This window comes from Amblyomma maculatum, chromosome 11 (genome assembly GCF_055883805.1).
Source record: "Amblyomma maculatum isolate TAMU_Amacu chromosome 11, ASM5588380v1, whole genome shotgun sequence".
In the NCBI taxonomy this organism is placed as follows: domain Eukaryota; kingdom Metazoa; phylum Arthropoda; class Arachnida; order Ixodida; family Ixodidae; genus Amblyomma; species Amblyomma maculatum.
This window is the reverse complement of record NC_139354.1, coordinates 14,450,177-14,738,534: the sequence shown is the minus strand read 5'-3', so window position 1 is coordinate 14,738,534 and position 288,358 is coordinate 14,450,177. Positions and strand designations below refer to the sequence as shown.

Here is a 288,358-nt window from a genome sequence, read left to right as displayed (position 1 = left end):
TACGCCTTCCCCCCCCCCCCCCCCCCCCCCCACACACACACACTCCCACCCCTCTGTTACAATCAGGCGATGGTGCATGTGCATGCACCTCTTCTGGTTTTTTTTTTATTATTTTCTAAACATTCTTTTTGTTTTCTTGAATTTGGCAATCATCTTCGGCGCGCAGCATCTTGGTGCGATGTCAAGGTGTGTGCTGTGGACAGTGCCTACGCTGACGGCGCGAAACTATAGAGCAAACTATGAAAAATCACCGTTTTGGAATGGTTTTCAAGGTATACCCTGCATTGTGCCTGGCCCACTAGCGAAGCAAGAAGTGGTACTGGAGCACCAGGAGAAAAGCTGGAAAGGAGACAGGGGGTGGCTTGAATTCCAGTGGGCGCTCGCGGAACTCCTGACAGCATCCTGACGAACCCACATTGAGAACCCCTGCTCTAAATTGGCCACGATATCATAGACACCGGTTGGCAGCAATGACTAGACGGTCTCCTTGGAGGTGGGTCGAGGGGGAAATCTTCATTCTTGAGTTGCATCAAGTTATAAGAGGAACAAAAAATACCCTACACCGCGTTTTGTTCCGCATTCAAGATTTCGCACTCTGTGCAAAACCGTTATCCTCGCTGCGGAACGGTTTTTATCCGTACAGCTGCAATGAAACTGTTAAGTCATGCGTGGCAATGCGAACGATGAATGCTGGATGCACCACGCTTCAATTCCATCTATTCAAAGCAGTTATTGCTTTTCGGGCAAAGATACTGTCCAGACGCAATTCATTACAAACACTGTTTCATTAGGCTACAAATTAGGAGAAAAAAAGCAGGAATGTAATTCGTGCTATACTTCATACCCCCCGACTATCCCGTTGTAGCAAAGCGTATGAGGTGACCCGTGTCTGTGATTTTTGGCCAGAAATAAACAAAAGTTTAGCGAAAAATTTCGCTTATTCATACGCGTGATTTATGCTGCTGCCCAATACAGCGAGTAAAAATGTATAAAGCGGCTGAAGCACGACAATTAGTTCATAACTCTCGTGTCGACATGCGTTTATAATGTAGTCTATGCAAGCGCCGGTTCTGGTGGTCAGTTGGCAGGAACTGTTTACTATCGTGACGCCGAGAAATTCGAGCACGAACTGCGATATTGTGCTCTAAAACAGTAATCACCGCCACGATTGCTTATAAGCGCCGCTGTGACAACAAAACGATGAATGTTATGTCCAACATTGGTACGCGCGTGTTTAGAGCGTAACGCATAAATAGAGCTTCATTTACGTCGACTTGATTATCTCAGGACGCAATTAACGTAATTCGCGAGTGAAATTTTTTGACCGCGAGCGCGCTGGTCGGCTTCATAACAGGCAGACCTGCGCTCAGATTGCAGACATATGAGGCGCACACTCGTGACGATTCTTGTGTTGAGTCGCGTATAGTCACTGCCAATAGTCATGCGCTGAAAGCTTTGCCAGACTTCTAGTACAAGGTGTCCGCAAAACGTGGAAGCAAAATGTATCATGTGATATGACGTCACACTGAAACGAGACTGGTAGTCATGGATGTGTATACAATGACAAGTGGTGTATAAATGTCATGTCATGTGAGTAATTACAGCTAGTCATGTCATAAACACTTATGAGTCAGTTAGATCGGAGATACAATGTGCACGATTATGGAGTGTATGACTTGTATAAGCTTAAATCAAAATCATGACCTTAATTAGTGTCTAGTCACATCAGGTAGCCTTCATTTATTTGACCATGCCCTTCATCCATCATAGCATATCATTTTATGCCACGAAGTAATAAACATTGCAAATAAAAAGTGCTCAGGCGGGTTACTAAACAGCAACCAATGTACATGCTTCGCATTTCTCCAACGCGATGATGAATAACTTTATTAATACCCGACAAGGAAAAGATTCCTCCCCTTGCAGCAGGCTGGAATCCCATGGGATTCAGCGGTGTCCAGGGTAAGATGGATGATTTTTGTTTTGACTTCTTTGTTCTGGCTGATCATTAAAGCCTCCCAGGACTCCAAATTCCTGTCTGGTTCGTTGTATCTAGGGTATGTCCACACCACGTGTATCCTACCTGCAATTTCGTTACAGTGTTTGCACCGCGGGTCCTGTATCACCGGATGCAATCTGCTCAAGTGCAAGTGGTTTGGAAAAAAACCCCGCCTGCAACTTTCTCCGTATAACCTCTTCTTTTCTACGTATAATTTTGTCTGCTCGAGGCAGTAAACATTCTCTGTAGTGATCTTAAAGGTTTTATAGTTGATAATGTACATCCTCCCATTTCTTTAATGCGAAAGCATTACTTTGCTATGTTCACAGATTTCTGTCCGCAGACGTCAGCAAAATCGTGTCCGCAGCAGTTGTGATTGAGAAGCGATAGAAGTTAATGAGTGATGTCCATCGATAGAGGGTGACATAATGTTGTAGAAAAAATGAGAAAAATAAGTTATTTATTTACAGGCAAAAATTTAAAAGCTGTCCATAGCTGTTGTGAGTATTTGAGAAGTGGAGGTTAATGAGTGGTGTCAATCAATAGAGGGTGACATAATGTTGTGTCCGAAAAAATAATTAGGTCTAATTCGGTAATTAATTACAGGCAAGAAAATGTAAAAGTTGTCCGCAGTCCTTCTGAGTAATTGAGAAGTGGTAGAGGTTAATGAGTGTTGTCAATCGATAGAGGGTGACGTAATGCTGTGTCCGAAAAAGTAATTAGGTCAATAAGTAAATTCGGTAATTTTTTAGAGGCAGAACGCGCAAATTTGTGTCCGCAGCAGTTGTAATTGAGAAGTGGTAGAGGTTAATGAGTGGTGTCAATTGGCAGAAGGTAACCTAACATTATGTACAAAAATAATTACTCCAATAGGTTAATTAGGTAATTAGAGACAAAAATGTAAAAATAAAGGCTAAAATGGTGTCATTACCCAATGGCTTGGCGCCACATTTGAATGTATTAAATACTAAAATGGTTAATTAAATCAGTCAGTTAAGGTGACGTCAAGAATGTGACATCACGCAACCCAAAGGCGAGCCAAAAAAAGAGCATAGGAAGGGATTGGCGCGCAATTTGAAAGTACCAAAGACTAAAATATTTAATTAAGGTAGTCAATTAGGGTGACGTCAAGGATGTGACGTCAGGCAACCAGAAGTAGAGCCGAAAAAGGGCATATGTAGGGATCGGCGCGCAATTTGAAAGTACCAAAGATTAAAATGGGTAAACAAAAGTGAATTAATGTGAGGTCAAGAATGTGACGTCACGCAACCGGAATTAGTGCCTAAAAAGGGCATAGGAAGGGATTGGCGTACAATTTGAAAGTATACCAAAGACTAAAATGGGTAAACAATAAGTGAATTAAGCAACTAGAAGCAATCAACGGCAGCACCGGTGTTTTCGCATTACTCCAATGCAGATTCGGCAGTGCTCTTTAATTTTTTGTCCTCGATATGGCGGGACCGGTTTGACGCTTGGGTTCCCGTTTTTTCAGCATTTTTCTCGTTATTTCTTTTCCTTGGAAGCCTAGCTGCGGCGTTGGGGCAATAATTCTGCGTATTTGTTTTTTAAACCTCGGGCCTGGCGGCACAGAATGCGTGCGGGACTCTTTTCATGTTCGCCACCGTAAACTTCCGGCTACAAACACTACCACGCCTATCTTGGAAACTTTCGCTCTAGAGGATAGCGTTCTGAAGGCCCTTAATGACGTTCTATGGCAAAGCGATCGATAGAAAATGGTGCAATGGGCAAAGGGCGTGAGAAACGTTCGTTGCTTTGGGGCTGAATAAAGGTACACACTCATGCGCCAATAAGTTCGATATCAGTAACAAAAAAATTAAAACTGGTTTCTACGACACCCTAGTTACTGTAGCAAAAAGAAAAGCACGAAGGTGAACGCTGCCGTACTGCGTTGTAAACGGCTTGTAAAGAAGAGAGCGGAATCGAATCTTTCGAAACCACATAATTGTACAACAGCGCGAACAACGGCAGGCAAGAACGAGAAGGATACGGGACGAGCGCCGTCTCGTTCTTGTCTACCGTTGCTCGCACTGTTTTTCAATTGCCCAATTCCCAATTTCACTGTTTTTCAATTGCCCAAGTCTACCAACTTACCCAGTTGAACATTCTGCTTAGCCATGTTTCGAAACCACGCTGTTAAGTTCTTTGGTTGTACGATCAACCAACTTAATCGCACTATTTTCTTCAGTGCATAATTTTTTCCACTCATGTTCAAGTTTGTATAAAGCTCACCATTGGCTGATGTAATCCGTGCGAAAAATATAAGCCGAATGCATTTACTCAAACTGCTTGCAAGGATGACAGTAAAACATGGTGCGGGTAATTATTTTGGGGGTGCAATTTCGGAGGGAGGAGACATGCAAGAAAAAAAAACATGCAATTATACCTATCAGGAACTACCCAAGCTCAAACCTAAGGTTATTAGCACCGTCGCAAGTTCAGTTTGCTCCAAAAAACCGCTCTGGTCCTCTAATCATTCCGCGAGCGCAGTACGGCAGTTATTAATACGTAAACCTGAATTTGGGTGTATATTGACTACAATGCTTGTTTCGAGCAGATATACACACGAATAGTGTATTTGCCAAAATAACTAGGCGGCTCAAAAGGCTACCGGAGCAGGCACGCGGCCGCGTTCCGTTCACTTACGCATGCCGGTACTAGTCAGCTCCCTCAAGAACGGGATTGGGATTTTTCGTTGTTGCAAGTATCCAGAAAACGACAGACAGGAAGGAAAATTGGAGCATAGTTTTTTTATTGGCAATAAAAAACGCGGAAGCGACCTTTAGCGAATAAAAGCAAGAAACGTGGCAAAGATACATGAACTTTAGTTCCGGAAAAGAACAGCCAAGCGAAAATTAAAAAAATTGGAGGACGCTTAAGCTTCGTCTTCAAGAGTGGAACGCGATAGCGTTATTGCACCTCGTTCGCACCGAGCATACCGAGCGAATGAGTGGGCGGTGCGAACGAGGTGCAATAACGCTATCGCGTTCCACTCTTGAAGGCGAAGCTTAAGCGTCAGGGGCGAGTGGCGCGTTACGTGTCGGGGCAGCGCCGCACATTGCGAGGAGGGGTTCTTCTGTGTTTGCCGCAAGATGGCTCTGCATGTGCGCAGAGCGCAGAAGAAATGTAGCGGAAACGTACTTCGCTACTTGTGTACCTGCGACTTCTGTAAGTAACATGCTCATAATTACCGATATACACCGCAGTATGACGTTCTACGGCATGTTTCTAAGGCAACACCGCATTCACTAGAAGCGCTTTTGTACCGCTTTCAAGCATCGAACTCGTGGCTGAGTGGTAGCGTCTCCGTCTCACACTCCGGAGACCCTGGTTCGATTCCCACCCAGCCCATCTTGGAAGTTGCTTTTTATTTATGAAGTGCATGCCGGGATTTATCGCTCACGGCCAACGCCGACGACACCGGCTTTTCTGCGACACGAGGTCCCTAACGCTATCGCGTTAAAAAAGAATGCGGTGGTCACTATAGCGCCCGTGCTTTGCTTGGTGTCCCATTTATCATGTTCCCACCTCACAGAGGGCTGCTTAAATCAGACGGTTTGCATTCCGGGCAATGCTTTCTAAGTGAAGCTGCATTTTCTTCTTTTTACATTTTCCAATCTTAACTCTGCTTCGCCAACGCGGCCTCTCATATTAGGAAAACGAAAAAAGAGAGAAATCACGTCTAAGTGCCACATAATATTCATGCGCATGTGCTTTACTGCCGATCAGGCTTTCGCGAACTATTGTGCCAGGCCATGTGTCCTCGTTATCGGAACAGCCTAGCAGGCGGTGTGTGTCCTCGTTATCGGAAAAGCGTGCGTGTCCGAGCTCTCGCCATGTTGCATGCTTATCACGCTGATCGACCTGCAGTTTCATCGACGCTCTCGCTATATTGTTAAAACACGGACGGCTGTACGAATAACCACTCGCGCGCGTTTTTGCCCGCAGCGAGTTTAAAACAAAACACCCTTGTTTTCATTCGCGGGATTTATGTTCAGCTGAGATGTGCCATTATGATTAATTTTGCTGTCCTTGGATGCAAGAACAAGTCGCGAGGAAAAACAGACATATTGAGAACACAGAAAAGGGTTTTCTTTCACCGTGCCGACCGTCTTGCCACAACTCACGAACTATCCACGAAGCACCGTGAAGACTGGTTCCGCCAACTTACCCAGGGAGATCTTAACGGGAAATGTCACTCATATAAAGTTTTCAGCAACCATTTCATATGAGGTGAGTAAAACATGAACCAAGCAATGAGAGAGATAAATTCACAGAACATCTGGATCTTAAATGACAAAGCGGAGCTATAGGGAACAGGAAAAGCAGCGAAAAATACATGAACAAAAAAACAAAAACAAAATGAGGAAGCGAATGCTGGTAAAATAACGTGAAAAAATTAGGGGGAGGGGGCATTTAAGCCCGGCCGTTAACGGTATGATATGTGATTGTTTCACACACACGGATGATATTTTTCGAATATTTTAAGAAAGCCCCCAAGGTGAGGTAGATTTGTAATAAGGGAGTAACTTGTTGACGTCCAACCAAGCGCAACCATACAGCTACAAAGGACGAATTTTTCTTTAACTACGAAGTTTCCGAGAAACCTGTATATATTTATTTTGTAGCCGTATGACTGCCCTTAGTAGGATGTCAGTGAGTAATTACTCCCTTATTATGATATTTTTTATGTTTAAAAATTTTGTTTATTTTTTACATTTTAAACACCGATACTTCGCATCATCAAACAGTGGATTTTCATTCTGAGCAGTTTGACACCATTGAAAGCATTTGATATTTTTTAAATTATTATTGTAAATGATTGATTGATCGATTACACACTATAATTTCTTAGCATCATCAAGAAGTGGCTTCATGCTGAACACTTCTGCCATTTTGAAACCCCTTTTTTCATATTTTAATTTCTTTAATTCATTAATTAATACATAATTGCAATGATTTCATCGAATCGTCATTGAACATATCACACGCCAATCAATCATCAATCAATAGAACCACACATTATCTTGATGTGATTATTTTCACACAGTCCCCGATTGTTTCCCACACGCAACGCTGACTACAACTACACCAAATGCTTTTCGACATCGAATGCTCTTGTACGCTATCGCTTGAAAAATTCTTATCTACCCCCTGCTTCGTTTTCGTTAAATATTGTGCACTGGGGAGCTGCTTGTTATGTAGCTTTTTTTCTGCAACTTGTGCTTCACTACTGAAGATGAAAACAATCGGATGACATCCAGAGTTTTTTTCGTATCACTTTTATATGTCTCGATTCCTTCTCATTAGGCATGTGCTTCATCACCTAGCCCTAAACTTATATCATGTAGTAAACTTTAATATGTTGCACACGTTGGTATTTGTTTTGCACACCTTAACTGCTCTGCATTGTTTTTTTTTTCTTAAATGTGTCACTTTTAACCTTGAGTAAATCCGAGCCTCCCACAACCTTCAGGAAAGCCATCTTATCTAATGGGTCAAACATGCCCAGACTGGCCTCCAAGTCTCGAGATGGGCTATGATGCTGACCCTTAGTGGCTTGTGCAACAAGGTGCACCCGAATGCGATAGCTACATAATGAATAAGTTGTAGAAAAATCAGTGCAGTCCTAAACTAATAACATGAACCATTTGAAAGATCTGGAATAGTTCAGCACTACAAAAAGCACATGCAGTAATTCTTGGCGCAAGCATGTAACAATATCGTCTGTGATTTACAGCTCCTTCGTTGTCAGCACAAAAAAATTATTAAGTATCTTAGCTCTCATTTCAGTCGCTTGTATCAGCCTCACAATTAAAGTGTGTTTCTCATCAATAATTCTTCTATTCCACTGAAATATGTACTCATTTCTCAACTCAACCCTATATTGTGGTACTCAATTCTTCAGTTGGAAACAAATGAAGGCTAGTTGCACCAGAAAATTTGTTCAAGCCTCAGCTTCCAAATAATTACCAGTTTCGAAAATACATAATTGCAATTGAAAATGCACATGACAATAGAAAGTATAGAAACAGCAAGCTACTGCACACCGCCGAAGCCACAGTAAATGCAGTTTCATGCAAGGTTAAGATGGCACACGCCATAGAAGCTGAGGCCATGGTCATAAAGCGGCATACAGAAGCTACGCAGAAGACTAGAGGGGCACCGATAACTACATTAGACTCAGGTCAGTACAAAGCCTCCCGAATCAGATAAAAAAAAGCTATAAAATAGGCCGGTGACGCAGTTGCTAGCACTGAAGTGACGTCAGAATTAGCGCGACACTCTTGCTCACCGACTCTGCGACTGGTGACGTCATGCGCTCAGCATCCTATAAAAGAAAGGATGTTGTGCTGCTTTCCCACATTCTACAGGCGACACTACTCGGACAAGCACAGCAAGACACTGGTCTTCGGAAGCCAGCCGCAGAAGAGCCCACCCTAAGCGATCTTGGACCTGCGACCGGTCATGGAAGCGCAAGCCCCCGTGGAAGCACAAGCCCCCGTGGCCCCCGTGGAAGCACAAGCCCCCGTGGCCCCCGTGGAAGCACAAGCCCCCGTGGCACCCGTGGAAGCGCAAGCCGGTGATCTTTCAGATGACTGCAGGTGCGCGATATGCTTTGCCTGCCAGAGGAGGATGCGTGCGGCATTGCCAGTGTGGTTGCGTGAACAACCTATGCAGGAAGGACAGGCTCAGCCGCCTCGACTACGACCAGTCGAGGAAGGTGGCGACGAAGGTATTATTCTGACTGATCCCGTGTTATGGTAGTAGGGTGGACATTGTGTCGCGAAGGTTTTCTTGTTATTGGCACTAATTCTTGGCATAGGCGCTGTTCACGAAAGTTCGGAATAGCTCAGCGTCAGTGAGCTCTTGGTTTATATGCATTGTTTTTCCTTGGGTTTTCAGCCTGGGATAACAGTACTTCTAAAAAATCTACTCATTCATACTAAATCGCCTTTAATATACTGAGCGCACGTGGGCACTGGTGCAGCAGCGTTCCTCATTGTTTGCAGTGCTGTCTTGTGCGGGGTTTGACGTGGTTTTATCGGCGACCTTGCTTCGTATACCTTACCACCGACATCCCGTTCCCTACGGAGTTGAAGTTCAGGTGTGGTTTTGCGGTTTCCATACATGCACGGCCCGTGTATGTATCTGCAGAAGTGTCTCCCTTAAGTTTTTTTGTGTTTTTTATTTTCGCTTCATAGCACCTAGTCTGCATGAATTACGCAGACTGCGTAGAGATAAAGCCGCCTCGGTTAGGCCAACTTTAGGCGAGCGTACGGACTACACTGCTACAGTAAGCTTGGTTCTGACATGAGCCTACGTAGCTATTTCCCGCTTTTCCGTCGCTTCACCTGGACGTAATCATCGTGGCGTGTATAAGTGTAACGCCATGCTCTCATGCTTTGCACCGCAACCCGCATGTCACTGAGGAGGGTGTCGTTCTTAAGCCTATGCGCATACGCATACCAGCATATTTCCATATTTACATTAGCGGCGCACTTATCGCGGTGGTTTTCATGCGCTGCAGGGAGCGGATCTGGGTCGTCGGACATCACCCCGAGGACCGAGACGTCCGTGGTACTGAGCGCCTCTTCGACGCCCTCTGACCAGTCTCCGCAAGAAGAACCCAGCACAGCCAGCTCAAACAGCGTCTGATCTAGCAACACCGTGTGGGTCTAGTGACGCTTACAATGTAAGTTATGCTCATTTGCTGCCGAGAACTCCCATTAATCTCTCTACGATTACCATCCGGAGATAAGAAATTGAGGGGCATGAAACTAATGCCAGTCGCCATAAAACTCTTATTAAGTCCACCAGACATACTTCCATAACACAATTCCTTCATAACCCTTTTCTTTCTGTCCAGTTTTGACGGGGTCGTTCATGTGCGAATGTTGTTTTTTTCGCGCCACTTGCAGTAATGCGCACTACTCTGCACACCTTCTCCAGAGCCTCGCAACGGTGCGCACATTAGCAAATTGCGATTATGGCTCGGTGTCTCGATACTTGCTGCCGTTCACTTCAGTGCAGATAGTATTCGTTATAGCACATCCGGGCACCTCTCAACAGTTCCGCTTCCTTTGAGCGACAGCGCAGTATTCCAGCGCTCTAAACAAACTTGCAGACTTTACAGTACTCATATTTATGGTCGTGAGGACAGGAGCGTCTGATCGGAACTTCAGTCGCACCTCTGTTCGCATCCTACTTGCGGCATCTTCTGCTGCTTTCAAAGCCATGCTTGAAAGCATGCGATCTTTACTTTGTCAGACCCAGGTTTACAGTGCGTTTTTCTTATCCCCTTGCAAGGGGGAGCCGCCGCGTATCGCTACAAATGTTCGAGGCTAACTACCATACGCTCCCTCCTTCGCGGTGATTTCATTAGTGCAATGCGTTTGAAGACTTCTCTTCTGTTCCAGAAACTACTGGCTTCTTTGCCACAATTTCAACGCTTAACAGTTTTCATTAGCCTCCACCTGCTGTTATCAAAAGGCCGAGCTTGTCATTACTCTCGGCTTTTATTAATATCGTACTTTTTTTCTTTTCATTCCAGTGCTCTCATCTCGCCCTGCTCTCCCAGACTACAATCTGTCACAAGCTATAGTATCGCCTGTAAATGTGTTGTTCTACTACCTTTACGTCTAGTTATATTTTAACCACGTCTTGTGCTGCAATAAACAACTTTTCTATTGATCTTGGCTTTTACAATCACTTCTTTCCCGTGAAGTTGATTATCAGTCTCTTCTGACATGACTTGGTGAAATTATTCGGGTACCGCCTTCAGCACGGGTATCCATGGCGCTCGGAAGGCATATTAGATGTTGCACGCGCGATGCTAGCAGGCAAGGCTTAACTTGAAATAGCCTCGATTTGCACATGTCAATTGCGAACAACCGCAGTTTAATGGCGCTTAGCCGAAGAGGAGATACTACACCTCGGCGCGAGATGCAGTACAGATTTCGCACCTGGGATTTCTTTGACGCACGGGATTTGCTTTCTTATAACCTAGTTGAATGCACTTCCAGATGTTATCAGATACAACAAGGAAAACGATCATCTTCGACCATGGCGACCTTTATCAGGACCAAATTTTTGTTATGCTCCACTCGGAAGTGGCGGGAACGGGAAGATTCCTCCGTGAGCGGCCGAAAAATTCCTGCAGTTGCTATGGTAACTGTAGGCAGCCATTGTCGAGTCGCAGAAGCAGCGAGGGCCATAATGGCATGCACGTGACCTAGCCCAGCAAGCGTTGTCGAAAAGAAAGGTCGCCGTCAGCGTAGGTGTGGCGAGGGCGCTGCCTGAGAAAAAGGGCATCGCGTTACCGTTAGCTTGCTGGCTTGCGCGCATTGTTGGTATAGTGCCTGATATAATGCGCCTTGCATTTGTGTTGGGCATGGTGTTTTCACATTGTTTTCTATTTCGTTGCAGCGATATTTTTGCGCATTTTTATTTGTTGCTTAGAGGTCAGTTCCATTTTTGATATGTTGAAACTTGGCACCGACTGGATGGTGCTGGTGTTTTGTTTGTCGTGTTCCGCCTTTGTAATCTGTACCCTGTATCGCTCCTATCTTGGTCCTGACCGGACTGATAGTATCTCTAATAAATAACTAAATAAATATATTGTTGCGCGAACGAGCTTTCTTCTTTATGCAAGTAGGCGTTCCAAAGTGTGTGTGCTGAATTTTGAAACGATCGGCGCGATCACTGTTCCTCGAACTGTTCGGTTTACTTTATCTTCGCATACAGGGTAAGAGATGGCATTCCTATTATCCAGCTGACAGCGGCGAGTTCTCAGCTTCTGCACTGAAAGTGAGCGCGAGGGTTACGATGAAAAATACGCGTATGCTGGAATATTGGGGAAAGAAAGCTTTCGCTGCGTGACAGTTTCTGTGTGCGAAAAGTTTGCTACAACGCACTGAGGTGGTTATTTCCTACAGCGTCTTTATCAGCAGATCTCGGCTGCTGATTGACACGGAGATAAAGGAAGTGACACCAAGGTATAGTGATACTGTCGCAAATGGCGCGTGCTCAGATAAGGGCTATTTGAAGCCAGACTTCACCCGTTTAGCTCACAGCACGTCTTTCAAGCGCTTATAGTTGTGTCGTCCTCTTTGGGAGGATCCGCGGATATCCCCTTTGTAAGGAAGTTCTAGCAATTTAGTACTTGAGCTTTTCGGCAACTGTTCTGTTTACCTCATGTTCAATACTTGCGGGCTGACACAGGTACTCCACTGCAAAGATGTAAAGATCAAATACTCTGTACCAAATACTCTGCTACACTCGGTGTAGAAGCACCCATAAATGCAGATAGTACGGTGGAAACCGTATGAATGGATACAGTTTTGTTCCCTTGAAGACAATTCAATGCGTATCACTGGACGAGGGGAGTATACCGTCTAGGCTGTAATTGCCCATGGCTTTTTTTTGTGGGGCATAAAGCGACGAAGGGCGTTACCATCCATGGCCCCACTGTCACTGCTCAAGAATCAGTGATTCATGGTTCGTGCAGTCCTCAGGGAGTGTTTCACGATCTAGCCTAGGTTTAAAAGGCATCAGATGCGGGGACGGGTATACTCGATGACAGCTGTGCTCTTGTTTTTTCATTTTACTCTGGTCATAATATTTTCTGTTGATTAGATACGCTTCGGGGCGAGTGGGGCGCCACGTGTCGGGGCAGCGCCGCACATTGCGAGGAGGGGTTCTTCTGTGTTTGCCGCAAGATGGCTCTGCATGTGCGCAGAGCGCGGAAGAAATGTAGCGGAAACGTACTTCGCTACTCGTGTAACTGCGACTTCTGTAAGTAACATGCTCATAATTACTGATATACACCGCAGTATAACGTTCTACGGCACGTTTCTAAGGCAACACCGCATTCACTAGAAGCGCTTTTGTACCGATTTCAAGCATCGAACTAGTGGCTGGCTGAGTGGTGGCGTCTCCGTCTCACACCCCGGAGACCCTGGTTCGATTCCCACCCAGCCCATCTTGGAAGTTGGAAGCCTATGAAGTGCATGCCGGGATTTATCGCTCACGGCCAACGCCGCCGACGACACCGGCTTTTCTGCGACAGGAGCTCCTTAACGCTACCGCGTTAAAAGGCAGTGGGGAATAATACCAGCAGTACAAAGCACGCAAATGAGTTTCAAGAGGATACAAGCAAAAGGCATAGCTGAAAATTAAGCATGAGCAGGTGACAAGTGCCACTGTGCTGCGAGAGCCGTGTCTTGAAGCCGATGGACAGCACATGAGGATGAAACGAGAAAGAGGGAAGCATGAATGTGAAGGAGAGACACGGTGTCAAGCAGATTTAGACGCAACAGCGGCGATATGGAATACGAGCGCTTATTACAAGCTAGTGACCGAAGAATGACCGAGGCGAACCAGCGCGATAGGAGGCGTAGTCTCAAAGCAGTCCTAACAGTGAGCATTCGCTGGTTACAGCTGGGAAGCAAGCAGTGGCATCTCCACTGTGGGCTGGCATGACGGCCGACATGCTGACAGCCCGACTGAAGCCTTACAGCCTTACACCGAATCGTGCAGTACGCAGGGAAAAGTTTGGGAAGTGCACCAGAGAAAACGCATACGAAATAGCATGCTGAAAGACTAAGGGCAGTGCTCACTGCCATTACATGTATGGATAATACCGTGACAGAAAGAGGCCTTCGATTCTACGGCCGATTTTACTAAAAGTGCGTCTAATTGAATGCACAAAGTTGTTTGCCACAAACAAAAGAGGTGTCAAGAAACACCCACCTCATCCGCTTGCGGAGAAGGAACATTTGATCCTTCAAGCCTTAGCGAGGCCCTTTCCAGCACTTTCTTCGGTGGAGGTGTCCTCGGCGGTACCTCCCATGGAGGTCCCGCTTCCCTATCCGGACGTCTCATGCTCGGGCAGAGCCTCGGAGGGCTCGGTATCCTCGCTGCTACAGGAGCCAGCCCCTTTATCCCTGAACAGGTACGCACCGGGCCCTTTGCGTTTGGGCTGAGGGATTGGCTGAGGCACACATGATGGTCCGGCACCCATGGTCGTCCCCAGCTCCTGGTGCTGCAGCGCATTTTCCAGATGGCAGCTTGGTCACAGGCATAATATCCAGCAAGGGAATTCCTCGCACGGCTTCGGGCGAACTGTGAGAACTAGTGCGCCGTAGCGGCTGTGGCGGCGTTTCTTGCAGGGGGTGATGCGCAGCTGCTCCGCTTCTCCTTGCTGCTGGGATTCACCGTCAATCCACTTCTGACACTCATCGCATACGTTACAAATACTTTTGACGCAGTACGGGAGAGAGAACTCAAGTCCCTGGGCGGGCTTCGACCTGCAACCCTGCAGGCATGGGTCGATCCCCCATCGCACATCGGGCCATCAGACGCAGCCCGGCTCTGGCGAACTTTTCTTTCTTACTTCAAGGAAGAAGAAGGACCAGGCCATTACTTCGCGGAGCCGACCTCGGGACGACCCTACCTCGAGGAAGAAGTGGACACCGGTCCCTCCTATCTATCCCAACCTTCACCCCCACCCCCACCCATACCCTCACCTCCACCCTTAACCGCTCCCCCACCCCTACATCCATGAAGCAACTTAGTTCTGCCGCAAGGTAAACGCCTACCGTAAGCAGAAATAAAGACGTAATAAAAAAACAAAAACAAAAAACAACAACTTCTGATGGCATTCATAGCTCTTACTTTCGGCAGCCTTCGTTAGCGGAAGACCGACGTGTAGTGTCGCGTGCCTTGCTTGGCCTACTACTATACTCTTGATATGCCAGAACTGTCCGGGTAGCTTTAGTTTTTGTGTTCCAGCTGGTTGCGAAGCTGGCGCTAGCTTGTCGAACTTGTCATCGCATGACGCTTGTACATGCGCGTGAGAAAATGCCCGTGCACAGCAAGGTATAATACGATTTGCTCAAGTATTTTTATTCCTTTAGTGCTGTGAGGGACGCAGCGTTAGCAATAATAACATCTATGTTGTAATCTGAATATCTTTTTATTTTTTTGCCTACAGTACGATTGCGTGCGTGCTACATACTCCGCTAATATAACCAGGAAGAAATATCCTGGACAGACATAATATCGGTCTCATGTTTACGGTGAAAAATTCGTTTGCCTCATAATCCCGATTTAAAGCCGGCAGCACAACCACCAATTAACGTATACATAAACGAAGATATGCGAAGTCATTTTGCTTAGCGTTGTGTATATGCTTTAATATTGGGCACTGTGCTGCCGGGGTTAAATCGGGGTAAATCTAGGGTGGTGAATTTTAGCCGATAGCAAGCCGCCGGCGTAGGAGTAGTATTCGGCCTCACGTTTTGGAAATAATCGGGGGCTGCGTAAAAAGTCATGTCGTGGTAATTTGTGGTTGTAGTGATTAATGATCGATTGTTGCATGACCGCGGCGATGACGGGTTAATGATATCATTGTAATTAATTGATAATTCATAAACTTAAGAATAGAAAAAGGGTGTTCAAAAGTGTCAAAATGTCAGAATAAAAAGCCAATGCTTGATGATGGTAAAAAAAAATTTAGTGTGTAATAGATCAATGAATTGATATAACTAAACAAAAAGAAAAATTGAAAGCAGGTTTGGTTTGGTTTGGTTTGTGAGGTTTAACGTCCCAAAGCAACTTAGGCTATGAGAGACACCGTAGTGGAGGACTCCGGAAATTTTGACCACCTGGGGTTCTTTAACGTGCACTGACATCGCACAGCACACGGGCGCCTTGCTTTTCGCCTCCATCGAAAAGCTGCCGCCGAGGAGGCTCGAAAGTGCCAAAATGCTCACAATGAAATGCCATAGAATGCTTGATGATGCTAATTACAAATATTCAGAGGGTGCCCCGCCGCGGTGGTGCAGTGGTTAGGGCACTCCACTACTGCACACAAGAATGGCGTGGTGCGAAATTTCCCGAGCTCTCCACTACGGCATATATCCTATTGCATAAGTCGCTTTGGTATGTTAATTAACCACATAAGCTAAACCAAGCCAATATTTAGTGTCAAATTAATCAACTAATTAGTTGAAATTATTGAAAAATTGAAAGGCGCGCTCAAAGGTGTCGAAGGGCTCAAAAAGAAAGCCAATGTTTGCTGATGCTAAGTGTCAGTGTATTAAAAAATCAAGAAATCAAAAATAATTAAAAATGAAGAGAACGTGAGAAACCTCGTCTGTGTACATGAAACGCCCTCGCGTATTATTGTCCACGTCTAGACGGCCCTTTTCCTGTGTGTCTTCCGGATTTCACCCCAATTTTTCAAGCGGAGTTTCTGATTGTGGTATTTGGTCTACGAAAACAAGACACCCCTCTTAATTGCAGCGGATGTTATTACCCACTCTCTATCATTGTGTACGCCCCTCTCTTCGACAGCGGATTCTTGAATCTTAAATATATTCCTCTCACTGTCCTCTCTCCCCTACACACACACACATTTGAGACTTGTTCACATGTATGGGTACCAGATCACAGCAATATGACTTTAAATGAATTTGCTCAGCTTGGCAAAAGCATCCCTGGATGTCCTGATGTTAGCTATCCCCCAGCTACAGCGTACATTACAGAAGCGAAGTTTCGGCGACGCATTTTGTTAAGATCATCCAAACTGGCTATTTTTTTAAAATGAATGTCTGTAGAGTTAATTCGTTAAGCAAACAGCTAGCTCATAGCAACGTGTCAATGTAGGGGTGCCGCCCTTTTGCACCTCTCTTTGTATCATATCAGCGCGCTGTAATCTATGTTGCGCGGGCATTTGTTGGCCAGCGGAATGCGCGGCCGGATCGCAATAAACCAGAGTCCCGGCGATTGCTCGGGTACTGTTCAAGGACACAACATTATCTGCATCTCAGATATTCTTGGATCAGGAAATTATGCTTTTCGCCTCTCTGAACTTTGACTTGCTCTTCGCTGAGTCATTGTTAGTCTTTTTCATTTTTGCGCTCTTTACGTGACAGCCACCGTATGGCCTGCCTCTCCTCTCCGCTGCGTGGGCCTGGGCAGACTTTTCGCTCTAATACGCGTGGAATGAAACGTGAACAAATAATTTTATCTCATCGCCTATTTTGCTTTCGCTGGTTCGTTTTGAATTTCATAGGAGTCCACGTTGAAATATGCTTTAAAACAGACCTGAACAGGCTGCCTACTGAGGCGAGCAGATGTGGCCCTGCTAGTGAGGCGAAGCGCGCAGCGCCGTTGATGAGGAGAATCACGGAACAAGCCTTTTCGCTGATAAAACCGCTTGGCTTGACAGCAGTCCAAAGCCTCAGTTGGTCTTGGTATAATTACTGTTTTTCTGTTCTACTTTCTAGAATTCATCTTGCAATATGCAATGCCTGTTGTGATCGGGCTCGTGGCTCCTGCAGCGGCCGATGACTGGAGTCGAGCGAGCGCCTGATGCCCCTTTACAAGCCAAGGTGCTACGCTGCATGGTTTGCCGGCCATGAAAGAAAAAAAAAATATATATATATATATATATATATATATATATATATATATATATATATATATATATATATATATATATATATATACACTAAGGAGAGAGCATGACGTCAAGCAGCCAACCTTTGCAAGCCAAGGAGCCAAGTGCCGAGCAAGGACGTGTAAAAAAAAAAAAAAAAAAAGAAAAAAAAAAACTGCTTAAGCATAGGTCGCTGGGTGGAGGTGCTTTTGCTTACACCCCATAGAGTTATGTATTAACTCTATGTTACACCCCCTGTCGTTGCCAATCGCAGCGCCACCTTTGTTTACAAACATGATGCTTATTCTTACTATTACTCTTTTCCTTTAACTATTCATTTCTCCTGTGGCGTTGAAAAACGCCTGCCGCGAGTCAAAAGGGATCAGGACCTCACACTCACTCACTCACTCACTCACGCTTGTCTATATATTTCTTACACTTGTGTAGTTGGTGTACAAGGTGTTGCACAATTAGACGCGCGCTGTAGAATGCTTCTCCCAGCTAAACCGCGTGCGGAATCCTTGCAGTTCAGATTTCGCACAGAAATCGCATTTTGTCGCTAGTATTTTTTAATACTAAATTTGTTTGGGGTACTTGCCTGATTCGATCAGAAGAAGTCAGATGTTCCCATCGCCTGCGGCGGCGGCGACGCCAAACGAACCGCTGCCCCAGCGATGGGACTGGTGGCGCCACCTCATGCTGCTTACAACAACTCAAACCTTCTGCCAGAAACGTTCGTCCCCTCTTTTCCTGCTACAAAGTTGTTGTAAGCAGCATGAGGTGGCGCCACTAGTCCCATCGCTGGGGCAGCGGCTTGTCTGGCGTCGCCGCCGCCGCAGGCGATGGGAATATTTTACTTCTTCTGATCGAATCAGGCAAGTACCCTAAACAAACTTAGTATTAAAAAATACTAGCGACAAATTGTGATTTCTGTGCGAAATCTGAACTGCAAGGATTCCGCGGTTTAGCTGGGAGAAGCATTCTACAGCGCGCGTCTAATTGTGCAACACCCTTTAGGTTAAACAAATGGCTCTATTATTTAACGCCCGAGGAGTGAAATGCAATAATCAGTTTATGCTCAGTTGTTAGCTGTTAAAAAGAGGCCCGAAACCGGGGTTTCGAAAGCCAAGCCAAGGCATGGACAAGCCGAAGCGATCCGCTATGGTGGGGAGAATGAATTTTCTGGGGAGCATGCATGGCGAAAGGGACGTGCGCGAGCGGCTCATTTTTTGTTCCGCTGTGGACATATGCAGTGTAACCATAGTATAACCAAGCTAACCAGCTAAGTCGCCAACCAGGGTTTTGCCGTTAACGTTGGTAGCAACCGGCACGACATTATTAATGGCCTATGCAGTCTGACACATTCCTCTTCCTGTGGCGCGAAGATTTCGCTGCAGGCACGGACGGTAAAAGCGTTGATGCCGAGGACACCGCGGTGGTAAGCATGCATTTACGTTAGTTCTGCACTGTGCTGTCATTAACATCGTAAACTTTACGTTGCACTCTCTTTCCGTAAGTACAGGGCGACATACTGATCGCTGGAAAGCAAAGGCGCCATTGTCGATCAGAGCGGCTCTCGCAGAGACTTGCGTGCGTTGCACCAGTGCACTTGGAAGCGCCATTCCGTTTTGTGAAACAATTTCAGCACGGTGATTCTCCCTGCTATCGGCAGAAAAGACACTGCCATTTGTAAATGTACTGTTTCATTACGCACAAATTTTCAGGGCTTCGCTTACGATGCTCTATTGTTGTATGAGCGTGATGACTTTTATGCCTCTGCGAGTGAAATCATGGAAAGTACAGTTTTGCGAACCAAAATCATTTGATGTCGATCTCGACGCTGTGCTGGCTGCGAACGGCGGTAAAGAGAATTATGATAGAGTAAAAGCTTTCTGATGAAATGAATTGTGGCTTGATATTAATTTATGCTTCTGGAAAAATCACGCGTCTGACCCTAACAGCATATATGTAACATCATTGTTATGTGACCCCTACAAGCACTCGTGTAATTTTGGATCAGTTTCTGGTTTTTGTTGCTTGGAAGTGACTGGGCTGTTTGGCTCAGCTACTGAGAGGTTCCCGGTGGCTAGATGTGCAATCCCTTTAAGGAGTGCTTGTGTTCTCATGTAACTGAAAGGGTGCTAACATTCCCCTCCTTCGTGGCTGTGTGCGAAATCAGTATATCAGTAAACTGATTTTAGTTCGCAAAGGGTAGCAAATGAAGTTGAGGAATAAGCCGCTTCATTGCGATGAATTTATTTTCAAAGAAGAGGCTTTTCCTGCAGTCAGCTGCTTGAGAGAAATGCGAAAACATGAGCTGTTGTAAGGACTAGGTGCCTGCTTTGTACAACGCCTCAATTGTCTTTGACCCTTCATCTAGTAATGTGATTCTGAAACTTTATTCCAGTCATCTTGTCACTTACTTGCAACATCTGTAACATAAATTACTCAAGTACGCCTCAGCACATATTCGAAGGTATGCTTTTTAGACAACTGTGTATTCACTAGACGCATTTTTATTTACCTTGAAACTTCATGACGGGCAGACAGCGTGCCTGTCTTGCAATCAGGTGGCCCTGGTTCAATTCCCATCTAGACCACCAATTTTTTTTTTCTACAAAGTCCTGAATGTTTGGGGGCTGGGATTTAAAAAATTCCTATGCAAAATCTACTACCCCATTCAAGCTGAAATAACGTTCACAAAGTAGCAAAATATCGTCTACGTTATGTGATAAGTGATTCAACATCGGTACTTGTCTAGATTTTTCGAGATCGAGAAAAAACTGCTCTCGACGGTGTGCGCAATATTCGCAGAAGAGAGTCGAAAAGCTATTTTGACATGGTGCGTAATCTGTCGGGCAGCGAGGCAAGCGCACCAGTGGCCGGGATGGAGCTTGTCACTGCTTGGCAGATGACGTATCATGTCAAAATAGCTTTTCGACTCTCTTCTGCGAAAATTGTGCACGCCACCGAGAGCAATTTTTTCTCGATTTCGGGAAATCTAGGCAAGTACCGATGTTGAATCTCTTATCAGGTAACGTAGACTATATTTTGCTACTTTGTGAATGTTATTTCAGCTCGAATGGGGCAGTAAGATTTTGCATAGGAATTTTTTAAATCCCAGCCCCCAAATATTCAAGACCCTGTATAATCGCAAATGGTACCATTGCAGGTTGACATATTTTGCGGAGAGGTTCTAGTGACTGGCTTTGCGTCTTATAAGCTATATAATGCTTTCGCATCTAAGTGGTCAAAAGTAATGGTGTTTGTTCTTAGTAATAGTTAAAATTAACACTTAGTTACTTTACCATGGTGTATATGAGTAGAATAAGCTTCTTCCAAACCTACTAGCGCCACCGATTCCTTTGAAATAACTGAATGCTGACTGCTTTATCTCATTTCTGCACTTTCAAAGTTGTGTTGGGTCTTTTATCTTGTGCATTGTATTTAGCTTTTGTGTTTGCGAAGCATTGTAAGGCCCTGTAGTATTTTGTAAATAAGCAAAATATTACCATCTTATAAGAGATATAGCATAGAGGACCTTGTATTTGCTCATTGTTAATTAGTCCCCTTACAAATATTTTTGTGGCATTTCAGAAAGCTGACTTCGGGAATGCTGTACTTCGGCTACGGCTATTTCTGCAAGCCACCTGTTGCAGCAGATTGTGTCATGAACAGCAACTACACAGTTCGCACATGATGAAGCTGATAGTGCACGTGCTCCTGTGCCATATTAGAATTTTGGGTTGTTCTGAGCCCAAAATGCTTGATAGGCACCCATTACCATAGCCTCTTTTATACTCTCTGTGCCTGTCAACGCGCCGCGCGAACAATAGAGCGGCGCCGTCGGGTAAAGTTGCGCGGCGCCGTCGCTCCCCTCGCTGAGGGCATCACTGACGTAGGGGTCGAGGCGCACGGGTCACACGGATATGAACATCGGCGCGGGACGGGAGCACTGTTATTCGCCAGCATAACTGTTCCTAAGCATGAATCATGCATATTCAGCATATTTACTTGTAAGACTGACATCCACTAAGCATAACAAGTGATCATGATACTTGTTAGGAAATAACACCAACGCTATATAACATTTTGTCAGGCAGTTTCAAGAAATTGTGCATGGCTCGAAAAACTGCATGACTGCTCCGCTAGCGCCAATGGTAATAGAAAAATTACAATGGTAGTCTACGCTGCAATAAAACAAATTTTAAGAAGAAAGGCACCAGCATTTATTTACACATTTCACAACAGCAATTGTGCTACAAGAGTACCATGTAAAAGTGGTGTGATGAATAGTTGCCACAAGTAGGGAAAAATGTTCACGGTGACTGCTGTCACTGATAGCACTTCAGAAGCCAGCTTGATTTACAGATGATTGGAGCAACTGCATTGCAGTATGCCACTGAGATCTGTAAGAACAATTTTGGTATCAGCTTTTACTTTCAATGATTTAGCGCTCCATACAAACTTTCTTTAACGTTTAACTTGAAAAACAAGGAAAGACAAATATACGCGTTGCATCTTCCTGTTTCGATCACTCCAAAATAATCATCACAATAGGCAAAGCTTATGTTTTTATTTTTTCACAGAATTGCACAGTTAGCGAAACAAAAAATACTGCGCTTCAGCACATTTAACATACCACACAGACGAGCTAACCAGGGAGGAAGTTGGCATCGCAGTCCAAAAAATACACGTGTACATTTAATATTATTCCCTTACTGACGCGTAATAAACACGCTTGGTGATGTCATTATTTTTCACAGGCCTTAATGCGGTTAGTATGAGTTTTGCGGTTTCCGATGCTAGAGAGGGACAGCGATTTAGTTGACAAGAAAAACTAATATAGGCTTTGCACAATTCGGTTTAACTCACTTTAATGTAGTCATCTTCACAATAGATAAATGTTGTGTTTCTATTTTATCACAAAATTTCGTAATTAACCTATACTTAAAAAAAAAAAAAAAAAAAATCACAGGAGCACATCTAACACACTACGCAGACGAGCTAGGCAGGGAAGCAATTAGCATTGCAGTCCAGAAAGCACAGGTGCACTACTAACATTACTATTGCAGTATTGACGCTTAATAAACACAGTGTTTGGTGCTGTCACTATATTTTACAAGCCTCAAAGCAGCTGAACACTTCGCAGCGATCGCCGGAAGGACAAAGCAAAGCTGGCACTTACCAGTTGGTGCAATGCTGTATTCCTGCAGTACTTGAAGGCAGAGAAAAGCAGAAGCATGACCTTGCACACTGCAGAACAGTCCACGAAAAAGCGAGAAAGTGGCAGCGCGTGGCTGTCCGGACCGCTTTGCAACACGGCGCACCCAGCACTCGCCTGGCGAGGCTGACCCTACATCGCTGTCACCATCTCTCGGCAGCCAGCGGCGTAACTTCTCAACGGAGGAGGAGCAGCGGCGGCGGCGACGGCCGCGGAGCGCGTAGTTGCCAGGCACAGAGTGTATAAAGGAGGCTACGCCACTACAGCTCTCCCCAGTTTTCACTGTCTGGGAAATTTGGTAGTTTTGGTTGCTGCGTTCTTGTTCACATCACTGTTTATGTTGCACTGTAGTAATTGATTTTTCTCGGCCACTAGGTTCACTCGTGGCACTTTGTGATCATACCACGACTGTTACGGATTCTTGTGATTGCTGATAGTGGGTAAGGCTGTGCTGTATGGCTGCAAAAGATTGCCAACAACAGAGTACTTGACATCATCATTACCATTGCTGTTTGCTTGAGGGAAGAAACAGTGGTGGAAATACTCGTGTTTAATTTCTTGGAATCCTTTAGCTTATAGAAGTCTTGTTATGAGTGAAATCAGTCTTTTTATTGTTAGAATGATGTAAATACATGTAAACCACACTGTATAACCTAAACTTTGGACTATAAGACTGTTTAGTATTACCAGTTTAGAAATAATTTTGTGCAAATCCAGGTTTGTCCTGACTGTCCTTTGACGTCTTGAAGTGCCATTGGCCAATTCTCAAGACAACTGTTGGTGTCCGAGTTTTTGCAACACTTCATGCTGTGTCCTGTTTTTTATAGTTTGTAATGATTTCTGCTGACTTTTGTTGTTTAGTGCAACTTTTTCCCATCTGAACCTGCACATAAGTTTCTGTATCTACTGTATATTGAAAAATATATGTAGATTGATATACAGAGGGACATGTTCATCTAGGCACTGCTTAGACGCATCTGTGCTTTTTTGGTGGCTTTCTATTGAACTCCTTGTTCTCTGAAGCAATTAACGTTGTTAAAGTTAAGAACAAACGCGCTCACACTGTCAAGTTTAACTGTGCAAGCTATGGTTGAGCACTTTGGCACCGGTTCTTATCAATTTCACTATTCAATTGAGACTACGTGTAAACCTGAGTGTACCATAACACCTTGTGCTTGATCGAGTGTATGTATTGGTGTTAGGAAATGTTTGCACGAAAGAACTAAGGGAAGGTATTTTGGTAATGAATATTTTCCTTTTCCTTGATATATGCTGCTTTTTCGCCATGCTGTCTAATATTATGGCATCAAGTTTGTTGAAATTTTGACTGAGTTTCTTAATTTATTTTATTTATTTATTTATTCATACTGTTGCAGGGTGGTTACAAAAAAATATTACAAAATAGCAGTACTGCTATGCTTAAAGCAGGTAATACAGCATGAATATTCAAGAAATGGCACAACTACAAAGCAAGAAGAAAGAGAAATTCATCAGGATGTCATCTTTCTACAGCTGAAAATTAAAACAATCACAATTAGAGATAAATGTACATATTGAACATAAACACACCTTCAATGAATTGTTAGCTACATATTTGAAGCCACTGAAAAAAGATCATTCAGGCTGGATTCAAATTTATTTATTTATAGTATGTGCTGTTAGTATTTCATGGGGCAGTGAGTTCCACTCTTCTATTGTTTTCGGAAAAAACGAGTGCTTATATCTGTCTATTCTTGCTGACATGGGTTGGATTTGGTCTTGGTGGTTGCTTCTGACTGTTCGAGGCATGCGCTGCTTTATGTACTGTTGCGTGTCCAAGTTGAATGTGTTGTGAATGAGATCGAGAAATTTTAACCCAGCTATTTTTCTGCTTTGGGAGAGTGGCGATAGGTTAAGTTTCTCGAGCATTTTAGTGACTGAGTCGCTTGAACAATATTTCGATAAGATGAACCTCGCTGCTCTTCTCTGAACTTCTTCAATTTTCTCTATGTGGTTCTTCTTGAAAGGGTCCCACACGACGCTCGCATACTCTAATGTCGGGCGGACAAATGTCATATATGCGGCTAATTTTGTTATGCCTGAGAAGGGAGTATGTTTGCAACGTGGCATTTTCCATTCACAATTCTTTTCAGTTAAAGCTGTGAAAAGCAATTTTCGTTCAGTTATTAGTGTTGCATGTGCAATTTTCTTCATTTATGATGTACCTTCTGCACACACTGTTGTGAATGGAGTGAGGGTTGTGTGTAGCCAGCATAAGACGTTTAAGGGATTCAAGTTTGAAGGGAAAGAAAGTGCGTGTGATCTTGTAAAGTTTTACACCTTTGCATCTGATCATTTTGAGGCAATGTGAGTGGTGAAGTAATAATGTGTTTTTCTAGATGCGATAATTATAAACTTTAACAAGCTGTCACAAAAGTGGATTAGCTCTTTATCAAGCGGCATGTCCTTTAATATATTTTGCGACTGCTAGTTGTAAATGTAAAATTTTAAGTGAAACTTAATTTAATCCACCCTTTGTGACCTCCGGCAGAGTAATGTTATGGAAGTATAGATATACTGTATTTGCTCGATTATGAGCACCCCCATTTTTTCACTATCATGATGACCAAAGTGGGGGGGGGGGTCTTAAATTCGAACAAAATAAAATGAATCTCCCCCTCCCCTCCCTCCCTCGTCTTCTTGTAGCTGTATCTTGACGAAATGTGGACAAGGAATAATTTCTTTTAGAAAAAAAATACATTTTGCAAACGATTTTGGTTCGCTTAAACTTGAAGCTGCAGGAAGCTCCCTATAAAATTTTTCCAACTTCCGTTAGGGCTCTCAAACAACTGACGCCATGCCATGGAGCTTGCGCTCGCTATGCCGGCGAAACTTGCCGAGCGCCGCCGATGCCAGGCCCACGTGACTACAGGCTAATAGCATTATCAGGGTTGCTATTGGTATAGTTTTGACTTTTTATGCCGCCATCTGTCATGTAGTGCCTGAACACGGCAATACGTGAAGCTGGAGATGACGGGACGAATGCCGCGCCACCTTGGGACTCTGTACTGTGAAAAACTGCGCCGAAATACACACCACAAGACAGAAGACGGGACAAAAGCGCCTTTGTCCCGTCTTCTGGTCTTGTGGTGTGTTTATTTCGGCGCAGTTTTTCACAGTACAAATATGAACCAACTAGCCCAAGAAACGGTATTAATTGGGACTCTGGTCTGGTTTAATGACAGAGTTTGCAAGCGGTTTTGGCTGCCTCGGACATGCGCACTTCTCAAAAATGAAGTGTTTAGATTCGCATGCAAACATTTCTTGAAAAAAAAAAGGGGGGTGAGGGGGGGGTGCTTAGGCTCGTGAAAATACGGTAGTAGTCATGAGTACGAGTATCTAGCGAGCTTACAGCTCTCGGTCAGTATTTGTGGGGATACTCCACACAATCTAGAGAAAGAAAGCAGGAAGAAGGAGACAGTGGAAAGTAATTTGGCGTAGTACTCTCTTATGCTCATGATAAGCGATAATTAAGTAATGAAGAATGCAGTAAAAGCTGGCAGCTCTACTAAACATTGATTTCTCACAAGCCTTTTGTTCTCTGCTCTTTTTGCCCTCAGAAGCTGAAGATAGTGTGACTCTGCTGCTTCCTGTCTACCCTTGCAATACCTGTAACGAGTTTTTCTCCTCACGGGACTTGCTGGAACTCCACCGGGAGGGCCAACACCCAGAGGAGTTACCGACATTTCATTGCTGCAACTACTGCCCATTCTCGTGCGACAATGCGTGAGCCGAAGTTTTATTGCTTGTGTTCGTGGACGTCGGTAAAAATCGTTACGCTGAGATGTTTGTTGTAATGGTTACCGTATTTACTCAAATGTAACGAGAACTTTTTTCGTGATTTTTGGCTCTCAAAGTCTACCCTCACTTTAAAATCTAATACTGCAACTCAGTTGGCTAAAGCAGCGCCGAGGCACAGCGATATTAAATCCGCCACCACTCTGCTCTGTTTCGGTTTCTGCGGTTTTATGATGTTATGTTCACAACATGGGTACCAGGAAAGCCAAGTCGGCCAAATCCCAATCCATCCAAAGTCATAACGTAGTGCTTTTTCTCGTGTGCTCAGAATCGCGTTGTCCCCTTGATCACGCACTTTTCACATTTTTAACAGTGGATTAGCATGGTTACCTCTGTTGTTACCATATTTCGCACCATGGCAACACGCCGTGCACGGTACGACGCTCGCCTCAAAAAGGCTATTGTGAGAGCAGGAGGAATCAGAAATTCTATGGCAGCTCGATGGTTAGACTTTACTAATCTACCTTACGTGGGTGGCAGATGTAGCAGGAGGTGAATTTTAAATGTTGGCCTGGCTGCAAAGGCTTCCAAATAGTCTGGGAGGACGAGATTGAAAAGGAAGACTGGGTTTCCGAGAACTCGGCCTCCAATGACGATGATAAATGAGCGTTTTTGATTAGACTGCAATGGACATAATGTCTATACAAGGTACTTTTTCAAGCACTTATCTCGCGTTATATTCGTGGTTTTATTTTTTCCCACTGGACAGTATGGAAAGTCTCCTCTCGCATTACATTTGCGGTTGCGTTACATTCAAGTAAATACGGTATATTGAGAAAAAAAAAAAAGGTGTCAGCTGTTACGTCCTTCCGTTTTGCGCCGTCACGGTCCACAACACATTTCTTAGTAGTGCACCAAGATGCTGCGCAGCAATAACATAGCGATGTGTTTTTCTTTTGACCTTGGCTCTAGCAAGGGGGAAAGCGAACTTGGCAGAGTGCCAGCACTTGTCCGGTTGTGCGAGTCTCGTTCTCAGTATGTTCGCTTTATCATGCCATAGGCGATTGGGCCGGGCACTGTCTATTGCAGCAAACGCCTTTTGAAGCGGGCGATGCTAAAAGCCGGCGCCATGACCACCTGCTCCGGCATACACCATGTATGCCATGTTTCCTGCTCTTCGCACATTACATTTTTTAATGATTGGAAGTGTAAGGAATCTGTGCACCTCTCCATGTGTAACAACTTATCAAGTGACATCAATTCTCATCGGTCACGGCAGGCCGGCAGAATTTCAATTGTGTCCTCAGTTCTTACTCGTTGTGCTTTTTGTTTCAAGCACTGTACTCGCCATGTGTCCCACCTGTTGCCACTGCAACAAGTGGTACAATATAGGTGGCATTTATGTTTTCGGGGCCGATAGCTTTGTATACAATAGAACCTTGTTGATACATTCCCGGTTCATAAGATTTCCCGTTTCACACTTTCGAAATTGCAGGCATTTAGACAACTCACATAGAGGTACACTTATTCTCCTGTCAATATATTCCCGGATAACTTGATTTCCCGATTACTTCGTTCGAAATTTCGACAAACATGGTTGTATAACAGGGAACCCAACCTTAAGCTTGCCTGCACGATTGCAGCTCCCGCTTCTACCTAAGTGACGAAATTCAGAAGCGCTTGTTGGGCACGGCGCTGCCGTTGCACCTTAATTCACCATGCACCTGAGGCTGCACGCGCTCTCCCTCTCCGCGTGCGCCTTGTTCACATTGCGCTCGTCTCCTCTCGACCCGTGCGAGTGCAAGCAGATGACCGGCGGCAACAATGTGTGCCGATTACGTTGGTCATGGCCAGTTTTTTTATACTTGATGCGATGTAACGGCTGCCTAAAAATGGAGATGCATCTTGCTTGCTTCTCTTGCGTCTTGCTTTCATCAGATGATGCATTCGTCTACTGTCTTCAGTGTTATGCACTGAAACTGTAGGCAGGTGGCACGAATTGCATATGAGTGAAATACCAAAACAAGTCAGCCATGAATCTACCGTTGTAATTGGGAAGTAATTGGAAGGGTCTGTGACAACTAGCATACCGGCGGTTTTTCACTGTACAGTTTTCACTTATTCAGCATCTGTAAACTGGCAGAGCTTACAACTTCAAAGATGAAAATGGCAGACTCCATCTCATATGCAAAGCTCTGTCGTACACGTGGGGTAGCAAGTAGCGCAGCTCTGCAGTTTTTAACCTTTGTAATTTATAGACTTTTGCGTGACAGCGCAAAAGCGGTGCTGCATTAAGCGCATACGAAAACAGTGTCATTGTAGTAGTTTTTGAGATTAACGACCCTAGAAGGAGTGGAGCGAGCGCTCAAAGCCGCTTTGCGGGGCTTCGGATCAGTAGACATTTGATAGAGTAGCCCGTATGTAAAATGCACTAACCACAACCATGAATTAACTAAACGGCGCATCTTCTCTTCGGTGGCAAGATGCGGACTAGGGAATAGTGACGACGGGCTCTAAATTAAGTGTGGTCATATTTCAAGGTCGGTCACATATCACATCACCCACGCAATTTAATCATTGCACGAGGATGCCTCTGTGTGTATGGTTTGAGAGACACAGCTGTGCCCAGCTGACTTCCCGAAAACAAAAAATGGGGACACTTACTGACGCTCATAGACTTGAATGAGAACATGCAGCACCATGCCGCCGAGTCCTGGGTGGTTCATGCTTGAACTCGCAAGCGGTCAAAGTCTTAGTCAATCTGGCCCAAGTCTGTCCCCGAGTACAAATAGAAAGTTTTTTGCTGACGCCATTGAGATGTGACTTCACGCCCTGAGTTCTTCATTCGGAGAATCTTGCCAGGCCAGCAGACTCGTTCAAATCAGCCACGCTGTCTTGATGTGGACAAACGGTAGAAACATACGTCACTACGAAATTTCAGCCACCTGTGTTCAGTCACTAGCAGCGACATCACAAAATGTGTTTTCGTATTGTGTCCACATCAAAAAGCGCCAAGTGTCAGTAGTACTTGCGAGCGGGCTAGTTGACTATACGACTCCGAAGACCTCAGGCGCTGCATGGTTATACACAAAAAACAATACACACACAAGAGAATTAAACTCTCTGGTGTGTGTATTGTTTTTTGTGTATAACCATGGAGCGCCTGAGGTCTTCGGAGCCAAGTGTCAATCAGGGATGTTCAGGCCAGCAGCATGGAGCCAATGCGAATAACGCACCGCCGAAACAAAAAAAACAAACAAAAGTAGCATACAAATGCAACCAGGACCAAGAACTCGCGGTAGCAACCATGGGAAGCTGAGCAGGTATAGTACGAAGGCGCTAAAAAGTGAAACGCATTTGTGCTGCAGATTCGTTCAGGGTAGCCATTTAATTTTTACTTCATATACGCGGTTATTGCCTCGTGAAAATAAAATTTGGCTGACGAGATAAGTGCAATATGCCAATTCTCTAAACAACGAGAGTGCGATCAAATCTTTCACAGAGGCCTCACAGCACATGGGAAAAGGTGTTTCCTGAGCACATGGGTGACCAACAGCTCATCCTTTTTTACATTTGCGCTGCGAAAATAGCCACAGCTGCCTGCTGTTTTCTTGAAGCGACATTAAAGTGTGTACATCGCTGCACATTCATTTCAAGCAGGGCTTCGTCCAAACACGAGTTTGCCACCTACGACCGGTAAAGCGCGAGCAAAAACCTGATCAGCGGCAATCACCCGCCTCAGTTGTTTTCCTACAGTGCCTAGGTGTAATGGGGCGAAGCATCAAAGAAAGCCAACAAGCTTACATACGAGGCGCCCGTTCCCGCGGAAACTTGACTTCATGATGAGGAGAAACACAGTGGCTTCTTTTGCAGTGCCTCAGGGGCATAGGGATAGGAGCCTAGGGCTTAGATAAATTTGATGACTATACAGTAAAAGCTCGTTAATTTGAAGCTCGATAATTCAAATTTTCGGATAACTCGAACTACACTGCTTGATCTAGCCAAGCTACATAGAAGTCTGTGCATAAAAAAGATCTTTAATTCGAGCGCGAGTCCGTTAATCCGCTACAAATAATTTGAACTGCGCGTCTGGTTGGCCTAGTGCCACCCATCACATCACCAAAAAAATACCTCCGCGATAGGAGGCATAGTTAGAGGCTGCCATGTCCAAAATGTTAACAGATGATGAAACCACTTAAAACAATGTAAGAGTGAATGGCGCCATGACCAGCGTGGCAGCCGGCCATACCGGAGGGTAGGGGTTGGCCACTACAGCGGCTGCCTGCTCCTCCCTTCCACGCAACCTCCGAAGCTTGCAACTGAATACTCGTTAATGTGACCCACGTTAATTCAGAAATACAGATAAGTATTTCTGTCGGCATGGCCCCAGCCATCGCCTATGGAAGGCTATGACATCGGGCGGGTACTATATGGGTTTCCAAGTAAAAAATAAAATTATTGCTTGGGAGAAACATTTTTTGTTCTTTTCTTTGCGACAGTTGTCCAGCGTTTAGCACCGTTCCATTCGCTTCAATGGGGTTTGCACCATCATGCGTTCAATGATGTGGCAGTGGACTGCGCTCGCCCCAAATGCGACAGGATAAAGTGAAAACAAGGCCTGCACGAATGGAAGAGCGCTGGCTTTTTGCCAAGTTGTCTCCCCGCCCCTTTTTCCTGCTAGAGCTAACCTGAAAAGGTAAACACACCGTGATGTTGTCGCTGCACAGCATCTTGGCCCAATGCGAAGGAATGCGACGGTGACGTCGTGCAAACGACGGACGCTTGCTCTTTTTTTAAATCCTTAGTGCCAAAAGTGGAGGACGTCGTTGCGCAAGTAAATAGAGTAAATTTACCTAATGCAAATGGTTCTTACTTTTTTTGAGGCCATTAGATAACTCAAAATTTTTTCCGGGTCCCGTAAAGTGCGAATTAACGAGCTTATACTGTATTCGCTTGCATATGAGTGGTCTGGAGGGAGAAGCATGGGCAAAAACAACGGCGACTGTATGCCATTGAGATGGCTTCTCACACATCTCACTAATGTAAGGGGGTAAAGCATCTTGAAACAACCAAGGAAGCGATCCCAGCTCGTCGTTCATTCTACGAACCAGATCTGTTGCTAAATCTCTTTCATTCTTAGGACAGCGCAAATAAGGACTGAATTCGGCAAGAGCTTAAAGAGGAGCTGTGTGTACTTCATGTCTATAAATGCCAACCTACACTTTGGTGCCATGAAAGTCTCAATTCCAAATGCCTTTGTACCTCATTCAGCAGTTATGGATCATACATTTTCCCAGATAATAAGTCTTTTTCGAGCATTCTTAAAAAAGAAAAAAATGGCATCGAGATTTTATTTTCAATGTAAATAGTTCTGTCTGTATAGTGTATTTAAGGCATTCAGATAGATTCTAGAGCATGGATGCTAGAGTTTTCACCAAGGTTTTTCAACAATGTTGTGTCCACACACAAGACTGCCTGAATTGCGTAACATATTTAAAAGCATTTGCTGTATACATGATGGCATATCTAGCGTAATGTAAGTTGGGGAATTTGTTAGTCATGGCTAGGCCCATGTGGGCAAGGAAGTACATGAAGGGGAAAGAGCAGCAGAGAAGGATAGCCACAGTAGAATAAATTGACTTGCATAAAAAAAAAAGAGAAATTAATTTCTACCATCGCTCTGGTTGTCAAACTTTTTTACCCTGTATAGCGACTGTGATGCTGACACATCAAAATTGGCTCTCCTTGCCTTTTCTTTTTCTTTTCCCTGCCCACGCAGATTGGCTGTCACCAGACACGAGAAGACCCACTTAGAAGATCAGACCTTCGCGTGCCTGTATTGTAGGACGAGCTTCTCTGAGCAGGGGCAATTGAACGAACACGTTCGTAGCCACTTGACCGAACTGCCCTATGAGTGCAAAGAGTGCGGCAAGCTCTTCCGCCTTCAGTCCAGTCTGACGCGCCACTACTCAACGCACTTGCCTCTACTGCACGCATGTCCCGTGTGCGGAAAGACGTTCTACATCATCGGCCACCTCATGAAACACATGGCCGTCCATAACAAAGGGGTCGAAAAACAGTATCCATGTTCACTGTGTGAACAGAGCTACAAAGATCCCCGCCATCTCTTCTTTCATCAGAGGTTTGTGCATGGCGTCAAGCACGCTGCCGTTCAACAAGACTCCCAGGCTGTTAATGAAGTGGTGCAGGTGAAGAAGGAGCCTATGGAATAGGCTAATGAAGGTGGTGTATCTGGAGAGCCAGCATTGAAGAAAAGCAAACTAATGAAGGGGCAAGAATGGGAGTTCAGATGTGTTGGTTAATAGCACAGAGCCATGTCAGTGTGTATGTGATGGTTTAGGGGAGCCCTGCAATGTGACGAGCGTAGTGTCCGAACTCCATTCATGAACAGCTCAGATAAGGACGTGCATTTCTACATATGGCAAAGAACTGTGTTTACAGTGCATTTCACAATTAAAGACTCGCTGTACAATGCTTCTCTGAGCTAAACTGTGGAATCCTTGCAGCTCAAATTTTGCACGGAAGCACATTTTGTCATTAGCATTTTTTAATACCAAATTTGTTTGCGGCACTTGCCTGATTCAATCAGAAGTCAGTTGTTCTTATCATACTCAGCGGTAGCGAAGCAAGACAAGCCGCTACTATTACATTATTGAGTAGTATCACAGGGCTTCTTTAATGTTCCTAAAGCTGCCAATAGGCTATCAAAAGACTGCGGGAGAGTTTCGTGTTATTTTTAACTGCCTGTGCTAATGTAATGTGCATTCACATTGCCCAGAACACAGGATTTCCACTTCACCTTCATTAGAGTGTCACCATGGTTGCCCATGATTTCATCCGAGTAGATGAGTGCTAAAGCCTTCAAGTAAATGAGCGGAAGGGTATAAGCAAAGTGGATGAACACGCAGTGTTGAGGTATTGTGTGCTAAGAGGCTAATTAATGGAGAGGGTAATAAATTGATTAATTGGAAATATTTCGTGGCGCGGAAGGATGGCAAGAGGCCTCACAACCTCGGGCAGTGTTGAGACTAATCAGGAGGGCCAACACATCGCTCGAGTCTTCTCAAATAAGCCATGAAGTGTAGTTTGGTATTGATACAGAAGTTGTTCTTTGACAAGTGCATGGACGGCAACCTTGTTTTTGTTGATTGTTTTCAGGCCTATGTGGATTATAAAACGAAAAGGTTATTTGCAGTGTGTTGAAATGAACTGTTGCAGTGCTATTTTTTGGAAGGGTTTCCGTTCCGGCAGAGAACGATTTGAAGTGCCCCACACCCAAAACTGCCACAAGTCACATGTTCTCATGACAGGCAACGGGGCTGCCAATATATTAGTATATATTGAGTGCAGCATGACTTGAGATAGTTTTGTGTATTGAAATGTCTACGTCAAAGTCTGCAGCAATAAAATATCTATGCCAAAATAGCACTGTTGTAGTGCATCGTGAAATCTTATTCTGTTGTTCCAAAAGCCCTGCAAACAGAAAAGAAGAAAATTCTTAGTATGCCATTGTATAAAGGCTTCTGTAGATAACTTCATATTCCCCGCCGTGGTTGTGCAGTGGTTAGGACGTTCGGCTACTGTGCCCAAGGATGCATCATTGAATCATAGCCATGGCGGCCAGTTTTCAATGGAGGCGAAAAAAAAGGTGCGTGTGTAATGTGCGATGTCAGTGCACGTTAAAGAACCACAGGTGGCCTCTGTCACTCCTCGAGTTGTCTGTCTCGCCTGCTATTTCCATCGTCAACGGAAATGAATGGTTGCTGACAGAATTTTATTCAGTAAGGCTAGTAGGGCTTTCGTCTTAAAATTGAAATGCTTTGTGATTGAAGAATGAAAGTGAAAGGAATTGCACAGGGTTTACGCCACCTGTCACCAACACAGCATGCCAGTGAACAATTGCTGAACAGGTTACGTTTCAAGGCGAAAGCCTTTAATGGCTCATCATTGTCGTCAGCAAAAGTGTCAACGCTTTTGCGGCGGCTCCGATACTTAAAAAATAAATTCATAAAACTTGTCTCCCACCGGGAAATCGAACTTCCATCCCATAGATCCCCAGCCCAGCGCTCTAGCACTGCGCCACGCCCCGGATCATGAAACGCTCTTCATAATTCCCCTTGTCTACAGTGAAATGATGTTAAGATTCTGCGGATGACAGATACTTTGCCTTTTCTTTCCTGTAGACGAAATATAGAACGGCGGTGAACTTCAATGCGTTCAGTGAAATGCTGGTTGTGCACGACAAGGGGCACGCGATGTACCGTCACGACGGGTCATGACATCACAAGGTGATTAACGCATATACGAAGCTGACCCCACCAGGCGTCCGATCCAGGCTTCCGTGCGCCCTTTCATTTGCCGCTTCCTCGAACGCCGCACCACACAGCAAACAAGCAGACCCAAATGTTTAGGAGGCGTTAGTACTGCAGGCATCAGCGGCGTTTGAAATTGATTTACAGAATTTAAAAGGCGCAGTATCTGTCACAATTCTCTGCGTACATATGTACCATGATATAAAGGAAGGGAGGAACGTGAAACCGTAGTCACCCTTTTTACTCGAAGCTTCATTCACTGCCACATTCGCAACAAATGCATAGCAGAATGTGGCACTCAGGCTTTCACCTTTCACCACTTTAGTCGCCAAAGTGTCTCGTAAATTTTAGGCGTAGGCAATTGACATTATATGCTTTTAACGAAGGCTGCAACTGTTGAGCTCTTCTTAAAATACTCTCCCATTCTAGTAATGATAACTTCAAATACTGATTAAGGCACAGAAACAATAATTGCATGGGGCACTACAATCAAAATTTATATAATGACCTGCTTTATTTACGAATTGAGCTCGTCAGTTGGTCTTTATTTAGACATCACTGCTTTTCATTTATTCTGTGGACCATGAGGTAATGCAAGCATCCTGAGCTGTCAAATACTGCCCTTGGAAGTGTTTCCTTAAAACTCTCTCCATCCACAAATTGAACCTAAGAGTTATATTTACAGTTGAGAAAGGATGACGAACAGGATGGCAGGCACGAGGAAAAGAAACCGAGGAGTACACAACACTGTGCCGTGTAAATTGCAAACAGTTCTATATTTCCTTTTGCTACTTGTGAATTTCTTTTGGGCACACAGGAACACTTGTTGCAATGACTAAAATCATTTTGTTGCCTACGAGTCATAGAAAATTGCTCTCGTGGTAACTGTACAGGAAAAAGTTAATTAGCGCTCAGTTGAGCTCTTCGAAACTACTGTTAGAATCCACAGCGCTTAGTTTACATAGGGGATATGCTCGCAATAGAGTTCCACGATTGCCAGGTGTTCGCTTCTTGGAAGATGTCGTTGCTGCATTGGGTGTCGTAGTACTGTGGTTTGTTTGATTTGTTACTCGGAGAATGTCTCATTACCTTCGTGACTGCATTACCTGTCGTGTACTTTTTTTGTTTCTATTATACACGTGGTCTATTTCAATGTTTTCTGTTATGCTATTTTGTTTTGCATCTTATGATTCATTTTGTTACAATAGTTTGACTTTTGTCTTTCCTTTGCTTGCATAGCGCGTTGGTTTGTGTATGTGTACGGACTTCAAATTGTATGCTTTGTCTGTTCTATTATCTTGCGACTTTCTTCCTACGGTAATGTCCCAGTAATGGTTCTTTAGATGTTGTATAAAATTTCTTTTGATGTTTATGAGCTCAGCGTTCCTTCGAAAATGCTCCAGAGAAGGTCCTTAAGGTATTGTATAATAAGATTTCTTTTGATAGTTAAGAGCTCAATGTCGTACAACCTGCCTTAACTTTTGTTAACAGCAGGAACTGTCACACTGAAAATCCCTAGTGTGGCTATTCTGCCTCCACGTGTATTGTAGCGTCAGTCAAAGAAAGACTGGAATGCTTACCCTTTGCTTTAACTAGAAAGTAACCATCATTTCAGGAAGTGCATTTTATAATTGTTTTGAGAAGATTGTTAAAGAATGCAGTCATTGCTATGCCAGTCAAAACACTGGTGTATGTACTGGACTGTTATCATCTACTCAGCATCTAATGTATCATAAAGGCTGTCGCTAATCTGAGTTTTGCATAAATGGAAAAAAAAAAAACTGTCCACCATGTTCAATTCATAAAGAGTCGAATGTATATTTAGACGAAAGTCGGGAAATAACAGTACCAACTGTGATTTGAGACTGCAGTCTAGTTATCCTTGCCATTTCTGAGCCACACCTGACGAAACATTGGGTTAGATAATAGACAAAAAAATTTGGTTGGCATTGCTCTTTCCTGGCTTTAAAAATCTGCCCGATCACACGGGTATCTGTCAGAGACATTCCTGTATGTATACACATTGTGTGCATTGTTAATTTTGCAGTTAAACCTCGTGGCAGTTTGGCCAAAAAATTTCTGTCTATCATTTGAATCTGTCTGGCTTATGTGTTGTCTTTATTCAAATGCCCCTGCCTGGCAAAGATAAAGAATGGAGTTCACACCTGCTGTTGCGAGAAAAGTGCTGGATGAGTAAAGAATCATCCATGTGTCCCTTGTTTTCTGTGTACTGCAACTGCAAAAGATGTATCAACGTGGTTCGTGAAGAAACGGTTGCTGCGAAAATTTCACTGTTCTTGTACAGAGAGCAGTGCATCAGAAAATTTACAACCATGATTATTCTGCTAAGCTTTTCCTACAAGTTATGATTCAATAAATTGTGAAAAGCACCTGTACAGGCACTTAGTTATAGAAGGGTTACAAATTGGTTACAATCGATTACATAATGTTAAGCTACATACTTTAGTGGGTACTGGAAATGTACAGCCTTTATCAAAAGTTTACAGCCCAGAGGGTCTGCTTTTAAGCCGTATAATATTACTTCTGTAATAATCGAAGTCTTAGCCATTGGAGAGGGTAAGACGAAAAATATTCTTGCCTTAGCAGGTATGGAAACCTGGGAATGCATTACGAGACACATAGTATCGCTTAGAAGTAGACCCCCTGGGCTGTAAACTTTTGATAAAGGCTGTATCTGTAATGCCGTGGCCATCGTGGCTATAAATTGCGATAAATTGCTGGTTCCATTTTAAGGACCCATATTTAGTTCATTCTTCCTATGCATTGAGCACATTTAGCAGCAACATTCGAAACTATTTCATAATCTATATTCCCCTTAACTACTACACTGGTACTGTACTACATTCTATATTGTTCTCTTGCGATTAAGACAATTTATTTCGTTTTTCTGTAAAATAGTCCTTTAATTCATTTTCCATTGGCGCTTTCTAAGAAATAATTTTTTTGTAACATGACTCGCCTATTACTAGGAGGCAGTCAGTGAGCTGGGGAGAGAGGATTCAGAAGAAACTTCATAATGCAGACAAAAGCTGGGGAGAATCAGTCACTTTGTAGAGAAAGAAAAGGTTGCTATGAGGGCCGCATTGAGGAAATTTTGCCTCTCAGAGGCAAGAATCCAAGAAAATAGCAAGAAACAAAACTATAAAACTTAACAAGAGCAAAATAAAAAAAAAAAAAAGCCAAGTCTGTTGTTCTCGGAACATCCTCTCTTATGGCATCCTATTTGCAGAGCGTTGAGGTGCGAGGTCTCAGCTGCGTTGTCTGCTACGTCGGCTTATGCATTCATGAAGGGTGCTTTGGTTGGGAGTAATACGAGGAAACAATTTTTTTCATGAATTACGCCTATATGCATTAAGAAATGGAACTTTATTAAAGATAACGGCTGACTTGCGGACTAGCGGGATGATCCATGGATGGTCCATCATGTCGCTGATCAGGGCCGCCTCCCACTGCTCGTGTGTCGGGTCTGGCATTATTAACTTTTTTGGGGGTTTGTCTTGGTATTCCCAAGACATATGGTAGAGTTTGGGGCTTGCTCCAAAACAAGGACAGTAACTGGGATATTTTGTTGGACTGATTTCGTCTAAAATATGAAGATTAGGAAATATGCCAGTCTGCATTCTCCTCGAGTTTAAAGTCTCCGAGGGAGGTGGAAATAATTTTGTGCAAATCCAGGTTAGTTTGTCCTGACTGACCTTTGACATCTTGAAGTGACATTGGCCAAGTTCTTGAGTGTTTTTTGTAGTTAGTAGTGGTTTCTGCCAAATTTTGTTGTTTAGTGCAACTTATTTCCATCTGAACCCGCACATTAAGTTTCTGTATCTACTGTATTTTGGCAGGTGTGTGTAAATTGACATACAGAGGGATGTGTCATCTAGACGCTGCTTAGATACATCTGTGCTTTTTCTCTGAAGCAATTAATGTTTGTTAAAGTTAAGAGCAAACATGCTCACACTGTCAAGTTTAACTGTGCAAGTTATGATTGAGCACTTTGGCACTAGTTTTTATCAACTCTACTCTTCAATTAAGACTACGTGCAGACCTGAGTATACCATAACACCTTGTGCTTTATCGAGTGTATGTAATGGTATTAGGGAACGTGTGCACAAAGGAGCTAAGGGAATGTATTTTGGTAATGAAGAAGATTTTCCTTTTCCTTGATATATGCTGCTTTTTTGTCATGCTGTCTAATATTACGGCATCAAGCTTATTGAATTTTTTACTTTGTTTATGCTTGTGAAGGGAGTATGTTTGCAACATGCCAAACTTTATTTCAGTGATGTTTTGCATTCATAATTCTTTATAGTTAAAGCTGTGAAGAGTAATTTTCGTTGAGTTACTGAGGTTGCATGTCCAATTTTTTTCATTTATTATGTACCTTCTGCACTCACTGTTGTAAATGGAGTGAGGGTTGTGTATAGCCGGCATAAGACATTTAATGGATTCAAGTTCGAAGGGAAAGAAAGTGTGTGTATTCTTGTAAGGTTTTACGCCTTTGCATCTGATCATTTTGAGGTAATGTGAGTAGCGAAGTATTAATGTGTTTTTCTAGACGCGATAATTATAAATTTCAACAAGCTGTCACAAAAGTGGGTCAGCTTTATATCAAGCAGCACGTCCCTTAATATGTTTTGCGACTGCTAGTTGTAACTGTAAATTTTTAAGTGAAAGTTAATTTAATCCGCACTTTGTGACTTAGTATGTTATGGAAGTACAGATATACCGTATTTACTCGATTCTGAGCACCCCCTTTTTTTTTTCACGATGATCATGATCAAAGTGAGGGGGGGACTTAGATTTGAACAATCTAAAATGAATCTCCCCCCTCCTTCCCCCGTCTTTTTGTGGCTATATCTTGACGAGACGGGCGCAAGAAGTACTAACAAGATTTTTTAACAGAAAAATGTTTGGAAACGATTTTGGTTAGCTTAAACTTCAAGCTGCAGGCGGCCCCCTACAGTCTTGCTCCAACTTCCGTTACGGCTCTCAGACAATTGATACCAAACCAAGGAGTTTGCATCCGCGATGCTGGTGAGATCTGCCTATCACTTGTGATACCAGGCCCATGTGACACACTGATGGGTGGCTTTCGGTCAATTTTCGGCCTTTTATGCCACCATCTGTCATGTAGTGTCTGAACACAGCAACACATGAAGCTGGAAATGACGTGACGAACACCACGCCACCTTAGTACTGGTTCGATGACAGAGTTTCAAGCGCTTTTGGCAGCCTCGGACACGGGCACTTTCTTGCCAAAAATGGAGTGCTTAGATTCATGTGCAAATATTTCTTTAAAAAAATTTTTGCATCACGAAAGGGGGGGTTTGCTTAGGCTGGCGAAAATGCGGTTGTAGTCATTAATTAGTAAGAGTGTCTAGCGGCCATGCAGCTTCCACTAGCGTCAGCATTTGTGGGGATACTCGACACAATCTGTAGAAAAAAAACAGGAAGAAGAAGGCACTCGAAAGTAATTTGCCGTAATACTCACCCTATGCTCATGATAAGTAATGAAGAATGCAATCAGAGCTAGAAACTCTGGTAATCATTGGTTCCTCACAAGCATTTTGTTCTTTTTGCCCCCAGAAGCTGCAGAGAGTGTGACTCTGTTGCTTCCCGTCTACCCCTGCAATACCTGTAACGAGCTGTTCTCCTCGCGGGACTTGCTGGACGCCCACCAGCAGGACAAGCACCCGGATGAGTTACCGACATTTCATCGCTGCAACTATTGCCCATTCTCGTGTGACAATGCGTGAGCCAAAGTTTTATTAATTGCTTGTGTTCGTGGACGTCGGTCGGTAAAAATTGTTATGCTGAGATGTTCGTTGTAACAATTATAATGAGCTGGCCAGAAAAATTAGCAAAGGTTTAGCATAGTTAAGCATAGTATTCAGCGAAAGCTTCACAGCATTGTTACGCTTGGTATCTGTACGACGCGATAAGTGCAGCATCATAGCCACTGGCGTCCACGGCTGGCTCTGGGTCGAGGCGCGATTGCTTCTCATTCTTATTCCCCTTTGATTGACGTCATGGCCGTTTCCATCGTGCAATGGCTTGAAGTTATGTTACCAACGTGGTTAATCACATGCTCCACCCTTTTCCATTCTCCTCAGCCCAAAGCTCTGAAAGGTCAAGGGTTACCGGAAGGTCAAAGGGTCAAGATCATGCATGACCTTGTGGTGTGACTTTTAGCCATGCATGAGGGCCTCTAGCTCGGTCAAGGTCAAATTTAGTGCGACGTGAAGGCCGGCTTTACCTTGCGTAGTTAAGCTTTCGCTTAAAAAGTAATAAAACAGTGTGTGGTTTTTACTTTTGAAATCCGGTTCCAACCAGAAAATCTGTCAGTGTCTGAGATGCATGCTGCAGCTGGTTCACCCTTGAGTACTAACTAGGTTTGCATGCGAGAAAAAAACAAACAAATTTAATGCCTAACGTGCGTGCATCATCTCGAAGCCCAGAATATTGGATTCGAAATATATTTTTCTAGACTTTCTTAATCTAGCTGGACCCATGATGATCCAGAGTAGAAAACTGGTTGTTCTAAATAAACTTAACACGATTATGTACATGGATGCTGCTTTTATCGATATTCGTGGGGGCAGCTCATTTCCACAGCACATGCAGTTCTGCAAGGAACGTAATTGAGAGTGTCATAATGACTACTGACACTTTTGTAATCATGCATGCTCAACTAATGCTGTTTATAGTAAAACCTCACTGATATGTTTACGTTTCACACGCTCAAAATGGCGGGCAGTAAAAAATCTCCCATAGAGTAACACTATTCTCCCGGCTAATATGTTCCCGGATAACACGATTTCCCAGTTACTATGTCTGAAGTTTCGACAAATCGTGGTCGTGTAATAAGGTTTGCGATCAACCGGACATATGGTAATGAGTGGTCGCAACATGAAAAACATATCTGTGGCACTCACCCGCCCCGCCACAATTGCTTTCCTGTAGTTCCTAAGTGTGAAGGTGCAAAGCATTAAAGAAAGCCAATGAGGCAAAATACAATGTGCCCTTTCCCGTGGATGCATGACTTTATGAGAAGAAATGCAGTGGCTTCTTTGCAGGCCTTAGGGGGCATATAGGCTGAATCATTTGATAACTACAACTTTTCGCTTGCATACGAGCAGGCCGGGTCTGGCGGACGTAGCATGAGCAAAAACGCGCCGACTCTAAGCCATTGCGATGACTTCTTCACATATCACTGGTGTTAGGGGACAAAGCATCTGGAAGCAACAAGGAAGCAATCCCGGCTCGTCATTGCTTTTTGCAAACTCGATATTTTTTTTACTAAATATCTCTTGCGCTTTGGGGAATGCAAGTGTGGACTGTTGAAACGTAATCGTTGTAGATAAAAACAACCAGAAATTGATAATGTGCGTAGAGATCAGTGGTTGCGCCCCCTAGAGGAGATCTGCGTTTCACCTTTTGCGATCACATCTATTACTCCATGAGTTATAGTGCCCTACCGCAGCACCACCGCTACCGCTCCATTGCTCCTGCCCCCGCGCAACAAGTAAAACGGAACTATACAGGTCTGTTTCCGCTTGCTGCTTTCTGCGCGCCGATCGACGCCGCTGCTCCGACGCCTTTTGCTGCCTCGTCATGAATGAAGGTGAAACAGCGACTGCGACATACCCAAAGAAACGCAGTGGTATTTGGTCTTTTTACGAACGTGTAGAGGCAGGCTCGTCCAAATACGTCTTGTGCAGAGCGGTTCTCAAAACGCCAGCTAACAAAACGACTCCTTTGATCAACCACCTCAGATGGCATCCAGGAGCCCGCAAAGTGTATGAGAGCAGAGCATCTGCTGCTCAGCAGCATTCTACATCAAAGACAAGACAGGCAAGTGCTAGTTCGTTTTTCAAGCCGCGGCTGAGCCCTCAGAGCCCCTTCGCCAAGGCACTTATACCCCAGTCAAGCGTGCAAGTTAAAGTGTACTTCCGCGGAGTGCACTTCGCAGCTTGAAAGAGACTTTACGCTACGCAGTGCTAAACGGGAAAGCGATGTGCACTCGCATAAGCACTCGTTGGTACGAAACTAGCGACTGAAAAACATGTTTTAAAAAAGAAATTGGAACCTCTAAGCGCGAAGTTCAGCAAACTGCTTTTTAAAGTAGTAAAACATTCAAAAAATGCTTAAAATTTGACACCGGGCCATGATTCGTAGACCCCTTATCAACGAACACCATGAACAATAACAACCGCCCCCTAACTGAAAATGGCATAGCCGCAGTAGCGCACCAGTTGAAGTTGCGTACGCGGTTACATCACATTTTTGTTATTTTATATTTTGCCCGTCGCTATTATAAAACATTTCATCAAATGAAAATATGTACAAAACACGTAAAATCAACTTGTATACATATCTTATTACATAATGCATTTGTGACGAAGAAATTTCTGCCGCCGAGGCTACGCGCTCAGCCCTCGAAGTCTGTTTTGCGAACGCACTCCGACCTGAGTGCACACTTTGGCAAGTGCACTTATGTTACGCTGTTTAGCAGCGGTAGAGTGCACTTTTCGTAAGTGACACTCGCCGTAAGTGCACTTTATTTTGCGCACTTGACAGGGGTATTACAGAGAAAATTGGTTCTTCCATTGTAAGTGGCTTGCATAGCTACTCTATTGTCGGAAGAACCATGGTTTCAAGACTTGATGTGGTACAGGGTACCTGAATACAAGGTCCCCTGTCGCATGACATTCTCGAGGACCGTCGTGCCTGAAATGTACAACGCTGTCAAACGCTCTTTCCATGAGAAGCTGCACATCGTTATCAGCACGGATTTAGGCTCTGTTGCCATCACAATTTACGGCTGGACGTCGCGAGCTGAGGACAGTTACGTGTCTGCCACGTGTTGAAAGACAACTTCGTGCCTCACAGTTTTGTTCTTGCGTGCCGCCACATGTGTGCAAATCATACTGCAGAGAACCTGCGCTGTTTACTCATGGACGTTTTGAAAGAGTGGGACATACCTGAAGATCTTCCTTGCTATGTAGTGACTTACAATGCTTGGAAAATTGTTTCCGCGATTGGCCCAACACCTTGGGTGACGCTGCTTGTTTTGCGCCCACTCTGCAACTTTGTGTTCAGGAAGCGATATATATTGCATCATGTTCACTAAATCTAGTTCAATAAATAAACTCGTTGAAACGTAATCGTTGTAGATAAAAACAACCAGAAATTGACAATGTGCATAGAGATCAGTGGTTGCGCCCCCTAGAGGAGATCAGCGTTTCACCTTTTGCCATCACATCTATTACTTCATGAGTTATAGTGCCCTACCGCAGCGCCACCGCTACCACTCCATTGCTGCTGCCCCCGCGCAACAAGTAGTGAATGTGCCATGCTAGCGCACTTGCAGTAGCTGAAGTAAGCTGTGACAGTAGGCTTGGCAGAAATAGGTTCTGTTGACAACCTGAGCACTCTCGAATGGCGTGAAAGCAGTGTTCATGTCTGTGCTGCAACCAATTGAAAAAGCCACTACCGCTGCTTTGCTTTTTCTGAGTCCCACCCAACATTGCCTCTTTATTCCCCTTGTTCACTGCATTTGGATGCTGCTTTCTAAAGAAGCCAGTGATGCTAAGGAGCAAGAATTTTCAAGGAACCTCCTGAGGTCTGTGAAAGCAAGATTTCAAAGTACAAGCACACAGATACTCCATGCTTATGCCACTCTGCTCGACCCTCATTTCAAGGATGTCTGCAGCGACCAGCAAGAAAAGGGGCACATGCGGTCCCTCTTGTATTCAGTACTTCAGGAACAGGAAGAGTCAAGGTTGTTACAGTTCGGCTCACAAAAAATTTCTGCACACGAGGAGACGGATTGGAGAGAACAGACATCCGTTTGGGGAGTGTTTAATACCTTGGTGTCATAAAAACACAAAGGAAACCCTTGTTCTCTGTTGCAAGAAATGTCCACCTATCTTAAGTCCCCAGTGTTGCCTCGTGATAGCTGTCCGTTTCAGTGGTGGCAAACAGAGATGGAAAAATCAAGTATGGAGCTCTTGCAACCATGGCCAGAAAGTGCCTTGCCATTCCTGCTACTCAGGTGGCAAGCAAGACGCTTCTCAACTTACTCCAATACAGTAATTTGTTGTCGGGAATCACTTTCATCGGACAGTGTGGAGCACCTTGTTTTCTTGCACGGCAACTCAGTGCGGTCCAAGCTTCCATAACATTTCCCAACAGACCTGCTGTGCAATATTACAGTCCAGAACCATGTGTTGGTGAATATCCCTGGTTACATTATAATGCCCAAGACTGCCTTTGTTTTGTTCCCATAGTTAAAACACTCTTTTTACGTGAAGTGCTGCCATTGGAATATGCCCAGTCTTTCATATACTCATTCAGATCTTTTTGAAATGCGCTTTGTTTCACTGCATCTACGCTCCTTCTAATGTTACACCTTTTGCGATATCAAATTTTATCTTATCTTTGTGAATCGTCGTTTCTCATAACTGTTGCGACAAGTTTCATTCCTGGTCATTACCTAATTAAGTAATAACTGCAGATTAATCTAGTCTTGTATCTACATTTTCTGTGGGATTTCCCAGCAGTGTTAGTGCCTTAATCTAGTGAAGCATATTTAAAATTTTTGATGGCTGGTCTGAGAAAGTCTTGTCTTAGTTGATGTGTTGTCGTTCGGCTGATGCCATGTTGACAGTACTCAATGTCTAGTTTTGTGTTGTAGTAGTGCCAGGTTGTACTTCTAGCCAAGCTGCATCTAGTAATTAAAAAAAATGGGCAAAAGAACGATTTGAGAAAAACGCATTTTCAGAATGTTTGTACCTTCTAGCACTAGCCCTCAAAATATCAATGCTGAATTCGGTCGGGAAATACTATAAAATCGATTTTTAAAATGGAACAGGGGTCCAGCGAGTGTAACCGTCGATGAACGAGGATGGCGGCGCGCTGCCAGGGTCGCATGTTGCACCTGAAGCGGCGTGTTCTCTGTCTAAGCTGCATCACGTCCGGCTGCATAGAATCAATAGAATTATTTGCAAGCAGTTCAGATGCATCCAAGACAGCATCGATAGACAGCATCGATTTGGCAGTTATGATTATATCGTCTTTCTCATGAGCAAAGCCTCACAACGATTCCATTTATATTGCCATAGCTGCAGTGCAGCAAAAGTAAAAGGTTGGTTCAAATTTCAAATGCATTTTTCTCAGTGCTGCGTTTCTGGACACTGCACTCAGCCTTACTGGGCTTTTTCTATACATTCTCACTGAGTGACAATGTCAAATTTAGTATCACTGCAGTCATACTGAAAAGATCTGTGGGTGATCCTATATTTACATCGCTCTGTTGAGATTTTGCAAATTATCATTGAAACAATATTACATGCCCAAAAATTTTCTCTTGGCCATAAGTAATGGTGATGCCTTGAAAAATGTAATCATCTGCCAACTCTATTCCACTTGACTGAGTGCTATTTTCTTTTGCTTATGGCACTGTGAAATCTTTCTGTTTTTAAAGATTTAGACTTGATCTCACCAGTAGTCAAGGTGCACGCAGCTGTGCATTGTTGTGAACTGTATACCAAACAGCATTTTGAATCAAATTGCATTTCAGACAGTTTTTTATCTTTTGTAATCAACATACAAATAAATATGAACATAACTTGCAGAATATTCAATTCATATTTGATTCGCTGCTTTCACTATTCGATTCATATTCGATTCGGTTTTTAGCTACATTATTCGTATTCGATTCGATAGCAAGTGTATACTATTCATATTCGATTCGGTTTGGAAAAAGTTCTATTTGCACACTTCTAGTGTAAATAGTTCTGTGTGTGTAGTGTATTTGAGGCATTCAAATAGATTCTAGAGCATGGATGCTGGAGCTTTCACCTTGTTTTTCAACGACGCTGTGTCAGCACTCCAGATTGCCCGCGTAGCGCAACATATTTAAAAGCGTCTACTTTATACATGATGGCACACCTGGCATAATGCAAGTTGATGAATTTGTTAGTCATGGCTAGGCCCATGTGAGCTAGGAAGTACATGAAGGGGGGAGAGCAGTAGAGAGGGACAGCCACAGTAGAATAAATTGACTCTTGTAAAAAAAAAAATTATTTCTATCACCGTTCGGCATATTTGTTGCATGTGTGTCCATTGTCAAACGTTTTTTCCCCTGTGGTGGTAGTGATGCTCACACGTCAAAATTGGCTCTCCTTGCCTTTTCTTTTCCCTGCCCACGCAGATTGGCTGTCACCAGACACGAGAAGACCCACTTTGAAGAGCAGACCTTCGCTTGTCAGTATTGTAGGATGAGCTTCCCTCAGCAGGGTCAATTGATCGAACACGTTCAGAGCCACTTGACCGAACTGCCGTACGAGTGCACAGAGTGCGGCAAGCTCTTCCGCCTTCAGTCCAGTCTGACGCGCCATTACTACTCGACGCATGAGTCTCTACTACACGCGTGTCCCGTCTGCGGAAAGGCGTTCTACGTCATTGGCCACCTCATGAAACACATGGCCGTTCACAACAAAGGGGTCGAGAAACGGTATCCATGTTCACTGTGTGAACAGAGCTACAAAGATCCCCGCCATCTCTTTTTTCATCAGAGGTTTGTGCATGGCGTCAAGCACACTGCCGGTCAGCAAGGCACCCAGGGTGCTGATGCAGTGGTCCAGGTGAAGAAGGAGCCTACGGAATAGGGAATAGGGTGATGAAGGTGGTATATCCGCAGAATAGCACAGGACCATGTCAACGTGTATGTGATGCTTTAGGGGAGCCCTGCAACATGTGACAAGCTTAGTGTACGAACTCCATTTGCTAGTAATTGCGTTGTCATGAACAACTCAGCTAAAAACGTACATTTCTACATATGGCAAAGAACACCAGCAATAACACTCACAAGTTTACAAGTCCGTTCTAGCGACTTTCAGACTTGTGCAGCGGTCCATGATACGTGTTTACAGCGCATTGCACAATTACAGACGCGCTGTAGAATGCTTCTCCCAGCTAAACAGCGGAATCCTCGCAGCTCAAATTTCGCACAGAAATGCCATTTCGTCGTTATTATTTTTTAATACCAATATTTTTTAATACCAAATTCGTTTGGGGTACTTGCCTGATTCAATCGGAAGTCAGGTGTTCTTATCGTATTCAGTGGTGGCGAAGCAAGGCAAGCCGCTGGCCCAACGCAAGCACTGTAGGCGCCATCTTGTGCCATTTCCCTCAACTCTGTGACAGTTTGAAGGAGAGGCAACGGAAGCTTGTTGCAAACAGTGGTGCCACCGATGCCAGCTCCGGGCCAGTGTCCAGTCAGCCGCGTCGAGAAGGTGTGCCACCGGAGGAGATCCCATGCTTCTTGGCAGCCCTTCATTGGGAGAGGGTGGGAAAGGGATGACCACTCAACGTAAAGAAAATGGTGAGAGGAGAGAGAGAAAAAAGCACGAAAACATTGAAATGCAAATTAAATTTCGGCTATAGTATGTAGGTGTGCTCTACGGCATGCATTGGAAAACAAATTCTTGCTCAAGGTGTTCCTTGAACCAATGCAGTTTTTTTTTACATTGCAGGTATAGTATTGCATTATTGAGTAGTGTAGCAGGGCTGCTTTAATGTTTCAAAGCTGCCAATAGGCCATGAAAAGACTGCAGGAGGGTTTCGTGTTATTTTCAACTTAACGTGCATTGACATTGCACAGAACACAGGAACTGCACTTCACCTTCTTTAGAGTGTCACCATGATTGCCCATGATTGCCCATGATTTCATCCCGTAATTTTATCGAGTAGCCGAGTGCTAAAACCTCCAAGTAAATGAGCGGAGGGTTACAAGCAAAGTGGATGAAAGTATTGTGTGCCGACTAAGAGGCCAATTAATGGAGAGGTTAATCAATATAGTGATTAATTGGAAATATTTTCTGGCACGGGAGGATGGCAAGAGTCCTCACAACCTCGGGCAGTGTTGAGACTAGTTAGGAGGGCCAACACATTTGCTCGAGTCTTCAAATGAGCCATCAAGTGAAGTTGGGTACAGACACAGAAGTTATCACTGAAGTGGAAATGACACCGGAGAAGTACTAATTAGTTACAGCACACTTTGTTTCTTTGAGAAGTGTATGGACGGCAACTTTGTTTTTGTTGATTGTAATGTTAGATGTCAGTGCACGCTAAAGAATCCAAGGTGGACGAAATTTCTGGAGCCCTCCACTACGGCGTCTCTCATAGCCTGTGTAGCTGTCGGACGTCAAACCCCATAAACCATAAACCAACGAGATACTTTCATATAAATGTTTTACTCTTGCTAGTTTGTCTTCTGTAATATTATCAAGCTAACACTAAAGACCAAATATTTTATTTCGTCTTTTGCTTTAAATAAAAACTCTTAAGAGGAAACAGAGGTGAGAGTAAAAGGATGACCTCTCAGGTACGTTGTGTAGTTGTGGCTGTACAGGTATTTCTCAAATGTTCACTGTACTATACCCATTAAAGTAGCACGAATAAGGGTGATGAATAAACATAAACGCAGATTTTTCCACAAATATAACATACAGCTGGAAATTCTACTTGTTGAAATCACTACCATTCCTCCTATGTCTTTCTCAGCTGCTTTGCAAACTTTTGGTAAAATGTTACCTCTATTTCTTGCTCTGTTTCTAGTGTGCTTTCACACAGTGAGTGTGAGGTGGTGGTGAGGGGGAAAGTGAAAGAAATTGCACAGGGTTCCCGAGCGGTGGGAAGCCATGCTGGTCAGCTTGGAGCCGCAGATCCAACTACGGGCCATCGAGCGGGCTAATGAGATCGCCATCAGCCATGGACTAGTGGCCATCTAGTAAATCTCTCCTTAGACCTGCTTGAGCGGCAAAATAAAGTTTTGCAATCCAATTCAATCATGCCACCCGTCGCCAACACAGCGTGCCAATGAACAATTACTGAACAGGTTACGTTTTAGACCTAGGCAATTGACATACACATTTAAAGGGACGCCGTGACGTTTGCCAGACCGCTAATTCTAGCCGGCCTCTAGGTTCTTTACACCTTCCCGATGCCCCAAAGCCCAATCATAACAGCGAAATCGTAGCATCTAATATTTTAATCCGTTTCAATAATCAGTGTTTTGGCACCGATGCGAGCGACACACGACGGAGAAGTTCGCTAACGTATATGATGTTTCCTTCTCACTTGGGCACTGCTTCGCTGATTGGTTAGCACCCACATTAGATATTACAATCGAGTGTTCAAGTTACTGTGCAGAAAACAAATAAAAGGTGTTTTGGTCCGACATGTGTTCTTGAAGTGCTTGTAAAGATAGCTCCACTGCCGCAGGCTCCTCAAATTCCAAGGCAGCTGATAACGTTCGAATCTCGGAGGTCGGCAAAATCGCTGCACAATCCGAAATCACATTGCTGATTATTTCTGCCGATGCTCCACAGATGGCGTAAGTTGTGTCGAGATCGCTCGTGAAGCGCGCTCGTCACAGCCGAGTCAGCAGCACTCCACAGCGTGCTTCTGCCAGCAGCCCACTGCCCAGGGAGTTGTCATAAAGTCGTTCCTGGCAGATGACTTCCTTGCTTTCCCAGTACATGCACATGGTAGGCATCTCATTAGCTCCTGTACGCCACTCCTCAGTCTCCGCCTTCGCACTCATTCTCAAACTTTTGCACAAGTAGTGCTCGAGTGATCCGCGGTAGCACCAGCGAAACGCCAAAACAGCGTTCCGCTGAGTTCCACCATAATGGCTAAATCGTCGGCTTAAACAAGGGCTGGAATGCAAAACCCGACACCTCAGCAGTCATGCAACACATGTGGCTGCTGTTACCATGGTAACGACACTACCGAAAAGCACTGCTACAGGTTGAGTTGAACAGGTAGCCATGGTGGACAGCTTCCTACACGTCAGTAGAAAGCTGTATTTCTCATAGATTCTGTCCAAATCAGGTGCTTGGTGAGCGAAATGGGAGAAGGGGTCCCTCTCACACCAGCTCAGACGCGCTGTTCTTTTTTTCTTGTATTTAGAATCAAATAAACCGAATAACTCTCGTTTCCGTGAGCCCATTTTTGTAATTCTTTTTCAGAGGATGGCTGGAATTATCGGCCTGACAAAAGTCACTGTGCCCCTTTAATGAAGGCTGCAACTATTGCGCGCTTCTTAAAATACTCTCTTCCAAGATGATAATTTCAAATACTGAGTAAGGCACAGAAACAAAAATCACATGGGGCACTACAATCAAAATTTATATAATGACCTGCTTTATATACGAAGTGAGTTCATCAGTAGGTCTTTATTTAGACATCGCTACATTTCATTATTTCTATGAATCGAGGTAAAGTGGCCATCCTGATCTGCATAATATACTGCTTCTGGAAATGTGTTCTTAAAACTGTCTCCATCCACAAATTGAATCTAACAGTTATATATATGGTTGAGAGAGAATGACAAACAGGGTAGCAGGCATAAGGGAAGAAGACTGAAGAGTACCCAACACTGTGCTGTGTAAACTGCAAACAATTCTTTCGCTACTTGTAAATTTATTTCGGGCATTCAGGAACACTCGTATTGCAATGACTAAAATCATTTTGTCGCCTACGCGTCATAGAAAATTGCTCTCATGGTAACAGTACAGGAAAAAAAAGTTAATTAGCGCTCAGTTGAGCTCCTCGAAACTACTGTTAGAATCCACAGCGGTTAGTTTATGTTGGGGATATGCTCACAACAGAGTTCCATGATTGCCAGGTGTTCGCTTCTCGGAACATGACACTGCTGCATTAGGTGCCGCAGTACTGTGCTTCGTTTGATTCATTACTCGGGGAATGTCTCGCCTTGCTAACTGCATAATTTTTCGTGTACTTTCCTTGTTTCTATTATATAAGTGGTTTATTTCTATGTTTTCTGTCATGTTATTTTGTTTTGCATCTGATGATTCGTTTTCTTACAATAGTTTGACTTTTTGTCTTTCCTTTGCTTGCATGGTGTGTGTTTGTTTTCGTACGGGCTTCAAAATGTATGCTTTGTCCGCTTTATTATCTTGCGACTTTCTTCCTACAATATCCTAGTAATGGTTCTTTAGATATTGTATAAAATTTCTTTTGATGATTATGAGCTCAGTGTTCTTCAAAAAATGCTCCAGTAAGGGCTCCTTAAGGCATTATATAAATGAGGTTTCTTTTGATGTTTAAGAGCTCAATGTCGTACAACCTGCCTTCACTTTTGTTAAAAGCAGGAACTGTCACACTGAAAATCCCTAGTGTGGCTATTCTGCCTCCACGTGTATTGTAGCATCAGTCAAAGAAAGACTGGGAACGCTTACCCTTTGCTTTAACTAGAAAGTAACCATCATTTCAGGAAGTGCATTTTATAATTGTTTTGAGAAGATTGTTAAAGAATGCAGTCATTGGTATGCCAGTCAAAACACTGGTGTATGTACTGGACTATTTTTGTCTACTCAATCGAATATATCAGAACGGTTGTTGCTAATCTGAGTTCTGCATAATGGAAAAAAACTATGTGCACCATGTTCAACTCATAAAGAGTCGAATGTATATTTAGACGAAAGTCAGGAAATAACAGCACCAACCGAGATTTATTCGAGACTGCAGTCTGGTTATCCTTGCCCATTTCTGAGCCATATGTTGGGATAAAATAATAAAGAAAAATTTGGTTGGCATTGCTCTTTCCCAGCTTTAAAAATCTACCCAACCACATTTATTTGTCAGACATCCCTGTATGTATACACAATATGAGCATTACTAATTTTGCAGTGTCTTGATTCATTGGTTTGGAAGATTGGTAGATCATGTTTTGATAGTTATGCACTACAACTTCTGCAGAATGATGCGAGGGGGCAGCTGTTATGAATTTTTATGCTTGTGTTGGATATTACTTGCAGTTATGTGTGGTGTTTGTTCAGATGCCCCTGCCTTGCAAAGATAAAAAAATGGAGTTCACACTTGCTGTTGTGAGAAAAGTGTTGGATGAGTAAAGAATCATCCACGTGTTTCTTTTTTCTGTATATTGCAACTGCAAAAGCTGCATCAACGTGGTTCGTGAAGAAACTGTTGCTGCAGAAATTTCACTTTTCCAATACAGAGACCAGTGCATCAGAATATTTACAAGCATGATTATTCTGCTAAGCTTTTCCTACAAGTTATGATTCAATAAATTGTGAGAAACAGCTTGGCAACAGAAGGGTTAAAACTTAGTTACAATCGATTACGTAATTTTAAGCAACATACTTTTGCGGCTATTGGAAATGTGCCTGTGAGGCTGTGGCCATTGTGGCTGTAGTAAATTGTTCCAAAAGTTTTTACGCGCTGATCAAATGGCCACAGATTTTAAAATTCGATTATAAATTGCTGGTTGTGCTCTAAGGACGTATATTTAATGCATTCTTCATATGCATTGAACATATCTACCGGCAATCTTCAGAACTGTTTCATAATCTAGTATTCCCCTTAACTTCTATGACACTGATACCGCACTCCATTCTATCCTGGTCTCCTGTGATTAAGAAATCTTATATTTCATTTTTCTGTAAAATAGTCCTTTTATTATTTTTCATTGGTCTTTCAAAGAAATAATTTTTTGTAACATGGACCTGCCTATTACTAGGAGGTAGTGAGCTGGGGAGAGAGAATTCAGAGGAAACTTTAATAATGTTGACAAAAGCTGGGGAGAATTAGTCACCTTGTAGAGAAATAAAAGATTTTTATGAAGGCCGCATTGAGGAAATTTCGTCTCTCAAAGGAAAGAATCGAGGAAAATAACAAACAAAAAAAAACAATAAATATATAAAACTAAGAAGAGTAAAATAAAAAATAAAAATCTGCCAGAAATGTCTTGTTCTAGGACCATACCCTCTCATGGCATCTTATCTGCAGAGACTTGAGAAGCTAGGTCTCAGCTGCGTCACTTGCTACGTTGTGGTATGCATTCATGAAGTGTGTTTTGGTTGGGAGTAATACGAGGAAACAATTTTTTTCATGAATTCAGCCTATGCGCTTCAGGAGAGGGAACTTTTATTGAAGGTAGAAACTTTGATATTTTGTTGGACTGATTTCGTTTAAGATATGAAGATTAGGAAATTTGTCAGTTTGCATCTCCTCCAGTCTATAGCGCCTGAGGAGGATAGTCGCCTGTGTGGTGGTGAAAATTTTCTTTTTTCCAGCCTAAGGTACTCTAGCCTGTCACCAAATGGTCCAGTGAGGAGGGCGGGGCAGGGATGGAGATCCACTTGGTTTGTGAAAACGGGGGCTAGACCATTGGCACCTTGTTTCTCTTGAGGCTTTCGTGTCCATGTTATTTAATTAAGCTAGAAAAAGTGCACAAATGGTCAGTATTTCTATCATTCGTCATTGCACCACAAACACCTTTAAGCTAGCATAGCTAACAACAGAGGCATGTCGGCGATCAAGAATGATGCTGCATGCCAGTGATGTCAGTCGTGCTATATCATGTCGTAATCAGACTTGCATTACCGATAGTTATGATAAACAAACACGATGTATTCAAAGAAAAAGTAAGCATTTCTTGAAACTGCAAACACTGCAATCAAAACAAGATCGACATTAGAGCAAGCAGCTTTACAGATGGATATTCTCTCTAGGGTGTTGGGTGCCTTGCATGAGACATTGAAAGTGCTAAAATTCCCCATATTACTGGTCATGACATCCCACAAGAAATACTTCTGAATGTAGCTATGTTTACTGAGCTGTGACCACCCAAACTTACTACTAAAAGTATGGCAGCCAGTACAAAACCAATGTACAGTCGGGGACAAAAGTTTGCGGGATGCAAGTTCCTGGGAAAAAATTTATTGCGTTGTCACTGGGCAAACATAGTGAATGAAATGTGCTGAATCACGAGGGGACATTCACGTCCCATTCAAAGAAGAAATATCGGGAAGAACTAATGAGGCAACAAAGAAATGTTTTTCCACAAATCTGCATCCCGCAAACTTTTGTCCCTGGTTGTACTACGTGCATGTTAAGTGAAAAATAAGGACAGTTAAGCTTCATTTCAAGGGTTTGACGTGATCTATAGTGGCCCGTGGTTCTGACTACACACATATTGTTAGCAGTAAGATCACGTGAAAGACCACCCAAGATACACCAAACCACGCTTGTTCCCAAGTCTTGCAAGTGTACTTGCCTTGCACATACTAACCTGTATCGTGTCTGGCTCGGGACTCCAGAGTTGTGGGTTTGCACTTACTCTACCAGCTTTGTGGTCCTGCAGCAGTGCTCCCGCGACTTGATTTTAGGCATGGATTTTCTGAACAAACGTCTGGCGACCATTGACCGAATCTCACAAAGTTTCTTGAAAATTTTCTTTCAGCAAAACCAACTGCTTTGCAAAGTTGATTTCAGGCATGCTGTGACCTTTAATTTGCAATACATTTGCTTTAATTATTCCACGGACAAGTTTAACGAGAGCTTTGTGGGGAGCTCGAAATCCCCACGTAAGGTTGTGTGGCTGTGACGTCACAAGGTTGCGTTTACAAATTCATATTTATCTGACGTGGTCAACTATGCCTTTTTACAAGTACACAAAATTTCCCTGAGAATACAGCGTTTTTCTGGTCGCTAGATACCCTGGTTCCGTTTGGTGTGCAGCTTCTAGATATGTCGATACAACTTGTTATATTATGTAACCATCAGATTTAATTTGCACACTATCACTCCCTTCCCCAGTGTCAATTAACAGGCCACAGCCACGTTACAGCTGGCCAACCTCTCTGCCTTTCCTCATGAAACTTTCTTTCACCAGCTGGTTTTCTCTTGGACCAGCCCTATGTACAGATATTGTCGCCATATGCAGTCAAAATTCAAGTGAAAGCCTTAGTTCATGAGTGCCGTGCGCAGAAAGTAACTTCTCACAGATTTTATGACTAAAAGACAGATCCAAATCCAATCCACATAAGCCAAAAAACAAAAGCCGAATCCATTCACAATTACTTGACTATGCCTTAATGACAATGCATAATGACTAGCCACATTAGTCGTAACCCAGATCCAAATCATAGCCAAGAATACACATAAGCCAATACCGAATCAAGTCGTGATTAACTGGCTATAAGGCCTTACCGACAATGCATGACTTGTGACATCAGTCATAGCCATGATCGAAGTCATAGCCAACAACGCAATCCAGAATCCACATAAGCCAACCAAAGCCAATGCAAGATGTCTGTGTTTTTAAACATTATCATAAAGACCACTCTTTAGATTTTTAAACCATGTAGCTGCACATTTATTGCACTCCTCAACCTATATATCTGGCTGTATCCACTACAACATTGCTGGGCCTCACTTTTGAGGCTCAAGTCCACGCCTGTAACGGTATTGAGGCGAGCACAACCTTGGGCCACCAAATTCAGTGAATAACCTGGCCTGAGCCCTTTCCTGCTTAAGTTTTTGTGGTATGTTGCTCACTGTATGCAAGTAGAGTCCTGCAACACAATTCTTAATAAGTGATAGGTAAGGCTACTCAAATCAGAACAATGCAGGAGCAAATTGGCTCAGTAAACAGAGAAAAGCTGGATTGTCCAGCCGATTTTTTGAAGAGTTCTCATCTGTGCGTAGCTTCGAAGTTCTGGGAGTAAAAGAAAAAGGCCCATTATATATGCGAATAAAGTATGCTTTGTGTTACTTCTGAACTTTCCAGCGTTAGCTGTTGAGGTGATAAAGTGGAGAGGCAAATCCCCTTTCGCTTTGGTAATTACAGGATGTCACTGTTGTTAGCGATATTTCGAGAAGTTACTTTTGGAGTATCACTGCAGTTCTGGAAGATAGTCTCAATTCACTCCTGACTGTGAAAAAAACCAACACGTCTGTCTCTAGAACTTTGCTATCGCATTACACCTAACACTCAAACACTTGCATTACACACACACACACGACTGTCCTGTGAATTATATTTTTATAATTCATTTTGTACACATTGCGTTGCTGAGATATTAAAATGTTTTTGCAACCATAGCAACGAATGCTTTTTCACTAAGCGCAGATTTGTGGGTTGAATTTATGGTCGCAGTGACAGTGTTTCAATGAACACAAAAATAATAAACATTTGTTTATTGTGTAGTATGCATTTAAGGGCTCAAGTGGCCTAAAAAAGTATATTCTCGTCACTAACGGTGTTTCTCGTACCGCAGAAATGTGTTTGTGAGAGGCACAGGCATCCAACTAGAGACGATCCTGGAACGAGCAATCAAGTGAACGTCTTTTCCCCAGTGGTCCATAATGCTTCACATGTCCAGTTGTAAGGACTAACACTAAACTAAGCAAATACGGACTGGACACTCGTGCAGTAGTGTAATCCAGTGCTAGGTGTTGTGTTTTAGAGCTTGAGAGAGCAGTCTTCCAAGGCTTGTTATCAATCACCGAAAAAATGTCAATTTTGCACATCCGAAGCAACTCATACGGTGTGTTGCGAACAATGTCGACTAAACTCTGTCTACAAATGGCAGAGTTAAGCTTTCTCTCATTTGCGTCAACAAATAACTCTGGAAAGATATTAGTACCAAGATTTTTTCATGGTGTTCCGGGCAGCAGGCCAAACAAAAAATGTAGTCATTCCCACGAGAGAAAAATGCAACCATAACTGCACATAAAAAGATAACCAGCTTACCTTTTTAGCCCCCACACTAGTCCCGTATCACCTACTCCGGTTCTAAAACACCCCAAGTCTATATCACACAGAAATACTGAATCAAAAACTGGACACAGACCCTCTACGTATGGAAAACTGCGATATAAAAATTCGCAGTCCTCTATGGGAGGTAGAGGAATAGCTATTATTTTGTTACATCAATCACCACTTGTTATAGTAGGGGTTTTGCTGTAGTGCCATTTAATATATTAAAGAACACAAAATCAGAAAAACGACGTACCAGCGAATTTAAGGATGTGTGTAATACTAGAAAAAGAACAATGATAAAGCCCCAAGACGTGTGTTTAATAGTTACTGTATGATATGCAGGTTGAGTGTCCTATGCACAAACTTTCAAAGATGTCACTGTAGGCAGCCTTGGGAAAAATTTTGACCACAAAGGGTAACTCAACTTGCTCAGCATTCATCACTGGTGATTCTTTCCAATCGGCTCAGACAAGCGCACTGTAGTATAGTTATGAGCAAAACGCCAAGAAAACATTGCACTGAAGCACAGTGTTACATTGATTAGCCGTGTAAATAAGGTCAATGCAGGCTTTTTTGATACAAACATATATCTTTATTTTATGCAACCTTGCGCAAGACCTCATCCTTGTCCAGACTCCTTCAGATACCCCTTCAAACCACACTCCTTTTCACAACTCTGGGGGTGGGAAACCATATCTTATCTCTGAGAGATTTCTTTGCCTCCAAAATCAACAGCAAGATTAGAGATCACAAAACAACATGTTGTGCATTTTTATAAGTTATCCACCTTTCTGTGGATGTGCTCAAGAATATGTTCTTGTTACCCGGGCAAATTCTGCAGCACATATAACTGGTCTGCTATTGAAAAGCCATGACGCCACAAATGATGTCCAACCACAAAACAAGATGAAAGAAGTATGGACACAATAAATTTAATCGATTTCCTTCCACCATGAAAACGAGAGTGTAGAGCATTTATAGTTAACACGGACAACCATGTGAAATTTACGGCAACAAAACTTTTTCGCAGGACGACTGCTTATGTGCTGTAAATGTAAGAACCCGAGATGAATGAAGGTGAATTAGTAGTAGCCACATGTATAAGCTGCAACGACTATATATGCAGCCACATGACTGTTTCGATGACATCACGGTGATTTTTCGGGACCACTTTTTCCAGACACCATCCCTGCCAGGTTCTGCTGCTAACTGGACATAAGGTTTTCATTTTAATTTTGCAACCTTACATTACTGTGAATGCAGTATTATTTTACGAAAAGTGAGTGGGGTACCAATTTGTCTAGCTCTTTTGCACGCACAAATTCTACCACAATTAAATAACATCAATGTTTTTTTTTTCAACAGTTTGTGTATAAAAAAAAACAATTTAATTCATATTAGCATTTCAATTGCCATTTGCATCAATTTTAAACAAAATTTCATCGGTGGTATTTTCGAGTCAGAAAGCTAACAAACTGTCTTACTTAAGGCCAGAATGTACTAACTAGGAAGAAAAATATTTCTTTTTGATGAAAATAAAAAACGACCGCTGGAAGAGGCGTGAAGCGAACTTAATTAATGTGACTTCGTTTCACCTACAACAGCCCAGTGGCGACATGACACTACTAAAAGGTTTGTCTGGCATACATAAACTGATGTCTATAGCTGAATGTTCACTTATTCCAGCCCCAAAGGCAGGGTGACATTGGTTGCAGCAAGGGTCACTAGGGACAGATATCGTGAGATCCTCCTTTTCGGATCACGCAATAAAATATGTCTTGTGGCTTCATCATGGGACCCAGTATCATGTAGTGCTAATATTGTCCTTATGTTCCTTAATGAGTGAAGTCGAATAACAGAGCAGCTACTGTATCGGATTCCTTGATGTTGTTTCCGTCAATCACACTTGTGACCACCCACTCTCTGGCTGCTGAAATGGAAAACATATGGGAAACAAAATTCAATATTAAACCATTTGTCGAGAGAAGGTGAATTCCACATGGTGATCAGTGTTTACAGCGTAGCAATGTTTTTACTTCATTAACAACTTGAGAACGCAGGAGGTAAATACTGTGTCCCTTCAAACCTGCATGTCACAACAGCCAGGTATATGGCCAGAAAACACAAATTGTTGTTGATCATAAAACAGAGTGAAGATGTCAAGTAACATTCAGACACTGCTGCCACTGTAGCTTTACGACGCAGGAATATTCAAACATTCCTTGACACACTCAATTCTGCTATATGATCAGTAGCCTTGTCATACCACACAGTAATAGCCACACTGCCAAGACGCAAAAAGGGTTAAAAACACAAATGATAACCGGTAAAAAATGTGGTCTCAAGGCCTCAACATTTCCTAAATCACCCCTCCTGCTCAGCTTCAGCTGCTGCCAAGGCTGCCCGCGTCAGCTCGTAATGACGGGCGCGCAGGTGTTTCTTCAGCTTGAAGTTGTTGGCCAGTCCCTTGCCGCAGTGCGGGCAGTAGTGTGGGTATTCGCCGGCATGCACCATCTTCTCGTGCTTTCGCGCGCTTCCCTGCTCCGTGAACCGCTGGCTACACATGGTGCACGAATATGGCCGGTCCCCCGTGTGCACTCGGAGGTGAGCCTTGAGATGCACCTTTTGCGTGAACGCCTTGCCGCACTCGGGGCACGCGTGCGTCTCGGCGTCGTCCGAGTGAAGCTTCTTGTGGCGAGCCAGGTTGGTGGAGACGCTGAAACTCTGGCCGCACTCGTCGCATGCAAACGGCTTCTCCTTAGTGTGCACCCTCATGTGTGTCTCGACGTCGTCCGCCCGGTAGAAGCTTTTCTTGCATACATCGCACGCGAAGGTGCGCTCACCCGTGTGTGTTCGCTCGTGCATGTCCACGTGGTACCTGGGGAAACAGACGAGCTAGAGTAAGTGTCGCCAGCCAGCCCTGATATAACCAGATCTGGGCCCAATAAGGGCATGTACTTTTGCATACTTCCATATCTGATCTCATTTACATGCCAGGTCTGCCCTGATATAGCTTTATTTACTGATTGATAAATTTATACTTGGTTGCATATAAAATATATCAGGCCCAGATATGGCAGTTCTGTAAGGGAAATTACCCTGGACTTGCTTGATATCAAATGGCAAAAGTTTAATCCTGAAGAGAGTTCTCAGGTATTACAAAGTTCCTAAATTATTTGACACTGCCCCTATGAAGCATGCATAACGTGAGCCCCATGCAATTATGGTGTCGTGGCGGTAGACCTTATTTTATATAGCGCTCCCTACAGAATAGATGTACGATCCAATATCCTCTTACTGGTTTATTACACAATGTTATACAGATATTTTACACTGCCATACAGTACGTATGGATACCGTACAATGCATCCAGTGTGAGGCTATTTTTCTGGCTTTTTCAGCAAGGCTGCACATATGAAATTTGCTCAAATGAATAAGTATTTTTATTAAGAGAAGGAAGTGGCTGCCACCGGAACATTTGCAACAACAGCTTCCACTCATTCCTCTCTGAAGGCAGACAGAGTCCGATTTCCCAAGACGACGTCTGGGTGAATAGAGGACAGGATACACACGAGAAGAGCTAGGTGCTTTAGTCTCCTGCCTGCATCACTTCCTCCCTCATTCGACGTGCAGCGCGAGCCATGCCAGAGAAGATAAAGGCATTATCAACTAGAGAGTTCTCTAGATGGAAGTTTACGACGACTGCCTGCCAGGTGATTTCACCTGCATTTATTTCTTATTAACGGTCTAGTTTCTGGACTTTTCTTTCGAGATCACGCACAATAGCTGCATTTCATGAAAACCTGCATGTGAAGCAAAATTTCTTGATTTCTTCTTGATTTTACTGAGTTTAGGTTTAAATGTGGTTGCACGTAACTCAATGACGAGATTCACCCTTGAAAGAGACCCCCCAAGCAACGATTTTGCAGACTTGCGGTCAACTGCATGCATTTGCTATCATAAGTGGAGTGTCAGAGGATAGTAGGATCTTGAACTGCACCTAAATATGTAACATGAGTTTTCTTTACAAACACAGCAGGCATGAGCAAGTAATACAGATAATTTGCTAACAGTACATTTGCAATTTCATCTCATCTCGCTGCTCCTAATAAGGGTAGTTCACAATAAGACGGGAGAGGGACATTACAGATTATATTTGTGTTTTGTTTTCAAGAATAAAATAATTTCCTTAGTTAAACAGGAACGGATGGCCTTGCCCTCAGCAGGAAGAACTAGGCACAAAGTCAGAAAAACTCAACTCTTCAGTGAAGCAATGAATTTGATTAAATGAAGGCAGTATAACTTGAAATATTGACCATGGAGCGGCATTACTGAAAATATAAACGAAAGAAAATCATGCTTTCTCTTTAAGATGCACCCAGACGTGACATACAGTCGGTAGCAGACATTTAGAGCCACCACAGTGGCGTGCTACTGATGGCCATTCGCAGTCGGCACAGGCTGGAGGTTACACAGACTACTGGCACTCAGGCACTCAGTGCAAACAATAGCTCCACCAAAATGCCAGCCTAACGCCTCGCATGCTCACGTGCTTGTACCTATCGTCCCTACACTAATCCTTACACCCAAGAAAGCGTAGAGCATCTCCTGTTAGCTTGCCTCAACAGCCACCATTCTTCCCTAGTACTGCATTGTGGTACGCACGGAGGTGCCTTTTATCTGCTCAGTGTCCTCTAGGGTTTTGATCCGACAGTAATTATTTCAAGACATGTCACTCAATGTAACACAACCATGCAAGCACTAAATAAGTTCACTTACATTGCTGCAACACTTGGACGCAATGGTGCTGCATTTCAATGTGATATCTTCTCCCTCATCATCATTATCATCAGGCTGACTATACCCACTGCAGGGTGAAGGCCTCTTCTATGTTCATTCAATTAACCCAGTCCAGTGCTAGCTGCATCCACTTGACCCCTGCGAACGTTTTAACCTCATCCACCAACCTAACTTTCTGCCACCCCCTGCTTTGCTTACCTTCTTTTGGAATCCATTTTGCTACCCTAAGCGACCATCGGTTATCCTCTCTGCAATACATGCCCTGCCCATGACCATTTCTTCTTGATTTCCCCTAGAATGTCAGTAACGAGTTATTTCCCGACCCACTCTGCACGCTTCCTATCTTTTAACGTTACACCTGCCATTTTCCGTTGCATAGCCCTCTGCATTGTCCTCAACTTGAGTAGAGGACAATGTGCAATCAAGTGCATATGTGCATATGTGCAAGTGCATAAGTGTTTCTATCTTTCATTCTGCTTACATACATATTGATAAAAGAATTGGCTAATACTTCCAGCATTTGAACGTCAATCCACAGCAAAGCATGTTGTGATCATTGTGATCACTTCTGTCTTCAGCCCCGCCGGAGTGGTGCAGTGGTAAGACGCCCGACTACTGTGCCAGAGTACCCGGGTTCGAACCCGACCTTGGTGGCTGCATTTCGATGGAGGCGAAACGAAGTGGTGTCCGTGTGCTGTGCGATGTCAGTGCACGTCAAAGAACCCCAGGTGGGCGAAATTTCCGGAGTCCTCCACTACGGCGTCTCTCATAGCCTTAGTCGCTTTGGGACGTTAAACCCCACAAACCAAACTTCTGTCTTCAAACGGCAGTGAAGCTTAGCCTTGAGCTTAGCATTTTTTTCAAACCCCATGGGTGTGATCTATCGAGGCAGGCAGACAGAATATTTTACCTGTGGATTACTCTGAATTCCAACGGCATACACTGAAGGTTCAGACTAGGAAAAGGCATCTAGGTAATAATTTGCTAATAATTTGAGAAGTGCTCCTGGCGACTGCTCGCAATCAATTTGGGTGATACATCCCAGTATGCAAACCACTCCGATGAGGTCGTTACGGCTTGCCAGGTGTGCCCACTCACTGGTCGCTTCCAGGCGATGTGGCGAGACGGGACGTGCCATCATGACTCATTTTCATTTTTTTTTCTTCCACACAGGAGTGCGTGTGGTTGAGGGGGGAGAGGAGGAGCATCATTTTTGACTGCCGAAATGATCGAACCTAATAAAGTAAGCTTAAAATTTTTTACGTTGCGGAGAGGACTTGATGGGTTACCTATCGCTCGTGCGCAATTTCTAGCCTTAATAGAGAGATTCTCACAGTTCCGTGAACACCACAGAGGACGTAGGAACCACTCACTTTTTGTCACTCGTGTAGGGGCAGTAAGAGCAGCGGTGCCTGCCCTCTGGCCTTTCCTTGTGTTGGTTCTGCCAGTGGCGGTGCAGGTGCCTTGCTGCCGAGAAGCAGTCGCCGCACACCTCGCAGCAGAACACCACGCACTGCACCATGTCGTCCTCGTCTTCCGTGCCTTAAACGCAGAAATAAAAATAGATGGTTCGGCGCAATTCTATTCTGTACAAGGCGCACAACCCCAGCTACTGGTTCGTCCAACAGCTCGTTTTGCAGCGGTCAAAAATGTGATCTCTCAGCTCAAAAGCCTTTCAACCTAACTCAAATGATAACATGTACCAAAAGGAGATTACAAATACTTTGTCTGCTGTTAATTTGCATTAGAAGAACAATAGTAAACAAGAAGAGCAAAAGGGATTCGAAATGCAGCATTAATACACTGCACCACGAAGCAGATGTGAATAAACACGTTTAGTTGCACTCCCCCATCTTTGTCATTAAATTCTTGCTCTTTACTGAAAGCTAAGGTGCCCTGCCTTTGAAAGAACAGACTCGTGTGTCACAATATTGGACAAAATTTTAACCAGTAGAACAGATGTGAAGATTTGTTCTGACTTTATAGTACATAAATGACTGCGTTTACAACAAACAAAATGCACGGTTTTTCAATTGTGTTGCTATGCAAGAGCTTTTCAAAAGCGGAAGTTTGTGCAAAATATTCCCTTCCTTTAAGAACATAAATGACATAAACCAATTTTGCATTGCTTCACTGAAGAATGCACTAAAGTACTTTTTTCGTAGTTTCTTAACCAACGTACATGCATGTGAATATATGTACCATCAGGGCTTAAAGTTAGGGGGGTTTAGGAGGGTCTGAGACCCCCCAAGATTTAAGAGGGGTCTGAGACCCCTCCGTGCTCAAATATTGTATAAGGACTGCATGAATATGAAGCAAGCTGTCGTCTTTTTTTTTTTTTTTTTTCTTGTCAGTGGTTGTCAGAGCATTAATTCCTTTGCTATTGTTTCGACATTTCCTCAGTAAGTTTTAAAAGACACTATTAACATATTTTCTAAAACCTTAGAAGGAGAAAAGTGACTTCTCCGCTTAAATTTCTGTAGAACCATTTGCGAGCCAGGCCTCCAGCCACTTTCCTCTCTCGCTCTTTATTTCCCTTTCCAGCTGTGCTCGAATGACTAGAGACCCCCCTCCGATGGAGCCAGACTTTAAGCACTGTGTACCATACAACGAGGAAAACAGCTGAAAAGAGCACTTATCGTTCACATCATGTTGACATCACAGACTTTGCCGGAAAGCACCAAGATGGACAAGACAACAGAATTAAAGCCCCTGTAGCTTGATTAATGCACTGAGACTGCAAACCATGAGTGCTTCTGCGATAGCCGGCTGATAAGTGATATTAGAAAACTGCCAGAATGAATTGGAAGCCACAGGACTGGTCATTGGAGCGAACGAAGACATGTGAATGCATTGAGCTGCATCACAGTTGTCGCTGCACTAAGCAAAAATTGAATCGGACAACCTTCCGATTTGCTATGCCTGCGGTCGGCCGGGCCATGTTGCGCGCCTTTGTCGCCAGCGCCTCCAACCTTCACAGCCTGACATTCGATTTTACCCGTACGATACCGACTCACGCTCGCAAATGATTCCGCCCGGTTCTCAATTTGTCCCACAAGATCGCCAAACCTATACCACTCGTCGATCACATTCTCCTCGGCGCAGATCGCTTTCTCCAATGCTGCGACGTTCTACCAGCACCGTTGAGGGAAACTAACAGTCGCAGTTCCGGGGGCAAGAACTGCGCTTGTTTCGAATTCCTCAAGTCCTCCATGCCGTCCCGCTAATGTTATCAAAGTTTCTGTAGAAGGCGCCACAGTTCTCGCTCTCGTCGATACCGGTGCAGTCGTCTCCGTCATCAGTGAAGCGCTCTGCCGTCGAATTCGCAAAGTGACCACTCCGATTTCCGACTTTTCGCTCCGCACCGCCTCATCACAGCACATTCACCCCTCCGCATCTTGCACAGCCCGTGTGCTCATTCAAGACGTCTTGTACCCCATCGAGTTTATTGTTCTGCCGAACTGCTCGCATGATATCATCCTCGGATACGATTTTCTATCGACTCATCAAGCCGTTATTGACTGTGCTCGTGCACAAATTGCCTTCGCCCCCCTCTGTGATGCCCCCTTCTGTGATACCCCTCCCCGCACTGCAAAACTTCTCGTCGCCCATGACACCGACATTCCTCCGTTCTCTGCTGCCCTCGTACCACTGTCTTGTGAGTGGGTAACTCCTTTGACTGCGATTTTTACACCTTCCGAAGCCACCTCCCGTCATCCCTGCCTCCTTTTTCCGTTCGCAGTTCTCGAAATTCAAGACGGCAAGAGTGCACTTTACGCCTCGAACCAATTTTCTTGCCCAGCAGTCCTGCTCCGTGGCGAATGCATTGGACGTCTTGAAGAGCTTGATCCCAGTCATATCACCACTCTTGCTGACTCAACCCCCTCCTTCGACGTTAGTCTGTGCTCTTGCGATGTTGCGACCGCTTCGATGCCCTCCGACGTTTTCCAACATGCTATTGATGCTGATCTTCCACTTGCGCAACGTGATCAACTTGTCGCCCTCTTGCAGAACTTCGCTTCTTCATTCGACTTTCCTCAAACTGACTTGGGCCGCACGTCTGTCGTAGAGCACACCATCGACACCGGTACAACTGCACCTTTGCGCCAGCGCCCCTATCGCGTGTCGGCTTCGGAGCGCCAAGTAATTGCTGATCATGTGGACGACATGCTCCGTCGGGGTGTCATTCGGCCATCCCACAGTCCCTGGGCGTCTCCAGTTGTGTTGCTACCTAAGAAAGATGGCTCCTTCCGGTTTTGTGTCGACTACCGCCGGCTCAACAAGATCACGCGCAAGGACGTCTATCCTCTGCCACGCATCGATGACGCACTAGACTGCTTGCAGGGCGCCGAGTTTTTCTCCTCGTTGGATTTACGATCTGGCTACTGGCAGGTGCCAATGGCTGACGCTGACCGCTCTAAAACTGCCTTCATCACACCAGATGGATTATATGAATTCAACGTCATGCCCTTTGGGCTTTGCAACGCCCCGGCCACATTTGAACGCCTCATGGACACTGTGCTTCGTGGATTCAAGTGGCGAACCTGTCTTTGCTATCTCGATGATATCGTAGTCTTTTCTACCGATTTTCAATCCCACCTGCTCCGACTGAAGGACGTTCTCACTTGTCTCGCTACCGCCGGCCTCCAACTGAATCTGAAGAAGTGCCGCTTTGCTGCTCGCCGACTAACAATTCTAGGTCATGTCGTTTCTAAGGATGGCATTCTTCCCGATCCCACCAAACTTCGTGCAGTTGCCGAATTCCCACGCCCAAAATCACTGAAGCAGCTACGAAGTTTCATTGGCCTATGCTCCTACTTTCGCCGCTTCATCTTAAATTTCGCCTCTATTATTGCTCCACTCATCCAGCTCCTCTCCAGCAGCTCCGACCTCTGCGCATGGACACCTGCTTGTGATGACGCCTTCAACACTTTACGCCGTCTTTTAGTTTCGCCTCCCATCCTCCGCCACTTCGACCCGAATGCGCCAACTGAGATTCACACTGACGCTAGCGGTATTGGGATAGGCGCCGTTCTCACCCAACGCAAACCTGGTATCCGAGACTATGTGGTGGCGTACGCAAGCCGCACCTTGACCAAGGCAGAGTCCAATTATTCTGTTACGGAAAGAGAATGCTTGGCCATTATTTGGGCCATCGGCAAATTCCGTCCGTATGTCTATGGCCGACCATTTTATGTGGTCACTGATCATCATGCTCTGTGCTGGCTGGCGTCCCTCAAGGACCCGTCCGGCCGCCTTGCTCGCTGGGCTCTTCGCCTCCAAGAGTATGACATTCGTGTCATATATCGCTCAGGCCTCAAGCATACTGACGCGGACGCTCTTTCGCGCTCACCGCTGCCTCCCTCTTCGTTGCCTGATGAGATCTGCGCCTACGATTTGTCTTCGCTTGCCACTATTGACATGGCCACGGAACAGCGGCGCGACCCGTGGATATCTACACTTCTGGACTTTCTTTCAAGTCACTCTCCAGGTCGTCTGTCTCGGGCGCTTGCCCGCCAAGCTCACCATTTTTCAATTCGTGACGGGCTGCTCTATCGCCGCAATTATCTTCACGACGGAAGGAAGTGGCTTTTAGTCATCCCCCGTCATCTCCGCGCCGAAATTTGTGCTGCTTTCCATACTGATCCCCAGTGCGCCCACGGCGGAGTGTTGAAAACCTACACGCGCTTGCGTCTACGCTTCTTCTGGCGTGGAATGTACCGCTTTGTCCGCCATTTTGTCCGCTCCTGCCAGTCTTGCCAACGCCGAAAAACTCCTCTCAAGTCCTCTGCTTCGTTGCAGCCGTTGCCCTGTCCTGCCCGTCCGTTTGATCGTGTCGGCATAGATCTATACGGTCCCCTTCCTACAACTTCAGCTGGCAACCGCTGGATTATCGTGGCAGTGGATCATCTAACCCGCTACACTGAGACATCATCATTGCCCTCTGCTTCCGCACGCGACGTGGCTGCCTTTATTCTGAAAAACCTGGTTCTTCGCCATGGTGCCCCTCGCGAACTGCTCAGTGACCGCGGACGCGTTTTCTTATCAGACGCTCTTGAGGCTCTCCTGAAAGAATGCCGCATCATACACCGCACCGCTACCTCGTACCACCCTCAGACGAATGGACTGACAGAACGTTTTAACCGCACTCTCGGTGACATGCTGGCTATGTACGTGAACACCGACCATTCCAATTGGGACCAAGTTCTACCGTTTGTTACTTACGCATATAACACCGCGACACAGGCCACTACTGGATTCTCTCCATTCTTTCTCCTTTACGGGCGCGAGCCACCCTGTACCATGGACACACTTTTTCCCTACCGCCCTGACGTTTCCGAATCTTCCCCGCTATCCGATGCCGTCACGTACGCAGAAGAATGCCGTCAGCTCGCCCGCTCTCTCACAACAGAAAATCAGTGGCAACAAAAATACCTCCGTGATACCGGCGAAGCTTCGTCATATCTCCCGGACACACTGGTGTGGCTCTGGGTGCCCTCCACAACCCCTGGCCTTTCAAAGAAGTTTCTTGCTCGCTACCACGGGCCATATAGGGTCCTCCAGCAAACATCTGCAGTCAACTACGTAGTTGAGCCCGTCACGCCCTCTGCGGACTTGCGTCGCCGTGGTCGTGAAACAGTTCACGTGAACCGATTGAAGCCATTCTATGACCCCGCTGTGCTTTCCGCGCCATAAGTCGCCAGGATGGCTCCTTTTTTTTTACCCGGGGGGAAAATGTACTGTGATAGTCATCGCCATCGACATGCACCTGTGCGTTGTGCGACGAAGACAAAGAAGAAGTACGCTGGGCTCGCCGTTGCAAGGTCCTGTCCTCACAGCTCTCCATCTGAGCGCCCTATTACAAATCTTATTTATTCAAATGTTTGTTTATTCAGCGATACTGTGTGTTGTAAGGTACTTAGAGGGCAGGCTGGACATGGACTACATGAACACACATGAACAATGGTTTATAGCTGAAAGCATAAGCACCAAATATATGGAACAATGTCTAAACTTGGAATAAAAAAATCTCAAATTTATGCAAAGCTTACCGCAGCTCGCTTGCATGGACTGCAAAGTACAACGGGAATGAAAAAACGCTCACCAGCCAATATCAGCAAAAATGTGTCACAGTGCGGAAGAATAATGAAAAAATGCCACACCATGCAGGATTTCTTATCAAATGACACATTTTAGACAAATAACTTTAAAATCAGTGCGGGGCCCCTTGTTGCAGGATAGCCTACTAGAAAACACTAGAACCAGTCTGAAATTGGACACGAGCATCTCCTAAGAACTGAACGCAACCTATCCGCCTTTTTGTGTTTTGCTAAAGAATTTTTTTTTTTAGAGCTAATGCCCTGAAGTTTGCACATGGGCTGTGGAGACAGGAGTGGAGGGTTCTGGATTAATATCTATCTGTCAGGGTTCTTTATAGTGCACACCGACATCACAAAGCAAACAGGCATCTTTTGTCCATGCAGTCACAAATGATGGGATAGGTCATAAATAGATGCTTATCAATATCCCTAAAGAAGGAGGCATAAAATATTTGTGTATTCGTCGCATGGGGAAAAATAACTCGAGGAGGCCAATAAAAAAAGGTCTTAATAAATGTGAGTACAGAGCAGCCAGCCAAACAAAGAAGGATGATGATGGGGGGCTGTCATAAAAGATGAAGACAGCAGGATAGGTTAGTGAACACATGTGGGCTAATGATAAGCCTTTGCCGAGATGAAAAAGACACATAAAAGAAGGCGGCAAAATGGATCACTAGAGAAGGCCAGTGAGGCAGGGGAAAGCTGAGAGTACGGCGGGTGAAGGAGATCACTGAGTTTGTGGAGGGTGGAGAAGGATAAGGCTTAATTAGTAGGCTCGTGGGAACATTGTGCAAATATTCCCTAGTTTCGGGTATTTAACCAAACTGTAAAACATTCGGTATACTACTCGGTCTGAACATCTCGAATTTCAAATATTGAAGAATTTGTCTGAAGTGAAACAGTTTCCGGAACGCTCGCTTTGTGCGGTTTTGGTTTGATGCGTTTTCTGCAAGATGACAACATGCAGCATGTTACTTTATGCAGCAGGCATGTGCAGTTAGGGCAATTAAGACCAGCGGACAGAAAAAAACGGTGATCAAAGGCAACTGCCAGTGTGAGCATGTTGGTTAAATGAAGTGCAGTTCTCAAGCAGAGGAGATAGGAATTGAGTCCTCCTGGACCCTTCGGTCAGAGTCGGGCTCACTCTTCATAGGCCATACAGGCACGTTCATGAACTTGCTTGAAGCAGACGCATTTTATCTTATCTACGTCGGGTGGTCTCTCCAGTAATGTGATATCTTACGACCATATGCTAATGAGTATGCGTGAGATAGTAGTAGTACAAATTGAGAAATTACCGTATTTTGCTCGACTGTAACATGGCCATGAATGTAACGCGAGGGGCATCTTTGCATATTAGTCCAGTGGGAAAAAATAAAGCCATGAATGTCAACACGAGATAAGCGCCTGAAAAAGTATTTTTAAGAGATGTTGTGGTCCTTGCAGTCTCATCAGAAACGCTCATTCGTCGTTGTCGTTGGAGGCAGAGTTCTCGGAAACCAAGCCTTGCTTTTCATTCTCATCCACCCAGATGATGTCATCGGAAGCGTTTAATTTTAGGCTCACGTTTAAAAATCACCTCCAGCTGCATCCGCCACCCAGGTATGGTAGATTAGCTAACGTCTAGCCATCGAGCTGCTGCAGAATTTCCAGTTTCATTTTTAATCAGAACAGCTTTTTTGATGCGAGTGTCGCACTGCACGGCACGTTGCTATCATGCTAAATGCGATAACAGAGGTAGCCACACTATTCCACTCTGAAAGATGCGACAAGCGCGTTATAAAGGTGACATGATTCTGAGCCTACGAGCAAAAATCACGTTTTGACTTTGGATGGATTGGAATTCGGTTGATGGTGATGATGGCTATCCTCTTTTTTGGTGGGCTGCCTCTGCCTCGTGGCGTGGTGGAGCCATGAAAAAAAAAAAAAAAAAGAAGAGCCAAAGTGGGTTTAAAAGTCGCTCCGCTCATCCACTCCTGTGTCTCCGTCTTCAGCACCTGATCTCAGATCTTCACACTCGTCACGTTGCTGGGCTCCACAGCTGCTGATGTCATGGAGGAGGGTGACACCTCGAAACGGCGCCGCAGGTTAGTAGTCCGTCGGGTCCATCGCGTCGAGATGTCCGCATATATGGTACGCACCAATGTTTGGTGCGCCAGATGCATGTCAAGCAACAGGAGGAAACTGGCCTCGTAGCCCAGCTTCGCTACAGCGTCACAAGCTGAAAACGAGGACCAGCCGAGGTCCCCCTGTACCCCCTTCACCGGTGTGCTCCTATGAACCCAGAGTCATTCGCCCAGCATCCCTCCGCCGTCTTTCCAGGAACTCCTTTGTGCTGGCAGGTAAGCACAGTGCGGCGTTGGCGTAAGTCAGCCCTGGCACAGCCACCATCTTCCGTAATGCACGCACCACCTCATATCTGATGTACGCCCACAGCACCTGTCGGCCCAAGATCCCTTTATCGCGTGCCGCTTTGGCTTTGATGACCCTTTCCTGCGCTGTCATCCAGGCCACAGCATAGACGCACCCCCAGATATTTAGCAGCTGGAGCAGTACTCGCCGCGTCTCCCTGAAGAGTCCACGTCTAAATCTGGTCGTGTTTTTATGTAAAACCGCAGTAACCGAAACCAAGCTGTGACGAATTCAATACGGCTGCACCATGGCATTGCTTTAGGCCAACCAAATCGCTGGATTAGATTATAACATGAGGGTTGACTTCGAGAGCCAAAAATAATGAAAAAAAAAAACTTGTGTTACATTCGAGTAAATACGGTAGTGATGAGGCAAGCAACAGACAGGAGTCTTTAATGCTGTCCTGTCATAGTCGTCCCCTAAATTTCTGACACTTTATCAAGTGCAGTATGTTTGCCAACGTTAGCCCTTTACCTATTGTCTTACACTGCTGACCATACCATATGAGATGGTCTCCACAGTTTTCAAATCTCTCCACCGACGTGCAGATCAAGTTATTTTCTTCGTAATAACGCACAAGACAATCATAAATTAACCTCGAATTTACTTCAACAAACGAAATGCAACATAACTGTGCTAGCACAGCCGCTCTGCTTAACTCTGCGCCTTCGTTAAATTATAAGAGTTTCTGTCGGTGTTAAATTTGAGGGGATAATTTTAATAACGCGTAAGAAATGCAAAAGGATATGCCCATTCACCTCTGCTTAAGCAGTAGTAATAAAGAGCACATTAAAAACTTTCATTATAACCAAGTCCTTCGTTATAGCTTGCTCTTTTTTTGTATTTCATCTCTACCACCTTAAAAGAGAGACTTCCCTCTCCCCTATTTGCCACCTGTTAGGGTAGGTTTTCCACTAATTAATCCCTTATGACAGACTAGCAGTCTAGAATGCGGGACGCTCGGAACAAAAACCACAAGGAATTCTGTGCAATCCTACATGAACAACCCATAATTAACTTAGTTCTCTTCCACTATTTCTGTTCTGGTTTCAACACCTGAACTGTGACAATAACGTCAAAAGTTCAGTAAAGATCACGTAAGCACCAAGCTGTAATACAATCCCTGCTTCTTCTTTGTTGTCACTGGCTTTTGGGGAAGGAAATTAAAATGGCAAAAAAGGGGATTGCATAGTTTTTTTTATGCCGTACATGACGTGTACTGAACGTCAATGTCATAACGACCTTTCCGCTCCTAGAACCGAAGTCAAACAGCGTGAGGGAACAGTCAATAATACACCATTTACTGGCTGGAGTCAAACTCCACGCTGTGTTTCATATGTATGCTACTCGTGGCTTGCACATCGCTTCAAAGGAACCACGTGACCGAAAATTTGGTGTCACTGTCCCTTTGATACCAAAGGTCTATTTATTTTCACCAGAAATGGTTACCGTTTGGCAGTGACCACACTCACCTTTTTTGCGCCGCTGAGAGCGTCGCACGGGCTTCGTCAGTGTCTTCATGATGGCAGTACACGGCGCTTCCGGTGGTGGAGGTTCGCGAGCTTTCCGGGGTCTCCTCACAATCACCTTGTCAGTCTGAGCGAGAACAGCAAAAGATATGAAATAACCAGGATAGTTTTAATTCAATCCTGTCAAAAAGAAAAAGCAGAGGTATGCAGCTATTTTAACTCTTGACATAAAGATAAATACAAGATGTACCCCAGTAAAAGAAAGAAAGAAAAATGGACAAGAGTGACTTCTAAACAGCTAGTCCAGTCACACTACAAACTGATGATGAGTAACTGCTCCGCGGTGAGAGACAAATGTGGATCCTGAAGAGTCATTCCAGGCTCACTCATATTCTTTCATTGTTCAATGACAAGACATAGCACTGCACACTACATCATTGCTAATTAAAACTTCAGCTAATTGGAATGTCTAGCCCACTAATAATGACACATTGACGTGCCTTTGGCCATTGGTGGCCGCAGTCCTTTATTCGAGAGATCTTAGAGGGGCAGTGATGACAGCATTCAACATTTTTCAATCCCAGTAACAATAGTTCTTTTAGCTCCTTGCTCCCTTGCTACACTTGTGTGGCAGCAAAAGATGCATTTGTTGATGGGAAAATTTGGAATTCGAAATGAAACGGTTTTTCCCACCATCATAATTTAACTTGTGATGCTAGCAACACAAAGACTCTGTAGCTTCTGTTTCATATTAATGGCGGTGTAGCCCAGCACAGAAAAAACTAATCTTGTCGTCAAAGTTGCCATTTCGAGAAATATTTGTGTCTAAGAACCAGGCAAATGATGTGCTACAGCAGTGCTCAGACACAAAACAAAAGTGCAACCAAATTCAAGATGACTGCTCTCGCACCTTGAAACCCAACAAGAACGCTACCTCTAATCAACTAGCTATCTAAGTGGCAAGACATCAAAATAGGAAGCATACCTGACACGCCGTTCTTTGAGTTCTTTGCTTCGTGACCGGTCTGCCCACTGGAAAAGAAAAGAGCTCAGAGTGAATGAAACGTAAACGGAAAATTATTTCTACTTGTGCCTTGCGGGGACAAGCAATATGGGTCATGTCCTAAATAATGATTCCGTCAGGAAGTAAAAAATCAAAACACTGAATGCAGGATCACGGGACCAAATGAAGTTTTTTATTCGTCATTATACTTTTCTTTAAAACGTTTTGCTACAGCTAAACTCTGCCCTTGCCGCAATTAATTATACCAGCTTAGTTTCTTTCCACTTGTAATCATCATTACTAAATGGTAAAGAACCCATCATAAATACCAACAGCAATGTTTTTTTTTATAAAAGAATGAATCAATGAAAACATGTTCGACTTATAATTGAATGCAACATGCAAGCGGTACAGAAGCGATGGAGGGCTGGTTATAGTGACACATTAACTCTTCCATATATGCTCAAACTTCAATAATGAAAGTGAAGAATGAAATCAAAATTAAAATAATTTTGATAGGAAATCCTTTCGCTCTGAAATGCAGAATTATTGTTTCGAGTGACTATTTTTTTTTCATCAATGATTTTTGATCTATTCTACAGCGTAGTGTACTCAAGCATTTGACATCGACTCTAATGCCACGTTTCTTACCATGATGCTTTTCTCGTTAATGTAATCTAGTAGACTTAAGCTTTTACAAAATAAACACACAGTTACTGACCAAAAAAGCAGTATCCTAAATGCAGCACGCTAGGCATATACTGTGTATACTCGCATAACGAACTCACCTTTTTTGAAGAAACATTCACACTAGTTTGGGTGCAGGGTTCGTCATTATGTGGGTAGAAAGAAGTTCACAGACTTTTTTTCTTGTGAGTAGAAATTTCCAACATGTCCATCCTCTAGTCTTTAGTCCATCCATCAATAACCAACGAAAGCACGCAGGGTCAGCCACAATCATGACGCTGGTATCATTTGCTGGCATAACGCGTTCCAACAATATTTTGTGGCAGTGGATGACGTCCGCCCTAATCTCAGCCAATCGTGCAAGATAAACATGCTATGATGTTACTGTTTCTCAGCATCTTGGCGTGCTGCCAAGGAAAGTACTGCGGTTGTGACGATGGCGGCACTATAAAATGAACGACACACTAAGGCAACTAACACTTTTTTTTTTTATTTTCAGTAATAAAACTGAGAGGTGGGTTCATTACGCGAGTAAATACAGTATGTGGTCTAAGGTAAGACAGAGGGCAGCTTCTGTAGTACTCAATTCATATGGCAGAGGTAGCCAACACACAGCTGATCGCTGATTTATGGGACCACCAGCAAACCTTAAATCCGAGAATTTACACCAAGCCTAGTTGAGCCAAAAGCCAATAACGGTAAGGCTATTTCTTTGGCTAGCCTAAAGCGCTAATAAGACAGAGACACAAGAGACACACAGGACAAAGCGCTAATACACATAACAGAGCACTTTTCCTGCATCTCTCTCATGTCCCCTTCTTTTCTGCACTTCAGTCTTTGCCAAAATGACTAGGCATGCCATTAAAAGCAGAGCTCAAAGGTCACCCAAATACTTTTTGTTTGCCTATCGCGCTTTTTTTTTTCTTTATTCGAATGAACCAATTCCAATTACAATGTGCCTCATTAACATTGAAATGAAACACAAAGAGAAGAAAAGGCAGGCAGAAAACTCACCTCCTCGTGGCGGCAAGACCCTCATCTGCACGATGATTTTTTGCGGTGCCGGAGACACATTTTGTAGAGAAGGAGATGCACCGGCCGACTGGATCAAGGCGGTGCCATCATCCTTGACTAACAGAGTGAGCATAGACTGATGGGGAAGCGGCTGCGAAGAACCTCCTTCCGGAACTGACGGATTGCTCACGTTGCTGCCCGAGACACCACTTAAGGATTGACCGACCAGGACATTGCGCTTCTGTGCAAGCAATGCCTGTCCACTCCCCTTAGCCGCGATGATGTAGGTCTTCGACGAACCAAGCGCTACCATTTTTCTCTTCTCGCTCGACACGTGCTGCGTTTCGGCAGGCCTCTTTTCTGCACTCCGAACGGCAGTTGTCTCCAAGGCACAAGCAGGTGCTACGTCAAACTCGTCGGGGAGCACGATGCTGTCAGTGCGCGCATCTGCGGCGGCATAGCAGTGGTCTTCGTTGAAGCCGGACACACCCGACTCACCACCTCTCTCATCGGCTTCCGCGAGAGACACGTCGCCTGCGTTGGTTGTCGTGTCTGTGGAGGTAAGAACTGTCTCGTAGGCGACATCGAGGCACTGGTCGTCTATGATTATGGATGGAGGCGGCAGTTCTTGCAGGATGCTTGGTGTAGGTACGATAACTTCACTACTGGAGACCACCACGGCTTTTACTCTGTTGGGGCTCACAGCAGTGCAAATTCTGGTAGTCGAGCTGTCCACCGAACTGCTAGGAACAGCTAAACTTCCGGCATTGCTGTCAGCGCTGGGAGGACCTTTGACGCTGTGGTCAGTCATTGTGAACGCATCATTTCTGCATGTCTTGCTGACAACTGCAGCACAGTGATCACCAAGGCTTTTTTCAGTACCGCCAGCAGGTGTAACACTTCCGTCGTCAAGACCGAGGCATTCCTCGGTCTTGACGACAGGCACGGCACAATGGTCGTCGACAGACTCTTCGGCGTTGCTGCGAAGCATGGTGCAACTGTCGTCCGACTGTCCCTCGTGCTGTAGTAGTTTGCAAACTTCATCCAACTTTGCAACTGCGTTGTCTCGGGTAGAGCTGCCAGCCTTGCACCTGGTTAGTAAAGGTACAGCACAAGGTGGTTAATATAGTGTTTTGCAACTTTATCAGAAAAGTTTTTAAGAATTCTCCCACCTCAATCGGAGGCAAGTTTGCAGTGAAACCGTACAGAAAGCTTCAGCAGTGCTGTCCCTTTTGTTGTGTAGTAAGTCTTACAGCGATGCTTACCTGGTTTGGCCCCGCATGATGAGAAACCAGAATAGTCTATGACGAGACTCAAGGAGTGAAAGACGCAAATGCAAATTTTCCAGCGAAGGGCAGCGGTGGCACCATCTAACATCATTATGAAAACGTACCACGCTTGCACAGGCGCTTTCGAACCACGGTGCATTCCTTCGATGACACCAGATGGCGCCACAGCTGCCTTTTGTCAGAAAATCGGCGTTGCCAACTTTTGCTCCTCAATCTTGTAGGAGACGGTTCTGGTTTTTCATCACGTGCTGCCAAACCAGGTAAGCACTATGGTCAAACTTACCTCGCAGCAAAAGGCTCAACGCGCAAGCTTTGTGGCGGTTTCAGTGCAAATGAGCCTATGGTTGAGGCGGGAATGTTTTTCAAAATGGTTCTAATAAAATTGCAGAACATTTTATATACACAAATCATCCTTTATTTATCTTATTCATAATGCTGACAGTTAAACGACATCAGTGGAATGTGGTGTTGAACACTCCAAAGTTGGGCATGAGCAGTCAGAGGTGCTGAATAGAAATCCGTGAAATAATTTTGGGGATTTTTTAACATTCACTGATATTGTACGATACATGGGCGCCCTGTTCGATTTCCCAGAGCCACCAAGTCACTGTGCAGGTTGTGGCAGGATTAGTTGCTGGATGAAGAGCATAAATAAAGATAACATAAAACTAGGATTTTAAGCATTTATGAGTTAACTAAATATATGGTAAACTTTTCAATATTGTCTCATTCACTTACAAGTCTATCCAATTCATTCTATTCTCTTAACATGAAAATAAAGAGTACTGAATGTAATGTTTCCAGCTTGAAAAGGGCGCAGCGCGGGCAGGGTGAATAAATACTACATATCCTCATAAAAATATTCCAACTAATATATATGAGAGCGTCTATTCCCTTAACACGAAAAGCAAAAATGCTCAATGTATTGTTTCCAGCTTGAAAAGGAAGCAGGGTGTCCCCGTGTCGTCCCGCCCCTCCCCCCTCCACCCACCCTTATTCAAAAACATACCATATTTCACTCTGATATTAACATATTTATGTTGGAAAAATTAATCTACTTTGTAAAGCGGTACTGCGCTGCCAAAAACTTCTTGCGAACGGCAACATAGCGTGGCTACAAATTGCAAACCCTTTGTTGCCGCTCCTTAATTTCCTTCGCTGCTCCAGCGCATTCCTTAATACGTACAATGCTCAAATTGGCATCCATGAAAGAGTTTGATATTGCTTTCGGGTATAGCACACATCTGCGATGTCATTACACTGCGTCAGCCACAGCAGGATGCTTTCGAGTCCAGCGCGGGCCCGGCTGAACTTGTCATTGCACCCAGCGCTCGGCCTCGATCATTGGCATTCCATAGTATGTTGTTCGAATACGTGTACACGAAGGAGCTTGACATTGTTTCCTTTTTTTAATTATAGGACCAGTGCCTAATAAAAACCGCGCGACTATGGACCTTCACAATTCACAATACAGCGCGTGCACTACTGTTCCCATCCTCTTGCTGGATGTTTAGCGGTTGATGTTGAGCACAGCCATTCCCCTCTCCAATGCAGCTGGTGTATCAGAGCTGCCGTCGCAGCCGTGCTCTGCCACGCATTTTAGCGGTGCCGGAGAAGTGACGTCATAACCATAGCCGGCGCCAGCTGCGCATCACTCTCTCCGTTGGTCGTGCGAAAAAGAGGTGTGTGTGATGTATATATAGCTAAAAGCGCGAGGCCAGAATCAACAAACTATGGAGAAGGAGAGCCCGGCCGCTGCTCAGTGCGTAGCCTAAGCTATCCTAAGCATAGCCATGCAACTGTTGCTTTTGCAACTCAACTAGGTTTAAAGGGACAGAACACTGGCCAAAATATATCAAGAGATTATGGTGGAGATGAAAAGATCTTGCCTCATATAGTACAGATCGAGTACTACAATATCAAAGAAAAGAGGCTTTACAATTTTAATTTGCCATTGAAAATCGCATAAAAACAACTGAGGCGCTATCTAGCGGAGAAACCCTAGTACTTTCAGTGTAGCCCCCCACGTGACTACATGTTAGCAAAATATTGCTGATCTTCGTAGCTGCACATTGTTCTTTTTTATTCTAGGAGTGTTTGCCGTAATTTATTATATTTTGCGCTCTCTCTAGTGCGTCCTTAAATAAAAACCACCCCAGCTTTCGCACCATGAGAGGTATGCTTTCAAGTTTTGCCACTAGATGGCGCCACAGTGTTTGCAATTTCGTGAATGAAGCAATGACAGTGCCCACTAAAACTTTCGTCGACGAGGGCGTGCGTTATTGTGCCGTAACAGCATTGAGTGTGAAACTGAAAAGGATGTTACTCTACGCAAAAAATGTCTGATTACTGACTGGCGAGTAAAAGTTTGCGGTACGTCTTTTTTGTCGACCACCAGTCGTCATCGCGGTCGCTGCTCATGGTTTCCAGCATCAGACTACATAAAAACGGGTGCACGCATTGATCGAAAAAAGTCCCGGTAAAAATTTTCTATAGCGTTTCTAACAAAACCGTTATGGAATCGAACATTTAAGACATCAATCTTTCCACTGCGGCGAAAAAAAATTGATACCTAAATTCCAGTGTTCTGTCCCTTTAACCGGAGCTAAACCACTGCCAATTTTTTTTCTTTTGTTGCTATAGTTATCAACTGGACTGAAGCATATCAATCTTTTTTTTTTTTTTTCGTTGTCCGTGTCATGGATGGGCTTAGCAGTGAGACAGGCATCAATCATTGAAGCCTACTCAGATTGTACCATTTTCTAGCATTAGAGAAAAGTTGCATTCTGCTTCTCTAAGGTCAAAAAAGGGGAAGGGGGGGGGAACGAGTTTTTAGTGTCTTTCTTTGCTTCTGAAGCTTTTGAATGCAAAAGCTGATAGTACTGCACTGTCATGTAACATTCGACACTAGCAATATTCTTCACGAAATTACTTTCTGAAAAAGCAGCGAACACATGTGGTCTGTCTAATGTTAACTAACTGTCCTCTTTTTATGGCTGCCAAACATATTTTACAAAGTCCGACTTTATGAGGAATGCACTCTGCTGCATTGGAAAGAACACAAATGTCATTATTGTGGAGTTGTGATGCATATTCTTTTTTCATACATATTGTAAAACAACAAACAATATTTGCCAGCGGTAATACAGTGAAGTAGCAGTGTGTACCGAGCAATGGATATACAGAAAATGTGATGCGTGCATTTGTAGGGCAGGGTATATTTAGACAAAATAAAGTTGGAAGACACATGCGTGCGCTCATCCTTGCTTCTCCTGCTAAGCACGGTAAGGCTCGCTGCAAATGATACCGCTCTGTAGATGGTGGAAAATGGTTCACAGTTTCAATCCTTACCTCTTAACACTGTTTTGATGGCACGCCATGAATGTTAAACGAAAAAGTGCCATTGTTCAGCGATATCGAGAGGAGAAAAAAACAAACAAAACACGGTCCAATAATGCGGCACTCCCTCTAGATGCATCTCATATAACCCAGAGAGAAAAAATCTAGCACTAATAAAAAAATGTAAACAGCGCGGTGATCGTCACCACTGCAGCAACGACTATCATGAGAACTCGTACTAGACGAGTAAAGGTATACTTTGCGTCATATGTTTTGAAAGGCGTGTTCTGGAGATGCACCTCAGTAACTCAAGCCCAGAAGTAGTCGACTATATTCGATTCAATGGTGAATGAAACGCATAGACAATAAAATTTCACATTCGAATTTAATAAGAGAACAGTCTAGCGCCTTTGAAGTGCCGCAACGTTTTCCATCTGAATACCTGGACGTATACATTCATAGAAAATCTCTCGACAACATGTAAGCATGGAGCAGCAAAAGTTGGAATGAGCTGGCGCAAGAAGAAAATCAGGAGCAACACTCTCGCAGATCTTTTACGCAAAAAGGCGATGCGCAATCAGTCTACAGACAAATGCAACACACTGTGGGTGATATATTTTGTCTGCCCTGACAACGAGTACGAATTTGTGATCTTTCAAAGTAGGCTAAATAAGACAGTAATTTATGATTTACATAGGCGTGCTGTTGATTGAAAGTGTCTACAGAGAGAGGACACAAGGCCACAAGAGAATAAAAAAGAAAGCTCGAGGGATATAACTTTGCACTTGGTTGCCTCTTTTCTTTGACACCCTTATTTTAGTTCCGTGTACAACAGACACAACAGTATGTCGGCATTATCGGCAACAATGGGTATTAATCTAGCCGGCCAGGTAGCCCCCAATATGCCGCTTACCACTATCAGCTACTCTCAAACATGGCGGAAAAGCGAGCGGCAGTCGTTAGATGGCAACACTTTTGCATAGGGTTCATGGTACCTATTTAAACTTTAAAGGCCCACAGAAACGGTCACCAAGAAGGGTAAACAACGCCATAACATTGATAGATATTGACGCCCGTAATCACAAACGCGCCTCGACTCGACGCTCCACCTCCACTCGTTGGAGCGGAGAATACAGCCGCTACTCCACTCCAGGGCCGATTCGGATTCAAGAACGCCCCTCGGCGTTTCCTCCGACAAGTTCTCCTCGAGAATACCTCCCCCACTCGGAGCAGCGCAAGTGGCATATGGGGACGAGATTAAGATGAACTTTTGGCCCGAAAACTGCGTGCTGAACTGTGTAACATGCTCAGTTTTTCATGTCAAGTCTTCTAAACAACTTTCGCAAGCGACTTCGATGTTAACAGCATAGTGTAACTTGTTTTGTGAGCTGGATGTAAAGGACGGCTGTGAAAAATGGCCGAAAATGTTTTTGCATCTGGCAACAGTCGCTGCTGGTGACGTAGATTCGAGAAATGGTGTGAATACTTCGGTTTATTTTTTGGTGTGAGATCTACGCTCGGCCTTTGCTGCTTTGCCTTTTTGTTATTGCCAGGCTTTGAGCGACTTTTTTTTATTGCCAGGCTTTGACAGACTTTTTTTTATTATGAGGCTTTGACAGACTTTTTTTATTGCCGGGATTTGACAGGCGTCAAAATATATAGCAGGAAAATAAAAGTACATGCGTGCTGATTCGCAGCGCATTGCAGCTCATGTACACTGAATTCGACTCTCCAGAAGAAAATACCGCGTGCGGTTTCCAAACAAGTAGGGAGCCCTAATTGAAAACGTGCTTGAAAAGCCATGCTCTTCGTCGGCCGCGAATATCTCTCCGTAGGACAAGCACACCAACGCGCTCCCTCGACAGCGCCGCGCGTCCGAAGACGTACTACGTACCCTCGGGCGACGAGCAAGACATTGATGCGCGGGGTGCAGCACAGATGTTCGCACAGTCCGACCGCGCCTCCGGTGCTCGCCAGCTTACTACATACAATACGTTGTTCCCCCACAAGTTCGGCGCCGTCTGCGAAAGCGCGCGGGGCGAGCCACGGAGAGAGCGCCGCCGCCGCTAGACTCCGGCCGCAGGGGAGCTCACCATTTACGGTCAAATCGCGCCTCACTTCTGCACTCGGTGGGCTCAGAAAAGGTTGTCCATTTATCCAGTGACGACTTAAAATGTGCCCGCGCCACACAAGCGCACTGCGATGATGCGAAGATCAAACAGCACAGACGTCGGTGGCTGATCACGGCCATGTTCGGCGTGAGCGGCAGGGACGGACGGAGGCTAGCCATGGCCGCATTCGTAAAACGATAGCGTGCCAGAAGTCCCGGGTCACTGTCACTCTCAGCTGATGCTTTAGAGAAAGGTTCGGTGCATCCTTGTCGTATCTTCTTTCATGAAAAGTTTGGTATACCGGTAGAACGAATTCCACACAGCGAGCGAGCGATGCGATGTCGGCCATGTTTACAAGCGGAGTGGCGGTCGAGGAGCGGCCAAGGTAGCGTCGTCGCAGACTCGAGATTCTCGAGAAAACTCAAGTTTTCTCCACCGCTGGAAAAGCGATTCGAGTGGAGATTGCTCTCAGAAACGAAAAACAGGCCTCGAGGGCAGCTTGGAGTAGAAGTTTGAGTGAAGGCGTATTTGTGAATACGGCGGTGAACCACCCATCATTCTCCCGCAAAAATTTTCGATCTAGCTTCTGCAACACCAGATATCGGCGATTAAAAATGACCCTTCCAATTTTCCCTTTCAACTCGTACGCCGAAGGGAGTCATAAAAAAATAAAGAATACAAGCAAGTTCAAAGCTCCGCCCAGATATTACGTCACTTCGACGAACTTTTGGTTGCTCGTTTTGGTTTGAACGTTTGGTTGCGCGCTCGTTCGCTGGCGTACTCCGGTCAACCCGTCCTCGCTCACACACTGAGGAGTTTGCCAATTCGCACAGCGTAACTGCAGTTACGTGAAACCATGGTTAGCCCATGTTGCACGGCGGACCAAACCATGGTTACGCCACTAACCGCAGTTATCGCAAACCGAGCTTGGCGACCTCGGTTTGCATAGTTAGCCGAGGCGCCCGAGTGTGCGAAACGTACGAGTGGGTCTGCTTCACAAAGTTATTCATTTGCCCACTGTATCACGTTTAAAGATCGGTGTATAGAATATGTGGTGTCTACTGTGCCGCCCGACGTCTTCGATTACGGCCGACAGCGCAGCGACTGCGTACTGAAGCCTTGTCCTGCCTACAGTATCGTTTGAACAGCTTGTTGCTGAGCAGAACGTCAACAAATGCGTGGCCTTAGCTGTAATGAAAGTACACAAGTTTCCAACACTTGCAGCACGAGATGCCACGAGCAGGCTGAGGTACGTTACACTTTACCGTGGGGGTGGGGCGCGCGAACGCGGCAATAGACGGCGCCGCGAGTGACCGTCCCTAGTCGTCGCTAGGCCTAGATTGTCTCGCTTCGAAGCTGCGGCGGTCGGCGCTTTGGAACTGATTAACGCTGTCGTAAATCGTCTACTTATGAAACTGCCTTATTGTGAATCCTATCCTGCCATAGTAAAAGAATCATAGGGTTAAATCTGGCGACGCATTTATCGCAGAGCTAGTACGAGCAGATCGGATGAGCCGAAATGCACCAGTGGCACCTGGCTTGAGCAGGAACTTGCTTGTATCACGGCGAACGCTCTTACCAGCAATTTGCTGCTGGTCAGCGATCCTCACGAGGGCTTCATACTTAATATTCGGCTCAGTATTCCAGATGCCAACAAATTTTAGCATGCTTTATTTCGGACATCGGCGCTAACGATCAGCCGTGTCATTCGCATACGGTATTCGGGAGGAGGGGCCACAGCGGCGGTGTTTACGGCGGTCGAGGAGGTGCTGCCATCGTGCGGTGCTTGACCGCCAGAGGAGGCGCCTGAGGAGCTTGCGCAGCGCACAAGCAGACGACTTTCGCAGCTACCGGAAGTGTGTCTGTGACATCATGGCTGCAGTGGCCGCAGCGAATGGCAGCTTCTAGCAAGCCTTGCCTGTAAACTCACCCGTGACGTCATGGTTTAAGGAAATAATTCCATGCAACACCGCCAAGCAACAACCTCTCTGCCCGCGAATTTCAAAAAACGCCGTTTTTAAAAATTAATAATAAATCGCTGGCTTTGTTCCAAGGCATTATACTTTGGGTTAATGCTCAAAAGGATTCGTTCTACACACTGAACAAGTTTATCAGTGGCTTCTTGGTGACCGTTTCTGTGGACCTTTAAGGAAAGACGTGGCTTTCAACTGCAAAAAACAAAACAAAACAAAACAAAAACAAATGGCCAAAGTATTCATTTTTAAATATATTTATATCTTTCAATGCCTCATTTTCTGTGCTGTCCCAGATATTCATTGATGAAATAGACCAGGAAGTACTCTAAAAAGGAACCGATGCATGTCCTTTGTTGGCTCTGTGTGTCAAGGAAACGTTCAAACAATTTGTGTTTATCTCCATTCCGATTTTCTGACTTCTAACACATTTTTTAAACACTGCAGGCTTTTGAGAAGAAATATGCTGCAGAAAAAAAATGGTCTTGAGATACAGCCATGAAATGTTTGTAAGAGCAGCCACGATATCTCCAGAAAGATAGGAAAGCTTTGCGCAAATTGAACAATAAAAGGAAGTTTACTCAAAGCCACGCGTCATTCAAAGGAAAATATTGGTTGCCTGTTCTTTTTTCTGTCACTTTTAGGTTATAAATGAGCATTGCAATCTTTCACATGTCATGCCAAACAACACCCTTCTACCACACCACCATTATTAAAAAGAATTACTTCAAGTGTTCTTTTTTTTCAAGAAGCATTACTGAAAGGAACAACTGTACTAATGAGACTGCAACCCACCTATGCATCAAAAGTATCAATGTATGTACCACACCTGTATCATATCTCCACCTGTGTCATATTGCGGTGCATTTGAATCATGCGAGACTTTGTAGTAGTGGGAGACCAAGGTTATGCTGAATTATGTATATCCCCTTCGGCGCCATGTCCCTGTAAGGGGACGCTAACTTTCTGCTAAGGACACTATCGCACTTTCTGCTAGTAGCATGCATTACTTTTTCTGTATTGAGGCACCCTGTCCCCGAACGAGGATTATGCAAAAGGCAGTGAAAAACAATTTTTCTTTCGGTTTCTTCAGGACATGTCATACACGTCATGAAGCGTGAAGAACCGAAAATGGTCCTCAGAGATTTTTTGTATTGCAAAGATATTTTTTACGCCTGAAGGGGATACTGCCCTGTACTCTTTGTCACCAACTGATTGTGTCCGCCTTGCCAGCATCTTGGAGGAGTGATCACATTATTGTGCAATAAATAACAAAAATGAATACCCACGTTGCTTTTGCAAGCTGGGCTCGTATTTCATGCAATTGCCTCTGCAGTTGTGAGAGCTCATGGTCCGATGACTGCTCCACTGCTGCCATCTCTTGGTCTTGCTTTGAAGCTTGCTGCTCCAGTATCACTACGAAAATAAATGACAGCTGAGTGCAATGAAAACTGTTTTCTGCAAGCTTTGACTTCTATCATTGATTCACTATGTTCTGCGGAAACACTGGAATGCCTTTCCTTGATGATTCATTTGGAAGCACCTAAACATTTTGTGCTTATAATGTTTATAAAGTTGATTGTTTCTTAATTGGTTCTTAGCCCAGTTATTTTACTGAGGAGTTACTGTTATATAATCACACTGTTTGTAGGGCTGTGCATCTTAATGTTCTTTGTATGCATTACAGGGGTTCCTTTAGATTGAGCAACCTCTGTCCTGGGCTCTGCCACAGTGAAATACTTGGAGATACAATCTGAGCTTATAAAAAGTGAGGTATTGAGGAGAACACTTCTTATTTCATACTGAAATAACATGGTAAAAAATTAGTGCAGTTTACCTCAGCCATTGAGAAATACTTTTTCTGGTAAAAGCTGAAAAATAAAATAAAGACATGTCACATGGAACTAACACAATTCAAGAGTAACTGCGTGTATACAAGGCAGTCTACAATAAAAAAAAAAAAAAAAAAAAGAAAAAAAGCAAGCGCCGGTTCTCTATGCAAATAAACATGTGCAAGATGCAGGGTTCATTATCAGGAAGTTCACAACGCATTATCCCAATAGGCTGCACGTTAGTAACAACACACAAAAACAATCGTAAATTCGGCTCCCCGAGAACGTCTGTTTCTTCCTATTCTTTTCAACGGCCTGATCGCGTATGATGCGATCCCCTGGTATAAAGAAGAAGGGCCAAATCAGCATCATTTCCAGCAATAAAGTGCGCAAGGTTTATCACTTTGCTGTGCCCATATCTGTAGCGTTCAGTGAGCACTTTTTTTTTTTTCTTTGATTTACGCCCCATTCACGACTCACTTAAGTTCAGTCCTCTTACTGAGTCGGAATAAGTTCGCCCTCTCCACCAGAAAGAAGGCGTGGAACGAACTAGGAGCTCCGCACAGATCTCTACTCAGCTATTTTATCAGAGCATGCCATTTGTGGAGGGAATATCGACTGCTTGAGCTGAACCGCACCCTCCAAGCAACATTATACTATGACTAGCTCCCCGCGAACTGTACATAGATGCACGGATTTTTTTCCTACACTGGTAGTGGGTCTATGCTTCGCTATTTCTCGCGCACCTGCTGCTTTACCCCGAGTACAGGATAATGGAGTGCAACTTCAGAATTGGCAGGAATTTGTATGCAAATAATCACGTCATGATAAGGCAATGTCAACTCACTCGAATGTGGCAGCCCCAACCGAAAGCTCTGAGCGATGTTGGCCGAATCGCTAGTTATACTAACCTCGCATCAGCACAACATTTCACACAAACTTCCAGGCTTCACGCCGGTTGACTCGACAGGGCTTGGAAAAGTTTCGTTCTTTTCATTAGACACTACTATTGCAGGTTTGCCACGGAAGCTGTTCTTTCGCTGCTGAATTCAGCATCTAGAAACTACAGTTGAATAGCAAAAGAGGCAACGGAGGACCGCTAATTCCTCAGTAGTAGACCGCTCACACATATCATGGGCCTTGCATATTTACGACCAACGTCTACGGCGGTATACGCTGCGTGCCCTGACCTGGCTAGGCCGCAGCCTGGCTTTGCACGGCTCAATTTAGATTTAGGGCTGTTTTTTATAGCTTTTTTATTCTAATAAACTATATTTTTCCGTCCGTAAAAGAAAAAATATCTATGCATGATCTAAAAAATGTGAATAGTATGGAGCTAATTTATGAGCGTAATGTGAGATACGAGGCAGCGGCGGCAGAGTCACGTAGGCTACCGGAACAATGATGCGGGTTTTTTGCCCGCGTTATTTTTGAACGTAGTTCGGTAGTTCTTTGATAACTGTGTTATGTTGGCATTCCTTCATTTTGTGACCGTAATATTCAGTCTCTAGAACCGAGCTATTGACGGTAATTGCGTAGTTATTGTTGTGCCATTAAGAAATTGTGACTGACCTTGAAAGGGTGCCACTATTTCAGACCCGTTACTGGCAGGTTGCGTTAGGCTTACGCGGCATAATGTCCCGCGCCAACGAACAGCGTTTGTATGCGCTAGTGGGATTCTCCGAGGAATTGGATCGTAGGCCGCTGCGCTTCATCGAACCTATTCCGCCGGTATGGGTTTGCAGCCTGTGCGGAGTCTTGCCCAGAACGAGCGGAATCCTGCCGTGCGGACACTGTCTGTGCAAACCCTGCTACCGGCTCTGCGCGTCTGAAGACGTTGGTCCCGCCTGTCCTCTCGACTGTGACACCTGGCCCCCAGAGGATGCTGTCTCCTGGAAAGATGTTCCTTTCGAAAGCCTTTTGAAAAAACAGGTAAGATGTGAAAACGTGCAGGGCATGAGAGTTTGCGTAGTCTCTCTGTACACGTGCCTTGACCAACATCGCGGCATCAGTGCATTTCTTTGCTCACATACGAAATTCAGCCAACCTGTATGGGCTGCATCAAAAGCTGAAACGGCATATTACTTCTTGAACAAGAGACACGTTAGCGCCACTTTGGTGATCGTAAAGTCACTGGCACAACCATCGATACTTTCGTAATCAAGTCTGTAGATGGAACAAAGGCGCGACTGTCGAGGAGACTGCAAGGACACTTAGAACCAGTTGCCAGCGCATTTAAAGCTGCCGCATTGAGATAGTTCATATTTATTTGTCACCTTAGCTTTGCTTTTTCATTCTTTTATTACTATAGGTGCACTTGCAGAAGTGGCGAGAAAAATGGTTTCAAGTTGATAAAGTTTCTTTCTACAGTTATTTCTATATTATGCAATTTGCACAAATGCTGTAATATGTGCGAATATTGTTTCACCTGATAAAAAAGAAAAATCATTTTACCTGTTAACATATTGCATCACACATTCAGTACTGTTATCAATGTACTATAGTTGCCCCTTTTGTAAAGATTTCGGTTTGGCTGGCTATTATATGGCAGTGAAAAGGCATAGAGAAACAATGTGGAGACCAAGACTGACTGAAATACAGACCTGCACAGAAAACAGGGTCCTATGGGACCTCGTGCGCCAACTTTCATTACCTTTTTCGCCGTTGAGGGCGCTCGGTTGACCTGTTCATTTATCATTTTTATCATCATCAAATCACAAATTAATATAAACAAACTGTACCCAAATTAAAAAAAAAAGATCTTTGCCCGAGTTATACTTCGAAAATTTTGCTTTTTGTCTTTTAGCGGTGAATGTTTATTTTTATAATGTTTTTCTCTCGCCAGAAGACATACCGCGATTCCGCTTTGTGCGACGGCACTGCAGTTACACACTGCACATGCGCAGAACAGGTGCTTGTGCATTACAGCGTGGACAGATAATTAAACTATAACGACGAAGAAAAATATAGAACTAATAGACCCCTCTTATTAACAGGTTTACAGTAGCGCCAGGCTACCCGCAGTGTTCGTTCCCTAGCGGCGAAGGCTATGAATTAGAAGGTGCGCGCTGGAGCAGTGCTATCTGTGCAGGTCTGTATTTCAGTTGGTCTTGGCGGAGACAGGTGGCAGCAAATATAGTATGTCTATTAATAGTCCCCCAGAGCCTGCAGACTTCAAACATGCAGAAGTGGCTGAACATAACTAGAACCAGAAGGGAATGAAAAAAAAAAAAAAATTATAACAAAAGCAGTCTTGCAGTTGAACACTTAGAACATAGGTTTGCATGTTAGACAGCACGGTTTGGATGCGTAAAACTTTTTATTTATGGAGAAAAAAAATTGATGTATTTAGGTCATGTTTCAGATGCTAACTAGTGTAATATTTATGTTTCGCTTTGTATGTGTTCAAGCCTTGGCCTTAATACTGAGAAGCGGACATTGAGACAGAAAAAAAACAAAACAAAGAAAACAAGATGTTGGGACTTCTTCACAAAAACTACATTTGATGTGGTTGTCAGTCTACTTTGGTACACTGGTATCGCTAATGCACTATAATAAATTACTAGTCAAGAATTCAGGAACAAAATTCTCAAAGGAATTCCTCCAATCAGTAGCATCAACAAAGAAGAACCTCCCAGCAACTGAGGCACAAAAGAATTTTCCTCTCTCCTGACAGTAGGTGACAAAGGGCCTAGCTTTGGTGGCAGGTGTTCATTCCCAAAATGATAAGAATGGAATTGCTCGGTGTAGGAGGGAGACATGAACAGAGGCTGGTGTTGCTGCATTTGGAGGGGTACTAGGGTAGAAAACTGACGCGATTGGTTTAAAAGACTCATTTGAGGGGTGCTTACCTCTGTGCTCTTGACTTGTAACTGACTGACTATAGCACAGTTTAAGTCTGTCTCTTTTGTGCCTACCGTTAAGCATAATGGCTTGTGTAATATGAGATAGTTGACCATGGTTTTAAGCAATGTGTGCAAACCTGCAATGGAAACTTAATGTATGAGGTCTATATATGTAGATGGGCAAAGTGCAGTGCCAAGGGCTAATTCCTGGGAGTTCTTGGGTGAGAACTGTTATCTGATGGGCTTATTTTGCTCGTCACATCAACCGCTGCTTTTGAAGCTTTTGACCGAAGTTACGAAGGCAGTTAAGTTTTTTCATTCATGAATGTTGGTAATAGAAATAATTAATTTCTTCTGTAGTGAATGAAGAGCGGATTCACGAAGACGAGGAAGAGAATGACGAAGTGCCGCTGCACTGCTCGAGCTCGCTGGCTTTGTGCCTTGACGGACTGTGTTCTTGTGCTGTTCGCCGTGCAGCTTACAGAGGGCTATATTCCCTGTTGAACCCTCAGTAAAACCCCTTTCACTTGGTGAAGGTGAGCATTTCCGTCCACCCTGGAGCTCCGCAGCCGCACACTACCAACAACAGCCAAACCGATGCTACCATCCCTCCTCGTCCCCCGTCTTCTGCGCTGGAGCTTTGCGCCAACCGGACCCTCATATTTTCAGCGGAACCGGTGACCACGACGTCGAAGATTGGCTGTCCTCATATGAGCGGGTCAGCACTCACAACAAATGGGACGACGGCCTCAAATTAAATAACGTCATATTCTACTTAACGGACGTTGCCAACCTGTGGTTCCGCAACCACGAGGCCGATATCTCATCATGGTCTGCTTTCAAGACTAGTTTTGCCGATATCCTCAGCCGGCCTGCAGTGTGCAAGCTGCGCACTGAACAACGCTTGCGTGGCTGTGCACAGCTACCTGGCGAGAATTTTACAAGCTATATTGAAGATGTTGTAGACCTGTGCAAGCGCGTGAATGCTTCAATGACAGAACATGCCAAGATTGGTCACATTTTACAAGGAATTGACAATGACGCGTTCCAGATGCTTCTGGCCAGAAATTTAGCAACCGTCGTCGACGTAATCAATGCATGCCAAAACTTTGAGGAATAATGCAAGCGCCGTAAAATCACTGGTTCCTCGCTCTCACACCAGGAGCCTCTTGCAGCTTTAACACCTGTCGCAGAACAGTCTTCCTTGCTGCCACAAATAAAGCAGTTTGTTCGAGAAGAAGCTGCCCGTCAACTGTCCCTCGTTCCCCATTGTCCTGACGCTCCCTTTCTTTTGGTGCCAAAGTTGCAGCAAGTTATCCGCGAACAAGTCGCAGAAGCACTTCCCACGCTTCCTGAAGCTCCTGCTGTCGCTCCCTTGACATGCCTCGGAGCACCAGTACAGTATAGCCAACCTTCTGTTCCAGCCCCTTTGACCTACGCGGCAGCGGCTGCGCGGCCTCCGCCTGAGCCGTTACCACCCATGCAGCCTGTTTTATGCCACACACTGCTTCCTCAAACGGTTCCGCTTTATCCTGCGACCCAGCGCTATTACAACCCCTGGCGTACTTTGGACAATCGCCCAATTTGCTACTACTGTAGTTGCCGTGGACATGTGGCCCGTCGATGCAGTCGTCGCTACGCATCCAGAGCCTGCGTCTTCGGAGTACTCCTCACCACTGCTTCGTTCTACTCCCTTTTCGCCTGCATACGCCGCCGAACAGCATTCATATACAACCCATCGTTCTCCTTCTCTACCTCGCAGGTCACTGTCACCAATGCGCTGGCGACCACCTCCTGCTGACGAGGGAAACTAAGTTCCGCGGTTCCTTAGGCGAGAACTGCGTGCTCTACGAAAAGCTCAAGACCTCATATTTCGCCCACGAACGTTATAATGATCTCTATCGATGGTCTGTCTGTATATGCGCTGGCCGATACGGGTGCTGCAGTATCTGTGATTCATGAGTGTTTGCCGACGATTACGAAAAGTTGCGTCATTTAACGGTTTGTCGCTCCGCACTGCCAGTGAAGGGAGGATTGCACCTTTAGCAGCATGTACAGCGCGTGTCGTCATTGAAGGTCTTTTGTACAGTGTCGAGTTTGTAGTTCGTCGTCTTGTTCCTACGACGTTATCCTCGGATGGGACTTCTTGTCTAAAAATAATGCCATGATTGATCGCGCCCGAGCTGAAGTGGAATTTTCTACACTGTGCGACGCACTGCCCGATGACAATCGTTCAGTGTGTCCTCAAAAGCTCACCATCGCTGAAGATGTCGAAGTAGCACCATTGTGCCCTTGTGCCTCTTTTGTGTCCTGCTGTGTCAGCCGTTAGTGTTTTATTTACGCCGTCTGCATCCTTCATCCACCGCAAGCATCTGACGCTGCCATGTGCTGTTCTCGATATTCACGGTGGCTTCACGAAGCTACTCATCTACAATCTGTATCCGTGCCCGTTACTCTGCTACGTGGGGAATCTCCCGGTTCTATTCAACCAGCCCACCTTCTCTCTGACCTGGACGCCTCCAAGACCTACCGTAGTAACTACATCGATGCTCTGCAGTCTGATCCAACGCCTGATTCGTAGCCAGACGACTTCTTACAAACCGCCATTGATGACGCTCTTCCTTCCACCTTCCGGACGCAGCTTGTGGCCCTTTTACAGACGTTTTGCTTCGCCTTCGATGCCGCCCACACGTACCCCTTGGCTGCACTTTCACAGTCGCGCATCACATTCAGACCGGCTCTAACTCGCCCTTTTGACAGCGCCCCTATCGTGTGTCAGCGGCAATGCGTTGCGTGATCAATGAGCAAGTTGAGGACATGCTACAACGTGGTGTAATCCGTCCATCTCAAAGCCCCTGGTCTTCACCAGTGGTGCTAGTAAAGAAGAAAGATGGTTCGTTTCCCTTTTGTATCGATTACCGGCGCCTCAACAAAATTACCCACGAGGACAATTACCCCCTTCCGCGTATAGACGACGCTCTTGATTGCCTCCAAGGTGCCGAATACTTTTCGTCTCTTGATTTACGTTCCGGTTACTGGCAAGTGCCAATGGCCGCCTGTGACAGAGAGAATACCGCATTTGTGACGCCGGATGGCCTCTATGAATTTAATGTCATGCCCTTCGGTCTGTGCAGTGTGCCCGCCACATTCGAGAGAATGATGGATAACATCTTGCGGAAGTTCAAGTGGCACATCTGCCTCTGCTACTTGGATGGCATTGTTGTCTTTTCCACCGACTTCGCTACGCACCTAGAGCACTTGCGGCAAGTTTTGGTTTGTCTTGCTGACGCTGGCCTACAACTTAATCTTAAGAAGTGTCACTTCGGGGCCCGGCAGTTGACAATTTTGGGTCACATCATCTCAAGGAAGGTGTTCGCCCTGATCCGGCTAAGCTGCGCGCAGTGGCGGAGTTTCCTAAGCCGGTCTCACTCAAGCAACTTTGAAGCTTCATAGGTCTGTGATCGTATTTTCGGCGCTTCGTACGTAATTTTGCTTCTAATATTGCACCCCTGACAAAGCTACTCAAGGGAAACAGTGACTTAACTGCCTGGTCGGTCGAGTACGACGAAGCGTTCACCGCACTGCGCCATCTTTTGACATCTCCACCAATCCTTCGCCACTACGACCCGACAGCACCCACCGAGGTTCATACTGATGCGATTGGCGTTGGCCTCGGAGCTGTCTTAGCATAACAGAAAAACGACTTTCACAAATACGTCGTCGCGTACGCGAGTCGTGTCCTCTCTAAAGCTGAATGCAACTACTCAGTTACGGAAAAGGAGTGTTTGGCAATTGTGTGGGCACTAAGAAATTCCGACCCTACCTGTACGGTCGCCAGTTTGACATCGTCACGGACCACCACACGTTATGTTGGCTGTCCTCTCTTAAAGACCCGTCCGGCCGCCTCGCACGATGGGCTCTCCGCCTTCAGGAATTTGACATCCATGTTATATATCGCTCTGGCCGTAAACACATGGACGCCGACGCTCTGTCTCGTTCTCCCCTCTCCAACGAACCTGCTTGCTTCATGGCGGCTGATCCCGTTCTCTCGTCTCTAACCATTGCTGATATGCCTGCGGAGCAGCGTAAAGACTCGTGGCTCGCATCTCTTATCGACATCGTGTCCACTTCTCCTAACGCTGCTGCGCCTTCTCGGACTTTACGCTGTCAAGCACCACACTTTGCCCTACAAGACAGTCTTCTCTACCGCCGCAATTATATGCCTGATGGTCGACGGTGGCTTCTCGTCATTCCCCGTCATTTACGACATGAAATTTGCGCCTCTTTCCATGTCGACCCTCAGTGTGCCCATCCTGGTGTAGTCAAGACGTTTCAAAGAATTTCTCAACGCTGCTATTGGCACGGCATGTACAGTTATATTCGCAAATAAGTCCGCTCCTGCATCGCCCGTCAGCGCCGCAAGTCATCCACACCTCGTGCTTCTGGCCCCTTACAACCCCTTTCATGCCCGGCCCGTCCTTTTGATTGCGTTGGCGTTGATCTTTACGGGCCACTTCCATGCACGGTCTCTGGGAACCGCTGGATTATCGTCGACACCGACCACCTCACCCGATATGCGGTGACCGCTGCCCTACCTGCCGCTACTGCCCGTGAAGTTGCCCTGTTTTTGCTTCATCATTTTGTTCTTCTCCACGTGAGCTACTGAGTGACAGAGGCCGAGTCTTTCTTTCTAACGTCGTTGAAGATCTACTGGCCGAATATCGCATCATACATCGGACCACCACAGCCTATCACCCTCAAACTAACAGGCTGACTGAGCGCTTCAATCATACTCTCGGAAATATGCTCACGATGTACGTTTCCGCCGATCAGACTAACTGGGACGCTGTTCTTCCTTTCGTGACGTACGCTTACAACGCTGCCACACAGTCAACTACCGGATTTAGCCTTTTCTTCCTTCTTTATTGCCGTGAGGCATCGTCCACGGTGGACACTATATTACCATATCCTCCCGACTCCTCCGAGTGGACTCCCCTTTCCGACGCTGCAAAGCATGCAGAGGAATGTCGCCAGCTGATCCGTAGTTTAACATCGGAATCTCAAGGGTGTCAAAAGCATTGTCACGACAAAGATCAGACGCCACATGTTTTCCCTACAGGATTCCTCGTTTGGCTCTGGGTTCCTGGCACCCCACCGGGGATGTCATCAAAATTTCGAACTGAGTACCACGACCCCTACCACATCGTTCACCAGACCTCCCCTGTAAATTATATTCTGGAGCCAAGCACTCCCTCTTTGGACATGCATCATCGCGGCCGTGAAACTGTGCATGTGAGCCGTCTCAAAACGTACTACAACCCACCCGTCTTGTCCTCGCCAGGGTGGCGCCTCTTTGCTTCCGGGGAAATTGTAGTGAACGAAGAGCGGATTCACAAAGACGAGGAAGAGAACGGCGAAGTGCCGCTGCGCTGCTCGAGCTCGCTGGTTTTGTGCCTTGACGGAATGTGCTGTTGTGCTGTTTGCGGTGCATCTTACAGAGGGCTATATTCCCTGTTGAACCCTCAGTAAAATTCCTTGTACTTCTTTTTCTCGTAAGGAAATTTGTTTGGAAGTTACTGGGCAAATTGGCGACAAGCATAGCCTAAACTTGGTAGTACAGTTGAAAATAGTTCTTCTAGCAAAGTTTTAATTTAGGAAATCTGGGTAATGTTTTCACTATCACTATACTCCGTTTCATACATCAGGTGCAACGCAGCGAACGCTACGCAAGTAGTCCGCAAGAAAAACAGGAGGCGTAACACTACGCGCTCGTTCTGTAGGCGAGTGGTTCCTGCCGAAACGGGCTCTATTCCGAGCATACACGTTTGCAACAACATGCTTCGCATGCTTAGACATCTTCGCAGAGCGGATCTTATAGAAAAAATGCGCACCAAAGAACCATTTTCTCAAAAAGAGATGCGCAGGGCGGAGGGCACAGCCAGCGCCATCTGGTGGCACAGCTGGCAAGGTTGCAGAGCAGCAAAACGCGGCACGAACAAAAATGACATAAAGAACATACAAATTAGCCGAATCCGACCTTTTCTCCCTAAAAAAGGTGGTTTTTATGAAGTTGATGGCAAATGTAAAATGTTTTAAGCTTGCAGACAAAGCAACTATTATTTTCTCCCGTCAAGAGGAGGCACTATTTTTTATCGCGGATGCGGAGAGCGCAAACAAGAGCTGTAGCTTTGATAGTGTTGCACTTGATGTATGAAACGGAGTATAACTAACCCTAGCTTCATTGCAATTTTATCAGGGAGATTTTTATGTACAGTTCTTATTTCAGTGTTTTCTTTTGCAAAATTAACCTTCTATATTTGAAATTCCACGAGTTTGATTTCTTTTTGCTACATACTTTAGTCCAATGCTACATTTCGTTGCTCATGTGTTTTTCAGCCAACTTGCTTTGAGGGCATCAAAAGCAGCATTGTCACAGCGCTTCTTGAGCAAGAGACTCGTGTTGATCGACAGAAATGCTATGCAAGGAAGCAGACACTACAAGAGAACACATACGCTCATTACTTGATTATGCTTTCCTAACCAAACAAACGTTTCGTCACGTTTTGCACTCCGTTACTACTTCCACTCGGCCATTCTCGTTGTGTTGCTTCAACCATTTACAAAAAGCTACCAGTCAGTGTGAGACGTCCTAAGAGCATTATTTGAACAAGTGAGTCATCAACACATCAGCATAGTATGTATATACCTGTGCTGCTTTCTGGTAATGATTATTTTAAATACAGCTTTTTTCCTCGAGTTATTAAAGAACAGAACATGCATGTTGCCTGACTTTACTGTAAAAAGCAATGCTCCAGATGCCTTCCTTGAAAGCCTGAAAGCATACTTTGAATATAACATACCTATAGAGTTGTCCCTCTGCATAATCGTTTTTTTTTTTTTTTTTTTTTTTTTATTGTCTGATTTCCTTCTTTACGTCTAGTGCATTTGCTTGCATTTTTGGTGTCAGACTTTTAGTTGTTGAAATACTCCCTTTTTTAATTGCATTTTGTTTTTTCTCTGTTCCTTTAATAGCCTGCAAAGGCTGACAGTATTAATAAACAAATGAATTAATGAATGAGGGAATTAATTTTTTTTTGCAACATTGCTTCTCTTTCTTCAGGTGAAGTGTTGGAATGAAGAAAATGGCTGTCGGGTGGTCACTGCTGCATCGCAGCTCTCCCGGCACTATCATCATGTGTGTCAATACCATTCTACTTGCTGTCCCAGGTGCTCAGAGGTTGTTTTGTCCGTCGACATATGTGTGCACCTGGTTTCACAGTGCGGGACTCATGCAGTTTCTCGTGCACGGAAAAGCAACGCTGAGCATGGCACTATTCAGCAGGCTGCACATCCACGACTGCCCAATGACAAGCCAGGCCTAGACGCAGCACTGGGGCAAAACTCTGCGACAACTGCATCGATAAAAGTGGAATTGGAAGAAATGCACTCTGCTCTGAAAGTAATTGTACACTGCCTAGCAGGCTTCCAAAAGGGAAATGCAGGAATGGCATGTTCAAAGCAAATGTTTGATGGCTACATGGATGACATGAAAGGTCTGCTTCATCTCCAGAACATCCAACTGAACGAACTTGTACATGGGATGTTTACCGAGAAAGGTGCTTTGCTGAATGCATTTTGTCTGGTGAAGGAAGAACTGCTGAATTTTTCAAACAGTTGCGGAGAACTCAGAAAGAAAGACGAACAGCAAATGGCTTGGCTGCCTACATTTGCGGAAGTAATGCACAGCAAAGTGGATAACCTGAAAGACCGTCTTGAAGGCCTTTCTTCTGGTATTAATTCTGCAATTGACAGACTTAATGGCTTTTTTCAAGAAATCAATTCTTTTTCTATGTTGGTGAAAAGACAGAGTATTCAAATGGATCAGTTGAGAGCCACACTTGAGCATCTTTTCATCAAAAGAAACTCACACGGTCAGGAGCTCGATGAAATTCTCAATAAGAGAGTTACGTGTAATACACTGCAAGGAGTGGAAGATGGAATGGGTGAAGTTAAATTTGCGTTGGAACGACTTTTCATTGAGAATAACCACCAAAGTGACAAGCTTGGTGAAATTTTCCACAGAATGGATGTCTTGACGGAAACGCTGAGTAAACAGTTGGGAAGCAAGGACAGCTATGTGAAGTCTATGCTGGAGGTATTGATTGTACAGAGCAACTTGAGAAATGAAAGACAGCGGGAGTTTTCCTTCGAACTAAACCAACTGAGTAAGCAGTTGGGAACGGTGCCTCAAGGGGCACTCCAGAACTCTGCGCAAAAATGCGACACAGTTGTCAACAACTGCAGCACTACAGCAGGTAGGGAGTGTCCGCTGAGTGGCATCTCCCATATAGTCACCGAAAACACAACTGGAGGCGGGATCACTGTCGAGTGCACCTTGGATGGATATTCCTCTCTGAAAGAAGCGGCCACGAATAAGGGCAGGTCTAGCTGGGACATTGGGCGACAGGTTGTGGGCACCTGCCAAATATCGCTCGGAGTTCTTTTGAGGAAACAATCCGACTCTGTGTCACTGCACATCTGCATCCAACTGCACAGAGGAAGCATGGACGTATTTCTTGAGAGGCCTGCGAGTATAGAGATGGCTGTCCTACATCCAATGTCACATGAGAAGAAGGTGCTCAGATGTCAGGGCATTGGAGATGCCGGGTTTGCACCTGTGGATGGGAACCCAAAGCACGTGTTTTCGCAGCGCTCGTTCATCCTCCTGAAAGACCTTGAGGATGCCAGCTATATAAGGAGTGACCAGCTGCGGCTGCGTTTCACGATGCTCCCAACTTGTGCTAACAAAGAGGCTCAGGGCAACAACCGAAAACCACGCAGAAAGTAATGCTGTTCGTTTTCGAGAGAAGCAGATGCATTTCAAGTGCAGGAGACTGATCTAGTCACCGAGCTTTCATCAATCAACACAGTGTACTCTCATTGATGAGTATCATGTTTTATACATGCTTCATATCTCCCAATACATCGTGGACAATGTAAGCCATTTACCATTGTCATGCTATGCCAAAGGAAGGCATTTTTATATTGTGATATTTACCTAGATCTTTTTTTTATGTATTTACCTATGCCATTTTGTGCTAAAGGTGACACTTGATAATTACAGTTGCCTCTGTCTCTTTATTTGAGGTAGTGATACATTTTCGGGGATCAACCAATCAGAGTGTAAACTTGGTTGCACCCTCTAAAGTCAGTATATCCACTGTTCTGCTTGTCTGGAATAACAGCAACCTATAAAGAAAGATAATTGAAGAAGTCACATGATGATGATGCCAGGAATCCTTGAATCAGCAGTCGGGTAACAGAGAAGTACTTTAAGCTATTGTGTCGTGATATCAACTGAGCATTTATTGAGTTGCACTATGTGGTTACTTCAAAACCACTGTTTAAACACCGCAACCCTTAAACAAGCCAGTAACAAGTGTGCTCTTGTCTCGACAGGGATGACGCTGCCAGAAGCAGCAGAAGCAAACGTTTATTTCATGAGCATTTCGTTAGTATGTACAGCTTTGGTAAAAAAAAACATCAAGCCAAAAGGCTTATGCTTCAGCAGTTTTTAGTGGAGAGTTGTATCACCCTAAAGCTGTAAATACAAGTTTGGCATGCCCTCATTCTCCTCTCTAATGGCGTGTAACTGCTACACTATAGAGCTGGCTTAAAGGAAAAACATGGGAAGATTTTCGAAGAGCTCAATTAACTGCTTGCTTTTGACACTACTGGGATGAAAGCAAACACATAGTGCTAGCAAACAGCAGGGATGGAAGCGTCGCTCCGTTCTCCAAATTGCCTTCCCTGCTCCAAAATGCAATATTGCTTCAAAACTGCTCCAAATCTTAATACTTCGCCATCAAATTTAGCAGAACCTGGTTTTTCCACTCAGTGGACCTAGGAAACTTTTCTGTCTGCAATGAACTTCATGAGTTGTTCTAATGATTCTGCTGTGAAAACAAGCGCATACATCACCATCGAGCCAAAATGTACCAAACCTACATGAGGCAAACGCATACTTGAAGCATTATAGGGCAATGCCATGAAGGTGAAAATCACTATAAATGTTCTTAAGAGTTGGAAACTCATACAGGTCATATCGTTAACGTGTTGAACTTAAGATAGCCTCAGGGTCGCTAAAGCAAAAACATGAGCTACTGACAGAAGCTTACGAATTAAATAATCTGAAGAGGAGAAAAGGTTGTCGTTGAGTGCTGTCAATCCTCCCTACAGGCTACACTAACAGGTGCTCAAGAATTTATCGGCATAAGCGCAGGGTCAAAAAGGATGTGTAGAAGGTAGAGAGCATAAATGTGGAGCTCTCATTGATGTGAACTCGAAACTAGTGGTGGTTCTTGAATGCATCAAAGTACTGAGGTAAACTCCACATTTGAATCTATCAAGTGGTCAAACACTTTTAATTAGACTTGATTTCCAGATGTGAAGTAGAAAAAACATTCCATTTGTTAGTGTTGTTAGAAATTGCTGCTCAGTTCGGCTGAGATATTTTAAGCATTTGTACATGTTTTGGCTGCTTATCTTGCCTTGTCAGAGATGCATGCACAGTCAGCCAAGCAATAAACTTAGAATAAATGGAATAAAATTGTATTCATTTATGTGCCAGGACAAAAATATTACAATTAATTAAAGCGTTTGACCTAGAAACATGCTCCAATACAAAACTTGTATGCTCCAAAACTCATTTCATTGCTCCAAAGCTGCTCCAAAATGGCTTTATTACTGCTTCCTGAGCTACTCCAAAATGCTCGAGCCTGCTTCCTCTTTGAGACAGGGACGTGCGGTGTGCTAAATGCTACGAACACGGGTAACGCTATTAGGATTCTACAAATGGAAGTAGGAAGAATACAACTCAGTATAGCTTCCTTCTACATGAGAGAACAAACCTGTTTGCACAGAACTGCAAATTTTATGATAACTTTTTTTACCAACATTTAAATTACTACTGGATGTTGTGCATTGAGACGAAGACTAATTTACATACAATGATGGGTTCCTCGTGACCTCGCAGGTTCCCAATGCTGCACTGATATCGCGACCCACCTAGCTACTCCGATGTCATTTCCTTGGTTGCTAAACCTCGTTGACGTCATCTGACTTTTAACAAAACAAGGCTACGTCTCATTGGTTTGTGCGATAGCTTTCCTGTGCAGTTGTACTCATGCAGATAAGGTTGTGCCTCAGAGCATATACGTCTGGGTTGCACTTGCATCTACGAGTCCTGGAGTACTGAGGCCAATATCCACCATCTGCTTTGCACTGAAGCCGACTAATTCGGCACCTGGCAGCAGCAGGTCACTTGCCGAATAGTCCACTGCTGACCTAATTCCCACTCTTCGGAAGCTCTAAGGCGCTCATTCCTGGAGTGCATGCTGTTGGCATAAACGGCCACCTGCCAGTCGTAGCAAGTGGTAGCAGAACATAGTGCCACCTACCACCTCTAGCAGGTGCCAGAGTAGAGGTGAAAATGCTCTTACCACATTTAGGGGAGATGAGGGAAGCGTCTTTCATAGCCTGAGTCGCTTTCGGACGTTAAACCCCACAAACCAAACCAGCATGAGAATTGCAACAAATGGTTAGTGGCTGGAAATGCTTCCATAGTACCTTTGACACTTTGCTGGCCCTCGCCCATCACAGCCGTCATATGACCCCATTCCAAGAACTGATTTCTGTCCAGGATTGTATTGTCAGTGTCCATGGCAAATCATACCTTATTAATGTGTTTATCGGTTGACCTCAGGTTTATACGCTGAACTTGTTTTACGTTATAAGGTGCTGCAATGGGTAACTACTGCCTGTCTAGAGATGAATTACATTCTGCTCACAGCACACAACTTAATGACATTTATATTTTTGCAACGTCTCGCGTACATGACTGGAATATAGAATGTTTCTGGTTCTGAGCCGTCGCCACGAGTGATAAAAAGCTTTGAGGCGAAAACGAAGAGGCGTCCCTGTACTGCACAATGTCGGCGCACGTTAATGCGAAAGCATTACTTCGCTATGTTCACAGATTTCTATTCGCAGGTCGTGTCTGCAGGCCGTGTTGGGGAGAGAGGTGGTGAAGGGTGGCTGTTCCTTGCCCTACGGGGCTGGGACGGTAGGTCAAGGCCGCTTGCGGCGGGGCCTAGCCTGCCACCGAATTTTATTGCGAAATCAATACTACGCCAGGTTTTGCTTTTTCGCTGCACCGGAGCCTACCCTTTACGGTCGGTGGTCGGCCATGTGACAACTGAAGTCATACCAGAGCAAGAGACAGGGTAGCAAGTCGGCTCTTCGGCGCGCCGTAGCTACGGTCCATGGTCGAGCGGCGGCGGTGGTCGGTCACGTGACTACTGATGTCATACCAGGGCAAGAGACGGGACCAAGTCGGCTCTTCAGCGCGCCGCAGCTACGCTCCATGGCTGGTCGCCCACCTATGAACCGCGGCAAGCGATTGTCAAATTGCTGAGGCCCCGGCCTCCGTCCGTCCCATAGGCCTGCGTGCCGGGGGCGGGGAGTAGGGGGCCTCTTACATCGGTGGAAAAATAAAGTTCTTAACAACAAGAGCTTGCATGCAGGCTTTGCTGCGGTGATGGATGTGTGTGTGTTGCAGCGTGTGCACGTATGAAGCGCGTTATCGGGGTGTAGAGAATGATAGCAGCGCCTACTCGCCGGTTTTACTTTACTGATCATTGGAGTGTCTTCACTGGGCTATAGAAAGAAGAATCTGTGAATGAATAATAAAGTATGGAGACGTCTAAAAAATATGCCTTTCATTTCGTGGGTACACAGGTAAGACGTCCGACTACTGTGCCGGAGTACCCGGGTTTGAACCCGATATCGGCGGCTGCGTTTCGATGGAAGCGAAACGAAGAGGCGTCCGTGTGCTGCGCGATGTCGGCGCACGTTAAAGATCCCCAGGTGGTCGAAATTACTCCGTAGCTCTCCACTACGGCTCCTCTTTCTCTCCACTTTCACTCCCACCTTCCCTTACGGCGCGGTTGAGGTGTTCACAGAAAAGAGACCGCGCCTTTCCCATAAATCAATCATCAGGCGGCTCAGCTACAGAGCCAGTAGCAGGCCCGTGCATTTTCTTTTCCTTCTTTCTACAGCCACAACAAGCCTGAAACCTAACTTAAACTGAGGCCCGCCCCGCCGCGGTGGTGCAGTGGCCCGACTACTGTGCTGGAGTACCCGGGTTCGATCCCGACCGTCAGCGGCTGCGTTTCGATGGAGGAAGAACGTAGTGGTGTCCGTGTGGTGTGCGATGTACTCTCCTGATGGGGCTGGGGCAGGTAGGTCGCCGCTTGCGGCGGGGGCTAGCCTGCCACCAAATTTTAGAGCGCAGCTCTTTGGCGCCCGTTCCTGGGTTTCGCGGCGGCGTCGGCGTTGTCCCTCGTAACCAGCTCCACTTTCACTCCCACCTTCCTTCCCTTACGGCGCGGTTGCTGTGTCCACAGAAAACGAGTGAGACATACTGCGCCTTTCCATTCATGTGAACCAATTATGAAAGGCACGCTTCACAGCTCAAGTGGTCTTTCACTCTCACCTTCCTTCCTCCCCTTACGGCGCGATTCAGGTGTCCACAGAAACAAGTGTGACAGATACTGCGCCTTTCCATTCATGTGAACCAAGGCACGCTTCAGAGCTCACATGGACTCACTCACCTTCCTTCCTCCCCTTCCGGCGCGATTCAGGTGTCCACAGAAACAAGTGACCAACACTTCGCCTTTATACATTCGTGTGAAACAATTATGAAAGGCACGCTTCACAGCTCAAGTGGAAGACGCGACCACAAATGGTGCACACTGCAAAGATAATTCATGAATAATGCGAGCGCCCACACCGAACTGCAGGGTAACATGTGCAGTAACCGAGAATTCACACACTCACAGAGAAAAGCATCATATTTTGATGTAGCTTGCTTATATACACCTAGTTCACCACGGTAAAAAAACTTCGCTTTTCAAAATATGGCATCGTTCCAGCACTAAGCTCTTTGGCGCCTGTTCCTGGGTTTCGCGTCGTCGTCGCCATTGTCCCTCGTAACCAGTTGTCTGTAATTGTACATATATGTCTTGCTCGAATTAGTTGCCTAAATCTATAGAAAAGCTGAAACAGCTGACGAGCTGCGCTGAAATTTCGCATTAGAAAGTACCGTAATCGTCGTCATTTTTTTTATCTGTTGTAGGCCGTCATTGCACCCGCCACCACTTCGGTGGTGGCCGACGGCTGTTGCGGCGCGCGTCTTTCCCTCTTCCTTTTCTTCTCTATTTTTTATTCTGTCTGCACGAGGCAGCGGAGGTGACTCAGCTACAGAGCCAGTAGCAGGCCCGTGTATTTTCTTTTCCTTCTTCCTACAGCCACAACAACAACAACATGGCAGTGTACGTTAAAAGGTCTGTTCGATTCAGAACTGGTTCTCGGCACCAGTTCTTGTGCCAGTCAGGTGCGGCGAGGTGCAGTTTCAGTTCTGTCGTTCAGGTGCAGCGCGTCAGCAATACCACATTACTGGTGCGGCATTTTCAATCGAGCCTTGTCGTCTGCTCGCTTGTTCCCGTTGGCCGCGCACTGTAAGTTCTCGTGGTGAATCTTTCGTGCCTCGCGAGGCCACCGACGACAGCATTGTCGAAGTCATTTTTAAGGAATTTCGGGAGTTCTCCGGGGAATCCTACCTCTACTGAAAAACCAAAAGTTCTACGGGGCAATAACCTCATAAAATCGCATTTAATCGCGTAGAGTCTCATACGGTGCCATAATTATCATAAAATATCGTACATAATTTATGATAATGTACGAGAAACTATGAGAACGCATGCAATTATATGCGACTTGTACGTGATTTCTTATGTGAATTGAGTGAGATTGTGCGAGAAAATGTGAGGTTATTGCCCCTTACAGTTTTTTCAGTAGGGGTACGTACGCCATGCTTTCATTCGCGGCAGATCGACTGGTTCGGACAGACCGCAATTAACCAAGTTCTCGTACAATTAACTGAAACCCTGTTGCTAGATATTTCAGCTTTGAAGTCAGCAGGCTATTCAGATTGCCACAAGAGACCTAGAGGAACTCGCCATTTTCACAGAGAATGATGCCGAATCGGTCGACGACGGGAAAAGATGCCCTAAGTGGACCATCGATGTGTACAAGCGTCTCATTGGCAGCGCACAGCGCGCGTCGTCTGCTAGCGCCGACAACTGTGCACCACATTTCTGCTCCTCTTCCTCGGAGGGTGCCACGATTTGTACCAGAGCGGCACCAAGACTGCACCAAAATCAATCGCAGATGGTGGTGCAGGGAATGCTGTGAATCGAGCGTTTTGGTGCAGCGCACTGTTAACCGGTTCCGGCGGTACAGAGAACCACAGCTGAATCGAACGCAGCTAAAGATCCCAAGGTGGCAGTTATTATTCCGGAGTCCTCCATTATGGCACCCGTTTCTATCTTTCCATCTTCACTTCCACCTTCCTCCCTTCCCACAATGCGGTGCAGGTGGCCACAGAACAAGTGTGACATTCTACGCCTTTCCTTTCGCGTGAATCAATTATTACTATTATTTTTATTATCATTAAGAGGCCATGTCGCGGTCGTGTAGTAATAAGATGTCACACTTGTTTCTGTGGACACTTGAACCGCGCGGTAAGGGAAGGGAGGAAGGTGGGAGTGAAAGAGAAGGAGGAGTTGTAGTGGAGGGCTACAGAGTAATTTCGACCACCTGGGGAAATTCGGTGGCTGGCTAGCCCCCGCCGCAAGCGGCGTTGACCTACCGGTTCCAGCTCCGTAGGGCCAGGAACAGCCCTTCACCACCTCTCAGGTTTCAGGGTTGTGGTTGTTGTGGCTGTGGGAAGAACGAAAAGAAAATGCACGGGCCTGCTACTGGCTCTGTAGCCGAGCCACCTCCGCTGCCTCGTGCTGACAGGAGAGAAAGTAGAAAAGAAAGGAAAAAGAAGAGGGAGAGAAAGACGCGCGCAGCAACAACAGTCATTGTCCACCACCAAAGCAGTGGCGGGTGCAATGATGGCCTACAAAAGATAAATTTCGGTGGTCTAGGCCCCGCCGTAAGCGGTGTTGACCTACCGTCCCAGCCCCGTAGGACCAGGAACTGCCACCACTTCACCACCTCCTTCGCTCCCTAGGTTTCAGGGAAAGGCGCAGTGTGCGTTTCGGAAACGCGGCGTGCCTACACTGCGCCAAGCTGCTTTCGAAACAAACTCGCGCGTGCGAATATTTCGAAGTGTGTCGTCTTCTGCGTTAAAAAATGCTATTTATGCCTGAAGAGAAGTTATAAAATTTTTCAGCCTATTTGCCAGATAAAATTGCCACGCAGAGTGCGATATGTGTTTTGTTCTCCATGGCAACAGCAGCGCTGCTCCGGTGTGGAACTGTAAAAGTGACTGGTGAAATTAAATGACAGCAAGAAGCCGCAAGCTATGAGAAATGCTAGTCGTCTACACTCGTCAACGTCTGGGCCTATTTCTAGCGCATCCAATAAGGAGGACGGCGTCATGATCACCTAGCTGGAAGCATCTTTTGATAAGCTTGGTGACTTTTGATGACTAACGTTTTGATAAGCTTTCAGCTGCTTTTCCAAGCAGTTTCACTCCAGAGAACGTAGAATATTACCGGCAGCTTAAGTCATACAGTTTCTTTGAATAAGGAGAACTCGATATTTTTGTTCTTTGTAGCTTCACCTATCGCACTGCCAGCTTTTATTTTTCTCTGCTCGATGAAACAGACATTTGAAGGACTGGTCAAGGTTATGTAGAGGTCTGTAAGAAGGCTCTCATTTTGCTCTGTTGGTTTTATAGGAGAGATAAAACAGCGCAAATGCAAACGTTTTCCACGAGCTTGAAGCGAAAATTACGCTCACTTTGCTGAGCCATTTTACTTTGAGAATTGTTACTCAAATTTACGCGTTGTTTTAACATGTTTGCATCCCTCTCAATCTATTTCACGTTGAGTCTTCTAACTCGATATGCCATACTATACCATATCTTATCCTGCTTGATCAGTGTGCGATACATTGTTTTCATACTCTGTCGCAATTTAGTCACCACTTTCCACACCCTCGATCCTCTCCCAATGTGGGGGGCTTGGTTAGCATCTGACCAGCTGAAAGATCAGTTGGCGTTGGTGACTCTGGCCCAGGACATTCTTGACGCTTGTAATGCGTTAAATAAAGTTGTTTCCTCCTCGTCCTCCTCCGTGGACATTTTGTTCGTTCGTAGGGTTCTGAACGACCATTGAAAGAAAATTCAGATAACCTGGTAGATAACGCTTCGTGCCTTTGTCGAGATCCATGCAAAGTTACCATCGCTACGGTGAGTCACTTGTTTAAACTTGCAAAAGTTAAAGTAGAAAAGTGTGCTGCTGCACAAATCCGGTGCTGTTACTGGAACGTCGCGCTTAGCGCCTTGGTGTCAGTGCACGTTAAAGAACCCCGGAGTCCTCCACTACGGCGTCTCTCATAGCCTGAAATTATTTTGGGACGTTAAACACCACAAACCAACCAACCAACCTCATGTATACCACTCGATCCTTATGCCAAAAACTTGAACTGCAGCGATATGTGCAATAAATTGTATGCGAGCACAGTCCACTTACCGGTATGGTATAGTGCGTCATGCCTTGACGCACAGTGCGTCAAGGGATGAAGTTTTATCAGGAGAAATATAGGGTTATATATATATATATATATATATATATATATATATATATATATATATATATATATATATATGAAGATAATACAGTTGAACGTTGAGCTAGTTGGTCAGACATCTTGGACGCAGCAGACAGGTAACAAAACAAAACAAGCACACACAAACGCAATTGCAGTGTTGTCCTTGTGTTTGTGTGTGCTGTTTTGTTACCTGCTCTGCTGCCTTCTTCCAAGATATGTGAAGATAGTTTTTCGTATTTTTTTCGTCGTCACTTACCTGCAGCGATGTGGTGGTATTTGCGTATTTTTCGTATAGCTGGGTGTGCTTGCTTGATGAGCTTCCTTGTCTTTTTTTTTATATTGCTCGGCGTGCAATACAACGTCAGTTGTTATAGTAGCGCGCTCGTATCATCTCTCTACCTTGTGTTGTGTACTGTGCGCGATTTTTAGTTACGGTCAACGCCCAGTGCAATATTATTTTTGTATTTCACATCGTCTGAGATCCAAATTCCCCGCCTGAGATTTGATCGGGCAAACACTACACATAGTAACACAACATAGAGCAAACCTATGACTTCATAATGTCACATTTTCCTGGCCTTTCGAACGAACATGACGAAAAACGAAAGTCAGATATAATGAAACCCACAGGTAGGTTAATGGCGTAGATCCATGCCACACCTGTGCACGGCTCAGAAAGCATGGCTACATATATTCCCCGCATCTGCCCTTCTGTTAAAACGAACACCTTAAATCCTGCAGCGCCGTGGCGCAGCCATTTGATCCGTTTCTATGCATCCAAATGCCTGATGAAATTCCGCCATGGTGGACACCGCAAACGTGCAAGTAGCAGAAGCAGTGTCCTGGTCGAGCGAGTTGAAGTCCGCGCGCTCTTTCCCGCCAGCGCATAGCGAAAGACACGCTCGTCGGAAAAACAGCTGCGGTGAAAAAAACGGGGCTTCCCCTACGGGTGCGCCCGTTGCAAACATCGATCCGATATGAAGCGCGAGCCTCAACCCCAAGGCTGCCCCGACTGCCTGGTTAAACTGCGCATCGTCTAAACGCCCGTGGAAAGCGCCGGAGTAATTGTTGTAGCAGCTCTGTGAGGCGTCGTAGTAGCTGAACGTGTCGTTCGACCACGGGTGGGCGCCCCGCATTCCGACCACAAGCAACAGCACTTTGCGGGCGATCTGGAAGCACAGCATCCCAAGATTGGCGTAGGTGCCCGCGGAGATGTCCTCGAACATGATCGGGGGCAGGGCAAACATGTGTGGGACGGCGATGGTGTTTGCCGTCGCATCCGCCAGCAGCTGTACCTCGGCGGTTTCGGAGAACTCCTCGTCCTTAGCCACCGTGGAGTCCTCATCCACATCGTCTGGTACCCTCTTTCTGGTTAGCACTACCGCCTTGTTGGATATCCAGTCGTTGCCGCGCATCTCCAAGCTCTGACGAAACCGACTGTTTTCACTCTCTTCCTCGGATAGGCTGAAATTGTTGAGCGTCCATATACGCATCTCACTCGCTCGCGCCAGTGCGGGGATCCGGTCTTTGACGTTCATCCACTTAGGGTGTCTGGCGCCTTCGAGTTCGATCACCTTTTTCAATGTCGAGAAGTAGCCGTAAATTGACTCAGCTGTCGACGGCGAGATAGAAAGAACCTTGGTCAGAGCTGGAAACCAGAGTCGTTTGAATGTGGCTACGGTGTCTTGATGGCAGATCATCTGGACCAAAGCCGCCTCTGGTTTCTTCGATTCGGACGTGAGCATGAAATCGAGTTTAAGAAAATCTACGACCAATAGTGCTAGAGGGTACATGGTTCTCACAGGTGGCATCTTATGTGTGAGGACAGACTTAAGGTCACTACATGTACCTTTGAAATGTCTGGCGAGGACGGCTGTGTCAGTGGGCAGCTTCACTTTGTCCTGTGAATTCGTCCCTCGAATCCACGTGTCGGGAGGAAACTCGGAACAGTCGGCAGATGATACCGGTGCCAGAGGAGACCGCAAAGCTTGCTCAAGGGTTTCGTTGAGTCCAATGCTATCGTCGAGCGCCTGGCACGGTGTGATGACGGTTTGATCGTTTGACACGGCTCTAAGCACAGCAGCAAGGTACTTGTTAACTTGGCTATCATTGCCCATTTTCGACAGTCGCTGTTTGAAGGACCTCCACCTCTCTATGGCTAGGTACGTCTTGTTCTCCGTTGTTAAGGTAGTTATTCTGAACAGAGAGTGTATCCGGTAGAGGAACGATAATTGAAGAAGCTTGATAAATGTCTCGTCGGAGGACATTGGAAGCCAGGACTGTAGGTTTGTGCCGGAAACCTGTTGAAAAGAGCGGACTGTATAATTTCAATACTGAATACAAAGTTCGCAAAATATTTTTTTTTTAAATATTAGGGTGCTGTGCTCTCTCGGCAATGCTATGGCGATAACAACACTGCACAAGTAGCACTGCTATAAAGGCTGCAAAGTTTAAATGTCACATCTGTGGGTCGAAAATTTATAATTGCTCTGAGGCTTAAGTGCGGGAATAGGGCACTGTTTTCGGATCTCATCCAGGTACGTGGGCGGTTTGTGAATGCATTTTTATTACAGGGGTATGCGCAGTCTGTTTCGCCAGCCTCCTTTAGTCGGAGGTTATAAGCAAATTAAATACAACGCTTACATTATGTTCGCCAATTGTGGAGGGAGACAGAGCACGTTTGCGTGGCCCAGCTAAGCGAGGCCGGCTGTCCTGCCGGCCTCGCTGAAAATTTTGTGGCGCGCAGGGAATGTTTTATCTTGCAGATAGCGGAATCCTTCAGTGGTACATATTTGTATTGCTTTGATATAAAGGATCCGCTGCCTGACTAGCAGCTTGCCAGTGATACTGCTGGTATTTAAATAAAGTTTCTAAGGACGGCGCAAACCGCTCAACGAATCAAGAGTCTAAAACAGAAGCTTGGGCAGATTGGCCACTTACAGTTGTTTATTCGCTCGAAACTGCCCATTCTTACGATGTAACCAAGTCATATCACAGACACCTGTTATCACCGCATAAAAAAACACCGGCTGCTTATCACAGTTGCCGGTGTATCTAGTGAAACCAAAGTTCTACTGGCAGTTAATGCATCATGCGGACAGGATAAACACGAAGAGAGAAGAGACAAGCAGAGTGTGTATGAGGGGGATTCATTCAATAGGATGAACTTATTTTCTGCTATAAAATATAAAAGTCTGGTTAATATACCCCACATCCGTGATATCGCTGCACCGGCTGCGTCCATCTCACCTCCAAGACCTTGTCGACAATTTCTCGGATGGTCCTCGAGACGCTCAGGTAAGTGACGCAGTTGCGGTAGTAGCGAGACACTGAGTCTGCGGGCTCCGCCAGCGCTGTGCGCGCCATCAGCTCTCGGTGCCTCCTGGCGGTGTAGTTGCGCAACACGTCCGCCATGAAGGAGGAGGTGGGCGTGTCCGGAACTGACGGATCCCCAAGCCAATGACCGCAGACGTGCCGATAGAAGTCGTGGCATGGATTCACGTTTTTGTCCACGATGGCGTCGATGTAGCCATATACCTGGACACCGGGGCGGAGAAAAAGCGTTTGAGATCACTGTGGCCACTCGCACTGGAAGAATGCGTATGCACGTCACGCGTTGCTGGGCTGCGTCATGACGACATTGGAGCAACTACTATAGCAACCGCGTCTTTTGTACGTCATATACTAGTTAGGTATATTGGGGCGCTTTTCCCCCTTATACATTCTTTCATTATACTTCCTTTGATTATTTAACACCATTACACACTTTCTTATCACTTTCACTTGCCTGTTCGGCTCTTTCATGTTCAAATACGACAATTACAGGTTTTATAACGTCACACACTGACATTTTAAACCTGAACAGCGCATCAAAACACAAGGACAACAGCAAAAGACGGACACTGTTGTCCGTCTGTTTTTTGCCGTTGCTTGCTGTTGTCCGTGTGTTTTTACGCGCTTTTCAGGTTTAACGTGTCTAACGAACTCGCCCAAACGCAGCCGTTATTGAATACTGACAACACATCCGACATCGATATAATTACGTCATTATTCCGACGCCTTCATAGGTCATGTGGCCGGAATAAGTGTACAAGTGATGACTTTGCAAGTCGACATTACCCCGTATGACTATTTCGATGTCTGATGACCTAAACGGCTCTTAATTAAATAGTGACTCCACGTGCACCAAACTTTTTCCTGACGATATTTTTTCATCCCCGATCGACCATTTGCTTTTTTCCTGCCTCTGCTCACTTCGACGCAATCTTGGCGAGAATTTTTTGGTGAAAAACTCTTCAAACATATCCACTGAGGCTTACGCATTAAAACAATTCACCGAACGTTTACCCCCTGGTATTATGAATCCTTGTATCAGCTGGATTAATGGAAGTCGTTATTGGCAGCCTTAGAAAGTTTCTGTATGCGATGCGTGCTGTTTGTGTTGTCCATTCGCATGATCTAATAGTAAACAGCGGTTTACAGGCGAAATTCGACAAAAGATGCAGTCACAAAATCGGGCAGGGCGGAGTCTATCAGAATAAAGGGTAGGGAAAGGACACATGGTCCCGTGAAGTCAACACTTGGTCCGCTTTTGCCATGCCACACGTTGACCTAAATAATATGTGTCAAGAAGCCGAATGGTTTCTAATAATCTTTAGTGTACTGCAATCTATAGCCATAAGCACTCATTCAGTTTTCTTGATTATTCTTTTGATGGAATTTGTAAGACGCCGTATGCTCACTTCGGTACCCGCAGACTTGGGTCTCTGCACACTAGTGCGAAATTTAATGGGAAACGGAGAGTAGTATTCCAACTCGTTCGGTACTGTAGCGCAATGGGTGATGTACATACAGCGCACATAAAATGCGTCGTAAACGAGTGCCTGTAACACTGTTAGGCATGAAACTTCGGTTGCGGCCACTCAGTAAATTGTTTTCTTTATAAACTTCAATCCAATGGCTTGATTATAGCAAAATGATAACTCTGCTGTGCTGAAAGCGACACTGAAATCTCTTCTATTTAACAGGCTACGAACAGTATGGCATGCAGAGCCATGGGAATGACGATAATCGTGACCAGTGCCATGCAATCAGATTCGCCTCGTTACTTCTCTTCGGATAATAGATTTGTGCAATGTACCCTTAAGGGCAACTCCGGTGGTTTTTTGACATTCGAATATTCTAATAAAAATTTTACTGTAGATTCTCCTCTCCGTCCTGACGCATTCTGCAAAATTTGGGCGCCGTACCATAATCCGTTCGCGCGCAACACGACTTTAAAATATGCTGTTTTCATGGCTTAAGTTGAGACTATTTCTGCCGGTAACACTCAGTTTCTGACGTCACAAACAGTATACCGGCGTGACTGTCCACTTCCCGCATGATTATGAAATTGTGAGGCTTATATTGAACTACCTCAGACATTTTATGCAAGGCTTCATGATTTCCGTACTTTATTTTCACCATCCAACGCATGTACAAGTGTTTCTCTAATACTGAGTGTGACGTCACCATTTCGTCACCTGGGACGTCGTTTCTGGCCGTGAAAGCAGTTTCGGTTTCGATTTGCTGTTTTTTTCTTTTTAAAAAATACTTCTAATTGGAATTTCGAAAAACGGTTTTTTGTGTTCGAGTCAGGACGTGCCGAGGAATGTAATTCAACCAAAACACGGAATGATGAAAAAACCACCGGAGTTGACCTTTAACATTATCGCCATACTGTGATGTCCGTTCCAGAGCTTCTGCAATCTGTTGGCAATCGATGAGGGCGTTTTCTTATGAGGATACCTTCGGGGCCATCTTCATAGGACGTCGAGTTGATGTTCTAATTTTCTTTTTGGGGTGAAGCGTGGCTGTTACTGGCCCTACGGGGCTGGGACTGGTAGGTCAACGTCGCTTGTGGTGGTGCCTAGCCTGCCATCGATTTTTTTACTTGTAGGCCGTCATTTCACCCGCCACCGCTTAGGTGGTGGACGACGGCTGTTGTGGCGCGCGTCTTTCTCTCCCTCTTTTCTTTCTTCTCTACTTTCTCTCTTCTGTCCGCACGAGGCAGCGGAGGTGGCTCAGCTACAGAGCCAGTAGCAGGCCCGTGCATTTTCGTTTCCTTCTACCTACAGCCGCAACAGAGAGTCCTGATTTTTTTTTTTTGCGGAGGGTAGGTGGTGAAGGGTGGCTGTACCTGGCCCTACGGGGCTGAGACGGTAGGTCAACGCGGCTTGCGGCGGGGGCTAGCCAGCCACCGAATTTGTATCTATTGTAGGCCGTCATTGCACCCGCCACCGTTGAGGTGGCGGACGACGGCTGTTGCGGAGCGTCTTTCTCTCCCTCTTCTTTTTCTTTCTTCTATATTTTTTCTTCTGTCCGCACGGGGCAGCAGAGGTGGCTCAGCTACAGAGCCAGTAGCAGGACCGTGCGTTTTCTTTTCCTTCTTCCTACAGCCACAACAAGAACAACAACTTAACACTTTGGCCGAACAAGTTGTCTGGCGTCTGCAAAAGCACTCGTTTTAACTGTACTACGTAAGCTGCTCGAGCGAAGCTGGTGATGTCACACGTAAATGGGCATGTGGGAGATGGGGCACTCTAGATCATATTATTTGGGAATGTAACAGCAGCCCAGGAGCTAAAGAAAATATAGATAGAGACGCCTGGGAGACCCTGCTGCGAAGCGAGGACCCCGCTCAGCAGCAGCAAGCCATCCGCCCGGCGGCTGAGGCCGTGAAGCAACAATGTATCTTCACCAGACCTTAGTTCGCGAGGCTCCTGAGTAAGGCTCCATCAGGCCTGCGTGCCGGGGAGTCCGAAACGGAGCTTCTTCTCGGTGGAAATAAAGGTTTTTCAACAACAACAACCGTAAGTAGTGACGTGACTGCTCACCTTGTGGCAGGCTGACGTGAGGCATCGGGATTCGGGCATGCGCTCTGTCGTGAAGAGCAGAATCACCAGGATGATAGCGCCGGCGCTTAGGATGCACACGGTCATCGTGTTTTCCGGGCCTCGGAAGAGGGTGAAGGCAGCTGTGGGTGGCGGAAATTCGAAGAATCAAATCATTTATGGGGCACATTTTGCTTATAGTGCATTGCTTCACGACAGCTCGACCGGTAACCCATCCACCCACCCGTTTATCTGTTCAGGCGACCGTCCGTCCGTCAGTCCATGTATGTATGTATGTATGTATGTATGTATGTATGTATGTATGTATGTATGTATGTATGTATGTATGTATGTATGTATGTATGTATGTATGTATGTATGTATGTATGTATGTATGTATGTATGTATGTATGTATGTATGTATGTATGTATGTATGTATGTATGTATGTATGTATGTATGTATGTATGTATGTATGTATGTATGTATGTATGTATGTATGTATGTATGTATGTATGTATGTATGTATGTATGTATGTATGTATGTATGTATGTATGTATGTATGTATGTATGTATGTATGTATGTATGTATGTATGTATGTATGTATGTATGTATGTATGTATGTATGTATGTATGTATGTATGTATGTATGTATGTATGTATGTATGTATGTATGTATGTATGTATGTATGTATGTATGTATGTATGTATGTATGTATGTATGTATGTATGTATGTATGTATGTATGTATGTATGTATGTATGTATGTATGTATGTATGTATGTATGTATGTATGTATGTATGTATGTATGTATGTATGTATGTATGTATGTATGTATGTATGTATGTATGTATGTATGTATGCATGCATGCATGCATGCATGCATGTATGTATGTATGTATGCATACATGTATGCATGTATGTATGGATGTATGTATGTATGCATGCATGTATGTATGTAGTAGGTATGTAAAAAAGCAAGGCGCTCATGCGTTCAATGGCTGTGCACGCTGCAGGACCCCAGGCGGTTGATATTTTCGAAACCTTCCTCTACGGCTTCTTTCGTAGCCTGAGTGGCTTTGGGACGTTAAACCCTTGAACTAAACCAAACTAAACAAATGAGAGGCACATGTCGCTTGAGAGCTATGGCGTTTTGTGTTGAAATTCCTGTGCCCGATAAATATCTGGAAACGGCCCCCTTTTATCGAACGATGGTAAATGCAGGAAGATTTTTGCGGTCATATTCGGATTTAAATCTGGGAACTGCTATCAACCTCGGGGACCATTGTGGTGTCTCTGCAGGCGCACGAAGGCAACTGTGCCTGCACATATTCACTTTGTTGCATGTGTGAGAGACTGAGATTGCGGTCCCTATCGGCGGACGACAGTAGCGCTTTGAAATCACCTGCCAGAACAGTAAGGGGAAATGAGAGTGAAGTTCTGCGCTAATCTTACAAGAACGCCTGAAAACATTCACAATGCAGGGAGATGATGCGATATCCCTTGAATAAGCAGATCCCAGTGTCTCGTAGATTAGAGTTTCGTTGGCATATGCAATTAGAATAACCCGTTAATTATGTCATTATATAATCTCCCCTTTCATCTGCGAAAGTGTCGCTGCACAAACCAGCGCCGATTAATGAAACGTGGATGTTCGAAATTCGTCCTCTGCACATAAGGCGTGCTCCTTGTACACATATGCTGAACAAAAGCGAACGTCTGTTGATCAGGCCATATAAATCACAGAAGTAAATTGCCAGTGGATTAATCAATCAATCAGTCAATCAATCAACCAAACAAACAACAAAACGATCAATGAATTTATAAATCAGTCTATCAATCAGTCGATCAATAATCAGCCAGTCAGTGAATCGATCGGTCACTCAATTAATTCAATTAATAATCAGCTAGTTAGTAAGTCAGTAATAAATAAATAATCAGCCAATAAGTCACTCAGTCAGTGAATCAATTAGTCGGCCAGTTAAGTAATCAATATACAGCCAAAATAGTCCGTAAATCATTCACTTAGTAAATAAATAAATAAATTGTGTGAAGAATCGCTCCTCTCACTCACAGTGATGATCCGCCTTTTTCTTCTGCTGGCGTTGTTCCTGCGGCATCTCCTGCTGTCCTTGTAATTCTGCGGCTTGTTGCTGAATCTGCCCTTGCTGCTGCGGATTTTGCTGATGATACTGATGCTGTTCTTTTTTCTTTCGCGCTTTTCTTGAGTGGGATTCGTCCTCGCGCCGTCGCTTCATCGGACTCTTTGTTTCGGTCGACATCTCAGACATGGACCTCGGTTCCTCCCGGACCAAAACGGAAGCTGGGAACGGCGACAGTAAGCGGTCAGCTCTTACCTCATTCTCCCACCAATCAGCGCTGGGCGCAACCAGCCACGAGCTTTGCGGCAATGTCTCGGTTTCTTTGCCCTGATAAGAAACACCCTGTGATAACTGAGACGTTCATTTTGGGAGTGCGTCATTATGTTTTCGGCTCCGGTAGGGAAAGAATTTGCTTCTTGCAGGGGCATGTTATATGCTTCCTGCACAACTGCGGTATCAGCACCATTCACTTTAGTGTCTTCGGATCAGTTTACAAGTTTCATATGCTTTAAGAAGCGTTACAGCCTTGTCGAGAATATTCAGGACACATGGTTCAGATCTGCCATGTAGTGGAGCTCTTGCGACACCGCTAAAGATCAAAAGGCCTGATATGCGGGAGGAGGAGACATACAGATCTAGATATAGGTCATTATTTAAGGCGAAAATCCCGTGCGCGAGAGTTGTGCGCGAGACCTGTCCTATTCCACGAGATTCCACGAGATTTTTTCTTGCCTAGCGTTCCTGCCACCTGCAATCCCACACTTGAACGCGCGCCAAGGAACGCCACGCGACAGGAGCGATGGTGTAATGTCCAAACTCGCACTTGCCGGGGAAAGTGTGACAGATACTGCGCGTTTTCTTTCCTACAAAACAAGTTTAAATTATCTGCAGCACTGTAACAAACGCCGAGAAAAGGCAAACAATGAGAGGCAAATTAATAAAATGGAGAAGAAGGGTAGGCTTTCTCAATTCTCCTCTAAAGAGACATCTAAGAGACTCTATTTTTTTTTTGCATTTCATTCTCACCCATGCCTTACAGGGCCTTCCAGAATTTACCTGTCTACATTGAAAAAACAAATGCGTTAAAAATGTGCAATTAACGTCTTCGTCTCTTAAGTATTCTATAGCGTGTTGCACAATTAGAGGCGCGATGTAGAATGCTTCTCCCAGCTAAACCGCGGCATCCTCGCAGTTCATATTTTGCACAGAAATCATATTTTGTTGCTAGTATTTTTTAATACCAAATTTGTTTGGAGTACTTGCCTGATTCGATCAAAAGAAGTCAGATGTTCCCATCTTATGCCTGCGGCGACGACGCCAAACGAACCGCTGCCCCAGCGATGGTATGGTGGCGCCACCTCATGCTGCTTACAACTTAAACCTTCTGCCAAAACGTTCGCCCCCTCTTTTCCTGCTACAGAAATGTTGTAAGCAGCATGAGGTGGCCCCACAAGTACTATCGCTGGGGCAGCGGCTCGTCTGGCGTCGTCGCCGCCGCATAAGATGGGAACATCTGACTTCTTTTGATCGAATCAAGCAAGTACTCCAAACAGATTTGGTATTAAAAAATACTAGCGAAAAAATGCCATTTCTGTGCAAAATTTGAACTGCGAGGATTTCACAGTTTAGCTGGGAGAAGCATTCTACAACGCGCCTCTAATTGTGCAACACGCTAGTATACTGTACTTACATTATCACAGGCTACGAGCAGCCATTTCAAAAGCAGTGCGCTTATAGTAACGTTTCTTCCATCGTGGTGACGTTGGTTAGAGATTCGGACGGAAAGCACATGAAATACACTTGCATGAAGAAATTGCTCGCCCTGCAGTAGCAAAATAAAAATAATGGGTGGACACTTGAGCTTCTCTAATATTTTTCAAGGTGTTTGAGGCCACTCTACCTGCGCCTGTGCTCTCGACAGCTTCCGGGCTCAGCTTGGAAGCCACAGCCTGGTATTCCGACGAGTTATCCCTTCCTGCAAAGGACAAAATCAACGTGGTTATTACATTCTACCGAGTCAAGTGACGTAACGTACGATAGAATGACATAGCACACTCCAAATAGGCCCTCTCGGCACCGGACTAATGCTAAATGGATGGCTCCCTATGAGCTGGTAAACATAAGGATGTCGAGAATCTGGTTGCGTCACACAAAAACAGGACGATCAAAAAACTATTGCTCTATGTTTTGCCGCATACATTTGATGCGGGAATCGACCCCACAATGCGCGTCCGCGATATCCTCACAACTTCCCCCTTCCTTGCGTCCTGCACGATGAGGTCGAGATGTCCATTGAGTAGCCGAACACTTTCTGTGCCTTTCATTTCCAACTTGTCTGAACAGCATAGATATTATGGAAGAATAAAAAGTTTGGAGGACGCTTAAGCTTCGCCTTCAGGAGTGGAACGCGATAGCGTTGTTGCGCCTCGTTCGCACCGCCCACTCATTCGCTCGGTATGTTCTTGAGTCACACAATGATATAGTTTTCATACTCAACACTTCTAAGTGCACTGTACAACTTTTTTCTAAAGACGCTTGATTCTACAACCCGTGAGGGTGCACGGCGAAACGTCAGGGGCGAGTGGCGCACCACGTGTCGGGGCAGCGCAGCACATTGCGAGGAGGGGTTCTGTGTTTGCCGCAAGATGGCTCTGCATGTGCGCAGAGCGCAGAAGAAATGTAGCGGAAACGTACTTCGCTACTCGTGTAACTGCAACTTCTGTAAGTAACATGCTCATAATTACCGATATACACCGCAGTATAACGTTCTACGGCACGTTTCTAAGGCAACACCGCATTCACTAGAAGCGCTTTTGTACCACTTTCAAGCATCAAACTCGTGGCTGAGTTGTAGCGTCTCCGTCTCACACTCCGGAGACCCTGGTTCGATTCCCACCCAGCCCATCTTGGAAGTTGATTTTTATTTATGAAGTGCATGCCGGGATTTATCGCTCACGGCCAACGCCGCCGACGACACCGGCCTTTCTGCGACACGAGCTCCTTAACGCTATCGCGTTAAAAATGAGTCGTTATCAAAATATTGTATCGTATCGGTTACTGAGCCTGATGTTTCGCGTACGAACATGGTCGCAGCGACCGAATTTCGATGGAGGCGAAACGTAAAATATGGTAAGGCTTTAACGTACCTAAACCCAGTAGGACGCACGAAAGCTTTTTTGAACATAGATGGAAGTTCACGGAGACGACGTACAAGGCATAGCTCTATAGAGTGATAGTTGTAGTCTATACGCGAGGCTACCACTCAGGCGATTGCTAAGACGTTCCGTACTCGCTTCCCCCATAAATTTCAGGGTTGAAATCCGCTTCGCGCTAACGATTTTTTAAATGCGAAAACGCTAAACCTGGATATACAAGTGTTAGACAATTTTGCTAGGCTCTATGCGGATTTAACCTAGTTAGACCAATGTTACTGTGTGAAATCCCTGTTTTAATTATGCCATTATTGGGTATATGACGTCACGATATCGTGTTCAAATAAGGATAAGGTGCAAGCAAGATCGCTTAGCTTTTAATGTTAGTTACGAGTGCTTTCGAACTAAGACGCGTCCGGGTGCTGTGCGATGTCATTGTTCTTTAGATGCCCTCATGACATGCGGTAGGAATTAATCTGGGGCCCTGCACTGCGGAACATCTTTTCCACATGGTGTGATTTGGCTGTCCACAGAGAAGTGAGACAGATACTGCACTTTTCCTTTCCTCGAAACTCATCAAACAATCGTAAATGTCATTATAAATGATCTTATTCAAGATAGACAACTTCCCCTTCGTTACCCCCCCCCCCTCCCTCCCTCCCAAAACAATCTAATAATACATATAGAGTATCGCAGCATGAATAGCGGTATCAAAGGCGCAGTTATGTCTGCTATTAAGGCGAGGCTTGAGGTTCCCTTCCGAATAAATTTTTTTTATTGGTTCAAAGGAAAGGAAAGGCGCCGTATCTGTCGCAATTCTTTCTGTGGACGCCTTAACCGCGCCGTAAGGGAAGGAAGGTGGGAGTTAAAGTGGAAATAGAGAAAGAGGTGCCGTAGTGGAGGGCTAAGGAGTAATTTCGACCACACGGACGCCTCTTCGTTTCGCCTCCATCGAAACGCAGCCGCCGCGGTCGGGTTCGAGCCCGGGTACTCCGGCACAGTAGACGGGTGATTAACCACTGTACCACCTCGGCGGGGCGAGTAAAAATTGCCTGTGGTAAATTTAACTTCGGTTAAACCTAGTGGGAAGCGAAAGCTGAAGCATGGTTACGTATGTAAAGCTCTTTTATTCAGTAGCAGGTTTCTCTTTGGTTATGTATAGGAAGAGACTCCGGTGATCCGCAAAAAGTTCGTCTTGGTTAATCTAATTCTAATTGGTTCACAGGGAGGGAAGGCGCAGTACCTGTCGCACTTGCTATGTGGACACCTGAACCGCGCTGTAAGGGAAGGGATGAAGGTGGGGCTGAAAGTGGAAGGAGAAAAAGGCGAGCCGTAGTGGAGGGGTGCGGAGTAATTTCGACCACCTGGGGATCGTCTTGGTTAGAACTTGGCTACTCCGTGTTCGTGGCGTGGCTGCCTCACTCATATTGACGTCAGCGATTGTGAACACCCAAACCTAAGCAGGTCAAGGTCATGTTTCCATATATTTTAAGGCGAGAGCCTTTAATGGCTCATGCTCTCGTGGACAAAGTGTGTCCCGCTTTTGCGGCGTTCTGATTGGCCGAGGCAGAATGCGTCCCTGCCATCTGCAATGCCACATTTGAACGCGCGCCAAGGAACGCTACGCGACAGGCACGATGGTGTACCGTCCAAACACGCTGGAAAAAGTGTGATACTGCGTCTTTCCTTTCCTGTTAACCAATTATAATTAAGGCGAAGGCCTTTAATGGCTCATACTGTCGTGGACAGAGTCCCGCGTTTGCGGCGGATGTCGCGTGGCGTTCCTTGGGGCGCGTTCAAGTGTGGGATTGCAGATGACAGGAACGCTAGACACGATGAGACTTCTCAGGCTGTCGCCTTTCATTACTTCAGTCGCTGAAGTCCCGTGCTGAAGTCCCTCGTAATTTTATAAGGCGAAAGCCTTTAGTGGCTCATGCTGTCGTGGACAAAATGTGTCCCGTTTTTGAGGCGTTCTGATTGGCCGAGGCGGGATACGTCCCTGCCGTCTGCAATGCCACAGTTGAACGCGCGCTTTGTGAAAGGTGGCTGTTCCTGGCTCTACGGAGCTGGGACTGGCAGGTCAACGCCGCTTGCGGCAGGGGCTAGCCTGCCACCGAATTTTGCGGTAGCTGTCGCGTGGCGTTCCTTGGCGCGCGTTCAAATGTGGGATTGCAGATGGCAGATACGCTAAAGATGAGATTTCTGGAGGAAAAGCGCAGTATTTGTCACACTTTCTCCGAAAAGAGTGCGTTTGGGCGGTACACATCGCTCCTGCCGCGTGGCGTTCCTTGGCGGGCGTTCAAGTGGGGGATTGCAGATGGCAGGAACGCTAGACTAGAAGAAACCTCAGGCGTTCGCCTTTCACTACTTTAGTCGCTAAAGTCCCTCGTAATTTTTCTTGTATATTGTACACGGATTTATAAGAAAGAAGAGGCGCCGTATCTGTCTTTGACCTGTCTTTGACCTTCCTTGGGAGCAGTAACCGAGCGCAGTAACAACTGCGCCACCCCGGCGTTGTGAAAAGAGAAGAGGATGCTGTAATGGGCTGTAATGGAGGGTTACGGCGTAATTTCGGCTACATGGGGATCTTTAAGATTACTGTATAGGCTTAGGGATCTGTAATGAGCATTGACACCGCACAGTAAATGGAGGAAAAGAGATTTCGCCTCCACCTAAACGCGGGTCGGGTTCGAACCAGGGAGTACTTCCATAAGTTAGCGTATTAAACCATTCAGCCACCGCGGTGGGTACGCGCCAGTGGTGAACGAGGATCCAGCAATTAGCGGGATCTACTGTGAACATATGATTCGCTTAATCATGTGGATCCTTCAGCGCGGACAGAATTTAATAAACTATGCTAAACCGAGTAAGCGCTCGTCAAACTTGGGTAAATCTGAAGTTACACCCTGCATTTTTTTTTTTTTTTACCACCACTTGGCAATGCAGTGAGAGGTAGTTTACCAATTGGAACTTATACCTAACGTATGTTCGAACACCGCAGACGTGGCTGGAGAAAGTGTCATGAGCCAGGTGAGACCAAAGCAGTATGTTAGGTTATGTATAGGGATTAAGTTATACGCAGGCTACATATGCCTGCTTAAAGGCGGGGGTCGCCATTTTTGTAGCAACCAACTCGATTGTTTATGTGGTATGAGTGGTTCACTTGAGTGCCCCCTTAGACACATCTGAGGCTTCGTACATCGCTTTTTTGTCGATGAAAAAAGCAGCATAATATTCTATTGCAGCACTCACTTTATTCTACTGCAGTCACTTCTGTATGGAGGAGGAAGCGTGCCTCGGTTAATCATGCACTGGATGGGACCCAGTGTCGTCGACGTGGTCCGTTTTCACGCAAATAGCGCACCACACGGAGAAGTGCACTCTACCGTCTTTAGATCCCTGTATACGCCCAACATGCAGCTTTTGCTGTTTGTTCAGAGCATGAAAGTAAGAAAAAGCATACAGCAACGCTACCCTTCTGCCTAAAGCGAGCACTGCGCGTGCAATTGGAGAATAATAAGAATAATAATAATTGGTTCACAGGAAGGGAAAGGCACAGCATCTGCCACACTTGTGTCTTTGGACACCTGAACCGCGCCGTAAGGGAAGGGAGGAAGGTGGGAGTTAAAGTGGAAAGAGAGGAAGAGGAGGCGTAGTGGAGGGCTACGGAGTAATTTCGACCACCTGGGGATCTTTAACGTGCGCTGACATCGCACAGCACTTGGAGAAGAGGGGCCATTTTCAGACGCGTTGCGATCACAGATATGCCCTATAGTCGGGGACAACTTTCGTGGCAATGGAGTCAAAGCTTTCCCCTGATGGGGCTGGTACAGGTGGGTCACCACAACTTGTATCGGGGACTAGCCTGGCACTGAATGCTTATCTGTTGTAGGTCGTCATTGCACACGCCACCGCTGGTGGTGAACGGCTGTTGTTGCGGCGCGCGTCTTTCTCTCACTCTTCCTTTTCTTTCTTCTTTATTTTCTCTTCTGTCTGCACGAGGCAGCGGAGGTGGCTCAGCTACAGAGCCAGTTGCAGGCCCGTGTATTTTCGTTTCCTTCTTCCTACAGCCACAACAACAACACAGCAACAGCCAAAGCTACGGAGGCAGAGCTTTCCTAACAGTACGCCATGTAATTCCGAGTACCTGGCTTCTGCTGCGGTTTCGGCACCGCGCACGACGTACGCTGTCAAAGATAGACGCGCATTGCGAACGCGTGCAGAAATGAGCAGAGAAAAGCGGCATACGCATCCCACCAGGCAGCCATCGACATGAACGTTGCGTATTAAGCTCCCGCTGTACTGTAGTTTAAGCCTGATACAGTAATAAATTTGATAGTTTAGTAATGGTATAACATTCCAGAGCATCACCTGCAAAATTTCTGGAGGCACTATATTTTTGTGCTGAGCGAGCTGGTGTGTTTCGGCTCCGTAGCTCCCACCACATTGCCACAGAAAGTTGTCCCCGAGTATAGTGTCGTTCGCAAAACAACAAACTGTGCTTACGTGAGCTCGTCTTCGACTTGTGGTGCTTTCCTGTGAGATATAAAAGGGGAGGGGGGATGATGTACGCTAGCAACTTTCAACTGGGAGGATGCGCTAAAAATAGAAAAGTTTCACCTTCCTGAACGGAACATACGGGCTCATGCCGCATAACGTCTCGGGAAATAACGTAAGCAATAATGAATTGCTGACAAATCTTTTGCGCGGGATTCATTACACAGTTCGCTCAAATTTTCTCTTGCCGTTCCTTAATGTTGTCTTTTGTTCCGTGCTAAACGTTGCTTGATTTTACTGGGACAGAGCCTCTGTGAAGAATATGCAGATTTATTTTTTGAGCGGGTTTTCTACGGACAGGAAATACCCTAATCGCTTATAGGACGAATTCGAGTATTTGATGAGCACACGCCGCTAGATGGAAACATGTGTAGCAGGAGTGTATACGCGTATCAATTGTGAAAGAGAAGGAAGACTAACTTACTTTTGCTGTGGTCCACTGCAATAATTGCGGAAAACTCAATGTAGACTAGCCGAAGCAGTAATATGTTCATGAAATCATCGAACTGCTTTGCGATGCGGAGCTCACTTTACGAGTACTATTTTCTTGTATTCGTTAAAAGCGAACAGTGATTATGCTCTTTCAGGTAACGATACGAGGTTAAGACGTCAATACTGCGAAGAAGTTCCAGGCCAAAGTATACAGATATGCACGTATTTGAATGTTTGTGCAAGTGACCTGCGTTTCATTATTTTAGTACCCGAGCACAACCCGTTGAAGCGATTCGCGTTACTTCTGTCCTCCCGAGGCGGTGAATATCCTTTCGAACTTTCGTGGCTTGTCGCCTACCTTCACCCTTGCTATCTCGGCTTTCCTTCGGAGAGGTCCCTACTGAAAAACCAAAAGTTCTACGGGGCAATAACCTCATAAAATCTCATTTATTCGCATAGAGTCTCATACGGAGCACATCATTATCATAAAATATCGTACATAATTTATGATAATGTACAAGAAACTATGAGAACTTATGCAATTATATGCGACTTGTACGTGATTTCTTATGTGAATTGAGTGAGATTGTATGAGAAAATGTGAGGTTATTTCCCTTTACAGTTTTTTCAATGCCTTCTCATCGGCATTGCGTTCTACAGAACGCAATGCCGATGAGAAGGCCTTATGCTAAGTATAGTTTTCATGCGTAAGTTAACAGTACTGGTGGTGGAGATGCACCAGCATCACCCAGCGTAGTGCCCTGCCTTCCTGCCTGCGCTGTAAATTGCGTGAAAGACACAACGAGAAAGTATTTAAAGTGGCGCTGGAGAAAACAGACGGAGTCCCGTCGAGGACCAGTGGGCTACCATGCTGAGTGATTCATATTTATTTCTGTTCCCGAAATTATATACTTGGCCTAGATTGACGAAGAGTTCACCGCTTGGGCAGCAATAGACAGATGTGGTCAAATATAACAATGAGGTACAAATGTGCCGTTCGAAAAAAAAAAAAAAAGGATGTTCACGAGGCGTGCAAGTGGTGGTTTCTTTTCCAGAGCTCGGAAGACAGACCTCAATTTCAGTAAGTGTGAGTTAGGCTTACGTACTAGCGGATGTCGTCTCGTCTCGCCGTTCTCTGGTTTCCATTGTCAGACCTGAAAAAAAAAAAAAAAAACGGGTTCATTTGTTCGAAGTGCTGGTTAAATTACTGCGACGTTCTGTAGAAAGTTTAGGAATCGAAAGTCCAGATGGGGTGAGTACGTAACTTCATTCTCCTTCAAGACGTTTGGAATACGGGCACGCGAAATAGAAACTTAGGCGGTACTGCTGAAAAAACTGTATGAGGCAGTAACCTCACATTTTCTCACACAGTCTCATTCAATTCACGTAAGAAATCACATACAAGTCGCATATATTGCGTAAGATCTCATAGTTTCTTGTACATTAACATAATTTATGGAAGATATTTTATGATAATGATGTGCACCGTATTAGAGTTTATGTGATTTGATGAGATTGTGTGAGGTTATTGCCCCGTAGAACTTTTCGTTTTTTTGGTAGGGATATATATATATATATATATATATATATATATATATATATATATATATATATATATATATATATATATATATATATATATATATATATATATATATATATATATATATAATGGAGTTCACCTTAGGCCAAGGGGTTCTACAGTCGCACGGGGTTCTCTTGTTGCATTATTTAGCAAACGTCGTCAATATTGCTGCAATCGCACCTTTTATAACCCAGTTGAGTAAATGGGTCTTGATAGAATATGGTTAGTGTTTCGGACTCGTGACAAGAAGAGAAGAGGTTCTATTCCACCTCCTGACAATCCAATTCTTAAGCATAATGAATTTATTTGCTTAAATGCGAGGACGTTTGAGTCATGATATGACCTAATGATGAAAAGTTACGCAATGTTTCATTTATGCCCCACAATGTGGCAGCACGAAGAACAAAGGTTTCCTGGTCATGTCGAGGGTGGCGCCAGGTTTTACGCCAAATGGGACCTTTAAAATCGTGTTACGAGGGTACGTGAAAACTCCGGATATTGTCCAGGATCTTCGGAGACGTACGCTTAGGCACCGGCTAAGAGTTGACGCGATGGCATGTGCGCTTTTCCGACACGTTCGATGACTGTTGGCGCGATGCCGGATTATGACAACGACGCCCCTTTGGTGGAACTAACTCTATACACTAAAGGGTAAACTTAGCAAGGGTCGCACTCTGCTTACACCGATTATGACAAAAGCTGTTTGGCGTCGTGTGGCACGGTTTTGTTTGTCGGTTTGACATCGAGATGTGGCCCATAGTTTTGCAACGTGCGAAACGCTTTTAGTTGTTTGGTTTTTGGAGAAAAGAAAGATGCTGAATCTGTTTCAGTTTTCGGTAGTCCCCTATATTTGGTACATATATGCCATCGATTCGAACCCCTATTGGAACTAGCCTCCAATTTCACTTGCAGGTGAATGATAAATTGGAGGCGAATTTGTATGACACAGCCCTGAACACTTTACTAAGAACGGTTTTTGTGTCACAGTTTCGAGAGGATATCACGTTACGAGATATTTCGAACGATGCCAAGTTTTTTTAGATTACGACGCCATTTTTGACGGAACGATGTCCGCTAAGAGACGACCCTACTGAAAAACCAAAAGTTCTACGGGGCAATAACCTCATAAAATCTCATTTAATCGCAGAGTCTCATACGGTGTACATACATCATGATAATGTACAAGAAACTATGAGAAGTTATGCAATTATATGCGACTTATACGTGATTTCTTATGTGAATTGAGTGAGATTGTGTGAGAAAATGTGAGTTTATTGCCCCTTAGTTCTTTCAGTAGGGTCTCCCCTAGTGTTTCACTAATCCCGATTATCCTTCTCTCACGGCGTGGTTAAGGTGCAACCGAGATTACAGTGGTTACTCTGCATGTACCTTCCTCGAATTTATTGAATCAGCCGCGCATCCAGACGCGGTGACTTGTATGTTTCACACCTCCTGTCCATTCATTGGCCACGCAGTTTTTGAAACACGTTTAGCAAGGGGCGAAGGACAAAAAGACGTGCCGCTTTAATTGTAACGATTAAAATGCGGAAGAAAAATGTTATCTACGACTAAGGTCTTCGCGTATCTATATCTGACGGTCGCTCTGTGCATTATCACAGAGTGGCTTACTGCGTAACTCATCTAACTGATGTCTAAACTTACAAGTCTCTGCAGTGAGTATTGCACATATGCATTTCATCATGCAGCAGTCAAAATTAAACCTGCACGCACAGTAAGTGTTAGTTTTACGCGGTGGTGTCAAGCGACAATGGCTCAAATTACGCGTGTGCCATGCTAATGAAACATCATGTAATTGGTAAGTAATTCGTTCACAGGAAGGGAAAGGCGCAGTATCTGTCACACACGTTTCTGTGCACACCTTTACCGCGCCGTAAGGGAAGGGAGGAGGATTGGAGTGAAAGAGGATAGAGAGAAAGAGGAGCCGTAGTGGAGGGCTACGGAGTAATTTCGACCACCTAGGGATCTTTAACATGTCAAATAGCGCAATTAGATCAGCCGTCTTTCTTTTCTTTGTACAGAGCCGAGAAGAGACCAAAAGGAACACTCCTCCTACTTTAATCCGGAAGAGGTCCATTCATTATTTCGTGCGACAAGTTGAACACGGCGCTAAAGAACGGTCATGAGCGCCGTACTAAGGGAAAATACATACGCATTCACAAGGGAAAGCTTTGCCCACCGCATGTCTTAAACGTGAAGAGTTCTTTTAAGGCAAGAGACCATGAGAAAATAAAGGATTAGAATACAGCACATGGATTAGAATACAGCACTGTTCCAGCACCTTGGGTGATTTCACGATTGTGCACGTGTGCGCGAATATGCGCTGAGGATAATCAGAGGTTCCACAGGTTGTCACTAGGGCCTACGAAAGATTACTGTTACCTACAGGTTGACGCGAAGATTGGCTTCAGTTGCAGGTTTTGCTAAAAGATGGCGGCGATACCTTCTGCTGATCATGGCGCAATACCTTTCAGCTGCTATGGCCAAGCAAACCAAGCTCAGGCAATGTGTTGCACAGCGCACATTGTTTACAGTACGCTTTAATACTGTTCAATTCTGCGTTTTGCAAGAATCGTCCGCACTGCAGTGACGAAGGAAATACCGCGGGTAAGTTAGTTTGAATATAGTGCCTAGAATATTCTAGGCACTATAGTTTGAACGTTCCATCGAAAGCTGGCGGGGCTCGTAGGACAAAAGTGTTGAGGCTCACCTTCTTTGTACTTAATCTACGAGTCCTGCTTGCCGGTTTGGTGTGCTGGGAAGTCGACGATGCTGCCTTGCACTGGGGCTGCCTTCACTGCTAGCAAAAATCGGCGTATCTTCGCTGGCGAAATTACGGCACGGCTTAGGACTACAGTTCCATGTCAACTGGCGCTTGGTACACGTTCTCACGAGATGCTCGCACTACGCTGGTGGCGATACAATGAGGACGAAGGTGATGATGGTGATGATGGACGTCAGCTCATTGCTCCACGCACGCTCCTTTCTGGGCTTTAGAAGGTGAACTAAAAGAAGAGATGAAATTTAGAGTGCGAAAAAAGGGACAGGAAAGAACAAACAATGCATTAGCAAAAAAAAAAAAAAGTTAAGCTTCGTCTTTAAGTGTATGGTGCGATAGTGTAAGCCACCAGCCCACATATAAAGCACAGCTCTAAATAAGTCGTTTGAACGTAACTGTGTGGCCTAGGGCTAACGAGCCTGGCTCGCAATGCAAGGGTACTGGCAGTCTGATCCTGATATCATCCTCCCACGTGAAAGAGAGGCCCGAATTGGTAGCTCATGCCAAAAGTAACGTCAGGCAGCCCTGCGTACAATCAGTGCGTGGCCATGTCAGGTGAAAGCTACCGCCTGCCAGCGCCATCATCATCAGCCTGATTATACCCACTGCAGGACGAAGGCCTCTCCCATATTTCTCCAATGGCCAGCGCCATGCTCGCGGTTTTTCGCTCACAGCGTCGACGCCCATAGCACACCGACACCGGATTTTCTGGTGAACGGGGCCTTTGACGCTACCGCGTTAATAAACTAGTGATAAATGACAGGTGATATATTTAAAGCTAGGATTATCGTCATCAAATAGATAGAACGGCACAAATAAAAAAAAATACAACTTTACGAACGCCGGGCCGATGCGCGGCACGAGTTGCATTTAACCTCTGTTTGTGCCACACTTGTTATTTAAAAGGGAAACTTTACTAGCCTCATCTAGACAAGGTCACTAGCGCGATAACTTTGACCTAGGTGTGACGCAAGGATAATAATTATGGTGTCCTTAGTAGTAATGCTACATATCTAAGGCGGAGGATTGCCCAGGGAGCGTTGCTGCCGGGGATGCCCGCTTCTTATACGTGCTGCGCGCGGAGCTGACGGCTGTGGATTTTTCTTGCGCTGCGTTCATTTATTTTCATATATATATATATATATATTTAATAGCGTTAGTAATTGTCCCAGGGAATAAGGGATATGTAAAATTAAAATCAAAAGGGTATAAATGAACGAATAAAGGTTGGCAGTTCTGCTTTCCTAAAACTCGAAGTCACACGACGTGCGTTCAGATCCTCTTCTGTTGGTTACCATTCACTGAACTTCCATAGGCCCCATCTCGGCGGCTGTGCTCCTATTACGCTCGGCAGTCTGGTATCACCGTTTGGCAAACGGTTCCCCTCTCTGTTCGGGCGTCTCTCTCTTTTTTTTTTCTTTATTGCTAGTTGCCAAAACTTTCAACGGAGCACACAGGAAATCATTCACATGCCGCCTACCGACAACTTTGCGCAGGCTTTATTACATCAAAATTATCTAAGAATTTTCGACGGTTCCGGCCGTGGAACCCATTCTGGTGTGCATGACTGCACTTTCGTTTCCTCCAAAAACCTCTGTACACACTCCCGAAAATACATATGCGCGGGCCCTGCATTGGGGTCACTGTAATTAACGTTGGCTGTAATAACCAGCCATTCTCGATCGCCATATACAATGGAGGCCAATCAGCGTGAGGTGGTCAAAAGGTGCTCCATCCTCGTTTTCTGCGGGCAGATATGCCTTGTGCCATTTGGGTCAATAGGTTTGGTTTGGTTTGTGGGGTTTAACGTCCCAAAGCAACTCAGGCTATGAGAGACGCCGTAGTGGAGGACTCCGGAAATTTCGACCCCCTGGGGTTCTTTAACGTGCACTGACATCGCACAGCACACGGGCGCTTTGCTTTTCACCTCCATCGAAAAGCGGCCGCTGAGGCCGGGATTCAATCCTGCGTTCTTGGGAACAGTAGTCGAGCGCCGTAACCACTGCGCCACCCCGGCGGGGCATTTGGGTCAATACGTAAATCTTTTTATAGGTAAATGTTTTTAAATAATCCTTTGCAAGAAAAAAAAAAAAACAACTGCCTCCCAATTAACACTGGATAAACACGTGGTCTATGGTTTCTGGCAGGTTACAGATGAGACAGTGCGAACCCCACGGGACTAGAAATTCCCTTTCCTTTAAAAATGCTTTAACCGGCAAAGTTCCTGTGTGCAGAGTAAAGAAGAAGGCCTTTGCTTTGTACTTTCATTCTTTTAACCCTCTTTAGCACATCATCTCCAAGGCCTCCACCGTATAAGGTCCTGTACAAAGGGACTGAAAAGACCACATCGCACAAATCGTTATAAAATTTTTTTCTTTTTCCCTTTATACAAGCACTTCCTCGAGAACCGTACAAATAAAAATTGAAGATTATCGGCAACCTCTTTTCAAAAACCTCACAATCTTACGGATCTCCGCCTCTGTGAAATTGATTGTTTAGACCCCCACGTCTCTAGGCGCCCAATTTTCCACCCGTCAGGGAGAGGCGCAGCATGGTCGGTGGATGCAAAAATATTTTCTCCTTATTTCCCCCCACATTTCATGCTGCGCCGACCAGCCGAATACAAATCGGTTTCCAAGCAACCGCTCTAAGTGGCTAATTCCCATGCCTGTGTCCAGTGTTGTGAAGATGAGACCGAAGACTGTTAATGCAATTTGTATTTAAGCATTATTTCAAGACATAATGACAGCACTTTAAAAATTATACTCTTATATAGCGCGAGTGCGCAAATGCGCAGTTGCGAGGCACAGTGTGAATATTTTCACGGGGAGACAGCGCCATCTTTTTTGCTGAAGCAAGTGCGGCTTTTTCCCCTGAGGTGTACGAAAACGACATAAAAAGGTCCTATTTTCTGGTTGCAAACTCTAGCGAATTCAACACCTATGATAAATTAAAGAGTATATACTTTTCGCAGTTTCTCTCATCTTAACATTCTAACATTCTCTCATCTTAACATTCTTAACCATAATATTAGCATTATTCGCGAGTCAACGATGTGAGCATCTAAATAACTGACACACTTCATAAAGCTTTCTAGAACTTCTAACTGGAAAAGCTAGATAAGAGCTTGCTAGAACAAGATACACCTTCAGACTGGTTGCATGACGATTGCTTTATTTGTATTTGTTCTTGCCGCGTCGGCGTGACAATTGCTTTTTTTGCAGGGGAGCGACGAAGTGAGTGGCATGATGCTTCTAGACAGAAGTCACATTCTGGCATAGCTTGTCTACTGCCAACATCAACAACCTGCTCGAACAGCTCAGTTTCGAACCATAAGTTGGTGCTCGTCCCTTCTCGACTGTCTGGTACGTAAACTCACTGAGCTCCGCAACTATGAGCTCATTTGTAAGAGGTCTCTCTCTTGATGCACGATTGATGCCTCAGGCTGCACCTTAAAAGCAGCATTGCTCGTCGTCCAGTTGTTTTCGGCCAGCTTGGCTGAAAGTGGCCCGCACAGTGTACTTCTTCCCCTTAGCATCTCGATATGCCCGTGGCACTACATTTACATGAGAAGAGGTTTGATAAACGGGAGCGCGGTACTGGCTGTCTTTTCAAAGGCCCACAAAGCCGATGATTACCGTACCTTTGTTTCCTTCGTATGTTTGAAAAACAAATCATGTATCCCTTAAGATTACGAGAATAGGTGTTCGCCAGAGGTTTTGGGTAAGGAGAAGGAAGATGAGCAGGAAAGGCAGAGAGGTTAACCAGGTAAAGCAAATTAGCAAAGTAGCATGGTTAAGGTGACTGCAGCAGGCACGAGGTCGGGTCATTTGGATCAATATGGGAGATGTTCTTCTCCAGCAAGATGTGTTGTCGGCCTAGTTGGTGCAGTACTTGAGACAGCTTAAGTTGCGCGAACAGACACACACAGACAGACACGTCCTGTACCCTGTCTTGTGTGCGTCTTTGTTCGCGCAACTTAAGATGTCTGAAGTTTTTCCCCAACCATCGGTATTTCTGGCTATTATTGTAACCGTCTAGTAGTTGGGCATCTATAATTGCACATAAACTCATTATCATGCCGTGGTAATCTACCCACTACGAGAAAAACCGCCCGACATTGATATAAATCAGCCTTGCAACCTATCGATACGATCTCACCTGCATGGCTTATGAGTATCGTGCATTGCTTTTAGATGGCATTTTTCTGGTAGACACTCTGAACACTTTCTGGTTTTCACTGAGCACCATTTGTGGATTAGCTTGTATTGGCTTTTTATTGGGTTTTGCATTTCACTTTCATTTTTAGAGCTTACCCTTTATAGTAACTGAAATTCAACGGCCGGTTTTTGCTATATAGTGTATTTTAAGCAATAAACTTCATTGCCCCTCTTTGTGGTTTGGTTTGGTTTCCGGGGTTTACCACAGCAAAGCGACTCAGGGCATCAGAGACGCCGGGGAAAAGTTCCGGAAATTTCGACAAACCTGGGGTTCTTTGCCATGCGCCGTCATCTCACAGCACACGGGCGCCGTGCATTTCGCCTTCATTGGAGCGCGGCAGCAGCACCCGGGATTCGATCCCGCATCCTTGGGCACTAGTCGAGTGCCCTAACAACTGCGCAGCATGACCAGGCGCCTCTGTTTCTTTCCGTCTTTCTCCTTATATTGCTCTTCTCCATAGGGAATGTCAGAACAATGCATTCTAAGCGCAATTTAAATTTTTGGTTTCTCAAAAAAGGGCTCCGGTCTTTCTGTTAGTATCCCAGAAGAACAGTATTTAGTTCCAGCAGCATTTATTGGCACTAAATATTGAAATTTTTGCATAGAAACGAACAGCGGGAAAGGACGCGCTGTCCATGATAGGAAAGATACAAGTTCTCTTTTAGTGCATAAGCAATGCAGTTTTCCTAAATTTTGCTTTCGAGTGCAACAACGGGACGGCACTAGGCCAGAGTACAAGAAGGGACTCGACACACTTTTCGAGTGCAACAGCGCAGCTGCAAGAGGCCAGAGTACTCTGGTCTCATATCATTGCACTGTTGCACTCGAAAACCATGTCTGACCAACGTGCCCATCAGTTATTGTTGTATTCCGAAATTTTATCACAGGTTTTTTTTTACTAGCATTTTTACAGGTAAAGCTGCCAACCTGCGACGCTTAGCGTATCCTCACATTTAATTAACCGGACAGCTGAGATTATACTTGACTGGCATAAATGCTTGAATTAAGAATTCCTCTGCTTTTTTTTTTCCTTTTTCGCGCCAAAACCATCCTTAGGAGTCAACTCAGCGGGCTATCAAGATTGAGTCCCTTCACACTTCCCTGCTGAGGAAACTGCCACAAACTGCCATTCAAGCAACATTCCCGAACTTAGGCTTCACAGCCAAAACACTAGCGCTGATGTCACAGGAAGAGCCACTGGACACGTGCTGAAGATTTTGGTTACAGGATTTCAAGCTCTCTTTTCATTAGCATCAATATCATTTTTCGTCTTTTTTTGCTTTTAAACAGTTTTCGCGTACAATCGGTGCCATTTTGATGGCTGTGCGAAACAATGGTGCATTTCATGTCGTCTGTTTGTCACAAAAGCAGTAATCTAATTATTTAAGGACGGACATCCCTACTTTTACAGAACCAACACCTTTGCGTGTAAAAAAAAACAACTTTAGCTCATCTTCCCTTGGCAGACATGAAGAAAATTGGTGGCAAGCATGAAGAAAATAGACGAACTTAGACATTCAGAGAAATGGTATTCCTTTTGTGCAGTGAGTACACCATTTTTCTCTGTTCCTGCAAAGAGCACAACAATATCTCTTGTTGCTAATGATTATGAGGTTTATCCTTAAACATTAACCACCTCGATCTTCGCAAAACTTCGACAACGAGCATTTCGGCGCTTCTGGCATTTCAGCACGCCAGTCTGGCAAAGACGACTATCTGCACTAAAAGCTACTCGCCGAAAATTTCTCGAAAGAAATACGGCTATAGCATCGGTCGTCTTGCTCACAAGCCGCTGTAACAAGTGCAGTGCTTAGAAAGAAATAGCCTGCTCAAGCCGACGCAAATCTTGAAAACCTCATGGCAAAATTTTGGTCTGTTACCTCAAAATTAATCGCTATTCTCCTGTTGGGAAGCTCGCAAGGTCTTCAAAAACGTGTCAATGTTATCGAGCGTATTGGAATACCCGTTTCCAACACCGTCGTGAAGCAGGCTTCTGCCTTTCTAGAGGAAAGAACCCGCCGACAAGATGCGATAGTGTTCGTCAGATGCGGTAACCAGAGAAATCCTTTCGACGAATCCTTGATGCGGTCTTTAAATAAAAAGGTGACACAATGGCCATGCTGCGGCCAGCGATTAGTGGATGCTGTGCACAAGAACAGGGTAATCAATGTGCTATCAGTGCTTGTACTTGTTGGCAGCGACGCGATGAAGAAATATTGTGTCCAAATTATTTCAAAAAGTTTTTTCCTGACTTATTTCACGGAGTGGATTGTGTTTCATGACGGCCAGTATGTCCTGAAACAAGTTGACACAGCTCTGTTTGTGAGCCATTTCTCACTGTGCGGTGGCCCACAATTCCGTGATGCAAACTCGGAAAGCACTACTGGCACAATAAAGACATCTGTCTTTTCGCGGATATGTTCTGTAAGAGACCTAAGAGGCAGGACGCGTATAACGTTGCCCCCCGGAGGTGAACAAATCACATTTGCCTGTCAAATGCTTAAAGTTAATGGACGATTGCTCAGCACATGCAGACTTAGGACCTACGTTGCGATGATAGAGGCACTGCTAGCGCAGAATGCAACGATCAAGAGTCAAACATACAGGGACACGCAAACTGTTCTCAAGGCCATATATCGCGGCAATGTAGATGTGATGCTCACACCGATAATTGCCGATGAAGTAGCATTTTCTCACTTTCAGATTTCACCATTTTTGCATTGCTCACACCAGACGTTTTTCACGTGGAGGAACTGTTACACCTCCGAATTTTCATTTTTTTTCGGTGCTGACACAATCGTTCTGGCTGTTTCTGCACATTTCACTGATCATGTGCGCATCTTGGCTGGTCCTTGCCTTTGGTGACATTTATGAATTTGGTCAGCTATCTCTTGACATAGACTCAGCGTTGTTTTTGATAGCGTCGTTCCTGTCTATTTCGGCGCCGATGGAGGGCGCTAGCCATGGTGGGGCCGTTCGTAACACGTGGCCTTTTCGCAATGCGTTTCTTCTTATCTGGCTAATGAGTGTTTTGCCTTTGTCAGTCTTTTTGCGGGGAGAACTCATTTCTCGACTGAGTGTCGTGGTCCCGCCAAATTTCGTGGACACTTTGAAAGAGCTAGAATATGCGCTGGACAAAAATGAACTGGTGCCTTGTGGGTATCAGTTTTTCAGTCCGCCCGAGAATTTAGAAGGTAAGAATGGAGAATTGAATCTCACTTTGCATGGTAAGTTGAGAAGTGCGTTTCAAAGGAATGCGAAGAAGATGCGCCTCGATTTCGATGATGCCTCGGACTGTTTTCGATGCGCCCGACGCTCGGGCTTTGCATGCTTTGTGAATGGAATGGGGGAATGCGAAAAACTGCGCCTCTCAAAAGAGTTTGTAGAATCCCGCGAGTCAATGCTTACCGCATGTGAGATAGTAGGCGTCCGAAAAGATTACACTCACAGAAAAATCTACAATAATGTCTGGCGCCGACTACTGGAAACTGCCCTGCACCCCAACGAACTGCGGTGGAAGGAGTGCGATACTCCAGGTTTGTCTGATGGCAACACGAAAGCTTACTTGACGCAGATTGAAGAACTGTCAGCATTTCTCTCTTGCTTTTGCTGTCTTTTATTTCTAGCTGTTATTGTATTTTTCTTCGAGCTGGCTATCGCACGGCTCACGACGCCGTGATCGCTGAGAACGTGGAGTTGGAAAGCACGGAAAGTACGATTACAAAGCCTAATCTTTGGTTTAACGATCTAAATAAAAATACGTATTTGGATCATCGGAATAAAAATGCTAAGCTGTCCACATTAATTTGTTTAATTAGCCGATACGCATGCACTCAACATGATCTCTATAGGAATATTACACGACGAATATGAAATGGTGCCCACGGCACTTCCACAAAGAAAGTTCGGCTTTTTATAAGAACCATGGTGGACATTTTTTTTATTTTGATTTCGGTTTTTATCTTAATTTTCCTCAGTAGAGCTATCAAGGCTATTGCACTGCATCACCTCTTTGTGCAGTATATCCACCGCTTGTGTTCAACAGTGCAATTGCCATCAGCAAGCGTGGATTTTGCCTGATACACCATGCCACTATCTTTCTTTTGGCACTGCTGTAACCGCTTTGTACACTGCGTACTCTATGCCGGTGTAAATCATTGTCCTTGAAGCTCTCCTGATGCCATTAAGAACGCAGGGTGGAAATCAGGCGGCAGCCGTCGCGTTTACATATACGCGACATGCTTTACAACTTATATAATTTCTCTGCTTTCTCCTTTATTTTACTTGCCTGTTTGTGCCATGATTCAAATTATGAATTAATTGTGATCAATTTTCTCATTGTTTTGTATTTTTGTAACCTTGATTGCGGGTTGACTGTTAATTAGAACCTTAACATTCATTATTTGACTAATTTTGCGACTGTAAATACTATTTTCATATGCCTTTAGTACTATCCGTGACCTTCCGTAATCATGCAATCAATATATGTAGCATACTTGTTTTTTCGATTGTTGTAAGTTTGTATCTTTACATGTAAAAGCCTGCAACTCGTAGCATTATGTATGATTTTCACGCTTTAACGTATATATACACTGAAAACCATTCCTGTTACGATTGCTGATGGGATCCAGAGTATTCAATAAGTAAATAAATAAATAATAAATAAAATTAATTTCCACCATTTCCTTAAATGGAATTTAAATTCAGGCTGAGTTCGAACCAGGGATCTCGAGTTCAGTAGCATAACGTCCAACCTGGACAGCAACCGCGGCGCGCGCTTTGGCTCGCTATAACTAGGTTTAACTAAGATAAAACATAAGATATTTGACGCTGTTGTTCTCAGAAGCCACAAAACCATGGCCTCCACGACCGAGCGCATAGTTGCCGAGATGTCAGGCCAAGGCCACGACCATTTAACGCGTTGATTCCCTAGATAGCGCCACATGTACAGCTGAATCTGCAGCTTTCCGGGATTTCGCACGATACGTTTGAATGAGATAGCACTTGGCTTTTTTTTTCTCTGTGCTTTGCCGGTTGAAATTATCAAATTAAGAATCAAGAGATAGGACCGCCAAATTTAAATGGGGTACAACATTTTAATGCCAGTGCCAGTGCCTAGTCGTGAACAAAAAATTCAGTCAATTTCAGAATAAAAACCAAAGGGCCATATTCAGCGTCTCTTGAGAATCAGTAGTGTTGTGATTTAAACCTGCTAAACGCAAAAGAAATGAAAGCTTCTTTATGTTTGGTTACTTTTTATGTTACTCACTGTCTTCATCACTATCGCTGTTATGATCATTTTCAACTCCATGAACCGTCATTGTCATTGCTAATACCGGCAATATCATTATCACTGACTTCCGTCTCATTATATCGCTACTATAATCATCGATATCATCATCCTTATCATTTACTGCATCATAATAGTCATCGCTAATATCATTCTTACGCTAGAGAGGGCGAATTACGATATATTTTTACGAACCCTGCGTGGTGCGTAGTTATCACGCGCTCGGCTAGGGATCGAAGAATAGTGGTTCGATTCACAGTGTAGGCAGTTTCAATTTAGGCGTGGCATATGCTTATATCCAAACTTTCAATCGAAGGTCAAAAGTGAAAACAGGTGATTGTCTCTACCGATAGCCATAGCTTGTCCTCTGGTGCATTGAAGGTCAAATGTGTGCCGTCATGACCTTTGTCCACACTAGGGCGTTGTGAAACTTTCACTTCAATATATTGTTACGAGCACCGCCGCTAAGATGTTACGAGGCGATGTTAAGTCGTAGCTGCAACAGTTCGCCGTCAGGGACACACTCACAGGACAACTAGAGCCTAGCTGCAGCGTCGTCTTTCTCCACTAGCCTAGCACTTCGTCATCGTCTCCATGACTGCGTACCGTAACAGTATTATAACAAGATCACTTTCGTGGGCAAGCACTGGTCCGTCGTATGTTGTTCAGATATATAATGGTACCAATACCAACACAATGCATCACAGTACTATTTCAATCAGCACCGATTTCAATGCAGATTTTACAGCTTTGCAGTCAGCACGTGTGATCCTCCAATTTAGAGATTCTTAAGGTCTGCTGTGAAGTGCTGTGAAACGGCAGGTTTTCTTCTCTTGTAAAGAGCTTTAAACAGCCTCCTCCTGCTCTGAAATATATGAGAATATATTTATTTAGTCAGCTAGGTTATGCGGAGCTTGAACCGAGTTGAATAAAGCAGTGTTACACGAGTGGCCTCGGTTTTTGTTTTCTTAATCGTTGTTGTAGAGTGTTGTAGAGTTGTTGTTTTACCTGTTTCAATAATTTTGTCTGCATTGCTGTGATTGTACACAATAAATGTGCTTTGCTGGGTGCAGCTTGCTTCTTGACAACCGATCTCTCCACGTTTTCGAGGATCTAAGCGAAAATCTTAGAGAAGGCGAGACTAGGAAAAGTGTTATTACGGCGAAAGCTAATTCCTAAGTGTATCGGCAAGGTCGTGTCTGCAAAACGTGTCCACAGCCGTTGTGTCGTTTTCAGAAGCCTGAAGATCAAACAAACAGCGATGATCGATAGATGATTATATATGAGGACACTGCAGAAACAAAAAGTTAGGTTGCTAAGATGACTCCTCAAGTAACATAGAGTCAAACATGAGAAAGCAAAATCAAACAAACGTCGACATTAGCGATATGACTAAGGTTGACGTCCAATGGCTGTGACGACACGACAACCAGAGTCAGATGCGTTTCACACGAGGGTTCGAAGGGTTCGAAGCGCTCGGAGCAGGGGAGAGAATGTACAACTACATAAAAGCTCCTTATTGGGCAGAAAAGCTTGCATGATATTTTAATATTTAGAATCTTCCACAATATAGTTAGGAAGCAGACTTACGCCACAGGGCTCAGTGCTACCTGGCAATGGCGATGAGAGGCCTCCCAGGTAAACTTAACCAAATCAAGGAGCTAAATTTTAGGCTATATGCGGACGATATCAACCTCTGGATTAACCAGGGGAGCGATACGAGTACAGAGGAATGCCTGCAGGCAGCGGCCGACATCACTGTTCATTACGCGGCTGAAAGGGGACTTTCGGGCTCCCCGCAAAAAAATGGGTATACCTTCACTGCAAGAATAGCGGGAAGTTTCATATTCAGTAGAGGGCAAAGAGGTGCCAAAAGTAGATCAGATCAGGATTCTGGGGATGGTCATTAAATCTCACGGCCATAACGGAGAAGTCCTGAAGAAATTCGAAAGTTACGCGATGGGAATTCTCGGGCTCTTGAGGAGGGTTGCCACTAAAGGAAGAGGCCTCAAGGAGGGAAACTTACTAAAACTAATCCAGGCGTATGTAATAAACAGAATCAGTTACGCCACTCCCTACCTGGGCATCAAGGCCGGAGAAAAGAAGAAATTAGACTGCCTGATCCGAAGATGCGTTAACCTCTAGCGAACGACTGCTCGAACTCGGGGGGCACAACACGTGGGCAGAATTGGCGGAGGCAATGCGAGTCTCCTAGTTAGAAAGACTAAGCACGGGCAGGGTAATCCTTTCAAAAATAGGACAACCCAGACAGAGGAATTAAAAAAAAAAGTCACAATTCGTAGGGAAAGCAGGAACGCCTTGGTAGTCCCCCCTTTCCCTTGAGAGATGTACCCAGAATTTAATGTCGAAAGAAGGGCCAAACGAGCCGAAGCTCTAGAGCGACGGTTCAAGAACACGGGAGCGCAGGAAGTAGTTTATGCTGATGCGGCAAGTGGTAGAACAGGTGCAGCGGTAGCCTCGGTAGTCGATGGCCGAGGTGCGCCGGTATCCGCGGCAGCCATCAGAGGCCGTAACATAGAGACTGCGGAGGAAGTTGTGATAGCGCTAGCTCGCGTAGGAACGGAAGCCAAGTTCATAATTAGCGACAGAAAAACTGCCATCCAAAGTTTTGGAAAGGGGAGGATATCGCCGGAGGCAGCCAAAATCCTCACCCAAAGAAGACTGAATAGGAAAATTCAATTAATTTGGACACCTGCTCACGCTGCCGTCCCTGGTAACGAAGCGGCTCACGAGATAGTTCAAACTCTCTACTTCCGTGTAGCCGTCGAGCCCCCCGGCGTTTACAAAATTACGGAGAAATTATCTACCATTATAAATTGGGACATAGACTAGTATGCCTGCCAGGTTTTCGACTAAATAACAGAAAAGCTGTCGCGTGGAAGCGGCTACAAACTAATACCTTCATGAATCCGGTCTGGGCGTTTCACGCGCTACCAGACCTTAGGCACAATGATAAGTGTAAACACTGTGGCGCGAGAGGGACCCTCGACCGCATAATTTGGGAGCACCCACAATCCCCAGAGACAGGACAAAATATAACAAGTAGAGAAGCCTGGGATACCCTGCTCCGAAGCGCGGACCTTGCGATCCAGCACCGCACGTCCATCTGGCGGAAAAGGCCGCAACAAGCCAAGGGCTACCTGCCAGCCTCTAATCCGGGGGCGCACGACTCCCAGTCTTTCCCGGCACACGTGCCGGAGGCGGGGAAGATGACGTCCATTCCCAATGGAGAGAAAAGCTGTACAACCAAACAACCAACCAATGTCTACCTAATTGGCTGACAAAAAGGCAAGACGCAGTATCTGTCACGCTTTCTGCGGGTACCTGACCTGAACCGCGCCATAAGGGAAGGAAGGAGAGTGGGATTGAAAGCGGAATAAAAGAAAGGGGCGCCGTAAGGGAGGAGTGCGGAATAATTTAGACCACCTGGGGATATTTAACATCCAATGACATGGTCCAATTGGTGGCGCTATCCACACGCCACGGCGCCTTCACGGGCTCCATTCTTTCAGCCCCTAACACTTCACGACTGACTCCGTCTGCTTCGAGACTCGCATCAAGCGATCCCTAACGTTCCAAGGAGTGGCGCCTCCATGCGCAACTGGGGAAAAACGGAAGAGAAGGTGATGAGGAGGATACAAAATCTGAGAGCATTAAAATGCCCCCTCACCGCGAAAGAAACGATTATTCGTACCCCCTCATCACCTTGATAAGCTTCACGGCAAGCATCGTGGACATGCCTACCGACAGCAAGAAGCCTGAACATGCACGTATTCCGCTTCCTATGGCAGGGTGCTCCAGATAAAGTCCGAAGATTCGTCATAAAACAGCCAACATACAGAGGGGGCCTCGGCATATTCCTGACCTCTCTGGTCTGACTAGGGCACTGCATGTTAGATGGACAGAGCGCGCAGCGGATTGTGATATGCCTTTGACAAGGATGCTCACCAATTTATTCCTTTCAACCAGGTTTACAGCCTTTACACAAAGGCCTCTATCACATAGTTGCCCTTGCGCAAAAACGCGGCTAGATTTCTATCGTGTGCCGGCAGACGATGTGATGCTCCTAAGGGAAAAGTCTGCCGAAGACCCTCTCGGTATTCAACCTAAGTGCACTTGACTTACTGGCACCAGCACTTCCGAAACACCTATCGAAAGAGGCGTCCGTGTGCTGTGCGATGTCAGTGCACGTTAAAGAGGCGTCCGTGTGCTGTGCGATGTCAGTGCACGTTAAAGATCCCCAGGTGGTCTAAATTACTCCGTAGCCCTCCACTACGGCTCCTCTTTCTCTCTTTCCACTTTCAGCCCCACCTTCCTCCCTTCCCTTACGGTGCGGTTCAGGTGTACACAGAAAGAAGTGTGACAGATACTGCGCCTTTCCCTTCCTGTGAACCAATTATTTAAGAACTAATACCCGCCGAGCGCCCCATGGGGAGTTTCATCACTGCTCATTTCCTCGATGAGCGTCCCGCGTCGTTCATGTGGCGATTCTCCCAATCCGCCGACGAGTATTCGTGTGAAGACTATTAGGCCAAATTGACACCTGCCCGTTCTGTGGAGTATGAGACTGAAGAGTACATTTTTTATGACTACATCCTGCCAACCGCGCTCCACGATCGACTGAGATATTTGTTTCAGCTTTCAGGCATCCCGTACAGCTAGAAAAACGGCCGCTATGGCCGGGATTCGATGCCACATCTTTGGTAAATACAGAGGCGTGTTTCGTATTCTGCGACGTTCGGTACTCCGAGTGCATGGCATTTCTTAGCGATAAACCGCTACGCACTGAATGATAAAGTTGTTCGAAAACGTTGGTTCTATATTTGACCTCTCGTTTATTTTTCTAACATGAAAGTAAAGCGATAATAGAGTATTAGTCAGTAGCGTCCACTCGAGCGCAGCTAACGTAGCTGGTATAATCGCTCCCTTATAACAAATCTATCCAGCTGCGAGGATTCCGCTAAAACATTGGACGAAAATCAAACTAAGCGCAACTAGTAGCCAAGATGGTGCCGAAGCTAGACTGCGCATCAGCAATGGTAGCCGACCCGCTCAACATTCACTTCAGTTCTTCAGCTCGCCCTTCAGCTTAGTGCTTCAGGACGGCGAGAGTATTTCAAGAGAAAAGACTGCTCTTCATCCTTACCTGGCATATGCGTCTTCCTCAACGTCCCTATCATATCCCCCGCTTTTACGGTCAATAGAGGCGCGGGATTTCCTTTACGGTTACCCGCCGTCCCTTTATGAGGTTTGACAACACTGTTAAAGGTTAAGCAGGCCGACCCGTGAAGTATGTGCGTCGGTGTGCGATTTTCTTCCTTTGCGCGAAGAAGCTTCTAACTAAAACGAAAATGAAAGTTTGGACCAAGAAGTATCTTAAGTCAAACTCGCATTGCATTGTCATGTTACCTTTTAACGAAGAATATATTTTTGTATATTCAGGAAGCGTCAGAGGATAGAGAGAAAGAGGAGCCGTAGTCGAGGGCTACGGCGTAATTTCGACCACCTGGGGATCTTTAACGTGCGCCGACATAGCACAGCACATATGGACGCCTCTTAGTTAGACAGGAGAGAAAATAGCGAAGAGAGAAAAGGAGAGAAAATAATGGAGAAAAGGAAGAGGGAAAGAGAGATGCGCGCCGCTCGGGTGTTTAGCGCCGCAACAGCCGTCGTCCACCACCGAAGTGGTGGCGGGTGCAATGACGGCCTACAACAGACAAAAATTCGGTGGCAGGCTAGCCCCCGCCGCAAGCGGCAGTAACCTACCTGCCCTAGCCCCATCAAGGGTGTAGTGTGTGCGAGAGACTGTGGCAACAAATGGACTTGACATCGGTGTGGAATCCAATGCATGTGGAGACTCTACAAACTCGAAATACTTTATAGACAACATTGAGACCGTTGCGTGCACTTCACAGATCATCGGGCAGGCATCGTCTCTGTCAAGCAAGGTGAATAAAGATGCGTATACCCAATGTATCATTGCTAAACCTACAGATCACAACAAGCTCAGCCACGGAAACGTACAGCCTTTTTCAAAAGTTTAGCCCAGGGGGTCTGCTTCTGAGCCATGCAGTGGCGCTGATTTAGCATAAGGGGAGGTCCTATTAATTGGAGAGGGCAGGATACAAAATCTTACCATCAAGAGATTCGGAATATTGTAATGCATTACAAGCCGCACGAAGTGACTCCAAAACAGACCCCCTGGGCTCTACACTTTTGACAAGACTGTACCTCTCGCTACGTATATCGGGACATTGCCTAGCTAAGCCACTGCCATTTTTCTGCAAGCAGCGACACTGAAAGCGCAACGGTGTACGGCTTCGCCATATGCTCTAAAAGCTCCTCGTAAATCACAATTGTCAACATATGTGCAGAAGGTGCAGGATTGAGAGCTTTATACCTTCAAGCCCTTCATCTTGCCATAACAAAGATGGCGCTCGTGACGAGATTAAATTTATTCGCTATATATTGTTTCGCTGCTACCATTTGTTTTACAGCTTAAAGGAGTACAAGACACTTCAATTTTGGATTTTTGTTTTATCTTCTGTAATGATGCGTAGTAGTAGTAGTAGAAGATTTTATTGAGGCGCAACACTTAAGCGCCTAATACATCGATGGCCAGCTGGACGAGCAGCAGCAGCTCTTCACCCTCAGCACCAAACCAGTCCATCCAGGTCCAGATAATATGAGAGGCGGTGGGAAAGAAACCCGATTGCAATGCAACCGGGCATGAAAATAGGCAGCGGGAAATGTTGGCTCCCCAGCATCTTTAATCTACACAAGGAGAATAATGAATACATGCACAGGACGCCGGCATACAGTGTGATTGTCATAGACATTCCGAATGGCTGTTCATCATGCTGCTTTTCAAAAATATATACAGTGCTCGGTGAGCATATGCTGTCGAAAGAGCCGCCATCCTGGCTTCCTTAACTCGATGCTTCTCTGTCCCTTGCAGAATTGACATTTGTGATGGTGGGAAATCGATAGGGTTTGCGGCCTCGAATTGTGCAGCTGGTGACGGGAGGCAACGGCTATTGGAGGCTCTCATTTTTGGAAGTTTTCCCATGCAATAAATGAAACAAAAAATGGTGTACGTTAATATCTAGTGCGATTGATTGGAGCACGGACGAGTCCACAATACTCGATTCTCTCGGCCGAGTTTTTCGAGTTCATCAGAAAGCAAGGAGAGTTATAGAAACTGTGACTAACCATTAACTAATTGATCCTGCCATGATGTAGTCCTTTCACAAAAAGCTACTGAGGAGGTTTTTGAACAGGAGCAATTCGAACCAGGGTACTCGGATTCGCCAGCAGGGGAACATCAATTACTGAACTACAGCGGCGGTAGCTTACGCTAGTTTGTACCAGATTTTAAAAGGGATAAAATTAGTGTATTAGTGTGGCGGGTCCCACCCCTGCTGAGTAAGAGCTCCTGGCTTAGGTCTAGGCGATGCACTCCGCCTCTCAGGACTCCGCTGAGGGGAAGGCCATCGTTTCTTTTGGACAAACATTTTAATATACTACTACTGCTTGTGTAACTCTGTTCCGCATTATGTTAAAATTCTTAAAATATTTCAGCATTGTTTGATTACGGTTGTTTTCAATGTGTTTGTTATGGTTATTTGAAGCAATCGCTCAAAGCTTGAAGGAACTTTTAGCTTTGCAGGCTTCTGTCTTCCTCAGGTCTTGCACTTGGTTCGCCCTTGTGACAGCTCCATATGTCTGTTAGGCATTTGGGTCACTAATACACACATTATCTATATAAGGGTATCCAAGCGTGATCATACCATTACATGAATCTGAGCCAGGAGATATTTCAGGGGAAACTTATCATGCGAACACTAGCGCTGGCTAGTATGGTAGGCGGCAGCAAGAGTAGGGATCACTCATAATCAATAAGAACCCGCACACGTGCGGGGGGCTCAAGCAGAACAGGTGGCAACCATACCTTCCTGGGACCTCAATACCTTTACTTTAACCATACAAACATCGGCAGGAAAACGAATAGGCGCGTGTTGTTCGAATCGTACGTATTATTTTACTCGCCGAAATAAACAATAACCACAGAACGACCAGACGCCATCCGCCGCGACGAAGCGTCTGTTCATACGTGTTCCGAAAGTTGTCGATGCGATTAGGCCACCCTTGACGTCGTTTGCGCCAGACGAAGCTTCCCGCCGTGGAATCGTACTCCCTCGAGCACTGCGCCTGCTGTCGAAGTTTGGCCTTCGGTTGGAGCTAAAAATAAAAATTAAGCAGCCATTGTCACAGCTTAGTTGGCAGAGCACAAGGCGCTGAATTCGGATGTCGTAGGTTCGGAAACTGCACGATTATGATATCACTTCACGCCAAACAACAGCCAAAATACCCCATGCTTTAGTTCATCAGTAACCTAGGCTGTATTCTACTAAAATATTTGAGAAAAATATTTGAACGCCATTAGGCCAGCAAAGAAGGTTCCGTTACTAACTTTCCGGTATTCCTCTTGCGCCTGAAGGCTCAGAGTGTATTTTTACTTCTAGGTAACGTTTCACAATTATTCCGGAATAATTGGCACCGGCCTGTACAGATTACTTAGCAGATATAATATAAAAAATGTTCGGCCAGCTAAGTCTGTTTTAGCTAGAAAACCATGGTTATGCCAATAAATTTGTGGATGCGCATTCTTCCTGCTAGACAGCACTGCCATTATCTTTAAAATGTTGACCGATGAATCGTTTTCAGTCATGACCTCTCGGAGTTTCAGAGATTTGCTGCAAAAAAACAAAAACTAAAAAATTTTACATTGAAGCCGAACAAGGATCATTATTAGGAGACAACGCCAAGAAATCGATTTAATAACCATATTGGCTCATTACCAAGAGTTGTTAAAAACAAGTACGGTTTTTACTATCCAGTGCAATGCAGTCACCTCCGCCTAATGCTCCCGGTTGGCGTGCTACGCAGTGGCACTTTTGGACCACTGCTGTACCTGCGGGCATACACTTGTTATGCGTTTGAATACCCAAATGAAATCAACATATATTTGCTGAAAGCAGTGTTGCTATTTTTCCGGCACGTAAATCATAGTGGCGAGTCTAGTTGAGTGACAAAGTAACGTAAAACTAACGCTTTCCTTTTATGCCGTTAAACAATGGTACACATCCGGACGGCGACTAAGGGCTTTTCAAGGGGACTTGTTGTTGAGTTAGACATGCTCAAACAGTCGTCAATGCGGCATTGGGCGTAGTGAAACGTACTGGACTGAGTGGTGTTCAACAGGGCTCATATCTGTAGCAGCCGCTAAGTACCAATTGCAACTGTGTTGTGGCAGCATATAGAAATAACTTGAGCCGTGATGTACGGATCCCTCAGTTCCATTTACGCGGTCGTAGGGTCTATTTTGGATGTATTTTAAGTTTTTTTCCATCGCAGAGCATCTCACCAAATGAGAGGTACCATAAAAGGAGGACTCCAAAAAATTTAGACCACGTACTTAACGCGCTCTCTCATCGTATATTACATGGCGTCTCTCTTTTCGCATCCATCGACGGCAGGCGATTGCATGATGATACTTTAGAAAGAGCTTTGTTTTCAGAAATTTATTAGGCCCTGCTTCACAGCGACAGAGATTGTGCCGTGTAGGGCCAAGAATGGCCACTTTGCAGAGGTACTGGCAAACACACATATTAATCGCAGTCACTTTACGGTGCATATTCTGCAGGTAAATTGCTACCATCAAGGCCGTTAGATGGAGTCCAAGCCGACCGAATTTTTTTGTGCCAAATCGTGCTACAAGGCTGCATGCATGCGGTAACAACAACACGAAGGCTCTCTACCTCAGCATCTATGTTGAATAGGTAGTGAGAGTTTATCGACTGACATCGATTCTATTGCACAAGATCTCTTGGTTTGATGAAGGCACTCTTAGTAAGAATTTTAGCAACGTATAGTTATCCTTATACAGGTAACACCACCACCTCGCCCCCCCCCCCCCCCCTCCTCCTGCCAAAGAAAGGAAAGTATTACCCCCTAATTTCGTTACCTTATTTAGTGAAATGTGTCAACGTTAGCGAAATTAGGGGGTGTTCAATGGGCCACCCAAGTTAGAATGAAAGCAGAACGTTGCTAAACTAGATACATAAGACTGTCCCGTTCGAGATGATTTCCGGTAAAGCACATCGCACAGAAGTGCATGAAGTAGCACTAAACCGCGAGTGATGCAAAACGCACCACGGAGAAATGCAGGCATGCAACATACCTCCGCCATCCTAGAACCGGTGCATCTGCGGCGGAGATGTCATTGTGGAGAAGGGAAGTTAGCACCGCCAACATCGGCTCACGGGGAGGGACACGGATCGTGCTCTCACCCCTCGACGGCATGGCTGGCGCCGGTGTCATGTGGCTCGAAAAGCATCTTCCGTGCATTTACGGCTCCTGTGGCAGAAATGCGAATGATAGTTGGTTACCAGAGCAACTGAGATGACAGTCAACAGGCATGTCCTTATCATGATCCTTGACAAAATTTTTTAGTTCATCGAGTGAGTGTTTCAAAACCTCAACGTTTCCTTTTTAAGAATACTGTTCGGTAGGGCAACGCGTAGAACCTAAATTGGTACCGGAGAGGCCGAAATCGTTGCACACTTGCAAAAAAAGGAACAAAAAAATTAGGGAAGTAGCGTAGACGCTGCCAAAAAGTTGGCGCTACGGTGTTCGTATTCCCTCCACCCGTTCGGTGGCTCTTCGCACAATGCCAGAACCATACATTGGCGTCCTTTCAGAATTATTCGGGCCAATCTCTCTGCCTTTTCCTTTCAATAAATCCATCTATCTATCTTTCAGAGAAACAATGTATCCACTATTACTTATGTTAATCTACCCTCAAATTGATCAGTGCACATGGAAGCGATCTTTCGCCCGTTTAAGTATGGTTTATCAGGACAGTAAGAAACATGGGCAGAACAGTGCAAAATGGTGAATGTCTGATTTCGTATTCGGGGAAAAGGAAAGGCACAGTTCTGCGTAACTCATCGTTATACACCCATACTTACATACAACGTTATACGAACGAATGTACGTCCATGTGTAGTCGGTTAGATTTCCTGTTGCGAAAGCGCAACTTACAGATGAATGCTGTGCACCACACTGAATTAAAAACAACGGGTGTCTGAATTTCTATACGAAATAACGGGCATATGAGGTATAGAACGATCCCAGCATCCGTTGACGGCAACGTTCAGAGGATGTACGTGGAAATAAAACTGAAAATCAACATCCTGGCACCGAATCTCGTTCATCGGGCACCAATTTCTATTTATGCGGGTGCTGATTTGCCCCGCCGGGGTGGTGCAGTGGTAAGACGCCCGACTACTGGGGCGGAGTTCCCGGGATCAAATCCCGGCCTCGGCGGCTGCGTTTCGATGGAGGCGAAACGAAGTGGCGTCCGTGTGCTGTGCGATGTCAGCGCACGTTAAAGATCTCCAGGTGGTCGAAATTACTCCGTAGCCCTCCACTACGGCTCCCCTTTCTCTCTTTCCACTTTCATTCCCAGCTTCCTCCCTTCCCTTACGGCGCGGTTCAGGTGTCCACAGAGCAAGTGTGACAGATACTGCGCCTTTCCCTTCCTGTGAACCAACCAACCAATTTTCTATTTATGCGGGTGCTGATTTCGCCCCATCCGGGCAATGAAATGCGAACATCCGGGCAGCGAACGAGATTTTGCGAGAGTTGTTCTCTAAGGCTTCCGCGCCCTCCAAAGCACGGCACTATGACCCCAATCACTCGCGCGTTGTACACCGTCGACACCGGTGGTCGAGGCGGTGGCAGTTCGAAGAACAGTCGGGCATTTGCGATGGAGTCTCTCATGGTGTTTCAAATCCAGATCATGACATGTCTCTATTTAGCAGACTTGTATAAATGCATGGGAGAATTCGAACGCGTTGTTTCTCCTACGCTCTTGTAAAGGCAGTCTCTTCGCAGTTGCGTGCGGATATCCACCGTTCTGAATTTTTGTGCCGCTGTTGTGAAAGTTGCTTAAGGCGAGCAGTGTAGCCTGATGAAAGGAGCGTAGAAAGCGTCTTGCGGAAAGTGGTCGCTTTGCTACTTACACGCCTTCGCAGGACTGCTCCCCGCTTCCGAGAACATTATTATTATGCATCCTATCACAAAGGTGAAAAGGCCGCCGCGGGCCTACCTGAGGACAAACAATTGCAGGTGGTCGCTAAGACGCGCCAGGAATCTACGAGCAAGACTGAGCGCGCCTCCTTCCTGGCAGAAGAAAAGCCAGTGGTGGGGCATGATTTGCGCTAGAACGATTTCAATGCCATAACATTACCACATACAAAGATATGTTATGCCCGTAACCATTTTAAGGCGAAAGCCTTTAATGGCTCCTGCTCGCGACCAAGATCGTGTCCATCCCTCCATCCGTAACGCGTCCGCAAAATTGTGTTCGCAGCAGTTGCGGGTAATTGAGAAGTGGTGAGGTTATTGAGTGGCGTCAGTCGACAGAGGCTGCAGAAAAAATAATGAGGCCATTAAGTTAATTAGGTAATTAATTAGAATAACTGGTTCACAGGAAAGGAAAGGCGTAGTATCAGCTGCCACACTTATTCTGTGGAGACCTGAACCGCGCCGTAAGGGAAGGGAAGGTGGGAGTGAAAGCGGAGAGGAGGAGGAAGAACATTTATTTCTGCCGAATATGGTGCAGCAGCCACCTACGAGTCCGCACGCAGGCGTCCGGGGAGGCAGTCTGTCACACCGCGGCCAGAGGACACCCGGCCTCGTCTAGGAGAAGAGGTCTTCAGCCTCGGCCGCCAGGCGGACGGCGAATCGCTGTGTTTTTTCGTCGGAGCTTCTTAGCGTGGTCTCCCATTCATCGCTAGTTTTAATCGCGTTGCGCCCTGGGGCACGAACGCATCTCCATATTATATGATCTAATGTTGCCACGTGGCCGCAAAATTTACAAATTTCGGTTTCTGCACCGTCCCTCTTCCGCCCTCTGGCACCCGTCCAACTCCTCCACAGGGGCGAAAAGAAATTTCGAGCTTGGAGTCTTCTCCAGTCGTACGATTCCTTTTTACTCAGGGATCTAACCGGTGGCGGATATATCCTCCGGTCTTTCTTCAAGTTGTCGGTTACATCCCTAAAGGTACCTATACATTCTTTGGTTTTAGATGTTGTGGAGGCGTCCGCAGCACCCCGAGGTAGCGAGGAGCGGGCGAGCATGTGGGCAGCCTCGTTGCCGGCGAGACCGGCGTGTGTTGGGGTCCAGATTATGGTCACGCTTTCGGCGAGAGACGACTCGTTCAGAAGTTTTGCAGCACGATTGCTGACTCTACCCTTGCTAAAATTTGTAACCGCCGCTTTGCTATCGCTGATGACGTGTTTCACGCCTGGTCGTGCAATGGCAATGGCTATTGCAAGAAACGGGTGCCGTAGTGCATCTAATGTCAAGGATGTGACGCCACGACACCGGAAGTAGACCTGAAAAAAAAAGGGCATAGGAAGGGATTGGCGCACAATTTGAAAGTACCAAAGACTGAGAGGGGTAAACAAGAAGTGAATTAATGTGAGGTTGAGGATGTGCATTACAAGCAACCAGAAGCAACCAACAGCAGCATCCGTGCTTTTGCATTACTCCAATGTAGATTCTGCAGTGCTCTTTAATTTTTTTGATGGCATCTCGTCATTAACCAATACTAATGACGAACTTGTTACTAACCAGTACTAAATATTGAATAACTAGTCACTAACTAATACTGAATAATAATTAGTCAATAAGAAGTATTTATTAGCCATTAGTGATGACTGCATAGTTATGCGTAATGAGAGAGATCACACTGTGACGCCATCACATGGTGACATCATTAACCGTGACGTCATAAACGGGTGTGACGCCAAATGACGTCACATTCGATTATGCCTAATAACTTGAACTGACGTAATAATGACGTGTTATATGGGATGGCTTCATCACTGGTAATGACGCCACCAGACAACTCATGCTTATAAAGTGGTTGGGTCACAGGAAAGGAAAGGAGCAGTATCTGTCGCACTTGCTTTGTAGGCACCTGACCTCGCCGTAAGGGAAGGAAGGAAGGTGGGAATGAAAGGGGTAAGAGTGAAAGTGGTCATCACATGGTTACGTCATCGGCTGTGACTTCATGATCGGGTGTGATATGATGTCACCTCCAGTCAAATAAACAATGTGACGTCATAATGGCGTCACATCCGGTCATGACGTCACGATGGTGATTCCGTCACCAGGCGACCCAGGCGGGCGTTCTATCCAGGCGTCCGTGCGGCGCCATTCATTTGGCGCTATCTCGAACGCTGCACCACACAAATGCAGCAGGCATCAGCGGCATTTCAATTTGGTTGACAGGAAAGATATGGCGCAGTATATGTCACAGTTCTCGTACCCTTAATCAATTGATTTATAGGAAGGAAAAGGCGCGGTAACTGTCTTACTTGTTTTCTGTGGACACCTCAACCGCGTCAGAAGTGAAGGCAGGAAGGTGGGAGTGAACGTGGAAAGAGAGAAAAAGGAGCCGTAGTGGAGCAGGAGGCGTTGAGTGGAGGGCTGCGGAGTAATTTCGACCACCTGGGGATCTTTAACGTGCGCTTTCATCGCACAGCACACGGACGCCTCCGTTTCGCCTCCATCGAAACGCATCCGCCGAGGTCGGGTTCGAACTCGGGTACTCCGACATAGTCGGGAGTCTTACCACTGCACCACCCCGGCGGGGCTACCCCTTAGTCGAGTCGTAAGGAAAAGGAGGAAGAAAAGGAGAGAAAATAGAAAGAGGTGCCGTAGCGGAGGGCTTCAGACTGTGAAACAGACGCTTTCGCATCTCATCGCACTTTAGTGGTCCAAAGTGCCCCTATAGCCTAAAAAATGCTGTCTCTCAATGCTAAACATGAATTACCGCAACCAACTCAGCCAGGGAAACGTCTCTCTCGCTACGTATATCCTGGAATAGCTGAGCTAATCCACTTCCAATTTCTTTGCTTACTTCTACTAAGATGTGGGAGATGCAGTACTAAGTTTAACGGTGCCAAGGTTCACCTGCTCAAGGCAGGGGACGCGGCTCAATGCATGTACTTACATGCTGTCATGAAACAATTGACAAGATCGTGACCTTTCTACTTGTGTACTCACCGTAAGCGCTCGTGAGATATGCGATTTGATTGGAGCTGTTGCACACCGCCTCTGAGGCTCCGCCTACTCACATATGCCGCGTTCCGAAAGGGAATCCTCATCACCGTCTTAGGTTGGTTTGTGGAGTTCAACGTCCCAAAGCCACACGGACTATGAGAGACGCCGTAGTGGAGGACTCCAGAAATTTAGACCACCTGGGGTTCTTTAACGGGCACTGACATCGCACAGCACACGGGCGCCTAGCTTTTCGTTTCCATCGAAAAGCAGCCGCCGAGGCCGGGATTCGATCCCGCGTATTTGGGCATAGTAGTCGAGCGGCGTAACCACAGCGCCACCGTCGAAGGGGCGCATCGACCGCTTTAGAGGACAGCTTTGTCTTAATGTGGCTAAGCTGCAAGGCCGTTCGAAATTCAAGGTCGTTCGAAGGTCGTTCAGCTCATACAGTGATGTTTTAAGAAGCTTTCATTCAGCATCCCCGTGTAGATCCCGTCTATCTCGCCTAGATGCTTACCATGATTTCGAACATCTGCTAGCGGCGCGTGCCTGGCTGCTGCTGGGCGTTTTTTGCCAACGTGAGAGACGCGCGGTCACAGATGTGCCAAATTCTCCGAAGGGCGCAGCGTCTTTAAAGACCCCACTTTTAGTCTTTTCGTTATATTTACATATTCATAATGATTAAAGACTTCTGCTAGTAGCAAGGTCTTCCTCAAAATACTTGTTTTCGTTGTCATGCTTTATGAGCTCCCATTTCGAGCAGTGTGTAGCAAAGCAGTGTTAGTATTTACACTAAATTAAGATAACTACTGAAAAAGCATGTTTCTATTTCAGACCGGTTGCATATCAGGAGGACGCGGGTTGAATATTTGTTTTTGCAAACGATGCATAATTATCGCACTTGAAGCGACGGATTTATACGTTTTTATCCTTTGGGAGGGAGGAAAAGATACGGAGTGGAGATATATTACCTGAAGCCTGCTGAACCACTTTTGGTCTACGCGTGTACAAAAATGAAACTACGGCTGCGATTGATGCCGGATGCTTTCCATCATTTCACGCAGCAAAGCTAGTATACATCTCGCTGACCAATAACCAGAGTTGTGATTGCGCCATCAAAACGTTGGACAACCCTGTGTCCACTATAGCGTTCCTCACCGCGGTGCCGCTGGTAAGTCTCGCTTGACCACTCTGAGAAGCCATCCGGGCCTTGGTCCAAGGAATTCTCTGCTGAGGCGGACAACGGGCAAGCCGGCGGCCATCCGACGATGCAGAGGTACCGGTATTCACTTGATCGGGTGGCGCTGTAGCCGTAGACTACGTTTGCCGCCCAGACAAGTTCCTTCTCAGGATCCAAACAAGCCTGACATGTTCTGGCAGTAATTTCTCGGAGGCAAACGGCTTCGAGCTCCGTCACAGCTCTGCCAGCGCAGCACCAGGGCTGCTTGTAGGCGCGGCGGTCCGGTCGTTGGATGGACTGGTTGTCAATCCTGGAAACGCGAGACACTGTCTGATGAGTATGTCATAAGAGCAAGCGAAACATGCTGTAACTATTCGAACAGGCTTCACAGTGTGGTGCATGAAAGAGGGAGGTGGAAGGAATTGGAGTTTATGTAAAATTGAGGCCCCGCCGGGGTGGCGCAGTGGTAAGACGCCCGACTACTGTGCCTGAGTTCCCGGGTTCGAACCCGACCTCGGCGGCTGCGTTTCGATGGAGGCGAAACGAAGTGGCGTCCGTGTGCTGTGCGATGTCAGCGCACGTTAAAGATCCCCAGGTGGTCGAAAGTACTCCGTAGCCCTCCACTACGGCTGCCCTTTCTCTCTTTTCACTTTCACTCCCACCTTCCTCCGTTCCCTTACGGCGCGGTTCAGGTGTCCACAAAGCAAGTGTGACAGATACTGCGCCTTTCCCTTCCTGTGAACCAACCAACCAAAATTGAGAAGCATGGCAATTCTCCCAAATGGACGTAGGGGAGGTGCTCACCATATGTAATTCGTCGGCACACACTTCCACGACTCGAGCGTAGAGTAGGGAGAGAGCTGCCGCCGCACTTTGTTCGTCGCCGAGAGCGCCTGCGTAAGTGAATTGGATTATTGCCGAAGACCAAGTAGCTTCTGTTGTTGTTGTTGTGGCTGTAGGAAGAAGGAAAAGAAAATGCACGGGACAGCTACTGGCTCTGTAGCTGAGTCACCTCCACTGGCTCGTGCAGACAGAAGAGAAAATAGAGAAGAAAGGAAATGAAAAGGGAGAAAAAGACGCGCGCCGCAACAACAGCCGTCGTCCACCACCGAAGCAGTGGCGGGTGCAATGACGGCCTACAACAGATAAAAATTCTGTGGCAGGCTAGCCACCGCCACCTGTCCCAGCCCCATCAGGGGAGTACCATCCCAGCCCCGTAGGGCCAGGAACCCAGGGAGTACCTTAATATAGGAGCAAGGTGCAGACATGATTAAGAAACACGGCGAAGCTACAACAGGTGTTACAGATGACAGGTGCCTCTATACCAGCACGTGCCACGAAAAATGTTTGCTTGCTCAGCTACACGGCGAAGCTACAACAGGTGCTACAGATGACAGGTGCCTCTGTCTATACCAGCACGTGCCACGAAAATTGTTTGCTTGCTCAGCGAAGCTACAACAGGTGATACAGATGACAGGTGCCTCTGTCTATACCAGCACGTGCCACGAAACATGTTTGCTTGCTCAGCACAAGGCAAATCGTATTGCCTTCGGTGAGGGATGCCGTGACCCTAGGTTATGTCAAATACAACTTTTGGTGCCGGAGCTACTGAGCAATCACAAATCTCGTTCACGCATTACATGCAGAGGCTAGGCTAAGCGAGATCAGCCGCTTTCTCCAAACGAGTTTACGGTGAGCTTCTAAACGCGCCGTTTTCTTTCCAGCCACGGATGCTAGCAACTGGCGTGGTATATTTGACAGGCAATTGTGGGACAACACGATCAAAAGTAAATGCTATAAAAGAATCCATTTTACGACGTTCTGTCAGGTTGGGTAAAGGCTATACGTACAAGAGCATTCCACGCGGGCCATGCTATACGGGAGGCTGTCAAGAAAATAGAGGTGGCGGCCACGCTTGGGCGTCGAATCCTTACAGCGAGTTCTCAATTTTGGCGGAGCTCCAGGCCGTGGTAGTTCTAGAGGTCGCTTGTTTGCGATGCTGCTGGAGGAATCAGAGGGGTGCGTCCTGTCTAAAGTGCCCGAGAAGGGTTCAACCGTTGTTGTGGACGCGCTGCCCATGGCTGGAGAAGGTGGGCGGTAGGATGACTTCCTAAATATTCGGTCGACGTGGCTTTTCACTGGCGTGAACACCAGCACCTGCCGATGCTCAGAGTTCTGCAGTGGGCGTCCGTTTCGAGCTACGTGGCTTTCAGAAATGTGGGCGTCGCAGTGTACGTGCTCGTTCAGCTTTGGCACGCGCGCACGTGATCCCGCGAGCCAAAGGGAATGGCAGTAAGAGGTAGTCATGCTAGGTGGTGCCTTGTTTTTGTTTCACAATAAATTGAAAACAAAATTTCTATAGAGGAAAGGAAATGAGCAGTATCCGCCTCACTTTCCGTGAACAACTAATAATAATAAGAAAAAGAAGAACAACCGCAATATGGATTCAAGGAAGGGAAATGCTCAGTTTCTGTCACACTTGTTCTGTGGACACAAAGCAAGCCATGAAGGGAGGGAAGAACGTGAGAGGGAAAGCGGAAAGAGAGGAGGAGGATCATTGCAGGCGTAGCGAGTAATTGTGACGACTTGGGTATCATTAACGTGCGCTGATAGGAAGGGTGGCAGTTCCTGGCCATACGGGGCTGGGACGGTAGGTCAACGTCGCTTGCAGCGGGGGCTAGCTAGCCATCGAATTTGATCTGTTGTAGGCCGTCATTGCACCCGCCACTGCTTCAGTGGTGGATGACGGCTGTTGTTGCGGCACGCGTCTTTCTGTCCTTCTTTTTTTCTTTCTTCTCTATTTTCTCTCTGTCTTGAAGTCAGCTGCAATGAGGACATGGAAGTAGATCAAAACCGCCGTAACAAACTAAAGGCACCTTTGGTACCTCGGCTAGATACAAATGAATTATAGAGTAATTATGAAGAGAGATTTGCAAAAAAAGACCAAAGACTCGCCAAGGTGGAGGAAACTATCCAGAAATTAATACCACAGCTTAACAAAGTAACTGACACAATGGAAAAGTTTCCAACTACGTTCGAAACTGGCCTAGCTAAACTCGACATGCTTACAACCAGGGTTAATGCACTAGCATCCCCTAGCAACCTGATGATATCTCCAACGCCAAATGCAGGCTCTTTGCCTCTTGCCCACACTGCATTCTCACGCCCAGCTGACGGTGCTTTGGCACGTCCGTCCACCAGCAGCATTCACCGACCCAGCGTATTGCAACCCGCGCGAGCGGAACCTTACCCGATACGCGATGGCTAGTACACCTGTTATAGTGTGGCAATGAAACTGCAGGGGATTCCGAGCCAAGCACAAGGCTCTGGAATATGCAGTTTTGGCCCAAACAAACAGACCGGTAGTCATAGCACTTCAAGAGAGGAATACAGAAGTAAAACTTGCAGGGAATACAGCATACAATGAGAAAGTGTCGGCTGAGTGCCGGCCGATCACAGCTACACTTGTACACCGTAATCTAACTGCAAACCAACAAGATTTGGAAACACCGGAGGTCTCTCATACATTTATACAAATCCTGCCGAACAAACGAACACAATCTCCCCTTTACATTCTAAACGTATATAGTCCACCTAAAGACAACAGCACGAAAATATCCACACTCTTCCGTAAGGCGCATGTAGCCGCTCATAATGGAATGTTGCTGACTGTTGGAGACTTTAACGCACCCCATGCAGAATGGAGCTACTCAGTTAACAGTAAAAAGGGAACTAAATTATAGGAGACAGCCCAGGCGCTAGGGCATACCTTACTCGTCGACCCTGATAAACCTACGCGCATTGGTAACAGTGTAATCAGGGATACGTGCCCTGACCTTACCTTTGCCAGAAATATCCCCGATGCGAGATGGGAAAACCTAAATACAAACATAGGAAGCGACCACTATGTGCTATGTACCACTTTCCGAGCCATACATTGCAAAATGCGTCGCCAGGAAGTGAAGCACACGAACTGGGACGCCTTTAGATATGCCCGCTCGCAAAGGCCAGTGGAAGGTATAGTAGATTTAAGACAATGGACGGAGCGTCTGTCGCAAGACGCCGCAAACACTTAAAAACTGTTACCCTGGAGGACAGCAGTCCCAGCCCGGACGCTAAGCTAGTGCACATGATTGAAGCACTAGGAAGTATCCATGCTCGATGGTGTAAAAATAAGCACAACCCACGTTTAAAAATTCGGCTAACCTGGCTTGAAAAGGAAATCGAGGCTTACTCGTGGGAACGTAGCCGAGAACAGTGGCATCAGACTTGCGACCGCCTTAATGGGCAACTGGACAACAAGAACACGTGGTTTTTACTTAGACATTTACTGGATCGTACGAGAACTAAGGCCGATTCCCACAAGAACCTACATAGGATCTCGCAATCTTTACAATGCACCGACGAAGAGCTCATGACCACATTAAAAGATAAATACATTAACACCTCCCAGGATATACCCACGCCAGATGGGTACTCAGGATTGGATAATCCTCGCATGAATAGTGTCTTTACCGTAGCAGAGATTAGGGCTGCTCTTAACCAAATTAACACCACCACGGCACCGGGGGAAGATTGCATCACCAATAATATGTTGCGCAATTTAGAAGACCAGTCAGTAGAGGCTCTTACGGGCCTCTTCAACAGGTACTGGACAGAGGGCAGCGTCCCTGAGGAATGGAAGCACGCTAAAATTATTTTCTTACCTAAACCGGGCAAAAGACTCGAGATGGGGAACCTCCGCCCAATCTCGCTAACGTCATGTCTCGGGAAGGTAATGGAACTCGTTGTCTTAAACAGGCTCCTTATGCACACCGATGCGGAAGGCACGTTTCCCCCGTCCATGATTGGGTTTCGAGCAGGTCTTTTGACTCAGGACATTATGTGGCAAATTCAACAACACATTCTAGATACAAATCGCATAAGAGTCACGCGAACCATCCAGGGACTCGATATGAGTAAGGCCTTCGACAATGTGTCACACGCTTCCATCCTCTCACCTCTCACAGTTAAACGTAGGCAAACGGACATACGACTACATCGCTGCCTTTCTGAATGCGCGTACGGCTACGCTGCATTTCGTTGACAAAGTTAGCGACAAAATTACACTAGGGACGAGAGGAACACCGCAAGGCGCCGCACTTTCACCTTTTCTCTTCAACATCGTTATGAGCGGCCTCCCGCGTCTGTTAGATGATATCCCACACATACATCATTCCATATACGCCGACGAAATCACCATATGGACCAATTCTGGCTCCGATGGAGATATTACAGAGTCATTACAACGAGCTATCGACACGGTAAAGTCTTATGTGCAGGAAAACGGCCTTACCTGTTCACCGGCTAAATCACAACTATTAGTTATAAGGAACAAACAAGCTTCACAGGTAGAACCAGATTCTCGAGACCCTATCCAGTTACACATTGACAACCATCCGATACCCCCTTTAGCCACGATCAGAGTTCTCGGAATGTTGATTCAGAATAATACGCAGAACACAGAAGCTATACGCTGGCTACGCGTCACGGCGCACCAGATAGGTGGGCTGGTGAGACGCATTGCCACACGTCGCAGGGGTATGAGAGAAGCCGACCTGTGCAGGATCATTCAAGCCTTTATGATAAGCAGAAACATGTACGCTTGCCCGTACTATCATCTGCGTCGTAGGGACGAACATGCACTTAATAGCATAATTACAACAGCATACAAAGCGGCCCTTAGCTTACCATGTATACGTTAACTTAGATCGACTACTGCATTTGGGAATTTTTAACACGCTAACCGAACTAATTGAAGCCCATAAGACAGTACAAGTGACCCGCTTGTCACGCAGCCCTGTGGGACGCGTAATTCTCGACAAGCTCCGCATACACCCCACTGAGAAGGTGTGCGCAACATCCCATTTATCGGCTGACATAACTAGTAGACTAGTTGTTAAACCAATAGCCAAAAACATGCTACCAGGTAGACAGGATGCCCGCAGGAAGACAAGGGCACAGACCCTTGAGAAACAGTACGAGGACGATCCACAAGCAGTGTACGTGGATGCAGCTCAACTCATCAAAAACGGAGCATACGTGGCATGTATGGCCACTCCAAAGTCAACCTTCATTGACGCCATAACATTTCATGCTAGCTCCACATGCGAGGCAGAGCAAGTAGCTATCGCACTGGCCATCGCGGATCCCCGCACCAAAACTATTCTAAGCGACTCAAAAAGCGCCGTTCAAAATTTCGCCAAACATTCTGTAAGCGCACTCGCGGCGCGAATCCTGCGCAACCGATCTCTCAATCACAACATCAATCTCGTATGGGTTCCGGCTCACGCGCGTAACTCCGAAAACGAAGGGGTCGACCGTCTAGCCCGAGGCTTAACCAACCGGGAGACGGGAGATCTATCGGCAACGGACGCGCCTGTCGAGGCACCGCGCACATACGCGGCGGTAACAAACTTTTATCTCGAGCTAAGATGCACGTACCCCGCCCCTCACCCCGACCTCGACCGGGCGCAAGCCACGACACTCAGACGCCTACAAACAAAGGCCATTCTTAGCCCCTACCGACTATCGTTAATTACGAACGGAGAATTCAACCCTGCATGCCGGCACTGCGGTGACGGGACGCAGGCCACTCAAGACCATATACTGTCGGAATGCGCGAGCAATCCTCTTCCAAAGACACTCTTGCCAGCTCCCTCAGCGGAGGAATGGGACAAGCTGTTGGCCAGCCCAAGAAAAACTACTCAACTGGCCCTCGTCACGCGAGCTCAAGAGGTCGCTCCCGACTGGAGGCCACCCTAGACTCGCCCCAGCCCGAAATAATTCCTTTCATTTTGTGGCAATAAAAGTTGTTACCACCACCACCACACGATTTGATTGATTTAAAGGAAGGAAAAGGCGCGGTAACTGTCTCACTTGCTTTCTGTGGACACCTCAACCGCGCCGTAAGGGAAGGGAGGAAGGTGGGAGTGAAAATGGAAAGTGAAGCCGTAGTGGAGGGCTGCGGAGTAGTTTCGACCACCTGGGTATCTTTAACGTGTGCTAACATCGCACAGCACACGAACGCCTCTTCGTTTCGCCTCCATCGAAACGCAGCCGCCGAGGTCGGGTTAGAACCCGGGTACTCCGGCACAGTAGTCGGGCGTCTTACCACTGCACCACCCCTGCGGGGCCTCTGTCCACACGGGGCAGCGGAGGTGGCTCAGCTTCAAAGGGAGTAGGAGACCCGTGCATTTTCTTTTCGTTCTTCCTACAGACACAACAACAACGTTGATATCGCACAGCGGGGGGGGGGGGGGGGGAAGGGGGGAGGGAGGTGATGAAGGGTGGCTGTTCCTGGCCCTACGGGGCTGGGACTGGTAGCTGTTCCTGGCCCTACGGGGCTGGGACTGGTAGGTCAGAGCCCCTTGCGGTGGGGGCTGACCTGCCTTCGAACTTTTATCTATTGTAGGCCGTCATTACACCCGCCACCGCTTACGTGGTGGAGAGTGGAGAAAGAAGAAACGTGAGAGAAAAGCAACTTTTTTGCCCCAGATGTGAATTAGGGCAGGTTGGTCCTTTGTGGCCCCCAGGTGGGGGCGACACCATATGGGCCCACAAAATAAGTACAAGTTGTGTGTTCTTGTCTGGCTTGGTAAGGAGTTGGTACCAGCTTTCCGCAGAGGGAGCTGACAGGAGGGCCCTTGGGGGGCGGGTTATTTTGTGCGAAGCATATTGCTAGAGGTAAACCACAGCCCTTCGTGACGGCTACACGCCGTGCAAAGAATGTGGAATGCTACGTCACACCACGACAGAGGAGAGACGGGGGACCGGCTCGCGCCGTCGGCTGCGGTTGCACGCCGTGCGGACCACGTGGTATGGTGACGTCACAGCACGTGATACGCTTACGTCACGACAGAGGAGAGACGGGGACCGGCTCGCGCCGTCGGCTGCGGTTGCACGCTGTGCGGACCACGTGGTATAGCGCAGGTTTATATATAAAGGGGAGACCCTCACAAAAGGTGGCGATGACTCCAGGGAGTGCAGCCGAGCGGTGGAATGAAAAGCGAAGGCTGCGGCGTGCTGCAGAGAGCCCAGAAGAGCGGGACGAACGTTTAGCCAAGGAGCGTGCTCGGCATGCGGCTGGACACGGGTAGTTTATGGGGAGGCTTTCCCATACGACCGTGTTGTTGCCGAAGAAATCAAAATCGTTGATTCCTTTAGCACGTCGGTGTTCTAAGAGCTTTTGCTTTGCGTACATATTCGCGTAGTGGCAATCGAGTATCGTTGGCCTGGGAGACGACATGTTCGTTGTGCGTGTTGGTAACACAGTTAGATTAGAGATGAACGAGTCATGCTATTACCTAGTTTTATGCGATGGGAAAACATTGTGCATTCCAAGTTTAAACCGTGTAAAAGCACGTGTAACCAAGGAAAGAAAAGTTTAGCCAAGTGTAACCATGGAAAGCCGAGTTTAGCAATCAATATGCTTCGCATCTGACCAGGCTTAACCAAGCTAAGCCTCAGCCGTTTTTTTTTGCATTCCCAGTTATGTGCGCCTGAGCTGGTGGACAATGGCTGTTGCGGCGCGCGCGTCTTTCTCTCCCTATTCTTTTTCTGTCTTCTCTACTTTCTCTCCCTCAGACTCCAAAACAGCAATTAGTAATTATGCCCATCGCAAAATCCACTTCCCGGCCGCAAACATTCTAGCATCATCCCCTCTACCGAATCACCTCATCACCCTCCTCTGTGTCCCTGCGCACAGCGAACACCCTGGCAACACGGCCGCTCACTCCCAAGCCCGAGCACTCGTCAACCGGGCTGAGAGCGACCTGGTGCCTTCGTCTAGCAGTGCCAGAGATCGGCTTCTTAACTACCACGACCTCACCGTATTTTATAGAAATTCCCGCCTGCTGTACCCTCCTCCGCATAAATCTCTCACCAAAAGTGACCAGGCTTTCTGGCGCAGACTTCAGACGGCCACAGGCATGACCCCTTTCCTTCTCTCTATTATAAACCGTGGCGAAACCTCTCCTCACTGCTACTTGCGTCCTAGCCCCAGAGCCGACTTTATTCACGTCTTCCTGAACTGCCCGAACAAACCCAAGCCCCCGTGGCAAGGGCCAAGACATCAGGAGCGATGGGAGGCTGCTCTGCGCAGCTCGCTGCCGGAAGTACAGCTTCTGACAGTGACCTGGGCCCGAGGGGTCGCTGAAGCTCAAAAGTGCCCGGCCATCTTAGAGCGGCCTGAAGGCCCATCGCCGTCCTGCTCCCTCACTTCCCTTTGCCCCCCCCCCCCCCCCCCCCCTCACTTGGTCCTTTTTTTGAATCATTAAAGTTGCTACCTACCTACCTCTCTTCTGTCCGCACAGCGGATGTCTCCGCCGGGGTGGTGCAGTGGTAAGACGTCCTACTACTGTGCCGGCGTACCTGGGTTCGAACCCTACCTCGGCGGCTGCGTTTCGATGGAGGCGAAACGAAGAGGCGTCCGTGTGTTGTGCGATGTCAGCGCACGTTAAAGATTCCCAGGTGGTCGAAATTACTCCGTAGCCTTCCACTAAGGCTCCTCTTTATCTTTCCACTTTCACTCCCACCTTCATCCCTTTCCTTATGGCGCGGTTGAGGTGTCTACAGAAAACAAGTGAGGCAGTTACCGCGCCTTTCCCGTCCTATAAATCAATCAGGCAGCGGTGGTGGCTCAGCTACAGAGCCAGTATCAGGCCCGCGCATTTTCTTTTCCTTCTTCTTACAGCCACAACAATAACGACATCGCACAGGGCACGACAACAACAACATCGGACAGCCTACTGACGCCCCTCCATTTTACCTTCATCGAAACGCAGCTGCTGGCAATCAGGATCGAACCCGGGTACTTCGGCGCAGCAGTCGGCCATCTAATTGCCCGGTTCGGAAAGGAAGGCCTGAAACAAGGCTGAGACCGGTCTGCTGGCGGCGGCGTTTCTAGGAGGGGAATCAGAGAGATGTATGAGTGCTGTGCGATGACCGTGGAAGTTAAAGATCCCCAGGTAGGCGAATTTACTCTGTAGTCTTCTACTACTGCAACGGTTTCTTTTATAATATTAAAACTTAGAGCGTCTCTTATATGGCCCTTAGGAGAATGCCGAAAGGCTATAGCCTTCATCTCCCATCATTTGGCTCATTGCTGGCTTCTTATCGGCGTTCGTTGCAGTGCTACACTATCATCATCAGGCGGGCTATACCCACTGCAGGGAGAAAGCCTCTTCCATAAGGGAAGGGAGAAAGGTGGGAATGAAAGTGGAAAGAGAGGAGGAGTCGTAGTGGAGGGCTTCGGAGTAATTTCGACCACCTGGGGATCTTTAAAGTGCGCTGACATCGCACAGCACACGGACGCCTCTTCGTGAGGTGTCCAGAAAACAAGTGAGACAGTTACCACGCTTTTTCCCTTCCTATAAACCAATCAATCAAACTTCTTCCATATTCCACCAATTAGCCCGATCTTGTGTTAGCGATGCGAAATTCTCAACATTATCCGTCCAATTATAGTTCTGCCGACCCCTGCTACACTTTCCTTGGAATCCAGTTTGTTACCTTAAGCGACCATTGGTTATCCTCTCTTTGAATTATATCTCCTGCCTATTCCCGTGCAAATTACAGTTCGTTTACAAGAAAGGAAAGGCACAGTATCGGTCACACTTTCTCCGGCGAGTACGGACGGTACACCAGCGCACCTGTCGCGTAACGTTCCTTGGCCCGCGTTTCAATATTACGCTCAATTCTATAGCAAAAACCCTGACAGTTATCTCCCATCTCTCCCAGTCATTCTACGTCGACATTACTCTTTGGACATCTATCCATGGGTAATGCGGATAAAATGGAGGAAACCTTCCAGGCTGGGACGAACATCGTCGCGGCTTACTTGCGGAGATGGGCCTGGCCTGCTCCCCGAGTAAATCAGAGCTGTTGCTCCTGCACCCTTCAAGATGCCGCGTAGACACGGGTCTATCGCCCAATATCCAAGTCAACTATAGTGATCGAGTTCACAAGGTTGATAAGGTGCGTATACTGGACATCATTATTCAGAAAATCGGGAAGAATACTGCCACCATTACTGAGGTCACCGACGCAGTCCACCACACCATGAAACTGATTAGACGAATTGCTAATCGTCACTGAGGGATCCGGGTGCACGACCTACGCCGTCTTATACAAGCGTTCGTGATGAGTCTAGTGGTGTTACTCCCTTGCATATTTTTTCTTTTCCAAGGTGGAGGAAAAAAAGTGCATTCGCTACTGAGGCAGACAGGCCTATAAAATGACCCTCGAACTCCCCAGACACACTTTGATTGCCCGTCGACTCCTTATGGGGGTTCACAATAGCCTAGATGAGCTTATCGAAGCCGCTAGCACAGCACAAGTTGAATGATTACCATCCGCCATAACGCGGAAGCATATTCTCTCTCCCCGGGGCCTCATAAGCTCCCTCAGACCCATGCACTCCACCCCGGGAGCAATTCAATCTGTTTAACAATCCATCCACTCCAAAACAAGTCAACCCGGTCCATCGCCTAGCTCGGCGAGAAGCCAGTCCGCGGCGCTGCTCAATCACGCAGATGCCAGTGCAGTCTATGTGGAGGCCACATAATATACTACAAGCCTGGGCATAGTCTCCAACGCACTTCACCTTATAGTTTCTGGTTCGATTAAAACTCCATCCTCATTAGATGCAGAGGAAGCCGCAATCGCCTTGGCAATCTCCTCAATCACTGCCACTATTTCATTGATAAAAAAAAAAGCAAACTATAATTTTGACTATTGCAGGTTTCACATGCCTGACCAGGTCAGTTGAACTCCTATTCATACCTGCTCATGTGGGCAACCCTGGGCTTGAAGCTGCACACAACACAGCTCAAGCGCACGTCACCCGAGCAGGGAAAGCTGCAGACCCAGGCAGTGCGCGTGAACGCTCGGAGACAAATTAACCGCTTCTGCTGGTCATGTAAATCATAAACTATTACAGCCGCAACCACTCTTTTCTCTGCTCCAACAAAGGTGCTGAGTAAAGCGGTGATGCGAACTTTAAGGCGCCTTCAAAAAGGTACTCTACTCTGCCCTTTAATCATAAAACACGATTGAAACGCGGGTGGGCTAGGGTGCCACATCAGCACAACTGCACATCAGCACCTTAGGAAAGAAAGCTTTTGCACCCGGTTTTCTCGTGGTATTAGAAGTTTGACTAAAATTGCGCCGTCACTCTCATTTTGAAGGTCTTTGGACTGGAGATTCTAAGAACTTAGCTCCAAGCTTGAGCTTAATGTAATGAGCAGTATTTAGCTCATAATCTCCCTTTTCCGTGGTATTGTCCTTGGAACACCATTTTAACCGCTACATCTAAGTGAAACGCAATTGTTCCACTTTATTCCTTCAGACGTTTGTGAATTGTATATGCGTGGTGTAGAAAAGGATATTGAAGCGTTCGCATATGGGTGCAAGGCTCTATTGCTAGCGAGATTTTGGAGAAGCTTATCGGGTGAGCATTATTGTTGGCTAGTATGGCAAGTTGACCGCAAGAGCAATAATAATAGTACTCTCGCCTCAGTGACAGCACAGCCAGTCCAATTGCAGATGACTGCCGTGAAACAGGCGGCAACAATATAGACAAGGGAATAAATGGACACACGGTTTTCGAATCGTACGCATTATTTTACTATACCAAAACACCAATATACAAACAACGTCCACTATCCACCATCTGTGGCGAAGCTGAAGTCTGGCGCACCAGTTCCCGAAAGCACGCGCCGCGTTGAAGAGACCTTGAAGAAGCTGGCTTCAGCAACGAAGACATGGCCTACGAGACCTGCCACATCCTCATCGCCAGGCGACACTTCCCGCTGCAGTAGCGTGCTCGCCCGCTGTGCGCCTCCTTTTGGACGTTGGCCAGCAGTAAGAGCTCGTGGTAGACACCACAAACAGACGGCCATTCTGCACTCGGTGGGTCTTTGAGATCCCATGGGCCGATAGGGCCACCTTGTCCGTCCTATGATGGCTTGGGACTGCAGAAGGAAACAAAATTTGAACTTTATGCCGCTACGCATGCTTGACAAACACTTGTCAGCGAACAAGAAAGTAAAAACGTGCCCTCGAAGGCGTAGTAGGTAAAGTTCTTTTTTAGAGGAATACGTCCTTTTTTTTTAGAGGAATACAGACGGTTTCATACGGCCCGTTTCTCAAAGCAGCAAGAAACCAGAGGAATATCCTACGCGGAATGAGTTAAAATGAAAACTTGCTTATAATATTTTCATGTCACCGACAAACGTGGCAAGCAGCATAAAAGCCCAGCTAATCTTTTTAATGAGACAGCTCGAGAGAGATGGAGACGCTCGACCACGTGCCAAGATATGTTTCGGCCGCATGGTGGCGTCAGAAAAGGGCCAGGGCTGGGACAACATTTTGGAAAAATCAACAATTGCAACATATTCAACACAAAACAGTCGATATTAAATTACGTTACCCAATATCCCGTTATATAAGAGCAAGTATTCTTCCCAAATAAATATAAATTAATAAATGAATTCATGTTTTGTTGCGCACAAGTCAGGAAAAGAAATTGAGCACTTGAAATTCTAGGCGGGAAATTGGAAAGCTTGAGCGTTTGTTGTCTGTTGCGACACTATACGCGCAGTAATTTTTGTGTTTCTCAATTTCATAATATTGCTTATGGTCCGCATTTATTTGTCATTATTCCGCGCTTGGTACTATATTTTATATATATTATTATTTAATTATATATTGATGCTTAGTTATAAAATATGTAAATTACTTTGAAGGACTGTCTACCGAACGAAAGTTTCGTAATAAAATTATTAATATTTATTATGTATAGTATTATTAATGTTTATATTAAATTGGTATCAGACATATGTCTTTATTTTGATATTTTTACATTTATCACAGTCAATAAATACCTTTACTGGTCATGAAACGCCCCCGAAAGTTGAATATAAAGACAAAAGTGGCCGCTAGGGGCGCCCTCGCCCTTTTGTGTCATCGGAGCGATCCCGGCACTGGCGCTCCACGGCACTCGACGGAATTGAACAATGATATAAATAAATCTCTGGAGTTGTACTACTGAGAGAAGGATGCGAGTACCCGGAGGCGAAGGTACAGACAACAATAATAAACTTTTTATTAGCGCACTGGCGTCCGACGAGCCCGCTAAATGACAGTGGACGTGGACGCAACCGATTTAGTGCGCGAGCCAGGGGGCATCAGCCACGTAATACGAGCCCAGATTACTCAGTCGAAACAAGCAGGCGCCTACAAGGTATGTGATCACGTGTTGGTTCGACGGACCGTGTTAAAAGTTTCGAGGCGTAGTTCCAATGCGTGCACTGCCAGTGGTCGTCGACACCCCTGGCAATGCCTGCGCGCGTACAAAGCGCTTAATGTCTGGTGACGTTCCTCGTGCTGCTTGGAGAAAATTTGGAGAAACATACATAGAGGCATCCGTACGGAGGGAATGAACAGGCGCAGACCGCAGATTAGGGTAGAATCTCGTAGACCGTTTGCGTAGACTTGAAAATTCTCGGTTAGTTGCTTGCGCAGACGGAACCAACCGGTGACGTTGTAGTTGGTTGCCGTTGCGAAGTGGACATCCAGTGTTACGATAGCAGCATTGAAGGGGTCTTCGTGAGCACTTGACGTGTCACTTGCCCAAGGATCTGCGGTGCTCCTTGTTGCGTCCAGCCTGTGGTACACATGTTGGCCTTCGATTCCGAGGGAGTTCAGAAGTATTGCCTTGCGACGATTGGGCTGTAGCTCGTCGCCTCCCACCGCTTCCAGGAAGTTCAGGAAGACCAGCTTCCACTGTTGCCAAGGTACTGCAGGTTCGCCTGGCGTAGGCAGGAACGGTGGGAGTGGCGGGAAAGATCCTCCCGACGTGCTGGCGAAAGTACGGTTTTCGGAACGGAAAACTATGCTTGAGTCCTCGTCGCCATTCTGTGGTGTTCGGCATCCGGACGGAGGGAACGAACAAACGCAGACCGCAGCTCAGGGTAGAGTCGTTTATTTACGTCAGGGAGTGTGAGCGTGTGAGCTCGAGACAAGAGAGAGAGAAATGTGCTGATGATGATAGCACTGGTGTATGGAAGCGAAACCGAAACTTGTGCGGTATACAACTGTACTAAACCAGACAAGAACACATCTCCCGGAATCTCGCGTAATACGACAGATCTCGCGTACAGATCTCGCGCTCGGGTTTTCGTTCCATGAGGCTAGAAAGGATTTCGCCTTAATATACTGTGACAGGTGCGCGATGTCCTCAGGGTCATTAGCGCGTTCGCAGAAATTGGATTTGTTTGACTTATAGTATTTAAAATCGTCAAGCAATTCAGGTTACGAGGGATGTCATAGCGGATAACTTCAGAAATTTCGATCACCTGTGTTTAAGGCACTTTGATATCGTTCAATAGAGGGCCGTCCTGCTTGTCGCCTCCATCAAATGGAAGCGCTCGCATGATGGCGCTTCTGAAGGTATCTGAGTCGAATGTTTAATAAGCCCAGCTCAGCACTGACGAAGACAATTCTGTGAAGTGCTACGTTTGTTATTCAACGTGGAGGTTCTGCTAAACGCATATATTAAGGCGAAAGCTAATTGCTCATGGTCGCGGCTACGATCGTGTCTGTCCCTACGTAATGCTTTAGTTTGGTGGCGTCATCAGTGGTGCAGTAGGTCGTACCGTTAAATGTTATCATCGGTGGTGCAGTATATCGTACCTTGAAATTGATGACGTCATCAGTGCTGTAGTATGTTGTGCCTTGAAATTAAGATGACGTCCCGTTATCAGTAGTAGTATCTCGTACCTAGAAATAAACGATATATCGTCGCATATCGTGCCTTGAAATTAGTATGACAACGACATCATCACATGATGGCGTCATGACAGGCTAGTGTGACGACCCAGCCGATTCACGCTTATACGAAGCTTAACCCTCGTGCGTTAGATCAGGCGTCCATGCGGTGCCTTTCTTTTTGCCGCTTCCTCGATTGGCGTATCACACACCTTTTAAAGCAAACGCAGTGAAGAAGGCATCAGCGGTGTTTCAAATTGGTTTACAGGAAAGCAAAGGTGCAGTATCTGTCAATTCTCCGCGGACAGTTCAGTTCAGTTCAGTTCAGATGTTCTGGTTGGGGGGATGGGAGAAAGGGGGGTAACGTGGTGTTTTCAACTATCTCCGCTGTTGAGGGAATCACCGCCGTTGCACCACGCGGGGAGTGGGAATTAAAGAAAAGAAGGGTTGGTCGTGGCAAAGAGGGCAAACTTTAACCAATTCGTAAGGAAAAGGAGGAAGATGGGAGCAAAAAAAGAAAGAGGCGCCGCAGTGGAGGGCTTCGGACCGTAGCGCAACTAACGCGCGTTTTCACCTCATCGCACTTACTGGTCCAAAGTGTCCGCTAGAAGTTTTGATCGCAGTCACCTAGGGGCAAAAGCTTTGCAGTAAAACTTCATCACGACGGTCGTTAGTTGAAATACAAGGTGACAGAATTTCTTGCGCTAAGTAGTGAATGTTTTAAAGGCTCTCTTGTTCTCCAGTGACAGTTACATTGAACAGTAATGGGTGCTTACCGACCGTAGCGATTTCTCTTCACACACACATGATTGGTTTTCTGGAGGCGCCATCTTAATTCGTATTAAGGTTCGTAATCGAAAATTATATCTACATCTTATCAATACCGCGCACAAAAAACGAAGTTGCCTCCGTATTTTCTCTACCAGCCCTAGTGAAAAAAGCCATATGAGTCACAATAACCTCATACAAAGTTCTCATACTAAACTCATACAAATGTCATACAATCTCATATATTTCTCATACGTTGAATGAGATTTGTATGATATGATATGAGATTTGTACGAGTTTAGTATGCGAATTTGTATGAGGCTATTGTGAATCATATAGATTTTTTCACAAGGGAGGGGCAACCTTTTGACAGAAATGCATCGACGCTAGTGAAATTAGGTGACGTTGAATTTTGTATCCAAGCCTGAATGAACGCGGAGCTCTATAAAACTACACACTGAAGACCCAGTACGGCAGCACTGCAGTAATAGCGCACAGCTGAGAAGTTTAAGAAGCAGGCCGAAGACATGATGCAATGATCGGAAAAATGAAGGTTGCACAACATACCCCCGCGGTCGTAGATGCAGTGGTTCCTAGGCGGACATGTCATTGTGCACGGCGAGCAGCAGCGCCACTAGCAACGACTCACGGGGAGAGTCGCGGAAAGTGCTCTCAGTCGTCGGCGGATGGGGCGGCGCTGATGTCGTAGATCGCCCTCGAAGCCTATTCCGAGCTTCGAGAGCTTCTGTGTAAGAAATGCGAAGAAAAGTTGGTTATCATATTTAAAGGAGGAAGCATCGCACCAGTCTTCCTATAATGGACAATCACAAAATTTGCTTGATCATCACGCGAGTGCTTCACGCCCTCGCAACCTCCGTCGTATGAGTATCAATTGTTAGGGTTATACAGCGAACCGAAAATTGCTTCATGATTGGGCAACATCGCCCATCGGTGAAAATATCTGCCGCAAACAGCCCCACAACTTAAATCGCTGATTGATGCTCTGACACCACATTGAATGCTGCATAAAAAAAAAAAAAAGATTGCATCTATTTTTTACGAAATCACTGGCACTTATCTGAGCGTCAGCTCTGCTGCGAGCAATATTCAAGATCGTGATATCATGAAGTTTAACCTTGAGCAGTACATCGCATAGGAAGACCGATCATAAGACGAAGTAAAGGGGCAGTATGTGGACACATGAGTCACGCTGTAAGATAAGGGAGAAAGCAGGTGTGTAAGAAAAAAACAGAAGGGTCATAGTTCCGGCCTATTGTCTATACTGACAACATGGGAATCTTGAACGTGCATTGACATCGCACAGCTCAAGGACGGTTATCGATAGAAACGTGGAAGCAGCGGTCGGCTCGAAATTGGGTGCTGATGATGTGATATCAGAGCAGGTTAAAGATCTGAGCAGGGCAAATATATTCTGGAGCCCTCTACTATGCATCGGCTTATGATTTGAGTAAGATTTCCTTACAGAGCGGCGAGGTGTCCACGAAGAAATGACCGACATTCTGTTTTCTCTTTCATCGAAGCCAATTTACAATTTTAACAATAAACTTGGAACCTGCAGCAGTTCCCCACACAATGCAGCGTCGCAATGGTTACAGAGTGACAGAAATCATTACAATAAACACAGAAACCAGCGCTGTCTGATATCAACATGGCTATCGCTCGACATTTTCGCCTCAGGGCGCTGAACCCTTCTTAGGTTTTCCTCGCGTTTAATGATGCCGAGTTTTAATGCAGAAGGGGTAGGCAGCGAACGCGTTGGTTAGATGGCATCCTCGAGGCACTGCAGATGAAGTTATGTGATGTTAGGAAGATAGTGAGAGACCGGAAAGCGTGGCGTGACATGGTCCATAGGGTCACGAAGAGTCGGACACGACTGAACGACTAAACTGAAACTGAAACAATAAATGGCTACTTTTTCAGCTGTCTTTGCCCGTCATGGTTCCGTCCACTAAGGCAGCTGGACATTTTGACTTAGAACGGTTTCTATTAGAGGATTTTCAGAAATTCTCCTGTATTGTTGTAGGAACTGTTTACTTACAGTAATGTCAGGCGAGATAGTACTAACTGTGAACACTGTAATTATTTTCTACCTCAAATAACGATATAGAGAAGGTACAAAATTGTTAGTCTGTGAAAACTTCTAGCTCGGAGCCAGGAATCCCCGTGCTGGACAAGTGGCGTCATCTCCCGTAGCCAGCGCACACGGCAATTTAGCATGAATCGCGTTAATGGCAACAGATTCTGCCACCTGTTCGAAAAGTAGCCGTATATCTCCGCTAGAAAGGTTATTGTGCTTGAATAACCATTTTGTTTTCCTTTTTGGTGTACTACTCAACTGGCACCTATGCTGACAATAGGCTGTGCGCTATGGCTATTGTTAATAACTCACTTCAAACCGCTACCAGAACTGCATTTTATATTATGGCGCCAGCCTTTCTCTACTCGTCAGTGGCTTGCGCAGAAAGAGGCTGTCCGCGGAATGCGTGTCGAAAGGCAATCCACATAAGCCAAAAAAGGAAAATAGCGAATAAAGTCATGATTACTTGGCTATAATGCCTTAAAGACATTGCATAATGACTAGCCATTAGTCGTAGCCCGAATCTAAGTCACAGCCAAAAATCTAATCCAGAATCCACGTAACAAGCTAGTAGCGAAGTTAGTCACGATATATTGCTTTAATGCCGTAATAAGAATGCATAATAATTTATGACACTAGTCACCTAATAAGTCATAGCCAAAAACTATCCAGGATCCACAAGCCACAAGACGCTCCTGTGAGCTCTCCTTGTGCTCTCCCTGAAATTTTGATGTCATCTTTTCACGACATATCGTTGTAACCGGCATGAACTATTTGTGATATCTCTTGTCACATGACACCACTCGCTGCTTTGCGCGAGAGCACCGGAGCCCACGAAGATTAAAACTAAGCTTACTCACAATCTACACTTTATGCCAACAGAAAAGGGGCTGGCCCGCATGTATTCTTGAATTGGAAAATTGGAATATTGTAGGCGTATCACGGACCAGACCACTAATTTCAGTTCAAGTCAAAAGGGATGCATTTCGCCTTACCCAGGTGTTAATAGCTTGAATAATCCCCAACATAGTTACCACTCTCTATATTCAGCGATACGTCCTGAGGAATGTATGGACTAACACCGTGATAACAAAGTATTTGTACAGTGTTATCTTGACAGCGGATTTGAAAATATTACGTTAGGTCACTGCAAGCAACTTGTCCCCAATACGAGCTTTGGTATAGCGTTCCGAGACCATTAAACGCCGTGTACTTTGCATGGAGACAAAATGCTCATCACAATAGCGATCCCACCGTCAAAATATTGAAGGGAATCGAATTGCCGTATACAGTGAATGGGTCAGGGCATCGGGCGCTCGACAAATAGGCACCCCCTACTGCCCCGTATATAACTCTACCGACTCTACTCACCGCAGTGCCTGTGGCGCATCTCGCTGGGCTCCTCTGAGACGTCATTGTTGCCTTGGTCCCGGCTATACTCCTCGGCTGAAGCGGACGATGGGCAAGTCGTTGCGCATCTGAAGATGCTGCGCAGACACCAGGAGTGAGTGGATCGGGTGACGCTGCTGTCGCTGACCATGTTTGCCACCCAGACAAGCTGCTTCTCCAGACCCACCCGACCGCGATGTGGTCCGAAAGCCACTGCTACGCCACTGAAGACTTCGAGGATCGTCACAGCTTTCCCACCGATGCACCAGGGCCACTTGCATGCACGACGTTCCGGACGTGGGATGGACAGACTGTTAATGCTGGAAGCACGATTAGCTGTCAGTTGAGTACATTTTCCAAGCAAAAAAAAAAAAAAAAGCAAACAAACGCTGTAAGACGGTGCAGTGTTTGAAAAAGGGCGATGGAGAGAAAGCAGTTTATGAAACACTAAAAACGCGCAGTAATTATTCTTATGAATGCATACAAGTCACATGCGTCGCGTTGAAAAGGAAACAGGGAAGGGCGCTCACCATCTGCGGTGCGCCAGCACCGAGTTCCATGGCTTGAGCGGAAAGTGGGGTGCAGAGAGCACCGGTCTTGGTTCGTCATCAGGTGCGCCTGCATGGGTTCCATAGTTTAACGAGTATCACTGAACGCAAAGTCACCTCAGTTGGCGGCGCTCAATCTATCGCGCATGATGCCAACATGAAGAAGAATCATTACAAAGCCACAACAGACACCCTGGAAGAAAGGAACCTCTATCCACAGTGGCTTGTGTTCAGCACAAGAAATTGCCTGATATTCATGCATATAGTCTTGCAACGTCACCACCAACATGAACGCGCGTTCATTCAACCCAGGGACGCCGAGTCCGGAGGCTATAAAGGATGCGTTTTGACGTAAAAACTTCACTACGCCACCTCTGGTCAAGGCCAGTGTGATCTCCTATTTGACGTTCACATAGCAGGTGGACAAACTGCTGCTACGCGCTAGAGGTGTCCATGGAGAAACATGCGAGATACTGTGATTTTCCTTTCCTATATACCAGCACACGTCAGCATGGGCTAACCATTGACCTTCTAGGAGCCACAGAAAAAAGTGGCTCTAAATCTACGGCGTCTTTCATTCCCAAAAATATGACCTTCAAAAAGATGGCGTGACGTTCATCTGATTAAGTGCAGGCGTTCACCCAGAAGTCTCCTGCACGTTCCTTTTCCCCAAACCTAGCTAATAGAAAATATGCCCTACGGCTGTGGATCAGTGGTTAAGATGGCCGACTACTATTCCAAAGCGCCGGTGTGGCTGGCTGCGCTCTGATGGAAGCGCAACGGAGAGACGTGCGCCTTGAAGATTCTCAAAGGTTGAAATTACACCGCAGCCTTCCATTACAGTACCTCTTTCCACCTTCCTCCGTTCCCTTACAGCCCGTTTGAGCAAACACCGTCTAGGTTGGTTTAGGTGTTCACAGGAAAAGGGTTACAGATACCGCACCTTTCTACTGCTGTATTTATAAAAAACTTCCGATTGAAAGCGGACTCAATAGAAATATTTCAGCCACCAACACAGCTTTCGCTCGTGTCACTAAGTTGATGCCATGCTTAAATCTAAAAAAAATTCTTCGTGCCGCAGGTACTGAGCAAATGCAAAACTGGCTTGTGCATTAGATGCCCAGGCTAGGCTTATCGCTTTGCCGCTTTCTCCAAAAGAGTGTACCACGATCTTCTAAACACGCTTTGTTTTTTGCCTGGCATGAACGCTGACAAAAGAACGCTGCTTTATTTGATAGGCGACTGCGAGGTAGCATGTCGAGAAAAAATGCTATATGAGAATTGATTTGGCAACGGTCTGTCACATTGAATAAAGGGAATATATTCGCACATACCACAGGTGTGTGAAGCGCACCACGGGTCCGCCAGGATGCACGCGATGCTGTCATGGAAAGTCAACTGGGAGCCGCACTTCGAAGGCCAAGACTTAGCTTGCAGCTGCGACGCACTTGCAGGCCCTTGTAGCACCAGTGGTTGATCCTTGTGGTTCCCGGGAGACGGGTACAAGTAGTGCGTATGGCGGAAGAGATACAGGAAGAAGTCCATTATGGTGTTTGATGTTCTGGTCACGGCTGGATACGATACACGGCAGGCTGGAGTGCAGAATCTTCCGTCGACGTGGCTTTTCTATGGAGTGACGACAAGCATCATTCGATGCTGGTCACAGGCTGAGTGGCGTTCTGAAATATCGGTCGTACCCTGCGTCCCTGCTCGTGTAGCTTCGGCACGTACGCACGTGGTACCGCGAGACAAGGGCGTGCCAGTCCGAGTGGAGTTTGTTAGCGCCCTCTTTTCCTAGTTAAAAAAAAAATTGTCTACGAATTCGTTACTTCCTAATGCGAAATTTGAGCGCAGCTCATCAGCTGTATTACCTTTTTCGGTAGATGTAAGCAGAGATTTCGAGCAAGACATGTATACAGAATTACAAATTTTTAATTTTTCACACACATTCTTTCAAGAAACACTCCACTAACAGTCTCTGACTGTCTGAAGGAAGCCTTGGGGTCGGAGAAATGAAGAGAGCAATTATTATAAGAAAGGAAAGGCGCTGTATATCTTTGACCATCAAGGTTGTTCAAGATATCGCACAACCCAGGACTGCTTGTCTGTTTTTTAATTGGTTCATAGGAAAGGAAAGGCGCAGCATCTGTCACACACGCTCTGCGGATTGGTTGGTTCACAGGAAGGGAAAGCCGCAGTATCTGTCACACTTGCTCAATGGACACCTGAACCGCACCGTAAGGGAAGGGAGGAAGATGGGAGTGAAAGTGGAAAGAGAGAAAGGGGAGCCGTAGTGGAGGGCTACAGAGTAATTTCGACCACCTGGGGATCTTTAACGTGCGCTGACATCGCACAGCACACGGACGCCACTTCGTTTCGCCTCCATCGAAACGCAGCCGCTGAGGTCGGGTTCGAACCCGGTAACTCCGACCTCGGCGGCTGCGTTTCGATATGGAGGAGAAACAAAGTGGCGTCCGTGTGCTGTGCGATGTCAGCGCACGTTAAAGATCCCCACCTTAAAAAAAAACTGATTCATTTTTAGGAAGGGAAAGGCGCGGTAACTGCCTCACTTGTTTTCTGTGGGCACCTCAACCGCGCCGTAAAGGAAGGGAGAAAGGCGGGAGAGAAAGTGGAAAGAGAGAAAGAGGAGCCGTAGTGGAAGGCTACGGAGTAATTTCGACCACCTGGGGATCTTTAACGTGCGCTGACATCGCACAGCACACGGACGCCTCTTCGTTTCGCAGATCCCCACCTTAACCACGCCGTAAAGTAAGGGAAGAAGGTGTGAGTGAAAGTGGAAAGAGCGGTGCAACCACGGTGGAAATTGGTGTCACGGCGCTGGTTACGAGGGACAACTGCGACGCCGACGGTGACGCCGACAGCGACGACGACGCGAAACGCAGGAACGGCCACTAGAGGGCTGTGCTCTAAAACTAGACGGTCTCAGATGTTGACTACTGTGCCGGAGTACCCGGGTTCGATCCCGACCGCCGGCGGCTGAGTTGTTGTAGTGGCTATTTATTGTATATACAAAAGGAAGGAAAAAATATTTGCCCGCCCCGGTATCCGCTATTTGATATTTGAAGCACCTGCACTGGGGCGGCGGAAATAAAGGGATAGCGAGGAAGGGGTAGAGGAAATCAAAGAGGGGGGCGATAGGGAGAAAGAAAAGGGTAGGCAAAATTAAAAAAGAAACATAATAACTATGGTACAGTATAGAGCAGTTTGCTTGAGGCCCACCCGCAAATGTCTTAGGTCACTGAGCACTCGGCACATCGGGCGGGACTTCGCAATAGTTCTGCGTCCATGCAACTTTTCACGACGCACGCACGTGCACACTGTACAACAGTTGCATGGACGACTATTGCGGAGGCTCGCCCGATGTGCCGAGTGCAGTGACCTAAGACATTTGGGGGTGGGCCTCAAGAAAACTGGAGGCGAAACGAAGTGGCGTCTGTGGGCTGTGCGATGTCAGTGCAGGTTAAAAATCTCCAAGTGATCGAAATTATTCCGGAGCACTCCATTACGGCACCCCTTTCTCTCTTTACGCTTTCGTTCTCATCTTCCTCCCTTCCCTTACGGCGCGGTTCAGGTGTCCACAGAACAAGTGTGACAGATAACGAAGAAGAAGAAGAAAATAAAAAGGAAAAGAAGAGAGATAACGTGGTAGTTTGCAGAGCCGAATAACAGTTTTGCTAGGACAGGTTAGTTTGAACGTTGTGACGGTGGTGTGCCTCGGAATTCGACGTAAACGTTGTCATACCACTAAATGTCTTCACCCTAACGAGAATGTTCAACGACAAGAGGCAAGGGGTGCTCATACGTGAAGTGATTCCCCTATGGCATAAATAAATCTGAAACCATTGGGGCAAACTGCAAAATGTGCTTAAATCGTTCTTGACTACCTAATTCCTGCAGCACTCCTAGAGCGTCTGAGAGATGTTTGGCCTCCCCGGGACCCCATACCCCACCGTGCGCTACTTCAACCCGCTTCCAACGGAAGGGCGCGAGCAGTTTGTCTTAACACTGGCAGAGGTCAACACTATCAGGTGTGGTTGGCCCGCTGCAAAGCGGCCTACTCGAAAAAGACTCCGAGCCTGCATGAAGTGAAGGCCAAAATCAGAAAAGAACTATGTTTCCACCTAGAGAGAGAGAGACGCCACTTGGGGGGGGGGGGGGGGGGTTGAAGATTGGGGACACCCTATGGTGATCTTCAAATAATTAAACGGAAAACTAGAAGTGAGATATTAGAAGACTTGCTCGCGTCAGGATTCGACCCACCAGGGTGGTGCGGACGTGGTGCATATGCACTGAGACCCCGTCCCGGTGGCGTATTGTCATACCATATCCCGTAGGCGCACTGGAGCAGACGACGCTTTAAGCGAGTTAAACGGTGATTGTTGCTGAAAGATCTCTGTGAACACAACCTAACGGTAACATACACTCACTGTAAAGGGCGATTGTTGCTGAAAGATGTCTCTGAACGCAACCTAAAGGTAACATACACTCACTGAGGCGGAAAATGATTGTTGGAAAGGTAATTGCTTAGTGTAACTGTTGTCATACCGATTGTTACTTAAAGGTGTCTGTAAACGCAACCTAAAGGTAACATACACTCACTGAAGGCAGGATATAATTACAGTGAAGACAACTGAAAAAAAAAATATTCAGAAAAAAATAGGACACAGGAGTCGAACGCATGTTTATTTGGCATCAGCGAAAAGATGCGTGGTGTTAATCCATTGCGCCACCAAACTTTTTTTTTTTCTTTATTTCCTGGCTTTGGTTCATACCATTTCACAAGAACACAACACGAATAACACAAAACAAAGTACATATTGGAAGGTCATCATCAGCCAATGTCAGGCTGGCTTCGTCTCAGTACATTAAAATTCCCGCAACGACAGCAAAGGCTCTACCCTTGAGAGCCATTCGGGAGGTTCAGCAGCCACTTTCTGTATGGCAATAAACCAATTCACACTTTCTCGAAAGTATATTCTAGCGGGTCGAGCATCCCTGTCGCAGTGATAGCCCGCCATTCTGGAGCGCCATATAGAGTGGAGGCCCATGAGCATGATTAAATCATACGGAACGCCGTCTTCATTATCAATGCTTAAATACCGGATGCCGTGGGAGTCTAGTGGAAATTCTTTCTTTATCGTACGTTGCAAAACATCCCAGAAATAAACCCCTTCCCAACAATGCAAAAAAACATGGTCTATTGTTTCCGGCTGCTTGCAGATTAAACAGTGCACCCCCCACGGTAAAAAAAAATCCCTTTCCTCCAAAAACTTCTTTACTGATAATGTTCCGGTGTGTAATTTAAAGAAAAATGTCTTAGCTCCTGGCGCCACCTGCATTTTCTTTACTCTCTTCAAGACATCTCTGCCCGGACCTCCACTGTATAAGGTTCTGTACAAGGGTTGTGGCAAAACAATGTCACATAAATCGCGATACAGCTTTTTTCGTTTTACAGTGGACAAATATTCATTAGAAAAACGCACTGAAAGAAACAACGGGAATGGTGGGCTTTAAATATGTTGTTATTCGTTTAGACAATATATCCACTATTTGTCGCTTGGTGGCGCTGCTCAGAGGAATCACGCGCCAGAGCGTCGTCTGCTCGAGTGCTCCTACGGGATATGGTTTGCTAATAAGCGCCCCGGTGGGAACAGGCCGGATTGCATGAGCCCCTTAGCTGGGAAAAGCCCGCTCCCCGAAACAAAAAAAAAAAAAAACCCAAACCTTATGATGCGAGAGGCCTTGCCTGGGGTAGCCGTAGGATGATGATGGTCACAGGTTGAGGTCTGTACCCTCACAGAAGGATCGCACATAGTGCATCCTTCCTTCCGTCTGACAAGGCAGGCCATCGCTTGACTTTCAAGCCAGACCTAAGCATAGTCCTGCAGATTGCTGTCTTGTAACTCCAGGTTTAACTGCAAGCTTAACCACTGCTAATTGTTTTAACTCCAAAGCGACCGATAGCGAGCTTCCACGAAGGCAAAAAGAGACAAAGCATCTCAAGTAGGAGTTTTGCCACTTACCGACAGCCCATGAGTAGCTGCAGTCGATATTCTGTGCATCGTACAATATGCAATTGAACCCCGTAAGCATAACACCATTATTGTGCCTGACAAACCTACTCTGGCATAGTCGCAACATTTCGCGGCATGCGCCGGATTTGATGATATATACATTTGTACGAAGGTAAGATGGCCTCAAAGACTGTTAAAGGTCTGGGCGGATACGCAGCAGAATAGAAGGTAGAGAGACAGTATTCTTCGGGTCTCGCATGTTCGGCAAGAGCGCACAGGGACGGCCTAGTCTTGTGTTTCACGTCACATCGTGCGGTATGGTACGGAGGAACCCATCACATGACTATGGTATACACACTGTTACTCTTATATTCCTAGTCAAAATTACGGTTACTCGGTCATGCTTTTATAATCATGATTCTTCCTAATCATAGTCATTCCTAGCCATTGCCATATTAGCATAGGTATGGTTAGCCTACGAGTCATGCTTGTCAAAGTCATAACACAGTCGTGATTGGTCTAGGTTATATCATGGTTAGTCGTAAGCATGGTTAGGAATGGTCATGGGTTGTCATAGTCATGGTGTAAAAGTAATCATGCTTAGTCAAAGCCATGATTAGTCAGTCATAGAGATTGCCATTTATAATCAGTCAGATTGTATAGATATTGTCATGGTGAGTCAGTGTTCCGGTCAGTGAGGTTTTTCTATTTCGCTATAGTTTAATGGTACTGGGGAGATCGTGTCTCCTTGTCTAACACCTGTCTTTATAGGAATTTCGTTACTTTTTTTATGCAGAATTCTGGTCGCTCTGTACTTTCTATAAATAGCTTCCAACACTTTGACGTACGGCTCGTCTACACCCTAATTTCGCAATGCCTGTGTGACCGCCGAGGTTTCTACTGAGTCAAATGCTTTTTCGTAATCAATGAATGCTATGCACAGGGGCTGATTATATTCCGAGCATTTTTTATCACTTTGTGATTTAGCTATGGTTAAACTATAGTGAACGAGTATTCTAGTTCACAACATAGTGCTTATTAGTCATTAGTCATGACTAAATAGTTATGAGGAATGACACTAACTGGCTATGACGTCAATACATGGTGACGTCATGGGCTGTGAAGCCATGACCGAATGTAACGTCTTGACGTCACGACTGGTGATGACGTCACCAGGCGAAGTTAACACCTCGTAGTGTTCTAAGATTTGCTGGGAATTTCTTTTCCACACGCAAGTGTAGGAAAGGCGGACTATAAATGCGAAACGTGCGGAGAAAGGGGTAATCTGTATCACATAATCTGGCAATGCTTTGATTGCCCTGGCGCCAAAAAAAAAAAAAAACAATCAGTAGAGAAGCCTGGGACAGCTACTCCGGATCGGGTTCACCGCTACCCCCGCCAACCAGCAGCAAGCTATCCGCCTGGCGTCTGAAGCCGCGAAGAAACACTGTTGCTTCGCCTGTCTTTAGTCGCGGACACGGTGTAGTCGCGGAGGCCCCGGCCTCCGTCCCATAGGCCTGCGTGCCGGGGGCGGGGAGTAGGGGGCCCCCTACATCGGTGGAAAAACAACCCCGCTGTGCGTTCGATCCAGGCGTCCGTGCGGTGTATTCATTTGGCGCTTCCTCGAACGCCGCACCACATAACATATAAAAGCAGACTCAGCAGAGAAGACATCAGCGCCCAGGAACCAAAAAAAGAAAACAACTGATTTATTTATAGGAAGGGAAAGGCGCGGTAACTGTCTCACTTGTTTTCTGTGGACACCGCAACCGCGCCGTAAGGGAAGGCAGGAAGATGGGAGTGAAAGTGGAAAGAGAGAAGTAGGAGCTGTAGTGTAGGGCTGCGGAGTAATTTCGACCACCTGGGGATCTTTAACGTGCGCTGACATCGCACAGCACACGGACGTCTCTGTTTCGCCTCCATCGAAACGCAGCCGCCGAGGTCGGGTTCGAACCCGGGTACTCTGGCACAGTAGTCGGGCGTCTTACATAGGAAACAAAAGGAGCTGTATCTGTCAATTTTTTTGTGGAAACCTTAACCGAGTCGTAAGGAAATAAGAAAGGGGGGGAGTGAAAATAGAGAGAAATAGATGCCGTAGTGGAGGGCTGAAGACCACCGTGCAACAGTCGCTTTCGCCTCATCGCACTTTACTGTAAAAAGTGCCCCGTTTGGCATCAATAAAACTCAAACCATAAACTACTACGTGCAAAATATATATCTTTAATTTCAAGCAAAACCTAAGCGTAGCCATGCAGATAGCTCTCGCGTAACTCCTGATCAGATCACGAGCTAAACCATAGCTAATTATCTCGAATGGTGTATAATGCAGGTCGGACGTAACACTTCAGAGCGAAACCAATAATTCCAAGTGTGACATCCTAGAATATTGCCGAACGCTCGTGCCGTTACTGTGATTTGTTAAACTGCTTCGTGACGTCAAAACAGCCATAGGACGGGATTTCATCCGGTCGTTTTGGAACCCGGATACTCAGGGTCAGCTGTATAGCGGCTCTGTCACTCGTTAGGTAATAAGTACAGTAATTAGCTGCGTAGGTTAGGGTTAAATTTGCACAATTTTGATGCAGCGTCTCACAGATGCCACGGCAAATGAGTAAGTCTATGGAACCTGCGTTCATTTGTGCCCTTGCAGCAGAGATTACGGCGGAAACAACGCTTATACTTCCGCAATTTCTCACGGCATCATCATATCTGTACTACATGCAGGGCTGCAACTTCACGGCACCAGGAACATAGACACACAAGATTCGTCCTTCGATTTCACAAGGTATTAGAATCCTGGCCAAAATATCTTCCCTTTTAATCGCTTTTAATTTGAAGGTGTTTGGGTTTCCAAGAATTCAGCTCCAAGCTTGCAGCGAATCTAATCAGCAAGAATTAGCTTAAAGAGCTTCACCTTTTCTCTCGCGCCAGATCTCCATGCATGGCTTAAACAAAGTGCAAAACTATTTCACTGCATTCCGTTTAGGATTTTGGAAAAATAGTGTGGGGAAGATAGGGGTAGATAAGAATATCGAAGCGTTCGCGCTAGACTGTGCTGGTGAGATTCGGGGGAGTCTTATCGGGCGAGGAATAGTCTAGTCAGCATGCTATGTTGAGGCTAAAGCAATGGTAGCGTATTTCTAGTTTTGCGTGACTTCCTGCAACATCTGTCCAACTTCAAAGGACTGCCGCGAAACTTAAGTCAAATGTCCACATGTATTGGGGACATCAAGACATGTACTCTAAGTGTCAGTAGACTGACAAGGAAATGAATGGACACGTGGTATTCATCAAGACATGTACTCTATGTGTCAGTAGACTGACAAGGAAATGAATGGACACGTGGTATTTATCAAGACATGTACTCTATGCATCAGTAGACTGACAAGGAAATGAATGGACACGTGGTATTCATCAAGACATGTACTCTATGTGTCAGTAGACTGACAAGGAAATGAATGGGCATGTGGTATTCGAATCGTACGCAATATTTTACTAGTCGAAAACATTATTAATCCCAGAACGACTAGCAGCCATCGTATTTGGATATACCCAAGTGTCTCCATCCGTTTAACGGAAGCTGCCACTCCGCTCATTCGATGCACGATGCCATCTTCATCAGGCGACGCTTCCCACTGCCACTGAAGAGAGGCCCATTCTGCGCACAGGTGGTGAGCCAGGTCGAATGGGAAGGCAGCACTCGAAGCAGTCTCCGTCCTACGATGACATTGAACTGCGGGTGGAAAATAACATTTGAAGTGATGCGGTTACGTAAGCTTGATAGAAGTTAGTCTGACAAGAAGATAAAAAAAAAATAGAACAGAAAACATGTGCTCTCTCAAGCTTACAAGCTTGAGTTTTCTTGAACGAAGCAAGACTAGGACGATTTTTATTCATCCGTTTCACAAAGCAGGAATACATGTGATAATTTACCAATGCGGAATGAATTAAAATGAAAACTCTCTTATACCTATGTTGAAATAGTACGGTATGGTAACATAGACAATACAAATCGGTCGATTTAAAACTGTTAGGCATTCTCACATTGTAGAGAAAAACAGACACTTTACACAATTAAAAATAAATAAATGAATGAAAGAATGAACAAGTTTTGGTTTTGGGTTTTGAAGGGTTTAACGTTCCAAAGCGACTCAGGCTATTAGAGACGCCGTAGTGGAGGACGCCGGAAATTTCGACCACCTGGGGTTCTTTAACGTGCACTGACATCGCACAGCACACGGGAGCCTTGCTTTTCGCCTTCATCGAAAAGCGGTCGCCGAGGCCGGGATTCGATCCCGCGTCTTTGGGAACAGTAGTCGAGCGCCGTAACCACTGCGCCACCCCGGCGGGGTTGAATGAATACGTTTTTATTTATTCTACGTGGGATTGAAAGGCAGGCTAAAAGAGCATCAGCAAGGCTCCTCTCCGTTTTCCATGTCTGGGATTCTGTAATTGCCGGAAGAATATTGTGATCACTGGAATCTCTGCTCTATATAAATGCGAAAGCCTGGGCGTTGCTATTGCTGTTGCAGCAATAGACGCAGCGTAAAGTTTCTTTGTTTTGCTCAAAGGTACGTAAAATATTAATTTTTTATGCGTTAATAAGTTTTATTTTTCTGGACTAACATTCATATTAGCACTGATATTTTTCCTTTTATTTCGCAAAACGTCGAACCAGCGTCGTAACGACAGACAAGGCGAATTACAGATGCGCTCCAGGGAATCCGAATGATCTAAGGCCAACGCGCTCTGCTGGGACACGGAGGATGGTGGTGGATTAATAGATGGTTAAGGATGGTGGATCCACGAGAACATGCTCTAATGGCGCCATTCGTAAGGTATGCTTTTACATTACAATTCGGTGCTTTTTCATAGCTGCACAAGAACGAACCCAGCAGCCAGTGATGTAATCGTGCCGATCATTTATTACAAGGAAAAAACTCCAGTGATTTTTTACTGTGCTGGACGCACGAATAGGACGGGACAGGACGGGATAGGACAGAACAGGATGGGACGGACGGTCGGACGGACAGATGTATGGATGGATTTATTTTGAGTGTGCGTCAACAGCAAAATGGCCTAAACGAGCGCGCATTATGTCAGATACACCACCAAAGCAAATCAAAACAACTAAAACAAGGCACGAAAACAGCAATGATCGTACTCGGCCGGACATCTCTGCCGAAGAGTTAACTCACTTGGTCCGGTGAGCGCCGCATCCTTGGCGAAACCGGACGAGAAAATTGCCCGCGAAGAAACGGTTATTAATGAAAAAGCATTTCTTTGCCTCAAGCTTCGTTTGACCCGAAAGTGTGATCATAAAATGTGACGAGAAAGTGTCATACCCCTGTCAAGCGCGCAAAATAAAGTGCACTCTAACGCTGCTAAACGGCATAACTTAAGTGCACTTGCAAAAAGTGCGCACTCAGGTCCGAGTGCGTTCGCAAAACAGACTTTCAGGGCCGAGTGCGGAGCCTCATCGGCAGACATATAACATAATACATAATACACAGAATAAGATATGTATACAAGTTAATTTTGCGTCTTTTGTAAATATTTTCATTTGTAGAATTGTTTTATAATAGCGTCGGGCAAAATATCACATAAGAAAAAAAGTGTTGCAATCGTGTACGCAACTTCCAAATTGAGCGTGGTGCGCCACTGCGGCAACGCCATTTTCAGTTAGGAGGCGGTTGTTGTGTAGGTTGTTAGTTGATAGGGGGTCTCCCAATCATGGCCCGGTGTCAAACTGTATGCATTTTTCTGAATGTTTTACTACTTTAAAAAGCAGTTCCCTGAACTTCATACTTGGAGGTTCCAATTTCGTTTTTAAAACATGTTTTTCAGTTTCCAGTTTCGTACCAACGAAAGCTTACGCGAGTGCACTCCGCTTTACCGTTTAGCACTGCATAGCGTAAAGTCTCTTTCGAGCTGCGAAGTGCACTCCGCGTAAGTGCGCTTTAACTTGCACGTTTGACGGGGGTATAACAGAAAGTTTTATTTGCACTGAAAATAAGGGAACTATCATGTCACCGCCAAGTGTCGTACCACCATCGCTCCGATTCCCCAGCCGAGTGCGCTATACAGTATTCTACGCTGGGTTCGTGAGAACGATTTCTGAATGGTCGGTGTCTAGCGTAAGGACGCTAGAAACTGACTTAATTTAACAAGATAGAGATCATTAATAAAAGCAGCAACAGCACCAGTAAACAGGAGAAAGAATGATTAAAACTGCTAAAAAAGAAAAAAAAAACGTCAACCGAGTAGAGGTTTTTAACGTTAGTGAATGCACTTCGAAAATCTGCACATGAAAAACCTGCATTTTTCACAAGATATGGCGCCAGCTAAAGAGGTGAACATTTGTCATCTACTGGTTGAAAACCACCTTGCCAGAGTGTTGGCTAGTCTTCCACCACCGGCAGAGCAGGTCGCGCTCATTTGGACACCGGCGCACCAGGGGTGGAGAGGGAACGAGAAAGCGCACGTACTGGCCCGAGGATTAGCTACATTCCGGGATCCCAGTGACGACTTATGCGCAACCCCGTACCCCTTGCGCGATGAGGAGCCCCTACAGTTCGACAATGACCTTAACACCTACCAAGATATCCTAAATCATTACAAATTAGGCAGATCGGTACTACCAAAAGCGTGTAAGCAACTCACCAAAAGCGAGGAGGTTATGTGGCGTAAGCTACAGACTGGTGTATTCCCGAACCCCCAGCTTTACAGCAAGTGGCACCCGAAAATTTTTAGCCCCAGGTGCAAACTTTGCGATGGCATAGCGGACATGATCCATATGATATGGACGTGTCCTAGATTTGGAAAACCTGACAGAACAGATGAGTCCTGGGAGGCACTACTTCTCAAGCAGGACGAAAAAGGGCAACGAGAAGTCATCCGTCTTGCTCTGGCCGCTGCTCAGATCCAAGGGATCCAGGTCGACGGCTGAGGGGGAGGACATGGTTGGGACAGAGCTTCGCCTCGGATCCTCACCAACCTTTTGACGGGTGCAATAAATGTTATTTCTACCTCTCTCTCTCTGCCAGACACAGCCGCGATACATTTCTGCGCCTGCAATGTGGCAATGTCTTGGTGTGTTTGACAACGGTCGCCATTTCACGATGACGAGCTACGCGTTGGCCTCCGCGATATGCCTGGCTGCACACCCATTGCGGAGGCACCTCCGCGGTAATGCGCGTAATGCAACATACCTACGTCGTCCTAGAAGCCGTTCTGCCCAGGTGGAGATGTCGTTGTGCACCGGGACATGTTAGCGCCCCTAACACCATCTCACCGGGCGAGCGCGGGGTGCATCCTCGACTGGCGACGGCCGAGAACCAAAGCGCATTCCGCGCCTACACAGCTCCTGCGCCAGAAATGCGAACAATTACGGTATTCAACTCAGAAGGGAGAGTCGCAGAAATCTTACTCCCGACATTTCTACATCATATTGCAAGTTCTTCAAGCCTTCATCACATCCACCCTAAGGATACTTATAGCAGCACCACACAGAGAACTAAAGGTGCTACCTGATTGGACGAAATTCATCCTTACTTCCGGTAAAAACAAACAACAAACTTTCTTGAAAAAAAAAAAATTCGAAAGCATTTTTGTTCTGGGCATGCAGTAGGCCCATCTATATTCAGCTGTGACAGCAGACGCTGTAATAACTATTATAACTAAAGGTATATTTGATTGCTATCGCTCACTAAAGGTGCGAAGGACGTCAGATGTAGGACGCTTGATAGTTGCGGTTTTAAGTACTTCAGCACACCTAGTGACAGCAAGGAAACTGATGAGCCTTGTGCTGACTACTTCCGCCGTTTTAGGAGCTGGTCGCGAAATAGGGAATTGGTCTATAAAAATTGACAGCGGCTTAGCTCAGCTATGCCGTGGTATACGTAGCGTGATGTACAGGTTTTACTCAGTCCAATCACGTGATCGGTTACACGGCGGCCTTCACGTCATTCTCCATCGCCGCATCGCCACTCAGCGAGTCAAGGGCACGCCGCTCCGCATCCCGAAGCCATCTCTTGGCCAGGCGCTCCTTTCTCTGCTCCGGAGTCTTCGTCTCTCGCTTGGCCTTGCGCCATTCGTTTTTCCTGTTCCTGACGTCCAGCCGCCAGGCAGCAGCCTCGGGGTCTCTTCTCTCCCTCCCCCTAGCAACTGGAGCGCCGGTTGCTAAGGGGAGGTGGTTGTGACGCTGCACAGCTGTCACGATTCTAGCGCACAGACAGACACGACCGCGAGCATGAGCCAATGAAGGCTTTCGCCTAAATGAGAGTACGAACGATGGAAGGCAAATGATAAGAGAGGAAGGGGGTAGGCGTTCGCTAGTCTCTTCTGAAGAGACATCTAAGAGACCTTTCTATTTTGTAGCGAAAGCTATACTGTTGGAGTTGCCAACTTGCGTCTCTCGTTTCACATGGGACGATATGTCAGAATCAGCCTGTCACGACCTGGTATTCACGTCACCCCTATTGACCACTAAGGAACGTTCATACGGTTGGTTAAAGCGGGGCTTTATATGTGGGCTGGTCACCTACGCCATCACGTCATACCCTTAAAGGTGGAACTTGGGTCTCTCGTTTCACATGGGACGATATGTCAGAATCGGCCTGCCACGACCTGGTATTCACGTCACCCCTATTGACCACTAAGGAACGTTCATACGGTTGGTTAAAGCGGGGCTTTATATGTGGGCTGGTCACCTACCCTATCACGTCATACCCTTAAAGGTGGAGCTTATGTCCCCCATATTTAGATTCAATAAACGCCTTCGCCGATCTTTGATGCTTTCAACGTAACGCTGGCTGTGTTCAAATCAACGCTCAATCGCCAGCAGCCAAAGCAGCGTTTGTATGCATAACTTTATTAAGATATCGGCAAACGACTGTTTACAGCGTTGGGACGCTGGCCAAGCGTCGGCCCGGGGTTAGGCTCTACTCTGAATTACGTCATTTTGGCCCGTTTATGGTGGATTGTGAGGCTCGTGCTTTTCGAGCGCACCCCGGGTCTGCTGGACGGACCATAGTTGAATGTTCTTGTCTGTAATTTGCACAGCACTTTGAAGTTCCGGCGGGTATGTCTTGGATGCAGCTTCCGTCGGTTACCTGGTACAGTCCCACATGATGTGCCATTGGTCCGCCGGACCCACTTGACATACACTACACGTATCACTCGCGTAGATGTCTGGGTGGAGGACGTGTAGCGCTGCCGGGGCGAAGAGTGACCCGGTTTGTATTTGTCTTTAGGATGACCGCCTCCTCCCGACTAAGTTCCGGGTAAGGCGGCGGCATTGCCCGTAGAGCTAAGCGGTAACATTTAGTCACTTGCTCGTAAATGATCATTCTGTCCTTTGTTCAAAACCACCTCTCGGAACGGTCCCTCTAGGGGGCGCAGCGTACTGATATAAAATGCTCCTAAACACACCTGACCCTCCTGCTATGGGCTCTGGCCCACATGGGTCTCAACGATAATGAGGAAGCACATGATATAGCTCGAGGGCTCACTTTCCGAGCAGCTTATCATCCTGGCCCCAACATGCCCGCCTTGGTGAGGAAAGCCACCATATTCACTCCACGCGACCTGCTCCAAGACTATCTTTATCGCTCTATCTAGGTCTCCACCAACAATTTACAAATCCAGAGGCCATTATGTGGCGCCAACTCCAGACGGACGCTTTCCCCAATTCGAAAAGATTTCATAATATATTTCTGAACGATGTATGCCGATGTGTAAACTGCAATATCCCAGCAGACCTCCTTCATATGGTCTGGACTTGTCCACAAAACTTGCGAAAACCCACACAACATACCTGGCAGGCTCGTCTACGCAGTCTGCCGTGGACGACCAACGAGCGCTCATCGGTCTCGCTCTAGAGGCTGCCAGATTACAAGGAGTCTTGGCCGGCCCCTAGTTCTGGGCATTCGACCCCTTGACTGTTTTAATACCAACCAATTTCGCCTCAAACTCGGTCTCGCAGCGTTGAACCTGTGCAATATTTTTTGCATCCCAGTTTAGTATTGTAAGACGTGTGTGGAGAATGGCTATCTTAAAATATTATCGTAAATTGTATAAATCTTTCACACTTTTTCCGCGGGCACCTGTACTACGCCATAAGGGAAAGTAGGAAAGTGAAAGTGGAAGAAAGATCCGAATATAGAGCGAGCTTTCAGCAAAGCTTTGTTGCTAGAGCTCGAATTGTAAGCTAAGCATTGTCAAGCGAGCTTTTATTAAGTCGAAAGCCTATTAATGGCTCAAGCTCGCGGTCGTACCCGTCCGTGCGATGAAATCGTGCCAACTGTGGCCTCTCCTCCGCGCAGCGGAGCAACCTCCGCCCCTTCTTAGCCAGAGCTCCTCGATCTCAATACTACCCGCTGCGTAACTTCCCATAGGGCCCATGTATCAAAAGACAACGGTTTTTATTGGTCAAAATTCGGGTGTTTACGGATGGTGGCGACACCCGCGGCCACTAAAAGAAACTGCGTCTAAATTCTAAAATGCCTGATTGTTGATAAATGCACAACCATTTTTCGAAATAAAATTAATTGAAGACTTGCAGCAGCAAAAATGATTAGGATAACGGCCATATAATTAGTTAAGATGGAAAAAGGAGAGAAAAAATTTGATTTCCAAAAGGCAATGGCGGCAATAGCAAAAAGCTTGTATTGCGAGCTTCCAGATGGCGCGGCAGTTTATAGACACCCGAAAAATGCGCACAAAATCCGGTCACTTTTTGAAGCGGAGTTTCGCAACTAGTATGATCCCTAAGCTCTGCTTCTTAGCAACCTTGGGGGGGGGGGGGGGGGGGCGCAGCTGTGCATAGCAACCGTGAGGTCACACAGTAGCGGTAGAACGAGTATGCGCGCCTTGGCGGTGGCAGCCGCACCGCCGCTCATTCACCCTCGTGGCAGTGAAGTCAGTGGGACGCATGGCTCCGAAGCGGCTCAGTGATTCCGCCCCAAGTGGTTCGAGGAAGCGGAAGTAGACGCCGGATTTCCCCAACACCAAACGCCATAAGAACAAGGAGCGAATGCGCATGCGACGACTGAACATGTCACCAGATGCGAAAGCAAGGGAAGCAGAACGAAAACGCCAAGAGCGACTATTAGATTGCCGGGTACCAGAGACAGGGATTCAAAGGGATATCGGCGAATACTGTGCCCATTTCGCTGGGACGCCATGTATATAGAACATGGAATATGCAGTGGGTTAACCACAAGGCTTTCGGCAAGATTTCCAGTCTTTGGTAAATTTTTTTGACCGCTTATCATGCGGAGGTCGAGTGGATATCGGTTTTACTGTAGCTGCTTGGCTGACGTGCTTCTCGCTTTTCTTGCAACATAGCGCTAAAAAGACAAGGACACAGCGAGACACACGGGATGGGCGCTAAACAGACAAGGACAAGCGCCCGTCTCGTGTGTCTCGCTGTGTCCTTGTCTGTTTAGTGCTATGTTGCAAGAAAACCGTCACCAACTCGCCCAAGCTTCCATCCTGGTGCTTCTCGCGACACATCGACTCGTATTAAAGAGGGAGGGGCGCGAAAACGACATATATCCTACGTGTACCAACGCATGGACCAACATGAATCTACATTATGCAGTTGATGCCAGCAGCACACGACACCCTGCCAGTCTTCCATATTTAGGGCAGCAAATGTATTATTCATCTCTCGCTATCGATTACGTATAATTGCGATCGCAGTGTCAAAACGCTCAAGAGCACCAGGGAGCCGTGTACTGCTATGCATACATGGCAAAATTACTTTTGAAAAGGAATTAAATTACGTTACTAATTACTTCACTGAAAATCGCAGAAAAGTAATTAAATTACAGTACTGATTACTGATCGCCAAAAGTAATGAAATTACATTACAATTACTTCTACTGAGTAATTCAATTACTTTGAAATTACTTTCTAGTTTCCATAAATGCAAAAACTAAGTAAAGCTATTAAACAAAACAACTTGTTCTCCAGAGTATTCTAGTTGACTATAGTTCTGCTCAATTCTGTCTCCTTTTGTCAATCCGTTACGCTGGCTTCGGATTGCAGCACGTCGTTCCTGCTTTCGCGCACTCTACTTTGTTGTCAATTGAAGGAGTGATGGCACACTTTAGTAAACGTAATTTCGAAAGGAATTAATTACTTTGCTGCGAAATTACTACCAAAAAGTAATTCACTACATTACTAAATTACCAAACCGAAAAAGTAATTTAGTACATTACAAATTACCGAAAAAGTAATTAAATTACAGTAATTTCATTACTGTAATTCAATTACTGCCATGTCTGCTGCTATAGGGCCAGGCTGTCGCGCGCTCCACAGATAAGTACCGTGTAATACCCTGCATTTGACAAAACCGGCTGTTGGCCTTGGTTAACAAACTGCTTTGCTTACCTGTGACGCTGGGACGCTCCGAAACGCCATCGGAGCTTTGATGCCGGCGATACTCCTCGGCAGAGGCGTGTGACGCGCAAGATGACGCCCCGTCCATCCGAAGACGCTACAGGGACAACAGGAGTCACTGGAGCGGGTGGCGCTGCTATCGCTGACCACGTTCGCTGCCCAGAAAAACTCGTTCTGCGCAACTATACCGAGAAGTGCCGTACCAGCCACTGTCCCGAGGCGGGCGACTTGAAGCTCCGTTGTAGCGGTCTCACCGATGTTACAGGGCCGCTTGTAAGCGCGGTGTTCCGGACGTTGGATGGACCACTCCTCAATGCTGCAGAAAAAACGAAAAGCTCTCATTACGATACGCTTTTTGAGCAATGATAATAGGTCTAACTATTCTCGGGTAGTCTTCATGATGTAGTGTCTTATAGAGGGAGATGGAGGGAAAGTAGATTTTGGGGAAAGCTTCAAAGGCGAAATAATTCTCCCCCACGCGTTATACGTGTGACGCGTCGCGTTGGCAGGGGAAGGGATGTAAAGGGAGGTGCTCACGTTCCTCGGTTCATCAGCACAATGTTCCATGGCTTGAGTGAAGAGTGGGGCGGCAGAGAACGTCGCTCTTGGTTCGTCGTCGATCGAGCCGGCATGGATGCCACGGATTGCATGACTGCGACAGAAGCAGAGGTAGCCTCCGTTGGTGACGCGCAGTATTTTGCTCTATCTTACGACATAATGGGGAACATGGGCAACCGATATACCCTAGGAGAAAGGTGCCTCGGTCGACACCGGCATTAAGTCTAGTCTTGCAACGTATCCACAAATATGAACACCCCTCCGGGGTGGCGTAATGGTTACGGTGCTCGACTACTGTTCCCAAGGACGCGGGATCGAATCCCGGCCTCGGCGGCAGCTTTTCGATGGAGGCGAAAAACAAGGCGCCCGTGTGCTGTGCGATGTCAGTGCACGTTAAATAATCCCAGGTGGCCGAAACTTCCGGAGTCCTCCACTACGGCGTCCCCATTGGGACGCTAAACCCCACAAACCACGAACGAAAATTTGGAGGACGCTTAAGCTTCGCCTTTAAGAATGGAACGCGATAGCACAAGAGACGCCGTAGTGCACCCGAAACTGTTAAACCGCTTTCATTACACGTCCTCTGCAAGAGAACCTCTCGGTTCCAGTTCGCGCGTACAAGCGTTCCTTCGCTTACAATGCGGTTGAGGCGTGCACTGAGAAGGGAGGCTCTGTTTCGAATTCCTACATAGAGCAACTTACTATACTCATTTTTATTTATTATTCCTTCCGGGATGTAGAAGCGCTGCCAGCCATCTTGCCCAAACGCGCGAGCCTCAAGTTGCAGTCGTAGTTCGTCGGCAACATCGTTGCCGATCCGAGCCGGCGCGATGAAGATCTTGGAGGCCATGCGCTGTCTATCTTATTCCGTGCGCCACACGCATGATGGCGCTACGTGCACGCCAAGTGAAGAGGAAGTACAGCAGAAAAGTAATTTGCCACTCGCTTAACTGCGTGTTCTGTAATTCTGTAATTTACATACTCATAATTATTATTATTATACGCCACAATACACTTCTCTTAGGGACATTTCTGAGACAACACCGCAATCAATAGACGCGCCTTTGTCCATTTCGAACCATCTAGCTGGAGTGGTGCAGTGGTTAGCGTGCTCGTCTCGCCCCCGGAGACCCACGTTCGATTCCTCTGGTCGGCGATTTTTCCTACTGTTTTTTATTTATTGATGCTTCTGGGATTTTTCGCAGACGGCCAACGCCGGACCGCGGCCGCCGACGACGACACCGACATTTCTGCGACACGGGACCTTTAGCGCTTCCGCGCTAAAACAACACACGTTGCCTTCAGCTCAGGGCCGCTGGTCCCGGCGTCCATGACATATGCGTTCTGGTGCCGCAGATATTTAGCAACGACAATTACGGTTTGTGCGGCAGACGCCCAATCTAAGCTAGTTTGTATGTTACATGCACAGGGTGGGCTTAGTGTTCGCCAAAATGCTTGATGAGCTTCTTAAACGTGCTGTTTCTGCAGTGCGTACGGTCAGTGACAAATGACTACATTTGTCTGGCGAATGTAGGGCACTAGGCTCAGAACCTATATTTAATATAAGATTTTATAATATTTTATAATAGCAGTTTTAATAGCTATAAAATGCGTTTATAGCATTTATGCCAATATAAGCCACATGTGGTTTGTGTGGTTTAACGTCCCAAAGCAACTCGGGCTATGAGAGACGCCGTAGTGGAGGACTCCGGAAATTTCGACCCTCCGGGGTTCTTTAACGTGCACTGACATCGCACAGAACAGAGGCGTCATGCTTTTCGCGTCCCCTGAAAAGCAGCCGCCGAGGCCGGGATTCGATCCCGCGTCCTTAGGCGCAGTAGTCGAGCGCCGTAACCACGGCGCCACCCCGGCGGGGTCCACATAAATGCTATAGCTATATAAATGCTATATTGATAAACGGCTATAAATGAATCCATTCCGCAACTGTAGGATTGTAATTAGACAATACGTACCACTATTGATGCAACGTATCCCAGGTCCGCCGGGCTACACGGGACGCTTTCGTGGAAAACCGGTTGGGAACCACAATCAGGAATCGAACGCCGAGACAGTGCTTGTGGTTGCAACGCTGCTACTTCTGAACCCAATTGCTCTTTTGGTCTGCCTTTTCGGTCGCCACACGACGGAAGTGAGCAAAGCATCCTTTGGAACTGCCCTGAGAAGGAGTCCACCTTGGTGGTGTACGGTTTGGAGACGTTGTACCGCAGGACGACCCCTTGAATCTTCCGTCGACGTTGCTATAACGTTGGCGTTAGTACTAGCGTCCCGTCGTTTTCTGGGAGACCTGCAGCGCCATCCGTTGCAAGTTAAGTGGCGTCCTGTAATGTCGCACCTTGCACTGTGTCAGTGCTCGGGCAGCTTCGGCACGCGCACGTGACACCTCGAGACAGGCGCGTGCCGCCAGGCAGCATCAGTAGCGCTGCCTAGCACCACCTTTCTGATTTCAAGTGCTGTACTCTCGAAGGGGTCATGACCATGGATAATGGTAACGGGAAATAGGCAGAACCTTCAGTGTTTACACAAGTCATTTCTCAACGCACGGCTAGGCCACTAATGTAGCCATACTTGGCAAATATTATTTGTGTGTTAGAGGCTGTGGCTAGAAGGAAACAGTAGTTCACGTGGTAGGGTTCGATATCGGGGCATCCAGTAGAAAAAGCAGAGCAATCCTAGAGAAGATGAGATATGCAAATTATATATTTTATTTGTAGGAAAGGAAAGGTGCCGTATCTGCAGGTATAGAATAATAATAATTGGTTCACAAGAAGGGAAAGGCGCAGTATCTGTCACACTTGTTTCTGCGGACACCTGAACCGCACCGTAAAGGAAGGGAGGAAAGTGGGACAGAAAGTGGATAGAGAAAAATGCCCACGATTATGTTACTTCCTAATGCGAAATTTGAGCGCAGCTCATCAGCAGTTTCATCTTTTCGATAAATTGAGGCAAAACGAAGAGGCGTCCGCGTGCTGTGCGATGTCAGGGCACGTTAAAGATCCCCAGGGGGTCGAAATTACTCCGTAGCCCTCCACTACGGCTCCCCTTTCTGTCTTTCCACTTTCACTCCCACCTTCCTCCCTTCCCTTACGGCGTGGTTCAGGTGTCCACAGAGCAAATGTGACAAATACTGCGCCTTTCCTTTTCCGTGAACCAATAGAGAAAAAAAAGAGGCAAGGATTTCGAGCAAGGCACATAAGCACAATTACATACTTTTTTTTTTTTAATTTTTCACACGTATTCCTCCAAGAAACACTCCACTAACAGTTCTTCGTTGTCATGAAAGAAGCTTTGTGGTCCGAGAAATGAAGAGAGCAATTGAGTTATCGGGAGGTTGCGGGAGGCAGCGCGTGGGTCCATAGGAACGTTGCGCAACGAACAGATAGCAGCGACTCGCTGACGCCGCTAGCGAGTGAAGCGAGCCTGGAAGCGAGTGAGAACGGGATCCTCTTTCTGCATGGCGGCGACGGTGTTCTACGCAGCACGTTGTGTTGACTAGCTAGCGACGTCAGTCAGTCGCTGCTAGCGCTGCCTCCGGCGACTCCCCTTTTTTTTTTCCTCGTGTGCTCCGGTAGCTGCGCGCGCTCCTGCCCCCATCATTCGCCGCTGAGTGTACCCCCCCTCCTCCTGCGAGGCTCCGGTGGCCAAAGCGCCGGCTCGAACGGGGGGGCTGAAAGGGGGGCGGAACTGGTTACGAGGCCTACGCCGACGCCGCCGCGAAACCCAGGAACGGCCGCCAAAGAGCTGCGCTCTAAAAAAAGAGGAGCCGTAGTGGAGGGCTTCGGAGTAATTTCGGCCACCTGGGGACCTTAAACGTGCGATGACATCGCACAGCACGCGGATGCCACTTCGTTTTGCCTCCATCGAAACGCAGCCGCCGAGGTCGGGGTCGAAGTCGAGTACTCAGGCACAGTAGTCGGGCGTCTTACTACTGCAACACCCCGGCGGGTCCGCGGTATTTGGCTCACACCCTGTGAACGAGGAGAGAGAGAGAGAGAGAGAAAGGGAAGGCTTAAATAATTTCGATGACATAAAAGTCTGCTCCCTTGGCTTTCGCGCTAACTGAAGCTGATGATCGTGAATGACGTGATACTCGTTTGTCATGTTTAATTAAGTAGCACTTATTATCATCATCATTCATGCCACAAAGACAGCATGTTAGAACTCGCATGCTGATACATAAACCATTTCCAACATGTATTAAGGCGAAAGCCTTTAATGGCTCATACTGTAGTTCGCAGAAGGTGTCACACTGTACGGCCACCCTATACCCTGGGACAACTTTCTGTGGCAATGTGGTGGAAGCTACGGAGCCGAAACGCACCAGCCCGCTCCGCACAAGAATATAGTGCCGCCAGATATTTCGCAGGTGATGCTCTGGAATGTTACACCATTACGTAACTATTAACCTTATTATTGTAGCAGGCTTACACTACAGTTGTACCCAATACGCGTGAGTTTAATGCGCAGCGTTCATGTCGATTGCTGCGCGGCCTGTCGACAATCTTGCAAAGCGCAAGCAGCGTACGCGGGGCCAGGTAGGATACGTCTGCTGCTTTTCCCCGCCCATTTCTGCGCGCGTTCGAAACGATTTTTCACAGACGCGCGTTCGTATCGCGCGTCTGTTTTTGACAGCGTACGTCGTGCGTGGTGTTGATTACCGTGGCCAGGTGCTTGGAACTACATGGCGTAGTAGCACAGTTAGGAAAGCCCCGCCCCCGTAGCTTTGACTCCATTGCCACAGAAAGTTGTCCCCGAGTATAGGTCACGCAATGCCAAACAAGATGACGACCTAGTGTGGGAACGCGGGACCCTCCCGGAGGACTGGCGCACGGCAGTCGTCTGCCCCATCCTCAAGCCAGGACGCCCACCAACCCAGCTCGCGGGATACCGTCCAGTGGCGCTAACATCTGCGGCTGGTAAGCTCATGGAACACATGGCTTTACATCGCCTTAACGAGCAGGCTGCGGCGGCGGATTTGTTTGATGAGCGACAGACGGGCTTTCGCGGAATGCGGTGCACTGCGGATTCCATCTCCGATGTTGTCAGTGCGCTCGAGCACGCGAAGGCAGTGAGGCAGGTTGCGTTGCTTCTACTGCTGGACGTGTCGGGCGCGTTTGATAACGTCTGCCGCGCTCCCATTCTCGCGACGCTTGAGAGGGCTGGCGTGGGCGGACGCTTGCTACAATACGTTCGGAGCTTTTTCCAGGCGCGCTCCATGCGCGTTCGCGTGGGGGGTGCTCTCTCGGCGCCTCACCCGGTCGGGCTAGGCGTGCCGCAGGGCTCTGTCCTGTCACCTTTTCTGTTCAATGTGGCGATGTCGGTGGTGCCGGGCTGCCTGCCTGCAGGCGGCCGGCATCATGTGTACATCTCCATATACGCAGATGACATTGCTCTGTGGTGCCTGGGACCGCCGGGCGAGACAGCACGGGTGCGCGCGTGCCTGCAGGCAGCTCTGACGGCGGTGAGCGACTGTTTGCGCGGCCTAGGTCTCTCGCTCAGCGCGGACAAATCCGTCGCAATGGCCTGTGTTCCGAGCTCGCGCAAACGACCACCGCCGCTCACACTGGACGGGACCCTCTTGCCGTGGCGACGTTCGGTGCGGTACCTGGGGTTGGACATAGACCAGCGCCTTTCCTTCCGACCCGCGGCGATCAAGGCCTGCCTGCAGATGAAGAGAACCACCGCCGCCGTACACAGACTCACTGCTCGAGGCCAGGGCATCACCCAGCAAGCAGCGTTACGGCTGTACAACTCCGCGGCTCTGGGGGCAATACTCTACGCGCTACCGCTCGTCACACTGCGCAAACCATGCTGGAAGAAGCTAGAGGTCGAGCATCGCAAGGCGCTCCGCATTTGCCTCGGCCTTCCTCAGAACTCTCAATGCGCAGCTACTTTGGCCGAGGCAGGTGCGTGGCCTTTACAACTTCAGGCCACGCGGCGGGCGCTCCGACACATCGATCGCCTACAGCGCGCAAAGGACGGCGGCCCGCTATTACATCGGTTGCGACATCATCGCCACTCGCGCATGGGAGCGGCGCTGCTCGAGTACGAGCAGCTCACCAATGCAACGCCCCCCTACGACCTCTTCTCGCCCTGGCCCGCTGCTACGGAGGTTCAGCGAGAGATTGTCGGAATCGCGGGGAAACGCACCACACCGCCCTGTGCAGTGCAGCAGCTGACCAGAGCCGTCATCTACGAGGAACTCCAACACCACCTCCTCGTTTACACCGACGGCTCCGTGGCCAGAGACAGTTGCTCGCTAGCAGCGGCGGCTACCATCCCCGCCCTGCAACTGCACAGACAGCTGCACCTGTCATACCTGGGTTCTTCCACCACGGCGGAGCTGCTGGGCCTACGCCTAGGCCTGGATCTACTGCTTGAACTGACTCCGCCGCCACCCAGGTGTGCCGTGCTATGTGACTCCCGCGCTGCCCTCAGCCGCCTTCGAACCACTGGCCGGGGAACTCCGCTGCTGTGCCAGATTCGCGCACGTCTCAAGCACTTGGCGGAGCGTGGCTGCGCTATACGGGCACAGTGGATCCCCGGGCACTGCGGCATAGAGGGCAACGAACGTGCCGACGAGCTCGCGACCGCAGCACATGAACTTCCTCCCAGCGACGAGCAACTCGCTTTGGAGGATGTGCGTGCGGTAATCGACGATCACCTCCGGATGCAGCACCCCGACCCACGCATCGCAAGAGGTGAGCACATTCACAGTGTCAGCCGCCGCTCGCTGACTCGGCTGCAACGCGCAATGATCCTCCGTGCACGCATTGGATGTGTGTGGCCTGGGGAACGACGGATGCGCCACGGACTTGCCAATAGTGACGAGTGTGATGGCTGTGGCGAGGTAGAAACTCTCGAACATCTTCTACTGCGCTGCACCGCGCTAGCCGAACCACGACGTGAGTTGCTGGCGGCTTACAGAGCGCAGGGGGTAATCCCGGACAGCGTAGCTGTGCTCCTGTGGCCACCGGGCTGTGCGCGCGCCCGCGAGCGAGCTCACGTGAGCTTGTGTAAGTACATCGAACAGGCGGGCTTGATGACCCGCCTATTTCACCTCGCCAGATAGTGCGCGCTGGGACTGAACGCTCCACGTGTGCTATTTCCCACAATAACGGCTGATCGCCCACGACAGCCGTCAGTGTTTTGTACAGTGTGCAAGTGCGTGCGTAGTGAACAGTTGCCTGCACGTGGAGCTATTGCGGAGGCCCGCCCGATGTGCCGAGTACTCAGGGACCTAAGACATTTGCGGGTGGGCCTCAAGCAAACTACTGTATACTGTACCATAGTGTATATATTTCTTTTATTTTTACCTACTCTTTTCTTTCTCCCTATCACTCACCTCTTTGATTTCCTCTACCTTCTCCTCGCTATCCCTTTATTTCCGCCGCCCCAGTTCAGGTGCTTCAGATATAAGATAGCAGATACCGGGGCTGGCAAACATCTTTTCTTTCCTTTTGTACATACAATAAATAACCACTACAACAACAACGTGGCATGCGGTACTGGCTCTGTAGCTGAGCCTCCTCCACTACCTCGCGCGGACAGAAGAGAAAATAAACAAAGAAAACGAATGAGAGAAAGAAAAATGCGCGACGTAACAGCCGTCGTCGAGACTCTCTTCGCGCCACCACCATCAGCGATTATTGCAATGCTGCTCGCTTAGACCGCAAGATGTTCCCCGACCCTTATCCTAATCTTTCCGTTCGGGAGGCTCATATCCTTCGGCAAATACAGTTGAATACACTCATAATCCTTGCACGGCTATATCTCTACAAATTCCGTCGTGATCCATCATGCTCCAACTGCCCTTCCCCTTATGCCTACCATTCACACTGCCTATTTTCATGTCCGGTTGCATTGCAATCGGGATTCTTTCCCACCTCCCATACTATCTGGACCTGGCTGGACTGGCTTGGTGCTGATGGTGAAGAACAGCGCCTGCTCGTCCAGCAGGCCATCGATGTATTAGGCGCCTGACTGTTGCGCCTCATTAAGGTCTTATACTACTACTACACCTTTCTCTTTGTTTTGCGCCTGGCGGTTATTTGGCAATACAAAAACGCTTCCCCTGATGCGAAACGGAGGCATTAAGTAGTATCGAGTTATGGGCAGCCACAATAGTAGGCAAAGTGCCAAAAGATGAGGCTCACGAGTGAAACTTTGCAGATTCCTTTGGAAGCGTCTCAAGTCCTACTTTCCAACCGCATGGCAGCGTTCTGATCGATTGATAGGAAGGGAAAGGCGCGGTAACTGTCTCATTTGTTTTCTGTGCACTCCTCAACCGCGCCGTAAAGGCAGGGAGGAAGGTGGGAGTGGAAGTAGAAAGAGACAAAGAGGAGCCGTAGTGGATGGCTACGGAGTAATTTGACCACCTGGGGATCTAGTATTCCCCTGATGGGGCTGGGGCAGGGGATCACCGCTGCTTGCGGCGGGAGCTGGCCTGCCGCAGAATTTTATCTGTTGTAGGCCGTCATTGCACCCGCCACCGTTTTGGTGGTGCACGACGGCTGTTGTTGTTGTTGTTGTTGTTGTTGTTGTCCAAATAATTAATGGCACATACCCACAGAGGGGGATCGGCCAAGAATTGGGTAGCAAAGAAATTTTTTTTTGTTTTTTTTTTTGTTTTTTTTTTAATATACTTGCACAAAAAAATGATTTGAGGGGTAGAGCAAAGGAAACAAAACGGGGAATAAGTGAAATATAAAATGAAAAGTGGTAACACTCACGGGAGATTGACACTACAATTGTAGAACAAGTGATGTTTAAATATTTAGCAAGGCAAACGATTTGAGTCCAGTAAAAAATTTTGCATGGCGGTAAACACAGACCTGTGACTGTGCCCAAGGATGGTGGCGCCAAATGATAACAATGTCGGGCTGCTTAAACTAAGGCCAAGCTGTTGCAATGGCCTTTCCATCAACTGTTTTCTCAGCGTAGTAAAGCGGCTGCAAAATAATAAAAAGTGATCTAATGTTTCTTGTTAACCGCAAAATGCGCAGACGGGAGACAGTGCTAAACCAGACCTGTAAAGGTAAAAATTTAAAGGTGGGATACGGCATCGCAGCCTTGTTAGTGAAATCTCAAGTTGCCGTGAATGACATAATTTTCTATTCCAAGAATAATTTAGATGCAGGTAGTCATCAGATCTTAAAAGATGTCCATTTTTCATATTTAATAGGACGTTTCTTCGAAACCTCGCTGCGGGGATGTACGCGGTCGCCGGAAGGATAGATAATACGGGGCCATTAAGGGACTCTTTTGCCAAATTGTCAGCATATTCATTTAAAGTCACATTGCTGTGGCCTGGGACCCATACCATATGTACAATTTTTAAATGTCTAGGGATCAGGGAGACAAAGGTTTTTACTATTGCAGAATCCACCGACGAAGAGAGAGATGAACACAAGGATAGAGAGTCGGAAATTACTGCCACTTTAGAAAAAGAGGAGTCTAATTTCCGTAAAGCGAGTACCACCGCCAGAAACTCCGCCTCAAAAATTGGGGGGAAGTCCGGAAGCCGTACAGAAAAAGACCAGTCTAAATGTGGACAATATATACCCACACCCGCCTTTTCATTACTTTGAGATGCGTCAGTAGCTACAACTAAACTATCAGAAAGACTTCTTAAATGATCTTCTCATAATCCGTTTAGAATAACGGATGATAAGTTTTTAGCATTATTCGGGAATATGTCATCAAAGACAATTTTAATAGATGAACCGATGGTTTGTATGGGTAGAATACTAGGAAGGGAACATTTAAAGGGTCCAGCAAATTTTTGACCATAACAACCTGCGGGGTGTGAAATTTAGACCAATGGACACCGAAAAAGGAGGTCGGTTGACAGCAAAAAATAGACATAGATCGGTGAAACTCTGATTCATATATCCTTAAGTACGTCTGAACGGTTAGAATTTGTAATCTATATATCAAGGGTGAAATCCGGGCTTCAAGGTAGAGCACATTGTTGGCAACAAATTTTGGAAGTCCCAGACACAACCGAAGTGCTTCTCGCTCCAACAGAACAAGCGGTCGAATTTTATAAGTTGCTGATCCAGAAAACAAGACTGAACCGAACTCTAAAATTGGACGCACATACATAACATAAATCATTAAAAGGACATCTCTCCGCATTCCAGACCTGGGACGACTAATTCGGCGCAACATGCCCACGGCCCGAGCCCCTTTCGTAGCAATATGGTTAATGTGGGGCTGCCATGAAAGATTATCATCATAAGTGACCCCTAAATACTTTAATGATTTAACCTGTGGTATTATTTGCTGCTGATACATTACAGACAGACTTACAGAATCTTTTGTATTAAATACGAGGACTGCGCTTTTGTTGACATTTAATGTGAGACGCAAGCCACACAACCAATTCTCAATAGAGTTTAGGTACGTTTGCAAGTGGAGATAAAGTGATTGAATATCCGATGCAGTTGCAAAAAACGCAATATCATCCGCATATACGTAAGTGCGAACGTTATGATGAACTGGTATTGAGCTGAGTAGTATGTTGAAAAGGACTGGTGAAAGGACTGCTCCTTGCGGCACTCCCCTGGCTTGCTTATATCTGCCAGAATGGACGCCATTTAATGCACAGTAAAACTCTCGGTTTTGGAGGAATTCAGATATCCAGGCTACTAAATAATGTGGAAACTGAAGAGATTTTAATTTTTGCAATAGAATGCTATGCTCAACGCTATCATATGCCTTAGCTATATCTAGCGTTATCAAGGCAGCGTGCATTTTTTGGCGCCGCGCTAAAAGAACTCGACTCTCAATATCAGCATGCGCATTCCAGATGAAACACTTTTGACGGAAACCAATTTGGCAAGGGCTGAGGATATTTTCTTTATTCATGAATTCCAAAACACGTATAAGTATGACTCTTTCAATTAATTTTACAATGTTTGATGTTAATGCAATTGGTCTAATATTATCAAGGGACAAGGCACCGCCTTTATTCTTAAGTAAAGGAATTATTTTGGCAAGTTTCCATTCTGGGCGTATCCAAGCATATTTGATAGAATAATTTACTAGCTCTAATAATGTCTGAGGTGACTCGTCAAAAAGAATTTTCAACATTTTTGAAGTTACTTTATCAGAACCGGGAGCAGCGGCTGGTAATCTCATAACTATAGGAGAAAGCTCAGAAACGGAAATTTGAGGATCATAATTAACTGGTTCCATTGGCCTGACAGATATCGATCCCGAAGGAAGTGCAGACGAGAAACGCTTCTCCAGTCCTTTGGCAATTGTTTCAATTGTGTCTATTGCTTCATGTGGAGTCAAAATAAAGGAATGTAGATTTTGTGACGGCTGATGCTGCGGCGCGCGTCTTTCTCTCCCTCTTCCTTTTCTTTGTTTATTTTCTCTTCTGTCTGCACGAGGCAGCGGAAGTGGGAAACGAAGAGGCGTCGTGTGCTGTGCGATAGCGCACGTTAAAGATCCCCAGGTGGTCGAAATTACTCCGAAGCCATCCACTACGGCTCCTCTTTCTCTATTTCCACTTTCACTCCCACCTTCCTCCCTTACCTTACGGCGCGGTTGCGGTGTCCACAAAAAACAAGTGAGACAGTTACCGCGCCTTTCCCTTCCTATAAATAAATAAATAAATAAATAAATAAATAAATAAATAAATAAATAAATAAATAAATAAATAAATAAATAAATCAGTCTGCAGCGGAAGTGGCTCAGCTACAGAGCCAGTAGCAGTCCCGCGCATTTTCTTTTCCTTCTTCCTGCAGCCACAACAACAACAACGCTGACATCGTACAGCACACGGACTGCTCTTCGTTTCGCCTCCATCGAAGCGCAGCCGCCGAGGTCGGGTTCGAACCTGGCACAGTAGTCGGGAGTCTTACCACTGCATCACCACGGCGAGGAGACAGAAAAGAAAATAGAGCAGAAAGAAAACGAAGAGGGAAAGAAAGCCGCGCGCCCAACAACAGCCGTCGTCCAGCACTGAAGCGGTGGCGGGTGCAATGACGGCCTGCAATTTTTGTCCGCAGACCGTGTCCGCAGACAGCGTCCGCAAGATGGTGTCCGCAGCAGTTGCGGGTAATTGAGAAGTGGTAGAGGTTAATGATTGGTGTCAATCGATAGAGGCTGACCTAATGTTGCTGCAGAAAAAATAATTAGGCTAATAAGTTAATTAATTAGAATAACTGGTTCACAGAAAAGGAAAGGCGCAGTATCCGCCGCACTTGTTCTGTGGACAAAAATTGGCTGTGGCTTAGTTTGGTTAAGCCTGGTAATTGCGAAGCCATACGTGGGTTCTGCTATTGTACCGCTTGTGGTGATGCTCTGGTTATGCTTATGCTAGTATGGCTATGGTTCTTCTGTTTCCGTAGCTCGCTGATGCTTTCTCTTTTGCAACCTGCCGAAGCACATAGGCTGGAGGCGGCATCTTATGCGCTTGACGAGAAGAGCGGGAGTCAGGCCGCGGCGGTGGCTATGCGCCGCGCAAGGCGACGGCGTGTTGTTGTTTCGTTGTGGCTGTAGGAAGAAAAGAAAATGCACGGGCCTGCTACTGGCTCTGTAGCTGAACCACCTCCGCTGCCTCGTGCGGAAAGAAGAGAAAATAGACAAGGGAGAAAAAAGAAGAGGGAGAAAATGGGCCTGTGGCATTTAGGTCAACGCCGCTTGCGGCTAGGGCTATCCTACCACTAATTTTTATCTGTTGTAGGCCGTCATTGCACGCTCCACCACTCCACCACTTGGGTGGACGACGGCCGTTGTTCCGGTGACGGCGTGAGATGGGGCTTCGTTTTTAAGCAGATGGTATGACGTCACATAGCGCGCAGCGCCCCTGGTGAGAGGAGCGGGAGTCAGGCCGCGGCCGTGGCTATGCCAACGCCTCGCTACAGTGACTAGAATATATTCTAGGCACTGTAGCCTCGCTATGCGCCGCGCAAGGCGACAGCGTGTGGTGCGACCTCGTTTTTACACAGATGGTATGACGTCACGCAACGAGGTCACGCGAAAGGTCAAGCGTGGCTATGTGGCCGCGGCATGGCACGGGCTGAGGTGGTAGCTAAAGAAGTATTGCTTGGTTGGTTGGTTCACAGAAAGGGAAAGGCGCAGTATCTGTCACACTTGCTCTGTGGACACCTGAACCGCGCCGTAAGGGAAGGGAGGAAGGTGGGGGTGAAAGTGGAAAGAGAGAAAGAGGAGCCGTAGTGGAGGGCTACGGAGTAATTTAGACCACCTGGGGATCTTTAACTTACGCTGACATCGCACAGCACACGGACGCCTCTCCCGAGGTCGGGTTAATAATTGGTTAACAGGAAGGGAAAGGCGCAGTATCTGTCACACTTGCTCTGTGGACACCTGAACCGCGCCGTAAGGGAAGGGATGAAGGTGGGTGTGAAAGTGGAGAGAAAGGGGAGCCGTAGTGGAGGGCTACGGAGTAATTTCGCCCACCTGGGGACCTTTAACGTGCGCTGACATCGCACAGCACACGGACGCCACTTCGTTTCGCCTCCATCGAAACGTCGGGTTTAAAAAAACTGTTTTATAGGAAGGGAAAGGCGCGGTAACTGTCTCACTTCTTTTAAGAGCGCAGCTCTTTGGCGTCCGTTCCTGGGTTTCGCGTCGGCGTCGGCCTCGTAACCAACACCGCCCCCCTTTCATCCCCCCAGCGCTAGCAGCGACCGACTGATACCGCTGGATGCCGCTGACGCCGCTAGTCAAGATAACGTGACTGCATAGAACACCGTCGCCGCCATGCAGAAAGAGGAGGGAGGGTCCCCCCCCCCCCCCCCCTGTTCCTGTGTGGCGGATAGGGTGCTCTTCAGTTGCCGACGCGCCGGTTATTTCACGTAGGCCCCGGCACGTCGACGAATACGTGACCACCTTCTCGCGGCTAGACCTGGTTCTTGGCGCTGGGGAAGCGAGGGTATCAGATTGTTTGCGTCGACATCGGCGGCGTTGTCCCTGAAACCAACTCCGCTGCTGGGGTTGACTCACTAACGGCGTCAGCAGCATCAGTCAGTCGCTGCTATCTCTTCCCTCCTCCCTTTATCGCGTTGTCCGCTTGCTGCGCGCGCTTCTGCCCCCGTCGTTTGTCGCTGGGTGTACACGCCGCCCCCTTCCCCCCACTTCCTGCGAGTCTCCGGTTGTCAAAGCGCCGGCTCGAACTTAATTCCTTTCTTCGCGCGCTCTAAAAAACTCTGTGATAGCGCATACATATGTTGTTCGATTTCTTTGCCTCAATCTATCGAAAAGGTGAAACAGCTTATTTGCTGCGCTCAAATTTCGCATTAGGAAGTAACGTAATCGTCGGTAATTTTTTTGTGGACACCGCAACCGCGCCGTAAGGGAAGGGAGGAAGATGGGAGTGAAAGTGGAAAGAGAGAAAGAGGAGTCGTAGTGGAGGGCTACGGAGTAATTTCGACCACCTGGGGATCTTTAACGTGCGCTGACCGCACAGCACACGACGCCAGGGGTTAACTTATTCACTGATTTATTTATAGGAAGGGAAAGGCGTGGTAACTGTCTCACTTGTTTTCTGTGGACAGCGCAACCGCGCCGTAAGGAAAGGGAGGAGTGAAAGTGGAAAGAGAGAAAGAGGAGCCGTATTGGAGGGCTATGGAGTAATTTCGACCACCTGGGGATCTTTAACGTGCGCTGACATCGCACAACACATGACGCCTCTTCGTTTCGCCTCCGTCGAAACGCAGCCGCCGAGGTCGGGTTCGAACCCAGGCACTCCGGCACAGTAGTCGGGCGTCTTACCACTGCACCACCCCGGCGGGGCGGGTTAACTTATTCACTGATTCACGCCGTACGAGAAGAGAGGAGGGTGGTGTAAAAGCAGAAAGAGAGAAACGGGTGCGGTAGTGGATATGACCTCAAGGATGTGACTAAAGTACAGCCACAAAAAGGCATAAAAAGAGATTGGCGCGCAATTTGAAAGTACCAAAGACTAAAAGGGGCAAAGAAGTAACTGTGAGGGAGAAGATGTGACGTCAGCAACCAGAAGCAGAGCCGAAAAAGGGCGTAGAAAGGGATTGGTGAAGACTAAAATCGGCAAAGAAGTGAATTAGGCTACTAGAAGCAACCAACAGCAGCCCACGTGCTTTTGCATTACTCCAATGTAGATTCTGCACTGCTCTTTTTTTTTATCTTCCTTTTGCAATGTAGTACTATCCGGGCCAAAATATTTTTTCTTTTTAACACTTTTATCTTGAAGGTGTTTTGTTTTGGGGTTTTAAGAATTTATCTCCTACCTTGGCGCGAATATAATCAGCAAGAGCCGAAAGAGCTTCTCCCTGTCTCTTATTCTGCGCATAGTTCTCCATTCTCACGCTCAAAGGAAGTGCAAAACAACTGTTTCACTGCATTCCTTTTAGGCTTTTGGAAAAATAATATACGCAAGACCTAGATGAGAATATCGTAGCGTTTGCATACGGGACGACTCTGTGCTTGGCGAGTTGAAGGGCAGGCTTATCGAGTGAAGAATGGTGTTGGCCAGTTTTTATCTAGGCGGCAAAATAAAGGGTAACATATTTGTAGTTATGCGTAACTTCCTACACCAGGGGGTCTAACTGCAGAGTACTGCCTCGGAACATTTATCAGTTGACCACATGCATGGGGGACAGCAATACATGTACATATAGACTTATAAGGAAATATGGACACCTGGTATTCGAATCGTACGCAATATTTTAATATTCGAAAACATTAATAACCACAGAACGACTAGCAGCCATTCTCTTGAGATACACCCAAGTGTCTCCCTCTGTTTACCAGAAGCTGACATAACGCCCATTCGATGTCAGATGCGGTCCTCCTTAGACGACGTTTCCCGCTGCCACCGAAGCGACGACCATTCTGTGTAGTGGTGGTCGTCGAGGTCGTGTGGGAGGACGGCGCTCGAAGCAGAGCCCGTCCTTCGACGGCATGGAACTGCGGGTAGAGAAAAAATTTGAACTTTATGCTGCTACGCAAGTTTCATAAACCTTTGTCTACCAAGAAGCAAAAAAAAAAAAATAGAACAGAAACGCGCTCTATTAAGCTTAGAATCCTGAATTTCCTTGAACAAAAACAGGGCTGGGACAATTTTTCTTCGTCAGTTTCATCACGGAGGGATAACCAGGATGATTTATACCTATGTGGAATAAACTAAAAAACAGCTTATATTTATGTTGAAATAGTATAGTATGGTAACATAGGCAGTACAAAGCGGTCAATTTAAAATTACGTTAGGCATTCTCGCGTTGTAGAAAATGAAATGAAAACGAACTTTTCCCAATTAGAAATAAATGAGTGACTGAATGAATTCGTATTTATTCTACATTGGGTTGAAAGGCAGGCTGAATCAAAGCGCTGCGAGGCTCCTCTCTGTTTATCGTTCCTGGAATTCAGCAGAGCCCTGCAATATCCGATCTGGAAACGCGAAAACCTAAGCAGAACGCTTTTGCTGCAACAGACGCTACTTTTATATTTAACTTTCCGTGCGTTATTATATTCTCATTATTCTGCGCTATTTATAGAAAATTTAGACTCATATCTTTACTTTTATTTCGCTCAATTTGCTCGAGCGTAGTTACGCTAACAAGGCGAATCACAGAGGAGCTCACAGGGAGTCCGAACAGTGTCGTATTTAGCACACTGGGATATGACACGGAAGACAGTGGAGGTTTAACGGACGGTAAAAGATGTTGGATTAACAGATGGTTGAGGATGATGGTACACTACGATGCAATGCTCTGAAGGCATCATTAATAATATAATAAATGCTTTTGCATTTAAATTCGATGCTATTTTGTTAGATATATACGAAGGGGCACATCATATAAGAAAGCAATTTCGAAGATAATCGATTAAAAAGAAAAAAAGTCAAGTGATATTTTAAGCTCTGCTGGATGATCGAACTCGGCCTGACGTCTCTGCTGAAGAGTTTACGGCCTCTCCTCATTCTTGGGGAAACCGGACGAGAAAACAGCGGCCGAAGAAACTGTTATAATGCATAAGCATTTCTTGCCTCACGCTTCGTACGACCAGACCATGCGAACATGAAATGCGACAAAATAGTATAACCACAAAATCACTTCGAAATGACACTTAAAGGAAAATATTGTGCCAACAACAAGTGTGGTACAGCCATCGCTCCGATTCTCAGCCGAGTGCGCTAAGAAGTATTTTACGCTGGGCTCATCAGAACGATTTCTTAATGATCGGAGTCTGAGGTAAGGACGCTAGAGACTAAGGTAGCGCAACAAACTAGGGGGCATCTAGGAAAGCGACAACAGTGGCAGTAAATAGGAGAGAGAGAAGATTAAAAATTATCTCAAGATACTCCTGCCCAGTACAGGTTTTGAACACCAACGGATGCGTTTCGAAATCTGCAGATGAAAAATCCACATTTTCTGCAACATACGCCGTCATCTAAGGAGAGGGGAAAATTATCTACTGGTTGAAAACAACCTTTGCGGACGCAGCCGGGATCAACTTCTGCGCCTGCAATTTGGCGATGCCTCTGTGCGTTTTACAACTGCGCTCATCTTACGCATACAACTGTCGCAAGGAAGAGCTGCGACTGGCCTCCGCGATGAAGCAGGCTGCACCCTATAACAGAGGTACAGCCTTTGTCAAAAGTGAGAGCCCGGGGTGGGCGGTGGGCGGGGCGCTCAAGCTGATTGGTCCCGACGCGGCAGGTCTGTGTGCCGGCATCCAGTATGTGGCGCCATCTATTGGCGTCAAGAGAGTCTGGGCATGCGCAGTAGAACGCGCTGTGGCGGATCACGGTAGCGGATCGCGGATCACGGTACGCTAAAACTCTCTAATATAGGTGGAGGTCCTTCCCGTTGAAGGAGTGTAGACAAAAAGCTTACCATCAAGAGATGGCGAACTCTGGAAATGCATTACAAGCCGAACGAAAGGGCTCAGAAGCAGACCCACTGAGCTCTACACTTTTGACAATGACGGTACTTACACTGTAATGCAAGGGGCGGAGAAATGCGGGTAATGCAACATACCTATGTCGTCCTAGGAGCCGTGCTGCCACGGTTGAGATGTCATTGTGCCATGGGGCATGTTAGCACCGCTAACACCATCTCATGGGGTGAGCAGGGTACATGTTCTCGACTGTCGACGGTGTGACCGCGGAAGACATTCCGCCCCATGGACAGCTCCTGAGCCAGAAATGCAAACAAATGATTAATACGGTATTCAACTGAAAAGCGAGAGTCGCAGAAAGCTTGCTCCCGATATTTTCTACATAATACAGTAAGTGCTTCAAGCCTTCATCACGTCCTCCATAAGAATACTCAGCGCAGCCTCGCACAGAGTTAGAAAATGCTACCCGTTTGACCGAAACCTATGTATACATCCGATACAAAAACTTCAACCTTGATACAAAAGGAAAATTCGAAATCATTCCTCTCCTGGGCATGCAGTGGCGCCATCTACATTCACGTACTATGACAGCAGACGCTGCAACCACGATTATGATAAAATATGGTTTGGTTTGGTTTGGTGGGGTTTAACGTCCCAAAGCGATTCAGGCTATGAGAGACGCCGTAGTGGTGGCCTCCGGAAATTTTGACCACCTGGGATTCTTTAACGTGCACTGACATCGCACACCACATGGACGCCACTCCGTTTCGCTTCCAGCGAAACGCAGCCGCCGAAACCTGCATTCGATCCCGCTTCCTTGGGCACAGTAGTCGAGCGCCGTAACCACTGCGCCACCCCGGCAGGGCTATGAGAAAATATGAAAATACGACTAGGAATGACTAAATATCGCAATGACTAACAATAACGATGTCTATACCTCGAAGAAGACTTATTTCAATTATATGTGCAGTTAGTTGATGGACAAAAGCGTGACAACTTGACAAGTCCTTAACCCTTCTTGGGGCGAAGGCAGCAATACAAATATATGTGTTCACAAAATGCATAACTACGACTAAATATGACTATCACTAATCAAATCGTAACAACCTTGCCTAATTATCAGTGGCTGATTTGATTACTATCGCTCTCTGATGGTGCAGGAAGGTCGTCAGGTGTAGGTAACCTAATAGTTTCGGTCTCAAGATGCTTCAGCGCACATGGTGACAGGATTGCAACTGATGGACCTCGTGTTCACTGTTTCCGCCGTCCTGAGGGCTTGTCGAGAAATTGGGAACTGGGCCTTTAAAAATGCGCCCTTGTCACTACAGCGCGCCATGATCTGAAGAGGCCGTGGGGAAAAGGCGATGCGTCAGCGCGGCTATGCATGCCACTAGAACGCATTCGACCCCTCCGAACACCATACTGCTTGCCCGTCGGAATCGAGATGCTTTGCATTCCAGCCCCATCCAGCAGAGGAACTAGGGCACGAGCTGCCTCGATGCCAACATCAGCGAACGACATAGACGGTCTCTCTGTCACGCTCTCCTTCGCTCTGCGTTTTGCCCTCCTGTGAACACGAGGTGAACACGAGGTCCATCAGTTGCAATCCTGTCACCATGTGCGCTGAAGCATCTTGAGACCGAAACTATTAGGTTACCTACACCTGACGTCCTGTCGCGTTTTAAACCCTGCAAGCCTTGTCTAACCTGGCCAGAGCAATCGTGCGAACCTTTTTGTTCTGCTGGATTGCGCTTCGCGCACTACAAAAAATTACTTCGCTGACCCCCAGGGATCCGCAGAGTACCATTTGAGCAACACTGCTCTAAGGAAGGGCTCCAATGGCGGTGTGGACGAAGTTTAATCTAACGTTTCAGAAAGTAGGCTTTTCTAGGATCGCTGTGAAAGGAAATGACCTGGCGTCTCAAATTGAAGACAATGACCTCTATGGAATAATTTGGCCCGTTGAGGACATTTGTTTATCACACAGAGAATGGGGCAAATAATGCTGTTAAAGAACCCCAGGTGGTCGAAATTTCCGGAGTTCTCCACTACGGCGTCTCTCATAGTCTGAGTCGCTTTGGGACGTTAAACCCCACAAAACCAAACCAAACCTATCGCCATAAAAATATTGGTAATTGGTAGACGTTAAGGCATGGCTTACTAATGAACCTCTTTCAAATAGCTCTACTGCGCATGTGCGAAGCCTCCTCTACCGTCATTTTCGCCGGAATGCCACGCGAAAATCGGTGGAGGGCTTCGCGGCACGTGCTTTTCCAAGAAACGACGTGCCTCGCTTCATGGACGCGACGAACGGCTGCACGATAATTGCGTGCCGTGTTAGCATCTTCCAGGCCTTCGTTATGGACGCATTTTATTGCCCCCGCGTACCCTAGCTTGCCTTATCTGAGAAGACAGGGCCAGATTCTCCAGCTTCCTGTTGTCATTGTCATGGTTTACAGGGAGTAAAAGGCGGGGAGGGGCGGAGGCAGGGTAGTGTGTCAGGGTACGTTCACAGATGACTCACGCGTCTCTGCGCAGGCTAGGCGAGGCCAGCCCTGCACTCAACTATTGTGTCGAAAATAAGCCCACCCCACTACTAGCAACGAATTTCTGCACAAATTTTCGGTTAACCGTCTCGTCACTCCTACTTCGTCTCGCGGCCCGCAAGAGGGGTACGCTACTGGAAAAAGGTCTACAAGACGCGATAGCACGGTTGTTTCTCTCCACGTTTGGCGACTGTGGGTGCCATAACAGGCCTAGTCGAAGATGCCCTTTTGACGAAGCTATCTGTACCATTTGTCTCAGAGTATATGTCAGTGTTCAAAAATCCTTTTGCACATACCGCGTGCAACAAACTGTATGCTGAATGAAAGCTATATGCGCGCACTGTTATGACAGCAAGTGGGATGAGCAGCCAGATAAAATGAAATTGAGCAGACGAAAAACTCAGCCGAGGTCGACTAAGGCGCGCCCAAGCACTGATATTTGTCTAAGGCGAAATCCTTTCTAGGCTAATGAAATGAAATCCTTTGCGTGAGAGTGTGCGCGATATATGTCATATTCCGCGATATTCCGCGAGATGTGTTCTTGTCTAGCGTCCCTGCCATCTGCAATCTCACACATGAACGCGCGTCACGTGACAGGAACTATGTTGTACCGTCCAGACACACTTGTCATAGAGAGTTTGGTAGATACTGCGCCTTTCCATCCCTTTAAATCGATTCCAATAATCTATTTAGGTCTCCAACGAACCCCAATAAGAGGCAAACGATAAGAGTCGAACGATAGGAGAGGAAGGATAGGATTTCGTCATTCTTTTATTAAGAGACATCTAAGAGACCCTCTCATTTTTTGTTTTCCATTTTAGTATTCTGAGACGTGCGCGAAGAGAGGCTTAGTAGTAAACGTATACTGTGTATTGGCTAATAGGAAAGGAAAGGCGTATTATATTTTACAATTTTCACGTCGAGGCCTGTACCACGCCGTAACTGAAGGGAAGAAACAGAGTGAAAGAGGAAAGGGAGCCAAGTTTAGAGCTAGCTTTTAGCATAGCTTTGTTGCTAGTGCAGGAACTGTAAGCTAAGCGTTGCGCGAGCAAGCTTTAATTTTACACTACATATCAGGCGGAGGCCGAGTGGATATCAGTTTTACATTAATTGCTTCGTTGACGGGCATGTCGCGACACAGCGTTCCACAGATATGTAACCTGGGTGACTATGTAGCGCGCGTGACTCCCCTGATGTGGCTGGGAGGTCACCGTCGCTTGCGGCGGGGCTTGCCTACCACCGAAATTTTATCTGTTGTAGGCCGTCATTGCACCCGCTACTGCTTCGGTGGCGGACGACGGCTGTTGTTGCGGCGCGCGTCTTTCTCTCCCTCTTCTTTTTCCTTTCTTCTCTCTTTTCTCTCCTGTCCGCACAAGGCAGCGGTGGTGGCTCAGCTAGAGAGCCAGTAGCAGGCCCGTGCATTTTCTTTTCCTTCTTCCTACAGCCACAACAACAACATGTAGCATTTTCTTTTCCTTCTTCCTACAGCCACAACAACAAGAACATGTAGCGCGCGGCGGCGCTGACATCGAGGCACCCTAATGTTACCTGTAGCAAGACCGACTGAAATACAGACCTGCACAGATAGCACTGCTCCAGCGCGCACCTTCTAGTTTATAGCCTTCGCCGCTAGGGAACGAACACTACGGTTAACCTGGCGCTACTGTAAACCTGTTAATAAGAAGGGTCTATTAGGTCTGTCATTTTTCTTCGTCGTTATAGTTTATTTATCTGTCCACGCTGTAATGCACAAGCACCTGTTCTGCGCATGTGCAGTCAGTAACTGCAGTGCCGTCGCACAAAGCGGAATCGCGGTATGTCTTCTAGCGAGATAAAAACATCGTAAAGATAAACACTGGCCGCTAAAATACAAAAAGGCAAAATTTTAGAAGTATAACCTGGGCAAAGATCTTTTTTTTTTAATTTGGGTACAGTTTGTTTATATTAATTTGTGATTTGATGATAGTGAAAATGACAGACGAACAGGTCAACCGAGCGCCCTCAACGACGAGAAAGGTAACGAAAGTTGGCGCACGAGGTCCCATAGGACCCGGTTTTTTGTGCAGGTCTGTATTTCAGTCGGTCTTGACCTGTAGTACCCTGTATTTCACAATGCCTCCTGTCGGCCTTGGTTAAAGAAGAATTCCGCTTACCTGTGTCGCTGGGCCGCTGCGAGGCGCCATCGGAGTCTTGATCCCGTCGATACTCCTCGCCAGGGGCTTGTGACGCGCAAGACGACACCCCGTCCATCTGACGATGCTGCAGAGGCACCAGCAGTCACTGGCGCGGGTGGCGCTGACCACTTTCGCTGGCCAGAAAAGCTCCTTCTCCTGCCCCGCTCTACCGGGAAGTATACGGTCAGTCACTGCCCCAAAGCGGGCGACTTGCAGCTCCGCCACAGCGGTCGCGCCGATGTAAAAGGGCCGTTTGTAAGCGCGGCGTCTCGGACGTCGGATGGACCGCTCCTCAATGCTGCATAAACAAGAGAATCTCTATTGCCATACGTTCCTCGAGATATGAAAACAGCTCTGACTACTCTGATAGCTTTTATGGTGTAGTGATTTTCAGAGGAACATGGAGGTAAAGCAGGTTAGGGAAAATTGAAAAGGCGCAGTAATCCTCCTCCATGCTTTATATACGTGACTTGCGTCGCGTTGGCAGGGGAAGGAAAGTAAGTGGGGTGCTCACCATCTGCGGTTCACCAGCACGATGTTCCATGGCTTGAGTGAAGAATGGGGCGGTAGCGGGCGTCTCTCCTGGTTCGTCGTTGAACGCACCTGAATGGGTGCCACAGTTTACATGACTGTCATGGAAGGCCAAGCAGCCTTCGTTGGTGACGCGCAATCCGTAGGCCTAGGTTCCGACATATTAGGGAACATGACCACTTCACAAACATACCCTAGAAGGAAGGTGCCTCGGTCTACACCGGTATTTCAGTCTAGTCTTGCAGCGTATTCACAAAGGCGTCTTTGTGCTGTGCGATGTCAGTGCACGTTAAGAACCCCAGGTGGTCGAAATTTCCGGAGTCCTCACCCACGGCGTCTCTCATAGCCTGAGTTGCTTTGGGACAAACCCCACAAACCAAACCAAACCAAACCTATTTAGCAACTACAAATGCGATTTTTGCGGCAGACGCAAAATCTAAACTAGTGTCTTACACGCGCAGGGTAGCCGTAGTGGTTGCCATGCTCTCCAACAAAATTTGACGAGCTTCTTAAACGTTTTGTTTTGCAGTAGGTGCGGATGGTAACAAATGACTACATATGTCTGGTGAATGTAGGGCAACAGACTTAGAGCCTATAAACTGCTTTTATAGCAATTTATAAATATAAACGCTATATAAATGCTATATCTATTAAATTCTATATAACTAAAATGCTACAAAAGAATCCATTCTGCAACGGTGTACGATTGTGGTAAGCCAATACGTACCACTGTGGGTGCAACGCATCCCGGGTCTGCCGTGCTATACTGGATGCTCTCATGGAAAACCGGCTGGGAGCAGCATTCAGGCATCGGACGCCGAGACAGTGCTTGTGGTTGCAACGCTGGCGCTTTGGGAACCAATAGCACTATTGGTCGGCCTTCTCGATCGCCGCTCGGCGGATCTGTGCAAAACATCCTTTGCAACAGCCCTGGTGGCGTACGGTTTGGCCACAGCTGGATAAGCTGCCCGGCAGGATGGCTCCCTGAATCTTTTGTCGACGCCGCTACAACGTTGGCCTTTGTACTCGCGTCCCGGCGATGCTAGGAGACCTGCAGCGTCAACCGTTGCAAGCTGAGTGGCGTCCTATAACGTCGGTTTATGGTCGGGGCTTGAACTGTGTCAGCGCTCGTGCAGCTTCGGCACGCGCACGTGATCCTGAGTGATATTTGCGTGCTAGGCCGCCAAAAAAATTGCGACTGAAGAAAGAAGGAAATAAAAATTCACGGGCCTGCCGCTGGCTCTGTACCTGATCATCAATAAAACTTCTTATTTTCACCGAAATGAAACTCCTTTTTGGAACCTCCGTCACGCAGGCCTAAGGTAGCCCTACTAGAAGCCTCGCAAAAGATACATTGTTGCTTCACGGTCTCAGCCGCAAGGCGGATGGCTTCTTGCTGTTGATACCTCCGCTGCCTGATTTATTTATTTATTTATAGGAAGGGAAAGGCGCGGTAACTGTCTCACTTGTTTTCTGTGGACACCGCAACCGCGCCGTAAGGGAAGGAAGGAAGGTAGGAATGAAAGTGGAAAGAGAGAAAGAGGAGCCGTAGTGGAGGGCTACGGAGTAATTTCGACCACCTGGGGATCTTTAACGTGCGCTGACATCGCACAGCACACGGACGCCTCTTCGTTTCGCCTCCATCGAAACGCAGCCGCCGAGGTCGGGTTCGAACCCGGGTACTCCGGCACAGTAGTCGGGCGTCTTACCACTGCACCATCCTGGCGGGGCACCTCCGCTGCCTCGGGCGGAGAGAAGAGAAAGTAGAGAAGGAAGAAAAAGTTACCCACGATTACGTTACTTCCTAATGCGAAATTTGAGCGCAGCAAATAAGCTGTTTCACCTTTTCGATAGATTGAGGCAAAGAAATCGAGCAACACATGTATGCGCTATCACAGAATTTTTTTTTATTTTTCACACGTATTCCTTTAACAAAGACTCCACTAACAGTTCTTGACAGTCATGAAGGAAGCTTAGTGGTCGGAGAAATAGACTGATATATGTTCGACTTGGTACACCAATGCTTGATTCTCAAAGACGAGATCTATACAAGTGCCTCGCGAGGTTGTCACAGCCGTGGGACACGTTACGAGCGAGAGGAACGGGATACGAAGAGGCGTCCGTGTGCTGTGCGATATCAGCGCACGTTAAAGATCCCCAGGTGGTCGAAATTACTCCGTAGCCCTCCACTACGACTCCTCTTTCTCTCTTTCCACTTTCACTCTCGCCTTCCTTCCTTCCTTCCCTTACGGCTTGGTTGCGGTGTCCACAGAAAACAAGTGAGACAGTTACCGCGCCTTTCCCTTCCTATAAAAAATAAATCAGTTTTTCTACGCGGTCATGCCCCGCCGGGGTGGTACAGTGGTAAGACGCCCGACTACTGTCCGGAATACCCAGGTTCGAACCCGACCTCGGCGGCTGCGTTTCGATGGAGGCGAAACGAAGAGGCGTCCGTGTGCTGTGCGATGTCAGCGCACGTTAAAGATCCCCAAGTGGTCGAAATTACTCCGTAGCCCTCCACTACGGCTCCTCTTTCTCTCTTTACACTTTAACTCCCACCTTCGTCCCTTTCCTTACGGCGCGGTTCAGGTGTCTACAAACTCGTGTGACAGATACTACGCCTTTCCCTTCCTGTGAACCAATTATTATTATCTACGCGGTCACGTTGTCTTGACTCGCTAGCGGCGGCAGCGGCATCAGACAGTCGCTGCTAGCACTTCCTCCGGCGACCCCTCCCCCCCCCCCCAAACCCCCTTCCTTTCGTTGTGTTCTCCGGCTGCTCCGCGCTTCCTGCGAGGCTTCGGTTGCCAAGCGCCGGCTCGAACTGGGGGGATGAAAGTGGGGAGACGCTGGTTACGAGGCCGACGCCGACGCGAAACCCAGGAACGAGCGCCAAAGAGCTGCGCTCTAAAATTAGCTGTGGCTTAGCTCTGGTTAAACCTGAGTGATTGCGAAAGCAATACCTCCCTGGCTGCGCTTGGCTCTGCTGGTGGTTTGGCATGGCTTCGCCTTTTGTTCAAGTAAAGGCATAGCCTCTATTTTTTCTGTGCCTGCCGGATCCCGGAGCGAACAATTGGAGCGCGCCGTCGCTGCAGTTGCGCGACGCCTTTTGTTCAGGTAAAGGCATAGCCCAGGCTATGGGAAATGATTTATTGATGGGGCTGGGGCAGGTAGGTCACCGCCGCTTGCGGCGGGGGCTAGCCTGCCACCGAAATTTTATCTGTTGTAGGCCGTCATTGCACCCGCCACCGCTTCGGTGGTGGACGACGGCTGTTGCTGCGGCGCGCGTCTTTCTTTCCCTCTTCCTTTTCTTTATACTCTATTTTCTCTTCTGTCTGCCCCGCCGGGGTGGTGCAGTGGTAAGACGCCCGACTACTGTGCCGGAGTACCCAGGTTCGAACCCAACCTCGGCGGCTGCGTTTCGATGGAGGCAAAACGAAGAGGCGTCCGTGTGCTGTGCGATGTCAGCGCACGTTAAAGATCCCCAGGTGGTCGAAATTACTCCGTAGCCCTCCACTACGGCTCCTCTTTCTCTCTTTCCACTTTAACTCCCACCCTCCTCCCTTCCCTTACGGCGCGGTTGCGGTGTCGACAGAAAACAAGTGAGACAGTTACTGCGCCTTTCCCTTCCTATAAATAAATCAGTTATTTTTTTATGCCCCGTTTCTCTCTTTCCGCTTTCGCACCACCTTCCTCTCTTTCCTTACGTCGTGAATCAGTTATGCGCCCTCGGCGGCTGCGTTTCGATGGAGGCGAAACGAAGAGGCGTCGTGTGCTGTGCGATGTCAGCGCACGTTAAAGATCCCCAGGTGGTCGAAATTACTCCGTAGCCCTCCACTACGACTCCTCTTTCTCTCTTTCCACTTTCACTCTCGCCTTCCTTCCTTCCCTTACGGCGCGGTTGCGGTGGCCACAGAAAACAAGTGGGACAGTTACCGCGCCTTTCCCTTCCTATAAATAAATCTCTTCTGTCTGCACGAGGCAGCGGCTCAGCTACAGAGCCAGTAGCAGGCCCGTGCATTTTCTTTTCCTTCTTCCTACAGCCACAACAACAAGAACAAGGATTTACTCTGGCATGGCCTGGCTATGACTCTGGACACAACATGGTTTCTACTGTTTGTTTATTCCAATAAGCACGCTTTGGTGGTCCATAAAGTAGTCACTCTTGGTCTGAACACTGGTAATTACGGGCTCGCCATTCTGCGGCATAGATGCGTTGCTTAGCCAACCGCTCTTGCCTTTCTTCATCTGCCTCCTCGGCAAGGCGCCGGCGTTTGCGCGCAACACGTCGCTCCAGCGACGCCTTGTACAACTCCTCAGACATGACATGACTAAGCGGAGCGCGCCTGCGGTGCCCCATTTATCCTCTCCTAGCGAGCACCCTCACGCGGCGTTCCGAGGTGGCCTTCACGTGGTAGCCGCCGCGCCAAGCGAAGGAACGACTGCGGCCGAAGAGATGAGTTGGGGCCCTGGTAGCAGTTCTTGGCCCCACGGGGTTGGGACGGTGGGCCAACGCCGCTCGTGGCGGGGGCTAGCCAGCCACCGAATTTTTATTTGTTGTAGGCCGGCATTGCACCCGCCAACGCTTCGGTGATGGTGGACGAAGGCCGTTGTTGCGGCGCGCGTCTTTCTCTCCCTCTTTTTTTTCTTCTCTATTTTATCTTCTGTCCGCCCGAGGCAGCGGAGGTGGCCTTAGCTACAGAGCCAGTAGCAGGCTTGTGCATTTTCTTTTCCTTTTTCCTACAGCCACAGCAGCAGAAGCAGTTGGGGCCCCTGCTCTCCTCTGGTCGTGACGTCACGCTGTCACATGGTAGCCGCCGCGCCCAGGCAAAGTTGGCCCAGCCGCCCAGCGAAGGAACGACTACGGCCGAAGAGACGAGTTGGGGCCTGTCACAAACCCCCGCCTTTACGGTCACAAGAGGTGCGGGATCCTCTTTACGATTACTCGTCGTTCCTCTATGAGGGTTGTGAACACATTTAAAAGTTAGGCCGGTCAACCCGTGAAGCACGTGTGTCGGTGTGTGATTGAGGAATAAGTACAAATAGGTCACTTTCTTTTACAAACAATTGAAGGCTTATAAATAGCAGACCAAAATTACACTGATAATAATAGAGTACAATGAAAGAGAATACAACGCCACGACAAGATATTGATAAAGACGAAGAAATAAATGATAAGAGAAAAAAAAATAACCCGACAATGAACAAAACACTGTGATAAAAATATGAAGACTATAAAGATAATAAAGCAGGTATTTCAGATATTATAAGTATGAGCAAAAGTTACATAAGAACACAGCGTAAAATACTACTAAGTCAGGTCAAAAGTTAACAAAGCGAAAATAATGTTCGATTGAACAACAGTCCGTGGCGAATGAAATTCTCACGTCTTTCTTGTTTGCTGAGGCGTCGAAGGCTGTGTTGCTCGGTAGCGGCGGCCGTACGGGTGCAGAGGACGATGCGTCGATCGCGGGCCCGAAGAACACAATACGCTTTCGGAGCACCGCGGAGTGGCCGGAAGTTTGAATCTTCCCAAACGCACTGGTGAGGGCGTGCTGCTGTCGGTTATTTTATACCCTCGGCCGACTATGCAGCAGCCGCGTCAAGGACAGGCGGTCGCTGCCCCATCGGCTTGTCGAATCTTGTCCAGAGGAGCGACGGAGTCCCGTGAATTTCGCTCTACATTCCAGCCATAAGCTCCCGCATCTTCCGCTGTATAATAAGTGAAGCAGCTTGTGACAGGGCCCCTGCTCTCCTCTGCTCGTGACATCACGCTGTCACGTGGTCGTGCGCCGGAGCGAAGGAACGACCTCCACCGACGGCAGAAAAGTGCTAGCAGTATTGCTTTCGCAATAAAAGAAGAGGGAGAGAAAGACGCGTGTCGCAACAGCGGTTGTCCACCACCGAAACGGTAGCGGGTGCAATGACGGCCTCCAACCGATAAAATTGCGGTGGCAGGCTAGCCCCCGCCGCAGCAAGTAGCAGTAGCGCTGCCTAGTCTTGGTGGTGGGGAAACTTTATTTCGAGCGGTACAGACGAGCGACACGACTAGCCGCCCCCTGCTTAAAAGGACGGCCGCTAACCCTTGGCAACCTATTGCCATCTTTCTGATTTGAGTTGAGGCCAAAGTCCTTCATTTTCTATGGAGGCTCATGACTATGGATGGGGGTATTGGGGAGTAGGCAGAATCTCCAGTGTATGCACAAGTCGTTTTTCATGTCCCATTTGCACTGGCCAGGCCACTAAGTGTGCCATAGTTTGCAAATATGATTTGTGTGTTAGAGTCAGTTGCTAGAACGGAGCGGTAGTCCAGGCTTTAGGGTTCGATCTCGGAGCGTCCAGTTGAAAAAGCAGGGCAATCCCAGTGATGGTGAAATATGCAAATTATATACATCTGTAGAGAAACAAAGGTGCCGTATCTGGCACATACCCTGAGGACGAAGAGAGAGAGAGGTCCCATAAGGGAAGGCTGAAAACCATTTGGATGACATACAAGTCTGCTCCCGTGGCTTTAGCGCTAACTGAAGCTAACGATCGTGAATGACGTGATAATCTTTTGTCATTTTTAATTAGGTAGCACTTATTATTATCATCATTCATGTCACAAGGCTACCACTTTAGAACACTCATGCTGATACATGAACCATTTTCAACATTTTTTTAAGACGAAAGCATTTAATGGCTCATACTGTCGTTCTCAGAAGATGTCATACTTTGCGGCCGCCCTAGGTCACGTAACGTCAACCATGTTGACGGCCACCATAGGTCAAGGTGGGCGACCCTGTGCCCACGCCTTCCAAAGGGGGACGTCTTAAGGCGTAAGCCTTATTACGCGTTCGATGCGTGGGAAGCGGTAGCCGGTTGCTGAAATGGCCGAGCACTAATTGAACGTAGGGATTTCTGACATTACATTTAGCATGCGCTGCCAAATGGGGAACCCTCCCCCCCCCCCCCCCCCTTTCATATGGGAGGGTGATATTAGAATCAGCCTGCCAGAGTCCTTGCATTCATGTTATCCCTAGGCCAGGCATGCACGTTCATAAGGCTCGGTTAAAGCGGGGCTTTATACACTATCGTGTAATAGCGATCCAGGGGTCCGTGCGGCGCCTTTCATTTGACGAATCTTCGAACGCCGCACTACACAGCTTACAGAAGCTGACAGCGTAAAACCAGGAATCAGTAAAGTTTCAAAACACTAACTTTCGCCTTATCACACTTTATTGGTCCAAAGTACTACACATTTTTGTACCTCAAAACATGATAACTTTAAAAGACTTTTTCTTTTCTCCTAGGAATTATCCTTTCCCTTGAACATTTTGTGTTCTTGCTTCAGTGATTGGGATACGTTGTTTATAAAATACCTATCATGTGCGTACTGTTAGAGGTATACGAGTGGTTACGTGTTCCCACTAGGTCTGGCAGTGTGTGTGTGTGTTGATTTCCTCTTCAGGGCAGTGGCTCATTCGTTTCCGCCGCAATAAAATATGTTCGGCGTGATGTGTGCAAAGAATTTCACAGCATATCACAGAGCAGTGGGATGTTCATACTGTCATGTGATGCCAGAATAATCAAGTCTATGCTTCATATTATCTCCCTTTTACTTTTAGGGGGCACCCATCAAATCGGCCTTTCATCAAAATGCTGGAGGGATAGCATCGGTTTACTTTGTATAACGCATATTGCCCCATAATTCCACATAAATGAAATTAAATACAATTGCGTTACACATTTATCTTACATCAGAGTTTTAAATATTTTCACAACTCTTTACTGTTAGGTGACGTTCTCCTGCAACAAATTGTTGTGCTTTCCCTCATAAAGACGCTTAATGCGGAAAAGCGCGTTCTACAGGAGGCAAAAAGAAGGGACTACCAAGGTTCTTTCAGGACCCTGCTGCCTTCGGTACTGAGCTCTTTCTATATTCATGTTCATAAATATTATAAGTAGAAAGCCTTATTGTGTTATGCGCAGCTTGTGCAGAAAGTATGGTTGTTGCATGCCAATAAAATATAATTTGATGTCATAAAACCTTTGTCGTAGGCGTTCATTGTGCAGTGTTTCTGATGAGTCGTACCATTTCTCCTCCCATTTAGCATGCACCTGCTTGTTGAGTTGAAGGCCAGTCTGCAACAGGGATTTGAGAAGAGGACATAAGTGCCTTCAATTTTATGGCGTTAAGCACGTGTGTAGGCGTCCAAAAAAAAAAGAGTTATCTTTTCCTCAAACACGAACCAACTGAAGACCCTTAACATTTTGTCAAACTGCTCCAACATTCAGTACTAAATCGCCAAGCAAACCATTCCACCATGCTAACCATTTCAAACACTACTTTAGCGTGTGTTTTTGTGTTTAGGCTGCGCTAAATCCTTGATTTTTGCCTGTGATATTTTCCGTTAGTGTGAGATCGACATTTTCAAAGCTGTTTGAAAATACAGACGTAGACTAACTTTTTCGCTGCTTAAAAAAGTGATGCCAAATATGTGTCAATAAAATACGCATGCCGCGTAATTTTCGAAAGTATTTTACAGTCTTCCATAAAAAAAAAAGAACAGATTCACGTAATAACTTGTCAAGCAGTCATGCGCATATCGTGCTTTTACTTTCATGTGTGTTCCGTGTTAGGCTACCAATAATCCTCATTTGTGTGGGAGCATGTAGTCTCGCACCTATTTAGAAAAACAGACAGGGATTGCCTCAGAAAGTCTTCTAAAGAGAGCGATCTGTGGCTGGCTTCAAGAAATCAACGAATGGTGCATGGATGCTTAGTACTCCTTTTTTTATTGAGAATGGCAGGTGATATACACAAACGTTTTTACCGCGTGTCCCATCTAAACTGCGTCATTGCTAAGGATATACAGCGCGGTATTAGAAGTGATCCGAAATTCAGCCATTATTTATCAAATACGGGAATTGAAAGTATTTATATATTTTTTCACTTGAAAGATGAGACAGAAAAAAAAAATTATAAGGTTCCTTCAGTTCAGTGTAGTACCAAATCATAGAGAATTTCTGATGAACTTCAAATGAAAACAGAAAACGCTGAAATAAAACCCCGTGAAAGATAATGAAAAAAAAAAAATTGGAGGCTTATCAAGGTTAAGCCCAGTGGATGCGAAGCATGTTAAGCAGCTGCCTCAGTGTGGATGGGGCTAAGTAACGGAGACGTGGTTTTAGGTTAATCGTCGTACTTTATTCTTTGCAGCCCGACAAACACACTCTTATGGTCCGTAAATGCATGACTCTTGGTTTGCACGTCACTTACGCATACACGCCCAGCGCAAAGACGCTGGCGCGGTTGCGGGCACAGAGACTGACGCGACGGCGGGCGCGCGCCGCTTCATCCCTGGCGTGACGTCACATATCACGTGATGCAGCGATGGTGGCGCCGCCGCCGCGTCGCGCGCGACGGCGCGAACCGAAGCGTGGAGGCCTCCGCCGGGCGACGTCCGACGGCGCGATATGAGGCCCCATCTGCAGCCGATGTGACGTCATCACGTAACGTCACATCATGTGATCTCACTTCAAGGTCAATGGTGGCCACCGCCGGGAGGCGACCGACGGCGCGATATGAGGCCCCATCTGCAGCCGGTGTGACGTCATCACGTGACGTCATGTCACGTGACCCCACTTCAGGGTCAATGGTGGCCACCGCCGGGCGTCGCGCGAAGGCCCGAATCCTACGTTAATATGCTCCGCATAAAAAAACGCGCGTTGCAGTGTCTTTCGAGCCACACCATCAGCGCCCTCAAATATTAAGGCCATAAACGCTCCCGAGGTCGATGATGCTGAAAATGAGGCCGGGATTAAGTAAACATCCCGAAAATAACGGGGAAATTGAAAGGACAACGACGTGTGACTGGGAGGCCCGCCTTCCGGAAACCGCATCCAATGTTGCAGACTCAATAAAGGAGAGTCATTGGAACAACTACCTCGCTCCGCGTACCGGACGGCTGTGGGCAATCCCCTCTCTTCCTTACTTGGATCCCCAAAGACTCAATATCGATTCTTTCAGTGGCGCCTTTCCAGTGAGCAATCCCCTAAAGTTTCCTCTCTACGCGGAGACCGCATGCGTTCGCTTTCTGAGACGGACGCCACTTTGTTTCGCTCCGCAAAAGTTCAATCTGCGAATGCGGTATTTGACTACTGACCTCCTATCCTGTGTTACCAACGGATACCTGAACCTTGAAACACCACGGGGACACCGGACTTTCGACGGTAGGCCTAATTTTCTGGATTTTATGAGTCTTTAAAAATTTCTGACCGAGGCCTAGGCCTAGCTCGACTCCGAAGCCTCGCTGGGCGCTAAGCGTTACCCGAAGAGGCTGGGAGCGGCCCCAGAGCGTCGCGACTTTAGAAGAGCAAGATGATGGAAACCGTGGAGGGAAGAGACGCTTCCGCCAGCGATATTTTGAACGGACAATGGTTCATCAGAAAGAGAAACCGAAACGTGGCAGTCACCAACGCCCAAGCCGATAACGTTGGAACGCTGAGCCTACCCAAGCCCAAGCCCCCTCAAGGAAGGAAGCTGGCCGAAAAATCGATTGAGCGACAGCAGGAGCGAATTCCCAGCACCGCTAACAAGATCATCATTCGCCCCAGAGGCGGAATTAACAGTATTATCAACATTGTAGGAAGATTGAACTTGTCTCGAGTTATCATCCAAGCCGCCGGCCTGGATCTGACGACCACGAAGGGTGACATCATCTCCCCAAACTCTACTCAGCAATCAATACTGGTCGCTACCACGGATACCGAGAGAACATACAAGTACGCAGCAATTCAAGCTCTGAAGATTGGACCCAACATAATTGAAGCCAAGTCATACATCGCCATGCCGGAAGACGGAGGCAAAGGCGTCGTTCACGACGTACCACTCGAATACTCAACAGAGGAAATTAAAGAAATGATAGAATGGAGTGGGACTAATCCGCAAATCTCCGGTATTAGAAGATTGGGAGCGGGATCCAAAACCATTCTGATACTTTTCGAAGACTGGTTTGTGCCGAAATGGCTCAATTTCCAGGGAATCAACATGAGGTGCTACTTGTATAAGAAGAAGTATGAAGTCTGAACAACATGCGGCAGGCTGGGACACAGAGCCGATGTATGCCCAGACCCGACCAACGTGAAGTGTCGCGGGTGTGGCTTGGAACATCCAGGCGCTGGACACACATGTGAACCTAAGTGTCAACTCTGCGGCAAAGACCATGTCCTAGGAGACAACAAATGCCGCGAAATATACAGGATGCCCTACCTCTCAAAGAAGAAAATGTGGGAGAAAAGGCTAGAAAAACAACAACTGCAATCAACTTCAGGAAGCCAGGGATCCATCCTTTACTCTTCGGAACAAGAGCACCGGGGACGAGAACCCCGAGGAAGGAACCGGGCAAACACGGACTCACGGTCGGGGACTCGATCGAGATCAAGATCAAGCTCGAGAGCCAGAGAGACCTCGAAATCTCGGGACACGAGCCAGGGACGAGGACCTGGCCTGCCTCCCAGAGATCTCAAGAATCCATGGGGCCAACTCAAGTCAGCAGGCAAGACGGTAAGCTTCGTTAGCAAAACCTCCCAGGCTGAAAATAGAGAGATGGAAAAACTCAGAGGGGAAAACGCAGAACTTAGAGAGACGATCAAACAAATGAGTCGCGAAATTCAAGAACTTAAATCTAAATTCACCGAAAAGCCCACGGCTAACAGCCCGCCTGCAAATCAATCACATGAGGTACCAAAAACCACAAATTCAATTACTACTAATTCTACTTCAGAGGAGTCAAACTGTATGAACTTGGAATTCACCCGGCCGCCATCCCAGAAGCGTAAAGGGGGAGAGACCGATCCATTTAGAACCCTTAACAGAAAATTTGAACAACGTAATGACAAATTTGATAAGCAACTCGAGAATATTAACACGCTAATCCAGCAACTTCTAGGGGCTCAGGGACAGATGCAAGTGCAGATTCAAAATCTCACTATACAAATGCAGGAAGCATCACTGGCCTTCTCTGAATCCAGTAACAGAATCGCAAAACTAGAAGAAACAATGGGTAACAATCATGCGCAAAAGCCATAATCAGAAAGACAGCTCCACGATCTGGCAGTGGAACTGCCGAGGGTACCAGAGAAAGCGAGCGCTATTGCAACAATACATAGAACAAACTGCCGACAAACCCATAGCTATCATGATACAGGAGACTGGGAAAAACCAAACCAAATTGTTTGGATATCAAAGCCACAGCAGTGATAGGGGCGAAAAATCCAAAGTCACGACTTTTATCCAGAGAAACATAGCCGCTACTAATCACGAGATCACATCTCGGGATATAGAAGCAGTTTTAACTGAAATCATCACTGGAAAAAAAGACCGAAAGAGTATCTTTCTCTTGAACATATACAGCACTCCGAAGCAAAAGAAAGTTAGGTTTCAAGCCCTATTCCGAAAAGCCCTAAAGATGGCAGGAAATAACCCGCTTATCATAGCCGGTGACTTTAATGCAGCCCATCAGGAATGGGGGTACAATCGGCAGGATCCTAAGGGCAGACAATTATGGGAAGACATGCAAACACTAGGACTCACCCTGCACACTGATCCAAATGCACCCACACGCACGGGTAATAGCCTCAGCAGGGACACCACCCCCGACCTGACCTTAAGCAAGAATTATAGTACAGCGGACTGGAAAAACACCGAGCAAAACCTAGGTAGTGACCACTTCATTATTGCACTCACATTAGGAAAAGGAATCAAAATTAGAAAACCCAAACAACCCAAAATCACGGAATGGGAAAGATTTAGGCAAATACGAGAGACCGAGGGAATTGAGAAAATCGACGATATCGATAAGTGGTCCCAAACGCTAAAGAAACATGTGGAGGAAGCAACAGTCACTCTAGAAGACGAAGATGCACCGCCGAGTATCGATAGCAAACTCCTAAACATGTGGAACAAGAAACAGGACCTAGAGAAAAACTTAAAAACACAAAGATGGAACCGTAATGTTAGGAGAGCACTAGCTCGACATAATAAAGAGATGGAGACATACGCCATCAAACTAAATGAACAAAACTGGTGCAGCAGATGTGATGAAATGGAACAAGGCATGAGCCTCTCCAAAACATGGAACATTCTACGACACATGCTCGATCCGGAAAAATCTAAAGCACAAGCCAACGTAAATCAAACTAAAGTTAAGCATGCCTTCGAAGGCTCGGACGAAAAATTGATGAGTAAATTAATCGAAATCTACATTGGACAAACGGAAACCGAAACGTTACCAGCATATGAGGGGAAACCTAACCTAGACTTAGACGCCTCCATTACCAGGGCTGAAGTCCGAGCTGATATCATTGGATTAAAGACAAGATCAGCCCCAGGACCTGACGGTATCACGAACACTATTATCAGAAATCTAGACGACGATTCAATCACAGCCCTGACAGAATACATGAATAAGGTATGGGAGACTGGACAACTACTACAGGCATGGAAAAATGCCAGTATAGTCCTCCTACCCAAACCGGGGAAGCCGCCAAAACTAGAAAACCTAAGACCCATATCACTGACCTCGTACGTGGGAAAGCTAATGGAACGCATTATTCAGACGAGACTTATCAAATACATGGAGCAAGAGAACCTCTGGCCACACGAAATGGTGGGCTTCAGGCCGGGGCTAAGCACACAGGACGTGATGCTCAGACTTAGATACGATATCATAACACATGAATCTTCAGATACAAAGATTATTCTCGGACTTGACCTAACCAAAGCCTTCGACAATGTCAAGCATAAGGCAGTGCTCGAAGGTCTCCAAGAAGTTGGGGTTGGAATCAGAACCTATAACTATATCAAAGATTTTCTCACTAACACATAGAGGTCACCATGAGCTTTCAAAGCGCCAAATCACACACAATCACCTTGGGTAGCAAGGGAACGCCACAAGGCTCTGTCTTGTCTCCCTTTCTATTTAACATTGCTATGAGGGGGCTACCAGCACAACTAAAGCAAATACCGGACTTAAAATTTAGCATGTACGCAGATGACATAAATCTCTGGATAAATAAAGAAATAGAGAACAAACTCCAGGCTGCCGCAAATAAGGTGGTTGAGTACGCTGCGGAACGCGGTCTATCCTGCTCGCCGCAAAAGTCAGAACTATTCATCTACATCCCCAAATATAAGAAGAATAAAGCAGACATAAAGATAAATGTTGAAAACTACCCGGTTCCACAAGTAGAGGAAATTAGAAGCCTAGGAATGTTCCTCCAAGCAAGAGGGCAGAACACAAACACCATCAAAAAATTGGAGAACTACGCAGCCCAAGTTACGGGCATATTCAGAAGAGTAGCGCTTAGAGGACACGGTCTCAAGGAACGTAGTCTACTCAAAATGACACAGGCCTACATCATCAGTCGCATATGTTATGCCACACCTTTTCTCAATCTCAAAAAGACAGAACGTGAAAAAATCGACGTCATAATTCGAAAATGCATCAAACGCGCACTAGGCCTCCCTGTCTCCACATCAACAGAGAAGCTGCAGAAAATGGGGATTCATAATACATGGCAAGAGCTCACTGAAGCTGTCAGAATCTCTCAACTGGAAAGACTAAGTCAGACGGAGACAGGCAGAGCCATCCTAGACTGGGTCGGACTCCAATCAGACAGAGGCCCACAGACGAAAACATCTATCCCACCCAACATAAGGGAACACATACTGGTACTACCCTTACCTCGAAACATGCACCCAGACTACAACAAAGAACGCAGAGAACACAGAGCCAAAGCCATCGCTAAAAGAATGAAACGCAAAGCAGTCGATGAAGTTGCTTATGTAGACGCATCATGCGAACGACACGGAGCAGCTGTCTTGGCAGTAGTAAATGGAGAAGGTGCACCTAAAATTGCGGCCTCAACACGCACCCGTGACATTAGTACAGCTGAAGAGGTCGCAATAGTGCTCGCATGCATTGGTACACAGGCCAAAACTATAATCAGCGACAGCAAAACGGCTGTCTGGAATTTTGCAAAGGGACAGATCTCAGAGGAGGCCAAAAAGATTCTTCTCACAAATCCCATTACTAGAACCATATCCATCATATGGATACCAGCACACGAATCTGTCCCTGGCAACGAAGCTGCGCACCTGCTGGCCCGATATCTATACCACCGGGCAGCGGTAGAACAGCCCGAATGCAAGGGAATTAAAGATTGCGTTATCACATACAATGAGATCACAGAATCTTACAAATTACATCGAAAAGTATACCCTCCCCCAGATCGGTCTCTCACTAACAATGAAGCACGCATCTGGAGGCGATTACAAGGCGATAACTACATCTGCCCTGTCTGGTTTTTTTTAACACAGACCGGGGAGGAAGAAGATTCTAAATGTAAAAATTGCGGACAAAAAGGCACGCTAGATCATATAATATGGCAATGCGCCGATTCCCCAGGCGCCGGCATTAACATTGATAGTAGAGAAGCCTGGGAGGTTTGGCTGCGGAGCGGAGATCCCACCGTTCAGCGGCACGCGACCCGCCTGGCGGCTGAGGCCGTGAAGAGTGCTTGTAACCTCACCTGACCTCAGCCTGCGAGGCCCTCCTGACTTGCTCCCCGGCCTGCGTGCCGGGGGCGGGAGATGAAGGGCTCCTTTTCGGTGGAAATAAAGTTTTCATTCATTCATTCATTCCTCTCTACGCTTTTCATGCCAGTACTAGAAAAGGAGAAAACCGTTTCTTTAATAGTTCACGAAAATGCTAGAACTGAGAACGATCCTTTTCAGTAAAAACAGCAAAGTTCTAAATTCTGTTTCGCTTCACAGAAAAGGAAGGCACACCGTCGGGACGTGAATGCAAGAGATGGGAGACGACGGACGTGAAACGCTTGCGGAGGACAGGGAAGGCAGCTATGTTTGTGCAACGCATACAGCTTCCTGGGAATCGGCGAGTCCACTCTATTCCGGACCGAGTATTGACTTCTTGATTACTTGAAGCCACGTGTACTCCAAATGTACTCCAAAAAGAATGATGTCTACCACCATACCAGAGGAACTTGACATGGCTCGAGAAAGCGGCGCTGGTGCTTTTCAGGTGACTGAAGTGGCTGCAGCCATTGGTGCATCCTTCGTGAACATGACAGCCGACATCATTGTCGAGTTCTTGACTCCAGCATCCATACGGCGCAAAGTGTCTTCCAGACGCAGGAACCGTATCTCTACCATTCCGCCTTCCCCGTCGGTGGCTATATTAGTACTGGATGCCCTTAATGCGGCGTACATGCCTGTCATCATCTATCTGGGGCTCATCGGCAATATCCTGTCCCTGGTCACCTTTCTCTTCACCAAGCTCAGAAGTCGCACTTCCAGCCTCTACATGGGAGCGTTGGCAGTGTCCGACTCGGGATTCCTCATAGTTCTGTCCTTCGCTTGGCTCAATGAACGCGGAATCAACGTAAGTAGAGTGAGACCATTGCTCAATATTTCTAGTATTGTTGTATTCGCAGCTTTTAATATAAACATTTACCCATGTAGTCTACAAGAAATCTTTACTTGGACTACTCCTCCTCTCCGAGCTATTATCAAAATATGCAGCAATTGGATAAAAATTCGGCATACAATCTTTTGGTTGCTTATAAGGTGGCTTTACCGCTCCTTAATAAAAATTATCAAGTTTATTATGCACCTTTTTTTTTTATGCTGTCCATATATACAGACACGAAGTAAAGCTAAAAACTGCTCTTAGGAAACGTCTACCTTTTCATTCCGAATTCTGAACACTGTATTTCTTTTCTGTGGTTCTAACTTAACTTTGACCCTCTGAACGCTAGTTTGTTGAACTAACAACACTAAAAAGGACTAAAGTGCAACAAAAACACGCACAAGGAAGAGGCCAGCACAGGCGCTTGGTGGCGTCCTCTTTCTTGTGTGTGCTTGTTTTGAGCTAAATTAATACCGTGCTGATATCGCTTGCAATTGGTTTTCAGTATATGTTGCCTTTATTAGTTCCACTTCGAATGGCGCTTTCATTTTAAGTTAGATTATATAAGCAGTAGCCGATTGTTGCTCGGGTTACATCACACACACACACAATATAAACGAGTCTTCAAGACAGAAAAGAGCGGTGCCCTATGAGAGAAACCACTAAATCAAAACAATTAGTCTCTGGACACTGGAGCCATATTACCTTCTGAAAGTTTACTGAGAAAGCAGCCAATGCCACAGTTGATCTCCTCATGGCTTGACCGTTAATTATAATGTGCACATTGGTCTGGTAGTCTCAACTTACCAAGTTTTACAGGATCTGTAGAGGCTATGAAACAAAATCAGAGTCAGCTGACTCTGATTTTATTCGATAGCCTCTACAAATCCTTTCCTTTCTTCTCATACGTACTCGCAGGTTTACCAGCATGGTCTCTGCCTGCTCACGGTGTTCCTGTCTTCGGTGTTCGCATGCTGGTCTGTGTGGCTGACGGTCAGCTTCACAGCCGAACGCTTCGTAGCCGTCCGCTACCCACTGTGGAAGCTGCAGACCAGCTCCCCGAGCCGCAGGCCCCGCCTTGTCATCGGTGCGACGGCCTTCCTAAGCTTATTGCTCAACGCGCCTCTGCTGATCTTCGTGCATGTCGACACCGAGTTAGCCGAGTGCAGTCTCCATCCCGAGTATCAGAGGTATAGGTCTATTGTTCGTCTTGGCACAGTAATCCTTTTCAGCTGGCAATACTGATGACGTTCATGTCATATGCTATGTTTTTATTATTCTCTAGTGTGAATAACAGATAGCTCTCAAGTGTTTCGTGACGTTTTGTGAATGCAGATTTGCATGGATTTATTTAATTCGGGTGGTAAATAGGAACATAACGCCGAGATAGCGCCACAACAAAACAACATCTAGTGTAGAGCATTCTTATAAAATGCTTCACAGAAGGTTATGTCCCAGATGCATGTAGGTCTGTATATAGAAAAATTAGGCTACACGAATTTTAAGTTCAGCACGCAAACGCAAATCTGAGATAATTTCTAGGCACAGGATATGTGATACTGTTAATTTCGTTCATATTTGTGCATTATTTCACTAAATGTGTATGGAAGAAGGTAGCATGCCTACGTATGTCGCTAATTGGTAGAGCAAATAGGAGACCGCCTAATACTGTTTCTAGAGGTAGGTAGGAAGAATGTGATTAAGAGGGAAAAGGGCTTTGTTATTTGTTACAAGATGAGAATGGTCACGAAGAAAATATTTCACATCAAAATAAAAACTGAAATTGAGGTTTTCTTTCTTAACTTAGAAATTTATGATTAACTGTTTCAGGGGCCTATAAAAAACCTGAGTACAGTGCAGTCCGGTAGAGAACGGCTATTAGGATTGCAAAACATTTATGAGTGATTGACGCTAAATAAGGTTAGCAAGCTGTTCTGCTTGTTATTTGCGGGTTAGATTTCGGGATATCAATAATGCCTTAGGAAAACATGCGCGCAAGACAGGCAGAGCTTTCAAAATGTTTAGTTTTCAATCAATAAAGCCTTTAACATTGATGAGTTATTTTAAAAGATATGTTTGTTAAAAATTTGAACCAAAAGTTTGGTATGAATTCTCATTATCTCCATCACAAATCAGACCACCTTAAAGAGTGCCCAGTCTGCAGGTGGCACACCAATTTGCAGAATTTTCTACAAAGCTTTAAAAACGAATACTGAACTTTAAGCCTAGAAATTTTCAGGTAATTTAGTCAATAAAATCCAGACGTGTGCTAAAATATAATTCACGGTAGGTAAATGTGATCCCAGCGTCACAACTGTGACGCTGATCTGTGTCGAACCTTACGGTTAAGTGTGTTTAGGTATAGTCCTCAGTCCTACCAAATAGCACAAAATTTAATTATAAGATATATATTCTATTACTTTGGGGCAGTTTTTGTTTATCGTGCACAGAAATGGTGAGTTTATTAAATTATATATGAACCAACGTGCTATTAAATAGGTTTTGATAAAAGAAATTGCTGAACTATCCAGGAAAGTTTCTGTATGAACATCAAGTATTTTATCGTAGCAATATAGCAGGTCCTTTGTTGAAAACGGTTGCTTTGTAAGGTTAAGTCGAAATGATCTTTATCACAAGCTATGCGAAAACGTTGTGGCAATTTTGCCTCTACTCTGGAGTTTCTAGTGAGCGTAACTGCTGTATTTTTCTTTTTATTTCCATGTAGCGCCATGTACTACTTCAACATCCTAGACACGGTGCTGACTTTTGTTCTCCCATTTCTTCTCATCACTGTCATGAATTCAATGATTTCCCGGGCCATATACCTCTTCTACGCTCGCTACAAGAAGCAACGCAGCATAAGCTGCTGTCGGGAGCACTGCAGAGAAACAAATGGTAAGAGATGATATAAAACTATATATGAATTTTGGCTTGTTTTACATTTTATTTTCTCTAATTACCAGAGGCGAAGGTATTCACTATATCCACTTTGCAACTTCATAAACCAGCCATCTCGCGCTCAATGACTCGCTCAATTTACGGCAAATTATGTACATATTTACGTCCTGATCCTGCTTTCTGAAGTTGTTTGAGCTAGCATTGTGTGCTCTATATTATATACATACAAGTGAACCGCCAAAATAAAGAGATTTTCAGAACGCAAAATTTTATTGCAAACTTTAGGATGTGTGCGCAATTATCACAGATGTTGTTACAAACAAACATCAATTTTCCTCCGTTAAAAAAAAACAACTTCCATTTATTCACTTCGTTTAGTCGGCTTCTGTTCATTGCACATTGCCCAAAATATGGCTCAACTGTTCAGCTACAAGACTGGTTTGATTTATTAAGGTCCTAAAGCGACTAAGGGTAGAGAGACGCCGTAGTGGAGGTCTGAAAATATCCACAAACAGGGTTTTTAACGTGCCCTGACATCGCACAGAACGCGGGCGCCATGCTTTGCTCATCCACTGGAAAACGGCCGCCACGGCCGGGATTCGATCCTGCATCCTTGGGTGCAGTATACAATAGTGTGGAAAGGAAAACATGCTTTGTAGTGTGCCTCAGAGCTGCACACGCTGTTGTCATTGTAAAAGCTTCGGAGTATTTCTCCTGACAGAGCACATAGAGCCGCCGAGTGCAAATCCAAAATTGAGAGACTGAGACACACCGCCTTCAGACTGAGATACATCGTTGATGTGAAGCTTTACTAAGATTTAACGAACGCACCGCGACATCATGCGCCAAAAAAGGTCGAATGCGTGTCGCCTACACGGTGCCTGTGCATCAATCATGGATCAGACTTCCTGCGTGACAAATAACGTGGGAATAGCTAGCTTATGTTGAACATGTTGGCCTACATATTGTTGAAAGATGTGGCGGTTCGCATTGTGAAACGTTTTTGTTGCAGGGTGCGCTGTATCTCTGAGGGTTTGAGAAATAGTGAGGCACAGACAGTATGAAAGCCTCAAAACATGCGCCGGAACAGTACCTTGTGTTGGGCGCATGTGCACAATGCACCAAATTTCGGTTATGGCCTCCAGGACCGTGTGCAATCAGGCTCAAAGCAGTCATTAAATGAATCCTAAAACGCAGCAACAGAAAGTGTGGATTTTTAATAAGGGAGTAATTACTCATTGTCACCCACCCGAGCGCAGCCATTAGCCTACAATGAGTAATTACTCCCTTATTAGAATTCTACTCCACCAAAGAGCAGTTATAGAAATGAAGCCTTAGTCTGCGCTGCCAGCCTATAGCGACGCATTCTACCTGTCCAAACATTTGAATGTCTGCTCCATATTCAGCTCACGATAATTCAGGTTCTAAGTCGCCAAGCTTAACACTATCATTTTTTTGTTTGAGTTGGCTGCGTTGGCCCTTGGCTTGTAATGTTTTTGTTAAATAAACAGTCTATTAGGCAAACGCATTACTTGAGAGCATAGAGAAAATGCGATATTTCCGTACACTCATCATTAAAGTTGATACAATGTAATGCGAAGGTGTACACACTTTTCATGATGCTTTTCCATTTCAGCTTCATCGCCAACAAGGATGAAACGTGGCATGGTGGTATCCAGGGACGATACTACGAGGGCCACCAATGGTGGAGGAACCGCCCATGCCACACAAATAAGCGTCACACGAATGCTTCTTTTGGTGTCTACTGTCTTCATCCTGCTCAACCTGCCCAGCTACGTAATACGCATCTACGTCTTCCTGTTGTCTCTGGGACACACACTCCACGAACCCCGAAGTGAACTCGACGCCATATGTGTTACAGCGGTACTTCATGCTCCTGTACTACACCAACTTCGCAATCAACTTCGTGCTCTACAATGCCAGCTCACGAATGTTCCGTGTCACGCTCTGTGACTACGTGCAAGGGCGCTGGCTGGCTCTTCGGGAGTTAATGGCTGGACTTCATTCCAGCCTAAGCCGTTCACCCTCGAGTAGAAATGAAGATATTGTCATTTAAATTTTGTGCACCCCGGTTTAAAGCGTTAGACATATTTTTGAAGAGCTAAACGTTTCAATGAAGACAAATACAAATATGTATAAGGTTATTTTTTGAATACTATATTTCTTCAGTGCCTTGAGTCTCAACCATTGCTTAGAAAAGAGCTGTATTGTGATAACGATGTGTGGTTGATAATGTGAGATCGTCACCACTTTCTTCTTGGTATTTCAAAAGCTCTCGATTAGGTACGAGGTTTTCAGTGCCCTCTAGCAGCAGTGAGCCGCCACATGTTGTTGTGTAAAATACCTGCCTTGATAAAGCGTTTGTAGTTAAAAGCTTTCACCTGATGTCTGTATCAGAAATTGTTTACTTGTCACGCGAAGATGTTGCAGGCTTGCTCAAACTGTGACAGCAGAAAACGAGGTGTTGACATGCGTCTTAAAGAAAGAGCTCTCTATTCACACGCTCTAACTTTGTGTCAGCGTAAGTACCGGCTAGAGGCACGTAAATGAGCATAGTTTTCATTTCAAAGTGTTTACATGGAGGAGCTGGCAGACAGTTCGTAACACAGCATTGAGATAGTTGGCATACCGGGTACGGCCGCAGTATATTCATGCGAGCATGCAATGTGATGTTTACGCCGAAATTGTCCATATTGAAACGTTTATTCGTCGCCTTTATGGCAGGCCTAATTACACTAAGAGCAGGGAAATGACCTTGTCCAACAGCCTGCCGAATAATCTCCGGTGCCAGTTGAATTGATCTTGTTACGTCAGTATTAATAGTTTTACCCACCCACCCAATTTCTTAGCGGCCACCTACTGAATTTACTTTCTCCCAAAATCTGCTCAGTTATCCTCAGCAACTATCGGATATCGTGGCTGCACAATGCATTCCCTGCCCATGAACATTTCTGTTGATATCTGCTAGTACAAAGTTAGAACAATGACCCCCCTTTTTCCTTCATTTATTTCATTTATTTTACCACAGAGAAAATGAAGCAGTGATAAAGGCTCGTAGATTGACAGAGGCTCCTTACCCAGGTAGAGTAATTTCGGGTTCAGTACACAATGATTACAAAAAGAAGGAATGGGCTCCAGATATATACCCATATTAACATTTTGACGTGTGAGACAACATTCAGCAGATGTATGTGGTAGCTACAATTACATGCAATACACAAGAAATGCCACTTAACGTTTTTCAATATGCACAATACCAATTAAACATTTATGTACATATATAGTTTAGAGCTGCACTAGAATATCAAACGCACATCTTAACACTTTACAATACTTACGAGCTTACATATACTTATATAATAATTTATTTATTTTACCCTCAGGGTATAAATAGATTATATCTCAGAGGGGAGGGACAAACATTTACAACAATTAAATTAAAAAAATGAGAACAGTATGGAAAATGACATTTCGGCTGCAAAAAACCGTCAAAGAAACTTAAACGCGAGCAATGAGGTACAGACACATATACGTACACGTAGCATGTAAAGATATATGTACAGATTTCAGTTTGATTGAAATGCTGCTGGCAACACCTTTAGCTCTGCTTTTTTCCTGTTTTTTAACCTTACATATATATTTTATTGTTTTCATAGCTGTCTCCGTTATTCACAATTTAACTTGAATCCTTATGTTAGCCAGTGTGCATCTGTTGCATGGACAAATACTGGTATGATGCAGCCCTTATATACTTTTTACAAACCGATACTCGCAAAACGCTTATCATAACCTAAGAGAATCAGGGAAGTGCGCTCTACCACATTCTTTCTTACTGATATTTCGCCACTCATTATCGAGGTAGACGTCTAATATTTGCCCTACAAGTTCATTTGTTTTACATTCTCGGCGCTTCACTCGACCGATTAGATTGCTACTAGTTTACATGACTTGCACATAGCTTTTAGTTTCTTCATAATAACTTAATTGCAAACGGACCACTGAGTGTGCCCTGTATCGATTACCTCGCGCTTCGATTCGTCCCCTATATCAACGCATAGCCGATTACTTCACTGAGATATTCTACACTAACTCTAACATCTAATTCTTTCTAGTTCAGATAAACACAAAAATCTTCTACATAAATGGTAACTCTTGCTGGAAAAAGCTTAATCTCTACTCTGACACCTTTTCTTACTGAAGTGCTTTATTTCTTCATGGGTGACTACAAGCGATATCACCGCTCTAGACATTTTTCAGTGTACCTCCATACTGCTCTTCAACACAATGGTTCGTAATGCCCAACTCCTGAGGTTCTCTTCCTACATTTTTGGTTAACTAGATTCCGATGTTCGCCATTAGAAGGTAACTGGATGAACAGCTTTTATGTCATTGTAGTAATAAAGAACTGTCGTGAACTTCACGTACATAACATCTTCAACTATCCTACGCAACATCTCACCTTTGCAGACTGCCGCTCTATATATTGTTGCCTGTGGCCCACGTCCCCAAAAAGGTCATAGAGATATCTGTAGACGAACTACACGGGCGCCATATGACAACATGGCGCCGGTCGAGAAGTAGCAAAAAATCAAATTTATCCCGGATCAAGTCGCTGCCTCAGAAAAGCTTAACTAAAGCAGGATTCCACTATTCTAGCAAACTTACTCGCTGAAGCCTTTGGGGTTAACGTCCCAAAGCGACTCAGGCTATGAGAGACGCCGTAGTAGAGGAATCCAGAAATTTCGACCACCTGAGGTCCTTCAGCGTGCACTGTCATCGCACAGCACATGGGCGCCGTGCTTTTCGCCTTCAACGAAAAGCGGCCGCCCATGCCAGGATTCGATCCCACATCCCTGGGAACAGTAGTTCGCCACCCCGGCGGGGCGCGGTCAGTAGGGTATCTTTGCGACAAGAGCAATGGTAACATATCTGCAGTTTCGCTTGACTTTCTGCACAGCCGGCTCACGCGCTGAGGGCTGCCGCAGAACACGTGTCAAACATATTAGTGACATCCAGACATGTACTCTAATGCCACGCAGACCGACGAGGAAAAGAACAGACACGCATTTTTCGAATCATACGTAATACTTTACTTGCCGAAAACATTAATAACCAGAGAACAGCCGGTAACCATCATCTGTGGGTGTACACAGGTGTGTTCGTCTGTGTGCCGGAATCTACTACTATGCCCATTCTATACACGACGCGGTGTTCCTCTGGCGACGCTTCCCGTTATCACCAAACAGGCGCCGGATCCTGCGCATGTCGGTCTGCGAGGTCGCATGGGAAGGCGGCATTCGCAACAGTGCCCGTCCTACGATGGCGTGGAACTGCGAATGGAAAATAAAATTTGAATTGTACGCTGCTATGCAAGTTTGACAAACGTTTGTCTGGAAATACGCTAAACATTCACAGAGCATAACATAATCTGCACTGGACAAATGCGAAAGGCTGAGCGTTGCTGCACTGACTATATAGCGCTTTACCTCTCGCCTCTTCTATATCTTCTAAGGCTAAAGCCTTTAATAGCTCATGCTGTCGTGGACAAAATGTGTCCCGCTTTTGCGGCGTTCTGATTGGCCGAGACGGGATGACATCATAGAGGTCTCGACCAATCACAGAGCACTACCACAGTATGCGCGAATGCACGCCTTATATGGCCATATGTCAATCAATGATCAGTTACTAATAAATAATTATCGATTCGCGACTAACTTAGTAACTCATTAAATAATTAAGGAATAACTGTTTACTTACGTATATACTTAATGACCTACGTATGTACTAATTAATTTATTACATAGTGCCAGTTGCGTAGCAGAATGCGGAGCTCAGGCTTTCGCCTTCTACTACTTTAGTCGCTTAAGTCCCTCGTAATGTTTTGCTAGCATAGCCAGGGCTCGTGCCGCACAGTGGAAATTTCCTTTCCTTGCCGCGTGTTCGTTACCGTGCTATATTTAATTACAATTGGTCATCAGGAAAGGAAGGGCGCAGTATCCACGCTTTCTCCGGCAAGTGTGAGAATGGGCGCTACACCGTCATCCTTTCGTGTGGCGTTCATTGGTGCACGTTGAAGTGTGGGATTGGCGGTACTGTGGAGCGCAGCTCGTCATCGTGCCTCCTACGTTGCCATGGTGATGGCAGCAACGCCAGACAAGGAGAACACATCTCGTGGACTCTCGCAAACAGATTTCGCGCAAAGGTCCCACGAACAGCTCCCGAGCACAGAATTTTGATCCGCCTAAAAAAAAAAAAAGGAGCAGAGGCCATGTGCCCTCTAAACGTTGCAAGCTTGAATTTCTTTAAAAGAATGAAGACTAAGACGAATTTTGTTTGGCGTTTTCAGCAAGCAAGAATAAACGTGTTTATTTACCTATCCGGAATGTATTGAACTGAAAACCCAATTATTTGTATGAGTGATTATTTTAGAATGGAAACATATATAGGCAGTACAAAGCGGTCTATTTCAAATTACGATAGGCGCTTTCGCGCTGTACAAAAGAAATGAATTTATATTTATTCCACATTGAATTCAAAGGTAGGGTGAAATACAACTATAGAGGACCTTCTAAGTTTCTCATATCTGTAATTAAGCAGTTAAATGTAGGGAAGAACAATGCAGCAATATTGCAGTAGAGAAATGCGAAAGCCTGAGCGTTGCTACTGTTTTTTTTGTTTTTTTTTTGTGCTCATCGTATGCATATTTTTATTTTTTATGTGTAAATTTAATTTTATTTTTCTATGATATTTTTAATATATTAAGAGTTTTGACATTTTACTTTTATTTCCCTCCTCCAGCATCGTTAAGCTAGACGAGGCGAATTACAAATGCGTTCACAGAGATTCCGAATAGTGTAGTAGTTAGCGTGTTCGGCTAGGAGACTGAGGATGGTTTTTGATTACACGAATGGTTGAGGATGGTGGATCAACGAGAACATGCTCTTGTGACATGCTCTGATGATCGACGGCAATAATAAGGCACAAACCTTTTAACATTACATGAGGTGCTTTTTTATGAGTTACATAAGAAGGGACTCAGTAGGAAATGATATAAAAAAATGCTGAGGGAATTTCTAATTTATCTGTGTGAAGTTAACATATAGTAATCGCGGAGATAATTTATTTTAAGAAAAATAAGCTAGTGAATTTTATTCTGTTGGATATCAGACTCGCCGTGACGCCATCACCGAAGAGTTTACTCAGTCCGGCGAGTTCCTCATTGTTGGCGAAACCGGAGGGGAAACGTATTTTTTTGCCTCATGCTTCGTGTGACCGGAAAGTGTGACCATAAAATTTGACGATAAAGTGTTACAGAAAGTTTAATTTTCCCTGACACTTAAAGGAAAATATCGAGCCACCACCATGAGTCGAGCCTCCATCCCTCCTTATTCCAGCCGAAAGCGCTAAACAGTATTCTAGGCTGGGCTCATGAGAACGATTTCTTAACGGTCGGGCTTAGCTTAAGGAAGCTAGACATTCACATAGCTAAGAAGCTAGAAAACACTAGGGGAAACGACATCAGTGCGAGAAAATAGGAGATAAAAAGAATAAAATGTTTTCAAGAAATACTTGCCTAGTGTAGGCTTCACCAACGGATTGGTTTTTAAATCTAGATATGAAATTTGCCTTTGCCACAGGACATGCCGCCATCTAAAGTGAGGCAAAAATTGGTCTGCTACTCGTTTAAAACAAAAACGACCTTTGCAAACGCAGCCGTGATTTACTTCTGCGCCCGCAATGTGGCGATGTCTGCGTGTGGTTGGCAACTACCACCCACTGTCACGATGACGAGCTGTGCGTTGGACTCCCCTAAACTCCCGCTTGCTCCCATAGCGGAAGCAACTCCACGCTAATGCACACTGCGGATAAATGCAGCTAATGCAACATGCCTGCGCCGTCCTAGAATCTGCGCTGCTCCGGTGGAGATGTCGTTGTGCACCGGGGCTTTTAGGTGCCAATAATGTCATCTCACAGGGCCACCACGGGCCGTGTTCTCGACTGCCGACTGTGTGGCTGCGAAGAGGATTCCACGGTCCGACAGCTCCTGCGCCAGAAATGCGTACAAATGATTATTACGGAATTCAACAGAGAAGGGAGAGCTGCAGCAAGCTTGCTCCCGGCATATTTTCTACTTCGTAATTCAAGGGTTTCAAGACCTCATCCGTCATAAAAATCCCCTGCGGACCGCCACGCAGGGAGCTATAGATGCTACCTCATTGTCCAAGAGATCATAATATATTGGGATAATTGGTGCATAATAGATGTTAATGAAAACATCGTGAAAACGAAGACGAGGCCGCATAACACAAGCGCTTACTAGCAAGTGATATTTATTTACGAGCAGAAGGAATTTATAGTCACAAAAACGAGTCAGGCTATTATCCGAGTGATACAAGGTTGATATTCCTTAACACAGAATAGGCGCGTGTGATAAAAGCCAAACAGTCAGCAAAATGATTCTTGCATTCTTCCGGTACATAAATTTCCGGAAGAACTTCACCCTTCTTAGACAACGAAAGTGGCGAACGAATTTCTCTATATAGAAAAGAGGGGTGCCATCTACATTTATTAAAGCTAACGAAAATATGTCAAGGCTAATGAATATAACGACTATATATGTCAATCACTAACAATAAACATTCCTATGTATAAGAGTAACTATGACTCCTGACAAATTATTACCGAGCGATACTAGCTTAAGCCGACAAAGACGCTTTCGACCACACACCTTTTTAGCACTTCTTGCATGCCGGTTTGGAATTTGAGACGTGCGCGGAGTATGATTCAATGTTAGACGTATATTGTAAATTGGTTTATAGGAAAGCGAAGGCACACTATCTGCCACACTTCTACAGATAACAACACGCCGTAAAGAAAAAAAGGAAGTGGGAGTGAGAGCGAAAAAAACAGTTGTTGTATTGGAGGCCTACTGAGTTATTCTGACCACTTGGAGATCTACATAAAAAAAAAAGTATAGAAACAATTTCGTAGTGACTTCCCTACTGAAAAAATTGTATGAGGCAGTAACCTCACATTTTCTCTCCCAGTCTCACTCAATTCACGTACGAAATCACATAGAAGTCACATATAATTGCGTAAGATCTCATAGTTTCTTGTACATTAACATAAATTATGTACGAGACTTTATGATAATGATGTGTACCGTATGAGAGTCTATGCGATTAGATTAGATTTTATGAGGTTATTGCCTCGTAGAACTTTTCGTTTTTCAGTAGGGTTAACTCAGATATGCCAGGATATAAGTAGCGAGAGGTACGTTTTCCTAGCTGAGCTTGTCATTCTGTTTAGCAGGGATCGACAGCCTTATGTGTGCCTTAAAGGGCAACTCCGGGGGTTTTTTGACATTCGCATATTCTAATAAAAATTTTACTGTAGATTCTCCTCTCCATCCTGATGCATTCTACAAAATTTGGGCGCCGTACGACAATCCGTTCGCGCGCAACACGACTTTAAAATATGCTATTTTCATGGCTTAAGTTGAGACTATTTCTGCTGGCAACACTGAGTTTCTGACGTCACAAACAGTATACCGGCTTTACTGTCCACTTCCCGCATGATTATGAAATTGTGAGGTTTATATTGAACTACCTCAGACATTTTATGCAATGCTTCATGATTTCCATACTTTATTTTCACCATCCAACGCACGTACGAGTGTTTCTCTAATACTGAGTGTGACGTCACCATTTCGTCACCTGGGACGTCGTTTCTGGCCGTGAAAGCAGTTTCGGTTTCGGTTTGCTGTTTTTTCTTTTTAAAAATACTTCTAACTGGAATTTCGAAAAACAGTTTTTTGTGTTCGAGTCAGGACGTGCCGAGGAATGTAATTCAACCAAAAACACAGAATGATGGAAAAACCACCGGAGTTGACCTTTAAGGGGTACTTTGAACCACTAAAGTGCATGAGACGAAACCATCTGTTGCGGGGTATTTTGAAGCCCTCCACTACGGCTCCTCTTTCTATTTTCAATCTCACCTTCCTCTTTTTTCTTAAGATTTGGTTAAGGTTTCCGCGGATAATTATGACAGATACTGCGCCTTTTAGTTCCTGTAAACCAATTTGAAACGCCGCTGATGCCTGCTGCACTGAGTCTGCTTCTATATGCTGTGAGGGGCGGCGTTCGAGGAAGGTGGTGCTGGTGAAAAACGACCACCGCCACCCGCTGGTGGGCGGAGGAAGTCGCGGCTAGGCACGCCCTGTACGCGACAACCGGCCGCCCGAAGGCCACCCGCAACCACCACCAACACCGCAGCGTTACGGCTGGCCTTCGGGCTGCCGGTCGTGGCGTATATGGGCGTGCTATAGTCGAGACTTCCTCTGCCCACGTCACCAGCCGAACTTGGACTACCGGCTTGGTACTGGACAAAGCAGCCTCCCACTGCTACGAACTGGTGCCACAATTGCTGGTGGTGCAGGGAAAGATTTGTGCGGATGGGGTAAGGTGAGACGAGAAAGGCGGTAGTGCAAGGTTATATCGTGGTACGTGAGGAGTGCGTCGCGCGTATCCATTCCCGGCGGGGGCGGGTTTGTTTGGTCAGTCGTCGAATCGCGAGCGATGGAAGTGGCCGCCTCGTTGCCAGGATGGACCACCCAGATGATTTGGATGAGGCGAGAAGAGACGATACCGGAACGCTAGATACCGATGGCTGTGGGTGCCACCCGTCCAACCGCGTAGTTGTAGATCAGAGCCTTGGAGTCACTGAAAATGTATTCCGCTGAGGTTTCCGTCATAGCTAATGCGATAGCTGCCTCCTTCACCTCAACAGCCGTCGAAGTGTACAATAAAACAGTTACCTTGGGTCGGCGAGAACTGTCAGTGATTGCGAGGGCGTGGGCTGGGTGGCAATGGTATACGGGCGGCACACACATAAGCCACGGCTCGTTGCCATCCGTACTGAAGGCAGAGCGTGGACGCTCGCACCTCTATTCGGGAGGGGCGGTATTCGGGTTTCATATTTTTAGGCAGGGTATTAACGGTTATGAGGGAGGATATGTGAGAAGGAATGAAGAATGAGGTGGGAAACGGGGATAAGAGGGAGAGCTTCAGGGTGGAGTGAAGTGCGCGTACCCGGACGTGTGCGGGAGAGACTAAGGAACTGAGCCGTGCGATGGGCCTCTGTCAGCTCTGTAAGAGATTTGTGGACAGAGGTACTTCCGCTCTTTAACTAGGGGTATGACGCCATAGCTTTTCGCAAACACCGACGATGTATATCGCTTTTCTATTTTAAGACGAAAGCCTTTAATGGCTCATACTGTCGTCCGTTCACGAGAAGTGTCACACTTCGCGAGATTCCGCATGATATCACAACATTGGGACATGACCTGGTGATGTCATCGACCATCACCGGACGTGAAGTTAAAAATAAATAAAAAAGTTGGCTGAAGGTTTAGCTTGGTAAAGCCTGGAAGATTGCGAAAGTATTACCCTTGGCTGCGCCTTGTTCGGCTGGTGGTGTGCCATGGTTGCCCTTCTTCAGAACGGCGCCGCCGCTTGGCTGCAACAGATCGTTTAAGGCTCGCCTTGCGCCAAGACTACTGCGAGGAGCCGAGCCACAGCCCCATTTATCCTCCTAGCGTGACGTCACAAACAGCGAGCGCCCTCTCTCGGCTGCGACACAGCGCCGTGTATGGACTCGCCGCCACCATCCGATGGCGCGAGCTGAGGCTCCGTCTCTCGGTCTGCCGTGACGTCACATGGCCACGTGAAAGGTCAGGCTCGAAGTGCTACCAGTACTGCTTTCGCAATAATAAATCTTGTCTCCACCGGCAATTGAACCTCAACCCCTTGGATCCGCATCCCAGCGATTTAACAAACTGCGCCCCGCCCCGGATCGACGACCGGTCATCACAATTCCCTTGTCTACCATGAGGATGATAGCGGGATTCCGCAAGTGAGAGACACTGCGCCTTTCCATTCCTGTAAGCGAATTATAGAACGCCGGTTAACTTTGATGCGTTCATTAGAATGCTGGTTTTGTTCGGCAAGGGGCGCGCGATGTACCATCACGATTGGTCATCACGTCACCAGGCGATTCATGCATATACGAAGCTGAACCCATCGGGCGTCAAATCCAGGCGTTCGTGCGGCGCCTTTCAGTTGGTGCTTCATCGAACGCCGCACCACGCAGATAAGAAACGCCCAGATGTCTAGGAGGCTTAGTACAGCAGGCATCAGTGGCGTTTCAAATTTGTTTACAGAAAAAAAGAAATGACGCAGTACCTGTGACAATTCTCTGCGCCTTATTGGAAGGGAGGAAAATGGGAGTGAAAGAGGAGAGGGAGATAGAGGTGCCTTAGTGCAGGGCTGCGATCCACCCTGCTATAAAAGCCTTCACCTCACTGCACTTTAGTGGTCCAAAGGGGTCTCTAGAATTGTTTTCTTTTATTTTTTGTGTTCCGTCCTTTTTGTTTCTTTTAATTTATATGTACCGGCACCTAGCAACAGCAAGCATTGGCTTCCCATCCTCCATAGAGTTTCTTACTCTTACCTAGAGGGAAAGCTGTGCTGCCGTCTATGGGAGTTTACATGGAGTTTCCAGACGGCCAGTTCAGCCACCATGGACGCTCAAAGCATCATGGGCCGGAGAGCTACCGAGTGCAGAACTACAACTTTTGGTCAAAGCTAATGCAAAGATAAACGTTGTTCTACCGTAAATAATGCCCTAAGGTTGAATATTGTGACTGTAAATTGCAAGAAGAGAGAGAAACAGCATGTAGGTGTGAGATTTATCCAATATAAGCGATGGCTCTTTCTCCTATTGGCTTAGTTTTGAGCAGCACAAATACCAATATTTCGCATTTAATAGGCAAACTTTGAAACATAAAAACGTTATGAAATAATTCATGGTTATGCACTCACTTAAGGAAGTTTCTGGTGGCATTTCGGGAAACAGAAACTATTTATTGGCGACGTCTGGTTTTGCTCCTTCGCTACTATGGCTTTCACGGTCTATGTACGCGCCTTCAGATGAGGATGATAACGAAAAAAAAAAAAACATTGCAGTAACGCCACTCCACGTACTCGAGAAAAACCGACTGTCCCGCAACAAGTAGCACACCGGCCCATGATTCTTAGCGCGCCCATGGTGGCTGAAGTGCAGCGCCCTCAGCTTTCCCTCTAGTTAGTGTAAGGAACTCTATGTCATCCTCAGCAGTTTGATGCCTCTGAACGTGCTTCATTTTGAAGTGGATAAAATAAATTGATCACATACTCTCAATGCTTTCTAAATTAGCGCTATCAAGTATTGCTTCTCTAAGAAATTTGACACTCTTTTAACCCTATTTGCAAATGTCATTCTTCAAGTATTGCAATTGATTAATTTATGAATTATACATTCCAAATTTTGTTATTTAGAATGGTCAAGCATTGAATTTTCATTCCGAGCATTTAGTCCAAATGGAAGTTCCTTTCTCTTATTTTTCAATTTTTCAATTTTTTTGTCATTTATGCCATTCACTACAGCAATTTCAATACAACGTCATTGCCTATCACCTACTTACCAAATACCAAACATAAAACAAGAAATTGCTTTGATATATATTTTTTAAGCAGCCACCGCTTATTACTGACTCGCGGATGCCGCCAACTACAATCAATACTACTACAGCGCCGACAGCTTTCTGGATGGACGAGTTGTATAAGCTACAGCTTAGTGTACAGAAAGATTACTTGCTGCTTTTTATACTGGGGTGAGATTGGAAGGAAAATGTTTGATATTATAAATGATATTATAAATCAATGCAATTAAAAATTTCGAGGGTATCTTAGATATCTCTTAGGAGGATTTGCCTCTGTCTCTCTTCCTCTATTTGCCTTTCTTTGTCGTCCTCTAGGGGAACACACGGAAACATCGAAAGAGAATGAGTCCACCCAGCGGCACGCTAGAGGTCTCTTACATCGGGCTTCTCCCTTAGATGAGAAGGCAGAGCAACATATTAAACTACCCTTATCACCTTTGCCGCACATCTACAAGCCTACAGACAGGCTAGACCGACGTACTTAATATCCCACGAAAGGCTAAGCAAAGTGAAAGAACGCACACTCCACAATCTAAAAACAGACACTCTCGTCGCCCAACCAAAATTCCGCTAATTGTACCCCTCACTCTACAAACTAGAGTGTTCGCACTATTCAGAAATAGCTATGACTTTTCACGTGCAGTGGTCATGCCAGTTCAATCCTGCTATTTTCAAACTTCTCAATTCCAATATCCAGATTTGGAACGTCATTCTGTACAAGGAGGACTACGACCAGCAAAATGGTTCGTAGGGCCCACCAGCTGAATCGGCATTGGGCTGCAGCACTAGGCTGACCACCCATAGATTTTAAAATTATTAAAACATTCCATCAATCAATCAATCAATCAATTAACCGATTCATGTTTAAGGAGAGCGTGTTTCGGGGAAGCGATATTAACGCGACAGCGTTAAGGAGCTCGTGTCGCAGAAAAGCCGGTGTCGTCGGCGTCGGCGGCGTTGGCCGTGAGCGATAAATCCCGGCATGCACTTCATAAATAAAAAGCAACTTCCAAGATGGGCTGGGTGGGAATCGAACCAGGGTCTCCGGAGTGTGAGACGGAGACGCTACCACTCAGCCACGAGTTCGATGCTTGAAAGCGGTACAAAAGCGCTTCTAGTGAATGCGGTGTTGCCTTAGAAACGTGCCGTAGAACGTTATACTGCGGTGTATATCGGTAATTATGAGCATGTTACTTACAGAAGTCGCAGTTACACGAGTAGCGAAGTACGTTCCGCTACATTTCTTCTGCGCTGCGTGCATGCAGAGCCATCTTGCGGCAAACACAGAAGAACCCCTCCTCGCAATGTGCGGCGTTGCCCCAACACGTGGCGCGCCACTCGCCCCTGACGCTTAAGCTTCGCCTTTAAGAGTGGAACGTGATTGCATTATTGCACCTCGTTCGCACCGCCCACTCATTCGCTCGGTATGCTCGGTGCGAACGAAGTGCTATAGCGCTATCGCGTTCCACTCTTGAAGGCGAAGCTTAAGCGTCCTCCAAATTTTTTTATGGTGCGGCTGATGTGTTTCCGGTCAACGCGTGTACTAACGTGAATATATGCATGTGATTGATGCCGGAAGAACATATTACACCTTGCAATCCTTTTACGCTATTATGCTATTATGCACTGTCTCTATGGAATAAGCAGAATTCTGATCACGCCATCAATATGTTGAAGAGTATTTTTCAGTCATGTACTCTGATTGCGTCCACTTATCTGGCACTCAAGTCATAGGTACACTCTACTACCCTGTATTTCAATACACCGCCTCTTGTTCTTAAGTATAGCTGTGCAGGTGCTTACCGTGGTACCATTGTCTTGTCTCGCTGATATCCTTGGGGGCGCCATCGGGCCATTGGTCCCCGCGATACGTTTCAGCAGAGGCGGACAACGGACAAGACGACGCCCATACGACGACGCCACAGAAACCGCGAACCACTGGTTTGCATGGCTCTACTTCTGCTAACCAGGTTTGCCTCGCAGCCCAGAGAAGCTCCTTCTGCAGATCCACGCGGCCATGAATTGTTTTGAAAGTGACTGCCCTGAAGCTGAAGGCTTCCAGCTTCACCACAGTGCTCCCACCGAGGCCGCTTGTTGGAGCGTCGTTCCGGGTGTAGGACAGATCCACTCCAATGCTGCAGAAGCAATAGACGCTGTCAGTGCAGTTAGCTTTTCGACTAAGGAAAACCGCTGCAATTACTAATCGGATAGCGTTCCCAGTGAAAAATAATTGGTTCAAAGGAAGGAAAGGTGCAATATCTGTCACACTTGTTTCTGTGAACACCTGAACTACGCGTAAAAAAAATCATTTATTTATAGGAAGGGAAAGGCGCGGTAACTGTCTCACTTGATTTCTGTGGACACCGCAACCGCGCCGTAAGGGAAGGGAGGAAGATGGGAGTGAAAGTGGAAAGAGTGAAAGAGGAGCCGTAGTGGAGGGCTACGGAGTAATTTCGACCACCTGGGGATCTTTAACGTGCGCTGACATAGCACAGCACACGACGCCTCTTCGTTTCGCCTCCATCGAAACGCAGCCGCCGATGTCGGGTTCGAACCCGGGTACTCCGGCACAGTAGTCGGGCGTCTTACCACTGCACCACCCCGGCGGGGCAACTACGCCGTAAGGAAACAGAAGGTGGGATTGAATGTGGAAAGAGGGATAGAGGATCCGTAGTGGAGGGCTACGGAGAAATTTCGACCACCTGGGGATCTCTAACGTGCACTGACATCGCACAGCACACGGACGCCACTTCTTTTCGCACTCCGGCACAGTAGTTGGGCGCCTTACCACAGCACCACCGCGGCGTGCGTGCGTTCCCAGTGAAAAATTTCGGAGAGAGATGGGAGGGAAAGCAGATTATGGAAACTTAAAAAGGCGTGGAAATTGTTCCTCAGGTTTTAAACATTGCAATTGCATCGCGTTAGATTGAAAAATTACGAGGGACTTTAGCGACTAAATTAGTAAAAGGCGAAAGCCTGAGAAGTCTCTTGTCTAGCGTTCCTGCCATCTGCAATCCCAGAATTGGACGCGCGCCAAGGAACGCCACGCGCCAGGAGCAATGCCGTACCACACAAATGCACATTTGTCGGAGGAAGTGACAGATACTGCGCCTTTCATTCAGAAGTCTCATCTAGTCAAGCGCTCCTACCATCTGCAATCCTACACTTGAACCCGCGCCAAGGAACGCCGTGACAGCCGCCGCAAAAGCGGGACACACTTGGTTCACTACAGTATGAGCCATGAAATGCTTTCGCCGGAGCGTCTACCGCACCAGCTGTGGTTCGCCAGCGTAAAGGTCCATGCCTCAAGTGGAGAGTGGGACAGTAGCGGTTTCCGCTCCTCGTTCGTCGTCGAGCACGCCTGCATGAGTGCCGCAGTTTGCACTACTGTCACATAAGGCCGCCAAGGCTCACTTATTGAAGCGCAATTCATTGGAAATAGTGTCAACCTAATTAAGGCACGTGACGAAGCCACGCCGAGGCCTTCAGGGAAGGTTACCTACGTTTATACCGGCACTTACGCCGCTAAATATGCTTCTTGACCGTTATGGTGTGTAGTAAGCAACGCAAGCAAAAATGTTAGCGCGCGTTCCTTCGACCAAAGAACGTTACCTACGTTTATACCGGCACTTACGCCGCTAAATATGCTTCTTGGCCGTTATGGTGCGTAGTATAGCAACGCAAGCAAAAATGTTAGCGCGCGTTCCTTCGACCAAAGAACACAGGCCTCGAAGGCTTTGTGCGAGATTTTTCGTAATGACAAATCCAGCACGTACGACAGACGCAAAATATAAAAATATATGCTCGGCTCATCGCAGCGCTTAGTGTCGTGCCGCGTTCTCCAAATTAATTTAAGACGGGCTTCTAGACGGGTTGTTTTCGTACCGGGCACTGACGCTGGCAAATGAGGATGATATATATAACTGGTGAATGCAGGACAACAAGCTCAGGAGCAAATACTATGACAGAATCGACTGCGCAACGCTCTGGAGATCGGGTAAATGCAATACATACCACCATCGGCGCAGCCAATCCCGGGGACGCCAGGACACACAGCATGCTGCCATGGAAAACCAGCTGCGAGCCACATTCAGGCATCGAAGACAGAGATCGTTCTTGTGGTTGTAACACTGCTGCAGCACCCGGTCGATCGTATTAGTCGCCGTTCTACTGATTCGAGCAATGCGTCCTGTCGAACAGGCCCGACTAGGAGCGCACGATGATGTGGACAGTCTGGCCACAGCGGTGGGCTGGCTTCCAGAATATTTCGTCGCTGCCTTCACAGCTAGCGTTCGTCGATGCAGGAGCCGTGGAGCGATTGTCCGTCCTTGCCCAGTGTCTCTGGTTTTGCAGCTTCGACACGCGCACGTGATACCGCGGGACAAGCGCGTGCCAGGAAGCCAGTTGTTGTTGTTGTGGCTGTAGGAAGAAGGAAAAGAAAATGCACGGGCCTGCTACTGGCTCTGTAGCTGAGCCACCTCTGCTGCCTGATTGATTGATTTATAGGAAGGGAAAGGCACGGTAACTGTCTCACTTGTTTTCTGTGGACACCTCAACCGCGCCGTAAGGGAAGGGAGGAAGGTGGGAGTGAAAGTGGAAAGAGAGAAAGAGGAGGCGTAGTGGAGGGCTACGGAGTAATTTAGACCACCTGGGGATCTCTAACACGCGCTGACATCGCACAGCACACGGACGCCACTTCGTTTCGCCTCCACCGAAACGCAGCCGCCGAGGTCGGGTTCGAGCCCGGGAGCTCCGAACAGTAGTCGGGCGTCTTACCACTGCACCATCCCGGCGGGGCTATATTTTAAATTAAAAATTGCATATTTCGTTTGTTGCCTGTGATTTCTTCCAGGCCCTTTGATATTGGTTGGCAGGAGAGCTGGAAGTGCTGCAGGTTTACGGCGACAGCAGAGCGGTTAATGCACCTCATCCTGGCTCGGCACAATGGACACAGTATGTCCTGTTTGTATGCTGCAGCGGTTCGTACCTTGCAAGTGAGAACTTGGGCGCGGCGAGAAAGACCAGTAGGAATCTGTGGAGTATTGTGGAGGACAAGGCCCCGCAACAAACCCCAGCGCTGACACAGTCTGGTATTATGCTAGGTAAACATCTTCGCACCACATAAAGCTATAAGAATGCAGACTGGACAGTCCCCAGTCCACAGATTCCTCGAACATAAATGAATTGGTTTGGTTTGGTAAAACTTTATTTCCCACAGTAGGGGTCCTGGAAGACACTCGGCTAGGCGCCAGGTGTAGAGGGCAGCTCCCACACGTCGGCATAGAGAGCCCGAAGCTCTCCGCCGCCGCGCGGGCCTCCTGGACAGCCCGAAGCTGATCATGTAGTGAAGCACTTTGTCCCAATGTTCCTTGTTCTTGGCGTAGGCGTCGCTCGATGCACAACCACACAGCATATGGTTTGTCTACACGGTCACTGCACCGTTCACACACATGTTGTCCGTCGTAGTCTGGGTCGATGTGCTTCATGCGCCAAGGGTTGGGGTATGAGTTCGTTTGGAGCAAGCGTAACGTGACTGATTGGCTGCGGGTTAATTCCTTATCCGGGAGGGGAAATGCTCGTCTGCCTAGATAAAAGTGCTTAGTGAGCTCGTTGCACGTGAATAATTGATCTCTGTACTCGATATCTGGAGCAGCAGGGGAAACCGGAAGGACGCGGTCGATGAGTCCTCGCGTCGCCTCGTGTGCGATCTCATTGAGATTCCGCAGGCCGCTCCCTAAGCTGCCCATGTGTGCCGGGAACCATACGATGGAGTGATCGGTGATGTTACTTCCGCCTAAGATCCGTAGCGTCGTCTTGTCTATCCCGCCCTTGGCGAAAGCTCGAGTGGCTGCTCTAGTCTTTTCGAGTCTTTTAGAGCTAGTTCTATCGCTGCTTGTTCAGCCACCTCTGGCTTCTTGGTGTAAAGTGTGAGTGAGTTGCGCGTACGCCCGTGTCCGTCGAGTACTGTTACAGTGTAGGCATGCTTTCCCGGTATATGCGCTGCATCCACGAAAGCTGTCTGGTCGGGAAACTGTGCCGCGTCCGCAGCGAGGGCTTTGGCAACATAAATGAATTCCATCGTAATTCCATCGTAGGTTTTTTGGTCCGAAAGAAATGGGGATTTAAGTTCACATTACACTGCCCATTAAAAAATTCAAGGTGGTGGAAGATAATCCATCTATCGGCACTACGACTTCTCTTGTATGTATGTATGTATGTATGTATGTATGTATGTATGTATGTATGTATGTATGTATGTATGTATGTATGGTTGGTTGGTTTGTGGGGTTTAACGTCCCAAAGCGACTCAGGCTATGAGGGACGCCGTAGTGGACGACTCCGGAAATTTCGACCACCTGGGGTTCTTTAACGTGCACTGACATCGCACAGTACACGGGCGCCTTGCTTTTCGCCTCCATCGAAAAGCGGCCGCCGAGGCCGGGATTCGATCCCGCATCCTTGGGAACAGTAGTCAAGCGCCGTAACCACTGCGCCACCCCGGCGGGGTTAGTATGTATGCATGTATGTATGTATGTATGTATGTATGTATGTATGTATGTATGTATGTATGTATGTATGTATGTATGTATGTATGTATGTATGTATGTATGTATGTATGTATGTATGTATGTATGTATGTATGTATGTATGTATGTATGTATGTATGTATGTATGTATGTATGTATGTATGTATGTATGTATGTATGTATGTATGTATGTATGTATGTATGTATGTATGTATGTTTTGTGGGGTTTAACATTCTAAAGCGACTAAGGCTATGACAGACACTGTATGTATGTATGCATGCATGTATGTATGTATGTGCTCACGTATGTATGTATGTATTTATGTACATACGTATGTTAGTATGTATGTGAAGGAAACAGGTTAAGACAAAGGAGAGCATAGAGAATTGTTGCATATTGTATATTAGACGAAAATGTCGACGACGAAATTTCAGTCCATGAAAAATGGTGTCCATCATTCTCTCAAATGTCGCAGGAGCATTGCAAAGGTCGAAAGGCATAACAGTAAAATCGTACAGGTCATCTGGAGTAACAAAAGCGGTTTTAGAGCGGTGGCACACTTCCATTGGGACCTGCCAGTATCTGGTGGTGGTAGTGGTGGTAGTAGTAAAAACTTTAATTTCCAACAGATATAGGATAGGCGTCACCTCTGTTAATCTAAGGAGGAAAAGAATTCAGCCACTTGAAAACAGTCCAGTGCGTCGTCTATGCGCGGAAGAGAATACGTCTTTCTTCGTAATCTTAATAAGTCGGCGGTAATCTACACAGAAACGGATGGAACCATCCTTCTTTTTACCGAGCACAACAGGCGAAGCCCAAGAGCTATTTGAGGGCTGAATGACAACGTTTTGGAGCATCCAGTACTTGCTCTTCAATAACTTGGCGCCTTGTTGATGAGACAAGGTAGGGCCACTGTCGCAGTGGTGCGTGGTCTCCAGTGTCGAGATGAGTGACAGTTAAACTTTGGCGCAGGGATATTTGATGGTTGTCGAAGGAGGAACTGAACTGTTGAAGGAGGGCGAGAAGTTGCGCTCGCTGAAGCGGAGGAATACTGGCGTCGATGGAGTGGCGAAACAGGTCTGTGGAAGAGGAGGCTGGTACAGAAAACGGAGGGCTGGGCGCAGTCATGGCGAGGCGCGATGCGTCGTCAGTCTCTTCACGGAGAAGAGATGCGATGGGTTGTAGGCTCCCGAGACATTCACCGTAATGGGGTAGTTAAACTGGTTAGAGACCGAGAGCGCAGAGGAGCCAGCGGAAATAGTGAGTGCAGCTTAGGGCAACGGAAGGACCTTTCGGCGCAGAAATGTATGTGCTGGCATGAAGAGGTCAGTTTGGTCCCACACAGCACCACAAGTGATATTTGGGTTGGTTTGTGGGGTTTAACTAGCCAAAGCAACTAAGGCTAATAGAGACGCCGTAGTGGAGGACTCCGGAAATTTCGACCACCTGGGTTTCTTTAACGTGCACTGACATCGTACAGCAAATGGGCACCTTGCGTTTCGCCTTCATCGAAAAGCAGCCGCCGAGGCCGGAATTCGATCCCGCATCCTTAGAAACAGTAGTCGAGCGCCGTAACCTCTGCGCCACACCGGCGGGGCACAAGTGATATTTACAAGTAGGGCAGAAGAGGGAGGAACGTCGATGTCTTCGGCGACGAGGGCTTTAGCGCATAGACTATGAGTAGCGTTGTGTGACACGGGCTGGGACAGCGCAACAAATCTGACTTTCTGACGAAATCTGACGAAAAATCTCACGGGAAATATGTTAAGCCAGCCCGCAAGAGTAATAAATGGGCAGGTTATCTGTCGTGCGCCAGGAATTGCGTGGTCTTGGAGCCGCTCGAATAAACTGCGCAGGTTCTCGAGCAGGACCAGGAGGCGGCTGAACGAAGGCAGGTTGTGGCGGAGCACGGCTTCCCAGGCTTTTCTATATAATAATATAATAATAGTAATTGGTTCACAGGAAAGGAAAGCGCCATATCTGTCAGTCTTGTTCCTGTGGACACCTGAACCGCGCCGTAGGGGGAGGGGAGGAAACTGGGAGAGAAAGTGGAAACACAGAACGAGGAGCCGTAGTGGAGGGCTATGGCGTAATTTCGATCATCTGGCGATCTCTAATATGCGCTGACATCGCACAGCACACAGACGCCTCTTCGTTACGCCTCCATCGCCGCGGCCGGGATCAAACCCCAGGCTTCTCTACAATTTATATTTGATTTAGCCCCTTGGGAGCTGGCGCATACCCAGGTTATGTGGTCTATAGGGTACCTCTCACCCCACAGTGCTTGCATTTATCTTTCTTTCTGCCATCTATCTACACACAGTATGCCCAGACCGGGTTTATGAAGTTCCCAGCTTGCAGGAACCGCCATGCGACTGCCTCTCTATTGTTTAGACTTTTGTCCGGTGGTTGCACCAGTCTCCTGCTTAACCTGGAATTTTCGAGAATCTCCGTGTAATTATGCAGACGCTCGTCTATGTTCCGGCAGTCGGTCGGCTCCACCGTTACCCGGAAGTAGAGAGCTCGGGCTAACTCGTGGCCCGCTTCGTTGCCAGGAACAAACGCATGTGCAGGTGTCCAAATTAGGCAGATTTTCCTGTTTAGTCGTCTACTTGCCAGAATCCTTGCCGCTTCCGGTGAGACCCTATCCTCTACAAAATTCCAAATGGCCGTTTTCCTATCACTGATTATGAAATTGGCTTCCATTCCGAAGCAAGTGAGCGCTATTGCAACTTCTTTAGCCGTTTACGTGTTGCGGCTCCTAATGCTGGCGGCCGATACCGGGGCACCTCGACCGTCGAGTACTGAGGCGACCGCCTCCCCGTTTTGCCACTTGCCGCGTCCACGTACGCAACCGGCTTGCTGTCCATTTAATCGAAGCGTTTGATTAGTGCTTCTGCTATATTCTCCCTCCTCTCTGTGATGAATGTGGGATGCATATTGGGGCTGGGACAGGTAGGTCACCACCGCTTGCGGCGGTGGCTAGCCTGTTACCGAATTTTTATGTTGTAGGCCGTCATTGCCCGCTTTGGTGGTGGACGACGGCTGTTGCTGCGGCGCGCGTCTATCTCCCCCTTCCTTTTCTTTCTTCCCTATTTTTTCTTCTGTCCACACGAGGCAGCGGAGGTGGCTCAGCTACAGAGCCAGTGCCCATGCATTTTCTTTTCCTTCTTCCTATAGCCACAACAACGAGAGAGGGGGTGAATGATTAGATTTTCTCGACTTTCCTGTATGATGCTTCAATTTTCTCGTAGTCCCCTATGTGTCTGCTGGCCTACCATTTCGAGCATAGTTCTGCCCGTGGTCGTTCGAATTAATCTTTCCAGCTAAGAAATTCTGACAGCCTCCGCTCCATATAAAGGAGCTTCTCCGTGGACATGGTAATTGGTAAGCCCAGGGCACTCTTAATGCACCATCGATTCAGAGAGTCTAATCTCCTCTTCTCCTCCGACCTGATATTTAAGAACGGCGTGGCATAGCTATCGCGATTTATCACGTAAGCTTGGGTTAGTTTAAGCAAGCCTCTTGGTTGGTTGGTTGGTTGTACAACTTTTAATTCCATCGGAAACGGGGAGTCGTGCGCCCGCGGATTAGAGGCTGGCAGGTAGCCCTTGGCTTGTTGCGGCCTCTTCCGCCAGATGAACGGTGCGGTGCTGGATCGCAGGGTCCGCGCTTCGCAGCAGGGTATCCCAGGCTTCTCTACTTGTAATATTTTGCCCTATCCCTGGAGATTGTGGGCACTCCCAACTTATGTGGTCGAGGGTCCCTCTCGCCCCACAGTGTTTGCAGAGATCATTGTCCCTAAGATCTGGTAGCGCGTGAAACGCCCAGACCGGGTTCATGAACGTATTAGTTTGTAGCCGCCTCCACGCGACAGATTCTCTATTATTTAGTGTAACATCTGGCGGGGGTACCAGTCTACGTCCCAATTTATAATGGTCGATGATTTCCCGTAATTTAGCAGACGCTACAGTGCCTAGAATATACTGTATATTCTAGGCACTATACAGACGCTCGTCGTATGCCCAGTGTTTGGGGGGCTCGACGGCTTCCCGGAAGTAGAGAGCTCGGGCTAGCTTGTGAGCCGCCTCGTTACCAGGGACGGCAGCGTGAGCGGATGTCCAAATTAACTGAATTTTCCTATTTATCGTTCTTTGGGTGAGGATTTTGGCCGCCTCCGGTGATATGCTCCCCTTCCCAAAATTTTGAATGGCAGTAGGTGGTCGAAATTACTCTGTAGCCCTCCACTACGGCTCCCCTTTCTCTCTTTCCACCTTCACTCCCACCTTCGTCCCTTCCCTTACGGCGCGGTTCAGGTGTCCATAGAGCAAGTGTGACAGATACTGCGCCTTTCCCTTCCTGTAAACCAATTATTACTATTATTATTATTATTATTATTATTTGCTGTCGCTAATTATCAACTTGGCTTCTGTTCCTACGCAAGCTAGCGCTATCGCAACTTCCTTTAATCTCCTGGCGACGGCACCACCAGTCTTCTTGATCGGATGTGATGCCATTATCCCTTCCGGTTAATAGACATGGTACGATGTGACGTCATGATGACGTCACGTTCGGCCATGACATCACGGCCGATGACGTCACCATGGGATGGCGTCATAGTCATTACTCATGACAATTTATTAATGACTAATTGGAAATAGTTAATGACTAGTTAATCATTAGTTAGTACTGGTTAGTGACTAGTTAGCCATTTGTACTGGTTAGTACCACGGAGGAAGAGGGGACTGAGCTGGGGGCTGCGAGGGAGGCGGAGCTGGTTACGAGGACGACGGCGACGACGACGCGAAACGCAGGAACGGGCGCCAAAGAGCTGCGCTCTAAAAGAAGGCAGTAGGCAGTTCTACTGCAACTGCCAGGCACGCGCATGTTACGCGGGATCTTGTGAACGTGCTGAAGCTGCACGAGCACATTCACAGGTCTAGATCGACATTTTCGGATGCCACTCAGATCGAAACTGACGGCGCTGCAGGATTTTTATCATCTAGGGAACTATAGTACTAACGCTAGCGTATAGCAACGTCGAAGGGAGATTCAACTGTGTCACCATGGTGCACCCCACCTCAGGCCTGTTCCAAAGGATGGATTGCTCGGATCCCTCAAGCGTCGACAAAAACGATCGACCACTGGGGCTGTCAGGTCTCGAAACAGTGGCGTCACAATTGCAAGTACTGTCTTGGCGTTCGACGCCTGATTGTGGCTCTCAGTCGGTTCGCCATGGCAGTGTCCCCTATAGCTCGACAGACTCTGGATGTATCGCACACAGAGTGGTACGTATTGCCTTACCACAATCTGACCAGAGTATTGCGGAATATTCTTTTATAGCATTGGCTTCTGAGAGTGTTGCCCTGCATTTGCCAGTAAAATATGCAGTCATTTTTTCGTGCTCAGTACGAAAGCAGCTGGTTTAGAAGCTGATCAGATTAATTTGGTTTGGTTTGGTTTGCGGAGGTTAACGTCCCAAAGCAACTCAGGCTATGAGAGACGTCGTAGTGGAGGACTGGAAACTTTGGCCACCTGGGGCTCTTTAACGTGCACTGACATCGCAGAGAACGCGACAAAACACTAATCCTGGCCTACGAGCACGAGCTTGTGCGTCTGTCACCCACCCGGATTTGTTGTTGCTCATTAGCTGCGGCATCGAAACGCATCTCTGACGTGGACTCCAGGACCGGCCTCCCTGAGCGGAAGGCAGCGAGTGTTCGATACCTTCGAAGACTGACTTAAATACCGGTGTATATGGAGGCACCTTTCTCCTAGATTATGTCTGGGCATTCGTCATGTTGCTTAATCCTATCGGAACCACGAGCGACAGATTGCGCGTCAACAGCAGCAGCTACTTGGCCTTCAGTGACAATTGTCCAAACCATGGCACCCACGCAGGCGCACCCGACGACGAACGAAGAGCGACGTCCGCTGCCTCCCCCCTCTCCACTCAAGCCATGGAACATCGTGCTGGTGAACTGCAAACGGTGAGCATCTCCCATTAAAGTCCTTCCAACGCTATACCTGAAGGAGAATTACCGTGCCTTTTCAATTTTATATAGCCTGATTTCCCTTCATTTCCAACTATAATGCATTACACCATGATGGCTAGATGAGAAGTAGTTTGAGCTGTTTTCATTGCTTAAAAACATATCGCCCTCGGAACGTCCCATGTTTCTGCAGCATTGAGGACTTGCCCATCCGACGTCCGGAACGCCACGCTTACAAGCGGCCCTGCTACATTGGTGGGACCACTGTGGCGGAGTTTCAAGTCGCCCTCCTCGGGGCGGTGAATGCCAGGAGATTTCTCGGTCGGGTGGGACAGGATGAGGAGCTTCTTTGGGCGGCGAATGCGATCAGCGGCAGCAGCGTCATCCGCGCCACTGGCGTCTGGTGCCTCTGTCGGATCCTCGGATGGCCTTCGTCTTGCGCTTCGCCCGCCTCAGCCGAAGAATATCCCCGAGGCGAAGGCACCTACGGAATCTCGGAGGGGCCTAGCGACGCACGTAAGCAAAGCTTTTCATTAACCGAGACCAACAGCCGGTATAGTAAAATACAGGGTGATACATGGTACCTATCTGTGGAGCTCCCAGTGGCATGCCCAAACAGTACACAGCGCCCGGATGCTTTTATTGCACTTTTTAGAGCGGAGCTCTTTGGCGTCCGTTCCTGGGTTTCGCGTCTTGTCGGCGTCGGCGTCGTCGTCGGCCTCGTAACCAGCTCCGCCCCCCTTTCATCCCCCCAGCGCTAGCAGCGACCGACTGATACCGCTGGATGCCGCTGACGCCGCTAGAGAGTCAAGATAACGTGACCCCCCCCCCCCCCCCCCCCTGCTGTTCCTGTGTGGCGGATAGGCTGCTTTTCAGTTGCCGACGCAACGGTTATTTCACGTAGGCCCCGGCACGTCGATGAATACGTGACCACCTTCCCACGGCTAGACCTGGTTCTTGGCGCTGCGGAAGCGAGGGTATCATTGTTTGCGTCGGCATCGGCGGCGTTGTCCCTGAAACCAACTCCGCAGCTGAGGTTGACTCACTATAGGCGTCAGCAGCATCAGTCAGTCGCTGCTATCTCTTCCCTCCTCCCTTTATCGCGTTGTCCACTTGCTGCGCGCGCTTCTGCCCTCATCGTTTGCCGCTGGGTGTACACGCCCCCCCCCCCCCCCCCCCCTCTTCCTGCGAGTCTCCGGTTGTCAAAGCGCCGGCTCGAACTTAATTCCTTTCTTCGCTCCTCCACCAATGCAACCCCTGTGCGGTGGCAATCAGAGAGCCAGATCGGTGGCGGCGGATTTGCCATAAATCTATCGAAAAGGTGAAACAGCTTATTTGCTGCGCTCAAATTTCGCATTAGGAAGTAACGTAATCGTCGGTAATTTTTAACTCTGCGATCACAATTGTGCTTATTAATGCGAAAGCATTACTGCGCTAATAATAATAATAATTATAATTGGTTCGTAGGAAAGGAAAGGCGCCGTATCTGTCACACTTTCTCTGTAGACACCTGACCGTGCCGTAAGGGAAGGGAGGAAGGTGGGAGTGAAAGGTGAAAGAGAGAAAGGGGAGCGGTAGTGGAGGGCTTCGGAGTAATTTCGACCATCTGGGGATCTTTAACATGCGCTGACATCGCACATCACACGGACGCCACTTCGTTTCGCCTCCATCGAAACGCAGCCGCCGTGGTCGGGTTTGAATCCGGGAACTGTCGGGCTATGTTCACAAATTTCTGTCCGCAGACTGTGTCCGGAGACCGTGCCCACAGAACGTGTCCGCAAAATCGTGTCCGCAGCAGTTGTAATTCAGAAGTGGTAGAGGTTAACGAGTGATGTCATTCGATAGAGGGTGGTGTAATGTTGTTGCCGAAAAAAAAATTTGGCCAGAAAGTCGTTTACGTAAATAATTAGAATAACTGGTCCACAGGAAAGGAGAGGCGCAATATCTGCCGCACTTGTTCTGTGGACACCTAAACCACGCGTAAGGGAATGGAGGAAGGTGGGAGTGAAAGTGGAAAGAGAGAAAGGGGAGCATTAGTGAATATGAAGTCATGGATGTGACGTCACGCAAGCGGAAGTAGAGCCGAAGAAAGGGCATAGGAATGAGTAAACAAGGAGGGATTTAAGCACCTAGAAGCAACCAGAAGCAACCAACAGCAGCATCCGTGCTCTCGCATTATTCCAATGCAGATTCTGCAGGGCTCTTTCCGTTTTCCGATAGCGAGAGATGTATATTAGGCTTGCTGCCTTAATTTATAGAAGGCTGGCAAGGTGTCATGTGTACTGCTGGCATCAATTATACGTACTGCATTCATGTTGACCCACGCGTTGGTCGACGCAGGATATATGTCGCCTCCACGCCTCTTCCTCCTGAATACGAGTTGATGCGTCGCGACAAGCACCTCAACCAAGCAACTATTGTAAAATTGATATCCAATCCGCGTCTGCCTGATAGAGCTGCCTCTAAATTTGAGCTCAGGAAACAAGCGTACGCAAGTTATGTTTTCTGACAAAGATATTGTTCTTAGCAGAAAGTTTTAGAGATTAATATTTTTGAATCCTCAGGCGATGGAATAAAACGGACTTGTTGAAGTGGGCCGCTCGTTTTGCAGTATTTGACTGTGTCCTATGGTCGCGCGTGCCAGCAGAAGGGAAAGATCAGGGCCCGTATTCCGAGTTTACATCGTTATCGAAAGTGTCGCAATCTCAATTGATCTCGAGTTCATGTGGTTGGTGGAAACGCCTTAAGACCGCTGAAGCCGATGTTGCCACCTCTTCCGGTTTCGTAGGGGCAACACCCGGTTCCGGCGTTTCGACTAATCACATGACTCGAGGTCACGTGAGAGAGCGGCAGTTCGATAACGACGCAAACTCGTAATATGGACCCTGGATAGTAGGAGAGACGATGTGGACCTGAGCTAGTTGGTTCGCATCAAAGGTGGCACTACAGTCTAACAGAAAAACACAAAAAAGGAAGATAACAGGACACGAGGCTGTCCTCAGTCTCGTGTCCTGTTGTTTTTCTTGTTCGTGTTTGTTTGTTAGGCTCTAGTTCCACCTTTATTAGAAGAGATTACAAGCCACTCAGAGATGGTTCCCTGACAGCTGTTAAAATCTACGGGTGATATGCGACAACTAGACGGGAACGCTGGACGAATGCATGTAAATAAAATCATTGTTTCGTTAAAACGGTTTCCGAAGAGCTACGAATGCCTACAATTTAACAACATGGAGACAACGCTCTAGGGCAGTTCCTAGTAATGCTGTTCAGGCGGATTGTGTTCCTGGGAACTCGGCAGAGAGGCCGGAGCCACAGAAGCACACTGCAACAATCACAGTGAAAGTACATAATTGTCTCACTCGTACCCGAGTTCGAACCCGGCGGCGGTAGCAGTATTTTGATGGAGGCTAACGGAGAGTCGTCCATGTGCTGTGATAAGTGCACATTAAAGATTCCCATGGGATCAATAACAACGTAGGTCTCCACTACAGTAAATACTAATGTCTGTTTCCTCTTGCACTCCCAAATTCCTCTCTTGCATTAAATCGCAGTCGTAATGCCTGTAGAAGTGTAAAAGATAGTGCGCCTTTCTTTTCCTCTTAAGAAATTTGGAATACACGTCTACCACTAAGCCATGCTTCGCGCACGTCTCACCAGGCTGAACAGGCGAGCAAAACGTGCCAAAAAACGTCAGTGCCTCCGCGTGCCATTATCGGCTTAAGCTGATTTATACTCCTCCTAATGTTACGTGACTTTTCCGCGAGTTTGTTTCTGCTCACTTCACGTTTTCTCTGCTCGGTCATTGCATTATTGGTACTAACTTAATTGAGAATACATTTTGTTGCAGCCTGTATATGCAAATGGCCTTTTTTAAGGCTTGCATTAGCTCTAAGAATAATAGTACAGATAGCTTCCCTGAATAGGCGTCATTACAGGGTCTTGGCATAGCGCTAACAGTCGTCAAATGTGTGGGGAAAACAAGCACACTCTCGTTTCGATTCTTAGGCCATGCCTTAGGCCAGCGTCTCTTAAACTTTTTAATGCTAAAGGAAGCCTTCTCATTCTCAAGCCGCGTTCAGACTACGTGCGCAACGCACGTATCGTTCGTAAGGATCGTAAGCGTAAGCGCAAAAAACGTAACGTGTCTGTTCAGACTGCTGTCGTATTGAGCGTAAAATGCGCAACGTACGCAGCAAGCGTGGGCGTAAATGTCGGAGGACCCGCGACTTTTACGACTATTACAGATACGTCTGTTACGCGCGACCAATGCGCACAGCCGTTTCGGTTTTCCCTTTCCGGTCACGGGGCTTCCGGTCCTTTCAGATTTCGCGCGCAAACCACTAGTAGGCGGCATCATCCAACGCTCCTACTCTGCTGCAGTGTCTCAGCTCGCCGGTGTTATTGGTGTTTTGTCGGTGATTGTGTCTGTGTCGGTGATTGTGTCTGTCCGCAGCTTGATCATGTGCAGTGCGGAATCTTCGCTGTGGAATTATCAGCCTCTCATAAAAAAAGTTCGGCAGAGGCTGGCTCTCTACTGTCTCTACTACGAGTAGCTGAAATCGCACAGAGAGAAGTGCAAAACGATGCCTGGCTGCAAATTGCCAGTGCGCTGAGTCAAAGTAGTAAGTGGTTTATCAATCCGTTTTTTCATGCGCGAACAAGCTCTCAACAAGCAAATGTTTCCTCTAGTTTAGAAAAGTGAGGTTATGGAGGCGGGGGATATGCCCGCTTCATCCCCGTGCATTCTCGCAGCCCATCGGCTCCGTTGACAAGTGAGGAAACAGTTGGCCTGCAGCGAAAGGCCGGTGCGGGGAGACGTTGCGGTCGGGCCGCAGAACGGAGCTGGTGCGGACTCGTCGAAGTTTGAAAGAAGCTCACCGTAAAAGAAAAAAAAGAAAACAGCATTTTCTGAGGGGGGACGAGGTTCCGCTGACGTTTCCGAGTCTGCCGCGCGCCCCGGCTCATTGTTTGGAGTCAGTAGTACGGCCTTTGAGTCACCGCCCCGGCCCGTCTCCAAGATCGCTCCGGGGCACTGGTAAAATCGCAAGCAGGGATGCAGGCGGACCGTACGCCTGGTTTGGTGCGAGAGAGTGCGATCACAGGACACCGAGCAGGAGTGCGCGATACGTCGACAATGAGAACGGGCGCATGAAGAAATGTGCGAAGGAGTGAGCGGTGCGTCAGCACGGTGAGCGGACGTTTGAAAACTGTGTGCGAACGTGCGTGTGTGAAACGAAGTGTATTTATAATCGAATTGTCAATTGTTAATATACCCATTGTTCTTTTTCGTATTTTATTTGTGTGTCCAGTCTTTTCTTTCACATCTCATTTTGAGCTTGAAGAGCCCAGACCTCTGCTATCAGCTGCTTGCTAACCGGCGCCATGTTGAGAGCGCTGATTGGCCGGTCGTAAAGAACGCATCTTACCGAACGGCCCAGTGTGAACATGCGCGGTCGCAAGCTACGTAAACGGGAGTTCCAGCCACTATGCGCACTGCGATAAATACGATACTTACGACGGATGCGCACGTAGTCTGAACGCGGCTTTAGTCACCAGAAAATATCTTTTAGAGTTAGATACCTTTCATAGAAGCCATTGTCCCTGATTTTAGACGCCAGCGTCATTTCCTTTCACCGCGGCCGTAGAAAAGCCTACTGAAACGTTTGAGAACGTAACTTCGTCCACAGCGCCATTCGAACCAAATTCGCGACAGCACTGTCTCTAAAATGAGGATCAGCGACAGCAGGGGGCCGCGAAGCCCACGCCCGCAAAACAACGAGGTCGCGTGATAGCTCTGGCATGGGTAGGCAGTGTTTTGCAGGATTGAAATTCGAGTGCGGAAATGTAGAGCAAGGGAGTGGGAGGTAGGATGAGCGCCCATGGCGTGAGAGAGGCCGGCTACAAGAAACCTCGAGTCCTGGGTACGTTAATGGAGAGGTTCTACAATGCAAAGCGTCTCTGGTGTCCGATGAGTGAGCGGCGCGTTGTTGGGAGCGGTAGTATTCAGGCACAGACGCATCGCTTCTTTCCCGCGCTTTCTACAGGGCATGCCGCGTTGAGTGCCGGTGGCCCCGCCGGAGTGGTGCAGTGGTAAGACGCCCAAATACTGTGCCGGAGTACCCGGGTTCGAACCCGACCTCGGCGGCTGCGTTTCGATGGAGGCGAAACGAAGAGGCGTCGTGTGCTGTGCGATGTCAGCGCACGTTAAAGATCCCCAGGTGGTCGAAATTGCTCCGTAGCCCTCCACTACGGCTCCTCTTTCTCTCTTTCCACTTTCTCTCCCATCTTCCTCCCTTCCCTTACAGCGCGGTTGAGGTGTCCACAGAAATCAAGTGAGACAGTTACCGTGCCTTTCCCTTCCTATAAATAAATCATTTTTTTTTTTGAGTGCTGGTGAGCATTTTTGAGGGGCTATTCTGGCCTTGACTCTGTCCCAGTTCCACGACGAGCTCCTAGAACAGCAGAAGCATTCAGCACAAGATTGCGACCCCCCCCCCCCCCCCCTCCCTGTCTCTAGGGGTCCAGTCGCACAAGTCCACAGATCCGCAGGAGTTCCGACACATCAATGGCTGAAACCCACTGCCCTAGAGATGACGATCAGATTCTCGTGTCCTAAACAACTCGGCCACCTACGCAACATATCGCAAGCATGCGTGCGCATGGGGTCATTCCGCTTTAAGCACCAGTTTATTTCTAATCACCAGGTTTGCTGAAGTAGTTGCAGCCGAAACTATCAGGTTTCCTGCAACTGACATCATTTGTACCTCCAGGCAGGGCCGGATTATCCAGGGTTCAAAGGGTTCAAATGAACCGGGGCCTCCGTTCTCAAGGGCCTCCGAGAGATAGAAAAATTGCAGATTTCGAGGTTTGGTCCGATAAATAGTAAAATCATCTTCCTGATTTTAAATGATTAAAGTAAAGTTAGAGCTTATGTATTGCAATCTCGAATGCTTCAATGGCTGTTCGTTACATCGTACGGTTAACCCCAAGGTCAGCCTCATATTTTGGCAATCAGGGTGAAAAATTTTGTACTTGTCCATATAAGAAAAACAAATCCAAAATGATTTTAGCTGGTTCTTCCTCGTTTCATCTGGTCCCAAAGCAAATCGTCTTGCGCTATCGAAATAGCCAAGAAAATAACCACTCGATGAAATTATTTTTCACATTTGTGAAAAATATTTTTGGGAGAGGGTCTTATTATGCGTCCTATAATTTCCTAGAATAGCTCAGTTTAGACGATGTCAATCTGTCCGTATGCTCTGAAGGAACGGACATGCTTAGACGATGTTCATAAAGAGTCTGTAGATTCTTTGAGTTAATGTAGCGTGTGTTCTCTGTAGGAAATTAAATGCGTCAGGTTTCAAACTTGACAACATGGGGCGGGGTAGGGTAAAGGGGGGGGGGGGGGGGGGGGGGGTTAACAGGGGCCCTCTTAATTTATTTTTTAATCGGGCCCTGATCACTCTTAATCCACCCCTGGGAGAGGGACCGATAGTAATGAAATCACTTGCTACACTCACATTTACTTACATTGATAGTAACAGTCATTATTAGTCATTGACATGCTTGGTCATTGTTAGTCAGTCACATTCATAACCATGCTTGCATTATCATTGCATTAACAGGAGACAAATGCTTTCGCTTTTTGGCTTCTGTGAAAAGGGTTGTTATCCCCCAAGAAATATTTGTATTAGAGTTTTGTAGGCATTTTGGCCTATCTGGTAGTACGTTTAGCTCTGTTTGCTGCTGCGACGAGTATTCTTATGACCGCCGTGATGAAGGCTTGAAGTACTTGAAATATGATGTAGAAAACGTTGTCTGGAGCAAGCTTGCTGGGACTCTCTTCTCAATTGAATTTATCAATCAACATTTGTTCGCATTTCTGACGCAGGAGCTGTCATCTTTGACTCCTACAGCAGCTTGAGCTTCGACAGTCTGGAGCACGACTCGTGCTCGTCCCGTGCCAACCCTAAAGACGATGATAGGGGCACTATCATGTCCCATTTCACAATGACATCTCCGCCGGAGCAGCAAAGCTTCTAAGGCGCAGGGGTATGTTGCATTACATGCATTTCTTCACGGTGTGCATTACGGTGGAGGTATGTTACATTACATGCACTTATCCGCGCTTTGTATCAATGTTTATGCCTGCTGCTTTTACATATTTGTAGCGCACTGTTACGGCAATCCTACCGTACTGGACAATGTTTCCAGCATCTATAGCCAGTCAACGTTCCGCGTCATTTGTGGTAAGATAGAAATTGGCCGCGATCTAGGATAGCTTCCGTTCGTACATTTCTGTCGACAAGGTACGTGCCCCCAGGTATGAAAATTAGGCAGCTAAATTTTGTTTTTGTTTGTGGGGCAGTAGAGAGATTAAAAATTTGGCTACTGAAAGTTTAACAATTTATTGCGGTACCTAGTTTGGTTACTGAACGTTTAACGAATTACTGCGATGCCTAACGCATAAAAAGAACACCTAACGTAATTTAAAATTGACCACTTGTATTGTCTATGTTGCCATTCTAAACCATTTCAACATAGGAATAAGCGAGTTTTCATTTTAACGCAGTCGGCATGGGTAAAACATCCCACTTATCCCTGCTTGGGGAAACGGCCGAGTAAAAATCATCTTAGTCTTCCTTCTTTCAGGTTAAATGAAGCTTTTAAGCTTGAGAGGGCACGTTTTCTATTCTTTTTTTTTTTTGCCCTCTTGGCAAACAGTTAACAAGCTTGTAAAATAACATAAAATTGAAATTTTATTTCTGACTCGCAGTTTCATGCTGTCGTAGGACGGAGACTACTGCGAACATCGACCACCTACAGACCTTGCAGACCGCCCGTGCGTAAAATGGCCGTCTGTTTGGTGGCAGCGGGAAGCGTCGTCTGGGGACGACATCGCCGTGTATCGAATGGGCCGAGTGGCAGCTTCAAGAAAACGGACGGATATGCATGGGCGCTCACCGAAGAGGACGGCTGCTGGTCGTTCTGCGGTTAATAATGCCTTCGATTAGTAAACAATTCCGTACGATTCGAAAACCACGTGTCCGTTCATTCCTTTGTCAGTGTACAGTCGTGAGCAAAAGTGGTATACAACAACCGTCAACAGTGCTCGGGAAAACTGCATCGAAATGCCATCTAGCGACAGTCAAATAGTCATATAGATAAAATGGTGCACCGTCACTAAAATCTGAGATAGCTGTTGCTAAATGAATTTGGAATGCAGTTTTCCGGAGCTCCGCCACCGGCTGAGTGCTGTATACCACTTTTGCTCACGACTGACTGGGATAGAGTGCAGTTCTTGATGTCCCCAACGCATACGGTTAGCCATATGTTCAGCAGTAGCGCTCTGCGCATGTCCCCTCGGTGCAGGCAGTAAGACGATACTGCAAGTACGTTACCACTGCTCTTTCCGCCAAGCTGCCATACTAGTCTTCACCAATGTTTTCTCGATCAGGCTTCACGAAGACCCAAGTGCACCATTGTACAAAGGGAGAATTATCCAAACCTAAATGTTGGTCAATATGTGCACAGCAAGCTTGGAGCTAAAACTTAAATCTCCATGCGGTCAAAATTATTCCGGCGCCTCTTCAGTACCACTCATCCTTTGCCCTTACACGGCTGCTGAGGTATCCACGGAGATTTTGCGCCTTTGCTTTCATATCAAATTTATTTTTTTTAACTAGATCTGAATCGCCTTAAGATGTGTCTCAACGACCTTTGAAGTGGATCTGAATGTGCGTGAGGAGGTGAGTGGAGGGGGTGGCTGCTCCTGGCCCTACGGGGCTGGGACTGGTAGGTCAACGCTGCCTAATTTCGGCGGGGGCTAGCCTGCCACCGGATTTGTAGCTGTTGTAGGCCGTCATTTCACCCGCCACCACTTCTGTGGTGGGCGACGGCTGTTGTTCTGCCTTGAATTATGGCACATACCCACGAAGGGAAATTGGCCAGGGTTCAGTGTGGGCTGCCAAATGCCCTACTGATACTGAATGAGTGTACGAGGGGGTACCCAAAAGAAACCGAATTGATTTTTTTGTGGGCAGAGTTTGATTGAGAGTGATTGAGCCGAAACCCAGGCTCGATCAATTCACCAAATGAAAACGTTTTAGCGTAGATAAAGCGCATTCGCACAGATATATGCTGGGCTAACGTGTCTGCTACAAAAACTAAATGCGCATTGTGTGGAGCAGTTTAGCACAAAGCGATTGGGTGCCAAAGCATTTGAAGAGTTTGTAATGCATTCATCCTGCTACCTCTCAGCTATCTATAACTTTCTATAACGGCTCTCACCTGAAAAGGGAACATGACTGATGAAGTTTTCTGGGACATTTTATTTCTTCTTTAAAATTTTGACATCCGCAAATGTGTCCGCTGTTCGGGCTCTGGCTTGAAATTTTCGACCGCAGGAACGTTGCTAAAAGTAATCTGGAAATGGTTGTGTCTGAAAAGAAGTTAAAACATGCACAAGATTAAATACGAAACATAAAATAAAAAATTGCGAAAAATGCAGCTTTGCTTGCAGGTGTATTCCCCGGAAGTGCTGTATATTTTTTTAATTGCGTTACACTGATGCGATCTACGGTACAATTCTATACCCTGAATTTAGGAATTGAAACATGCTCAACACCCTACACTTGTGTTAAGCGAAACTGCGAAGATCATTTTTATTCTCGTTTCAAACCAGCGATGTACAAACGTCCACAAAAAGGCTAGTTGGTCTGCTAAGGACAAATGTTTTGTTGAGTGAAAGTTTCAATACGTCTTCGTCATATTTGCTGTTCACTAATGTTCGAAAAAAAAAAAAAAAAAAGGTTTCTCTAAGAACTGAAAATCGTACTACGCGTCTGCGGGTCTCATGAAAAGCACTGGTATGCTTGCTGCGCACCTTGCTCAGAAGCCTGAAATGGTGTCCAAATATTTGCAGCAAATAATTTTGATTCATTAGTCATGTAAACGTCGACAGAACAGTTTTTCAGGAACAGTTGTGAGGAGGAAATATAAAACCAAATAGGATCTTACCAGCTCTACTCTCTTGATGATGAAGTTGGAACTGAAATGCGGCACAGCTCTATCGCCGAGCCCATATATTTCATCTTCAGGGACCTTCAATCCAATGTCTTCATAGGTTGTACGAAATGTGAAAAATGAAAGCGTTTGTTGTACCTCCATGATCACATCTGTTCCGTCCTTAGGATAGCTAAGGCTCTTATCTTGACCAAGAACCTTTGACTTGAGCATAATTCTGGAATTACAAATATTAAAATCAAAGTTGGGAATGTTTGACGAAGACCTTCACTTGAGAAAGCGTTACCCGCTTGGCGTAAAATGAGATGTTAATTACAGCGACTCCTACGTCTTCCACGTTAGCGGCTCAAGTGAGGCTAAGTTTGCCGCCAGTATATAGAGCCAATAGGGTTTCTTAAATTGGGGCCCGCATCTCCGCCTATGGGCTAAAGAGATGGCACTATATTTACAACCATTTTGTGCTCAAGCGCTAAAGAACACTGCCTGGCAGGGTCTACATGCACTGCCCTAATTGGGCAGCTTCAAGGCATATCGCGAGCTCTGCATCAGGCCGATACTATTAACCACTTAACACAAACAACTGTATGTTAACTTGGATAGCCTCTCCAATAGAAACAATGAATCCGATGACGATTCTAGTCTGCAATCCTTTGCCGAATCTTAACCACGAGAAGTTGTGGGAAGGAACATATCGCCGCTACTTCCCCTCCTGGCTACGCCGCGGCGGCGAGGGTGAGGTGTGGCCTCTCCTCTCTACATCACGTGACAGCCTCCTTCCTCCTCTCTCCTTCTACTGCTGTGGCAGGGGAAGAGCGCGATGTGTTGGCTGGGTGTTGTTTTTGGGGGAGAGGGAGTGCGTGTGTGATGTGTGTGGTGGTGTGCAACCTCTGACAGAGCGGACCGGACGGGCCAGCAGTGCGGACGGGGACTGGAATCAGGTGAACTGAATTGGTTGATTGCGCGCGCGCGGCTTTGGAAACCCATCAAACCGGTTTACCCTTTGGTCCTCGGTGTTCGTGTTGTTCTTGGGGGCCACCACTGTGGTCTGAGCTAGCGGAGCGTTTTTTGCTCTGAGAGCGGAGCCGCAGCCCCGCAGAGAATCCCACAAAGTGTACTTCAAGGGTTCCAATGTCTCAATTTTACGAAATTACAAGAGGCGGTGGTTGCATTTACATTTAGTTGATGGCGAAGAATATAGCCTAGTGCATCTTACTGAAGCCGCACACGTATCCTATCAGATTGCGTAATCCCTTTGAGCAATTTTTGTGAGCGTGACATTTTATAGCTTGTAAGCTTATTCGTTCAGTAAATGTGCTGAAATTGTAGCAGAAAAATTATCCTCTGAAATGCTCAATATATTAATAGAAGTAATGATGTTGCTGTAGCTGTCTTTGATTGTAGTCTTTTTAGTGTTTTAGTGATTATCATCATCCTTTTCATCAGCCGGACTATGGCCACTACAGGGCGAAGGCGTTTCCCGTACTCCTCTCATAACGTCGCACAGCTCTTTGCGAAATGGCGCTCGTCCATGTTGTTAGTGGACTACATCTGGCAGAGCGGCTGCCATCTCTAGGCCGCGGCAGGCCCTGACCACTCACCGCTCAGACATGTCACGTGCCCTCTGCCAAAGTACGTGCCCATTGGGAAATTGTGTTTCTTCAAGTTCTGACATGCCAGCATTGTGAGAACATGGCTGGTGTATATTTACATTGTGTAAATGACTCATACGTAACTCGCTTTTGGTTTAGACGAATTTCTCTACTCTACATAATATGGCATGTGTCTGTATATACGTGGATATTGACAGGTATTTTGGCGGACGCCAGCTCTCTGCCTTAGAGGGCCTTTATCGCTTTTTTTTAGAGTGTAAGCGGCACGATGACAACTATTGTGAGATGGCATGTTTCTCTGTAAATTTGGACTCGAATGCTGACGCAAAATGGACTCATTTTTGTTGTGGGAAGAATTACATACGAAACGCACTTTGATAATCATGCCCCTTTTTTTCCCAATCGGGCTTAATATTGTGACATGTCACCTTGTCGAAGTGTTGGCTTGTGTTGCGAACTAGAGCTTTCCCTCAACCATTGTTGAGTGTCTTTAATACTTTGTAGTCATCTTCTTTTTCTCATTCTAGACAGTAGCAATAAGTATTTTATCTTTATTTACACAGTAGTATTTTATCATTATACTGTGGTACAGTCTCTACTCTCAAGATTGATTCTGAAGAACGAGTTCCTGCAGAAATTGAAGGAACTGGCAAGAAATAAAGGTTTTTACTCCAATCCTCAATAACCTATTTCACGAATTCTGTTTCGTAATTCCCGAATGTTATCGGTACTTCGCATCCTAACCTTTTACGTTGATCACAGCTAAACTCCGCCAAAGCATTCAGCCGTGGAAGATGTTTATGAATGTATATAACCTCAATCTGCGCCTTTATAAGCTGATGGTAAAGTTATGCTCCGCGCTTGTCTTTTTTTTCTCAGTAGAAGCGAGAAGCACATAATATATCTTACTTTATATAATCTCAGTATACCGGGTCGACCACTGCATAAAGTCGACCTCCTATTCCTTAAGTAAATTTTTACAGACATGGAAAGATACTTGAGGTAGTCGTTTCTTTGGAACACAAATCCGAAGCTCTGATTCTTGGGTGCCCATGGGATCAGTATAGTCTTACTTAATATATCCCATCGTGTGAGTAGATGTAGGCATGAAATATTTGCAGCAAAAAATGCCGGGCTCCAAAGGTATGGTGCGTCTGCTACGGCACCTGTAATTTATTATGGTACGCTTGTGGCGCCTGAAGAGAGGTGAGATCGTTCTGTGCATGTTTAGTTTTGGGAAGTTATGTTAGCTCCCCCTTCATGTTGACGATGATTTTGATGAATGTAACGATAAGTGAGACAGTTTTGACCAACAAAACTAGCTCGGTGAAAAGGATAAATGTTCACTCAGGTGCTGCTCTAGAAACAGCGCAGCATGTAGGTACTACACGGCAGTAAAGGTTCATTTTGTTCATTTCAGTGGTGTTCTTTTTGCCGGCCGCCATGTCGACCTTCAGTTAGGCCATGCGACGTGACATGAATGGCAAAATTATAAAATTATTTTAGCGATGAAGGGGGGAAGGCTAAAATCATAACTTTCACCGAGAATCATATTTTTTAAAATTTTTATGTTTTGCATCATGCATGCAATAAACTTCTCATTGAGTTCGGTTGTTATCCGCGCAGTTGAAAATGAATAATTTTCTGCGAGATGGGGTGCACTCACCACTGAAAAAGCCCATGAACGCTGATTTCAAGACGCACCCGCTTAGTCGACAAGAAGCTGAACGTGAACTTGACACTAAGTTAGAATGCTTATTTGTCGCGCTCTCTAGCCAAAAAGGACCTGCTATCGAGAATACAGCACACAGCTAAAATGAAAAACAGGGATAAAAGCCAAATTTTGGCCCCAACAACGGATTGGCTGGTAAATTGAAATAGAAGTTTTTTTTTAGTAAAACGAAGCACGTTGCCCTCAAACACGTTTCTTCCATGATTGGGAGCCTGGCTAACCAAAGGGCTGGACGAGTTGGGGACAAAATAGACAACCTGAGGTAGACGCACGCCCAGCAACAAATCAAGCAAAGAATTTCGCGAGTCCAGACATGGGCGCTGGAAAGCTATAAATATGATAAAAAAGAAATAACTCGAAGAAATTGCTACATAGCAGTGCCATGGGGAAAAGAACAGCCCAATGTATGCACCAGGCCACCTTTACAATGCCGCCGCCTCATCAGGCACTTAGTCGTGAGGAAGCGGTCATCCTAAGGCAAATGCAAACCGGGTCACTCCTAGCCCCGGCAGTGCTACACGTCCTCCAACCAGACATCTACACGAGTGATATGTGCAGTGTTTGTCAAGTGGGTCCGGCGGACCAATGGCACATCATGTGGGACTGTGCCAAGTTCCCGACCGAAGCTGCATCCAAGACATACCCGCCGGAACTTCAGTGTTGTGCAGAATACAGACAAGGACATTCAACTATGGGCCGTCCAGCAGGCCCGGGGTGCGCTCGAAAAGCACAAGCCTCACAACCCACCACAAACGAGCCAAATGAGGTAGTGTAGAGTAGGGCTTAACCCCGGGTAGGCGCTTGGCCAGCGTCACGACGCTTTAACCCGTCGTTTGCCGGCTCCCTAATAAAGTTATACATACATACATACATACATACATACATACATACATACATACATACATACATACATACATACATACATACATACATACATACATACATACATACATACATACATACATACATACATACATACATACATACATACATACATACATACATACATACATACATACATACATACATACATACATACATACATACATACATACATACATACATACATACATACATACATACATACATACATACATACATACATACATACATACATACATACATACATACATACATACATACATACATACATACACACACACACACACACACACACACACACACACACACATACGTACATACATACATACATACATACATACATACATACATACATACATACATACATACATACATACATACATACATACATACATACATACATATTAATTTAGGCCCTAAACTTAAATAGCGTGTTCTAAAATCATACAACTGACTTTTCTCAGTTTGCACTTTTTTCAAGAGCACAGCCGTGAGGAAAACTACCACTTCCAAGTTCTTCCACCAAAGGCGCCAAAGGCTGCTTTCAATCTGGTTTCTTAGCTAAAATTTGGTTGGGACCAAGCTAAGGTAGGTTTTTAGTTCGCAATTATTCTATACAAAAATTATCAAATATGTCACTTGTAATGACCACAAAAAAATAAAAATTGTTTTTAAAGTGCGGATATTTTCACAAGAATGTCAAAAAGAACACGCAATTTTCCAAAACCTGCACAATGAACTACCTAGAAGTTATGTCAGCAGAAACGATTAGTACATTTTCAGAATTTTTGACTCAGCTGACCACATTAATTACTCATTATGACAGCTATACCTTTTTCTACTTGTGCTAAGGTGATGAAACGTAGGATATATTCTAATATGAGGAAGATAAGCCATTCCTAAAAATTTTATCAAAATTGGTCCACCAGTTGAAAAGTTCATCCTTTAGCCCCGCATCCCACCTTAAACATTGCCGAAAACCTTTTCACCACTTTATAATATCCAAACAAGAAATCAGACGTCACGATTGAAAAACTGGAGCTCTTGTCCTTTCTTTGGCCTCCAATCGACACCACGTCTTCTATACCCTCAATCTTAGAAGCCCATTTGTGGTCACAGACGACCGGGCTTGAACTGGGCGAATAAGGTTTAGGTCTACACGTTGACACTGCGTGCCCGATTCAGAGGAAGCAGTGATACAAATATTGTTTTTATTATTGATACTGTGCAGAGAATACGACGAAAGCAGGCTAAGATAAATGAACAGGCTGAGCTTCCCCCATTTATTTATTGCTATTTTTGACAGCAGACAAATGAAGGAAGCCAGCCTGATGAAGGAACAATGTTAAAGGCTAAAGATGTCGCCACTGGTGTTCTGCGATACCGGCTCTATGGCTCTCTACATGAAGTTTTCTACTATTTTGCATGCGATATATTAGACTAAAACTGCGAATATAAATATTAGAGACATTTATGGCAGGAACAATCTCTTTATGAGTCATATGCTGGCGTCATTAGCAGTTGTACGCAAACGCTAAGTCCGCCTCTATATTCTGGGTTGCAAAAACTAAAAAGCAAGGCATGCGTGAGAATGCTACGCTTATGATTTGATTTCAAAGCCTACATGAAAGAAACTACCGTTTTTTATCATGCTTTTTGTCTCATGCAATTCCTTAAGGATGCTAGTAATAATAATAATAATATTCATTCGCACAGCTGTCTCAGATGTCGCATTATTAGCGTGCACTGCTCCAAGATTTCCAGCTAATCACCAGCACTGGGTATATTCCTCGCGCTTTGTGCCTTAGGCTTATCCCATAAATAGAACTCCTATATGAAAAAATCGAAGTACACACTTACGGCCCTGTGCCTTTTTGGTACGTGCCTATATACACCGCTGTGGCAAACTTAGTAAACAGCATGAATATGTCCATCATGATGTCCTTAAACATACAAAAGGATCACGTCAATAAGTGAAAGTAGGAAACCTCAGGCATTAGGCGCAGTAATAGGCAGCTAAATATCGAAATGTTTGAGGAAATCCATAAGAATAAGCTAAGAATATAAATTCAAACGCTTCACTGCTAACTTTAGAGGAAACCACCGAATGCGTGTTACTCTGTATGAGACTTGTAGGAATGACGCCATGATATTCCAGAATGCGTCGCTTTTCCAACGTCCTGTTCTTCAATGATCGACTGATGTTTGCTGACGACGTAAGCATCATTTTTCATGTGTTTTGAGGCTGAAGAATCCCTTTTCAGCTTCCTCAACAGTCTTTCATGGCCCAGAATCTAGCACATAAATATCATACCCACTCTGCTGTTACTCCATGGTTATGATGGTTATGATTTAATTGCTCCCTAATGCTTAAAATTCACATCTAACTGAATGAACAAAGTTTTCGATATTCCAGTCATTTAAAAACTGGGTTAACACAAAGCAGCGCTTTCGGGGGATTGAATTTTCACACATAATTATAAATCCACCGAGCTGGGGAACAATTCACCTCCAATTATTTTTTAACCAATGTGTAGTATATAAGAATATTATATGAAATGCAAAATAAGATTTATTGGTAACAGTGAAATAAAATCAATAGCGCCCAAGTGGTCAAAAGTTCAATTTAGGGGAAAAAGCCCTTTAAAGATAAACTTGAGTGCAGTAACGCAGGGCACTTCTCAAAACGTCTCATCGAGTTCAGATGAGTGAAATTAAAGGCCTCGCTTGGCATTACTATGTATGAATGACGGCTCTAAAGAAAAACATTGGAGGGGGCACAAAAATACCAAATAATTATAAAACAAATTCTAGGAAATTCATAGCAACCGCTTACACGCGGACTGCTCTAATATCGATTTAAAATCTAATAAATCATATAGGAAGAAGTGGGAGCTTGATTGCAATGTGTAAAATTAGATGGACGCACAATTGCTTTGCTTTAAGGCTAAACTCGAAGCGCCTTCAACACCACCTTCTAATTCCATTATCACTGTAATAATTTTAATAATTATTAATATTTTGCAGAATAGGACAGACGCATTATCTGCCGCACTTTTTCTGTGGGGACCGAACCGCTGCGTAAGTGGAATGGAGGAAGGTTGGAGTGAAAGCGGAAACAGAGAAAGAGCTAGGTGACGCAGTGGAGGGCTGCGAAATAATTTCGACCACTTTGGGATATTTAATATGCAATTCAATGGCACACCACACGGACGCCTCTCCATTTAGCCTACGTTGGAACGCACCGCCACCAGTGGGATTCGAAATTTGATTATATTTATTATTATTATTATTATTATTATTATTATTATTATTATTATTATTATTATTATTATTATTATTATTATTATTATTATTATTATTATTATTATTATTATTATTATTATTATTATTATTATTATTCATTACTCCGGAACTTTAGTCGGTCAGTGTGCTGTGCGATGTCAGTGCACGTTAAAGAACCCCCAGGTGGTCGAAATTTCCGGAGTCCTCCACTACGGCGTCTCTCATAGCCTGAGTCGCTTTGTGACGTTAAACCCCACAAACCAAACCAACTTTAGTCGGTCACAACTACTGCGCCTCCACAGTGAGGCTTTACTGAAATTATTGGTTGTTAGGAACGAAAAGGCGCACAATCATTCACATATTATCTGAGGACACCTGAACTGCGATGCAAGAGAAGGAAAGAAAGCCGAAATGAAAATGGAAAGAGGGAAAGATGTGCCGTAGTTGAGGGCTCAAAAGTAATTTCGACCACCTGACGATCTTTAGCTTGCATTGACTTCGCACAGAAGACGGATATCTATTCGCACGAGGCAGCGGAGGTGGCTCAGCTACAGAGCCAGTAGCAGGCCCGTGCGTTTTCTTTTCCTTCTTCCTACAGACGCAACAACAACAGAAAACGGATGCATCTCTGATTCACCTCCATCGAAACGCAGCCGCCGGCAGTCGGGCTCAAAGACAGGTACTTAGGTACAGTAGCCAGGCATCTGAAGTATGTGTCTCTTCTCGGTGGACACATACACTTCGCAGGTGTGCATGTGTCGTCGGTTGGAATCCCTATTGAATACTAGCCTCTAATTCGATTAGCATATCGATGCCTGAAGCGAAACGGTATGACGCAACTACAAAAGCTGCATGTAAAGTTGCGTCAAAAATAGATGTGAAATCACTAAGGTTCCTGTTTAACTGGCACCACTTTTCTCAATTTGAGTTACGGCGAAAAGCGGCCGTGCGCTGTGCGATGCCAGTGCACGTTAAAGATCCCCAGCTGGTCGAAATTACTCCTTCCACTGGGGCTCCCTTTATCTCTTCCCACTTTCACTCCCACTTCCTCCTTTAGTTTTTCTATATTGCCTGATCTTGACACATTACATTTCATGAGAACAAAATAAAAAAATCATTCAAATGCTATTTACGTACGGTCTTTAAATATGACACACTAAAATTCACGCATACACAACAAGGACTCTAGCCTTGAGAGCCACTCGGGAGGTTCTGCTGCAGCTTTCTGGATTGCCAAAAACCTGTCCACACTTTCCCAAAAAGAAATTCTGGCAGCCCGTGCATCTTTATCGCAATGGTAATCCGCCATATACAGTGGAGCCCCATGAGCATAATTAAATCAACTGGTACCCCACCCTCACTTCCTACGCATAAGTACCGAATGCCATGCGGGTCTAGCGGAAAGTCTTTCATTAGCGTTCTTTGCAATACATCCCAGAAATAACTCCTCCCCAACAGTGTAAAAAAGCATGGTCTGTGGTTTCTGGCTTCCTGCATATTAAACAGTGAGCTCCCTGGGGTATGAATAATTCCTTTTTCTCCAAAAATGTTTTTACCGTTAAGGTCCCGGTGTGCAAATTAAAAAAGAAGTTTTTTCTCCTGGCGTCACCTGCATTCTTTTTACCCTTTTTAAAACATCTGCACCTGGGCCTCCATCGTACAAGGCCCTATAGAAAGGCACAGGGAACATAATGTCATACAGTACACGGTACAATTTCTTTCGTTTTACTGCAGACAAATAATCACTTGAAAACCGCGCTGAAAGTAACCGAACACTTGCTACGACTCCGGTACGTACTCCTGTAGCAGCCGCCTCAGTCTGACTTGGCATGCGGTGCGTAAAAAAGGGTCAGTCGTGTCTCTAAAAAACAAACAACGACTGACCAGCTGTCGCAAAACCAGGTGGCCCAATCTTAGCCCACTATCTTTTATTCGTCTGAACAAGTTGGTCCGGCTGCAGAGCTCCCATTCAGACGCCCAGACAAATAAGGCGAAATTCCTGTGCAGCTTCGACCGTGAACAATGCAACACCTGCATAACATACCAGAGCTTACTGATAAAGAACAAGTTGCAAACTGTGGCCCTTGCAAAAATAGATAGGTTGGTCCCTCTCCACTTTTCAGCTTTGTCCTTCATCTCTTTAGTCTGCCCTCTCCAATACTGTTCCCTGTCACGGTAAGCCATAAGCGGAACTCCCAAGTACCTATCTCGTGTCGTCGTCTAAGGCACACTGGCAAACCGTCCAGGCGTAGATGGCCACCTTCCATGCCAAAGTCCGAGGCATTTCGACCAGTTAACTGCACTACCGTTGACGTGACTAAATTCGAGCAAACACTTCACAGCTTGCCATATGCCCCCTTCGTCATCGGTAAAAACAGCGATATCGTCTGCATACGCTAACAGCTTTACTTCGGCTGCTTGTACTACATTGAATCCCTGAATGCTATTATTCTTGAGTATTTTTAAACAAAGGGTCTGTATATAGATGCAAAATAAAAGAGGGCTGAGGGGACAGCCCTGGCGTACGGGACGCTGTACACTGATGGCGGCCTCTAAACATTTGTTAACAATCAATCTTGTCGTGCAGCTCCGGTACGTCATAGCCACCTCACAGAGAACAGAACCGATATTCACATGGTCTAAAATGGCAAACAACAGTTCTTGAGCGACGCAGTCAAATGCCATTGCTAAGTCAATCTGGAGAAAGGCCACCCGACCATTACTGTCATCACAGTATTGTAGTACAATGCGCGCTTTATGAATATTGGTGAAAATAGAGCGCCCTTTAATCCGACAAGTCTGATGAGGCCCAACTATATTTTTAATCATGGTCTGCAACCTTCACCTTAGAACCTTTATAAAAATTTTTGTACTGCATGTTTGTGAGCGCTATTGGCCGGTATGCAGTAACCAGTCTTAACTTACTTATTTAAAGTCTTAGGCTTAGTTGTGAGTCAGCGCTCGTCCTGTGGCTTCCTATTCGCGCTGTTTATATTAACAATGGATGTTTGCCACTCGCCCAACAAAGTATCTTGGTACTCCAAGTCTTGTGGTGCTTAATTAGTAAAAACGTACCATGCCGGAGTGGTTTGGAATGTGGTTTCCGGTTTCGTCACTGATATGCAGAGAAACACAACTCGTGGCTCCATTGTGAAGGTGCTCGCAAACGCGCACGCCTGAAAACGGGAATGTTGCATGAACGCATGTTACGTACTTGCTGGCTCAATGCCAGCAGATATACGAAGTAATAAAAAATAAATAATTATTAGTTTCAGTATATTGACAGCGTTAGGGAAGGCGAATTCAACAAACATAATGTGCAACAATGACTTCGAAACATTGCGAAAACTTTCTTTGAAGACAGTAAGTTGTATGCGAAGCATATGCAAGATCTGAATTGGCTTTAATGTGTGAAAAAACCCTGTGGAAACGTGGTGAAGAAGCCCTCAAATGGGTGAAAATAAAACGCAACAAATTAGCCCATTGCTAATGGGCTAATTACCTTATTTATTAATTACACTGATTTACTGTGTCATAAGAAAATACGACATGAAAGGAAACAATCTACAAGAGGCTAAAGTGATTCAATTTACTAAATTTATTCGCTGATATATTTTTCGAAATAATAATAGCACGAATTGCATCTTACCATTCCAAGGTAGGCGAACACTGTTTATTTCTTCGTCTTTGATTAAGCACTGAAGCGAAAAAAAAAAACAAAGAATGAAAGAAAACTACAATAACAAGTTGTTTGAGTGTTATAGGGCACGCAAATGTATTTCGATGAATGTGGAAATCTGGGTGCATAATTTCACGGGCTACTAGCTAGGATATGCACCCTGAGTTGTTGTGGTGATGACTGATAATTATTAGCAAACGAAGCTTCACCCTCTGGTTGCCAATGTGTCGAGTCCATTGCATTCGTGAATGCAATGTGTTAAATATTTACACACAAAGAAGTTAAACAAAGCTCTCCCCAGCTTGTTAATAGACACAGGACATGCTGAGGGGATGTGCTGCCCCGTGACCAGCATTAAGCACGCGAGCATGCACTCTTTTGAATTCTGTTTTTGAGGTATTCTTGGAGAACGTATATAGGATTTTAATTTGCCATAACTATTAGCATAAGTCAGGCCGCAGTACAGCGACAGCACTAGCTCTGTACTTGGCACGTAGGAAGAACGGTGTCAACATATTGTAAAATTTAAAAAGAAAGCTTTAAGTCGCTATTTCCAGGTTGCGTTGTGAGTACTGAAATTTCGTGAATAAGAAAAATAAGCAAATCGTGCACATGCCGAGACTTCAACCCCCATCCTTCCGTGCCACAGCCGAGTGCGCTACCCACTATTTGACGCCACTTTTTTATTTTTCCTAGAATGCGTCCATTGTTTTTGTTTAGGGTAAAGTCGCCGAAGGGCGTTGAGGAAACTGACTTCCGCGGCGCCGAGAACAATGAAATGTCAGGGGTGACGCTAGAGGCCTCACGGCTGAAGGGAAAATATCAACAGCGGCAGCACGCTGAAAGCGCACTCCCCGTTCTTGTGTGAGTTGCCGCGTTTGCTCAGAGCTTCACTTCGCGTCATTATGTGCGATGAAACACGTGGCCTATGTATATATTCGCGACCAGAAAAGACCGAGAAATCAGGCTACGGCACAAGAGGCTAGAGCTGCTCGAAATACCGCCCATCGTAACCGCTATCCACAAGAAATTTGTAAGGTATGTACTGTGGTGATTGACATGTGTAAATGGAAACATGGATGGCATATTGTAGGAATAAAATACTAAAACAGTTTCTATGATTTAGCTCTCAATCAACCTAGTGTGTCGCGAAAGCTTTATTACGCGGTTGCACATATTATAAATCTTTATTGCCTCAGCTTGTCTTCTTCTGCTTGACTCTCATTTAGCTAAGGTCTTATACCGCGTTTACCCCAGATACTGGTGCGGTAACTAAGACTTAAATGGTCACGAATGACACATCTATCACGCACGCTACACATCGCAGTTTTAGCTACGTGCGCAACGCGCGCAGCGATGCTCTGGACTCGGCGGCGGCCGAGCTGCACATAGCCCTCAAACCTTTTAATCCTTCCTTCACGGGCTGTTGCTTGCACTGTGCGGAGAAGTCTTCGGACATCTACCACATGGTGTGGGCTTGCCCATCCAACCCAGCTATTCCTCTTCACCCCAACCCCACTCAGGAGGACTGGGAGGCGACCCTACTCGGCTACTCGGCACGCCCAAAAGGCCTTAGTCGAGCGCGTCCGAACAGCGGCCGACGCCACTGGGGTACTAGGGACCCCATCTAGTATTTTTAAGGGCCAGATCTTCAAAGATCCGTCTCATGCATACCTCCAACCCTTTGAGCCATTAAACGTTTTTCGTCGCCACCACGACTGTTTGTTCGACGAGAATGCCGGAGGTGCAACTCTGGCGTCATGCGTGGCTCACCTGTTGCCGCTGGCTCGGCGCAGCGAGACTATGAAATAGGCGGAGGTGTAACTATGGCATCACGCGCAACGTATCTATTGCTCGCCGCGGCGAGATTGCAGAGTCGTCGGCAGCAGCAGCGGAGGGGCTACTATGGAGTCGTGCGCACCGCATCTGTTGCTCTGCTAGCGAGGCGGAGGAGTTTGCGGCGGCAGTGGCGGCGCACGTGTTGCACGGGGCATGCGAAGTGAAGCTTTAGCTTCAAAACCGATCGAATGGGCAATCTCGCTTTCTTAAACACATTTCTAGAAAATTGTTAACATCCACAGTAAGATTTAAAGCAAGAGTGGTAGTACCGTGCCGACCATGCCAAAAAATAATTGCCCTTCGGCGTCGAGCACTTGAAGCTTCGAAGCCGCGAGACATACCGAGCACACATTTAGGAGGTTTATAACTTGAGGCTTTTGAACCCCCTCATCAGGAAGACTTGTCCGGTTGCATAAGTTAGTTTTAAACCTCGCAGGCTCCAAATATATATAGTAAGAATACCTATCAAAGTTATTAGTTGCCGGGTGACAAATGTCAATATTATTTCAGCAACAAATTGTGTAGGCAATTTTTTCAATATGAAAGATGCTTTGCCCAGTTCGAATTACCGGGTATCAATAAATGATACCTTGCGATGAATGCGACTCCGTCTACAGCGATGCGATAAGAAATTAGCTACTTTGGCTGGCATAGCACCGCATTCATGTCGCCAGGAAGTGGACAGTGTGAAATTATGCGGCCAAAAACACGCAAGCAGTGCAGGGATTTGCTTCGGAGGACGTGAAAATAGTTGCTCCCCCCCAAAAAAAAATTGCCCAT

At 46.3% G+C, this 288,358-nt stretch overlaps 6 protein-coding genes and 1 pseudogene across 9 annotated transcripts; 5 read left to right on the top strand and 2 right to left on the bottom strand.

The window, feature by feature from the left end:
- Positions 1–8,363: 8,363 nt before the first annotated feature.
- On the top strand, positions 8,364–10,711 carry LOC146172907 (uncharacterized). Its single transcript, XM_084583838.1, has 3 exons — positions 8,364–8,753; positions 9,549–9,713; positions 10,572–10,711. The coding sequence occupies exons 1-2, from the start codon at positions 8,486–8,488 to the stop codon at positions 9,674–9,676; spliced, it is 396 nt and encodes a 131-aa protein (XP_084439964.1). The 5' UTR covers positions 8,364–8,485; the 3' UTR covers positions 9,677–9,713; positions 10,572–10,711.
- A 7,784-nt stretch (positions 10,712–18,495) lies between these two features.
- LOC146172905 (uncharacterized) lies at positions 18,496–47,866 on the top strand. Its single transcript, XM_084583605.1, has 3 exons — positions 18,496–18,903; positions 40,404–40,569; positions 47,035–47,866. Exon 3 carries the CDS (start codon positions 47,102–47,104, stop codon positions 47,489–47,491), a length of 390 nt encoding a protein of 129 aa, XP_084439731.1. The 5' UTR covers positions 18,496–18,903; positions 40,404–40,569; positions 47,035–47,101; the 3' UTR covers positions 47,492–47,866.
- LOC146172906 (uncharacterized) lies at positions 19,227–37,359 on the top strand. The gene is made up of 4 exons (XM_084584433.1): positions 19,227–19,326; positions 19,873–19,941; positions 26,289–26,454; positions 32,246–37,359. Exons 1-4 carry the CDS (start codon positions 19,227–19,229, stop codon positions 32,697–32,699), a joined length of 789 nt encoding a protein of 262 aa, XP_084440559.1. The 3' UTR covers positions 32,700–37,359.
- An 11,286-nt stretch (positions 47,867–59,152) lies between the features above and the next one.
- LOC146172904 (uncharacterized) lies at positions 59,153–87,631 on the bottom strand. 4 transcript variants are annotated; one of them, XM_084584173.1, is made up of 8 exons: positions 87,297–87,628; positions 86,455–86,488; positions 85,907–86,033; positions 75,906–76,996; positions 74,187–74,233; positions 73,205–73,328; positions 63,594–63,762; positions 59,153–60,298 (listed from the first exon to the last, which is right to left on the bottom strand). In XM_084584173.1, the coding sequence occupies exons 3-8, from the start codon at positions 85,993–85,995 to the stop codon at positions 59,785–59,787; spliced, it is 2,034 nt and encodes a 677-aa protein (XP_084440299.1). In that variant the 5' UTR covers positions 85,996–86,033; positions 86,455–86,488; positions 87,297–87,628; the 3' UTR covers positions 59,153–59,784. The 4 variants fall into 4 exon arrangements, with proteins under 4 accessions (XP_084440299.1, XP_084440300.1, XP_084440298.1 ...); XM_084584174.1 differs by having other exon boundaries at positions 87,361–87,628; XM_084584172.1 differs by lacking the exon at positions 86,455–86,488 and having other exon boundaries at positions 87,297–87,631.
- A 268-nt stretch (positions 87,632–87,899) lies between these two features.
- Positions 87,900–99,415, top strand: LOC146172903 (uncharacterized). Its single transcript, XM_084584914.1, has 2 exons — positions 87,900–88,381; positions 97,415–99,415. The coding sequence occupies exons 1-2, from the start codon at positions 88,085–88,087 to the stop codon at positions 99,140–99,142; spliced, it is 2,025 nt and encodes a 674-aa protein (XP_084441040.1). The 5' UTR covers positions 87,900–88,084; the 3' UTR covers positions 99,143–99,415.
- Positions 99,416–106,109: 6,694 nt separating this feature from the next.
- Positions 106,110–218,817, bottom strand: LOC146172902 (uncharacterized). Its single transcript, XM_084584432.1, has 8 exons — positions 218,799–218,817; positions 218,055–218,143; positions 217,520–217,625; positions 118,859–118,933; positions 114,858–114,997; positions 111,232–111,519; positions 108,979–110,282; positions 106,110–106,137 (listed from the first exon to the last, which is right to left on the bottom strand). The coding sequence occupies exons 1-8, from the start codon at positions 218,815–218,817 to the stop codon at positions 106,110–106,112; spliced, it is 2,049 nt and encodes a 682-aa protein (XP_084440558.1).
- Positions 218,818–234,096: 15,279 nt separating this feature from the next.
- On the top strand, positions 234,097–239,521 carry LOC146172901 (thyrotropin-releasing hormone receptor-like; annotated as a pseudogene).
- The last annotated feature ends 48,837 nt before the right edge of the window (positions 239,522–288,358 follow it).

What these genes read in the sequence shown, in the direction of transcription:
- LOC146172907 (XM_084583838.1), top strand. Translation starts at nt 8,486, where the DNA reads ATGGAAGCGCAAGCCCCCGTGGAAGCACAAGCCCCCGTGGCCCCCGTG. An exon ending in CGAGGAAGGTGGCGACGAAG is followed by an intron (nt 8,754 to 9,548) that starts GTATTATTCTGA and finishes CATGCGCTGCAG; the next exon opens with GGAGCGGATCTGGGTCGTCG.
- LOC146172906 (XM_084584433.1), top strand. Translation starts at nt 19,227, where the DNA reads ATGACTTTTATGCCTCTGCGAGTGAAATCATGGAAAGTACAGTTTTGC. An exon ending in GCCTCAGCACATATTCGAAG is followed by an intron (nt 19,942 to 26,288) that starts GTATGCTTTTTA and finishes TTTTGCCCTCAG; the next exon opens with AAGCTGAAGATAGTGTGACT. An exon ending in CCATTCTCGTGCGACAATGC is followed by an intron (nt 26,455 to 32,245) that starts GTGAGCCGAAGT and finishes CTGCCCACGCAG; the next exon opens with ATTGGCTGTCACCAGACACG.
- LOC146172905 (XM_084583605.1), top strand. Translation starts at nt 47,102, where the DNA reads ATGAGCTTCCCTCAGCAGGGTCAATTGATCGAACACGTTCAGAGCCAC.
- LOC146172904 (XM_084584171.1), bottom strand. An exon ending in GCCCAGCTTGCAAAAGCAAC is followed by an intron (nt 76,997 to 85,906) that starts GTGGGTATTCAT and finishes TTTACTAACCAG; the next exon opens with GTGCAAGGCTGGCAGCTCTA. An exon ending in CTCTCAGCGGCGCAAAAAAG is followed by an intron (nt 63,763 to 73,204) that starts GTGAGTGTGGTC and finishes TCTGCGTTTAAG; the next exon opens with GCACGGAAGACGAGGACGAC.
- LOC146172903 (XM_084584914.1), top strand. Translation starts at nt 88,085, where the DNA reads ATGTCCCGCGCCAACGAACAGCGTTTGTATGCGCTAGTGGGATTCTCC. An exon ending in AAAGCCTTTTGAAAAAACAG is followed by an intron (nt 88,382 to 97,414) that starts GTAAGATGTGAA and finishes CTCTTTCTTCAG; the next exon opens with GTGAAGTGTTGGAATGAAGA.
- LOC146172902 (XM_084584432.1), bottom strand. An exon ending in GTGCTGGTGAACCGCAGATG is followed by an intron (nt 217,626 to 218,054) that starts GTGAGCACCCCA and finishes GTGCCTCTGCAG; the next exon opens with CATCGTCAGATGGACGGGGT. An exon ending in GCAGCGGCCCAGCGACACAG is followed by an intron (nt 118,934 to 217,519) that starts GTAAGCGGAATT and finishes TGTCCTTTGCAG; the next exon opens with GAAGGGATAACTCGTCGGAA.